General features: G+C 45.2%; 12 protein-coding genes and 1 long non-coding RNA gene across 19 annotated transcripts in view; 5 read left to right on the forward strand and 8 right to left on the reverse strand.

The window, feature by feature from the left end:
- APBA2 (amyloid beta precursor protein binding family A member 2) overlaps positions 1–17854 on the reverse strand; it is a gene marked incomplete at its 5' end in the record, with an annotated part of 19701 nt that extends 1847 nt beyond the window's left edge. Inside the window, 10 exons of one of the 2 annotated variants that reach the window (XM_081337779.1) lie at positions 2018–2137; positions 2523–2735; positions 3863–4042; positions 6278–6463; positions 8128–8214; positions 9337–9372; positions 9931–10076; positions 11583–11619; positions 12822–12902; positions 16898–17854. In XM_081337779.1, coding sequence (XP_081193905.1) covers positions 2018–2137; positions 2523–2735; positions 3863–4042; positions 6278–6463; positions 8128–8214; positions 9337–9372; positions 9931–10076; positions 11583–11619; positions 12822–12902; positions 16898–17854 — 2043 coding nt within the window. The remainder of the gene's footprint in view (positions 1–2017; positions 2138–2522; positions 2736–3862; positions 4043–6277; positions 6464–8127; positions 8215–9336; positions 9373–9930; positions 10077–11582; positions 11620–12821; positions 12903–16897) is intronic. The other variant, XM_081337780.1, reaches the window with a different exon arrangement.
- Positions 17855–45527: 27673 nt separating this feature from the next.
- Positions 45528–50720, reverse strand: MCEE (methylmalonyl-CoA epimerase). Its single transcript, XM_081337785.1, has 3 exons — positions 50593–50720; positions 47239–47564; positions 45528–46471 (listed from the first exon to the last, which is right to left on the reverse strand). The coding sequence occupies exons 1-3, from the start codon at positions 50621–50623 to the stop codon at positions 46319–46321; spliced, it is 510 nt and encodes a 169-aa protein (XP_081193911.1). The 5' UTR covers positions 50624–50720; the 3' UTR covers positions 45528–46318.
- A 471-nt stretch (positions 50721–51191) lies between these two features.
- Positions 51192–58471, forward strand: MPHOSPH10 (M-phase phosphoprotein 10). Of its 2 annotated transcripts, XM_081337488.1 has the most exons (12): positions 51192–51326; positions 52354–53023; positions 53392–53555; positions 54208–54388; positions 54561–54702; positions 55143–55210; positions 55683–55820; positions 55993–56025; positions 56351–56461; positions 56832–56939; positions 57306–57533; positions 58221–58471. In XM_081337488.1, the coding sequence occupies exons 1-12, from the start codon at positions 51229–51231 to the stop codon at positions 58365–58367; spliced, it is 2088 nt and encodes a 695-aa protein (XP_081193614.1). In that variant the 5' UTR covers positions 51192–51228; the 3' UTR covers positions 58368–58471. The 2 variants fall into 2 exon arrangements, with proteins under 2 accessions (XP_081193614.1, XP_081193615.1); XM_081337489.1 differs by lacking the exon at positions 55993–56025.
- A 1407-nt stretch (positions 58472–59878) lies between these two features.
- On the forward strand, positions 59879–70090 carry FAN1 (FANCD2 and FANCI associated nuclease 1). Its single transcript, XM_081337487.1, has 14 exons — positions 59879–60088; positions 61125–62515; positions 62923–63063; positions 63207–63402; positions 63967–64200; positions 64387–64518; positions 65131–65239; positions 66197–66316; positions 66519–66683; positions 67306–67459; positions 68056–68159; positions 68617–68811; positions 69332–69460; positions 69926–70090. The coding sequence occupies exons 2-14, from the start codon at positions 61237–61239 to the stop codon at positions 70061–70063; spliced, it is 3096 nt and encodes a 1031-aa protein (XP_081193613.1). The 5' UTR covers positions 59879–60088; positions 61125–61236; the 3' UTR covers positions 70064–70090.
- An 863-nt stretch (positions 70091–70953) lies between these two features.
- On the reverse strand, positions 70954–93107 carry MTMR10 (myotubularin related protein 10). The gene is made up of 16 exons (XM_081337262.1): positions 92918–93107; positions 90703–90763; positions 87438–87574; positions 85775–85847; positions 85066–85208; positions 82170–82260; positions 80924–81083; positions 80612–80699; positions 80062–80150; positions 79235–79365; positions 78572–78641; positions 78247–78317; positions 77658–77827; positions 76979–77149; positions 76435–76617; positions 70954–75751 (listed from the first exon to the last, which is right to left on the reverse strand). The coding sequence occupies exons 1-16, from the start codon at positions 92969–92971 to the stop codon at positions 75152–75154; spliced, it is 2292 nt and encodes a 763-aa protein (XP_081193388.1). The 5' UTR covers positions 92972–93107; the 3' UTR covers positions 70954–75151.
- Positions 93108–94110: 1003 nt separating this feature from the next.
- TRPM1 (transient receptor potential cation channel subfamily M member 1) lies at positions 94111–113588 on the reverse strand (the record flags this gene model as incomplete). The annotated part of the gene is made up of 19 exons (XM_081337035.1): positions 94111–96494; positions 97302–97434; positions 98293–98495; positions 100261–100405; positions 102356–102548; positions 103252–103503; positions 103820–103948; positions 104392–104523; positions 104964–105080; positions 105302–105530; positions 105806–106101; positions 106966–106995; positions 107270–107410; positions 108672–108722; positions 109392–109526; positions 110609–110877; positions 111883–111955; positions 112928–113051; positions 113584–113588. The coding sequence occupies 19 exons, from the start codon at positions 113586–113588 to the stop codon at positions 95261–95263; spliced, it is 3891 nt and encodes a 1296-aa protein (XP_081193161.1). The 3' UTR covers positions 94111–95260.
- Positions 113589–113696: 108 nt separating this feature from the next.
- On the reverse strand, positions 113697–122521 carry LOC308673522 (transient receptor potential cation channel subfamily M member 1-like; the record flags this gene model as incomplete). The annotated part of the gene is made up of 8 exons (XM_081337263.1): positions 122408–122521; positions 120583–120844; positions 117901–117980; positions 117520–117715; positions 116663–116876; positions 116069–116193; positions 114979–115150; positions 113697–113875 (listed from the first exon to the last, which is right to left on the reverse strand). The coding sequence occupies exons 2-8, from the start codon at positions 120703–120705 to the stop codon at positions 113697–113699; spliced, it is 1089 nt and encodes a 362-aa protein (XP_081193389.1). The 5' UTR covers positions 120706–120844; positions 122408–122521.
- Positions 122522–137580: 15059 nt separating this feature from the next.
- On the forward strand, positions 137581–162141 carry KLF13 (KLF transcription factor 13). The gene is made up of 2 exons (XM_081337605.1): positions 137581–138589; positions 156343–162141. Exons 1-2 carry the CDS (start codon positions 138046–138048, stop codon positions 156621–156623), a joined length of 825 nt encoding a protein of 274 aa, XP_081193731.1. The 5' UTR covers positions 137581–138045; the 3' UTR covers positions 156624–162141.
- Positions 162142–174322: 12181 nt separating this feature from the next.
- Positions 174323–215983, reverse strand: OTUD7A (OTU deubiquitinase 7A). The gene is made up of 13 exons (XM_081337495.1): positions 215620–215983; positions 203031–203138; positions 201197–201342; positions 197678–197869; positions 195374–195592; positions 193454–193555; positions 192852–192979; positions 192076–192188; positions 189642–189769; positions 189091–189240; positions 185978–186092; positions 185536–185620; positions 174323–184647 (listed from the first exon to the last, which is right to left on the reverse strand). The coding sequence occupies exons 3-13, from the start codon at positions 201279–201281 to the stop codon at positions 183232–183234; spliced, it is 2733 nt and encodes a 910-aa protein (XP_081193621.1). The 5' UTR covers positions 201282–201342; positions 203031–203138; positions 215620–215983; the 3' UTR covers positions 174323–183231.
- Positions 215984–225862: 9879 nt separating this feature from the next.
- GCNT3 (glucosaminyl (N-acetyl) transferase 3, mucin type) lies at positions 225863–229006 on the forward strand. Its single transcript, XM_081337155.1, has one exon. It carries the CDS (start codon positions 226362–226364, stop codon positions 227676–227678), a length of 1317 nt encoding a protein of 438 aa, XP_081193281.1. The 5' UTR covers positions 225863–226361; the 3' UTR covers positions 227679–229006.
- Positions 229007–231664: 2658 nt separating this feature from the next.
- GTF2A2 (general transcription factor IIA subunit 2) lies at positions 231665–236666 on the reverse strand. The gene is made up of 5 exons (XM_081337632.1): positions 236465–236666; positions 235272–235397; positions 234617–234721; positions 233355–233481; positions 231665–231991 (listed from the first exon to the last, which is right to left on the reverse strand). The coding sequence occupies exons 2-5, from the start codon at positions 235341–235343 to the stop codon at positions 231966–231968; spliced, it is 330 nt and encodes a 109-aa protein (XP_081193758.1). The 5' UTR covers positions 235344–235397; positions 236465–236666; the 3' UTR covers positions 231665–231965.
- A 1320-nt stretch (positions 236667–237986) lies between these two features.
- On the reverse strand, positions 237987–249282 carry BNIP2 (BCL2 interacting protein 2). Of its 5 annotated transcripts, none has more exons than XM_081337644.1 (11): positions 249173–249282; positions 247085–247188; positions 246006–246070; positions 244898–245065; positions 243713–243889; positions 243046–243148; positions 242244–242375; positions 241951–242037; positions 241762–241860; positions 241171–241206; positions 237987–239400 (listed from the first exon to the last, which is right to left on the reverse strand). In XM_081337644.1, the coding sequence occupies exons 2-11, from the start codon at positions 247132–247134 to the stop codon at positions 239352–239354; spliced, it is 966 nt and encodes a 321-aa protein (XP_081193770.1). In that variant the 5' UTR covers positions 247135–247188; positions 249173–249282; the 3' UTR covers positions 237987–239351. The 5 variants fall into 5 exon arrangements, with proteins under 5 accessions (XP_081193770.1, XP_081193773.1, XP_081193771.1 ...); XM_081337647.1 differs by having other exon boundaries at positions 244898–245000; positions 247085–247210; positions 249173–249239; XM_081337645.1 differs by having other exon boundaries at positions 247085–247210; positions 249173–249239.
- Positions 249283–258059: 8777 nt separating this feature from the next.
- On the forward strand, positions 258060–258660 carry LOC308673374. The gene is made up of 3 exons (XR_014027639.1): positions 258060–258223; positions 258327–258417; positions 258601–258660. It is a non-coding gene; the product is annotated as an uncharacterized lncRNA (long non-coding RNA).
- Positions 258661–283689: the final 25029 nt, after the last annotated feature.

Here is a 283689-nt window from a genome sequence, read left to right on the forward strand (position 1 = left end):
TGCCTCCTTAGCACTGTCTAAAGCTCCTGATTGATCAGGAAATGATCTCCCAGGTCCCAGCCCTCCAAGTGCCTCTATCCTAATTGAACTGATATCCCAATCAGCCTTCATCGGGTTCGTGCAGTAAAGGAGAATGATAGTCAGGGAATTCTCCTAAAGCCCCATGCTCCTCCTGCTTTTAAGTGTGTGCATTCCCCAAAGGAAACACCACACTTCACTGTTCTACAGTGCCAGCTGTAGAAAAGGGTAGAAATGGTTGCTATGGGAATAGGTCCCTATGCACACACAACGCGCATACAAATGGGCTTTAATTCCTTTTCTTGGATACATCCCGACTCTGGGAAGCACATTCTTTAAAAAAGCCTGTTAGGACGTCAGTTTGGTGCAGCAAACAGGCTTGAAAGTTTGAAGCCAGTTCCTGGAGAAAGTGGGTGCTTCCCCGTCTGGCGTCCACTTTTGTTGACCTTTGAGGGGGAGATTTTAGGTTCAGGAAGAAGAAGAAGAAGAAGAGGTTGAAGAATGGGTGATCCAGGGGGCTAAGAATTTGGATTGTCATGTAGAGAGGGACCCATGGAAAATACATGGTCAAAAGGCTTGACTTTCACATTATATTAGTATTTGCGTTTGGGGTTGTTGTTTTTTTGCTTTTTCCTTACTTTATATTAGTTGGTATTAGTTTTTATCTTCTTTTTAAAATTACAATAAAAAGCCTGTTTTTAAAACTGTCTATTGTAATACCGCAAGAAATAAAAACAGTTTTGCTTATTTACAAGCCAATTTTCCTATTGAAAAACCAGTTTGGTCTTCATCACACACACACACACACACACACACACACACACACACACACACACACACACACACACAAACACACGGTATTTCTCCACACTGGGAGACCTGTGGAAGTTCCATTTTATTGCAAGACATCAGCTTGGAGGTTGCTGTAGAAGCTACAGCTGCAAAGAGTAAATTGTGGGCCAGATTTCTGCACCAGGAGACAATGCCTATTTTCCGTGATCATGAATGTATGTTATTGCCACTAGATGGTACTAAGCGACAATTAAAAAGAGGCCTAGCAGATGACAAAACAGTTCTGAAGCCTTCTGGCAAAGGTGCATAAGGCTTCCGACACAAACATCTGGACTGGAAACATCTCCTTTTAAAGGAGGAGGAGCCAGGAACCCCACCACCCTGTCCTGAAAAATCAAATATGAGTCTCCATGCCCCCCGCCCCCAATATACAGTAAGGCTTCCCAATTTCTTCAAACTGTAGCTTTCATTAGAAAGCGCCCTTTCACGGTTCCTTTTCAGGACCCAAGCAGGTACCCCAGAGGTGATCAAGGGGGGTTGGACTAGATGACCTCCAAGGTCCCTTCCAACTTATTATTATTAAGAGCCTAAGGACACTCCCAGGTGTACCTATATCAGGAAAGGGCTGGGTGGGAGAGAAATATGTGTGATGACCTTATGCTTATGCCACCATGTGCACAATCTCAAGACATCAGGACATAAATACACAATTGTGGCAACCGCAGGATGATATCACTTGAGTATGGAATCATTTTGGAGTCAGGATAGTTTGCCATGGACTATGCTGGACCTTCTTTGAAGCTCCCACATGCTTTATTCTTCCTTTCACTTGTGTGAATGTTACAAATATGATGACCAAGTTTGGAATCTCCATCTGTTGTTCCTGATCAGATCAGGGTTGAAAGTCAAACGTTGATTTCTGAATTCTGACCTCTTAGGATCTAGGTCCAAAACATCACCTGAACCCTTGACTTACACTACGCACTGAAAAAGTGGAGAAGGCATCAGCTCTGCATATCATCTGGGTGCTCATTGCAAGTCAGGCAAAGGCCTGAATGTTTGTAAGGACACCTAGTTTCTGTGGCAGACTAACATGGCTTCTTTTCCAGGATTTGTCCAACTATGCCTGGTTGTCCTCTTCTGTTGAGGAAACGTTGCTTTCCCAGCCCCATTTTCATACCCAGATTGAAAGAATGAAGAGACTCACAATTCCGTTCTGTACACTGAAACCCAGCTGGTATTTCAGATCCGGGCGCTTGATTAGGACAGTGGTGACTGGAGGGCAACTGACAATGTTCAATTTCACTTGCGTTTGATTCTTAAGACCCTGCAAAATGCACTCAAAGTTAGCAATTTCTCATCAAGCAAAGCAAGTTAGGCAAGATAGGCATCTGGAACGGGCCAGAAGAAGGTCAGGAAAGGCCTCACCACAGCAAATGAGACAACAGATATAATTTGCATCTTTTGCAGTATGCCACAATAGGCCTGGTGTCTGGGCTACTTTAGATGATGGTTAGGGAATTCTCAACATGTTGTGAGACCTCACCTGGGCACTCAACATACATTGCAAATTTGGTAAACGGGTTGAGACGGGTGTCAGAACCTAGCCAATATGTAAATATGGCAATAGACGGAGTTAATGTTGGAAGTCAACTAGAGTCATTCCCTCCTCCCAGATGACCAGCTGACACAAATAAGGACAGATGGGGTACCTTAATGATTCCTTGGCAGGTTGCTAAAGGAAGGCCAACTAAACTGGTCCCATTAATGGACATAATCTGGTCTCCGATGCTGAGCTTTCCTGAACGGGCTGCTGGCCCTCCGTTCATCATGTTAGCCAGGATGACGGTGGGCAAAATGGAGCCCCAGCCAGACTCGACCACCACCACACCAAGGATCTCCCCCTTGTGTTTGGCGAGCTGCAGCTGGAAGACAAAAGAGCAGAGAGGATGAGTGTTTGTGGAACCCCTGGAGAAACAGGAGAGGGCTTCTTCTCCAAGCGTGTTCTCCAAAAGGGCCATCTCCCTTATCTCTGCGATGCATAATCTCCAGGGAATGGTTACAGGGTGTTGCCAGGCACCTTCCCTGCATGCAGAAGTCCAGGCTCGATCAAGGTTGACTCATTCTATTCTCAAGGCCTGTCTTGAGGAGAGGACATGCTGATTGGGGGAAATTAATGTGACTTCCTTGGGCTGGGCTCTTTCCAGAAAAATGTTGGCTGACTTCCCTCCTGCCCCTCCACCTGCAATTCATTCTCCTCCACCTTCTGAATTGCGACTCCTTCAAGGAAAACCTCGTTTATTATTGACTTTCTCCAATAATCCAAACAACGTCCAACATGCACCAGCGCGCATGCGTGCTCTCTCCCTTGTCCTGCATCTGAGTAGATTACAATTTATTTACCCTTCCCCCGGTATTGATTTAAAATCCAATTTCCACCTGGCTTGTATATTTTGGCTTCACTTCCCATTCCTTTGGCTGCTTTTCAATGTCCAAGCACATTGCTTAGACACAGCCCGAGCTGTCAGGGATACAGAGATGACTTGCCTCGTGGTTACATCTATGCAGCTAATTTCAAGAATAGAGTTTTCTCCTCTAGAATGACTTTTCAAGTATTAAACACCCTGGGTCCTCCAAGGCCTTCTTAAAACAGATAAATGTGATCGCTCACCCCTTTGTTTTCCAAAAACAACAGCAAAACACTGACTATTCATTCATCCATCATCTATCACATTTATATGGCTGCCCACCTCACAGGAAATGACTCTGGGTGGTGCACAACGATCAAACAAAGAGACACAGAAAAAATGTGGCTTCTTTCTACAGGACACTCTGGATTTCTACCACTCAGCTATGACAGCCCTGGTCAACATCTCAGTGAACTTAATTTCGCTCTTCTATCCTGAAGGCTTTAAAACGACATTTGCAAATGACCTCTTGAAACTCCAGCTGAGTTCTCAGCAGTCACCTCATGCATAAGGAAAGGAGCTTCAAATGATAAAAACTCCCCCCCCAAAAAAAACATAACCCAGTTCAGGAAAAAAGGAATCACCTCTTTGCAGTTCTCCGAGTTGGAGAAGTGAATCAAATCATCATTATACATTTCCTGGGTGTTGATGATGTCACTGTACTCTTTCTGACTGAGATCTTCAGGGTTGATGCCGTTGGCCCGGAGAAATTCCTGGTAGGCCACGCTGAACGCTTGTCCAATCGATTGAGCTATCAGCTGAGCCTTCGCGAGAAGGAGAAGAAGGAAAGAGGTCAGCCTCCTTGGGGAACAACGGCATCCTTGTTGGCCATCTGAAGGGACTGACCCATCCTATTCTGGAAACTGCTGGTAGCCCCCGTGGGCCATGTTTTTATTCCACTGCAGATGTGCAAACTGCTTGGATGAAGACTAGGAGGAAAAACCACTGAACTAAGCAAAACTTTGCAGGACTCAGAACAGAGAGGTCGTCACAATTATTCAGGGTTGGGAGCTGAGACAAGACGAAACAAACTCAACTTGTTCAGCTTCAGTCACCTCCCTTAAGCAGAGACCACCTTAGTTTTTGGTCCTTCGCCACCAAAGCAACTTGGGAGAAAATGAACTTCTCTGTTTTTAAGATTTTGAAGCTTTCGTTCAACAAATATTCTCCAGCAGTCCAGGAGACAACAGGACTAAGAACAGAGGAACCACTTTCTCCCATAATGCATAATTGGGTTTGGAAATGCTCTGCCTTCACATGTGGCATCAACTGTAAGATCAGATGCTTTTCAAAGGCCATTAGGCTCATTTGTGGAGTATCAGATTATCAGAGGCAATTAGCTCTGATGGCTCTTGCAATAACCTAATTGATTAGACAATAAAAGACAATATACAATTCCACAATTTTATATGATCTCTTACTCCAGATTCCTACTCTACTCTGCTATTCTCTGACATGTGGTGAATTTCAATTCCCATGCTGTCAAGAGGTGACCCCTACGAAGGCTTCTATCCTGGCTAGAATTATGGGAATTGGAGTCCAGAATATCAAAAGGTAGGAGGCCAATAAACCTGGAGGAGGGCTGAAATTTATGGGGAATTGGGAGCCTAAATATCTAGACAACTTTTGATTTGATCCAGTGGACTTCCTTCTGATGCTCTTCTTCCTTTCCCTTTATTCTGATTTTTAAAACTTCAAGTTATAGGTCCCTGTTTTTCAAGCTGGCTGGGGAATTCTGGAAACTGAAGTCCACACTTCTTAAAGCTGCCAAGGTGGAAAAACATTGGGGTTAGGGTTACGACACCATGAACTCGGAGAGCAAAATGGACATCGCCAACAAATTCGGAGTGCTTTGGTATGGTTAGGAGGACACTGACTTTTCTAACCTGCCCTATCTATCTTTCCTGGCAAAATACATGAGAAAATCCCATTGGAGGAAAATTCCACTTAGGGTTAGGGTTAGGTCACCATGAACTCATAGGGCAAAATGGACATCACCAACAAACTCAGAGGGCTTGGGTATGGTTAGGAGGGCACTGACTTTTCTAGACTGCCCTATCTATCTTTCCTGGTAAAATACATGGGAAAATCACATTGGAGGAAAATTCCGCTTCTAGGTGAACCACTGAAATGTTTTGAGTAGGAGAGAAGGATAATTCCTGATTTTCAACATCTGGGTTCAACTCTGCCACGGCCAAAGCCTGAGACATGGACTTCTTTCAAAGAAAGGGAGGTCCTAATTTTCATAAGGGTGTATCTTGTATGGAATTCCCGTACAGTCATTTGAGATAGGAAAAATAGGCAATTCTTGGCCACTAGATGTCACAACAGCAAAGACAGTACAAGTGTCAGTTGTGGGATATAACATGGACTTCTAATTAAAAAAGCACTAATTTAAGAAGAACTGGAAATAAATGCTCACTGAAGCCATTTAACATTACTCTTCATTCTGGTTACTATTCTGGAACCAAATCATAAGTTTTAAAATTTGGATTCCTATTCTGCAATCATATGATTTTACTTTTTAATACTTTAGTTCTTCCGGCACCCTTCTTCACCACCATAAAATATGGTGATTGAGGACCTGCCACAAATAGTGATGTGCATGAAACTGTACAAGAACTGCTTAGTTTAATAACAGATGTTGCCCTTATTATATTATTATTGTAGTTATCCTTGGGTGATGACATGGCAGTTTTACTTTCAAGAGCAGGCATCAGAATATCATTTTTATATGTCCTGTTTGGTGTACAGAAAAATGTCAATAAATGTTATCTTATCTTCTTATTATATATCTTATGTCTTATCTCTTCTCATCTTATCCTGTGTCTTATCTTATATCTCATTCTATCCTATTCTATCCTCTTACATCTTATACCTTAACCATCCCTGGGATCTTGAATTTAAAAGAACAGATTGGATTTGTGCAAGAAACGTCTCCTTTGGAGAATCACCAAGGGTCAAGTCAACACTAAAGAGGTCATATGCCGGTCACTCACATCCTCGGATTCGAAGACATGGCAGATCATCTTGTACTGTTTCTTTCCTTCTTGCACCCCGGGGGTCGTCTCGATGCAATCCTGGGATGCTGACCGAGGCATCCGGCGGCGGGCCATCAGGACCACAATGTTGCCGATGTCAGCAATGTAGGAGATGGTGCGCAGCGCGTGGTCCATCATGGTTTCCTAGAAGAAGAGAGCGAAAAAAAAACAAAGAGCAGGTCCCTTGTCACTTGAGAAAGGCTGCAGTTAATGCAAATTAAGAGAGGAAAAATACAGTACAAATAGTCCTTGACTTATGACGGTAAAGAAGCCTGGAATTTCCCTCTTAACTCATGATGGTCATAAGTCAAGGCAACCAAGGGATTGGACTGGTAAATTGTTCTTAATTAAATACTTGTCTTTGAATGCAACTTCATTGCTTGGGTGAACCACTCAACTCTTGCCTTGCATTTCAGATGGCATCCTAGGAGAATTGCCAGTCACCACACCTGGATGAAAAAGGAGGGCCTCCAGACTGCAACTCTTAGTGAGGATAGCCTGAAACTGGCCAGGATCAATGAAGACGGCATTGATATTCTCGCGTTGTTTGACTTTTGTTCTTCCACTCTTCCCGGGAGACCGCTCTAAGCATCAAAGTCAACAGAGGCCTGCAGAGAGCAACTCCTGATTCGCCATGGCAGGAAGCAAATTAATTTGTTCAGAGCCCTCTTAGCACCTCCAGTCTTGCTTTTAGCTATGGTGGATCAGACACAAAGTGGGCCGTTGGTGTTTCTGCACTTACAGTGGCTTTCATTATTTACATGCAGCAGTGAAATGCAGCTATGAAATTCATTTGCTACATCGGCTAGCTTGCTCCATTATAGCTTGCTGTTTTATTAAATGCCAGGAATAAACCCAAGGCCGCATGGCGGCCACAATCAGACCTTTTCATAATGACTGGAACAGCTGCCTGCCTGGGAAAACCTAAAAGCCAGAAAGTAGAGTGTGGTGCATGAAGAGAGAGTCACATTTCCAGGCCTGGGAGGATAGCAAAGGCAATCCTTGTTTAGCAACTGCCTCAAACAGCGACTGCAGTCATGATGGGGATGAAAAGGTAATTTTGAAGCCAGTTCTTGCATTTACAACCTTTGTAGGTCTGTAAAGTGAAAGGAGGCTGAATTTGGATCATAAGCACCGTTCGGTTTCACTTTATGACTCTTTAGCTTAACCACTGAGTGGTAGGTCCCAATTGTGGTTGCTAAATGAGGACTACCCACCTACATTCGTGTTGCAAGAGATAAGAACAAAGATTTCAAAATCTCTGTTTTGGCTTGTGGGATTGTGATTGAGGAAGAGATGTAAAATATATGGAAGAAAACCGAAAATCTAGTGGCCGAGGGATTCACTCTCATGGTTACAGGACACTGTGGTGGTTTGGAATGCATGTTCAAGATCCCTTCTAAAATAAAAATGCAAGGTATCTTCTCTTGCTCAAAAACTCAGATAGGCACATTTTTCCAAGCTTTCGCCATCTGATTTCAACTCTCAGAATTCTCAAGGGAAAAAAGACCACACTGGATGGAGAATTCCTCAGACGAAGACCCAAACTTCATGTGGGCAGCTCTCCTAAAGCCAGTCTGCCTTTTGACAAAGTCACAGCTGAGGTTGGGCAGGGAGATGGTCTCCTCCAGCTTATTTTTCCTCCACTTTTCCTCTCCAACCAACAGGATGGCAGAAGAAAAAGACTTAGCTCTTCTAGGACATCTGAATGGGATACTTGTAGAAACGTTGGGAGGTTAGACTTTGGCCCGTCAAAATTATTTCATGGCCCTGTCATTAATGCTGCAATTATGGGGCTGTAGGCTTACCTGGGTGTCTGCATTAAGAACTTTAATTCTCTGGGTGGAGATAAACAGGTCCACCTCTGTCAAAGCATGTACATCCCCTTCAGAAGTCTAAAAAAAGACAGAGTAGTAAATTCGCTTAAAGAATGTTCTTGAAATGGCAGGTTCCTCACAGACTTACTTCGGATATGATGCAACATAGAACAGGCACACTGAGTGATTTACTACGACACAGAACAGCTATTTGGAATGGCTAATTTTCAAAAGACACATGCAAAGCTTCACCTGTACAAATCAACTTTCACGTTTCGGAGTCCTGCCTTCACCAAAGATGGGGAATGAGGCAAGAGAGGTGCTAAATCTGAAGTTTTGCAACTATAATAATGATCTCCAGCAGGAATGATTATATTAATCGGATGAGGCTGAAACCCAGAAAACCTTTTAAAGATCAAGAGGTGACTTGGATGAAGGGACTTTAATGCACAGAGGTTTAGGGCAATAACTAAACTTAGAATCTTTAGGAGTCACACATATTTTGGCTATTGTTCCTTTTTTAGACCACCAATGAGCAGATATGGGATTTGTTGGATCTACTGTGATTTATTTTTGTCTTTATTAAAAACCCAAAGTTGATGTATGATGCATAAAGTAGGAGTTTGGCATTAAGGATCAAGCTCTATTCAGTATTTTTTTTTCCAGCAGCCACTTCACTCAAACATCTGTTCTTGGCTCTTTTTCTCCCAAACTTCCATCAGCCTAATCTTCAGAAGCAAGGCAAGCTGACCTTAACGAAAGAAAAGCTGGCTGGCAGACCGAATAGACCCCATTGTGAAAATGAAAATAAATCATGATTGTTCTCTGAGCTGCTGTTGAGGAGATCAACAGAAATAAATTTTTGCCAAAGAAAAATATTATGTTTTCTGAAGCACAGCAAAAAATTAAAAAGGAAAGGAGGAAAAAAAAGGCCAAGCAGCACAGAGAGAAGACCTGGAGAGAAATGGAATGTTCTCCAATGAAACCAACCAGCCTCCATCCCTCCAGCCAGACAGGTATATCTTAAGACTGTTCATACAAAGACAAAGACAAAGATTCATATGACGGTTTCGTGAACTTCCACACGGAGAAGCACAACAGGATGCACAAGGACAATTAAAGAAGGTGGGGTGAAAAAGCCAAAAGCAACCCAAAAAATATGAAACAGACATTAGAATTCAAGAAAAACAGTCTACACACCGTTTTTTTCTTGATTTTAGCTGCCTTTTGCATCCTCTTGGGGAGAACGAGAAGCATTAAAAATAAATAAATTGATACATAAATCAAAGGGAAACAGACAAATGCATAAAAAGAGTGGGGGTGGGGGAGAGGGAAAACCATCTCAGGACGTTAGCAAAATATTTTGGAAATCCCTCCTTTCGGGGATCCCAAAAGTGCCAAGTGGGAATCTGACGGAAGGGTATCCTGGGTCTCAGGCAGCGTTTTGAGAAGGAAGGAGAGCATTTCAGAGGGAGGCGAAACCTGCCACGCTTGTCTTCTTCTCAAACATCAGCCGATTTTCTTATTTTGCTCGCTCTTGATAAGCCAGAATTGCAGGCTTTTTAGGACAGGGGTCTCCAAACTTGGCAACTTTGAGACTGTGGACTTCGGTTCCCAGAATTCCCCAGACAGAATCCCCAAACCTGACCTTGATGGTGACTTCAAAGCCCCTGGAAAGCCCCTGTGCCTATTGGTTCTCTGCAGCAAGGGGATCACTACACTCAGCGAGGAGGACCGGCGTCCCTAAGCCTTGAAAGCCCATCCCTCCAAGGGGGTTGGTCCTTCCCACCCTACCTTGACACGGCTCACTGCCTCTTGGGCTTGCATCATCCGGATGTTTTTGGACGGGTTGCGTTCGGAGAGCAGCTGGGTAGAGCCCAAGTAATTGGCTGCAAAGATGATGCCATCAATGAGGTCCTCAGGCTCGCAAGGCCCTGGAACTAAAACAGAGAAGAGGCAATGAGGTCTTGATTTTTGTTTTAATTTTTGCACACCAGAGCTTCCCATCTCCCAATCTAAGACCATTAGAAGGTGAGGAAATTTCCTCCCTTTAACAATGCAACAGTAGAGACAGGGATGTGTGCTGCCGCAGCAGCCAAACACTATTCTCCTAAGGAGAAAAATAAAATAAAATCACAGGGGAGAGATGTAGTAAATCAAGAGACAGATTCCAGCTGGCTCCCCAAATAGGTTCATGAAAATACATATTTTCCCCTCTCTTAAACTCACAACAAGACCAGGGTTTGTTCCTAGGCGAGGCTCATGTTATTCCCCCAAGGAAAAATAACAGCTAGAGAAATTCCCCAGTTGCTTAGCTGGTTATTGTTCCTGTTAATTTAAGCATGTCAAGATTAGAAAAGAGGGATAGCATACACATCCATTGACTAGGGCTTACTGGTTTTTAAAAAAACCTTTAGAGGAGAGTATCAGTTGGCAGTGACCGTCTCAAAACCAGCAGGATTGGACAGCTGAAAGGCCAACGTAAATCAGAAGAGAGTAGCCAAGAGGCATTGTCAAGAATCAAACTAGGGTATGGCAGAGAAAAGGAGAGCCAGACCAAGCTAGGGCTGATACTATCCAAGCAGATCAGTTTGTAAGGTGGTTGGTAGACATTACTGATTCTGGGCAAACTGTATTCCAGGATCAGTGGAGATCTTCATCCAAAGATCTCCGTTGCAATGTAAACAGGCGGCTGCAGCAAGAGCTTCTACACATCCTGGTTGCGAAGTAGAACTTTATGCAAAGAATCCAGGATCATTTCAACCAGTGTTGCAACCCTCCATGTTTGTACCCAGGAATAAGCCTGTCTTACTCACTGGGGCGTCCTTCCAATCCAGGCAGCCCTTTCCTCAATTATGCCCATTTGTCTTCTTGGAGGGGGAAAAATGAGAGATTTTCCTTCAGCCAACTTTAACAATAGATATAAATTCTCTAGCGTTGCAAATGAGACATGGGTGAAGTGAAACATGCTACAGTCATGGAGATTCCCAGCAAAGATCAATCACAGAGATCAATTTAAATTTCATCAGGCCACATGCCTGCGCTGGTTATTAAAGTAATATTTAAACACCCTGGCTGTGGAGGGATACTGAACAGTGCTCTGAACCCCCTCATAGTGGGAGGCTTCTGAAAAAGCCAGTTTATTTGATCTACAGTTACATTAAGGGCTAATTTTTAGGAATGGAAGGAAAGAATTCCAGTTACAGAATTGCTGCTCTTGAGAACTTTCTAAATTCCAAGAGAATCTCTTTAGCTTATGGTTGAACTGTGGAATTCTTTGTGCTCTCTGAACTGGGTTGTTTACTTGTAGACGTCTCATGACCCAACTAGGGAACATCATCAGTCCTTGCACTGTACTTGGGTTTGTTTGAATTTCCTCCCTATAATTTTTAGAGCTATATTTTTTTAGAGTAATGAATAAACGTTACAAGCAGAAGGGTACTTACCATCAACAAAGCTTGGGAAGGACGGTACTTTCTTGCTCTGTATGGGGATAAAAGAAAAGAGTGATTGATCACTTTGAATGTTAATGCCATGCCAGGCAAGGAACCTATTTATTTATTTATTTGTTAATTATTAAATTAATTTGCCCCACATTTTACCACAGGTTAACTCTGGGCAGCTTACGATGTTAAAAAGGATAAGGCTATAGAAAGCCTGTCTATAACACAGGTTATGAAAAGCACTTCTAGTTTTTTAATCGGTTTGCATTGTATCTAATTGTAACACAAGACCTTTTAGGGCAGTAAAGAAAACCAGTCCTTCAGACGTATTCAATGGCAGTTCTTGCTGATGGGGGATTCTCCTAGCTGTGGTCCATCTGGCAGATGCCACCTTCCTTCGAGGGAATCCATTCTCCCTGCCTTTGCAAAGACCACCGGATGGCAAGGAGGTCTCCCCCTTCAAATCTTGCAACTGTATTGACTACAACCACGATTGCTTCTCCAGGCTCTTCACAGTTCAGCTCAGAACATTCCTGAGAACTTTTTCTTGAGCGAAAACCCCTTCCGTAGAAAATCCCCAACCTCCTATCGGTGCACTGAGGGTTTATTATATTATCAATGAGGCTGCCCTTGACCCGTGACCTGGAAGTGAATCCCACCTGATTTTACAATGCTTTTTACCATGGTGGCTTAAGCAAATGAATCATGCCGTCGTTAAGAAAATCCGGCTTCCCCCGTTGGTTTTGGGTGTCGGAAGCCAGCTGGGAAAGTCGCAACTGATGATCACATGACCCCAGGACGCTGCAACTGTTGTACATACGTGTCGGTTGCCAAGAGCCGAAATTTTGTTCACATGACCGTGGGGATGCTGTGACAGCCATAAGTGTGAGGACCAGGTGGAAGTCACATTCTTTTCGGTGCCAGCATAACTTTGAATGTTCACTAAACAGATGAGTGTAAGTTGAGGATTACCTGCATTGATGTTCTTAACATAACTGGTCAGGCCTAATTTGGGGTATGTAGCTGTGTCGCAGCATCAATGTGATTTTAATAGGGTCTCTGCTCACTGTGCTTATGTTTTCATCCATTTAGTTCCCACTGCCCCCCCCCCACCCTGAATGGTACATCCTACATCTACACACACAAACATTGCACAGGTGGGCCAACAATATTCTGCAGCTTCAGAAGAAGACAAAACAGGGGGGAGGAGAAGGAGAAATCTACTCAGATCCCAGGACTTGCCTCCGGCATATTATTGTTGTCGATCGGTCCATTGAGATCAGAGCGCTGTTGCTTTCTGGGTTGCTCTAAGTCGTTGCATACCTACACAGTAAAGGGAAGCGAGAGAGACACACCATGGCGATCAATAATGTAGGAGGAAGAGAATCAATGCTAACAGCATTTATCACCGCCTCTCCTCCGTGAGTTTTATTGCTCCTGCTGTGGAAATAAGAACTGATTTATGCGTTGGCTGCTTGGGCAGCACAAAAAAGGTTGACGTTTCCCTCAAGCACCTGGATAGACGCTCGTTTCCACTAGTCCTGAATTCCATATTTCCCCATGGACTTGTAGAATGGATGCTGGAGCCTTTCACAGAGTGACACAGCCCACCATCTCTTTGGGAAGCAGAACATTAGGGTGTGGGTCCCCCCCAGTGTCAAGGAGAGATACACCATGGAGTTGCTTTTGCTTGGTAAGGCACATCATCCATGGAAGACTTTCCCACCAAAGTCGTCCAACTCTCTATAAGGAGAGGAGTTGTTTCATATATCCACTTCTATTGTGTGAAGGAGGATTTTCAGCCACAGCTGTATGAACATGTGTAGCAGTACCCCAGAACAATTGTCCTCTCTGGTGGACGACAGGTAATCCACAACTTACAACTGCAGATGGGACCAGAACTTCCGTCCCTGTTGTTAAGTGAGCCATGCCTGATTTACAACTCTCCCCCCCACCGCACAGTCATTAAAGAAATCCAGCTTCCCCCATTGACACTGCTTGTTGGAAGCCCCTGGGAAGTTTGCAAATGGTGACTGCACAGTCATGTCATAAATGCATCATCATGCATTTTGATCGTGAGAATGCATCGATCATTAAGTGCAAGGACCAGTCACAAGTTGGCATTGTTTTCAGCACTGTTGTAACTTTGGTCACTAAAGGAATGGTCATAAGTCATTGACTGCCTGTAGAGATAACAATGGGGCCCCAACCTCTGGCAGGCTTCAAGTAGAACCCAATCGACCGCTTGCTCTGTCCAGGGTCCTGAGATCTCCCTGGCCTTCCCTTGAGGACTGCAGAGGACCCCCTCAGCACAAAACTGATGGGGTAGACCTGCCCAGTGAGGCTCCATTTCTGTACCCTTTCCTGAGAACGATGCTCAAACAGCAGCCTTCTCACCCAAGGTGGGGAGGGGGGTAAATTTATGCAGAGCATCTAGGTCTTAAAAAGATTTGCATTAATTGAAAGCAACGTTGGAGGAGCATGGCGATTCCCACCACAGCAGAGAGGCGAAACCCTGACACACTTTCTGCAGTTCCTTCATAATGTTTATCCTCACTTGGATTTTAAAAAAAAATAATCTAAGCCCCCTGCTCGGTTGTAAGCGCAACATGTACCAGCATGCACAGAAAAATCCCAATGCAACAGAGGTCATATGTAAAAGATGTCTGCAGCACTGCCTGGCAACCGCAAATTATTTCAAGAGCAGGCAGCGTTAGATCAAAAAGACAGGGTGACTGCAGAAGGAGGGAATTATTTACTGGATGGAATGACAGCAGATATATTGGTCTTGGGGTGCCCAACAGCCAAGTTTCTCCCCTTCTTTACTAGCCATGTCAGGTATGGTCATAATTCATTTTGGTGCTGCAAACTGTGCATTTATAGACCAAACTTAGAAAGTGGATTAGATTGAGTTCTACAGTATATGAGGCCATTTCCCCAAACTGCAGATCCATTGATCGCAGAAGTCCTTCCCCCATAATCCAGAGTGTTAACAGATGACTTTGAGATAACTCTGGCATTAACTGGGTTCAGCTTAATGTGTTGCATAAGCCCAGACATTTATGGTTTATTCAATAAAATGTGGTTCAATAAATAATGGCTTCACCTAATCTGTGAGCCAAGCCACTGATGTCCCATCACAGCTTTCCTCAAAACATATAAGACAGACAAAGGAAGAACAAATGCATCATATCAGCTGCTACCAAAGATATTATATTATAATTATAATTAATTAATGGATATATAAATTAAGGCGACAAACGTACCCAATTCTCTGTTCTACCCATGGGAAACTCAACATGTCATGTAATTATTGTAAAACCAAGGCTGATTAATATGTACAATTTCAAACCAAGTTCTTCTCTCTTTGCTTTTAAAAAATAGGGCAATTTTTCCCTTGCTCCCCATCCCTCTGTTTTCTTTGCATATGAAATGCCATCAAATGATAATTTGCTATTTCAACAAACTATTATGCATTCAGGCTGTTAAATCCCTTGGGACAGACCCCAATGCTCTATTTGGAAACTGGGCAACACGCTCCATTTTCTGAAATGGATTAATTTCTTTGTAGAGCTATTTTAGAGATGGTGAGACTTCCTTTTTCTGGGGCAAAACGTGTATTCATAGCAGGGTGGTCTATATATCCAAGTAATTGCTGGTAATTCCTCCCCAGATAGCACATTGCACAGTAATGTGGTGGTGGTGGTGGTGGTGGTGGTGGTGGTGGTGGTGGAGGAGGAGGAGGAGGAGGAGGAGGAGGAGGAGGAGGAGGAGGAGGAGGAGGAGGCAGTCATCCCTAGCAACACCCAGGAGCCGATAGAAGGGTCTTACAGCTACTACATCATTTTACCTCCTTGAAGTTCACCTTAGAAAGATCCTGGAGTTAGCATTCTGGTGAATTAACTTTCTCACTGCAGATGAAGTTATGGGAAGTCGCCAAAGAAGGCTGCATGTTTTTTCCCCCAGCACAGAAGTCCACACACCTTCCCCCTCCCCTTTATTCTTTCTTGCAGTCTATCAATTCTTCCGCTTCCCAGGAATTCGTGATGAGTCACAATGGTGTACAGAGTGGAAATTTTGCCTCTGCTGAGCTGAGCTTCAAGTGCAAACAAAAGACATCCAAATGCAATTACAGCTTTAATAATCATTAGGGAAATTCAGCCCGGCTTCCCATGGATAAATAAAATGAGAATTTGAGGGCGCAGATTTTTAATCTGGCCCAGCTCAGCAAAGCTCAGCTGGAATACAGACATCTTCCTTGGGAACTGGAGCTACTCAACTCAGTAAGACTGCCTTCCAAGTAAACGGTCCAAATCTGCACTCCTAATAAACTGACTACAGATGTTCGCCAACAGCTGCACATGCAAAAGGTGAGGGCACAAATTCTGAGCTGGATTTGCTTAACAACTACCTGGTTCACTTAACAACGTGGTAAAGATAATTGTAAAAGTGGGTGCAAAAAACTGCCTGAAAAACTGCCTTGCTTAGCAACAGAAATCCTGGTCCCATTATTAAAGTTCTTATTTAAATTTATTTTCCCCACAATGTTCAAAAACTTTAATAACAGGATCTGCAACAAGGTGATTAAGATGGTTAATTAGAGAAGAAGCTTCATACGGGTGTGGTTGTTACTTGTAGAAATACTAGGAAAATGTTTCTATTCAATTGTTATCTACTAAAATACTAAGAAATGTACTAATTTAAGGTTGATAAAAGAGAATATTATTGGAAGAAGAGAAAATCAAGGAAAGCTACTATGTGGAGTATGGAATTATAGAAACTAATTGTTATGGATTGTTTGTAAATATAAACCCGGGCAACACGCTGTTTAGCAAATATTAATGGTGATTATGTTAATAAAAAATAATAAAACTTATGGCTGCAATTCAGCCTCAAATTTCTACTGCTAAGCAAGGCAGTAGTTAGGTGGGTTTTGCCCCAGTTTATGCCCCCTTTTTTGCCGCCATGGCTAAGCAAATCAATGCAGTTGCTCAGTGAATTGTGCGGTCATTAAGTGAATCTGTCGTTCCCCCCTGACTTCGCTCGTCAGAAGCCAGAAGTCAGCTGGGAAGGTTACAAATGGGGATCAATGATATGCAGAACAAGGCAACTTCACAACTATGTGCCAGTTACCAAGCGCTCCAATTTTGATCACACAATTGTGGGAATGCTGCAAAGGTCACAAACCACTCTCCTCAGTGCCGTTGTGTTGCAACTCCGAACGGTCACCAAACAAATGCTTGTAAGTCAAGGGCCGCCTGCATGGTTCTCCCAGATGACCTGAGCCCCTCGGCAAAGGAGGAGAAGCCCTGACTCACCTGTTCTTGTGGCCAGGTCTGCCGGTCCTCTGGAGTCTTGGACTTGGTTTTGAAGCCCCTTGGGGCCTCTCCGAGCTGCTTGGAGGCTGGGGGGATGTTCAAGGACTTGGGCCGCCCCAGATGCCGTCCGTCCGCGTGGCCAGGCTCCCCCTTGGGACACGTCTCTGTATAGTCATTTGGCACGTTTTCAGTCCCGTCGTGCTGGGGGCTCATTTCCGAGGTGCTGTTGATGCTGTTCATGCTCATGCTCATCTTGATCTCCGCCACAATCTGGTCGATGTCCTCTTCCTGCTCTTCCAAATCGCCCCCCTCTTCGTTCCTGCCATGGTAAGGGGACATCCGGCGGGAGTTGCCATTGGCTTCCGGGGAGTAGTAGCCCCCTTCACTGGGATGGCAATACTGGATGCTCTCGTCTTGATCCTGGATTTCAAGACAGGCCACCTCGTTTTCCAAAATCTGGATGCATCCTGCATGGTAGCCCACCGCTTCGGCCACGTTGTCCTGGTGCTGGATTTTGGTCTCCACCCATTCTCCTTCCTCAATAGCTTCATGGCACTCATCCGTCTCGACGTGATGCTCTTCTTGGGGGGCATATTCTTCCCCGTTGCAGTCCATTCCTTCCAGGTAACTGTCATCCTCCGGACAGTACCGAATATAGTAGGTGATCCCTTCCTCTTCCTCTGGAAGTCCTTCATCGTAGTCCTCCTCCTCCGACGTGTTGTTGACATAGTCCGAACTAGAGTCCCCATCTGCACTGTTATCAATATGCTCGGGGTCAACTGGGGGAAGGCCACCTTGGCCAAGTGATACCGCGTCCATCACCTTCTCCACATAGTCTTCCCCAGACAAAGTACTGTTGGCCTGTTCAGCTGCTTGGCCGTGGGGAGAAGAAGGACAGGCTCTTGTCCGGTGATCCAGCATGGCCACCGTGGTGCTTTGGCATTTCCTGTTTGCCATGGTGGTGGACATCTTAGAGGGCAGTCATTTCTCTGCACTGGCTGTGGGGAAGAGTGAAACAAAAATAAGAGTTACCTGAAGAACAAGAGCAGCGGTGCTAAAATGAAGGGTTTCAATTTATCCAGGGTGGTGGGTTGCAATGGGGTGGAGGAGAGTCATAACTAGGTTTCATGACTTACTCCAACAAGAAGAACAGGTGAGAATGTCACTCATTTGTAGGACGATCCATCTTGGCTATAATGAGACATGTTGTGAAGGAATCCAAGCAATAAGGAGGAGAATAATTATACACTGAAATGGCTTAACCTGAAAGAAATTATATACATCTAGGAGCCCCAAAGCCTTGCATGAAGTTTCTACTCTCCTCAAAGACCTTATTTAGATGTTTATGAGGTTTCATCAATATGGTAAGTTAAAACAGTGAAGACACTTCCACACAAAATGGCCTGCCCTCATAATGAACTTTCTTCTTTGCAGTGCTAGACAATTTTGGAGTAATCTTCTAAGATGTTCAGCCAGTTTGATTTCTCTGGTCTCCGGATCTGTGTGTGAAATTAGTCTGAGACAAGTTCCACTAGCAAAGGTTAGGCTGATTAGGTCACTCTGGTTGAGGTGGCCCACAAAACATCTGGAGAAGGTGGATTTGGGAATGTTTAATTCCAAATGCCCACCAAGGAACTTAAGGAGCTCCTACTCAACACACCAAATAAAGAAAAAGAAATTGGCCAGAGCTAAAAAATTAGCCATGCTCTTCCCCCAGAAAATATGAAGCACGTCCCAAAACGATGGAGTCTGGAGAGACACCATTCTACATTTTAAAGGAGAACATCATGAGGGATCTCTTGAGTAGAGAAAATGTGACTTTCTGCTGCATCTTGTCGCACTCACCATATGTCTCCATAAAATTAATACACACTCTGCTTATGTGTTAGAGAGGAGTGAAGCTCATAAGGAAGGTGGCAAAACAATTATGACCAGAGGGAATAGCATCCCCGTAAACGTAGGTAAGGTAGCACATTCAATTAAGGTTTCCAAAATCTCACTGATGGGGAATCAACCCCAGTGAGTTTGGTGCAGAATCTTCGTATTAAATCAAGCGGGGCCATTTAAGGCAATATTGATTTATCACCATAAATGTGATTAAAAAGGGAAAATAAGCTGAGATTCTTAACAGCAAATACTAATGAGACTCCTAGTTATTCTCACTGATAATGGCTTGCAAAGCTACCAGACCCTTTAATCTTCTTCAAGTTGACAACTCTTTAAATTTCACTTTCATTTAGCCCAAAAAGCTTTTTTTAAAAAAAAAAAAATCAGCAAGGGGAAAGTGTCACTCTCAATGAGGCCTGGAAACTTGGTAGAAGCAAGAAAAGCTAACAAAGAGAATTAAAGCCTTGTTATTTCATTTGAAGATATGATTCAGAGGTGTCTGCCAATAAACACACTGCTACTATTCCATTATTTGGATAATATCATGACTATTGTGATCCTAGGAACAATGTTTGTTTATTTATTTAGAAAATTTATACACCTACACATCTTAAATACGTAGCTCTGGGTGGCAAACAATCCATAGAAAGAATGAAAAATACAACCCATTAAAATAATTCAATGGAATCAAAAATAATAATTGAGGCTCTTCATAAAAGTGAACATTGATAAACTGGGTTTCCTAAAATCCTGGCCTAACATTTGGGGAAAACAGCATGAATGCACCAAAATCTATTTGGCATTCGTTGGCCATATATGCAAAGGAGTCTCTCCAGATCAATGCTGTGGGATAGAATCACATCGCCAAAAGAAACAGAGGCAAAAGCATCCTTCTTTAGTAAGATTTGGAATCATTAATCCAAAACAAAGAAAGCTTTTCTTCTTAGTGCACCATGTTCAGTGAGAGAAGGGCAGTGAGGCTCTAATTAACTTCCCCTCCCCCACCCTCAAAAAATGATAATTGCTCAGCAATTAAAACCAGCGATGGCAAGTCTTATTGATTAGTTATACCTGAAGCAAGCATCCAAGAGACCAAAAGAAATCAATGCATAATTTGATTTCTTAATTTCTTTGCAGTCCAATTTAAGGCACAGAAATGTCTCACAGGATTTCATTTCTTCAGCAGAACGGACTTCATCACTAGCGTGAAAAACTCACCACGCTGTAAGTTTCCTTTTTTTTTGCAATTAAAAGAAATGAAAGCATGTGGCTCAAAAGTTGGCAAAGAGCGTGGACCTCTTTCCAGCCCCCAACAGATCACATTTTAAACATTCTTCTGCTTGTTCTGGACAGGGATTTTAAGTCTTCCTTTTTGCAAGATGACAGAGATGAAAAAAATCAGCTTCTCAAGGCAGAGAGCTGAGAACTGAACATTTCGCCCTTGCTATGGTGTCTCTGCGTTGTCACGCCATCACTCAGCTAATTTAATTTGATGGCATTTGCATTTATATTATTTCATCACCACACTGAAATCGGAGCGGGCTCTTGCTCTTCACTTCCAAGCAATGTTCAGCAGATTAGGTTGTACAGAATCAGCGGTCATTACAAGCCAGCAATTATTCCTTCAGTTGTCACTGAAATATAATTGATTCCAACAGCTAGAAACTTCCTCAGTCAGGGGGCAGGCGAGAATGCAAAAATAGGCATGGTGTTAGTAGATATTGTGGGAAAATATATGTGCACTTGAAGAGTGGGAACCAATTGAGCAGCCAAGCAAAATTGTCTTCTTCGGTTCTTGGAAGAAGACGCTTCTTCCAGGGTAGGAAACTCACTGCTGAAGTGGGAAAGATCGCACTTAGCAGTAGCACTTAGACTTATATACTGCTTCACAGTGCTTTACAGCCCTCTCTAAGCAACTTAGAGAGTCAGCATCTTCCCCACAACAATTTGGGTCCTCATTTTACCAACCTCAGAAGGAAGGCTGAGTCAGGATCGAACCCCTGACATTTGGCAGAATTAGCCTGCAATACTGCATTCTAACCACTGTGCCACAACAGCTCGTCTCTGGATATCCCCAAATTTGGGTTATTTATTAAATTTAGTTATTTATTAAATTTATATGCTGCCCATCTCACCGATATAGTGACTCTGGGCAGATAGTAGACCCAGAAGATATAGCACTGCTTATTTCCAAGCTAGTCCTGTGCTGAGCAGGTCTTATCCATTTATCAACCATGCTTCTCAAAGTGTTGGAAAAGAAAAGAGTTGGCCTTCAGAGATTTTGCCTCTCCAAAGAAGAAGCAGAAGATGGCAGGGACTTTTTCATGGACGTGGCATGGAGTCCTTGCATGACTAAGAGACACAGCAGAAAAAATTCCAAGGACTTTGACCGGTCAAAATGGAAGGATGGAAGGAAGGAAGAAAGAGCTGGACATTCCAATGCTCTACCAGAAAGAAGCTTCATGGATCAAATCAAGACATGCCAAATTCCTGAATGGTCCAACAGATGCCAAAGATAAATATGGTGGAGAAACTACATGTTGGCTGGGGAATCCTGGGAACTGAAGTCCACAGGTTTCAAAGCTGCCAAGGCTGCATACCCCTGCTTTAGAGGGCAACCATGTTGCCTGGGGAATCCTGGGAATTGAAGTCCACAGGTCTCAAAGTTGCCAAGGTTAGACACCCCGATCTAACCTTTGCAATTTTTGCTGTCATAAAAGCCATAGAAAATTGATGGAAAGAAAATAGAGGTTGAGGGTTTTTTAACAGGAAATTAATTTCAAGGTGGTTTGCCCTTTTTTGATCTCTGAAAAAGCTCTCAGTGCCCCCCCCAGTTGATGACAAAGGTGACCTTGTTATCTGGCTAAAAAAAATTGTTCAGACAGACTGGAACCCATCAACACGGAACGCATATCAATGAGGAAGTGATGTGGACGGATTCCCAGATTCCTTGGCGTTATCGGCATGATCGACTGCGATAATGGCTGCCTCAGAAGCAATCCAGAGAGAGCAGGAATTAAACAGCACACCGTACGGCAAATGATAGCTGTTGCATTCTTCCTATTCTGCAGGGGAAAAGCTTATCTGCTCCCTTCCACATGGCAAATTCCTTCAAACCTCTAAAGATTTTTGCTTTGATGATTTGGGAAAGAGGGAAGATTTTCTTTTTAAGCCTAAATTGTCTGCCATCGAGATTCCCTTTGTCATAAAATGAAGACCAAGGCAGTTTGTCTAGAGCTGCACAATGAAAAGAGACAAGCTGCTTCTGATGGTCAGTGTTGCGTTGTGTTACATTAATCCCGTTGAATTTTGGCAATGATCACTGTGGCTTTGGGACCAAATTACTGTGTTTCCTGCTTCCCTGCTTCCAGATCCATTAAATGGCAATTCCCTTCATCTTCCTCAATCTATTACCAGTGTCTATCCACTTTGGCCAGTTAGGAGGATGGAAATTAGGCCGTTACGCACTGCACAGCTTCGGCAGAGAGACAAACAGCCTGAACCATCTCCGCCCATCTTCAGAAGCAACCATGTGATTGCCAGGGACTTTCCTGGCCAGCTTCCCAACAAGCCAAGTCAAGAAGGCAAGCCGGGATTCACTTTATGACCACTGGATTCACTTTTCAACTGCAGTTATTTGCTTAACAGCCATCACAGAAAGGGTTGTGAAATTAGGCCTGTCTCACTTAACAATTGTTTTGCTTAGCAATGGAAACTCCAGACCCAACTGTAGTCGTAAGTGGAGGACTATCTACCTGTACAGCAAGTTGTGCAGGAAACACGTGAACGAGAGAGACCAGCTCCAGTTTCTCTGGCAGCACCCTTGATGTGTAAAATGCTTTCTGTCTCATTTTGCCATTTTTAGAGAACGTCTAGCAAGAATCCGTGCTAGGTTCAGTTTTAGATCAGCTCTTTTCTTCGCTCTCGCCCAGCAACTGCTGATGTTTCCACGTTGAAGCACATTGCAGGTCCAATCAGCGTCGAGGCTGGATTTCTACTGCATTCCTACTGAGACTGTACAACTCCCAAAATAAAGATTTCCCGTGTGCAGTCTACAAGTCAAACCTGAATAAAAGGTGGCATTTCCCCCCCAAACCTGGTTAACAGTTTGTTTTTATTCTTGTTAAACAGAGGGCTCGTCTCTGTGAATTTCCAATTTGCAAGCCACTTTAGCCATTGCTGAGACTGCAATGAAAAACGATAACTGTAGAGAATTCTCCTGTTCTGTATATATGAACCTCCTGGTTTGCACAGAGGAGTGAAGCTGCTTGATCTCAACTATACATAACAAACATACGGGTTCTCAGCAAAGCTGGCATTGGTGTTTTTTTTTAACTGGCTGCAAACCTATTCTTGATTTTTGCAGGAGGAGAAGAAATAGACTGCAAGGATAGAGGCAGCTATAGATTGAAAATAAAAACCTTCACTCGCTCAACCAATCCATTTTTTTCCCTAGTTGTATTTGGTTACTATTTAATGCACCACTATCGGACAAGTCTGTAGGATTACAGGCCCTTAAATTATCTCTGCAGGAAAGAGCCATCAGCACTTAGCCTTAGACTGCACAGGGATTTTAATGGAATCCTAGCAAATAAAGGAGATATCAGGTGAACTGCAACAGGCCTTCAGCTGTAAAAGAGGAGAGGTTTGCAGAAGGAAAAACAATTTGGTCATTCCCAAAGGGCGACTCCTATGCCTCATTTCTGGCAAGCAAATGTACGAAGCCCCAGAATCCATGGAACACAACCCTCACCCCCAATGGGAGCTAAATCTCTACACCAACTAAGGGCTAGATCCGGGGTCTTCAAACTTGTCAACTTTAAGACTTGTGGACTTCAACTCCCAGAATTCCTCAGCTAGACAGGGCTGGCTGAGGAATTCTGGGAGTTGAAGTCCACAAGTCTTAAAGTTGCCAGGTTTGAAGGCCCCTGGGCTAGATGAAGCAATACATTGCTTCTGCCAAAAAGAGGCTAGGGGTGAAAAATTATGAGCAACAGCAACCCACTGCTTTGCTGGAAATTGGGTCCATCTGCCCTGAGAAGGGAGATCAAAGGTATGTTGAGTTAATAAGGTGTCTTCTGGCAGTCTTTTTGGTCATGCAACTCTTTGGAGAATGTGCCTCGGAGATGCTTTCAGCTTCTCAAATAGTTTTTGATATACTCAGGTGTCATGGAACTTTTTGAGAACAACATGGAGTGAGAAGAAATGCACATTCTGTTCGTATCTCCTAAATGGGGACCCTCAATCAAGAGAGGGTTAGTAAAAGGATCAAAGGCATCAAGAAGGGCCCAACTGAATGTATCCAGATTCTATAACCTAACCTTTTTTCCTTATAATGAATATGACTAACAAGACTTTGGGAGGTCTCCAGAACCAAGTTAAAAATAGATCATCATGGAGAAAATCTATAAATGTGGTCACTATGAGTTGACGCCAACTTGATGGCACATAAGTCCATCAATTAATTAATCCAAGCTTTCTTTGGTTATCATTAGGGATTTATCAGGAGATGGCCCACCTCTGCTCTACTGGGATGGCCAGATGGCTCTCAAGGTCTTCTGGCAATGATAGTTTCATTACTTTTCAGTTGATCGTAGCTGCCCAGAGCTGCTGTAGACTACACTGAGCTAGAGAACTGAATGGTTGGGCTCAAGGTTGAAAAAACAAGGACTTAACAGTCAGGACAGATCAACACTGGAGTCAGGAATGCAGAGAGGTGATGGGCCGGTCAACTATCTCAACCCATGTTCTCAAGTTTCCTTCCATCTCTATGATTATGTGATTTAAAATATTACAGCTCTGATGTCCTCCCAAAATTATTCATGGAAAGGGATCATGTGTAATGGGTAGATCTCCCATTCAACCAAATCAAAGAAAATCCACCTTGAGACATAAGCCGATTAGCATTAAACGATACTAAAACCCTCTGGGAAATATCTGTAAAAGATACAGCAGAGGGAGGACATTAATAATACACAAGATCTCGTTTAAATAAAGGTCTTCTCCAAAATATTTTCCTTTTAAGACTGGCGGCTATTTGGAGACAATATGCAGATTTTTTAATATGGCTTGCAGCATATTGTGTTGCCTTTTGTAGAGAAAGGCTGCTTTATAAATAGATTATGTGCCAGGTGTGCACATTCACCCGGCACATGAGAAATCAGCTTTAAAAGATCTTTCACAGAGTTTTCCAAAAGCTGTATTACGATGCACCCACAGACCTTTCCAATTATTACACCTGGTTAGAAGATAAAACCGTCCGTCAATCATTTCAGCAGATATTCAGGGAAGCTTTCCCTCCCCCTCCACAAAATGTCACCAACATCTTTCATTATTATTAGCCCTACTCCTTCGGTGCCAAGAGAACTATATTTTCAATTTAATCTCCCTCCATGTCATGAAGGATATTAAAGCTAAACACGAGACTTGACTTACAGCCATTTTCCTTTTTGGTCAGGAGCTAAAACATCACCATGGGCAGAAACCTCCTTCAGGTAGCTCAGAGACGTGAGGTAAGCAGGAACTCAGAGGTTATCATCACCTACCAGCTTTCTATATCTCTGGGGGTCTGATGGGTAAAGGAACCCTCTCTCATGGGGTAGGCGCTCTCTCTTCTCCTGGAGGGAAGCTCCACACATTGAGTTGGAGTAAACATTTGAGAGACTGGGAACAGCAACATGGCCTCCTGATCTTCTGAAGGACATCAGGAGACCATCTAATGTGTCTTCAGAAGGAGCAGAGTCTGCTTCTTGGCTTTTTAAGCAGGATTCAGGTCAGGAGCTGAACAGGAGAACTTCCAGAGTGAGGCAGGTTGCTCTGATTCCCATCCTCACCAGCTCACAAAGTTTGAGAAATAAGCCAAAATTGGGCATCAATTCTACACCCTGTGACTCCACGCTTTCCCTAGGCCTGTCTGTCAAGAGTGAAAATTTGGCAGCTGCGGGCCTCCCTGTTTTCATCTGGCCATTAGAATAAGGGGATGGGGGGAAGGTGTTGTTTTCGAATGGGTTAATTAGAGAAACGAAACCTCTCCAGTCCTACAAAACCTTGCTGAAAGTCAGCAGTATAGAAACCTTTCAAGGACATTCCAGCTGCTAGCAGGTGTGAAGAAGATAGCAGACGGGTCCCATTAACAAAGAGAACATGTTTACATGAGTTACATGGACATCTGGGCAGAGTTTGGCTGGGAAAGTCATTTTTATATGCTTTGGTCTGATGCCTTGGTATTTTAGAGTTAGTTTTACCTCGCCTTTACCAGGCCACGTATTCAATAAATGGTAAGCTTTTCGGAAATGAAAATAATCCTGGACTTTTATTTGGATACTTGAGTTGAAAGTTGGCGCTGCTCTTTTCCTGATGGGTCGCTCCTTAGGAACAGGCAGACAAGACAATCGTGCCCATATTCCTCCTACCAAGCCACTGACTGATGGACTACCGGGTATTCAACCAAGTGTTGTCCCGACGTCTCATTTAATTCTTTCCCTTCCTAACAAGCTGAATGCTCATAGCTACTGATATTAAATCACACAGCAAGATTAAATGAACAAGTCATGTCTAGGAAAAACAAACAAGAAAGCGGCACCAGAGGAAAAACACATGTTGACTGGCTGTGCAGAAACACAAGAGTTTTAATTAAGAGGCGATCAATGAAGCAACGGGCAACGCTCAGCACGGAACCGGAAGAGACGGAAGCCTGTTTGGTGAAAATGGGACCAAGAAAAAAAGATTAAGAACTTAAGGCCTTGCTGGACCTCCATGTTTCTTATACAAAGAATGCAGCTGATTGAATATCCCTCATACTGGAATAGAGAATACTTTGCTGGCCACGCCTGGCCAAGGGAGAGGTTGATGGGAGTTTGGATTCAGAAATATCTGGAAGGCCGTGTCCCCCACCCCTGCCATTGCCTCCACAATGGGAACATCTTGTCTGCTGAATATAAACTAGGGCTTTAAGGGGGAAAATATCTCAAGACCTGAATCTCCTCAACTGTCCATCTTGGTCCTTCTTCCAGTGCCAATCAATTTCTTGTGAAGGTCCAAGGCAGAACGTGATAGCTCTTGCGCAACAAAACCGCTTCCCTCTTCGGAAACCCAAAGGTGCTTTACCAAAGTGCACATCTTAAATTTTCCTAGCCTGAACGCATCCTATAAGCTTGATTGGCATCTCTCTTGGAAACCAGGCACCGGAGGGTAGAAATAGCATCCGGCAAGAACTGGCAGCTTCCCGGAATGTGTGGGAAGGATAAAAATCCTGGAGAAGCAACCGACGACGACGTGCAAAATAGAAGCAATCTGCGGGGGCTGCTGCAGTGATGGATGGAGCTGTGAAGAACAACGTTCCTTCAAAAATGATGAGCGGGACAGATGGTGGAAGCTCAGGAGCTGCAGTGGGGGAGCAGGGGGGAGTGAGTCCAACATCTTTATATTCAAAAGAAAAAGGAAAGAAAACCCTCTTTGGATTAAGCATCTTAGGTTTGTCTAGGCTCAGGAATTCTGGGAGTTAGAGTCCACAAGTCATAAAAGGGCCGTGGTTCCCCACACCCCTGGCCTAGGCGCACAGCAGAAGGAATTAGTGTGACTGAAGTAGCAAGTGAGGGAATTCAGACCTTGATAAGGATGTTTGATTTATTTATAAAACGTGTATGCTGCCCATCTCACCAAAGGCGACTCCAAGCGACTTGCCAGCATTGAATGAATGCAGTATATAAATTGAAAACGATAAATGATGATCTCAAATTTAAAAAATTTAAAAATTCGATGAAAATAAAACCAAGCAAGAGGAGAGGGAAGGAGCAAAGTGCACATAACTTCAGTCTATTATTATTATTATTTTTGTATTCTGCAGTCCAGCATTCCCCCCTCCCCCGCCCCCCAGTCTGGCATCAACAGAACATTCTTTTAATTTCTCCCAGTATTTTTTTTCCTCTGGCCAAGTTCTTTTCCCTAATGGTAACCTGTTATTGCTTCTCTTTTTAAAGGCATTCTATTAGGCCTTTTATCGTCCCGTCCTTATGTGTCAATCCAAGAACTTTACCTGAAGAGTATCTAATAACTGATTTAATGTAAAGAATCTGGACCATATATTAAGTAGCAGTTCAGAAGATGAATTGTTTGAGCCTATAGGTCAGAATCCCGTCACCTAAAGTTCAATGCTAAATTGGCACCAGATAAGGTTCCGCGGAATTCAAAAAGGATTAGATTTAGACCATTTGCAGCAATGTAAGGACTCTAGGCTAATGACATGTTTAACTCTGCCCCCTAGCTCTGCCAATTCTTCTCCTACATCAGGATCCAACAAGCTCCAATTCTGTCCAATTAATCTGCAGTGAAAAGAAAAATCCAGCCAGCTAAAAAAACAATCCAGGACACACAACATAACAACAACAGCGAAATTCAACTATATTAAAGGTACCAAGCTATTCCTGCATTGGCAAAGACAGCTTTCTTCTCTTTCCTTCTAATGAGGAGGGGGCTTCTTAGCCAGTTGTCCTTCTCTGAGATACTCTGAGATCTTTCTACTCTGCCAGACACCAACGTTGCTCTTTTTGATGGCTGGAAACCGCCAAACACAACGGGGTGCCCCTGCCAAGGTAAGATTCTCCTGTGTGTCGGCGCACTAAAATGAGAAGAATGAATCCAAGATTTCTAGAAGAAGTCATAGCATTATATATTCATTAAAACAAGCTGGGGGGTACGCACAATGACAAGCTTTCTTCCACTGCCTGCTGCTTTCCATGGAAACCATTAAAAAAAAGAAAAGAAAAGAAAGATTGAAGCCCGAAAAAATAAGAGAGCCTCTTTAAAAAACGATTGGGAGTTTCCCAGTTCAAGTCCCACTGCTTTTTCTTCTGCTTCTGTTAAAATTCCCTTCTTGTCCTTTCTTAGTTGACGCTTTTTTCAATGTTTAATTTTGGGGATACCGAACTAATGGCTTTCTCTCCCCACTGCTGACTTCCTAGAACTGTTGGGCTCTGATGTGTGGAATGGTTAAGGGATGTTTGCACCCTCCAACTCAGAAATTGAAAGCTGTACTTTAGATATGAGGGCCTTAAAGAACCTAAACATTGAGTTATCCAGGAAAGATGCTGACTTTCTTGAACTGTTTGGCCCATCGCAAGAACCATCAGCCAAAACTGAACGGAGGAAAATAAACAAAAATAAAGAAATAAAATAAACGATGAGGACGTATTACAGGAAGCTCTTGCCTGTGTTGAGGTTCCTCAAAGCTCACTTTGTTCCTCCCCCAACTGCATTCGAAGATTTTCTAAAGTGCAATCAATACTCAACATTAGCTGACTGAATACCAGCTGCCAATTCTAAACAGGATCAAAAGCCATCACCTTGCTAGCCTTCCATCAGAATCAACAGATCATATCAGATGGGACTTAAATAAGCAAGGGAAGGTTTAAGAGTCCAATCCTGTCCATTCCCATTAAGCACAGAGGTCCTTAATGGGAATGATAGCAGTGTTGAGGGGCTCCTACACGGAGGAGGGGGTCAAACTGTTTTCCAAACCAGCTGAAAGGAAGACAAGAAGCAATGGGTGGAAACTAACCCAGGAGAACTAACCCTCTTAGAAGTAAGGGGAAATTTCCTAACGGTGAGAGCAGGCAACCCAATGGAATAGCTTGCCTTCAGAAGATGTGGGTGCTCCATCGCTGGAGAATGTGGTCATCAGCCAGTTTCATGAACTAAAATTCTGGACCTACTGTATATCCAGCTGGTGAACTTAAAGATGTGAGTCAAATGAAACAAAGACCCTGCAACGCCTCACAAGGCATCCCTTTTCTCTTTCCCAGGATTCGTCCCCACTCCCACAAGGCCTGGCAGAAACCCCTGAAACGACACCCCTACACAAATCTAAGCCTAAACGTGTGTGGGTTTTTTCCTCCCTCCCTCAATTCTCACTCCCCTGCTATCTTTAACTTCCTGAAAACATGCTCTTCCGTCCCTCCTCTCATCTTGCATCGTGAGGATCCGCAGGTATAGCAGATGGTCACTGCTGCCTCCCCCAAAGTGGGGGGCATCACACACCTGGGGTGCCCTCTTTCAGGCAAGAAACAAAGGGTTGTCTCTTTTTGATGCTCTCTAACAGAACTAAGGGGCAGGACCAGCGGAAGACCCCAGGAAGAAACCCACTTCCAGCAGAGACGAAGCGGCAGCCACCCAGTGTGCTGCCTTGTTGTCTTGCAGAAGTATCTGGAAGCTAAATTCAGAGAGCCGAAGCTGCTTTCCGAATGAATAAGTGGCTCTCCGATCTGCCAAGAGGTTGGCCAGCCAACGGTGGGAGGGCTGCATTGGCAGATGGCAACGCTTTTCCCTGCAAAGACGGCCCAAGAGGGGCAAGGAGAAGAATATTCCAAGCTTCTGCCACAATTAGGAAGAAAAAAATGGAGTCTTGAGGATTGGGTATTGCCTAGCATGACTAGAGGTTCAAGAAAAAATTGCAAGAAAAATTAGTGTTTTCTGACCAGAAGTGGGATGACAGCCAGCTTGTAAACCACAACTGTCCCATGAACCTGGAGAAGCTTCAACTGTTTGAGGGACCACCATCTTAACAGGTTTGATGTCCAACATCTCCCGTTTGCCCTAAAGCTTCATAATCCCACTCCCTGTGACTGCTTCCCCCATCTGTTCCTCTTCTTTCCCCCAACTTCACAATGCGACACACCAACACTTCACAACACACCCTTTCCCAAGTCAGCCACACATTTCAGCTCAGCCAATGTAGCCTTTTCGTACCCTGTAGGAACCTAATCTAGATAGGTGGGTTTTTTCTCACAGTTTTTCTTCCTCTTATCTCTGCTTTCTTCTACTGTTTTTTTAATCTGATATTTTGGAGGGGCAAGAAGATGCCAAAAAGACTTCAAGACCAGCTTTTTAAAAAAATAATTAGAACATGCATCTCAGTGCTGCAGAGTTACCCAATGATCGCCAGTATAAAAATGTATAAAATCCGACTTACGACAGAAATTATGCTGACGGAAATGTGGTTGTAAGTTGAGGACTGCATGCATAGAACAAGAGAAAGGGAGCTGCACACACACACACACACCCCACCCCTTCTGTAGCTCTCTTCCCCCAGATCTAAATACATCATCTGTTATATTATTAGAGTCTGTTAGATTTACAAGGAGCTGTTGCTCAAAAGCCCTTTGGGAGGGAACGGAGGGGGGGAGGCTCCAATTTGTCATGCAAACGAGACTGCCCTGCCTGCAGATTGAAGCTCTTCGTCATTTATTTTGGAAGGGGAGGTGTCAAGTCACAGCGACAAGGGAGATTTATCCCACACCGCTCTTGGGCACAGCTTTCCCTTACCCTAAGATATATAACATCTCGGGGTCAAGAAATATCATGCACAGACACACATCCCAGCCGACCCCAAAGGGCATTAAATGACAGAGACTGTATATCTGCCGTGGAGCAATTCAGCTACTCAATGGGGGAGGAAAATCACAGACCTTCTGGTAGATCTAGACCCCTGTTGGCCAGACAAAGGGGCCCTTGTGGTGGAAGGTAGCCTGGATTCCCAGGAGAGAGGGAGGGGCTTCAAGTTTAGTTTGGTGGGGAGACAACTAAGATAGCTCCTGCCTAGAAGTTCCCAGAATGTGGCGTCCTTGATGCTCACAGAGCTTGGTGGTTTTCGTGCAGATGCTTCATGACCTAGCTAGGTAACATCATCAGTGTGGTGTGGGGATTGCAGAGTGGAGAAGGAGATGGAAAAGAGGAGGAGGAGGAGGAGGAGGAGGAGGAGGAGGAGGAGACGACGACGACAGTGGCTACTTAGTGCTCTCTGAGGTTGGTGGTTGTCTTATCAGACTAGGTACCATCATCACTGATGTTCCCCTTGAGTAGGTTGGGCTGAAAGACTGGTCTAAACCCCTGGCAGCTTGCATGGCAAGACAGTTGGCTAGAACTTTAACTGCTACACCCCACTGCCTTTAGACAGCAAACTCAACCAAAGATAGACAAATTAAGAGGGAAACGTGTCTGCAACTGGAAATGTAGACCTTCACCTTTGTGTTGTTCAATGACAATGAGTATCCTACAGGTTTTGCTGTCGCCCAGGCCTATCTACAAACCCCCACTTTGCTGGCATTTCAGGGTTGAAATGACCTTTTCCCATCTGTAGATATTTGAAGTGCAAGAACAATTTCTTTATTTTAAGATATCTTAGCAGGAACTTATTCCTGAGAACACATCGTTCTGCTGAGATGAGGTGGGGAACAGTGAGTCTGGACCACAAAGCATGTTGACCTTCAAGCATGGTGGACAGTGTTGAAACTGGCCACTGCAGTTCATGCATTGGTTGCTCCTCCAGTGAGTAAGTGGAATCAAATCAGCTACTCCAATTAACTCTTTCTGGACAAGCTGCTTGCTCTGTCCTACAAAGAGGCAGCAGAAATCCTATCCAGAGATGGACCACGAATGATCCAGATGATCCTCTTCTTCATCTCACTTCTGAAGAAGTGAAAAGAAGAGACTGGACAGCCTCTTGTCTGAAACGGTCTAGGGTCTCCTGCTTGAGCAGTGGGCTGGACTAGAAGACCTCCAAGGTCCCTTCCAACTCTATTCTGATTGATTGATTGATTGAAGTCATGTCTGAAGAGAAAGCATATATTCAGCCCGACTGATGATTCTCCCTCCCTTCTCCTGGCCAGTTGAGATTAAAAATCCACAATGTTAAGAATTTGAATTGCCAGAGATGGTAGGAGAAAATTACTATTCAGCACCGCGAGGGGGAAAAAAAATAATAAAAGCTTAACGTTGGAAAGCTGAGGATTTATAAAGAACTGTTCCCCAGAGATATCGCACAAATGTTGCCTTGGCAGATTCTAAATCCTGCTGTCTAAGTAATCTCCCTAAACCTCCAAACCCAGCAGTGAAGGCACATCTCTCGCCCCAACTCTTTTTCTGAAATGATTCGATAAAGGGTGAAATCAGAGCGTGCACACAAACACAGACACAGACAGAGGCACACTCCCTAAAAGATGACTGTTGCTGGGGAAGACAAGGAAGTGGCAGAGTGGAGACACCTTCTGAGTGGCTGTTACAGACAGAGGTCCGCTGTGAAGTGGCTTCAGAAGAAGGCTACAACTCAAGAAGACCACCAAGCACACGGTCTTCACGGTCCAGCTTCTAGGACGTGCACAAAGGAGTCCTGGGAAGAGCCAGAGGAGATAAAAGCTGCCATGCACCATTGTCGTGGAAATGAGGTCACAGTGCTTGTGATGGCCTTCAGAGGTGGCTTCTGAGAGACGCCTCTGATCTTGCAATTCAACTCACACTGAATGCCAGAGTTATTAAGGGGCCATGGAGTTCCACCACCTAAGAATCCAGGGTGTTCCTCCACACCGTATTCTCTGGTCCTTCAACCCACATGCAAAGAGGTCTGGATCTGCCACCATCCAGACAGCCGCTTCTCAAAGAATACACAGAATCTTAAAGTCTCACAAATTTTCTCTCTGCCTTCTATGATATGCAAGAGAATCAAGACAAGGAATCTTGAGTTTCTTTCTCACCATTTCCTCTATTTCAGGGCCAAGATGCGTTTGATGCAACCTACCTTCCTTCCTTCCCTCTCTCGCTTTCCTTCCCTCCCTTCTTCCTTCCTTCCTTCTTCCCTCCCTCCCCTTTCCTTCCTTCCCTCTTTCCTTTCCTTCCCTCTGTCCCTTCTTCCTTCCTTCCTCCCTCCCTCCCTCCCTCTGTCTCTCCCTCCCTCCTTTCCTCCCTCCCTTCCTTTCTAGGAAGTGATCACCCTGATCCAAGCAAATCATTCTGAGATGTCTGGATCTTGCCATGCTAACTCAATTTGTTCATTCCAGGTCTTCCCCATCCACACAAACGGGTTGAGATGAGTTTTTCCTGCTGTGCCAAAGAGAGGACTAGAGCATCGCTATTCTTCCCAGGAGTTAAATAATCGTAATAATGTTTTTGGGGTTGAAAAAGTTTCTAATTAGTTCAGCTGTTAGCAGATGGCTCCACTTACATCAAACGGGGTGGTGGGGGTAGGGGTGTTGGGTGGGGTGGCCGACCACAGCCAGAAATATTCTCATCAAAGACATTCTAATGGAGAGACCCATTTACTGTAATGCCAAAGTATTTAAAAAAAACATTAATGCACCGTTCCTTTTTGCAAGTGCATAAAGCTTGATCAAAACCAGATTATTATTATTATTATTATTATTATTATTATTATTATTATTATTATTATTCGTCCATATATCTCCTCATAGAAATTGTACTATTTATGTGAAATGGGGCTTAAGCTGCATATTGGAGAATCTAAACACAGCGAGCCTGTGAGTAACCAGGCATAGAATATCGCTGGTTTTACATTCCCAACACAGCAAGCCTTTTCTTTTTTTCTTTTCTTTTCTTTTCTTTTTTAAAAAAGTGGCTTTAATAAAATCTTCATTTTCAAGAAAGAGAGGGCTGCAAAATAAGAGCTCATAACATGCATGAGTTTGAAACCAGAGAACTGGTTATTTTTCTACCAGGAAAACGAAAAAGCACCAGCAGAAATCTCTCTCTCTTAAAAGCAATACAGGGCAGGTGAGATTTCTTTTGCTGTTTACATTTGCAGCTATTTTGCTTTGATCGTTTTTTTCAAAAGAACAACAAAGACTGAAGCCCTGGACAAAATTAGCATTGCAATTATAGCAGTGTTGTCCTTGACTTATAGCCATTTATTTAGCCACCATTCAAAGTTACAAGGGCACTGAAAAAAGTGACTTACGACTGGTCCTCACACTTATGACCATCACAGCACTCCCACGGTCATGTGATCAAAATTTGGGTGCTTGGCAAGTAGCCTGTGTTTGACGGTTGCAGCATCCCCGGTTCCTGTGATCACGATTTCTGGCGAGCAAAGTCGATGGGGGAAGCTGGATTCACTTAATGACTGCCTGATTCACTTAACGACTGTGTTAAGTCGAGGACCACCTTGACTTCCGTTTTTGTGAACCAGCTGACCAGTAACGAATACAGGTAGTCCTCGACCTCAGTTGAGCCCAAAATTTCTGTTGCTAAGTGAGACATTTGTTAAGTGAGTTTTGCCCCATTTTATGACCTTTCTCGCCACAGTTGTTAAGTGAATTGCTGCAGTTGTTAAGTTAGTCACACAGTCGTTAAGCAAATCGGGCTTCCCCCATTGACTTTGCCTGTCAGAAGGTCGCAAAAGGGGATCACGCGACCGTCATAAGTATGAGTCAGTTCTCAAGCATCGGAATTTTGATCATGTGACCCTGGGGATGCCGCAATGATTGTAAACATGAGTAGTGGTCCTAAGTTGCTTTTTTCAATGATGTTGTAATTTTGAACGGTCACGAAATGAACTTCTAAGTCGAGGACTATCTGCACAGGGAGACAGCGGCAGGCGTGAACAAGGGAGGGTGTGCAGAGCGAGACTCCAGTGGACTATTTGATAGACCCCCGGCTGGCCACCTTTGGCAAACACTGGTTTAAAGTGACTTTAAGGGGCAGAACTCTTTGATTAAAACTGGAAATAAAGCCAAGCCAACGGAAGAGGTAATTGAATGTGAATTGTGACCTGCGGATTTCCTTAATCAAATGTCTGCCACAAGAAACCAGGCAGGAGTGAAAGCCAAGTGTGTCGTTGTGGTGGGAAGCAGGTGCGAAGAGAAGACGTTGTGTACATTGGCAAGAGACCCCTGGGGTAAGGGACAAAGCGCTTTCCTGTCCTGGACAGCCTGGACGATCTCAGCCGGTAAGTCAGGCTTCGGACACCCACAGAGAGAGGCAGAAGAATCCCTAAATGCACTGTTGTAACTTCCCAAGTGCAAACCCAGCATCCATTCGCTTATCCGACATTGAAACAAAAAAATAAACTAAGTCCTTCCTAAAATCTTCCATTGATTATCTGCCTGCTTTTAACGGGAGGGGGGAGGAATGTCGAATTAGGTCCCGTGCAAGATTCAATGCTTACCGTCCCACTGCTCAGTGCTTGTTCATTTGGCTGTCCAATCTAAATATATGGGATATTTTGTGGAGAAGAGACACCAGCACCGCATTGCATGCGAAGCCCTGGCTCTCCGTGCAAAATCAACAGGGAGCAGCTAATGGGAGAGACGTTGCTCCGCCTGCAATCTGCTGTGGAGCTGCTCATCTCAGCAACTCTCCATCCCGGACAAAAGGACAATATTCTGAGTTGGTGGATCTTGAGGTTAGCCGCGTCATCAATAGCAGAACCCACTATAAACACACTTCTGAAAGTCAACAGATGTACATCCATAGCACAAATCCACAAACTTCCTTCCTTCCTTCCTTCCTTCCTTCCTTCCTTCCTTCCTTCCTTCCTTCCTTCCTTCCTTCCTTCCTTCCTTCCTCTATCTTCCTTCCTTCCTTCTTTACTTCCTTCTTCCCTCCCTCCCTTCTTTCCTTCCTGGAGTGGGTTGTTCCTAAGCTCTAAGATTAGCATTTTACTATTATCTATTATCTATTTACTTGTTCCTTGCATTCTCCTCTTCATAACAATTTAATATTAACTAACTACTCCAGCTTGGTAGTTGAGTAGCAACAGCTTCAGATCTTCCACTTGGTTCAGCTGGAAAAGTTGACTGTGTAGACCTGCCAGGGGCTTTCCTGGATAGCAAATCCCTCTTGAGAATGTCACAGGCTACCTGTTTTGGCTGGCTGGGGAATTCTGGGAGTTGAAGTCCACAAGTTTTAAAGTTGCCAAGGTTGGACACCCCTGACTCCAGAAAAACCTCTGGCAACGAGGCAGGACGACCTTGTCACTGCTTTGTCAGGATGCTGCAGCCTCCCATTCAGTTGTGAAAGGGTCTCTATAGACAGGCAGGATTCTGCTGTTAAACAAATGCAATTACTAAATCTTGGGGAAGAAATAATGACTCCCTTTCGATATTGTTCAGCCATTAAGGGCCAAGGTCTTCCATACATTATGTCCTTGACAAGAGTCACTTCCACCAGCCGCTCTAATTGTCCTGGCCGCCCACTGTCTTATCTTCAGTGCAGCTTCAGCCTCTGCAACATTGACGGGAAGGAGCAAGCCAGCAAGAGAATCAATGGGTCAACTAACACGCCTTAATTGCAGGAAGCACATCTCCAACCCCCACTAGCCAACCCTACTTCACATCACCCAACCGCAAAACAGCTTCAGCTTCGCTCCGACTTGGAACCCTTGAGGGTCTCCCGGTCTTCTGGAGCAGGGGTCCCCAAGCCCCAGTCCGTGGACCAGTACTGGGCCACAACATGCCAGCAACTGGTCCGCACAGACAAGACAAGCCCCATCCATGGGATGCAGACAGCACACAAAACCACACACTCTCTGGTCCGTGGCAAAACCTTTCTCCAGGGCACCGGTCCCTGGTGGCCAAATGGTTGGGGATCTGGAGGACACCAGGCAGTTGCACGATATGGAGGGAAAGGCTTGAGGCCCTAGGCGGATTCGAGTCAGATCGTTTTGGGCTGTCAATCAGCCTCTGATCTTTCAGCAGCAATCTTGACCGGGCATTCTTCTTCACCAAAATGACAGGCAAGTATGCATCACAAGCCTTGGCCCCAGGGGAAACGACGGCTGATGGCTCAAATGAAAACAGAGCCCCATGCTTTGACCACACAGATGGTCCTCAACTTACAGCTTTTCATTCCAAGTCACAAAGGCGCTGAACAAAGGGACTTACGACCAGTCCTCACACTTACGACACTGACATTCAGGCTCTTGGATCCGGCATGTATCTGTAGCATCCCGGCTTACGTGATCACCATTTGCAACCTTCCAACAGGCAACGGAGAAGCTGGATTCGCTTAACAATTGCAGCGATTCCTTAAGAACCACAACGGAAACACAACAGAAACATACCCACTTAACAACTGCTTTGCTTAGCAATGGAAACGCTGGTCCTAATTGCCGTCGTTAAGTCAAGGACTACCTGTATTAAAGCGACGCTTTGAAACTTGTCTGAGTAATCAATGGCCCCGCCCTCTCCTCTGATTGACAAATCCCCTCTCTTCACCTGTGCCTTGATCCTGTCAATCAAGGGTCACTTTCCCTCGGCTGCTAAGCTGCACTTCAACCACGTTTTTCTCTCTCCCTGAGCATCTGCGCTAATGCTTCTTCTCCGAGCATTGCCAAACCTCACCGCAGCCATGTCTGCAAGCCCAGAACAATACCACTTAATCACAACAACACCTTAATTGGAAAGGAGACATTTATTGCTCCAGAAATTGAGCGAGAGGTAGATAAGGGGCTGAACCTCGAAAAGCAAGCAACCTGTTTGTTTCCTGGAAGGCCTCGTGCGGCTTGAGCTGGGCAGCGCGAGCGGATGGGAAAGAAAGCCTTTGCCACTCGTTGGCTTGCCGTCCTTCTTTCGTGAGAGCATCTCTGGGCCCATGGGGAGGGGGGAAATGAAGGGAAGAGGGCAGGCCCACAAGGGGCCCTTCCTTGGCACTGCACAAAATCTGCCTTTCTCTAAATTTAAAGAGGTGCATCAGTTCTTGGAAGGCGCCAGAGGAGTTTTCTGCTGCACGGAGGTCTCTATAGGGCATGGTTTCTCAATCGTGGCCACTTTAAGAAGGACGGACTTCAACTCCCAGAATTCCCCAGCCAGCTGCCTGGGGAATTCTGGGAGTTGAATTCCGCCCCTCTTAAAGTGACCACAGTTGAGCAACCCTGCTTTAGAGCTCTATTAAGGCATGACATTTTTTTAGTGGTGTCATCAACGTATGTTGATGCAACTATGGGCAAAAGAAACACTTTAAAAGTGGGGAAGGGGACTCTTTAAGCCCCAGGATTAAGAATAGAATCCCACCAGACCAGGCGATGCTCAAACCAGCAGATCGCGATTCCACTTTCTCCTGTGTAATGCTTCAGGAGTATCTCTCTCCTATTGCAAGACGTTTTCAGGAGCGGCCGATCAGATTCTGCAACTTGTTTCTGCAACTTCTTCCATGAAGCACAGGGAGACGCACCCTCCCTCTTTCTGCTCACACAATGGCTTTGCAAGGGAAACAACAGTTTATACCTGGCCCAAATGAGGCTAGAGATGAAAACTCAACCGAGTTATTTACAGCCCTGGGTGAAGATGCTGGTAGGAATGATAGAGCCGGTAGCAACTGCACTCCACACCCAGGGTCAGTTTTGACCCTCTGGGGTAACCGTAATTTTTGATGCGAAGGTATTTTTAATCAGAGGTAATAGCCTGCAAGTTGATTTTGGATGTAGGTAAAGGTAGTCCTCGCTTTACGACCACATGTGAGCTCAAAATTTCTGTTGCTAAGCGAGACCATTGTTAAGTGAATTTTGCTCCATTTTTATGACCTTTCTCATCACAGTGGCTAAGTGAATAACAGGGTTGTTAATCTGGCTTCCCGCTTGACTTTGCTTTTCGGAAGGCCACAAAAGGGGATCACCTGACTTCGGAGCACAGCAACGGCCATAAAGACGAGTCAGTTGCCAAGCAGCTGAATCTTGATCACGTGACCCCAGGGATGGCTGCAAGGGCCATAAGGGTGAAAAACGGTCGTTAAGTCATGTTTTCCAGTGCTGTTGAAACTTTGAACGGTCAGTAAAAGAACTTTTGTAAGTCGAGGACTACCTGTTTATAAATTTATTTATTAAATTTATTTGCTGCCCATTTTACAAAGAAATGACTCTGGGCAGGTTAAAGCCTTGTGCGTGCATAGAATTAAATCCGAATGGTGTGCAGTTTTCCTGGCAAGGCCCTTTGTTGCTAACCGCATTCTGAATTAAAAAAAACACAAAACCTGTTTGCAATTTGATCTTGCAGGCCTTACAAAACCCAGCCAGAAGTGTGTGTGAGAGGCCACATCCCAAGGCCAGCAGGATGGAGCTGTTGGGAAATGGATCTAACCAGTTGTGGGATAGCTGGATTGGGGAGCTGGCTCTGCCAGGCATCCCATCTCAAGTTGTGCATGCACTTGGATGCAAAAGACAGGCATGTAGTTTTTTCCCCACAAGTAATGCAAGGATTATAATGCAAGCAGCACACAGTCCCCTCAGCACACAAATGCAAGCAGCAGGATTTCCAAGTTACAAATGCCAGAGGCTCTAAAACGCTAAAGTGAAATAAATTTATAAGCACACAGCACGTTTTTGCCAGCCATTTAAGCCGTCCTGCTGTTTTTCTCAATTTAGCATTAAGTGCAGAAGCGGGGAGGGGAATCAATCCCCCCACCCCAGATTGGGGAGAAGCGACCAGTCAGAACCCACTTAGTGGGAAAAGGTGGGGGGAACAAGAGGGAAGGAGAACATCCAGGTTATAATTTGTCACACGGTTTACCCCACGAAAAACGAAGCGGAGAATTTTTAATTGAGCCTCCTTCCCTACAGACCTCATTACGACTGGAGGCAAAACTCGATCAAAAGGCCTGGGCTCTGCTTCCAGAGGCAGGATCTTAAGAAGGAGGGGGGGGGTGGCTGGGTGGCTGGGTGAAGACAGGCAAAACTTGGGAGAAGGGGAAAAAAGGGTAGATGAAAGAGAGAAGGATCCCCGTTTTTCACTTTCATCTTCTTCCGTAGCAAAACAAATGTGTTCCCCTCCCCCCTTTTAACTCCCCCTTTTTAAAAAGCCTCTGCAGAAGATGAGAAACGACACACACACACCCCCTTCACCAATCCCAGAAGGCTGGAAAACAGGTGGAAGGACAGCCCAATCCTTCCTTGTGGGAATGCAGGTTTGATGTCACACCAGGGTGCATCTATGCCTCTCGGCCTTCTTAGGAGGGGGGGGGGAAGGGACAGAGAGGGAGGGAGAGAGAGGGAGAGAGGGAGAGAGAGAGAGGGGGGGCTCCTAGGTTGCTCCCACAGCTCCAAGCATCCGAACATCTGCAACCCACAGATCTTCATGCTACCAGCAATCTCTCTCTGCCCCCCCCACCCCCCCAAGCCCAAAGCCAGCAGAACGTGCAAGAAAACACCCGCCAGAGCCTGGCGCAGCAGGAATGACTGCCAGGACAGGGCAAACTTGAAAAAAGCAAGGAGACTGCGGTGATGGGAGGAAGAAAGCAGAGCAGAGACCCCCATTTCCCCCCTCCCTCCCCCCCCTTTCCGAGCGCTGAGCAGCCTGCAGCAACGGCCAAGCTTCTCCAGCTCTCCTTGCCAGCCTCGCCTTCTCGCTCCCGCCCGGCAATGCCACAATAGCGGGCAAGGAAGCGATGCCCGCCCGGTGCCAGGCAGAGAAAATCGCGCTCGGCCTCCGGACCCCCTGGCAAAGCAGCTGTCCCTCCGCGCCCCCCCCCCCCTTGCACCATCCCCTCCCCGGCCCAGCCTCCGAGCCAGGGAATCCGACCGCCAAGCCAAGCCAAGGAGCCCTCTCCTCACCCAGAGGCGCTCAGCCTTCTTGCAGGGCAGGAAAGCTGCGCCCCCCCCGCCCCGGGTTTTGACTGAGGCATTGTTCTCCCACCGAGCCGGGAAGCGGGGGGGGGGGGCGGCGGGGGAGGGAATAGGTTAAGGCTGGAGACCCCCCCCCCCGCTTCCCCACCTCCAGACCTCTGCAAAGTGCCTACCGGTTGCACTTACAGCTTCTGGGGACCCTCGGCTCTTCCTGCTGGGAATCTCTGGGGGTCCCCCTTGGCCAAGCTGCCAGGGCCGGAGGGGCTGCCCGAGATGGCTCTCTCGCCTCCCCCCCCCCGAGTAAATGGGGCTGCAGAAGGGCCTCGAGCGCCGGCGGCTGAGATGCGACCCGCCTCTTCCCAGCCTCCATGTACCAGAAGTTGGGGTGGGTGGGTGAGGGGTCTTCCGGCATCGGGGGTGGGGTGGGGGGAAGAGGGCAGCCCGCACGGCTTGGCTAGGGGATCCTTTGATGCGGCAGGCGGGGCAGGGGGGACGGAGCAAAACCCCAGGTCTCTGAACCCCCCCCCACCAACCCCCGCTTGCAAAAGGCAAGGCGAGAGGACCCCAGCCTCAATTGCAATCCCCGGCCTCTCCTTACGCGCCCCCCACCTCTCTCTCTCTCTCTCTCTGGGGAGCTATAGGGAGGGGCGTCGAGGAGCCAGGGAGGGGGGCGCTGCACCGGCCCCGGCCCCCCCTCCCCCTCCCCCGCGATGCCCGGGGCTTTGTCTGCCGGTCTCCATCGGGCTCACCTGGCCGGGCGCGGCGCGATCTCGGAGCGGCTCCCTCGCAGGCGGCGGCGGCGGCGGCGGGGAGGGCAGGGCGGGCGGGGTGGGGGGCGAGGCGGAGCGGCAGCAGCGACACCCCCGCTCTTTGTGCGGCGGCTCCGCGCACCGCGACGGCTAGTTAGCCCGGGAAGCTGAGTGCGCCACGCGAGCGCCCCGCGCGCCCGGGAACCTGCATGGCTCGCCCGGCGCTGCCGGGAGGGTTGCCAGTTGGGGGGGGGGGTGATGGGACTGGGGGGGGTGCCTGGCCGCCTCTCGATTGGCAACGGAGGGGGGCGGTCCTCGGCTGTGGCGCGGAGGGGGAGGGGCGCAACGGTAGACTGCCTTGGCATGGGGGGGAGGAAGGCCCCCCCAAAAGAGCCGAGCGCGGGGCTCGCAGCCAAAGCCTGCCAGCGAAGGGGTTGCGAGGCTAAAGGAGGGGTGCCGGTGCGAGAGAGGCGAAGGAAACAACTCTCTGCTTTCCGAGGTGCTGACCTGCTAGCTAGCTTCCTCCTCCTCCTCCTCATCATCATCCTCAGCCGCCTGGGGTCCCCTTCGAGGTGGCAACCTCCTTCATTCCGCCCTGGGGAAGCCTCGAACGAGGCTGCTTCGGGGTGCTCGGAGCAGCCCCTCTCTCGGGTCACCCTGGTGACCCTCCCGCTTCCCCCATTGGGCAGGGAAGCCACCTCTCCAGATTTAGTTGGACTACAAATCCTAAGAAGCACAGCCAGGATGGGGATCGAATCTAGAAATCGGTGTTTTGTGTTTTTTTTAAGCTTGGCAACTTTAAACCTCTGATCTGTGTGACTTGTAACTGGCAAAGTGACACACATCTTCAACTGCCAAAGTTGAGAAACACCCGCTTAGACCATGAAAGACCGTGGCGTATTCAGTTTTTCAGAAAGTAAATTTGTGGCAAAAAGTATGGTTCCTTCATCCCTTTTCTCTCTCTCTCTCTCTTTCCTTCAGAAAAATTATTCTACAAACTGTGCACATTTAATGTGCTCTTAATTAAGGGGGGGGGTATCATAAAGGAGGAGTTTTATGCTTCCTTTAAGGAAAAGCATCACGCCACAGGAAGGGATGGAATCTTTTGCCATAAATTTGATGGCCCATTAAAAAAGCAGATAGCCGGCGGAATGTTATTTGAGCGTAGGAAGGCATCCGGTCGAAGGGGGCAAAGAGACTTGGGAGGGTCTACTATTTTCCCCTCTTATTGGCCAATGCATTTTGCTTCAGGAGATGTCACTTGATTGTTTTCATTCCACGTGAAAGTTTTAAACAAACCACCTGAAACAATTTGGACGGTTTTATTGGCTTGCAGGTCAGTTTGGAGGGGTGGTCTTCTCACAGCTTCCAAGAAAGGTCTAATACCCCATGCTAAAATGATTAAAATTTAGTCACGGGCATGATAGAAAGTTTAAATTTCTGAATATTAAGCTTCAGCCCCCTCCCCCACAAATGTTTAGAAATAAATTGCAGGATGTGATCCTGAAGGGTGCATGCAGCTGAAATCCAAGAACATTAATATTTAGATTTCTTTCCTTTTTTCCCCTTTTCTTAGAAAGGTGTTCTCCATACAACTGCAGAAATGAAAAATGTGCCACCTGTGAGGATCAGCCAATGTTAAATTACAGTCCAGTTTCCCAAATCGAGATAAAAGCTTTCGGTGTCATCCGATGGCTAATTATATCTGACTCACAGCTCACTCAAGACACTTACTGGGTTGTACAAATGGAAAGCACGCCATCAAATTTGCTTAAATTTCCATTTTTTGCAGGCGGTGTTAGCATAAAAAGAAAGCTGCATATCACTGCAGGCAAACTAGGGCAAAATATCCCAGGTCCCCCGGGTTGCAAAGTTCAGTCTTTCTGGCCTTGAAGCAACTAGAGATCACAATAGTCACTGGACTTTCCATTGCTAATCGCGGCAGTTCTTAAAGGAGCCACACCTGATTTTCTGTTAAGCGAATCAAGCAGTCATTAAATGGATCCGGGTTCCCCCATTGACCTTGCTTGTTGGAAGCTAGCTGGGAAAAACACAAATGGTCACCACGTCACCCCGAATGCTACAACTGTTATATATACTACATATCCCAGGTGCCAAGCATCCAAATTTCGATCACATCGCCCTGGGGATGCTGCAACAGTTGTTAAGGGCGAGGACTTATTATAAACCACTTTTTCCAATGCCGTTGTAACTTCAGTCACTAAACGAATGGCTGCGAATCAAGGACTGCCTATAACTGGAAGGAAAGGATAGGCCCCAAAGGAAATTTCTACTGCACAAGGCAAGACGGTGGCGTATTGCAGCCACCCCATCTGTTCTTCCCCAGAAGCTGAATTTCTGCTCCCAAGACTGGCTACTGAAGCCAGATTCAGCTTCTCAGCAAGGAAATCGGGATGGCCCTCCACTAGTTACGCAGCAAAAATCCTTGTTGCAGCCTCAAAGGTCTGGCAGAACATGAAAGAAATGCCCAGAAACGCCCGACGCTTTGTCCGTGTTTAAGATGAATAAACCCCCGAGGACTCTAGCTTAGTGCAACGTCTCTCCCTTAAAAATCTACAGGTGGTTCTCAACTTACGGCCACGAGTCCAAAATTTCTGCTGCTAAGTGAATTTGGCCCCATTTGATGACCTTTCTTGGCGCAGTTGCTAAGCGAATCACTGTGGCTATTGAGTCACATGGCTGTTAAGTGAATTAAGCTCTCCCCCCCTTGAGTTTGCTTGTCAGAAGGTCGCAAAAGGGGATCACGTGACCCTGGGACACTGCGACCGCCATAAATAGGAGACAGTTGCCAAGCATCTGAATTTTGATGACGTGACCAGGAGGGATGGTGCAATGGTTGTAACTTGTAAGGTGAAAAAGTCATTTTTTTCAGTGCTGTTGTAACTTTGAATGGTCAATAAATGAACCGTTGTAAATGGAGGACTACCCACACTTTTCTTGCTTTTAGCACTCTTTCCACTCTTTCTATTTATGGCCTACCATGACAATATTCACTTTCTGCACCTTTAGTCCTTGCAGTTGGTTTAGCCATGTTAAGAAACGTGGCTGTAGCCTGTAGTACTCATCCGTAATTTCCTACTGACATAAGTTGGTAGCAGGTATAGGGCAAAGCAGGGACTTATTTCGGAATAAACTGTAGATCACATCATGAAGGCATATACCGGTCCGGTATCCAACTTTTTTTAAAATATAAGTGATGCTGTTTTAATGGTTAGATGGCCTAGATACTGGCATTGGAACATAGATCTTTTTAACACTTATATTTTGATGTGTTTTACTAATGTGGATGAAATGTTAATACATATTGCTAGTCCATGTAGGATATGCCGTACACTAAATAAATAAGTAAAATTCTGAATAGGGAGGGCTGTGTTTTCAATTACCGCAACAAAATCCAGTGGCCCATTTTGATGCAGCCACGCATTTTTCTTAGCTGGTTAAACAAATCTGTCTTTTAATTGCTCATTGCTTATTCAAAGGATTTGAAATTATGAGGAGCGCTAATAATTAAAATAATTTTTAGGGCTAGCAGCTGAATTATTTTTTTTAAGATTTAAAGACTCTGTTTCTTCCATATATAGAGATAGATATATATTTTCTCCCGATAGCCACATTTTTGCAAGCATACCAAAAAGGCAACCAGAGAGAACAGACTGCCTGACAGCAACTGTTCCAGGAGGGCAAAATTGCTCATACAGTAACAACAATCGTCTCATTATTTAGTGATGCTTCAGAGTACGAAAAGCAAAAGCTTCTTGTTTTCTTAAGGGAATACCGGAGCAATTATGAAGGATAGCATCTGTGAATCTCCTGCTTTCTTACTTGCAAATGGAGATTTTCAGATCGGTTTCTTTCAAATGGATTAAAAATGAGACCCAGGACTTGCAATGGTTAAGAGGAAAAACAAAAATCTTAATGAGCACCCAACTGATTAAGGAAATATATACCCCAAGGAACAGAAATGCAGGCTTTAAAAGCAACGTTTCTCAATCTTGGCAACTTTACCTGGCTGGGGAATTCTGGGAGTTGAAATCCACCCATCTTAAAGTTGCCAGGGTTGAAAAACACTGCCCTAAAGAAAGTATTGTGTTGCTAAGTTGGCTCAAACACTCAAAAACACCCACCCTTTTCTCCTTGGTTTTTAATCATAAATTTGTGGTTCTTTATGTGAAGTTCTGCTTCCATATTTCCGGTTACGCTGTTTGTTTATTGAGGTGCATTCCCCGAAATCTGGATGGGATCTCTCAGTGGAAACTGCTGCTGCCCCTTCAAAACGGGGGCCCTGGAGTTTTGGGAGCCCCACTGCGTCACAGGGGCACCCCGATAGGTGCCACATAGAAGAGAGAGGCACAAAGTCTCTCCTAAGAGGCTAAGGGGAGCTTGCTTGCTGCAAAACGTGTGGTGGACGCATCCCCCTTTTTTTGAGAACTAGGCTTGTTCCAGTTCTACCAGCACCCCGTCGCAGTCTTTGGGGTGGAGGAAAACCACCGGCTTTCCGTGGGCACCAATTTGGGGCGTGTCACTCAGAACGCGGATCTTTTTCCTCTTCAGCTCTTCAATGGCGTTGGTGATATTGTCCACCTGGAGGGTTATTTGAAGAGTTATTTGTGAGAAATATAGAGGGGCGACTTCTAAAAAACAAGAATAGAAAACCTCTGGGGCCCCAGATGTTCCTCAAATACACCTCTCAACACGCAAGACTACTGGGGAAAGAGGCTTGGAAAGGTAGTTCAGTGCTATCTAGAACCCCGTACCCCATTTTCCCCCCACCTCCTCTCTGCCTTAAAAACAAATTAAAGAAATGCAAAGTCGATATTTAGGATTCACAAGCCTCCTGATCCCTTCATTTAAGCGCCTACAGGTAGTCCTCAGCTTATGGCAATTGAGCCCGCAAATTCTGTGGCTAAGGGAGACAGTTGTTAAGTGAGTTTTGTCCCATTTTACGACCTTCCTTGCCACAGTTGTTAAATAAATCGCTAATAAATTAGTAACCCGGTTGTTAACTGAATCTGGCTTCCCCCATTCCCTTTGCCTGGCAGAAGGTCGCAAAAGGGGATCACATGACTGCAGGACACTGCAACGGTCATAAATATGAGTCAGCTGACAAGTGGCTGAATTTTGATCATGTGACCCCGGGGACGCTGCAACGGTCATAAGCGTGAAAAACGGTACGTGACTTCTTTCAGTGCCATTGTCACTTTGAGAGGTCACTAAATGAAGATGTCAACACTGCCAACATCGAATGTTTATTGCTTGACAGGACCGTTGTAATATGGGGACCACCCGCCTTTCTGAAGCAGATTTTGCTCAGAATAATCTCTTTGGCTTGGAACAAAAGCAGAAAATACCTCCAGGCAGATATGATGCATTCCCCCGGCCTTATTTTTTTGCAGGAAACCTGCGATGGGACTCTTTTCTCCCAGGGGGTGCAGAAGCTCCAGTTTCGTGTTCCCCAGCTCCACGAAGACCGTGTAGACCCCGTGGTCCTGGAGGGGAACGACCTCACTCACTCGGGCTTGTAGCACGTCCCTATAGAGAGCGGTGGCTTTTTCCAGGTCGGGCACAGCGATGGCCACGTGGTTGAGCTTCCCCAACCTCCACAAAGCTTGGGGAACTGCCTGGTCTGAGGACCCTCTCTCCATCGGAGATCTCCAGCGCAGGCGCGTGAAAAGACCTGGGATGGGAAGAAAAACCACGTCTCCAACATCAGCAGCACCCAGATGAGTAGGTTAACCGCTGGAAAGCCTGGGTGCTGTGATGCTTCACCTCTGCAGGGTACCAGGTGGAGCCCTGCAGGTGTGAAGGATGGTAAGACCTTGAAAGAAGAACGGTGGTCTTCAGACATGCAGATGACCAGCATCCTAAATATGGATGGGAAGGAAGACATCATATTTTCCTGGTACGTTCTGCAATCTTTGCTCCTTCTCCTGGTCTGAAAATTAGGGCGGCTTCAGTTGAATTGCACACTCTAGAAGAGGATTTCTCAACTTTTGCAACTTTATGTTGGGCGGACATCAACTCCCAGAATTCCCCAGCCATCATGGGAATTCTGGGAGTTGAAGTCCACCCATCTTAACATTGCCAAGGTTGAAAGAAACACTGTTCAGTTCTTGGGTTGACTTGTCAGCTCTGCAAATACAGGCCCCCTTCAAGATCTTTCTTCCAGGGAAGCTACAAAGCATGATTTTTCTCAACAAAATCATTTTTATCCTCAAGAAAAATGGGCTGAGGGTCTGTTTTGCCCTTTTTCTGCCCTTGGGGCAGAAAATCTGCGTGGCGTTTCCCTAATAGGTCTGCCTCTACAAACGGTTCCTTCTCCCCTTCTGCTGCCGCCTTGAAAAGCATTATTCATTTATTATTAATTAACCTTATGGAACCCACTTTACATTCCTTACTCTGCCCGGCGTCTTTATTATTTAAAATATTCCTGTAACACCTTTTATTTTTAAAATCCCAGAGTGCTTTACAAGTGCAAATAATTTATCCCGGAGTTCCCCCCACCCTCCCTTTCTTTTAAGAGTGATGTCGAAGGGGTTTGATGCAGAAAAGTCCACTAAACCACGCAATCCTATGAGTCTACTCAGAAAGAGATTCAATGGGACTTACTCCCAAGGAAAAAAAATAATGCGAAGAAATGGAGCTAAAAATCAGGTTCAAATTTATCCTTCCTCAATAGCCATTCACGCTTCTCCCCTCCTCAGTTTTCTCACCTGGAAAATGGACCAGGACAATGCTGGTCTAGCCAAAAAGGCTGCATTTAGATGAGAGAAGCGTTTGAAAGTACAAGCAGTCCTCAACTTACTTCAATTGAGCCCAAAATTTCTGTTGCTAAGTGAGGCAGTTTAAGTGAATTTTGCCCCATTTTATGACCTTTCTTCCCCCAATTGTTAAGTGAATCATCTCAGTTATTAAGTTAGCAATACGGTTGTTAAGTGACTTTGGCTTCCTCACTGACTTTGCTTGCAGAAAGTCACAAAAGGGGATCACACAACCCCGGGACACTGCGACTGTCATAAATATGAGACAGTTGCCAAGCATCCAAATTTTGATCATGTGATCTTGGGGATGCAGCAAGTGTGACAAATGGTCATAAGTCACTTTTTTTAGTGCCGCTGTCACTTTGAACGTCATTAAATGTACTGTAAGTCGAGGACCACCTATATTGTTGAAAATGCTACATAATTCTCAAGAACTTACAGACACACAAAGTTACACTTTCAACAGCCAAATATCAAACTTTTCAGTATTCCTTCTGCAAAGTGAGGATTGTGTGCCGGTGCCTGACATCCCCAAAATGTCCTATACAATGTTTATAGTTTTTCACAGGAGAAATCTTTTAACATTTCTCTCCCCAGCTGTTAGGCACGCTGCAAAATGCCTGATGTTTCACATTCAAAATGTGTTAAAAGTGCAAATATGAATAAACTAATCCCTTTTTCCACCCCGCATTAAGGCTGGGGTAGGTACCACGTTCTTGGCTGCAGAAGCATCTGGTTCCTGCTGTCTTTTTTAGACTGACCTGAAAGAAACCAGTCTGCTGTTGTTCAAATTTTGAACCAGTTGCCAACTTAGCTGTAGGCAGGATTGAGGGGCGAGTGACTTGCCCTGCAGGGATTGGGGGGGCAACTAAAGGTGTGCCTGTTGGAGCCGCCACAATTCATAGACAAATGTGACAAGCAGTTTATTGTTGGCTGGATTATTGGAAAGATCACTGTGACAAAATAATTGTGCAATGCAATAAAAATTCAGTCGTGGAAGTTTCGTACTGTCCTAAATGTTAGATACTATTATTATGGTTGGTTGCACAGTCAGCCAGATGTTGAGACTGGACTTGGCATTTTATCCACCTACTGAGTCTTTCCAAGGACTTGGGAGAGGCAGATGTTCCTGTTTGATGGTGTTAAAGACATTTTCAGAGCTGTTCGAAGCAAAGCTGCCTTTTGCAATTATTATTTATTATTGTTATTATTATTAGTCAGTTGCACAGTCAGCCAGATGTTTAGGCTGCCTTTGGCTTTTTGTCCATCTATCACATCCAAGAATTTAGGGCAGTGTTTTTCAAACCTGGGAAATTTAAAATGTGCAGGTTTCAACCCCCAGAATTCTCCAGCCAGCGTGCTAAGTGGAGAATCCTGGGAGTTGAAGTCCACCCATCTTAAAATAGGCTGGCTAGGGAATTCTGGGACTTGACGTCCACAGGCTAACATTGAGAAAAGTGCTCTAGAAGTCTAGTTCATGTAATTCAGGAGTACAAAATGAAGCTGTTTGAAAAGCTACTACAGGACTGCCTACCCTACAGACACCCCAATGGGCTGTCTTCTCCCCACGTGGAGGACAGACTGCAACCTGCCATCTTCCCAAAGCAGCCAAGTATATAAAGAGGCATGAGCTGCCCTGCGGTGGCAATGGAGCCTCCATGTACAGAAGCAGCCTACCCCTAGAATGCATTCCAGACAAGGGAAGGAATTGCACCCCCGCCTTGCGCGCTTCAGTCCCAGGGAAAGACCATTGCAGCCAGCTGACTCCATTTATTCATTGCAACGCCTAATCTCACAAAGCAGCAGATGGGAGGATAGTTGCACCAATGCAAGCGTGCAAAGTGTGCAAAAAGTCCCACCCAGGAAGGCTGCAAAGGGGTCTCGTGCGGAAAGCGCCTCCCCCAGTCCCAGGCCCGTTTCTTCCCCCAGCTTCCCAGCACATACCTGTCACCAGTTTACCCTTGAGGGCGGCCATCTTTATACCTGGCGCGGCCAGGCTCGGCTTCTTCGCCTTTTAGGCGCAGTGAAGCCACAGAGGAACGGGCAACTGCGTCCCCGCGGGGTCAAAAAGCTCGCAAGGGCGAAATGAGGCGGAGGCGGTATAGCGGCTGCTCGCAAAGCAGGGAAGAGCCGCCGCTGGGTCCTAGCGCCAACCTCTATGAACGAGAGAGAGAGAGAGAGAGAGAGAGAGAGAGAGAGAGAGAGAGAGAGAGAGAGAGAGAGAGAGAGAGGGGCTCCTTCCGATCAGCGGGAGAGGAATTCTAAGGATGCCTTGGGGCGCTCCGACGATTGCCCACCGGGTGCAAACTCTCGCTCAGCCGTGCAATAGGATGGCCGACCCACCTTGCAGGGCTGTTGGGAGGATATAAGGGAGAGAAAGCGGCAAAGAGATATACAGGCAGGGAGGGAGGAGAGCAGCGCGAGAAAAGCAGCTGGAGTCTCCCCCCCCCCCATCGTAAAGGGTTCGGGAGCTGCGCTGAGGATCTTTTTTTTCCCCCGGCGGAACCTTCCTCCGCGGAGCGCGCGTTGCCGGCCGGAGCCGTTTGGGAGTCGGACGCGCCGAGGAGGCGCCGGAGAAGCATGGCGGGCCTCGCTGCGCTCCCGTCTCCCCGGCAGCGGCTGGACACGTGTTTGGAGCTTCTGGGCGCCGCCGCGGGTCGCCCCGAGCAGTTCCTCAGGTAGAGACGCGCCGAAAGGCGGGTTCCGGCGGTGAGATCGGCCCCTTCCGAAGTGTTGCACTACAACTCCCGTGGCTCCCTGCGAGGCAGGCAGGGGATCTCTCGGAGGGCAGCGGCGTCGGCTTGGGGATGGCCGGGTCCGCGTGAGGAGAGCCTCCTCCGGCCAAGCACCCGGGTCCCCTCTTTGCCGTAGCCGAGCCCTTTGGCTGCCAGGTGGAAGTCCGTCAGGTGCAGCCCGGAGGGCGCCCGGTTGGGGAAGGAGGAGCGCCTTTCCCCGGGGATTCCAGGGAGGGTCCAGAATCGCCTGTAAGGGGGCAGCTGCTTTCCCTTCCTTGTGTTGTTGGTCTCAGCCCCCAAACCCCTGCTGGTTTGGTATCCCGGGAACCTGGTTTGCAATCAGATAATAGTAATATAGTGATTTATTAAGCTTGTTTGCTGTCCAATTCTCGGTGTCTGAATGGCTCGCAACAAATACATCGTCGTACAATCAAGGAAACATTCAGTAATAATAATAATAATAATGTTTTATGCTGGCCAACTCTCAGTGGCTCTGAGCAGCTTACAACAAAGAAATCACAATAAAATCAATAAAACATCGTCATAATAGTTGTGACTTACTAAGCTTGTATGTCACCACTCTCAACTACTTTGGGTGGCTTGCAACAAAGTACAATAAAATCAATAAAACAAAATAATAATGGTTTATTAAACTTGTTTGCTGTCCAGTTTTCAGTGACTCTGGGACTCACAGCAATCAAAGAAATTACAATAAAATTCATAAAACAGGATGATGATTTATTAAACCTGTATGCCACCTGATTCTCAAAGACTTTGGGTGGCTCACAACTAAGAAACTACCGTAAAACATCAATAAAGCATCTAAATAAAACATCTAAGCCGATAGAACATCTAAAAAATAAATATAAAAGTTAGCCTGTGTCGTGAAATGAGGATATGGAGGCCAGCCAGGTTTAAAGAAGGGATGAATCTCATTTGGCGAGTGACCTGTAACCTCTTTGCCTTCCAGTGTCCAGGATGGCCTTGCTGCTGACTTCGTCGCCTTGACCAAAGCGCTGTACGATTTCCACCACGCCCTCCGAGGAGAAGCCGTGGCTGGAAGCCCTTTAGAGGAGCTGGTGGTTGAGAACTTCGATGAGGAACAGATCTGGCAACAGCTGGAGCTGCAGAACCATGCCGTCCTGGGGTGCTTGAAGAAAGCGGTGGCCAGAAATGTGGAGGATGAGGGGAAGGGGGTGCTTTCCCTTCTCCCAGATATGGAGGAGGAGGAGGCGGAAGACGGCGAGGAGGAGATGGATACGGAGGACCAGGCAGAGAAGGAATCCAGCTGCAGCAGTGGTCACGGCGAAGAAGAGGAGGAGGAGGAGGTTGACCGAAAGGGAAGCAATTTAGAAGCCTCCAAAACTGTTTTTTTCAGCGATGAGGATTCTGAGCTGGACTTTGATATTGATAAGTTAGAGCAGCAAATCCAAAAGTCAAAGAACGTTAGGAAAAAGCCGGGAACAGACTCTCTGGTGGACGACAGATTTTTCAAACTCTCCGAGATGGAGGCCGCGTTGGAGGCGGAGGAGAAAGAAGGAAACAGAGGTAGCGACAGTGAAGGAATAGATTATTTCGAAGAGATTCTCTCTGAAGAGGAGGAGGAGGAGGAGGAGGAATTTGGAACAATGAAGAAGAAGGTAAGCGCTTGGAAGAAAAGACTATTTCTATAAGATAGATTTAGTTTCTTCTTAAAAATGACATTATTTTGAGGCCCTCGGAAAGAATTGGTTTTCAAAACCATTCTCCAGATCAACTTAGAATAGCTGACTGGGGAATTCTGGGAATTGAAGTCCACAAAGCATTGCTGCAGATGGAATATTTATCAAATTTTTACATTTTTTTTAAAAAAGTTCTGCTTTGTTTACATGCATACTTTGAAACAAAAGGGACTCTTCCTGGAAAACCCCAAGGCAAAACTCTACAGATATGTTCCACGTACTAATCATTCTCATTCCAGTGTGTTAAATGTTCACTGCCCATCACGTTCTGTTTTCTTCTCCCTCAGGCGATTAGAAGTGCTCGCGATCTTAAATATCAAGATTACTTTGATCCTGTGGATGAGAGCAGCGGTCCCCTGGATGAAAAGGAAGAGGACCGAAATAGCCAGAGTGGAGAAGGCGGAGAAGAGGGAGAAGAAGAAGAAGAAGGCAGTGCTGAGAGTGCTCCCGAGTATGTGGCTGACATTTAAAGGAGCAGTTCTACTATTTTAATCAGGAGGGATGAAATCTTAAAACATCTAATACTGCAAACTTTGTAGATACTTCAGTAACAAATATATTCAGTAAGAGCCAGTTGGTGTGGTGGTTCAGGTGCTGGTCTTGAAACCAGGAGACTCTTTGAGTTCTAGTCCCGCCTTAGGCATGAAAGCCAGCTGGGTGACATTGAGCCAATCACCAGGGGACGGTGAGTTCTAGTCCCACCTTAGGCATGAAAATCAGTGAGTGAGTGGGCCAATCACCAGGGGACGGTGAGTTCTAGTCCCGCCTTAGGCATGAAAGCCAGCTGGGTGACTGGGCCAATCACCAGGGGACGGTGAGTTCTAGTCCCGCCTTAGGCATGAAAGCCAGCTGGGTGACTGGGCCAATCACCAGGAGATGGTGAGTTCTAGTCCCGCCTTAGGCATGAAAGCCAGCTGGGTGACATTGAGCCAATCGCTGTGTCTCACCCCAACACACCTCAGGATTGTTGTTGTGGAGAAAATAGGAGGAAAGAGTATTAGATATGTTCACTGCCTTGAGTTATTAATAAAGGCGGGATGAAGAAGGCAGTAAATAAAAATACATGCTAATGAATCTTTCTTTTTTACCCTATGGTTGAATAGGAGCGCCGAGGACGTGAGTGAAACGAGGCAGATGGCACGTGGAAAAAGCAAAGACCTTTCAAAAAGAGTGACCTTCTCCTTGCCCTTTGACAGCGACGTGGAAGAGGAAGCTGACCCACTCCAGGGGAAATCTAACAAGCCCCCTGAAATGAAATCGTCCTTTGAGAAAAGACAGGAAAAGGTGAACTTGCGTGTCGGCACGAAGCCTAAATCCATGCACGCTCTTACCTGAAAGAATCTTTGTAAATAGAAAATATTCAGGCTGGAAGAAAAGCAAAGCGAGGAAGGAGCAAGAAACGGATTAAAACAGTCGTGCCTTTTGAGAATTAAGGCGGCTCATTTTCTCCTTACAGATGAGCGAGAGAATAAAATCCCTCGAAGAGGAGCTGCTGAAGGAGAAGCCGTGGCAACTGAAAGGCGAGATTGCGGGACAGAGGAGGCCGGAGAACAGCCTCCTGGAGGAGATGCTGCTGTTTGACCATGCCGTCCGAATGGGTAACCCTTGAACTGAGCACGGAGGTGGTGCTTCCTCTCAAAGGCTCCGGGAAGAGAGCTCTTTAGCATTTCATGTATTGATCTGTTTGATTTTCATCCTGCCTTTATTATTGATACCAGTAGCTCAAGGGGGTGAGCATTTCCAACACACCTTCCTCCTCTTATTTTCCCCACAGCAACAGCCGTGTGAGGTGGGTTGGGCTGAAAGAGGGTGGCTGTCCCAAAGTCACCCAGCTGGTTTTCCTGCCTCAGGCGGGACTAGAACTCCCAACCTCCCAGTTTCTAGACTGGCACCTGAACCTAACTGGCTCTTACAGCTAGGAACGCTGGTTTGTACATGGCTAAGGGGATTCCATCATCGGGTTATTTTCAAAAGGATACTGTTAAATCTCACTGGGGTTTTTTTGTATGTATGTGTGTGTGCGTTTGTGTGTTCTCAGCTCCTATGGTCACAGAAGAAACAACTCTTGAGCTGGAAGAGATTATCAAGAGAAGGATAAAAGATCAGGTGAGTAAAAATGATTAATCTTTCTCTTGCTGTTTGTGAGACCATTTGGCCGCCATAGCTGAAAACCATACGTTTTTCTGGATTGTGGGTATCCTTCCTTGAAAGTGGTGGAAAATACAATTTTCCTACATTGTGAGAATCTTTAAGATTCTGCTGCTGTGGATTTTTTTCTCTAAGAAAGTAATCTGGTGCTTCAGGGTTAAAAGGTTGCCAAGTTCTCATTATTCTGGCATGGCTTTTTAAAAAAGCAAAACAAAAAAACTCTTTACATTGTACAGATTTGTTTTCTTAACTCCTTCAATTTTGTCAGCTAATTTTGTGGCTTACTACAGAGAAGAAATTGCATAAAGGTAAAACTAACCCAAAGTCGGATGTTCATTGTTGCCTGTGGCAAGCATTGCTCTGGAGTTTTTTTCTAAAAACACACACAAGAAGCCCCCGAGACACGTCGTTTTAACATTTTGTGTTCTAGGCTTGGGATGATGTTGTCCATAAAGAAAAACCAAAAGAAGATCCGTTTGAGTATAAGAAGCGCTTGACTCTGGATCAGGAGAAAAGCAAATTGAGTCTTGCTGAAATTTACGAGCAGGAATATTTGAAACTGAACCAGGTGTGTTACTGTTGATTAGTGAAATTTACAATGCAGCTCTGCAGAAGCGGTTTGGTTATTTCTACTTGAAGACCCAGGGATAATTGGTCGTGTGAATAAGTAAGGAAAAAAGAATTGCAAATTAATTTCTAATTCTGAGGAGGACTTCACCAATTTGCTTTTGTTTTCTTAGTGCCTGAATTATTATGGATCAGGATTGGACCAGGTTTGCAATTTGATGGTTATAAATTATGTTTGGCTTTTTAAGAAAAAAATAGTACCCAGATATCCTACCTTTTTGAGAAACACTTCCAAAAGCACTCAAGTGTAACCTGGGCGGATACAGATTTAAAAGATCCTGTTTTATGCCCACGTATTTAATTTCTTGACATTCAGCAGTAAAATACCACAAATCATTTGGTAAAAACCCCAAATCTTACATTTTATATCAGATTAAAAAATTAAGATACTTATATCTTGCCTTTTAAAAAATAATAATAATAATAATAATTGGGAATTGCTCTCCTTAATCCCGCCTTGTGTCGATGCAGAAAAAAACTGAAGAGGAAGAAAAACCCGAGCATGTCGAAATACAAAAAATGATGGACTCTCTCTTTGTCAAACTGGATGCCCTCTCCAACTTCCACTTCATGCCGAAACCGGTAAGTACGGTGTCCTGCAGGCCTGGGAGCAGCAAGTATTTTGTGAATAAAAGCTCAAAGTTTGGAGTAGAAGGTTTGAGAATACTGTCTCTTCTCCTTTAGCAAACATTTAAAGTCCATATCAGTGTTTCTCAACCTTTGGAGACATTAAGATTGGGGGATTTCAACTCCCAGAATTCCGGGAGTTGAAGTCCCTCCCATCTTAAAGTCAACAAGGTTGAGAAACGCTGCTCTACATGTTTTTATGTCTCTCTAGAATGATAAATAAGTACAGATGAAATTTTAGCAGCCAATTCCACTTCTTTTTTTTGATATTGTTGAATGAGGTTGACCTGTATGCATCATGTCTTTTTTTTGGTTTTCCTGCTAGCCCATTCCGGAAGTTAAAGTCGTCTCCAACCTCCCAGCGATAACTATGGAAGAGGTTGCTCCGGTGCACGTTAGTGATGCTGCCCTTCTGGCACCTGAAGAAATCAAGGTGTGTCCTGTTCTCTATGACTAGCTGATCCTGTCCTTGGGAATCTGGTTCCATTCCAGGTTGGACAGAAGTCAGAGTGGGCTCATGCAGTTGATTTGACCCACATACCCATCGCTGCTTCTCTTAACGCCGGTGTCTCCTTGGCCTAAGGCAAAATGGTGTCATTTCACTGGGTCTCCAGGCCTGGAGTTAATTCCGGCTAGCTCCTCCAAAAGATAAAGCAAAATTTCCTGGGCTGTGGACATGTTAGTGGCGGCAGACCTGGGTTGGGCATCATGGAGATTTCTCCGTTCCCTTCTGAGATTCGTGGGATCAAAATTGTGGTGGTGTTTTTGCCAAAACGCTTAACTCGCTGGGTTTTTATAGGAGAAGAACAAAGGGGGCGATGTGAAAACAGACGCAGAGAAGACCGCCGTGGATAAAAAACGGGATCGTCGGAAAAAGAAGCTGATGAAACGCGTGAAGCTGAAGGAGAGGGTGAGGAGGCAGAAGCTCCTGGAGAAGAAATCGGAAGCCAGCGCCAAGCTCAGCAGAAAAGCCTCCGAGGCCCAGCTGAAAAAGCTGACCAAGGAAAGGGGCACCTCGTTGCTTAAGGTACACTGAGTCACGTGGGACCGAAGACCCCCCCCAAAACGCCAAAGCTTGTTCAGTCCGATGCCTTCCCTGTGAGAACAGCTTCCCTTCTTATAATATTTGTTGGCCAGCGGATGGTATGGGGGGAAAAAGTCCAAAATCCCAGATTTTCATGGCTCTTCCATCCACAGCAGAGGGGAAGGGGGATCCAGATCTTGTGGTACTTAAGTCGAGGTCTACAATCTGGAAACAATAGTGGTACAATTTTTGGCTTAAGCCAACCAACCCCCCTATTTATTTAAGGGTTCAGCAAATACGAAGGAGCTATTTCCAGAATCTTGATGCATTTGAGTAGAACCAACCTTCTTTCTACCACCCCCCCCCCACACACAAATACACACACACACACACACACACTTTCATCCTTTGTCCTCTTTAACATGTGTGAAGCATAAACGTGTAGATCTTGCCAAGTTCTTGGGGGGGGGGGCAGGGGAAGCTTTGGGCTGCCAGAAAGATTGTGCTACTTAATACTACAGCTGCCATTAATATTTTGTCAGTCAGAACACAAACGGGCTTTTTCTCCCAGAAGCTTTGTGTGTGGCTCGAACCGCCTGTTTTTATTTTTATCTTTTTATTTAAAGGGTGTGTGTATTTCTACTTGGTGTGCGTTTCAGTTACGCCGAATAAAATGCTTCTCCTTTGCAGGATGACGGCCGAGACAAAGCTTTGAAGTCCTCCAAGGCTTTCTTTTCCCAGTTAGAAGATCAAGTGAAAATGCAAATTCGGGAGACGAAGAAAAGCCAGAAGAGACCAAAGAAGCAGGGACTCTCTGCCCAGAAGCTGAAGCTGTGATAAATTTTGCATGCTTTGCTGTGTATAAATTAGAATAAGGGTTGGGTTATTATCTTTTCTTAATTTAAAACTGCGCTTTGAATTAAACTCTGTTGATAAGCATATATGTGTCCCCTTTTCACGTCATTGCTGCATGCGGGGGCGTCCATCCAGTACAGTCGCATATAAAATGGCCTTGCCTTTTTTGGACCACAGCCTGCACGTTGAGAGGTTTTACGCCCTTAATGCCTTCTAGAAGAGTGGGGGAAGACAGTCTATCAAAAGATGCCATTTAGCACATGAAATGAATACTGTTGGTTTAGTAAGGCATTAAATACATTTTTTCCTTCTCTGACCGCACAATTGTATGTTATATCCATTTTGGGCTTTGGGAGAGAAATCTTGTCAAAGGCAATTAAAGACACGTCAAATCTGGATTTGAATTTATTTCCAATTTTAGGCCAAAAGCAAACAGCAGCATTTGCAGCTTAATAAGGAAGAAACGTAAGGCTGTTCTGTTTTTAAAAAGGGAAAAGCTGGTCTAATTGATGGGAGAGTCAGATTGTGTCAGCTTCGCCTACTGGTGGGTGAGGATTTTTCTCTCCGACCTTCAGAGTTCTTAATAAGTACAGCTGTGTAAATAAAGTGAGACTAACAAATCGGAAGCAATGAATACTTCACAAAAGGAAACATATGATAAGCGGCAACCATTTCAAAGGACAGTGATTTTAAATTACAAAGAAATACAGAACAACTTTGAGAGTATGAATCAACTTATCTCCAACTTAATTTCACTCCAAGAAATTTCCCAGGAAAATACAGTAGAGATGACTGAACATAATTCTGAGGATAGAGACTGCATTTGTTCCAAAAATTGCCTCCAGATTCTGTCCTAAATACAAAAGGTGAATGTACACTTCCTGGGAATTGTAGGAAAAAGAGGTGTTGGGCAAAGTAAAGAGATAGTTGGGTGGGTGGCGGGGAGTCCTTGCAGGAGGAGGAGGAGGAGGAGGGCAAGGGGACAAGACTGCCCAATCACCAGGAGTTAAACCTGGCTTGGGGACAGAGCTCAAAGGGCTTCTTCAGGCAGTTAACCTTGGGAACTCACTGCCACAGGATATGGTAACCATCTGGTTTAGGAACCACAGCAATGTTTTTCAAACTTGCTAACTTTTAAGGTGGGTGGACTTCAACTCCCAGCCTTCCCCCGACATCATCATCGTGCAAGTTGTTCATCTACCTAAGGCATGCTGGCTAGGGGATGCTGGGAGTTAAAGTCCACCCAGCTTAAAAACTTCCCAATTCGAAAAACACCGAACTAGAGAGCTTGCATGTAAAGATTGCATAGTTTATGCCACCAAAGGTAAAAACGAGTTGCATTTCAGGCATTGGAAGAAAAAAAAGCTACTTTTACTGAAATTGGAAGGGTTGGACTCTTAAATATGAAGAAAACAAACTCAAAAACTACAGCTTGTAATTTCTAGCTGCTGATCGACCGCTCCGGCATCGATCCTGCACGCCTGGATCTGGGATGGGTTGCAACGGCCTGGCGGCCAGACGGAGCGGTGTGCAGGCAAAGAGGCTTCCCCGCACGCGGGGACTTCTTTGCGTCGCGCATGCGCAGCCCGTGAGCCACTGCAATGTTTGAATGAATTTTTTTCACTCGGGACGCCTTTTCCTCTACCACCATTTTTATTTTTATTTTTATTGCAAAATGCAATAGGGATTCCAGGATGAAGCAGGTGCAGTACTGCGATGGAAAGTCCGTTTTCAATACGTAGCGTAAAACGAAAGGTTGGGAAATGTCACGAATTGCTGAGATCCGAGCAGTGCAAGTAGCTTAAGAGGGTAGCAGCCCTTCAGCTGCTGAGACCGTCTCTCCGTGATATTTTGTGCATAAACAGATTGCCATTCTTATCTGCAGAATTTGAATGCAGTCGGCAGGCGCTGGGAAAACTTTTTCTGCTTCTGTTAGCAACTTACATTGGGGGTTAGGGAAGACCAAGCACAAAGGTGCGGCTTTTAGAAGTGGCTGTCATGTAAAAAAAAGGGAAAAGAGAAATATATAAATAGAAGATTATGTGTGTACATGTTTGTACATAAATGTGAGAGATAAAGGAAAAGTTAGACAAATATGTAAAGATGATAGATGACGGTAAGAGATGATAGACAGTAATGGATAGATAGGTAGATAGCGATAGATAGATAGATAGATAGATAGATAGATAGATAGATAGATAGATAGATAGATAGATAGATAGATAGATAGATAGATAATAGAACAATGTAGGAATGGAATATATCTAACCTCTGTCTAGAATCTTTGAGAGTTGGGAGGCTTCAGGTTTATTATGGTTATTATATAGGTAATCTACAATTAGATCCACAAAGAAGAGTGAAATAATTATTTGTGGTATCTGCAGACACTAAATCCTAGAATGCAAAATCTCCCAGTGCTGTAACTTAATTATAACGGAATGCTGAAGTCTTTTCTTGTTAAATCAATAAGCCTGGATAGTTTCTCCATGAAACTGAGCTTGAAAGCAGATCTAGAAGAAACCAAGTTTTAACACACCACCTCTCCACTAAAAACTTTTATCCGGACCCTATCGCCACTTCAGTGACACGTGAAGGATCCTATGAAAGTCAGTTCACGAAATTCTTTGGCCCTTTCTGAAATGCTAGCTCTGCTTTTCACAAAGGGAGAACTCAGTCATGATGCATTGTTATTTCTTTCTGTGAAACTTTAACATGGCTTCTTTCCTGTTTCCCCTTCAGACAAGACAGAAGAGAATGCACAGCAAAAGGGAAGCGAGGGAATTCGTGTTGTCGTGAAACAAGGCTGTGGAAAGGCAGCCCTCCTGTTTTCACCAGGCTTTAGGGTCCTGCAATGGCAGAAGACGAGTCTCCGGACAAGAAAAGACCCAGGAGAAACCTCTCCTTCTGCAAGAACAGTAAAAAAACCGCAAGAAAGAGTGGCAAAGAGGGTCTGTCTTCAGCCCCAGACTCTTCCTCCATCATTTCCCTTTTTAACAACGCTCCCCCCACCAGAACTGCCTGCCCCTTGTGTGGCCAGACGATACCAAGATACAGAATCAACCAGCATATTGACGGAGGATGCAAGAATAATCAGAACGAGGACCATATGAATGACTTAGCATCGGCTAAAGCTGGGCCTGTGGGTTCGAGTCCATATTTTGCATCTAAGCTCTCAACCCCAGAGAAAAATTTCAGCCTTTCAGGAGGAGGCAATCTGGAGACAAAAAGAGGGTCAGGAGAACAGACGAGTCCTTATTTCAAGAAAGTTTCAAGAAAACTAGCGCTCCTTGATGATCAGCCTAGAGTTGGTTCCGTTAAAAATATCTCCCTGGGAACCTTGTCGACCAGATTGTCCAGGAGGTGGCATGGTGGTAGCAGGGAAGGGCTGACTCTAGATGACCAAACTTGTCCAACTCAAGCTGGGGTCACAGAGCAGAAACCCATCCAGAAACCTCTCACTTGGGGTGAAGGCTCCCTGAAGGAGAACCAGTTGTCCCCAGCAAGGTTTCAGAGCTGTCATGGAAGTCCGGAAGGTGTGAACAAGGAGTGTGGTATCTCCAGATTGGGGCAAGAAGACGGCCCCGGATCTCTCTCTGATGGTCTGGATGATTCTGCTCTGGTATCACGGTCACTCGGTTGCAGAGAGCTGTCAAGAAAAAGCCAACAGCAAGTCAGTAAGCCCCTGAAGAGTCCAGATGTTCACCAGTTGGGAATGTCTTCAGTAGCTGAGGAGGAAGGGCTGACAGCAACTTTTCCTAAAGAAGAGCCATCCAAGTTGGAATCCCAGAGTGTCTCCTCTAACAAGCCAGCTCCAACGACAGAAGAAGGCTGTCACCATGAGATGCAAAAGTTCTCCGGTCCCACAGGAGACTCGACGGAAGGGCTTTCTAGGGAAGACGAGGCAGGGGCCAGAAATGAATTGGAGGATGAAGCATGTTTGGCAGCTTTAGAAGAAGCGAGTTTTCCAAATTCAAGTGGGAACGTTGGGCTTGGGCTGGATTCAGCTGGGCACCCCTATTATCTCCGAAATTTTCTCATGATCCTGGAGGCTGTGCTGGAGAACGAAGACGACCGGAGACTGTTCAATGAGGAAGATTTGGAGGTCACTGTTCGGTTCTACAAACTTTCAGGTAGCTTTAATTTGTAATGGCTTAATGTCCAGGTGATTCGCTTAACGACTGCACTGACAGGCTTCACAACTGTAGTAAAAATGGTTATAAAATCAAATTGGGTTATGTGGTGATTTGATTTATGACCAGAATGATTTATGACCAAAATTCTGGGTCCAATTGTGGTCATAAACCAAAAACTACCCGCCGGTGTATTTAGGAGTCTGCATTTAGCCGCTAAGCCATTGTTCTCGACCGGTTAGTCCCACTTGTTCTCATTAAATTGCTTCACACATCAGAAATATTGGTCAGCTGAACTTCCTGAGCGAGATTCTTTTGCAAAAGGTCCAGTTGTTTCCAAAGAACTTCCACGCAACGCCACTTTGTAAAAATATTTTCTTCTCTCTCACATTACAATTCAATTGCAGCCAGTGGACAGAAACTCTACGTTCGGCTTTTCCAGCGTAAACTGGCCTGGATAAAGGCAAATAAAATAGAATATGCAGAGATCAGCTCGGATCTTTCACCGGTTATCCAAGAGCTTGTTGAAGCAGGATTCCTGCAGTCTGGTAGGTCCACTAATAAGGTGGGTGCACAGCAGTTTGGGGTCCACTAATTTAGAGACTTTGCTGTTGGCCCGAGAGAGTTAAGGACTGCATTTGGCCTTTGAGCGGTCAGTTTATTATTTTTCCCCCCTTGGCTGCACCCACAGAGGCCGAACTGCAAAGCCTGTCGGAGGTCCTCGACTTGCTTTCCGCCCCGGAATTGAAGACTTTAGCGAAAGAATTTCACTTGAAAAACCCATCTTCTCCCAAGCAGCAGCTTCTGGAAGAGTTCCTCCGGTTGGCAAGACAGCGCTCTGTCTTTGGCCCGCGCCAAGCCGGGGTTGGCGGCGTCATTCTAAAGAGGTGAAATGTTCAGTTGAGGAGTGTCGGCAGAGTTGCACGGTTGCCATTTCTGCAGCCGATCTGAGAGAATGCGATGAGCGATATATATATACATTTTTTATAGTCACAAGTGCTCAAAATATTATCAGCAACATATTGTCCGGGTTTCAATGTCTAGTTTACTAATACATATTAAGTACCTTTCTCTTTACTTCTTTTTTCTAGCCAGTTATAAAAAGTATCCCATGTTCTAAAATAAACTGAATCTTCTTTCTCTTTCATTTCCCATGTCAAACGATCCATTTCTGCACACTCTTAAGATTTTTTTTAATTAACACTTCCTCCACTAGGAGATCTTCGTTTTTCCAATATTGAGCAAAGACAATTCTTGCTGCAGTTAATATATGTAAAATTAAGAGAGAGAATGCAATTATCGATACCTACGGCCGCACCAGCTTAGGACAGAAATTGCGGTCCTCATTGTGGTTGTAAGTCAAGGGTTGCCTATAGCGTTGCACGGTTCCCGTTTCTGCAGCTGGGTTGAGAGAATTCTAGCGCCGATTCCTTCTCCTTTCTGCTTTCCAGGGCGAAAGTTCTTGCGGGGAAATGCATCAAGGTTTGCAGAGGCCCCCGGACCGTTTTTTCTCACGTGCTGCTGCTTTTCTCCCTGACGGATCCCGTGGAGGATGAAGAAGCTGGAAGTGGTGGCCAAAAACAACTTTCTACGGTGCTGATGGTCAACATGGGCCGGACCATCTTCCCCACTTACACAGTCAACAGGAAAACGCCAATATTTCAAGATCGGGATGATTTCCTTAGGTAGGAAAGAAATTGTTATTATTACTATTACTATTATTATCACTTAACGTCTGTGCTGGAAGTGAGGTTGTTAACTGAGGTCCTTAACCAAGGACTAACTCTTCCCGTACCATTACTTGTGATAGGATAAGGCGGGGAAGCAATCTTCTTCACAAGTTGCAACAACCGGTTTTAATTTCTCAATAGGTACGCTGCCGCTGCGCACGCCTCCAATGATATTTGTGTAGCAATGACCGGCGGGAGCTGGGAAGAGGCGCGATGCCTGTACGAGGCTGCAAAGGCATCTTGGCAGGAGCTGAAAGGACACCCTTCCCTCAGGTGTGTGGGTGGAGAGGTGGAAAGACTCCCACCCGCAGTGGTAGGTGGGAATGGGCGGGAGGGAAAAGATGCTGCCTAAGGGACAATCAGATAGGAGAGGACGTAGCCCCGAGCTGCATGACGGGCAGAGAAAGAAACTCCCTAACTTCTCGGGCTGTACAAGAGACAGGAGGAGGTTTGTACTGTCAGATTTGCAAGAGCAAAGTGGTGGCCCAGTGGGGAAGATGCTCGCCTCCCACTCAGAAGGTTGAGAGTTCAGTCCTAGGTAGCGGCAGTTGTTTTTCTCTCAGGGAGCAAAGAAAAAAAAAATCTGCTGTGAAGTCTGTGGAGGCGTCAGGAAGGGCATCCAGCTAGTAAACGCTCAGCTCCATTGGGTTGCCCCGACTCTACCCCGAATTAAGGGACTATAGGGTCATAAAAAGGGAGTTTAATCTTTCTCTCAGAAAGAGAGAGAGAGAGAGAGAGATGGGTAAACTATAAATGTCCTTGTGACTGCTGGTAAGATAGAAATCCACGTTCCCCCCCCTTCTTTTCCATTTCTTTGATGTACATATGGTGTGGAGTCAGCTTCAGTCTGGCAAAGAAGACTGACCTCCGTGTTTTCTCATGCAGCCATCACCGAGCCCTCCCAGAGTTCCTGCGACGTTTCACCGTGGGATGGCTGTACACACGGATCCTCTCTCAGGGGGTAGAGATCCTGCAGAGGCTTCACATGTACCAGGTAATAGATCTCTTCAAAAGATCTGCACCTTCCTGTTATCCTGGGGGCTTCGTGAAGATCAGCTGAGGGGTGGGGGGTCTCCTGTCCAAGGAGTTGACTTATCTTTGAAGCTCTAAAGAGAAACAACCCTTGGCTCCATTTATGGAGAAAGGTATCATTTTATTAGCATTGCAATAATGCAAAGCCAGAAAGTGAAAAATCACAGGCCCAAATCCCTAAGTTCAATTTTTCCTTCCCTTTGCTGCCTCCCATCGCTCAGCCCCAAGCAACCAGTAAGGTTTGGTTAAAATGTTTTTGTAACAGCAGCAAAGCACAAGCAAGCAGAAGGTGGCAGCTGACACTTGGTTTCCTGAACCAGCCCATAGTGAACCAATGGCTCGCTTAATGATCACGGCATCATTTTACGTCAACGTTCACCACCACTGCAAAAAAGGTCATAAAGTCAGCTTGGTTATGCAGTTGATTCGTTTTACGACTATCACAACTTAAGACTGTGATGGGCAGGCTCCATTACTCCCTGTAGTGCAAATCTTTTCTTCGAGTTTGGTTTTTTCCCCCAACAGCATAGAAAGCATTTTGATAACCTCTCCATCTGGAGGTGCAGAGTGTAGCTCAGGGCCAAGAAGCCCTTTAAAGATATCTCGTATTTGTCCACCTCCTCCGCATCTTCTGCAAGCTATTAATGTTGGTCTATTTGTAAGCTTGCTCTTTCGCTGCTGCTATTTTTAATGCTTAGCGTTTCCATGTCTTTGTGAGCATCCCCAAGTCCTGTCCTTCTGTTCTCTTGCTTTCTGCACGACGGCCTTGCAGGAGAGCTTTGCACCTGTATTCTGTGCACAAGGTGTCGCACGGCCACATCCATTGCCGGGTCAGGGTGCTGGCCATGTTGGAGTTTTGCTGGCCAGCTGGGGTTGTCCTTCTGCAATCTTCTCATGAGCTTCTCTGTCCCCGGGCTAGGAGGCAGTGGAGCAGCTGCAAGAACTTCTGGATCAGGAAGACTACTGTGTGGACAGCCGAGGACAGTGGTGGGAGCGACTAGCTCTGAACTTACACCAGCACTTGAAAGACACCGAGAAGGTAGCATATCTGAAGTGGTCTTCATGGTTATGGTGTCCTGGCAGACCAGGTTGGGTTCTCCAACATTGTTCTTGCCAACGGTATTCTCGTAGAAGACCTTCTTCTGTGTAGGGTTCTTTCTGTCCGGTTGTTGAGGAAATGACCCATGTATCTTGGTTATATTTTGTTCATCATCTCTCTGCAATGGCTGGTTGGCTGCTAGGCTGTTGCATCCATCCGGAAAGGCCTCTTGGATCCCTTCCTTCGTCCGGGCCACCAGCTTGGTCTCTCCCAGCGAGTCCAGAGGCTGAAAGACACCCCAGCCTGCCAGAAGGTCAAGCATCTTCTTCGCGAACTGCCTCTCCTTTCTGTGGATGATGTTACTCATGTAAGTACAAGTGGTCCTTAAGGCCACAACTGACCCTGGAATTACAGTCATTGTGAGCAAACCTGATTAAGTGAATCAGTTTTACCCCATGGGGAGTTTTTACCAGAAACCGAAAGTAGATGCTGGAAACCAACAACAAAGGGTCAAAAATCGTGATCATGGGACTTCGTAAACGGCTGTAAAAATTACTTGGGTGCCAAGCACCCCAAATTACACGTGACTGCTGGTTGGCCCTCATAACTTTGAAATCAGGTTGTATTTTTGGGGTGGTTTGTTGTAACTTTGGTCACTAAGCAACCATCCATAAGTTGAGGACTAGCTGCTCTGTTCCCTGCCTGGGGACATTTCGGAGAAATGGGGGCGTTTTGTAGGCTCCAGTTTAGAAGACCTTGATAAACGGTGCAGGTCCAGAGAACTACCACGATAGTAAAAGAACTGGAGTCCACATTCTACAAAGAATTGCCCAGATGTTTGTCAATAAACCTCACAATGGGACCACTGCCTAATCCACTCTTTCCATGCCAGAGTTATTCTGGTTGAGGAAACATCTGGAGAACTTGGAGTGGGAGAAGGCATCCTTGGGGTTGCTTTGTCCCTTAACCAGGATTCTTCATTGACTCAGGTTACCATCAAAGGAAAACTCTGCCCACAGACCGGGATAGGCAAATCCATGTTTATCCTGGACAGCCAAACGGAAGGATCTGAATCCTTGACGGTGGTCTGCTCCGTTGAGGAACTGGCCTTAGCCCACTACAAGCAGCAGGGCTTTGATCAAGGTAAACCTCTTCCAGCTCTCCAGTTGCTTTTCTTTTTCCATTTTGCTTCGCTTGGTTGCACCGTGGGGAGAATAGGGAAGGGTCTCTGCTGGTTCCTGCTTGGAAGAAGCCCACAAGGGCAAAAAAAAAAAAGACACGTCTGATTAATTTCTCCAAGCACCAGTTTGGTGTATCAGTGAAGGGGCTGGACTAGGAACTGGAGACTGAGTTTTAGTTCTCCCTTCGTGAAAGGGCCTGTGAGAATGACCTTGGGAGTAGGAGGAATTGGAAGGGACTTCGGAGGTTTTCTGGTCCAACTCTCTGCTCCTGCAGGAGACTCTGTACCAGGGCTCCTCAACCTTGGCCACTTTAAGACTTGTGGACTTCATTCTGGGAGTTGAAGTCCACAGGTCTTAAAGTGGCCAAGGTTGAGGACCCCTGCTCTAGTCTACACCATCCTGGACAAACGGTCGTTCAATCGCTTCTTAAAAACCTCCAGAGCTGCAGACTTAATAAAGCTGACAAGTTTTAAGTCGAGGTGGGGCTGAATTGTTTTGGGTTGGCACGTAAAGATATTCCCAAATGTTCCTTGTGACTTCCACCGGGCTGTTCCTCAGGGATTCATGGCGAAGGGTCCACCTTTACCACCCTCTACGGGCTCCTGATGTGGGATATCCTTTTCATGGAGGGCGTCCCTGACGTCTTTAGGAACTCCTACCAGGTAAGCTTTGTGTTCAGAATAGGTGGAGAGATGGAAGAAAATGTTGGAAGCTCAGGGTTGAACGGTGGGGTCCCTGGTGCCCTCTGAGCTTGGGGGTTTTCTTGCAGGCGTCTCAGTACCCAACTCGATAATATCTTCAGTGATGAGAGGGAGGGGCTGGAGGAGGAGGAGAGGAAGAGGACTGTGGGATCCTTGGTGCTCTCTGAGCTTAGTTGTTTTCTTGCAGATGTTTCATGACCCAAGTAGATAACATCATCGGTGTTGAAGGAGTGGGCTTGGCTCTCCTTCCAGCACTGCTGATGTTACCTAGATGATAATGAAATATCTGCAAGAAAACAGCCAAGGACCCCTCAGTTCAGCCCTGAGTTACAAATTCTCTCTTCTGTCAAAAGATCCTTGTTATAATATCTTTTATGCGTGGGAGTTTTAAATGGAATTATTCCCCCTTCGCCCCAAGGCTTTCCCACTCGACCTGTACACAAGCAGCTTTTATAAGAATCGCCAGGCAGCTGTTGAGGCAAGGTTGCAGTCGCTGCACGATGCTTCCACTGAGACCCTCCAGAAGTGGGTGGGCGAAGTGTGGGGTGCCCAGGAGGGCAAAGCCTCAGCGCTGATCGGCTGGGACCGCTTCTCTTCCCTCCAGCAAGCCCAGGTGAGTGGGGAAGGGCATCTCCGTAGAGCCACGGCTTTGCAGACACGCAGAGTGTCCAGGTTCCCTCCTGGCATCTCCAGAGATGGTGTCCAGGTTCTGGAAACGGAGCTTTGCTGCCAAAAAGGGTTGGCTGGGGAATTCTGGGAATTGAAGTCCACCCATCTTAAAGCTGCTGAGGTTGAGAAACACTCAGGTGAGACTGTAAGCAGACCTTTGCATTCCGCCAAGGAAAATGTGGGAAACCTGCACATTTCAAGAAACAAAATAAGGAGAAGCTTTATTACTAAATAGTCTTTAAGTGTCCTGAAGAGGCTTCTCATCTTGGAAGCTTCTCTGCTACCCTTCAGAACCAGGAGGAGGAGGAGGAGGAGGGAAGCCAACGGCAGGTAAATGTACTTTTGCAAAGCAGATGGAGCAGATGGCCTCGCTTAGAAACAGAACGAGACTCCCACATTTTGCTTTGCTAGAAGGGATGGTCTTCCTGGGGTTTAAAAAAGCCCCCCCCCTCCCCGTCTTGCAGAGCCTGGTCTGCTGCTTCGGAGGCCCCTTCCTGAGTGGAGTTTGCCGGCGACTCTCCCGAGATCTGCGCCATTGCAGGGGGGGGCTCCCCGATCTTGTGGTCTGGAGAACGGAAGACCGGCAGTTTAAGGTACCTTCCCAGATGCCCCCTGCGGGTTCAAGAGAGGGGTCCCCTCGATAAACGACCCTTTGTCAGGAGCCAGAGGTGGGGAGAGGCCCCCCTGGAAAGACCACGGCTAGAAATTTATCTGGTACTCACAAATCACAAGCTACCCGTAGTCCTTGACTTACGCCCAAGACACTTAGTGATGGTTCAAAGTCACAACAGACCTCGGGGGATATTTACGACTTGGTTCCAAAGTCATAATGGCTGCACCCGCCCCTCCTGCGACTGCATTTTGGGGGCTTAGCAACTGCCCACTTTTACGGCTGTTTGCAGCATCCTGCCCACATTTTGCGATATTTTTTGTTTTCTATTTTTGGGGAAGGTGGGAACGACTACTCAAGAGAAGGTGTTGCTTTCCTCCTTCGAATTGTGGAATGACGATTTGCACACTTTTGCCTCTTTCTTCCCCCCCCCCTTCGGATGCTCCAGCTGGTGGAGGTCAAAGGGCCCGGCGACCGCCTTTCGCACAAGCAGATGGTGTGGCTGGACGAGCTGCAGACGTTGGGCGCCTCAGTCGAAGTTTGCCACGTGGTGGCCATGGGGTCTAAAAGTCAGCGCCTGACCTGAAGAGGTGCCTGTGTGTGTGTTTGGGATCGAGTGCAATAAAATAAAACCTTTCGATGCGGCCGTTGGGTTTTCTCTGGCACTTCTACTCCAGCTTCGCTTCAGACTTCCCGTGGACGTGCTTGCACAGAAGACAGTTTCAGACTTGGTTTTGGGAAGTGGAAGTCTTGGGTTTCCAGGACAGCAGCCGGAATTTCCTGTTCTGATTGTGATTCTCCCCAAAGGACGCAACTGTCTTTTGAAGAGTCTGGTGTTGTGTGGGTCTGACTTTACAGCAATTTAACGAGTATGTTACTGGAAGATTTTTTAAGAGGAGATTGGACAACCATTTGTCTGAAATGGTATATGGTTTCTTGACTGAGCAAGGGGTTGGACTAGATGACCTCCAAGGTCCCTTCCAACACTATTATTGGTATTCTGAGGAATGTGCAGGGAGTTCTCGATTTACAACTGGTTGCTTAGTGAGTGTTCATAGTTACAAAGGGCCTTCCTGGGGCTGCTTACAACCCAGGTTTGAAGTGCTGATAGCCACCCCCAGTCACGTGATTGTGTATTTGGCAACTGGCCTGCATTTATGGCTGGCTGTAGCCATAACCCTGATTTATAAAGGTTTCACCAGAAACTGGTGTTAAATTTCTGGTTTGGGGATGGGGGGGAAGCCCACTGCAGAGAACAGATTTGCTGAATGACTGCTGCGTTTGATGATCACCATTGGGGGGGAAAAATTGGGACCCAGTCGTGGTGACCCACTTAATGACTAATTCCAGGCTCAATGATGATCGTAGGTCAAGAACTAACTCACGTTCCTTCCCTCCCCACCACCTTTTCTTCGAATTCGAAAGCGACAGAAACAATCCCAGACAAAGAGGGAGGGTTGATTTTTATTAAGCCTCATTTATTTGCACTTTCATAATTGCGGCAGGTGGAAGGGGGTCTCCCTGTCAGTCAGCGCTGCTGTGTTTAGGTAGATCCTTAGGAACATCAAAACTTTAGATCAGGGGCGTCCAATTTGAAGACTCGTGGACTTCAACTCCCAGAATTCCCCAGCCAGCCATTTTCCCCCATGCTGGCTGGGGAATTCTGGGGGTTGAAGTCCATTACTCTTAAATGTTGCCTAGGATGGACACCTCTGCTTTAGTCTCTTCCAAAAGCATTTAAAAAATGGGATTTCTCTATGTCACAGAATTCCACTTTCCCGATGGCCTAATTCACTTTTCCTTAGAAAAGGTCAAGCATGTTTGACTTTTAAAATACACTTTTTGGGGAAAGATCAGCCAGAATTTAACAGGAAGGCACCCCCCCCCCCAAAAGCACCAGAATTGAAAGGAGGGACCTTCTGCCGTGGTGAAACACATCTTTAGTTTTGCTGACCGGCCTAAGAAAATCACACACCCATGGTAAAATATAGCATAGTCACCTTCCGGCACGCAGCAGCTAAAATCTACTCGACAGTATCAAAAGTTGTGGAGTTTTTTTATTATTATTTTTACACAATTCAATTACAGCAACCGCCTCCTTCAGCTCAAGCAGCCCTCTTGCTATTAAACGTACAAAAATAACCATCTCTGTTTTGCACAGTTATAAAAACTTCACCGTGGAAAGTACCTGCTTTGAAAAAGAGTAAGATACAAGGGCTGCTCACTGGTGTTGGGGGAGGAATCCCCCACCCCTACTTTAATTTCACAAGCTCCATCGAGTTGGCAGAAGATACGACAAGAGCCAGGTTGACCGCCAGACCATTTCTGGTCTCCAAGCAGCCGGTTCTTGCTTCTCAAGTCTATGATGGGCATTAAAATGTTCCCGAGAGAAGCTCTATTGCCTTCTGGAACTCCCTCACAATTCCTTTCCTGGGGAAAAGGACTCTTTCGCCCTGTCCAGGATGAAGACCAAGGAGCAGCCATCCACCCACCTCAATCAACCAAGCTATCTAATCTCCATATCACCACGTGGCACACGAAGGCACTGGCAGAGCTACTGCGACTAGGGGATCAGTCTGGGAAGTTCGGAGAGTTGGGCCATCACACCCGGACGACACAGAAGGCCCAATTTGTGGCCCAGAAAAAGGATGGGATTGATGGAGGCTTCAGAGCTTGCTAAGCCAAACAACGTCTAGCACAGGGTTTCCAAGTGCGTAGACGTCAACTCCCAGAATCCCTGGGAAGTTGGCTGGGGAATTCTGGAAGTTGAAGTCCACGGGTCTTAAAAGTTGCATGGTTGGGAAGCCCCGTTTTAGAAGTCTTCACCGGCACATCCCATGGGGAAGAGACCATTTAGACCAGGGCTCTTCAAACTTGGCCCTTTTATGACTTGTGGGCTTCAACTCCCAGAATTCCTGAACTGGCCATGCTGACTGAGGAATTCTGGGAGTTGAAGCCCACAAGTCATAAAAGGACCAAGTTTGAAGAGCCCCTGATTTAGACCATCTGAAAGGCCAACAGGTTCCCAAGGCTGAATCACTCGTAACTTCCCTTCATTTCTGATCACCATATTCACTTCAAAGAGGTATTTTCACTTAAGACGAATTAAGATTCTATGGTCCAAGACCCCCCATGTCAGGTTCCCCTGCTAAGCACGATGCCTTAACATTAAATAATGCTTATTTCACGAGCATTCCCTGCCCAATCAGCTTAGCAGATCTACTGACATGAGCAATCACAGGTCCACCTAACTGTAGTTAACCTATGTCTGCTTCACACGCTACCGTCACACAAAGCCATTTTTCTCCCATTTCATCAGGGCAACTATTTTAAAGGCAAAGTTCTGCCATACCACAAGGGTTAAAAAAAGAGAGAAAAAGGAAAGTCACGTTACAAAAATGCACAATGAAAAAAATTCCTGTAAAAAGAGGGTCAGGCATACATACAATACACATTTCAAAAGTTAATCACCTTACATAGTTACCGGGTTTTGTTTTGTTTTTTTGCAAAATATATATACTCATCCCACTTTCCTTAGCAAAATTCAATACATCTGAAATGCCGTTAAGTAGAGCATTTTAAGTAGAGAATCCCTAAGAAAGTCACCGTAATAAAAAGGAATTGATTTCCCCTACCCCTAACGAAACATCCTGGATGGAAGGAACTCAACAGTAAGAAAATTAAACTTCTGCTCCCTTGAAGATGGTTTAAGATGATTCAGAGACTTCGCTTATGTAATTAATGTCCTTGAATGATCAACAGCCGGGGGACCAACTGCAGAAACAGTTGGGGGTGGGAGGGGAGGAGAGCATAACAGACTTGATAATGGGACCCCCAATTCAACAACGGTCAGACAGATCGCAAATGGTAGGCTTGATCCCCAGGTTGCCCCGCACAGCACATGTTAAAAGGTCTATTTTGTGGGGAAGGGGATCAAACAGGACCCAATCTTTCCTTGTCCCAAACAGCAGAACTGTGGCTATGTGCTATATGTCTCCTGTTGGACCAGCACCAGTACCTAAAATATTTGAGGGTGGTCCTCTTCTCCCAATGCAGCTGAACACAAGACATTTTCCAGAGAGCTATCCATCTCCCAAAACAGAGGTGGTTTCCGTGGCCTCCTGACTAGGCCTTGAAGCCATCTTCCCAGTACAGGATGGCAGTGGTGACTCATCTTTCAAAACACACGTCTGCCTGCTCAGACAAGACAGGTGACCAGGTGCCCCTGGCGTGTCCAGATTGCCCCAAATCCTCCTAAAATTCCCCCCCCCATGCTACACACTACCCCTCGGATCCTGCAATCACGACACCTTTGGGGCCCTTAAAGAATTCTACCAACATCTTGGTTGAATTCAACCTAAATTGGTGTTTCTCAATCTCCGCAACGTGAAGATGGGTGCCCTTCACCCCGCAGCATTCTCCAGCCATTCTGGGAGTTGAAATCCACCATCCTAAAGTAGCCAAGGTTGAGAAACACTGAACTACATTGGAAAAAAAGAAGCCCCTTACTATATATATAAAAAACAATTATTTCCTTCCAAGAATGCTAATTCTAACCAAGCCCATTCATGGCCCATTCACAGTCAGTTAATACTCAACAATTTGTCAGTTAAGTTTTCTTTTCTTGGCTAGAGGATAATAAATCTTTAAAGCACCTCCAGAAATCACTATGAAGGAAACTGGAAACGGGCTACATCAAGAGGCAGAATGTTAGCTTATCAAATGAATGTAACTGAGTTCCAGGCAAATATTAACGTCAATGCAAGAAAAGGCACTTTTAAGGCTAGTGTTAAAAAAAATGTTGTTTTTGCATACATGCTGATAGAACGGTCTCAAACTACAATGTCTGGAGCCAATATGGGCAGTTTTTCTCTTTATCCTTTAACCAGGTTAAAGCCGTAAGATTTTTCCAACTAGTTTTTTCTTGTTTCTTGATTTTAATCAGCTAAGAGACACCAACCGTCACACCAGCATCAACTCATTGGCAGCATACGCAATTCTGGAGGCAGATTTTTGTAAACTACAAGGCAATCTCAAACCCTAAATAAATAAATAAGAGAGCTGGGCCAAACGTAACCATTGATGATCAAAAGGGAGGCATAAAGTTAAATTTAATTTACTTGAATGGAACTGTAAAAGTTCTGGCTGAAATTCAGAGCAATGTGAACTTTTAAATCATCATGAGATTGGTCTTACCACCTGAGGGGAAATATATATATATATATATTGCTCTAGTATTTTCCACCGGTTAGTCACCCCGCAAATCTCTCTCATGTTGTTTTCTTTGCTATTTCTCTTCCTTCATTCCCGCTTGTCAAGCTGCAGGCTTCAGCTGTCAACTCAAACAGAGGAGCCTCACAAACAGAAACAAAGCACAATCATCAAGCCGAACCTTCAATGTGTATCAGGAGGGTGAATCAACTTCAAAAAGCACGAGTCCCATCAGCAGGAAGAATCACAGGTGAAACAAGAACAAGACGATCAACGGATGGGTTGCGACGTTAAAACAAAACCAAACCAAAAATAATAACCTGTGCATTATGAAAACATGAGGATTTTGCCTTTAAATACTTTGTGCAAAAACATCAACAAGGTCTATAAAGTTAGGACAGCTTCCGGCTTAGCAGTGTCGTGTTAAGACCGCCGTTTCTTCCCTTTTCGCTGGCTCCTAGGATTAGTCTTCGTTGGCAAGGGTCTCGGTGGACAACCAGATTTTGGCACCGCTCAAGAATTTGCTCAGGGGCGTGCCCAGGATGCTGCGCCGACAGAGGTTGCCCACGGGGGAGAATGGAAAAGCGGACGAGAGAAAGTCAGGCGTGGTGGAGCCGTCGCTGAGGCCGTGGGCTCGGAAGTACAGGCGACTCTGGTCCTGCTCAGGTGCGTTGGCCAACAGCGGGGGGTTGCCGTTGTGTTGCCTCAAGCTCCGGTTCAAGGTTTCCACCTCGTCGGCCAACAGAGAGATTTTGTGAAAGGCTGTGATGAAACCCCCATGGTTGATCTGGGCCTCGGGGATCCAGCGGAAGTAGCAGAGTTTCCAGAGCTTGATCTGTGTCCCGGAGAGGCGGGGTAGGATCACACCGTGAAGGTCCGCTGGCTTGGAGAACCAGTCTCGGAAATACTGCTCCATGCCGTTGGTAGTGTTGTCCATGTGATGAAGGAAGTCGGGTTTCAGTTTGAGGATCAGGGAGTTTCTCCTGGGGAAGAAGTCCTGTTCGTTGATGATTCCGTTCTTGAGGGAAGATGGGAGACCTCTGAGGGTTGAGCTGTAGTTCTTCTAGGGAGTGAAAGGTGGAATAAGTTTAAGTTTCTCATTGTTCACTGCACCGGATTAAGGTTGATTCACGTTAACTGAATCAAGAAGCAAAATTAAGGCAACTAAAGATATGACCTCTGGCTATCTAGTCTTGATTCTGCATGTCCACTGCAGGACCCCAAGGAAAGACCTCCAATAACACATTGGGGATCCCATATGGCTGTGAAAGATTAGGGGAAGCAGGCAGGGAAGGCCAGATTCTTTTGGTCTAAGGAGAGGCAGACCATGGACAACAGTCTCGGCTGGCTGGGGAATTCTGGGAGTTGAAGTCCACATGCCTTAAAGCTGCCAAGGTTGAGAATCACTGCCATAGAGAGTCAGGAAAAGATATACAAGCAGCGATGGGTGAAACATGGCTAAAGCCTGCTACAGGCAGACAATATTCCGAAGAGGCTCAGAAAGACACCTCTCCAATTCACAGAAGCATAAGAGGGAGGAAGGTCCAGCACAATCAGACTTGCAAGGTTGTTATGACAGCCAACCTCAATCAAAATAATTCAGCCTTCCCATGGAGTTGGCTCTTCTGATCTGAGGCCCACACAGAGCAGCCCAGATATGGGGTGGTGTGTGTGTGTGGGGGGGGGGGATTATAGGACGGAAATGCTTCAAAGAGACTTTGCCTTAATTGGTGTCTCCGTTCTTACCTTGGATCGTTTAAAGCTTTTCACGGTCCCATTGCACACACAGGGTGTGCTCTTCCCAATGTACAGGGGGTTGTGAAAGAGCAGGCAATCCCGCGCTGTGAGCTGAAGGGACCAATCCCAAACGGAAGGAAATCTCAGCCCTTTCTCATCACCCAGCTGAATATTTTTGCTGATGGCAAATTCCTGGAAGCAGACAAACGAAAGGATGTTCAAAGAAGCAACCAAGAGCTCCTTCCTTGAGATTTATTTCTACTCTAAGACCGATAAAGGTTAAAAATCAAAGTCCAGCATCGTCACAATTCTACAGCACAAAAGGTTCTGTGCCTCACACTACCCTTTCCTTTGAAGGGTGAACTACGCAGTGAAAAAGCTCTACTGACGTACAACGTGACTGCTCAGAAACAACCATCAGAACTGTACTACTACCATGACAGATACTCTCCTGACTCCAGCTAAGATCAGGCGCTTCACACATGTCAGTGTTGCCCCATGGTTTGACCCTCAAGTGTCCTTCTTAAATTGGCCGGTCTTAGGTGGCACCCACCGTGCTTTGCTTTACTCTCTGATGTGGAGAATTGAAGAGGAAAGTACCAAACAGTGAGATCCGTGTGCTGTCGTACAATATGGTCAAGTAAGCTTCAGAGAACTCAAAGGCCGATGGGTACTGCTCAAGCAGCTGCCAGACACAGTCAAGGAACATCAGGAACAAAGGAGACTAGAGGGAGAAGGAGACAGACAGAGGTTAGACCTCTGGGGTGGCCTAAATTGATTACAAAGCAAATGAAAGCTCCCTCAGGTTGAGTTCAACTCTAATGACTTTATGGACTCAGCCATGAGTTGGCTTCCTGTGGTCTTTTTAATGATGTCCTTTCAGACTTCCAAGTGTCCCCAACAGCTGTGGGATTTGGTTTCCATCCAAGTGTGAAGCAGGTTTGGCGCTCCATGTGTTTTTTTTTTTAGTGGGAAGATCAAGAAAGATTCACTAAGTTCCACCATTAAATGTCTTGATCCAAGCATCTTTGCACTAATCCACCAGGCATTTGCCTGGACTCAGAAGAGCTCAAGCTGTGATCAGGATGGTCAATGCACACTGACTCTGTGCCCCTTGCCCACTCTCCCCTGTTGAATTAAATAATCACTGAAATACCTTTTCTGGGTGGAGAAATGCCCAGCTAACCGCCCCTACATATTTCTTCAACTTGGGACTTTTTTCATCCTATTACCTCTTTGTCAGATTTCTTCAAATGATTGCACCTGTCCAGAAATGGGTGTCCTGCCATGACCCACTCCTTCTGAATCAGGCTTTGAAATCCAGCGATGGTCCGAAAATGGGGATCCAACATCACTTGGATAAGAGATGCCACACAGCAGCTTAGGTCTCGCCCTTCTTCCTCTGTGGAAGGAAGGAAGGATGTGTTTTTAACACAAAGCTGCTTTCCTGTGTAGTATAACTTAACCAGAGCCCCCCTGCTCAACAAGTGACCTTCTAGAAATGTAAACATTCATTACAGAGTATCAAGTTTCATGAACATTCATCGAAACCAGCTTCAAATTTATCAAAACGTCAACCGTATGCAATCAATCTGGTTTAACGTGCCTCTGTATGAGAGGAATGCTAGGAAGAGGCTGGATGAGAGAAGAACAGAGTTCTGTTTATGGCGTGGAGTAAAGATAAGTCTATGGGAAAGAACTGGGAGAATTAATTCTAATCATGGTGTCAAGATTCCCCTAAGTAATTATTTTTGTTACAAATGCTTAACATAAGGGTTTTGCATGAGCATCAACAGGATTTCTCAAAATAGACTAGTTTACCTTGTAATATTACTGAAACGTGTTTGCTGTCCAGCATGTAGACCAGTTCTGCAGAATGCTTCAGGAAGATTCTAGATCAAGAGAAGCCAAAATCTAGATCATCTTAGATGAATGTACATGTTAATTATCATACCAAATTTCCAGAAAGCTTAGCTTTAATGCCTGGCAACGCTGCTTGCCCCAGAAAGAGATTTGTGTTTTCAGAATTAGGGTCTTCTACCACAGATGTAGATAAGATTCTTTCTAAGGATCATTTGTAAGTCATAGTAACTTTAATCTTTAACTGAGGTTGTTTTTAAGGGAAGTGGTCCTCAAGTTTTCCTACCTCACGTACTCCAGCCAACGTGAATTATCCAGCAAAGAAAGCCACTTCTCCTCGGTGTCTTCAAAAGGCTCTGAGACAAAGAGATAAGTTATTTTCAAGAATGTCTTCTCATTGCAGACCAGCATTATAGGGTGATGTGATTCTCTTTGAAAAACAGACCAAACGCAGCAGTTCCACGTTGCTTAACCAGGATTAAGAGGAGAAATGGGCACATTTCTTTAAGGTTTGCGCAGGAATTCTTCCAGAACCTTCCACTAAGCCTATAACTGGCCCTACCAAAAAATATGGCAAATATTAATCAGATTAATTCTCCTCCCAAAATAATGCTGCGTATATTTAACGATTTAGGCCAAGATGGGACATTCATTGCCCGGATGACATGAAGGGAAGTGGAAATGATCCTGCAACCTTCCCGCACTTACGTTCTCTAGGACTTGAGAATTAAAAATAATCCGGAGTATATATTTAGAAACACAGAAGAAGCCTTATCTCGAGACTTAATACGATTAGAGAACGGTTGCTACCAGATGCTCAGTGTTATTTAAGTAATCCTTTTTGGACTCGTCTTGGAGAAGTTAATATGTTTTACATGGAATCTGCTTGTCTCAGATTGTCCGCCTCTTTGGCAATTTCAAGAACCAACCCTGGTTTGGAAGACGTTACCATTCACACATAACTGCTTCAGTTTCAGGAAAGCCGTCTGGATTTCGTGGACATTTGGCAGGCATTTATCTAAGTCAGACTTGTAAACGTCACTCCTCTGTGGATGACTTCTGGTGACAGCATTGCAAATCCTAAAAGAAAAAGAAGAGAAATGGTACTGAGGGCGTTTTTAGAAGTGTCTCGTGACAGCTTCACCCCACAGCTGGCCCCCCAAAGTCCCTTCTCAGCCTGGTGTGCAGCTGCAAGCTCCTCTCTCCCTCCCCACGCTGTATCCTGTGGGCAAGGGCACACCCAACCACAGCCTCAAAAAATACTCTTCTAGGAAGCACCAGACGGCCCCAGCAGAGGGTGGCTAAGAGAAGTGACACCATCCCATCATACTTCAGAGCTCTGAGTCAACTGCCTGGCCTTTCTGTGAAGGCTTGATAATATGAAACAAGGTTAAATGATTTATAAGGACATCCCTTGAAACTTAATAAGCCAATTCTCCTCAATCTGATGTTCTAACAACCCATCCACTCATCCATCCATCCACCCACCCACTCACTCATCCATCCATCCATTCACCAATGGAGTTCCTTGCAATATCTGCAATTTTCACCACTGGCTATCTGGAGGGAGATGGTGCTTTAAGAGGACCCTGTTGAGCAGAAAGCCAAAGGAAAACAGAATCATCAGCCTGGAAGGGACCTTGGAGGCAGGAGATCTTCCACCATCCTGGTCAATGGTTGGCCTCGGCTTTTATTTTGTCTCTCTGCTTTCTCGGCTTGGGCAAGAAAGTTAGGTTGAAAACAAGGCGAATGGAAGCAGGCCAGCGCAATCCCTACCGTTGGTCTATTTTTCGCTGCTGCAGGCTGTCCTTGATATGGGCCACCCTCACCAGAGCATTCCCGTTGGAATGGTTCCAACACCACATCTAGGAAACCAAGGTAGATTTTTAAGGTGGGTGGTAAGTTCCACACATTATTGTATAATGAAATTCAACGGCGTCTTAAAAACTTTGTTTTCAACTGATTGTAACAGTGAAATGATTCAAAAAGTTAAGCTGGCTGGGGAATTCTCAGAGCTGAGGTCTACCCATCTTCAAGCTGCCAAGATTGAGGAACACTAATCTATGGTGTCAAAACAGCAAGAATCTGATTGCATCCTTTCCAACTAACAGATTTAATAAGCGTATGCCTTTTAATAAAATTTGTCAGAAAAGGTGCTAGCAAACTTCTGATTTTTCCTTTTTTTTTTGGGTATCCCAACACGGGGGCTTGCCAAAAAGAAGACAAACCCATCAAACCAGCCTCCATTTCTTTCACCACCCTCCCTTCTGTCCCTCCCTTTTTACACTTGAGAAAGAAAGGGCCACCACATCAGCTTCACGCTTACCGGCATCCGTCGTCCGGTGAAAGCGTAAGAATACAGCTTCAGATCTTGATCCGCCAGAGAGGAGGGGACCACAAAATATTCTGGAAGACTTCGGAAAGAAAACAGAAAAATAAAACACCCATCTTTGGAAGCGTGATGTCAGTCATTGGAATTCCAACCCAAGATCTTAAAAATACGGAGCCTCAGAAGACGTCTGAGCCATCCACACACACACTTTCTCCTTCTGAGTAAACATCGGTGGTCATCTCACGGGAAGAGCAGGTGATGTCCTACATTTCCCACAGGTCTTGCCACTTTCTTAGAAAGATTTACCTGGTGGATATCATGTAACCTTCATTGACCGAACACACACGCCATTCGGATGCTCCCGTCCTCTTGATCTCTCTGTCCCAGTCGGAGAAAGTTTCAAACAAGGGGGTCTGATGATGACCACCCCCGCCTCCTCCAGGGTCTATTCCATTCACCTTTTTTGCTGGAAGAAACAAAGCAAGGATGGTATTTTCATTTCAGAGTGGAAGCGCGCAGAGGCAAGGGATTTTAGAAGAAAAACAGAGTGTGGTCAACATTCAATGTGGCTATTTTTAAGAGAGGAAAAAACTGAACTGAAATACTGTGAACCACAGTGAGGTTTTTGTTTTTTAACTGCGGTGATCACTGGGCTAAGTTTCCCTAATTCTCCAGCTGTTGTCTCCTGGTCTGGGGCTACGGCCGTTTTGTGTTTCTGCAGGGGTCAGTTTGTCCACCGGCTATTCTGCTGCCTGAGTGCCACTCGAAAGTTTTTGAAAGGACAAAACGTTTCCCGTAGCTTCGTGGGAGAACCAGTATGGCTTATGTTAAAAGTTGGGATGGACCCGTTTCCCCCACTTCTTCTACAATATCTGCGTCTAATACAGAATGAGTGAGATTCAAATCCCATCGTTCCTAAGCTTCAGAGATTATTCTGAAGGTCTTCAATAAAGCGGTTCTAGAAGGAATAAAACTTGCATCTTCCCCAAAGACATTTCTATAAAATTGAACTGATAGGTGGGCCGCTAAATGGAGACGGTTGCCACCCAACTCAGCAGGAACAGCCAAGATCTGGGCAGAAAGCAACTGAGCCATCTAGCAAGAACCTGGAGTACCCTCAGTGGGACACCTCTGGACCAGGAGAGAAGCCCATCACCAGGGGAAGAACCTATTCAGATGTCCAATGAGCGAAGGCATATAAACGGAAAGGACTCATACATCTGAGACTAGCAAAGGTCCCAAAACCTCTCTGGATAGTTGGATTCTCACTGACGATGTGACCTGGTTGGACCATGAAACATCTGCAAGAAAGCCAACAAACTCAGAGAGCACCAGAACTCAACCCTGAGCTACTAATGGATTCTCTTCTGTTAAATCTTCCTCTGCATTACTTTGATCAAACCTGATGAATATGGAAAGAACAATATACATGGGCCAAGACCTCGGGGCTTCTCGAACCATCAGATAACTCGGACAGAAGTTAATATCCAGGATCCAATTTAAAAAGCCCACCCCCTCCCCCCAGCCCCGGCATCTCAAAGGCCTCCATTACCTGGATTGTGGTATTTCTTGCCCACATATTCAAATGCAAAAAGCAGCTGGAGGTCTGCGGGTTGCGAGTAGTGTGCTATTGCAAGACACACCTGAAGGTGGAGGAAGAAAAAGAGAAACAATCTTCAGATGGGAACAAGCAATCCAGAACCCCTTAACAAATATTTTTATTGAGAAATTACGAAGAAGGGGCAGAAAAACAACCACTAGAAATGTGCTGCCTCCAAGGATGCCTGCAACTTTGATTTCCTTCCCTACGTTCCCCCCCCGCCCCAAAATGTCTAATTTGTTAGCTGTTGATGCCTACAAAGAGCAACTGCACACAGTAACGCCTTTGTCGTGGGTTTTAATGGATGCCACTTCTTATTAGTGGCCAGGCTGCCAATGGCTTCCATTGTATGTCACGGAAAAGGAAAAAGGTCAACATTTTTTCTCTCTAGCGGGAGAAAATATTTCACAAATTAATCATGTTCTCGTTTTCAGAAGTCCTTAGGATGCAAAAAAAGGGAACCTTTGAAAAATCTTGGGTGGAAACTGACCACTTCAACTTTCAGTTCCTACTTTCTGAGAATCAGGGTTGGTTTTTTTTGTTTTTTGGTGGGGGGGGATCATTCCTACAGGAGACCCAAGGAAAGATTGTGCTTTCTGTACAACTACAAGGGATAAACCAAGAGGGGAAACTAATTCTGACCGAACGGTTCTTATTCTCCTCCAAGAAACGTGAAACTCAGCTGAGCCATCAAACCGAAGCCCATGGTCCTCCCGGTTCTCTCAAGCAAGAGTCACTTCTGAATCCTGCCTGAAGGAAATGATTTCCTGCCAAGTAGCTGGTTGAATTCTTCAAGGGTCTTGCTCACAAGCCCAGCTGCCCTCCCTCCCTTTCCTCCCCCACCCGCCTGACTCAATAATCACTTGACAGCAAAATCAACTGAACCAGAGCCAGCAGTGTTTCCATCTCCTCTTTGGTGTCTACCAATCCACTTATTCAGATCAAGTAGGCCTATATGTCAATCAAGATGGGCAAAAGGGTTGAGTTTTCAGGGTAAGATTTGGGGTCATTGTTCAAGTATAGCAATAATCGTGGTCTCACTTCCCAAAGTTTTTCTATTCCCATTCCTCGAACATCTTGAAAAGAGCCAGAAAAATTCAGCCACAATTATCCAGGTGATGACACAACATCAAGAAATGGCCTTGCAGAAGGTTGAGAAGCTCAACAGCATCCCCACCGTCCCAGTAGTTGCCCCCCTCTGCCCCCCAAAGACGTATTCTTCCTCCAAAGGAAACGTGGAAAGGTTTTAACCTGTTTAGAGGAAGTAACCACATGAAAACAGCAATAGAGTGGAAGGGCCTGGAATTGCTTCTTCTGTAGTACTAACCACATAGACGCCTACAGATAGTAACTCACAGACTGCCTTTTTCCTCTGGAGCCCTCTTTTTTTGGAAAAGAAAAGGTGAAGCAAGAATGAACAGACTCAGCTGGAAAAGATAAAACATTCCTGATCTCTCTCCAGAGAAATAAGCATTCTCTTTTCTCCTCCTTGGCCAACCAGAAGTGGGCTCAAAACCACAACCATGATACTCGGCTTTCAACCGGGTTTATGAATCCTGGAACCTGAGTAGCATCAACAACACCCAGGGTTAAAAGGAACTGGAGCAAGCTGATAGATAGATGTGATATGGAAAGCTGAGATGACGACTCCGGCATGGGCCTAATCTTCCCGCTAAAAATACACCGCGGCCAATTGGCAATGCTCCTTTCAAGTTGTTCCTCAAGCAGATGCCCGTTAAGCAGGATGAGAGCCATGTTGATCTTATTCTGATGGCTAAAAAGTCAGCCTTGTGCTGGAAAAAATAACAAGAGCCAAAAGCTGCTAAGAACAAGGAAGATGTCTTGGAGGATTAGAGAAGAATCAAAGCCTACTATTTATATGTTCCCTCAGATGAAAAAATTATGCATTTCCTGCACCAATTAAATCATAAGGAAATACCATCTTGGGAACTGCCAGTACTTACCTCTCTGCCAAGCTAGAAAACCCATGGGTATATCTAACTAATCTTGACGTGGGAAACAATCCAAAGTGTACTGGCTCCTTGGATGTGGCGCTTGGCTTTTGCACAGATTTTTTAAGCTAATCATCCACCATGTTAGAAATATTTCTCACTCCTCGTTACCATCTTTCATTCCCGTGTTGGTTTGCGTGCAAGTTCATAGGTACACGATTGGTGCAAAAGCACCCGAAGCAACACACTCCAAATTATTTGCACTGTACGGGTTGTGAGTTTAAAACTCTACTAACGTCAGCCAGTGTCAACATTTGGAACCAACAATGTGAGGAACACACTGAAAAGTCCCTTTGTGTTCTATGCTTCCATTTTGTGGGGAGAAAAAGAAATCTATTTTAGACCACTAAATAAGACCAACTCAGTCCACGTCTGTTTCAGGATGTTAGATATTTACAGTTTCCACCAGCTGGAGAGGAAAAAAAACACCCGTGCTTAAACACACAGCTGTATGAGAAATTTAAACCCAGGTGCCAACTAGCGGCACATGTAACATTCAATGGTCTTCTTGTTCCATTTTTTTTTCTTTTTTAACCCAAGCCCAAACGTTCATTTGGGAGGTTTTATATACGTGCAGAAGGTTGAACCATCTGTCAGGAAAATTCTTGACTCCAACCAACCAGAAGCTACATGTGAAATTTTCAGATCTGCTTCTTTGAGGAAAAGTGGATGAAAGGACACCTTATGCAGATTTGCTGATTATTTATTAAATTCCTATTATTTGATGAGTGGATTCAATTCTTCTTCTTCCTGCCATTAATAGTTTGCAAAAATTTCCTTCGTTCAATAGCTCCCTCTGCCCATGATCTCAACTCTTAAATATTCAAGACACGTACCTTTTTGGCACTTTCCGATCCAGCTTCATCAAAACGAAACCGGACAATCCGAAAGTCTTTGCAGTAAATAATTAATTCCGTTGGATTAAACTTCAGCTTTTGATTGGGGCCCAGGACTTTCTGCTTCCTCTTGGTATCATTCACTGCAAGAAAGGAGGGAAGAGGCAGGAGAGATTATAAGCTTAAAACAAAGGGTCATGTTTTGAAGCGCGGTTTTGCTGGTGTGCCAAATATTGCTTCTCAACTTGCCCACAAACTTGGGGGGAGGGGAGAGGTTTGGAATGCAGACTTCAAAGATTAAGAAGCCAGACGGTGAGACTCAAGGCCATTACACCAGGTGTCTGGCAAGACCTAGAGATGCTTTCTCATAACAATATTTTTTCTACTTGATTGGGCAACATGACCTGACCTAGAGGGAGGAGGCAGAATTCAATGCTTTTACTATTGGGGTTTGGGAGGGAGGGGTCTTGCCAGAGCTGGTTTTGCTTTCATTAGTGCTGAAGTGATGTACTCCATAAAGTTTTACATTAAGAGGTCGGAATGTCTCGACGGTCTTTCTTGGTTGGGTTTGACAGTTGAAACCTTGACACAACGCATATGAAACGCAGGCCTTATGAAGCCTGTTAATATGCATTTTTGTTTCTGCAGTTGACCAACTGCGCTCAATTCCTAATTAGCAGAGAGGCTTAGCAACTCTTCTGGCCATTACCTGTGACGATTTGCTCTACACCTGTCAAGGCAACGTCGTGTTCTCCTAGGAGGAGGTTTCTGTATTGGAACTTCTGAAACAGAAGAGATGCAATCAAGATAAAACAGATGAATTTTAGTTGTGTCTTGCTGCACAAAGGACAAAATTAGCATTGGATTTTTTTAAGGGGGGGCAGGGAGAACAATGCTATTAGATGTTCAGAGTCACCTTGTAGGGAAGATGGGCACTATAAAACAAATTAATAAATAAAAACAAAACAGTTTATATGCAGGAAGTCCTTGACTAATGAAGTGACTTATGTCTGTTTTTGACACTTAGGACCATGGCAGCATCCCCATCCCCAGGGTCACATGATCAAAATTTACACGCTTGGCATCCGATAAATATGACGGTTTCAGCATCCCGTGTGTGTTTGTGTGTGTGTGTGGTGTGATCCCCTTTTGTGACCTTCTGACAAACAAAGTCAATGGAGAAGCCAGACTCACTACCACGATACTAAGTTAACAACTATGACAAGAAAGGTCATAATATGGGGCAAAATTCACTTGTCTAATCAGCAACAGAAGTGAAGTTGAGAACTATCTGTGGTTCACAGTGTCACAAGTATTATGACTTAAATTTCAAGAAAAAACTCGTGGCCCACCCCTGATTCCTAGCTGTTTGGACTCGCAACTAATGTGACCAGCATTTAATCCAGATATTGTCGGACACCAAATTTTCCATCTCAGCGTGACACTGGGATACTTTTCCAAAGTCATTCGAAAGCACTTCCATTTTTATTTATACTAAAAAAGGACTTCTTTAATTTTAGCATCCATATCCGTATTCCGAAGTTTTGTAAGGTATTTCTGGAAAAATAACCTATACAGAATCCCAGGGCTACAAGGCACCTTGGAGGTCTTCTAGTCCAACCCCCAGCCCCAGGGGCTTGTACACATATTAAAGTTCCCTCTTCTTCTTTTTCTTTTAAAGATAGTGCTTGCTTGCTTTTCCTCCCCCCCCAACGCCCCCCCCAAAAAAACCCCTAAATAACTATCTGCCTTCGCTACACTTCCAAAGAGGAAATTCAGGGGAAAGAGGTACGTACGCCAGAGAGCTGAACTTGCAAAATCTGGATATTTTTCCACTGGGTTATTTCCCTGCGCTGTATTGCAAAATGAGAATTGCACAGCAGGGCTGAAAGCTGAGTTCAAAGAGGTTTCCTCTAGTTGTCTACGAGAGGAAACGTCCCGGCCACGTGTGGGGATTCCACACAGGGGTCTTACAAAAGAGAACGGGGAAACCCCCCAACCCAACCAGAGCTGTCAAGTTAAACTCAAAGGTGCTTTTTTGTCCAAAAGGCAACTGGACTTTCTTGGGATTTGTTTTTCCCCTCGAAGACGTTTCGCTTCTCATCCAAGAAGCTTCTTCAGTTCTGGCTGAAGACCCTTGGACTAGAAAACCTGCATGGTCTCTTGTAGCCCTAGGATTCTACGCCGTTCTTCAGTTCTGACTGAAGAAGCTTCTTGGATGAGAAGCAAAACGTCTTCGAGGGGGAAAAACAAAACCCCAAGAAAAGTCCAGTTGCCTTTTGGACAAGAAAGCACCTTTGGGACAACCGTGAGCTGGAGGCTGGAGACATTTTGCCAAGTTAATCCAGACTTTCTGCGCACTCCAAACCAACCTGAAGAGGGATGGTGTCATCTGTGATGAAGGATATCTTGAAGTTGCTGCAGACCAGCTTTCCCCAGAGGTCATATTGGCTTGTATCTGTTGCGATGCATTTCCTCACAAAGTTCACTTCATTCACCACAATTTCCCCTGAAGAGAGAAAAGAAAGCTGGTGGAATCCCTGCACGAAATCTTCAACGAAATCAGCGGTTCTTAATTGCTTTGTGCCGTGGGACCTTGGATGAAACCTATGGACTTCTTTTTGCAAAAATTGTGGAAAACTGAATAAAGGGGCTCTTCCCTTATCCTCCATTTTCCAAGTTCACAGACCCTCTGAGATCCATCCACGGATCTCCAAGAGGTCCATGGAGCCAAAGTGAAGAGCCACTGAATTAAATTAGCTGAACTTGTGACTTCAGAATGTAGTCCGACAAAAACGGTTTAAAAACTAAGTTTGTACAAACTTTGGATTTGATTGAAAAAGGTTCTCTGAAGCGTGAGGGGCGTGAGCACAGCACGTCCTTGTATCTCTTTAATCCAGCTGCATCTTTCCTTGGCTTGTTTTGCTGTTCTCCACAGCTACCTTGGAATTCTAAGAAAAGATGAAGTTACTTTAAAGAGTTACAGAAAGATGCTACATCTGGGTCCTTGTGTCCTTTCGAAACTGAATCTGAAGCACTGACTTGGCCTACTAAAAACATATTTCTGAAAAGCCCAATGAACGCTCTACAGCATAGTCTACTTTTATTGATGGATTTTAAATTATTTATATTAAACTGCCCCAGTTGGACCAATTCTGTTTTCAAAGAGAAGAAGTTTTAAAGCTTTTAAGCAATGAAAATCTCACATTTAAAGGGAGGAACTTTGGAATAGCATAAACTCTTTTTGCTGTTGACCCAGCGCTAATGGAACTTCACATCTTCAAGAGAAACTGCAGGTGGCCAATGCTTTCGTTGCAAACCACTTAGAAATAATTAAAATTTCTCCTCGTTCATAAAATGCCAATCCAAAAGAGGAGCCCATTTTTAAAATGCTCTTCAAGAAAGAAAGTCTCCATTTGCAGGTATTTGAACATTATGCCTACTCTAAATTTAGCCACAGTCCAGCACCCCTTCTCCTTCCGTTTTTGCAGGCACAAGCCGTTCCAAGCACTGAATGATAAACATGTGCTAATGACTCAAACAGCGATGTCAGAGGCAAAAAGAGAAAAAGCTGCATTTGTTTTCCAAGAACCCAACACCACCCAGCAACACACTTATATCTGCAGAATCCACACCAGAATTAAGAGCCAGCCAAAATCCTAAGGAGAGCCGTGCAAATCAAAGCCACCAATGCCTAGGACAAAGATTTACTGGGAAATCAGAGTTCTGCCTCAGATGCAATTATTAAAAAGAGCAGGCAACATCTGAATTTCATAACACAACAATGTGTTTATTTATTCCTTTGGATTTAGTCGATGGGGCATTCTTCAAAGAAAAGGAAACGATTTATCTGGGCAGAGAGATGGGGCTTTGCAAGGAGAGATGCTTCCAGTCTTAGTTACAATGATCTAACATAGATTTGTCCTCAGTTAACACCCGAATGAGCATTGTGCTTCTCCGACATCAACCAGGAAATTCCAGAAAGGTCTAACACAGGAAATATCAACATGTTACCATCTGACATAAAAAGGCTGGAATGCGGAGCTGGGTAGAGAGGAAAAGGGGGGATAGGGTTGCCTTAAATTGAGGTGGGGCTAACGGTCAGTAAACACAGTTGGTCTTGGGGGTCAAATGAGTCCCAGTTCTCTAAGTTGGTGGGGATCCAAACCCCAGTACTTTTGAACTTCATTGATGTCATTCACACTCACTGCATTGAAGTTTGCATGCTGGAAATGACCTATAAATATGAATTCCCACCAGGAATGAACGAATCTGCCACTCCAGGCAACCGAATTTAGGAATATCACTCTCCAACTCACAGCTACGTCCCCCTCTCCCCTTGTTACGCAAACACATTCCCCATAAAGGCAATGTTTCTCTGAAAAATCTACATCCTCCTTTTAAATTTACGGCCAGCTTAGGATGATCAAGATAAGGTCTCCCGGTCTGTACAAGATTCCTTTGAGATCTTAGCAGGTCACAATCCAGCATCTGCTCCCACCATTCTTACGGCCATTATCAGGAAAGTCCATGGACACAAAATGCTAATAAATCACTGAGCATCAATGCAAGAGAGATACAAGCATGGAAAGCTCAGCACGATTAGGTTACAGATTTTGCTCAAGTAACCCAAAAGACACTTCCAAAATTCAAATCTAGGCAAGCATCACTTGGTACAAATGAAAGGCTAAGTCAGTGTTTCTCAGCCTCGGCAACTTGAAGATGGTGGACTTCAACTCCCAGAATTCCCCAGCCATCTTTAAGATGGTGACTGGGGAATTCTGGGAGTTGAAGTCTACCCATCTTTAAGTTGCTGAGGTTGAGAAACACTGGCTTAGCCTAGGGAATTCTTATTCCTACAGAGCATTCAGAGCAAGAAAGCATTAAGAACAATATCTTCAATATTCAGTGCCTGCTTCTTGGCTCCATAAAGTCATATGTAAAATATCCACGCATCAAGTATTTAAAAAAACAACCCAGAAAAACAGCCAATACATATTGGCGGACATTTGTTAGACCGTCTTTATTTCGTAGCAAGCAGCTTCTCCTCCCGCAATGAGCTTCGGGGGATTTTACAGGAGATAACGGAGCAGCTGGAAAAAAAGGCAATCCCTCTACTTTGCTCTGTCAGGCTCAAGCAGGAGCAATCCTCCTCCTCCTCCATTCCTGTTGGTTATTTGCAGAAATAAAGGTCACAAGCCTGCCAGGCGATTTAATTTTATAGCCAGTGCCAACTGGCAAAGAAATGAATACAGCTCTCCTTTCCTCCTTCGTGAAATTGGGAGAAGTCGTCTGCTCAAAAGCAGGAGATCAGTTTGGCGAATACATCCCAAATATATATCGTTTAAAAAAGGACTATTTTTGAAAGGCAGAGGATCTTCGAAGAGCCTGCCCTGGACAGGTGACCTGTTGCAATATTTGGAACAAACAGCCCAGAAGGCACAATGTCCAGGCTGGCAACACAGAGAAAAAAGGAACGTTGTGGTTTGAAAAAGGAGCAACAAATGCTGAAAAAAGGAAAACGGGCCCTTAAGGAACAACCTGGATCTTGCAATCTCTTAGAGGCTCAGAAATGCATTCCGGCAGAAAATCCTGTGGGGTGCAAAGCCTATTCTGACACCTGTATGGAATGTTTACCTGGCAGTAGGACAGGCTCCAGTTTCTTAAGCCGAGGTTCCGGAATGATCTTGTCTTCAGCCTGAAAAACAGGAGCAGAAGGGCAAATATGCAACAACACATCGAATCAGCCGAGTCCAGGTAAGTCCTCGACTCGCAGTCATTCCTTTAGTGACCATTCGGAGTCACAACAGCGGAAAAAACTGACTTAGGACCTGTCCTCACCCGTACAACTTTGGCAGCATCCCCACACAGTCATGTGATCAAAATTTGGGCGCTTGGCAACGGGCATGCATTTATGATGCTTGCTGCATCCCAGGGTCACGTGACGGCCGTCTGCAACCTTCCCAGCCATCTTCCCACAACCAAAGTCAGGGGCGGGGGGGGGAACGGATTCACTTAACAATAGCCTGATTTACCTAACAACTGCAGGGATTTGCTTAAGAAGATGGCAAAAGGGGCCGTAACATTGGGCATAAATTTTTTATTCACCTCCTTGCTTAACCAACATACGACCACAATTGGAACTAAATTTTCTTTGGCTTGCTCACACCGGTTTGACCACTTTTACGGGTCACTTAATGCTCCAGGGTGACGGTGCTTTCTCAACCTGTACTAGGCTGGCTGGGAATTTTGGCTGTTGAAGTCCACCCATCTTAAAGTGACTGGGTTAAGAAGCAACTCTAGGAACAGAGCAACAACGAAGTTGAGAAAGCACCGTCACCCTGGAGCATTAAGTGACCCGTAAAAGTGGTCAAACCGGTGTGAGCAAGCCTGGTGGTCCACTTTCCTTTGTGTCTGTGAATTTTGTGGTGACGGCACCCCTTCTTTTCAAACCAGCAAACTCCATCCAAATGTTTTTGGATTCAGAGGCTCCCACTGTAAAGCTGGCTGATTTATTGACCCTTAAGGCTCCTTCTTTCATTCTGAAGTACCCTTTCCAAAAATAACTCCCTAGCCTATTAAAATAATTAGCTATTTGCACATTTTGCCCCTGACAATGAAAACAGTGCATTTCTGGAAATGAACAGCCTAGTCGAGGAGTATCTGCATTTTCCAAAGAGGACACCCGGTTGCTTTTAAACCTCATCCCTGTTTGGGCTGACACTCTCATGGCTTTAACCGGGTGGAGAATTTAAAGAGGAGCTGCAAATCCAGAAGGCCAAACATGAATCTGCTTCCCAGGGTGTTTATTCTGTTAGGCGACTACGGCAAAGAAAACTCTTCAAGTTGCAAACACACAAAATCTCTGCAAGGCAAACTGTTCGCTCCAAGGTGTGTGTTGATTCCTCTGATCTTATCAACCGAATGGACTATTCCCCCCCCCCTAAACTTCAGATAACCACCTGATGCATTGCTTGCCTTTTCTCCTGGCTAAGCAGCTCCTGAGAAACCAGATTCGCTAACAGGAATAAACCAGCCCTGCTAAAGAAAATCCACGCACATTTTTAGGGGGGTGGGGGGTGTACCAGATGTTAAACGGGAGATCCCTGGGACGGCAGGTGGTCCAGCTGAAGTATCCTTATGGGGCCAAGCCTGGAAATAAAGGGGATCTTCCAGAGAAGCCACCCACCCACCATCCAGGACCAGGCAGGGTGCTCAGGGAGAGGGGCACTCTGGGCTTAGCCCCCGGGGGCTTCTGCAACTGCAGGACTGCCTGCAATTAAGGCAGGGTGATCTCTGCCCGGAGGGGCAAAGGAACAGGTGTCCTGCCTGGGCTCAGCCTGCCCGGCAGGGGTCTTCCTTTCACAGGGAGCAGGGCAGGGGGCTCACCTGGCCGAGCAGGTGAGTCACCGCAGCCTCTTGCAACTGCAGCGCAGCCCGGCGGCGGCGGAGGTTTGGGGCGGGAGGGAGGCTTTTAAGAATAGAATGGAGCTGGAAGGGACCTTGGAGGTCTTCTAGTCCAGCCCCCTGCTCAAGCAGGAGAACCTAGAGCCTTTCAGACAATTGACCGTCCAGTGGTCTCTTTAAAGACCTCCCCCCAGCGATGGGCATGGAGGGGCTCTCCTGCAAAGGGAGCCCTCCCCCGGCGGGCTGCTCGGGTCTGCTCCGCGGGGAGGGGAGGGATAGGGTTAGGGTTGGACTTCGCCAGGTGAGTCTCTCGGACCCGGAGGAGGACGGAGGCAGGCAGGCGGGCGAGGCGACCCCCCCCTCCCCGGGCAGCCCCAGGCCTGGAGGGACGGAGGGAAGGAGAAGGAGCCCGCCCGGGCCAGGCTGCGGAGCCTCAGGGGCTTACCTGCGGCAACAGGTAGGACTTGAAGGTGGCTTTGGGGGCTCGGAGGGAGAACATGACGGAGGCGGCGGGTCCCCAGGCAGGCAGGCCGGCCCTGGTTGCTCTCCCCGGCAGCGCCGGGCGGGGTTGGAGGCCCCACCTCGCTGGGCGGGGCGGCGAGCGAGCCCCACCCCTTCCCGCTCCGCCTCCTCCGGCCGAGGCGGCGGAGCGACTGAACCCTGCTGGAGGGGAAGCGCCTCGGGCTCGCGAAGCCACGCCTCCGACGGGGAGAGGAGGAGTCAGCGCGAGGGCAGAGCCAACGGGGAGCGCGGAGGAGGAGAAAGAAGCTCCGCCTATTCGAGTATCCTAGCAACCGCGGGGAGAGTCTCTGGGTGGATGGGGGAAAGCCGCGGGAGGGAGGCGGAGGCGGAGCAGGCGGTGTTCGTGGACGGCAGACCAAGAGGGACAAAAAGATGTGGGTCTTCTTTCGCCTTCCCCCTCCCTTGTTTTTAAACGCGATGCTAAATCAGGTCAAGCGTGCTGGATGGGGAATTCTGGGAGTTGAAGTCCACATATTTTAAAGTTGCCAAAGTTGAGAAACACTCAATTTTAGGTGGAAAAACCAGGATTAAAAGTGAAGTTTCAAAGAAAGGAGTGCTGCCAGATCTGGACTGCTAGCATGAAGGTGGCCAACAGGTGACAGCAAAGCCATTTTGGGGTGTGTGTGCAGGTGCTGCCCCCTAGGGGCCCTCTGGATTTTGCAGTCCAAATCTGGGACTACCCCTACCCCAAATAAAATAGAGAGGGAGCTCCAAATAAACAAAAACAAGACATGCATGCATGCAATGCTCCGAGTTCAGAGCAACCAGCATCCTTTTCAATTCCCATAGGTCAAACATGATAGACAGCTCAGCATCTTAGATGTTCATTGAGTCTGGCAGATTTTCCAATTAACCAGCATGACCCCTGAATTCCAAAGTTGCAATTGACCTCTGGGTTAAAATAACAAAATGCCAAGCCATGTGAGGGCTCAGCTGGATGGAGCTGGTTGGGAAATGTTCTCCTTGGGTTTGGCAGCCTTCATCCCCCCCCCCATTCAAATCCATCCTGGATTTTCTCCAGAGAGGTTTGTTTGGCAGTTTTAAAGACACAGACATAAAAAAAATACTAGCAATTTTAGATTTTAACCTGTTTGCTTTAAGAGGAGAAACTTCTCGACATCACGGGATGAACACAGCTATGTTTGCAACAGAATGGACATAAGAACAGAGAGAATGAAAAAGAGAGAAAATTGCAAGCAAACCCCCCCCTCTGAATTCCTTCCTGAATTGGCTGGGGAATTCTGGGGGTTAAAGTCCACCCATGTTGAAATTGTTGAGGTTGAGAAACAATAGCACTCCATCTCCAAGGGGTTGGGTGGATTTTTTTTAGCTAGAAATGATGGCATTCTGGCTGGGGAATTCTGGGAATTGAAGTCCACCCATCTGAAAGTTGCCAAGGGTGAAAAACACTTTACTGCTTATGAACGTCTAAAGAAGTTCTAAAGAAAAGCCCTGTGAAATTCCCTTTACAAAATGAACAGTCCCAGAAAGTAACTCTAAACCTTTGGCCCACTGTGGGTGAAAAATTAACTTTTGCATTCCACTAAACCCAAGTCCTCTCCTATTTAAATAAACCATTTATTTTCTTTGTACAAAAAATTATTTGGGGAAGGGAAGAGAAGCATTCTTGCAGAAAGGAGAAGGGGAAATCAGGACCTCGATTGAGGTTGCTTGTCTGCAAAATTGAAGACATTCTTGCATGAGTTGGGAATAATGGCAAAGACTTCATCTTTGAGCCGTCAGGAAGGAAGGAAGGAAGGAAGGAAGGAAGGAAGGAAGGAAGGAAGGAAGGAAGGAAGGAAGGAAGGAAGGAAGACAATTAAACTGTCATTCCATCATGTCTATCTATCTTTCTTTATCTCTGCTGTGTTTATCCATTCATAGAGAGAGTCCTCAAGTTGGAAGAGGAGATGGAAACCATCAGGTTGGCTCCACTGCTCAGTTCAGGATCTGGATGAAAGCCTCTGCAGCAGACCAGCTGTCTAGCCTGTGCTAGAGAACCTCCAATGAAGTGGATTCTCTTCTCTTGGTCATCGGTTTTCACACCATTAGGAGGCTTTTCTAATGTCCAGTTGGAATCTGCTTCCCTCTGTCCATTCTTGAGAGTATGCTGCACAAGAAAATGAGATAACAGGTTTGGTTTTCTTGTGTGTGACCTCCTTTCAGGTCGTTGAGAAGTGTTGTCCTATCAGTCTTTTCTTGTCAAGGCTTAGCAAAGCCAGTCCAATCTCATCTCCTGTGGCTCACTCAGCGAAAAAGGCCACGTTTAGCATACAGTTTCTGTGGAAGGTTTGTCTTGGTTTGTTTTCTGCTCCTCCGTTGGAGATGCAGAAGGTACCATCAAGCTGCTGATGCTCCTGGCATGTCCTGGCCTATTTAGCCTCTCTTTAATGGACTTGGTTCTCTGAGAGCGGCTGTGTAAACTCCTTGACCGCCCCGGTGGATACCTACAAGTTCTTCCTGACTTCACCGAGTCCCGGTTGCAAGTTGGCCTCTTCTGGATGAGAGGGGAGGACACAGGGGAGGGACTGAGACCTTCAACTTTGCCCATCTCACTAGTCTCTTCAGGGTTGGCCAGCAAATACTTCTGCTCTATTTGATTCTCCAGCTGAGGCACAAGACCTGGATATTCGGGAGGGGGGTCATCGTCCATTTTTTGCTGAAGTTCATGCTTCCATTCAGCAGTCCATTGTTGAACCGCAGAAGGGCACACTTGGTTCATGATAGTCCTATATTCTTGGTCCAACAGTGTCCAGTTGTTAAATCCACCAACCAAATCTCCACCTTGTGCAAAAATAAAACTCTTTGACTTCATTATGGAGGCATGAGAAGCGTTGCCTGTTTCAGTTGGGTAGTATCTCCTTGCTCTGGGCTTGTCCAAGGGGTAAGAGATGGTGGCTTCCAATTTGGTCTTCCCTAAAGGTAACCGCAGAGCTGGTTGGATTCCAGACTGGCTTTTCCCAATACTTTCTGTTTGCGTAAGAGATTGAGGTATGGACTCATAACTTGGAGACTGGTCCTGTTGGTCTACTGAACTGGAATGTGATCTAGGGACAGCCTGAACTACTTCTAAGGTGTTTTTACTGCTTTCCATAGAGGTCACCACATTTGGGCCCAAGATAGAACGGAGACTTCCTTGACGTTCTGGGGCCAGCTGCATCTTGGAATCGGGTTTATGCAATGTCAGTGCTGGAGACATTGGCGTGGGCAACGTATCATAGACCAGCTCATCCGTCTGGTAGCGATAGATGCTGTAACTATCTGAACTATTCACGCTGCTTTGCCTCAAAAGGTAAGTGGCATCGCACTCAGAGGAGGCCCGGGAGCGTGGGAGAGTCAGCTCTGCCGTGTCAATGCCGGCCAGTTTCTCCAAAGCGGTTGCCATTCGGCCAGAGGTGTCTTCCAGCTGAGAAAGCCGAAGATCCACTGTCTGAAGAGAAGCTTTCATGAAATGCTCTCTTTCATTCACTTCTTCTAATCTCATTGACATATTTTCAACTCTACAGGGTAGAAAGAAACGGAGGGTTAAGCAAAACAGGCAGATGTTCTCCTGCAGACTGGAATGACCAGTCTTGGACAACAGAAGTGAGGCAAAGGTTTCTTCAGTTCTTATCAGAGATTTAATTAGTTTAACTGATGGATTCTGAGAATGCTCTTTGTTGATCATATGGACAGGGCAACTTCATAAAGGAAAAACAAGAAAATAAGAGGGCAAGAAAGGAGAGTCAGTTAATTTAGTGAGGCCTGGTATTTGGCTGGACAAGTCAAACTTTTCAAGAGTAGCCATTTAACTTTCTTATAACAGTTGACTTTTTTAAGCCGAGAGCTGTGACTATCATTGAACTGCTTTGGGGTCAGGCCCTTGAGGTGTCCAATTGTCCACTGCTCCGTCATAGGTTCCAAATTAGGAAGGGGGGGTTGAAATAAAGGATGGAAGTGTGGGCAAGTATGAAGGCATTAAAACACAAAGAAGCATTAATCAGTCGGTTGGACTCCTTTAAGGAAGAATCTTGGGCTCGTGAGAGGCAACAGTTTCCATGACATTCAATGGACAAGAAATATAACTAGGAAAAATTATCCCTTTTTACAGTTTTAACTGGAGGACTCAGAAGTTAATCCTGGAACATAATTCTCAGTTGGTTCTCAAGTTTAACTTGGGTGAGCTCTAGAAGCCAAGACTTTTAACTTTCAACCGCTGTAAATTACGTGGATGCAGAAATGGCATTTCCAGGAGAAAAATACTGGAATGTTTCTAGCCAGTATTTTCTTTTGCTTCCTGGAGAAAAGGACTGATTCCAACTGGGTACCTTTCAGAAGTAACTCGAATGCGTTCATCGTTGGAGGACTGCTGTTCGTCTTCTTTTTCTTGAAAATATTCCTCCACACATTGTTCCTCAAATTCGTACAGTTTCTTCAACTCTTCATCATTTAGAAACAGCTCTGAAAGGGACAGAAGGAAGAGAGTTATTGAGTCATGTTGTTTTATTGTGGCAGGTGTGTGGTGTGGATGACCTAACACGGGGCATGGTTTTTGAAGAAGCAACAACTGCCCTCTGCATTTTCACACTACTTAAAAGAACAGATGGAAGGGCAGATTTTTAAGCTGCTATTTCATGTCATCTCTGCTCTGTTGTCATCAGGCTGAAACATGGAAAGGGAGCAGAAACAGGTTTGCTTGGGATATTGATTTAAAACTTTGGGGAAAAGCAATGGTAGAGAACATCATCAAATACCACTAACCTAAATCCAACTGGCCATCTTGCTGTGACAACAATAATGCAACAGTTGGCCTGTCAAAATAATTACTGGAAAGCATTCTGGAATATTCCTAACCCAATCTTGACTACGTTTACTCATAAACAATCTCATCCAGTGACTGGAGACTGCCTAGAGCCAGCCAAACCTCAACAAGGTGCAGGAAAAACAACAACCACGAAACCATCCATTAAATGTAGCACCCAGTTTTGTCTTAACATTCTCAAAAAAATTGACCAGGAGAATGTTAGCAACCAACAGATCATAGGTAATTTAATGGACTTTCCTGCATATTGAAGAGAATTAGATGAATGCTGTGATCTCTTCCAGCTTTGCCGTTCTATGGTTCTAGGTCATTCATGGATTGCAATATATGGGTCATGAAAAAAACCCTTGCAACGTATCATGGGAGAAGGTTGTAGCCCAACCTCTTCCTTGTTTTGCTGGTTTTCTGTTTGAGGGACATTTGTCTTTGCAGGCAAGAAAGGGACCCCCAAGGATTGGAGCTTAGGTGTCTACTAGAAAAGAACGTTCTGCCCATACTCAGCCCACGATCACGTTCATCCTGGTCCCCTTCTTTGTGCTTCTTCCAGCGGCAGCAGAGGCGTACTATGATGATGTAAAGGTGGCTGAAGATGATCATGGGTGGTGGCAGAACGGGCCTGTCGTGGAAAGTCATGATCAACTGATACCGCTGGAATTTCCAGACTTGGTTGGAGATGGATTTCACTTCAAAGAAAGTGTTGCTGCAAGAGACACAATGCTACCATTTAGGCAGGTCACTGCAGATCTCTCTACTAGGAAGCTAGGGTTCGTCTAGAGCAGGGTTCTCCAGACTTGGCCACTTCAAGATCTGTGGACCTCAACTCCCAGAATTTCCCAGCCAGCTTGGTGGCCAAGTCTGAAGACCCCTGCTCTAGGTTGGTCCAGCTTTCCCCAAACTAATGTCCTCCCTGGTGTGTGGCACTGCAGGTTTCACAGAGTAGCAGCTAATAGAAACAATGGGTCACTTGAGGGATATAACGTCCACTAGCTCTAATAGTCACTTGGGTTGCACCTTCTATATCGAGATCCTGGGAGTTGCAGTACATCCATCTTGAAGTGACCAAGGTTGAAAAACACTGGTCTAGACAATGTAAAGATACAGTTGAGTCACATCTTCTTGGACTATCTCCTAGCCTTTGAGGAGCATTTTGTCTCCCATCAGAAGACATTTTTGGAATGTCACTGATTTTCCCCACATTCAGTTCCAAGATTAAGCCCACGCTACATGTCCTACCTACAGAATCCAATAGAAAACCCATGATGGCACAGAAATGCATGAGGCCATCTCCTATGGATGAACATTCGGCAATGAGTAACAATATTGTCTTACACTATCATGGGCTTGTTCAGAGATGTCTTTAGATCTCTGCCTTATTCCAGTGTGATTTGCACAGGTGAGAGTAAGTCAACTGCATGACCCAATTTCTAGACTGCTGATTTTATTTACCAACTGCACACGATCATCATTGTGTCAATATTTACAAACTAATACTTCTCTCTCTCCCCCCCCCCCCTATCTCCTGATGCCTGGCACACAATTCCTTTTCAAACACATGCCCTTTTCAACTATTGGAGACTCAGCTGCAGGCAACAAAATAAAAAGTGGCTTGTTGTTAATTTCAAAGCACGACACCCAAAGTGGGCACAGACATGTGTAACTAGGCATCTCCATTTGTGCCCAGGCAGAGCAAGATAAAAATGTGAGCTGGAAATATGGTTATCGCAGTTCTTGTTTTCTGCAAAGAGCAGATGAGACAGAATGTTAGTGGGAGATAAATCTCCTTCACATGAATCTCTGCCCACCACTGTTGCGATGGGAAACAAACGGAGAATAACTTGCACAATCTGGCAATGCAGGCAGTCCTCAATTTAGGATGAGAATTGAGCCCAAAATTTCTGTTGCTAAGCAACACAGTTCTTCAGTGAGTTTTGCCCCATTTTACAACCTTTCTTGCCACAGTTGTTAAATGAATCAGTGCAGGTGTTAAATTAGTAACATGGTCATTAAGTGAATCTGGCTTCCCCATTGACCTTTGATTGTCAGAAGGTCGCAAAAGGGGATCACGTGACCCACACCCCTGGGATGCTGCGACCGTCGTAAATACAAACCAGTTGCCCAGCGCCTGAAGTTTGATCCCGTGACCCTGGGGGATGCTGCAACGGTCATAAGTGTGAAAAAGGGGTCATAAGTCACTTTTTTCAGGGCAGTTGTAACTTTGAACGTTCATTAAATGAACCGTTGTATGTCGGGGACTACAGTTAACAGCTTGCTTGTTTTCCAGTGAGTATACAGAATAATGGCTGCATCCTATGGCTTCTGTGCAATCTCTTCTGCTATGCTTGTTACTTGACTGTCTAACAACTTGTGTGCACGAATCCTGTTTTTTGTCCAGGGCAACATGGATCTTGCCAATCAAAGTCTGAGGCCAGAGATCTTTTTGACTGAAAGACACATAAAATACTCACTTAAAGACGGCAATCAAGAGGTTGACCAGAAGGATGTTGGCAACCAGCAGGTAGCAAGCCATGATGGCAGGGGTCAGCCAAGCACCAGGGATACAAGGGGGGAGTCGTTTGCCATCCTCATCGTAAAGGTTATCCCCACAAGGAGCTGGGAAGGAAATTGGATTAGCCTTCACAACTGTGGCGCAGACACACTTCTGTAGAAATGGGGAAGCGTGATTATGGAGGCGTCTATGGAGATTCTCCATTCTCCAGGTCATAGTTGCCCCAAAGCTGCTTTTTTCCCTCAAAAGGCAACTGGACTTTCTTCATTGTTTTTCTTTGAAATGTTTTGCTTCTCATCTGGGAAACTTCTTCAGTTCTGAAGACCCGAAGATCTGAAGAAGCTTCTTGGATGAGAAGCGAAACATTTGCAAAGAAAAAAAAACCCCAAAAAACGAGAGAAAGTCCCGTTGCCTTTTGGAAAAAGCAGCTTTGGGGATGAACGTGGAGGCTTCGGGCTCCAAGTGAAGTGTGGCCGTCAAATGTCACAGTTATGGGGAAGTTTCTCCCACAAAACTGTGAGGCTTCCTGGTACGGGTTCCGTAGTCTGGCTGGGTGCCAACCTCCCCCTTGAGGGAGAGAAATGCAGGTGGATTTTAAGGGGCAGCTAAGATGCTAGGAAGTCTCCGCTCAAATGGTCGAAAAGAGCTTGTGTCTGCAATGGTGGAGAAACGCCGAGTTCCCACCTCTCCCTGCCAGCCGAAGAGAACAGAAGGTGCAGCAGATGGAGGCGCTACAGTCACCGACTCAAATGCAAGAACAGCTTTTCGTGCAATCCGCTGTTTGGAGAGAACGAGCTAAATTCTCACTGGCTGTTTATCCACCATTGCTCAGCCTTGCAAGCTGTGGGGTTTTGGCAGCCAGACAAGTTTCAGAGGCCCGTTGAAAGCAGCTTTGGGGGTTCTGATGTTACACAGCTGAGTTGAACTCAACCCCAAAACACCTGACGAAGCAAAGGAAGGAATCTGCCTGGGGGGAAAAAAGGCTTTTGATTCATTCATCAACTTACGATTAATCTCCATGGCATAGACTAACGCAGCATTGTGAAAGCAAGGAATGAAACAAAAGAATCAGAATTAAAAAGAGAGAAAAGGAAGAAAGGAAAAGAAAAGAAAGCACACGGCTGAGATTATGAAATTTTTCAGCTGCCAGAAAGAGATAAAGTTGTCCAATACTTTAACAGGCGAGAAGAGATTCCAGAACAATCGCTTTCTCGTGCTCTGGAATTTCCTTTGCTCTTTGTCTTTCTAAAATATTACACATGGCAGCGGGCAGATGATCGTACAAATATTCTAGCTATTTCCATGAGGTCAAGAAACGTCTGGGGTCACGCTCAACACAAGCACAAAACATCACTGGGGAATCACACACAATAGACTGCTAGGCCATCCTGGGAAGGCTGTCATCTGGAGAAAAATGTTGTGGGTGTGCAGAACAAACTCTTTTGTGAGGGTCCTCATCCAGAGGCAAGCAAAATTTTTATCACACCCACTGATCTCAGCGTGTAAAGCCACGGGAGCTAAAAAAGTTGCTGTTTATTTTCATTCTTGACCTTGTCAGGAAGCTGAACTGTGATTTATGAAAAGGGGAATTTTATGAGAAGACCAGAATACTCAGTCCTGCCATTGTTTTCCAAATGTCAACAAGAGTCTTTTAAGCAACCCTGCAATTAAAAAAAAATGCAAAGGTGACTTCCAAATCCAGAAAAGAAGGAACGAGACGTTTTGTAGGAAGTCCAAAAATGCTCCTTCTTCAAAGTAGGCCTTTGGTGGCAAGTTCATATCACTCGGCTTCGAACTTCAAACAATGGCTCGAAGACAACAAACTGCTGAATACACTGGAGAAAAAGTGGATGGAGGCCACATGGTTGAAAGGAACAATTCCTGGTCTTCCAACCAGACAAAATGCAAGGGATTTCCTCAAGATGACGAGTCGGATGGGGGAAAATGACAAAGATAGGAATGTCGTCAAAGGAAGAAGAGGTTCCAAACTCAAAAGGGGACGTGGATTCCTTTGAATCTGATCATCTGCCTGAAAACAGGAAACAGAATCTTACTATGAATTCTGCTCTTACGGTCTATCTGATCAGCAAAGACCTCTCCATAGATCATCCAGTAGGGCATGTAGAAGATGTTACGGGCCAATCTCCAGGAGGGCTCTTCATCGGGGTGGAGGATGGCTTGGCGGGCCACCCCAAAACTCATCAGGACCACCAGCATGATGACCACAAAATATAGCATGTCAATCATCTGTCCGAAAGGAGAACTTGGGTTAAGAACCTGGCATGAAGTCTGACTGCAGAATCAGTGGGACGAGAAGCATCTACAGCCTCAAGCTTTGGTCTCAAGGAAACCTTCAGGAGCCATCTAGGGAGAGGTAGACTTTACAAGGTTTCCAGGGGAGCAGGAACTCAGTTTTGGATGTTTGACTAAAGAGCTTTATATTAAGATAGCCCAGCACGGGACCTTCAAAGGGAAGGGCTGCTCTGTTGTCATATGAGAGAGATGATGATCATCTTTCCCCAGTTATAATCTTTCCACGATGGTGACATAAAGAAGCAGTCTCCTAGCCCTCATGTTAGGCACAGAAGATGGCCAGATGTCCCTCTTTTGAGATCAGTCTTGAAAGGTGGAGACATAAGAAACTGGTCCCAGTGACTGACACAGATTGCATCCTGCAACATTATCCTGGGACATTTATATTCGCCTTCATTTGTGACATAAGAAACTGTTTAATGCAAGGGCAGAGACTTTGATTTACACTGATTGATTGGGATGGCAGACCAGGGGAGTAATGGCAGGAGACAAATTGCCCAACCAGGTGATGCTAGAGACAACCCCCCCCACTTCCATCGGTTTCTTGGTTCTTCCTGTTTTCAGGCACCCCACAGCCTGTTTTTTTTCTTCTTCCTGCCACTGTCCTCTGAGGCATGGATCCACTGCATTTACCTACCATCTTCCCAATCATCATGACGTAGGGCCCCAGGTATTTGTTCACACCAAAGATGTCCAGGACACGGATGTACCAGAAAATGATGTCCACACAATAGATCACTCTTCCGTAACCCATGTAAGGCTGGTTTTGCAGGCGAAGAATAGCTCCGATCAGAAACACAGAAATGGCCACCAAATCAGTGATGTTCCAATATTCTTGCAGCCACACTTTGATCTTCTGACTTAGCTTCCCTGGTTCTGACATCAGAATCTGAAAGTAAAGCAATTCATTTGGGGGTGGTGGACAGAAGATACAGCTGGAGAGGGTGGAGTGAGGACCGAGAGGAGAGTTTCAGTTTTGTGCTTCTGTATATGATCTCAAAGTGGAATGATCTCAGAGTCCTCCTTGCTCCTTCTTTGCTTCCAAAGTTTGTCCTGAACTTTAGGCCCTAATTTCCTGATCTACCAGTTCATGATAGAAAGATGCAAAAACATGCAGATGTTTTCTCATGCAGAAACTTTCTTCCAACTTCAGGCACCTGTCCAGGCTAAAGATTTTAGGGGATCCATCACAGAACTTTACTCACCTCCCTGACTTTCTCTAAAGCCAAAGTCAAGATGTAGGAGATGACCACCCATTCCTGGACACAGGGCCACCGTTCCATCCGAACCAAGATGATGTAGTTGAACAGCAATAAGTAGCCCAGGTAGGATATCTGAGGGTGAGATCATGCAGCTCGTGTCTTTGCTGGTCTATCGGAGGACCATAATAACGCTTTCTCCAAGAATCACAGAATTTAGATTCAAAAGAGGCCCCCAGACAACATCTAGTGTAATCACATGCTCAAAAGAAGTCTCTGCTCCAACAGACAGGAGCCCACCTGCCCCCTGTGCTAGGATGCTTCCTTCTCCAAATTATAGTCCAGGAAGTCCATCACGAAGACTTATCAAAATATCGGATGCTGCTGAAGGATCATTGACCCCAGCCTTGTGTGCCCCAGCCAGCTCTTCTAGAAGCCTCAGGAAGTAGATCGGGACCACCCTCATTAAAGACAGTGGAGACCTCACATCCCAATGAGACTCTCTTTGAACCTGTAACACTGGAAAGAGGGGTACCACACATGTTTTCAGACCAGCATGGATATATATTTTTACTTACTGTGTAAAACCAGAACTTCACAATTGGTGCGTTATAGAATTCCCAGATCTTAGTTCCGATGGGGAGACTTCTCTGCTTAGTCTTCCCGCCCTCTTCATCTCCTTTTCGAGAGACAGCATCAGCATTGGCATCCTGGAAGACACAGACAATCAGGCAACCCATCACCCCAAAATTTCACCCAATTCTCGACAAAGAGAGGAGAAAAAAGATCTCATTGCTAAATGGCTTTCTTTCTTTCTTTCTTTCTTTCTTTCTTTCTTTCTTTCTTTCTTTCTTTCTTTCTTTCTTTCTTTCTTTCTTTCTTTCTTTCTTTCTTTCTTTTCAAACAGGCTCCCACTAAGCCCCAGAACACTTCTGTTTTATGGTATATCCTGCTACTTTCTCGGATAAACTTTCACCTCTAGGTCACCAGGCCGAGGGTTGGAAACTCTCGCAAAGTCTGTTGGTTCAAAAGTATGTACCAATGGATGGAAGAATGAATGTATCCTTGATGGGTCACTCTAAAGAAAGGAATGCAGGTAATCCTTGATTGGACTTGAGTTTACTCTGCGCTAGGAAAGAGTCAGACTCACTGCATTATCGTCCTCCTTTTCTTTGCCAGCTTCCTTTTCACTGGTTGTCTGATACTCGTCATAGGTCCGGAATTCCAGGAATAGGATGGTGGGAGGGAGGAGGATCCCCATGATGACCTGAGTAGGGGAAAAGAGGGTGGGAAGTCATTAAATGGGATTTAATGCTCAGGGGATCCTTGAGGCTGACTTTCCCTGAATAGATACTCTTCAACTGTGTTGATCTTCTGATTCCCATCATCCCTTCCTGCTCAAGTGAACAAAAAACTGGGGAGGAGGAGGCTGGCTGATTTATTTACTTATAGCTAATATCTCTGGAGGAACTCATGATCTACATCTACCTGAAGACCCGGGTTTTTCCGCATATGCAACCTTCCCATCCACATGTCAGTCAACAGCATTTGGCTGCAAGTGTGTGCAATGAAGTCCCGATGTTTGGCTGCCACCGCAAGTTTCAGGCAAGTAGAGTTGCTCCAGTTCTTCAACTGATAGGTCAAGAGTTTCATGGCCACCTGCTCATCATGCTTGTAGGACTGATCCAGTAGCTCCACAGCCAACTGGCCAAAGTCCCTGAAGAAACCAAGAAAGCAGGAACCAATCAAGGAGATCTCAACCCTTATCTTCTCCAACAGCTTCCAGACCAGTGATACTCAATATTGTCAACTTGAAGACTCCCAGAATTCCCCAGCCATCCAAGCAGCCAACTGCACACAGTCCGACCAACCAACAAACACAAATCTACAACTTTTCAAAAGGGGGCAGAAGGAGAAGATGTGTTGTGTTGCTCCTTCTGACAACACAGTTGATGTTGCCTACACACCAATCCCTCATGCCCTTTGACTCACTTGGAGTTGTTGTCCAGATCCTGAGAGATGTCATCCACAAGCTCGCTCTCCATACACTCGTGGGCCATGGCTTTGTAGAGCTTACAGGCCACCAGAGCTTTGGCCATGGCTTCTTCTCCACGCTGCCACAGAAAGAGGGCCATTTTTTGTCTCTTCATCAATACTGCCCAAACCATGAGCTCGTGGAATGGATACTGGAAACGGCTGACTTCTGGGTCATCAACATCAATGTCAATGTCTTCTTCCTTCTTCTTTTTCTTCTTCTTCTTCTTCCCTTTGGTGGGAGGGTCATCATCCTAGGAAGAAGGAGTGTGTTATTCTCAGTCTTCTGCCGTGGTCTGCAAATGATCTGGGTAATGGGTCCATTCATTCATTAACTAGATTCTTAGCCTGCCTTTATTACATCATGCATTAAGGGAAAGACCATACAGTTGCACTGGAAATCTCCAGAACAGGGCAGGAAATGCCAGCATGCTGACTGGTTATGCTTGCAGGTATTCCAAAATAAGGGAGTAGTCTTACACACGTGGCGTGCAACTATTCAACACAAATTCCCTACACGTGCTGTGATGTGGAAGCAGCTGAGTGCAATGCTACAACTGGCCAATATGTTGATAGGTTTCTTAGCCACTTGGTACCTTGAGATGTGTTGGTTTCCTCTCCCATCAAAAGTAGCCAGCATGGGTGCGATCTTTCAGGGGAATGAATGCTGGCTGGGGAATTCTGGGAGTTGAAGTCCACCTATCTTAAAGTTGCTACGGTTGAGAAACGCTGCATTAGATCAAAACAACTGGGCCGGATAGAAATCTTGGCTTCCGCCTGATTTCCTGAATGGATCTTCTTCCCTTGCCTTTTTCAATTACAGGCCTTGCTTGTTGTTTGCAGGTTCCATATTTGCTAAAGTTTATTTGTAACCCCCAAATCAACGTTCGCAATGCTTTTGCAGTTATTTGTGGAGAGGGACAGAGTGGGCACAGAGAGTTGGACTAGAAAACCTCTCAGGTCCCTTCCAGCTGTCTTCTGAAATAGGTCTGCCTCTCTCAGGGATCCCGCTGGTTAAAATGGCCATCAAAAATAAGATCTTTTTAAAATAAAACTTGAAGTGCTTAATCTTTATTTTATTTTTTCAGGATTTCCACCCATATAGAAGAAGAACTTACCTCCATGCCTAGAAGCTTCAGAGCTTTAGGCTGCAGGTTGAGGGAAAAAGAGGAAGAAAAATGAGTTTAAAAAAAATCATTTTCCAGTTGCAATGTAATATGGTTTTCAATGAAATGAAAAGTTTTTCAGGAGAAGATTGGACAACCTTTTGCCCGGGATGGGCAAATAAGGACTCCATATTCTTACTGTTATCTCCCATGGAGGCTGAGATTAAAACACAGAACAGAGCAGAGGAGAAGGACAAGTATAATTATTCTGTGAAGCATATTTTGCAAAAAAAATAAATAAAAATATTGGCTTTACCCGTTTTGGTCCAAAGAGATTGTTGTAGAGGGTCCGGAAACTTTTCCGTGTATAGTTGCAGCGATATGCCCCACCCATGAGGTATTCTAGCACCAGGCCAATGTCGATGAGGCTGATATGATAATCTGGGGGTAGGTTTCCCTAGAGAATTCATCAAAAGGGATTAGTTGAAGGATGCTAATCAAGGAAGGCAGGAAACAAGGCGTTCCTGACTAGGTTGCAATCTGAAAGACCCTAGGAGAGGATTTAACATAGGGGTGTCCAGCCTTGGCAATTTTAAGACCTGTGGACTCTCAGAATTCCCCAGCCAACCACTCTCTCTCAGCCCTAAGAAGAAGACAATGGCAAACCGCTTCTGAAACCTTGCCAAGAAAACTGCTGGGCAGTCGCCCGGATTCAAGGCTGACTCGAAAACACCCCCTCCCCAAATAAGGCAAACAGGGAAGCAAAAAGAAGGAATGAGAATGACTAATTCGCGACGATGCTGACGTTCCAATTTGGGAGCAGACACCGCTCCCCGCCTCTCGTGTTTAAAGGAAGTTAATTTCATTTAATAAAATTCTCTTTTGTCGTTCTCTGGAGCTTCTGCTTCTGAGAAGGATACAAAGACATCAAAGAGGCCTGACATCTGTCCACCAGCACCAAACAATCCAAAGCTTGTTTAAGGGCCAGACTTGGTAAACAAGTAGGTGGGGTAACCTTGCAGGTCATTATGCTGAAAATTATGAACACTTCAATTAAAATCTGGCCCACTTCCTGGAACTTTGATCTCAGCACAATGCTTCAACTGTTTCACGGGGAGCCTTTTGGGCTTAATCGCGAGCAATGGAGCCTTGTCCAGGAAAACACGAGGCAACGCTAAGAGACACGCAAAGGGAGCTGTTTGGCTTCCAACCGTCCAAATCGTGCAGGTGGTCACTGCCAATCCATTTTTTAAAAGAGTTTTTAAGGATAGTGGCAACCGAAATATCTTAGTTTGATTCACTTGCTCCATTCTATTCCTATAACAGACCTTTATCTTGCTTTCCCTCATTTTTTTCCTCCTCCTTATTTGGACTACCAAAAAGTTCCAAATATGCTTCTAGGATTATCAAATCTAGATTGCAAGAAGTTAGATGACCAGCAGATGGCGGTAAAACATTAGTTTTCTGTGTTCTTTGCTGCCCCCTGTTTTTCACAGCCCATAGCTGATTGGCCTATGAAATCCTTCAGCATCCTCTGAGATACACACACACACACACACACACACACACACACACACACACACACACACACACACACACGAGGAAAAAAAACCCTTTAGGAGCAACATATACTTATGTGTTTTGAGGGGACAATTGAAATAAACGTAGAAAACATTTTTGGGAATTCCATTCCTCCACCCCCCTGCTTTTTACCTTACCTTTTTCACGTCTCTCACAAGCACGTGCAAAGTGTTTGGTGGGCCAAGTCTCTGAAAAAACAAAATGCCATGTTTTTCTTTAACAATGGCATTGGGTTATTTCTCTAGAGTTTATACTAGGCATTAAGCCTTAAACAAGGAACATCACGGTGTTGACAGGATTTGCTGTTCCCAAGAAACAAATCCCTATTTTGGCTTAATGCAAATACCTGGATGATGCAACATGGCATAATAACAATAGGGTATCCTCATGCCTTAGTCATTCCCCCTCTAGCTCTGCCCATTTTTGCCCCTCAATTCTTCTTGACTTGATGGACATTTTGTTTATTAGCTGACCTGCTATCTCCTGCTAGATCTATTTGTCTGGAGCAATGCTTCTCAACCTTGGAACTTTAAGATGTGTGGACTTCAACTCCCAGAGTTCTCTAGCCATCCCTGGTGGCTGTGGAATTCTGAAAGTTGAAGACCACACATCTTAAAGTTCTCACGGTTGAGAAACACTGCTTTGGAAGGCTAAAAATCTCAGAAAGAAGATTGACAAGATCTGTTCTGCTGCTTCTCACAGCAGCAGATGATTCCAAGACTTAGAAAAACCCACCCCATGGGCCTCCATAACCCTCTGGGCTTCCTACTCCAAACTCGACATGATCTGACATGTCTGTGGCCAACTAAGGTCGTTCTAAAGCAAGGTTTAAAAAGAAACTTGTGAGTGTCACTCACAGTGTTGTAGAGCTCTTCCAGACGTGGGATGGTGAGGAATCTCTGCATGTTGACCCCGTTCTCAATCAAAAGCTTTACAAAGTCCACCCGATCCAAGACAAGGGCATCCAGCATTGCTTGCTCCAGGGCATTTACCTACAAAAGCACCGACAATGAGGGAGCCTGGCCCATAAATGCAAAAATAGTGTAGCTGGTGGAAAATATGGAGGTGATCTTGGCAAAACTGGGTTAGTTTTAGGTTTGGTTTCTTTTCCATGGCTTAGATGTCAAGCTATGAAGATTGCTTGTGTTAGGACTGCCATGCTGCTCCTAGTCTGCCTACAGTTGCGAGGGGGGAGAGAAAGGTTTGGAATGCACAGTGGATTCTGTCTGAATGGGAACCAAGGTCACCGGGGACAAACAGAGACCTCCTTCTCATAACAACTGCCTGACGATTAATTGGACAATGTGACCTGAACTGTCAGAGAGGAGAGGAAAAGTTTGACTCTTTTAATTATCTTTTTCCCGCCATATTGCCAGAGCTGGTTTTCAACTCTTTAGTGCCGGTATGCTGTATCCAATAAAGTTTTGCTTTAGAGATCTAAATGGCTCTGCTGTATTTACTTTGTTGGAATACTTAGCCAGAACCTTGACACCGGGGCTCTGTGAGAGCCTCAACCTAATTTAGTTTGGGGTTAATTCACCTTTTTTTTTCAGGTATGAGAGAAGCTTCAGAGTTGGTGCCCAGAAAGGACCCTCTTGGGACACTTTCCGGGCAGTATTTTGTAACATGAGAAACTATGCAGAATGAAGCCAATAAATACAAGATGTAACAGGTGGAAGATCATGAAAGAGAGATCCATCCTAGATCTAAGGAGAAATTTCCTGACTGTGAGAACGATTAATCAGTGGAAGATCTTGCCTCCTAGAGTTGTGGATGCCCCATCCCTGGATGTTTTCAAGAAGAGACTGGACAGCCAGTTGTCCAGGATGGTATAGGACCTCCTACTTGAATAAGGGTTCGATTAGATGATCTCCATGATCCCTTCCAATTCTACGTTCCTCTCTAAGCCAATGATCACAAGGACTAGCAAACAAATAGAGCGTGTGGAAAGTGCCTGGCTCAGAGGAGTTTGCATGCTACATGCAGAGGAGTGGGTTCAGGCTGATGCAGATGGAAACCCTCCTCCCATCCTCAGCCTCGTTGGAAGGAGCCACCAAGACCTTGCCAGCCTCACCCAGTTTAACACTTCGAGTTTCCTTGGATCCAGCTCTTCTTCCGGTTCCTCTTTCTGTTTTCCACCTTTCTTTTTTCCTTTCCCTTTCCCTCTTCCTCCTTTCGTTGGAGGGATGGGAGATTTCTTTTCCTTTTCATGAAGCGCCCCGTCTGCAGGGGCCAGACGTCCCAGGGGCTGGAGAGGAAAGAATACGGTGGGTTTGTTGGGTGGTGGGTATAAAACCAAGGGCTTCCTGTACTCTTTTATCCCCACAAAGAGAGAGGTGAGATCTGCAGGTCTAAGTGAGAAAGGAGACTGCATATCCTCCCTTCTCTTCTCATGCAAATTTGGCTGGTGGAATTACGGGAAGAACTGGTTGGACAATCCTTATTTGACAAGGGAGAGAGGCTGAAAGGTAAGCACACACTACACAAAGCCAGCTACAGTATAAGGCCTTCTCTCACTGCTGCATTGTGTTGCTGGCAAACTTCAGGCAGCAGCCCGGACTGGAGATGGTTAATGCCAAGAACAAATCCCTCAGAGATCTAGTTATGGAGAAGATGGTTAAGATAACCAGCACAAGAATTCCAGCAAGGATTCTCCCTTCAAAGGGGAAATCTATATTGAGGCAATTTGGGTGGAAACACTCTTGTTCTTTTCTTTTTTTAATATCAAGAGGAGGAAGTTTGACTCTAAGACGTCTTTACCGGCCAATTGTGCCCAAAGACGAAGATCTGGCTGCGCGCAATGTCGACCCGGTTCCAAGCCAAAGCTAAACTCAGCTGATCGGGCGCAGAGACGTTTGTGCCTAAGGAGACAAGCAAACACACACACACACACACACACACACACACAACATTTTTGTACAAATACAAGAAAGGACTTATGGGTATAATGTCCAACTTTTTTTTGTCTTGGGTCGGGTCATCCTAAAATAAAAAATGAGGTATTGTTTTTCATGGTCTACATTCCATGGACATCCACCAAGCTGGACAGTTAGAACTTCAAAGACCTCATTAAAGTATCTGTAGTGATAGTTTTGGGGTCCATACAGGTCTTGGGAACCACAAGAGGAATTTCCCAGTCTGGTTTCTAGTGAGTTCATGAAGGCAGAGCTTCTTTGAAGGATCTGAAAGGCTTCCCTCCAAGGTTCTTCCCATTTGGGCTGAGTTTCCCTTTAGGAGAAAAACTGCCAATGGACTTGTCTTCTCTCTCTGGATCGCTCAGGTCTCCCTTGCCTTCCATTCCTTTCTCATCCTCCCCACACCTTCTCACTCTCTGCATGGAAAGCTCACCTTTAAGTAAAGCTGTTAGGATGGACATCTCGATATCTTGTTGCCCTTCAGATCCCATTCGGAAGACCGTGATCTAAAGATCAGCAAACACAACCATGAGGAAAAGCAGAAGAATCGTTCCGTGTTTCTCTTTTGTGCGCTGAAGATTTTCAGAACTCTAATCAGTGGTTGCTGGGAGTCAAAAACGACTTGATGGTACATAATCGTTCATCCAATGGCTACAAAAATTATGGCCACTCTATTGCATGATTAATAACTCTGCACTGACAAATTATTTACATGTCAATTTAAAATTCTTTAGAGAAAGAGACATTTTAAGTCAAGTCTGTGTCTATTTCTAAAAGAAAAGGGAGTTGCTAACACATTTTAATTACGCTATGTAGGAAATTTATCAGTCCGGAACCCAGCCATTAGAGTAGCTGCAACGTGGCTTTGCTTTCTTGCCTGCATGTGGATTTTCCTTCCCAAGTGTCCAACCATAGGGATGGGATGAAGGATTTGATTCTTAAACCTTTTCCTTTTCTTTAATGCGGAAACAACAATGAAGCAACGAGCATAGTTTAGAAGCCTTAAGGAGCCTTGATGGATTGGCTGGAGGAGGAAGAAGGAATGGGCCACAGAGATGGTCTCTCTGCAGCCATTTATCTTCAGGAAGAACATGAAGATTACCAGTTAATCTGATCAAACTGGTTCTCATAACCTCCTAACTGCTATTGTCATGAGGACAATTTGTGTGTGGGGGGAAGACATTCATTGATGGAGGCTTTTAAAATGGACAAGCTGATTATATCATCAGAACGGATTCCCTAAAAAGCCAGATGTCAGTTGTGTTACTGTTTGATATCTATAGCTGTTGCTCTCACTGATTACTTGGGGGTAATTTATCTGGGCTGAATCATCCCAAGGTGGTCCTGATTTGAACTGGGCATGACCACCAAGAATACTCCAATCAATACTGACAAGGCAAGTAAAATAGAGGTAAGAGCAGCCCCAATAATATTACTAGTAAATGCTACCATAAATACTACTGCAATAAGAGCCTTACGAGTTCTTTCTTCTTCATACATTCCATGAGAATCACAAAGAGCTGGTGGGCTTGATTCCGACTGTAGCTGAACGTTTTCTGAATGGTGACCAGCAGCTGGTCCCGGAGAGATTCATTTATTATGCTAAAATTGAGGGAGAGAAAGCAGGAAAAAAAGGAAGTCAGGCTTCAGAAATCAAGAAGGTGATATTAGATATTATGAATTGTATATTAGTCTATCAAGAGAATATTTGAAGCTCGGGATTGAATTGTGGTGTCCTTGGTACTCTCTGAGCTTGGTGGTCTTCTTGCAATCCTTTTGTGATTCAGTTAAGGAAGGTCACCAGTACTGTCATCATCTTCATCAACATTGATAATGGTTCATGAAATGTCTGCAAGAAAACAACCAAGGCCACGGTCTTCTCCTTCTCCTTCTCCTTCCTCCTCCTCCTCCTCCTCCTCCACCTCCTCCTCCTCCTCCTCCTCTTCTTCTTCTTCTTCTTCCTCCTCCTCCCTTCTCCTTCCTCCACTCTCTTCTAGTACTGATGACATTACAAGCTGGGTGACAAAATTTCTGCAAGAAAACAACCATGCTCAGAGCACCAGAGGCTCCCTATTATTCTATTCTTTATCCAGAATTATAGCAAACAGCATGTGGTGTCCCCTCCTGGTAGTACCTCATTGACCTCGGTGGGAAACAGATAAAAATAAACACCTTTGGAAAAGAAAGGACCCATGCCCCAAATAAAGGGGCAAAGGGCAAATCCAGCGGTCCCCCACACCCCAATGCTTACCCGCCTTCTTCTGAATACTTGTGGGCAAAAGATATGATGTCCGATGCTCGTCCACTGCCGTCGCAGATGACCACGGGAAGTGGAGGCTCTTCAAGCAGATATTCCAAGACAATTGAGATCACATTGGGGCCACCTTCAACTACCAATCCTACCACAGGGACTCCTTGCCCCAGGCCTGTGGAATGAATCAGGCACACCATCAGAGGTCAACAAAAGGTTTTCAAGCTAGGGAGACCTCCAGTTCTCCAGCGTTTGCAGTTTTATTGGAATCCATATTTACAGCATATTGCACATAATCCTGGATGCAGAATAAGAATAACAGAATGACAGAACTGGAAGGGATCTTGGATGTCATCTAGCCCAACCCTGCTCAAGCAGGAGACCTTATATCATTCCAGACAAGTGGCTGTCCTGTCTCTTCTTAAAAAGCTCCAGTGATAGAGCACCACCCACAACCTCTGGAGGCAAGTCGTTCCGCTGGTTAATTGTTCTCTCTGTCAGCAAATTTCTCCTTAGTTCCAGGTTGCTTCTCTCCTTGATTAGTTTCCATCCGTTGCTTCTTGTCCCACCATCAGATGCTTTGGAGAATAAGTTGTGGCAGCCCCTCAAATATTGGAAGACTGCTATCATGTCACCCCTGGTCCTTCTTTTCATTAGACTGGACATACACAAATCCTGCAACTTTATGCACTTGGACCACACTTAATCATAAGGGCACACGTCACTCAACTATGACAACGGCTTCTCGTTTTGAGTTCCAAGGGCCGTCCTTAGGACCCAAGCCGAACTCTTTAGAGCTAGGTTGCAAATCATGGCTGTTTGACGTTAGAAACGACAGCTGAGCAGCCCTTTGCTATCCCTGCCCCACTCTGAGCGCCAGGCATAGGATGACAAAGGGAACCCCGCAGGTCATGAGGTCCATACAAGCTTAGTCAGCAGTCAGGAAGATCCTAGATTCAAGGGGAAATGAACATAGCAATAGCCATAGAACGTAGACCTATATGCCGCTTCATTAACTGCCCTCTAAGCAGTTTACAGGGTCAGCCTCTTGCCCCCAACAATCTGGGTCCTCATTTTACCCACCTCGGAAGGATGAGAGGCTGAGTCAACCTTGAGCGGGTGAGGATCAAACTGCTGGCAGTGGGCAGAATTTGCCTGCAGTATTGCCTTCTAACCACTGTGCCATCAGGGCTCCTCAACCATGGAAAACAACTAAGCCTCCTCTTGTTACAATGGTTAGGGCCTTTGAGGGCAAAAGACCTGAATCCCCTTACTTACGGGTGTTGATTTTCTGCAGAGAGATGTGCTTTTCCAGTTGGCGCCTCAGTTTCACCTCTGCCCCATATTTGCCCAGGGTGCCGTTGTCGGCGAGGATGAAGTGCGTATGGGAGCTGTTCAGCACACAAAGTTTGCTAAGCGGGTTTGACATCGTCTGATAAAGCTTTGTCACCTGTCCAGCAGAAAAGCAAAAGGTGGTTTGGGTTTAGTTGAGGGGCCCAAATCCCAACCCCACCGATGCAGACCTCTCGGGGTGTGGCAGAAATTAAGTAATTACTGTCACCATGTAACCCTCTGCCATCCAGAGATGATTTCCCAGGAGGAAGAATGGCAGTTAATAGAAAGCTTTAACGAGAATGTCATCAGCCAGCCAAATATAAATTTTCAGACAGATGGCAGTTTGCATCCTCTCCTGGATAAGGTGGCCAGATGCAAAGAAAGGGGGTAGATTTGCAGCATCTGGTAGCATGAGCAAAGATGGAGCTTTCAACATGAAATCCACAACATAGATCATGCCAGCCCAAAGCCTGAGACGGATTAATTTAATTCTAGCATCAGTTGCATCCTTGTTTCCTCTTCAAACATATAAATAAAAGCTTCTTTGAATCAAGGCCATTTCTGGTGGAGGACACTTCTTGAAGGCATCAAGGTGAAAAAGGTTGAAGCTCAGGGGAATTCTGGTTAATTTGAAAAATGGAAGCAGAGGCTTCCTGTCTCCAGTTTGTGGTCTTCTTAGAAGAACGAAGGGAAATTCCTGCACACAACACCGATTTGCACAACACTAAGTTAGGAGTTAGCATTACCTCCAAGCTGAATAAGAAAGTGACAGGAAAAATGAGGCTAAGCACAGAGCAGGAACTAAAAATGAGGTAACAGATTTAAGAAGAGTCTAACACAGGGGTCTTCAAACTTGGCAACTTTAAGACTTGTGGACTTCAACTCCCAGAATTCATCAGCCAATCCTGGCTGGCTGAGGAATTCTGGGAGTTGAAGTCCACAAGTCTTAAAGTTGCCAAGTTTGAAGACCCCTGGTCTAACAGATGGAAGAAAAATTGGTTAAAAACTCCCCCAAAGTGTGGGGCAAACTCACATCTTTCCCAAGTAGATCTTCCTTGTTTTCCACAATGCCCCATGGGGCAATGCCAATGGCACAGATGCGTCCTCTGGACTTGGAAGAATGGTCTTTCAGGGCATCTCCAACATGGCGAATGATTCCTGCACAAAGGAAGAGACCAGCGCATCAACCTCTTCCTTGGAATGCTTGCATACAATTTAGAGAAGACTAAATGTATGTATCTATTAAAGACCTCCATCCCTTTCCCATATATTAAGACAGTCCCATTAGGACCTAAACTGGATATCTTCTTGAATGGCCAGATGGAAAACTGGTTTTACAATGATGGTACCCTTCTGCAGTTGTCTGGGACGGTCAATCTTCCACAACTTTTACAAGTTCCACCAAAGAAAGTTCCACCAAATCTTTTGGCAGCGTAGCCTATCTAAAGCTCGTTGCTTTGTTTTGGCTACCAGCAAAGCTTAGTCATGACTCATCCCCAGTGCAATAGTTACTGTAGTATCCTTCAAAGCACACTATGTTTCTTCATCTTTCACCCACACAAACACACCGTGCTAGAAAGCAGGGCCTTGATCTCAGCCAGGTGATGAACAGCTGACCCTTAGATACCTGTACTGACTCCTCCAGTGAAAATCCAAGCCCCAGTGGTCATGGCAGCCTTGATGAGACCCTTCCCAAACACTTGCTTAAGTTTGGGCTGCATCTCAAAGTTTTGGAGCCCCCCATGGACAGATATTAAGAGCTTGGGGAGTTCTAGTTGCCAGTCCTTCACCATGAGTTGGAGCAGCAAGTCCGGCTTGGTATCATAGGACACTCGGATGTACTGCAAGATAAAAGGACACAGAAGCACTGCTGGATCTGTTCAACATCCCAGTTAGCTCATCTTCCAATTTGGCTTTCTTTCTAGCAAACTAGTTTGGTGGGGAAAGAGTTTGACCCTAGTCTAGTCTCAGGGTATTGTTTTCCAGATGTATTTTAGAGATTCCTGCCATATGTAGGAGAAGGAGGGGCGGAACCTGGGGCTGGCGTTAAAAGAGGAATCAGCCTAGAATCCCTAGTTAGCCACCAGCAGACTAAGGCCAACCTCCTTTCAATTCCATTGTCCCCTGTCTAACTCCTAACTGCTAGCAGGTGCTGTTAATTGAAAAGATTCCTATGCATGAGCATTTAGCAATGTGTCGGTTTAATTGAACCTTCATGTGTGGATCTGGTCTTTTGCACCTGGCCCCAGGAGTTCCTAGCCCAACACCAGTGGCACATTTTATTTCATGAACACAATTTGACTCTTTGGGTTTCCTTTGGATTTTCTCAAAGGTCCCTTGTCCACATTGGCTTCCAAGTTGGGCTGGGCTGAAATCTGGGCATTGCCAAAGGGTGGATATCCCAAAACTCCCTTGCTGAAGGTGACTGAGAAGGCCACCTTGGACCGCCATCATTGACGCCTCTAAAGAATGAACCTTACTCACCATGGACTTATTGATGTGGCCTCCACCTTGGAACTCGAGATTTCCAAAGGCATCGGTGGGGAGGGCTTGGGTGTGTTTACTGATGGACCATTTTTCTGGCTGAGCCTCTAACTGCTTCGCTGGGTCTTCTCCATCCTTGTTTGCAGTTTCCACCGGAACGGGGATGTGTTGAGCAAGGAGTTGGCCACAGCAGCACCTACGGCCAAAGCAAAACCGAGACATGAAACTGGGCTCAACGGCTGGTATTGGACCATTTTTCTTCCTTTTGCTGTGTGGGGTTGTTACATACCCAAAAATTTTCTTTACACCAGTTGTTTAAAAACAAAACCAGTAAATTACAAAGAATCATAAAAGCAAACACCAAGACAGAAGGAAAGGCACCTGGTAGCATCTTTGCTGTTGGCAATTACGCGGCTGCATTCTCTCTTGAAAAAGGTTTTCTCTATCCATGCTTTTTGACCCTGAGGGATGAAAACAGAGAAACGATTCAACCGAGGCTGAAGAGCAACGGCGGGGAGTGAAACCCGGAGGAGAAAAAGAGGCTGGAGCATCCTATTGGAGCCGCACAAATTTGGACACCCACTAAAGGGCACCAAGAACGTTGAAAAAATGATAGGAAGTCAGTCCTTGATTTAAAACGATTTGCTTAGTGGCCATTCAAAGTTACAATGGCACTGAAAAAAGTGACTTGTGACCCAGTCCTCACAGTTACAACACTGCAACGGCTGATCAAAGTTCAGGTGCTTGGCCAACGGCATGTATTGGAGGTTGCAGTGTCCTGGGGTCATGTGATCATCATCTGCAAAGTTCACAGCTGGTTTCCGAGAAGCGAAGTCAACGAGAGAAGCCAGGTTTGCTTAACCCCGCGTACCTTCTGTCTCGACTGAGACCCTTCCTCTATTATTGCCTCCCCTTGAAAGACGTCTCAAAGCTATTTACAAGCCTGCTTGAAACGGTTCCTGAAGGAACACGTTTTAGAGGTTCACCCAACACTGAACCATAAAAGAATCAAACTGTCCGGGTTCCCACTGTATACTAAGCCACCAAAATAAAAAAAAATGGAACCAAATTCAGTTCAGGCTAAAGAAACATATTTATTTATTTATTTATTTGTTTGTTTCGATTTATATACCGCCTTTTTCCCAAGGGACTCAAGGCGGTTTACAGGGGAAATTAAAACAATACAATATATATATATACAGATAAAATAAAATTAAATTAAATAGCCCCAATAATTAATTAGAAATTAAAACCTTAACCCAAAACCCTCAGTCCAGGCCGGCAAGCTCGAATAGCCAAGTTTTTAGGTCCCCGGCGAAATGAGCGAAGGTCGGGGGCCATCCGGAGTTCCATAGGCAGCTGATTCCAAAGGGCAGGCGCGCCCACCGAGAACGCTGTCACCCTGGGGGCCGCCAGCCGGCACTCCCTGACCAGCAGCACCCTGAGGAGACCCTCCCTGGATGATGGGAAGTTGATGCTGGCAGCAGGTGCTCCCGAAGATAATCCAGACACATCCCATTTAGGGCTCTATAGGTCATCACCAGCACCTTGAATCTCACCCGGAGGGCAACTGGAAGCCAATGCAGCTCACGGAGAAGAGGCGTTACATGGGAGTATCGGGAAACCCCCATCACAACTCACGTGGCCGCATTCTTCACCAGCTGAAGCCTCCGAGTGGTCCTCAAGGGCAGCCCCATGTAGAGAGCATTGCAGTAGTCTATCCGGGAGGTCACAAGCGCATGCTTTGTAAAAGTATGTCTTTAAGCAACTTAATTAACCTTGTTCTTTGAACATTTTCACACATTATCTGCTCTGAAATCTCTTCTTTGTGGTAGAATTTCCAAAATGCTCCTGCAAAGTTAGGAGTTCCACCACTTTAAGGAAACCCCGTGAGCTGTATTTTTGGCTCACACCAATGACTTCCTTTCTTCTTTCAGAAACCCCCTGGAAGGAATTTCCATCTCTAATCTCCTGCGTGGTAGAATCTCCAAAACTCTCTTGTGAAGTTAGGAATTGCACCACTTTAAGAAAAATCCATCAGGCGCATTTCAACTTGAACCAATGACTTCCGCTGAAGATCTTCTTCCAGAAACCCCATGACCTGGAAGGAGTTTGTGTCTCATGGAAGAGCATGAGAACACATCAGCTCTGATTGTACCCCAATCTCCAACTGATTAAACCTCCTTTCCCCTCTCCAAACAGGATGGCTTAGACTAGAGCAAAGTCCAAGAATGTTGGCTCTTGCCCCCCTCAAAAAAAGCCCAGCTAGACAAGGGGTTCTCAAATCCTCATCGGAGGCCAGCCTTCCTTTTCAGAGGAAATCTCAGCACAATTGACATAATTAAGACAATTGGAGCTAAGAGGACAGTCCTCGTCAGAGGCAGAACTCCACATTCCTTGGGGGAAAAAAAGGTCACACAGCATTAATTAGATCTAATCCTTCTTACAGCAAGCTAAAGTTAGACCAGACTGCTCTATTTGAGGAAGTCCCATTAATTGCCTGCTTGGGAGCAATTTTTTTCCCCCTTGCAGAGTTTGGCTGCACTCACCGCACAATGAGTTGGACTGCTGGGGGTGGCTTTTCTCCTGCCGCTCATCACAATTGCCACGGTTTGCGGACAAGGTTTGTTATGGCCATCCGGGCCACATTCAGGGAAAGCAGGAGAGCCCAGACTTGATGTCTCAGGCTGCTGAGCTCCTAAGCTTGGACATGTCTGCTTTGTTAGGCCAGACTTTCCTTGACTGCTTCAGTGACTCAGCAACTTTAAGATGTGCAGACTTCAACTCCCAGAATTCCCCAGCTAGCCAAAATGCCTTTAGAGGTGTAATAATATGTGAGAATGAACTTGGGAGGCCCCATAAAGTGATGCTGCCTAAGGAATGGTCAGATAAGAGGTGATGTAGCCCTCGGCTGTATAACGGGCAGAGAAAGAGTCACAGAATCCTAAGGCTGGAACTCCCTCCCCCACTGAGCTGCTGTCCTTCAAAGAGAGCTTTCAACCCCCCTCCCTCCTCCCCAGCACGAAGACTTTTCTTGGATCCAGGTCAAAACGACCACCTTACCTTCTGGGACCCAGAAATGGATCCCTTCAGAGAAGCGTGTTGGAGGGAACTGCTCATCCTTCGGAGGGAGCCGCTAAGCTTCCCTCCTGGGCCCCTCCTGGCCCCCAAACCTTTGCCCTCCATGGCTGGCTCGTTTCTACCAAGAATGCCCAAGGGTGAGCTTCATTCAGATGTTTTCCCAGTTGGAATCGTCCAAAGTCAGCAGATGGTGAAGTTCAGAAGATGCTCAGTCCCAAGGTGGATGTCTCTCCTTGTTAGAAATCTGAGTGATCCAAGCCACGTAAATCAGGAATATGAGGCAAAGACTGGCATAAAGCTATGTTTCTACCCCCTCCGATAACCTCCCCCCCTCCAGATTCTCTATAATCAGGGCTTAATGTACCCTCCCGGCCCCATTTAGTGGTTTCCAGCGGAGAGAGATTTAATAAATGGTGATTGAAGGTAAATCTACTTTAAAAAGCATCCGATCCAAAGGATTTTTACCCGAACACAGAGCACTCATCTGAACATTATCTGGTGCTGCCAAGCTGATAGGCAGAAGGGAAAAAGCAGAGGGCTAGAAGCTTAGGGATGAATGCCAAGAGAGGGGACAGGGAAAGGGCCTGGAAGGAGATTACCAAGGTCCTTTGAGAGAAGGAAGGTCCAAGCTGGTTTTCCAAATCAAAAAAGAGCAAGGATCGGTTTGACTCAGATGATTCTGAAGGGATTGTGCGGAGCATAAGCACCAAGGATGTTTGAGAAACAACATGGTCAGAGTTTGGTCATGAATTACAAGGGGGGGGGGAAAGAGTTTCGATGCACAGAAAGATGGTTGTGATGTTGACATCAGAACAAGTCCTAGAATTTTGCTTCCACAGAAGTCTATTCTAACAAGGCCCCACATAATCTTTCCTCCTCATTTGAGGTGATTTCTAAATAATTAGTTCAGCCCGGATCTCCTTGTGTCCAACTCCAAATATTTATGTCTGAATGCCTAGCAAGCTGGGCATGTCCAACTATGAATGCCAAGAAAAATACACATCAGCCGTCACTCTCCACTGTTCTTCTCCCAAATATGATTAGATTCTCTTATTGGAAGATATTTCTCTAATGCCACCAGTGCCCTCTGCAGGAGGTTTTGAAAATATATTTCTCATCCTTTATAACAGAATAACAGAGTTGGAAGGGACCTTGGGGGTCTTCTAGCTCTAGCAGGAGACCCTATACCATTTCAGACACATGGTTGTCCAATCGCTCTTAAAAACCTCCAGTGATGGAACACCCACAGATTCTGGAGGCAAGGTGTTCCACTGGTTAATTTCTAAGAAATTTCTCCTTAGTTCTAGGTTGCTTCCCTCCTTGATTAGTTTCCATCCATTGTTTCTTATTCTGCTTTCAGGTGCTTTGGAGAATAAGCTGACCTCCTCTTTTTTGTGGCAGCCTCTCAAATACTGGACGACTGCTATCATGACACTCTTAGTCCTTCTTTTCATTAGACTAGACATTCCCAATTTCCTCAACCGTTCTTCATAGGTTTTAGCCTCCAGTCCCCTGATCCTCTTTGTTGCTCTTCTCTGCACTCTTTCTAGAGTCTCAGCATCTTTTTTATATCATGGCATCGGAAAATGGATGCAATATTCCAAGTGTGGTCTTGGTCAAAATCCTATTAGAGCAGATTCTGGGTTCCCCAAATGCAGAAGTGGCATTTTGACAATTTTTTTTTAAAAAAAACCTCTGGGTACCAATGTCTGAAAATTGCCAGAAAACTGTTCCAGTTGCCAGCATCTCTTTCGAAGCAGCCTGCAGCCTCATTTGGTCAACTTTCATCACAACTCCTTCTACTTACGTACACACAGTGAGTCACAAGCTGCACTTGCTCCCAGTTCCATGGCAGAGCAGAGGACACGATCCCAGGTGCAATTCTGTGGCCCCTGGTGGCATCTCACAAGGCACAGAAGGACTCAGCCCCGTCCGTCCTTGTCCTGGGTATTAAGAGGCCACTGTGTGTATGAAAAAAACTCTTTGTCCTTTCTCTAACTCAGCATTACCCTTGGCTGGGTAAAATTAAGGCCAGCCGTGGCTTAGATCCGCCTTTTAGACTACTCCCTTTAAGATATTAACTTCCTAGGGATACTTCCCAAGGCAATGGCAAATTCTTGCTGACGCTCAGACTATTTTTACAACTCCAACTTCTTCATGGCTTTGCTTCTACCTCTTAATTGCTGAAATCTTGGGTTCCAAAACCACATCGTATTTCATATTATTACAGACTTTTCTTCTGCCAAATTGCAAACTTCCCAAAGTGCTACTTTGTCGTTCACGGATGGTGACTGTGGTTAATGGCAGCCCCCTTTTTGCATCTGAGGGGGAGGGGGAAATATTCTTCAATCTTAGGTTTATAGCTTGGGTGGAGTTCAGACCCAGATATTCATAATGGAGAGTTTAAAAAAAAAATAAAAATAAAACAGGCCTCTTTTTAAAAAGGAAGGTCCACACCCCATACAATCTTGCTAAAATAAGATCACAGGGGATGTACCCTAAAGATAGGTGGTGGTTGGTTCCATTGAGCATTTACTGAAGTTAGCAACTTTTTCCAAAAGCTCAACTCTTTTGGGGAGACTCTTTTTCCAGCCACACCTCTTTGTCGGGAAGAATAAAGGAAGGGTGGAAATAAAATCTTCTAGGGAAAATGTGACCGCCCCCCCATTGCACATTTTAATTCTGCTTTTATAAGGCTGTAGGAGCCTCCTCCGAGCAGGCGATGGCGCTAACAGGCCATTGTGTGATCAAAGCTTAAGAGGCTGAAAGTCTATTTGTGAATACCAGGACAGAAGTGAAGTGAAGTGAAGTCAGCTTGGTGTGGTTGTGAAGGTGCTGGAGAAGAAACCGAGGGACTACAGGGTTTTACCTTGGTCTGAAGGGTGATCTTGGCCTTGGTCCCCTCCCTTTCAGCCCTGCCCACCTCACAGAGTTCTGACTGTGATGGTATGAAATCTAGCAAACCTAGTAAATAAGTACACATTCCTTATTTTCAAAGGAATCCCCCATGTTCTGGACAGTGGTGCCATTGGGGAACATTAGGGATGATTAGTATCGATATCTCCATGGGCCAACAACACCGATTTGGGGAAATCGAACCCCGCGACAGAAGCAGCTGGTAGAAACCCGGCTTCTTGCATTAAGCGAACACTACATTAAGCCAACGTGACCCTCCTGCCTCCAGTGATATTCGGGGTGGCGGTTCAGTCTTGGTGTGTCTTCCCTTTCGCTCAGGAATCCCGGCAGGGGGTTCTCTGCTGAAACACAAGTGCCTTTTAAGGTGGCTCAGCTTCCTAAGGTTTTGTCTTCCTTCTGAAATGGAACGCCTTACAACCCGAGCTATCCGCTTGTTTAAAAATCCCTGGATAGTAGAAAAGAGTGAGCTTTTTTTTTGATTTTCCGTAGAGTAAAAGAGCAAGAGATAACTTTGGGGTTGTACTTCTACTGGCTGCAAAGGAAATTGGAAGTTTCTATTTCTTTTTATTCTTTTTTTGCTACACTTTTGTCTTTCTTCTTTCTGCTTTTACTTTTATGCGTCTGTGGTTTTTATTTTTGCTCTTTGTAAAACGTTCATTTTTTAAAAAAAATACATTAACAGGCCCATCTGGTGGACTTTGCAAAGCCAATGCTCTAGAAATTGTTGTTTATTTTGATTATTTATGAATATTTCCAAATTATGCTCCAGGATGCGCCTGGCATGCCACGAATTATGCTCCAAATCCAGGGCCAATCACCTTTGTCTTTGCCACTCTGATACAGTCTGCTGGCAGGTGGGTGGGGGGAACCCCCTTTTCCTTGCCCCAAATACAACAGGAACATAAAGTGGCAGGGGGGAGAAAAAAATGGCCCAGCAAACTCCACCCTGAGCTTCAAAAGCATTCTTTCATTTGTTCTTTGTGTCGCAGTCCTGATGGGAAGAAAGACTAGCCAGAATTCTCTCTCCAGATTTCGGGCACGGCCCCAAAACCAACATTTCTTCCACGCAGATCCTAAGGGCTGACCTATTTTCTCTATCTGCATTCAAAGCAGGAGCCCTCGAATGCACAGGCCTGACTCCCCACCACCACCACCACCACCTTGTGCTGTACAACAGGTGCTGTACAGATCTCAATCTTTGTTCCTGCAGGGGTGGGTGTGGCTGTGTTTTGCTCTGTACCCCGCATGACTCACAGCATCTGCTCTTCTGCAGCAGAAGCGTGTGGCTTCGGTGGGAGGGCGCCAGCAGGAGAGAACACGCACGCATGCGCATTCACGCAGACGCATAGAAACACGCTTCCAGGAGGTTAACTTAGAACAGGTGACTTCTTCTCCAGATTGTATTTTGGAGGCACCTTATGGAGCAAGTGGCTGGGAAATTCATTGTTAAGGCTTGGACACAGACAGACCGTTTTCCACTTGTCCAGGGAGAATCCATCCTCAGCCCCAGCTGAAACCTTCAGAACAAGAATGGAACAGGAAAACGTGACCTTGCAGAAGATTAGAAGAAGAAAAAAATGCCCAAACTGCAAAACTAGAAGGGTTTGGGGTCCTGTTCTCTTTCTGCATCCTAAAATGTTTGCCTTTGAAAAGGCGTTCAAGCGAGCGGAATAAGGAAGCTGCTGTTTTAACAGTCCAACCGAAGACAATTTCCTTAGTGCTGGGTGAGGTCAACCTTCATTGAATATTTACCTTTCAGGCATTAGTTGTTCAGAATAACAGAGTTGGAAGGGACCTCGGAGGTCTTCTAGTCCAACCCCCTGATCAAGCAGGAAACCCTATATATGGCTGTGCGGTCTCTTCCTAAAAGGCTCCAGTAATGGAGCACCCACAACTTCGGAAGGCAAGCCATCCTACTGGTTAATTGTTCTAACTATCAGGAGATTTCTTCTTAGTTTTAGGATGGTTGTTTCCTTGACTTCTTTCCATCCAGTGCATCTTGCTCTGCAAACAGTAAATGCAAACAGGAGATCACTGTAAATCGGGCATTACAAGCAGAATAGCTCAGGTGTGCCCTAATGCTTCAAACACGAGAGGTGAATAGCTGTTACAAGAAAAAGGAAGTGTCCAAAATATATTTAACAGAACAAAAATAATGTGAAACACATTAACCCAAATTATGGTTACATCAGCATGGAAAGCTGGTGTCGGGCCACAATGCCACCATCTTCCACCCCCTTTTTGAGGCCCTGCCTAGTTCTTAAAATTGTCCCTGGATTGGATGAAAAGAGATGAAAATCATGGCCGGTTAAACATTTTCTCCTCAGTTTTACATCTCCACTTTTTGAGCTGAGTCCAGTGTGGCTACAACTTTGGGATTGGAGTGTGGAGGTTAAACTAATATACCCTGCATTCTTTCTGCCGCCGTCCTCCTCCTCTTCCTCCTCCAATGACCTTTGGACTCACCTCCTGGGATGCTTAAGGGCGTGATGGATTGCTGGCTCTTGACTCTTGGCCACCTTAACCCTTGACCTTCTTTCATTGCATTCTTAGCTTTGGAGGGGGCGGGGAGATTCCTGTGGCTTCCTTCCTTCCTGCTCCAGGGGCTGATAAAACTTTGCTTAGTAAAGAGGTCTCTGATTGACTGAAGAGATATTGACCAACAGCCTTGGTTTACCTTGTTTAGGGGAAATGCTGGTCAACTCTTTGCAGTGGTAACCTTGAGACAGAAGACTATGGGGATTTATAAATCGGACAGAATGCCAAGCAGAACAATTAGAGTAAATCTTCCAGACATGGGCTGCAAAGATCAGAACCACCACTAGGTGGCAGCAAAACGCTGGAGAAAGTCTAACTCTCAGGTCCCTCTGGAGGTCTTCTTGCAGCCTACAACTAGTAGGTTTGTGTTTGACTGTCCTGCTTCAGGCTGGTCATGTGAACCTGCCTTCTAACTTGTGGGTGGGCCAAGAATGGTGGGAGACAGAAAAGGTCAGTGTGGAGAAAAAGGAGGGAGTAGGGCCTGCTTCCCAGCAGTGCAGAGTCCACACAACCCTCCACCCTTGTTTGTTGTTTCTGCCTGAAAACCAAACTGAGTTGAACCAGGAAAGATGCATGCCAGAAAAGAACACGCCCCACTCACTGGCTTCAACTCTCGCTGACTCACACTTGTGCAAGAATTTGGCTTTGATGGCCTAAGAAAGAAGGGGGGGGGTTGTTGTTGTTCTTTTCATATACTAAACACCTCCTCCCACCCTCCAAACACACAAAAAGGCTTGCTGATCTCCTGCTGCAGAGCCCTGTTTAGCTCACCTGATCACAGGAGGGTCCTAAGAAGTAACAGAAACCCTCAACCCTAGAAAACGGGAACCGCCCCACAAAAAGGAATGCTGTAGTCCAAAAAGCACATTATGAAATTTGACTGCCCTACGGGAAACATCATGGTTTTGAAAACAAGTTTCCCCCCAAAAAAATTTCCCCGTATTTCAGGGAAATTTTTCCTCCTTGAATCATCTGCCAAGGGGTTCCTGTGTGTCCACCCCCCATTTAATTAACAAGCAGCTAAAGAAGCTGGCACCAAAATCGAGCTGCCATCACTGTGGATAATCTCCCGAGAATGAAATTATTGTACAGACAAAGAACTTCAGCAACCCACTGTTACGTTGTGTAATGACAAGGACAACGTGGAAATCTGGGGAAATCAACCTGGTCTTATTTTGATGCATTGATATATATAGAGAGAGATGGGACTAGACCCACTGAAGACCCTCTGGGGAAGCTCCAGGAACAGAGAAGAAGATGCTGAACTTCTCCTAGAAGTTTCTCCCAAGCATTCTTGAAATGCCCACTGCAGGAAGGGAAGAGAAGGCCCATTTGGCCAAAGCTTTCAGGGGGTTGGGTGACCCCAACTGGGCGACCCAGGCAAGTGCCATGTCTGAAACAATTGGGTGCCTTTTGGGGGGAAGGGTGTCCATGAGAAGGTGTTTCTTTCTCATTAGTTCTTGCCCAATCCTTCCAACACGAGATGCCAAGAATGCCAACCCCTTTGTGGCCTGCAGACCATGAACTTTGCCAAGCAACTGTGGTCTGTTCTTGGAGAAGGACACACCTGGACATTGTCTATGAAGTTCTCCTGAAGGACCTGAAAGACAGTCCAACCATCCAGCTTAAAAGTTGACGGCCTTGACCTCACCAGTTCTCAGTCTCCCAAGAACTATGAAGGTCCAGCTCAAGCAAGCCCAGCAGAGAAGCAGAACCAGGACATCTGAAACGGCCTCTCAAAGGACACAACAGCCACCAGCTAAGCTTTGCTGCCGTTAAGGCTTCTTGAGGTTTGAGCCAAGGCTGTAATTTCTAAAAGGGAGGGTGAATAGTCGAGGAACCAGCCTTCGTTTCCTGGCGTGGTTCACTTTCAAGCAACCTAACAAAAGAGCGGCATTTGTAGGACAAATCGGGCTGTAAGCTCCCCAACCTGAGGGGGTTGCTTCAGCCTCTGCAGGATCCCGTGGTTAAGTGGAAAACTGCCCTGTCCTCTTCTTTCTGGCAGGGCTGCTTTGAATTCGCCCCCAGGCTGCCTAGACGGCAGAGGAATGGGCTACTCAGCATGTCTGGCTCGGGAGAGGCATGCACTTAATGTGCAGAGGGGGGGGCAGGAATGCCAAGGGAAACCTCAGCTCTCCAGGAGGTGTGCAAAGCATTTAGGAAGCTGCCTTAGAGCCTGGCAAGGAATTTGTCCGGGGACCCACCCTTCCTTCTCCACCGCCTGCCTGATGGCGGAGAGGCTTGTTCCCATCAGCCTGAGCCAGTCATCTGGAGAGCAGCCTGATTTGGGGGAAGGGGCCAGCCCAACAGGCTTTCCCCTTCCCCTATGGCCACTTGATTTTTTTTTAAAGCCAGCAATTAATCCAGGGTGCAGAGCTCTACTCCAGCTTCAGCATTGAAACTTTTAATGCTCCTGCTTGGAAGGGTTTTGATCAAGAGCCCACTAACTAAAGTCTCTTCTTTGTGTCTGCTGAGCTTGCCGGGTTGGGCTTGCAAACCAGGACCATCCAGGGGTCAAAAATGGGCATCTGGGCATGCACAGAGGGTTTACAGTTTGAGAAAGCGGGCGGTAGGGGTTGGCCCAGAAAGACTTCCGGCAAGCAGCAAACTTCCTTTTGGGGAGGGGTGGCTGCCCCATGGCGTGTGTAGCAGTCCAGCAGCCCTTCCCATCGGGTGTATTAATAGCTCTGCAGAAAGCAAGGTCACACGAGGACAGCCGAAGCAGTGCATACGCCACTTAAAAGGGCGAGGGCTGCTCCACCCAGCCGCCTTCCTCCTGGCCTGGCTTCCCTTCCGGGCCCAAAGCACCCAAAGCAAGTAACGCTCCCTTGTACAGCCTTTAAGAGGCCGACATCTGCTTCTCCTGGGGTTCTTGTGGGGCCCACCTCCCAATCTCTGGGTGGGAGCTGAAGACTTTTTCATTGCTATGTTTAGTTTACTTCTTCCCCCTCCCCCACCCCATAGATAATTTGGCCACTAGGTCTGATTTTTCGGTTTGGAGGGCATTTGCCCCCCACACACACACCCTTTGCCCCTTCAGCCTGGGAACATGGGCCCTTCTCTGTCTCCAGCTCAAAGGACGTGTCCAAATCCCATCGCTACACAACATACCAGAGAAGCAACAATGCATCCGTGTGTCTTGCCGCACTGTGCATCAGCCAGACCAGTGATTGCCAACTTTTTTGACTTTAAGCTGGATAGACTTCAATTACCAGAATTCCCCAGCCAGCTTTGCAAAAGACGCTGGAAGCTGAAGTCCACCCAGCTTAAAGTTGAGAAAGTTGAGACTTCTCTGGACATTTTTCTTCCACTCTTAGGGGTACAGGCAGATATCTGTTAGGGAAAGAAAGAAGAGACTGAGAGTGTTTTGTAAAAATCTGGGAACCTGGTAGTTTTTGTTCTCCATGCATCTGAGCGGCTGCTCCCCAAAGCTGATGAAGCTTGGCCTTTTCATAACACCCGAGGAAGGGAGTTGTGGTTCCCCAAAGCTTCCACCTTGGAGTAAAACTTGCATCTCAACCTTTTCAGATTATCTCACCAGTAGTTCCCCCTTCGTTGCTTTTTCAGCCCCAATGTTGGGCAGAGTGTGGTAGATGCTGGGCGGTGCCAACAACATTTCCGGTTGCCAACGGGGGGGAGGGGGGACCGGCTGAACTGTGACTCCTGTTCTGGCTGGGTTGCAATGAGAAAGCTACTCTGCAGTCGCACTCAGCCAGGAAAGCCAGATACTGGCAACCGTCATAAATACTTTCCAGTTGCCAGGCACCCAGTTTTGATCATGTGACCTTGGGATGCTGCAACGGTCATAAATGTGAAAAACGATCATAGGTCACTTTTTCCAGTGCTGTTGTAACTTCCAACCAGTATCTTCTGGACAGATGTTTGTATGCAGGCAAAGAAGAGATTGGCAATGGGTCTCAATCTCTTTCAGATCTCTCCCAACGAAGTGGTCAGTCTGCAGTGGGACACGGCTGCTGGACTGAGGATGCCACATTCTGCCTGGATGGCGTCACACACACACACACACACACACACACACCAGAGAGCCCATTGAGGGAAACAGACCCCTCGTGGGGGGAGACCTTCATGGGCCAGCAGGTGATTAAATGGGAGGAAGGCAGGAATCATTGACCACAGCCTGGGAGAATAGAAAGGAATTTCACAGTTCATCACCAGCCAGAACGGGGTCATGTACATGTTAACCCTGTTAATTAATTGCTCAGCCCAAGATGGATGGATGAGAGTTTCTCAGAAAGAAAGGCGGATAATGGCTACCTTGCTACCTTGGCTTCTCCAGATCAAAATAACCAGGGACCAGATTTGTGGCTTTCTGTCTCTTGCAGACTGGTGCCCATGCCAGGTGAGATGCCCTTGGTTTTCTTTCCTGTGCAAATAGCACACACCGGGGGATAAACGAGTTGGATGTCATCCCTGTCACAGCAACACAAGAGTCAAATGTGTCTTTCTGGGAAGGTTAACCAGACCTAGGACTAGAAAGAGCCCATGTCACCGAGATGTATCAGGCTAAACAAGGAGCAAAGCCCAAAGTCTGATTTGTGTGTTGTCCAACTTTTCTGGAAGCATGTCAGGCAGACGGTTGAAAACCCCCAGTGAACTATGCAAGCTGGGAGACAAACTGGCCTCAACCAGAAAACGCCAAGAGAGAACTCAAGAATTCTTCAGTCCTGGCTTCAAACCTCCTGCAAGCTTCAACCCATTTTTTTTGCCCAGCCCCCTTTCATTTCAGTGGGGGAGATGCAGAACGTCCTGACTGGGCTCTGAATCAGGACTAGTGACTTTTTCCAGGCTCTGATTTGGAGCAGTCGGCAGTAAACTGTCCAGCCTGAGTGTCCTTGTGAAAGCTTCCAATGATCAGCCTGAAGAAGGGAGAGGCGGTTTTGCAGCAGGACTGCTGATGTAACCCCACCTCTTTCAGCATTGGCAATTAATAGAGAAAGGAAAAGTTGAGCATTTATTCTGGGAAAAGAAATATTGCTCAATGCTGTAGATAACCACAGTGCCAGATTGTGGTTCTCTCATTCTCTCTCTCTCTCTCTCTCTTTTTTGTCTGAAGAGTAATGACAAACTGCTTAAAGAAAGGATAACGCTAAAACTCAAAACAATCCAATTCAGGGGTGCCCAGCCTTGGCAAATTTAAGACTTGTGGACTTCAAGTCCAAAATTCTGGGAATCGAAGTCCACAAAGATGGACTTTAAATTTGCCAAAGATGGACACCCCAATCTCATGGAAATGCCCAAAGCATTCAGATCCTTGAGGATCGGTCAAAAATTCCTGTTCCAACTAGGCTCTTGAAGGAACGCCCAATCAGATCCATGCTGGTTGGGAATTCTGGACCTTGTAAGACAGGGGTCCCCAACCCCCGGGCCATGGACCAGTACCACAGTCTGTTAAACATACGCAGTACACAATAGTGGTACTGGTCTGTGGCCTTTTAGGAACTGGGCCGCAAAGCTGAAGGTGAGTGGCGGGTGGGCAAACCCTACTATAAACTGCTCATGCGTGGGATCTAGGTTGTGTGCTCCTGCTCCTCCCCACCTGGTCCACAGAAAAATGTTGTGTCTTCCAGAAAACTGGTCCCTGGTGCCAAAAGGTTGGGGACCTCTGTTGTAAGGCACAGCCTAACACTGCTCTGGGATCTCGGCAGAGGAATACCCTTGGCATAACCTACTCAGAGATTGGAGAGTTCTTTCTCACAAAAATTTATGACTGCAATAAAGTCGATCTGCTCTGATCTTGGAAGCTATTAACACCCTCAGCCTTTCCAACTCCAAGCCGTATGATCTTTTCTGAAAAATTCAGGAGGGGCCCAAAACAGGTGTCAAGGGGTGGCCGGCAGCAGCTTCCAGAACACAGAAGGACACAACTCACACGTACTTTGGGGGGAGGCCCTTTGTACACATGTGTACATTTATGCCTTTGGCAAGCACACCCATGAAATCGGGGATGCCAGAAAAATGTGCCGAGGCTAATTCAGAAGAGCAAAGCTAACTTTGTTGTAAGCCCAGTTCACGAGATAGCCTAACTCGGAGGGCCAAACTTGCACTGGAGCCAAGAGTAAATTCAGAATGAAAGTACAGACTTATGAATTGCTAACAAGGTGGATGAAAGCCAGAATTCAAATAATTGCCTCTATTCAGCATTTTTTTTTTGCTTAAGAAACAAGCAATGATCTGAAACAATGGGCTGGTAAATGGAAGCAATGGATGCTGAATCAGAAATGGTGAAAAATCTCCCTCCTGACCACACCAGTCCAAGTAGCATACAGAATAACAGAGTAGGAAGGGACCTTGGAGGTCTTCTAGTCCAACCCTCTGCTCAAGCGGGAGACCCTCTACCATTTCAGAGAAGTGGCTGTCCAGCCTCTTCTTAAAAGCCTCCAGCGATGAAGCGCCCACAACCTCTGAAGGCAACTTCTGTTCCACTGGTGGATTGTCTTCACTGTTAGGAAGTTTCTCCTTAATTCCAGGTAGCTTCTCTCCTTGATAGTTTCCATCCTTCCCAGAGTTGAGCTAAGTTCTAATTTGCTCCTTTAATTCCTATCCGAACTGGCTTTTCCATTTATTGTCCGATTATCCCTGCCCAATGTCCTGTGTGCCTGCTTCTCTATATACTTAGTCCTAGGGGCAGGGCAGAGTAGCCATCTAAGCAAATAAATAACCTTAAATTAAGGACTATGCATGGTGGGTTTCTCTCCTACTGTAGGCTGCTGAAGAAATAAACACCCCTGAGGCCTCTCAGATGCGGCCTAGAAGACGATAATGAAGAGTGAAATTGCGCAGGGCCCCAAAACTACTTTAAATGGGCAAAATCCAGCTCTCTCAGACTTCAAGAAACCTAATCGTCCTCTTTGATCTGAGCTGTGCAGGTTGCCTGTAATTGCACCCATTGACTTACCACAAAACCTTCCCTCTGTTGAAATATACACAGGTATTCCTCGCGTCGAAATACAATGACCACCTTGTTCCTGGAGGCTTTGACCAGGGCGGCGCAGATGGTCCTGGGGTGTTTAGGTGGCACGGGAGGAGGTGGTGGAGGAGGCAAGCAGAGGCTTAGCAAGTCTTTGTGTCCCGATTCTCAGCTGCCTTTCAGAAAAGCTGCCCCGGTTTTCCTCCCTTTCCAGGAGACGCTTCCATTCAGCCGTGGCTTCGGGTCTGCAAATTATAGGAGGCGGGGCTGGTGGCAATGCTATGATTTTCTGACGCCGTCCGTGCCCCTGTCTCTCTCGGCTCCCATTATTCATCTGGCTGGGTATTTACTTGCAGATCTCCAATGCTCTGGCTGCGGGGAGGGTTTAATTACACTTATTGAAAGGCAGGAGCTCTTCTGAAGGACTGGACCTTCTTTTTTTCTTTTCGTTTTAGGAAAATAGGGCCAGTCTGGTGCCAATCCTCACCACTGGTTCCTTCTTGGGTAGCTGCATCAGGATCTGGCAGGATGGATGTGGCAAGAAGCTGGGAACATTGGATGAATGCAGTCGAGTTGTGCATCTAGGTCGCTTCCTCGGTATTCCAGGGTGGCCAAGTCTACCGGTCCAGAGGGATGAGAGACAAAGCATCACCAAAGGAGATGGAAACCAAGAGGTCTCCCCAGACAAGCAACACCAGACCCGTTGACGTCAACATCAACAGTTAGAGACCTTTTCCAGCATAAGCCTGGTCCTCTGTGCCTCAAGCGAGAACATTGATTTGTTCCACCATCCCTGCATTGTAGGTAGAGCTTTTCATTTCTGCAAATAAATTGGGAATCACATGGGCTACCAAGCCAGCTCTTTGTGTGAGCAGGTATGTCTTAGGAAAGACTGCCAAATCACATCTGCCAGAGTATTGCAAACATGGTCACACCTGGCATAACAATTTTGTATGCATGCAATCAAAAAATGTCCCTGTTGCATTTAATATCATGGGATTCTAAGCTGAGGGTCAGCCTCAGGGAGTCGCTGCAAATAGTAACATGTTCAAGGCCAACGAGAAACCTCTTGGTTCCTTCTGTTTCTCCAAATGAGGGCTTAAGACACCAGGTCCATGAATTCCACGGCGAGCGGAGCAGGCTGATCACAAATGCAACAAATGCTTTAAAACATTTGGACGCCAAGCCGACACCTTCACGTTGACATCAAATGCAACTCTCATGTTTGATCAGGCTGTGACATGAAGGAAGGCGAGCTCACGGGGAGTGGGGGTTGGGCAAAATGGGAGAAAACCATAACCGAGATGAATGCATGGCGGGCGTCTGGTCTTTCACTGCAGCTGCAACTTAATTCCTTGTTTTCATGTAGCACTCAATGAAATAATAGGATTGGCCGTTGAGTTGCAACGGGAGACAAAATCCCATTTGCTCTGCAAAGCAGTTTATCATCATGAAAAAAGGAGAAGGGGTATTTTAAGGGGGGGGAGAAGATAGAGCCATGACATTATTGCTCATTTCAGTGGCTTTGTTTGATATGGGCACAGGCAGGGATAATTTCCGAAGTATTAACCTTTGAGCAGAGCACAGGGGTGTTTGCCGTCTCTGGCCCCCAAACAATGGGAGGCTTGTTTCTCGGGGCTGTCGGCCAATGCCAGAGTCCAGATGCATGTCCAGCGTCTGCCCCAGCTGGCTGATTTGGCCCCATGGCAGCTGCAGAATCAGCGCCGGCAATTAGCTGGCATCTGCTGCACCACGTTCACCAACCCTGTGCCTGGCGAGTCAACGGCCATAAAGACACTCTCAGCAGAAGGGGGGAGGAAAGGAAAGAGTTGGGAAGATGCTCCAGACCAGGCACTACACCTGAGAAGCAGAATAATCTGCTGGCCTTTGATGAAAGCAAATCAAAGTCCTGAGAGTCCCCGGATGGGAACAGTGCAGACTAAAATCCTGTCCTGGAATGCAGCTGCAACTTAATGGTAACCATTCCAGAGGTTCATTCCATTCCATTCCATTGTTTCAGAAGTTCATTCCAGAAGTTGTGGGTGCTTCAGCATTGGAGGCTTTTAAGAAGAGACTGGATAGCTACTTGTCTGAAATGGCATGGGTCTCCTGTTTGAGCCGGGGGTGGGACTAGAAGACCTCCAGCGCCCCTTCCAACTCGGTTATCCTGTTGTGTTATTCTGTTAAAAGGGCAACCTCAGCGTCACACAGACAATAAAAAGAAGTAGCACTGAGCAGAACCTGCCATCCACACAGCCAAAACCTGAGTGAAACGTAGCCCAGAGGCACTCAACAATTCTGGGGTTCACGCAGCCAAATTCTTCCAGGCCTAGAAGACAAGGCTTTCCCCACTGTGGCCTGGCTGGATGCAGGGCCCAGGGGCCACAGCTTCTCTGTCTAATACTAGATTTAGATTTAGATTTATTGAGATTTTTATACCGCCCTTCTCCCAAAGGGACTCAGGGCGGTTCACAGGGCATAAATATAAACAACAGTACAAACATTAAAAGATAATTAAATTAATGCCCAAGTTAAAACCAGAATAATAAAACAAACCTATAAAAAACCCAAGTACCCCCATCAGGCCAGACCCGCTAGTTCAAATAAATGGGTCTTCAACCCGCGACGGAAGGATCGGAGGTCTGATGCCATCCGGAGCTCAACCGGCAGTTGGTTCCATAACGCCGGAGCACCCACAGAGAAGGCCCTCCCCCTGGGGGCCACCAGTCGACATTCCCTGACAGGAGGCACCCTGAGGAGGCCCTCTCTGTGGGCGCGCACAGGGCGGAGGGGAGTCGACGCCGGCAGCAGGTGGTCCTCGAGGTATCGCGGACCCATGCCATGTAGGGACTTAAAGATCATAACCAAAACCTTGAACCTGATGCAGACAGTTGTCCTCCTTAGTCTATGGTCTCATGAAGAAAGAGAAGTTCTGCAGATGTTCTCTCTTTGCTTTGTGTCTTTGGTAATAGGCACGAAGGACAGTCATTTGGTCTAGGAGAGTGTTTTTCAAACTTTTCAATCTTCAACTCTCAGAATTCCCCAGCCAGCATGCTTTAAGAAGGGTGGACTTCATCTCCCATAATTCCCCAGTCAGAATAGTTGAGGTCCACCCATCTTAAGTTATCAAGCTTGAAAAACAATGATCGAAGAAAAAAAGGCTAGAAGGGGCCTCCCTGATTTCTGAATATGCCAAGTGGCTTTGGATGTCTTCATAAGTTCCAGGAGAGCTTTGACAGAGGAAGCGCGTAGAGTTCTCAGAAGCAGAGGCTTGGGCTTGCACAACTGGTTATGGCAGTGATGACGAGCCTTTTAGAGACCGAGTGCCCAAACTGCAACACAAAACCCACTTATGTATCGTCGGGTGCCGGGTAGGCATGGCCCATTGGGTGGGTGTGGCCCATTGTGTGGCCGTGGCTGCGGTGGTAATGGCAGACTGGGCGGGACTAAAAAGTTTGTTCAATCAATTCCAACTTTGCGAGATCTTTTTTTCCCTGTGAGAAGATGAAATTGATTGATTGATTGAACCTTTTTTTTTGCACACGGTGGTGGAGCCCTAAAGCAAAAAGGGTTTATAAAACCCAGCTGAAGGCCTAGGACTGGGGCGATGGCGCACATGCCCACAGAGAGGGCTGTGCATGCCACCTGTGGCACGGGTGCCATAGGTTCGCCACCCCAGGGTTATGGGGTGGGCCCAGGCCTTGTTTTTTAATGCAAAACCTGAAACCAATTTGGTGGGCAGCATATTCTCAGGATTATTTTTTTTAATAAAGTGGTTTCAATTTCTCAAAGTCTTTTCTGAATTCATCATTCACTCAAGTTCACTGCTAGTAACCAGGCTGAGGCGGCCATCAAAGTCAGGAGAGCTGCGATGCTTGGGATATTGGTCAAAAGCCAACACACCCTGAAATGGACAAGCTGAGTTTGCGTTCAACTAATGAATGCAATGATAGTGAGTGAAACTCAGCAAGATTTTGGGGAAGTGGTTGAAGTGGTTCCAGAGCAAAGCTCCATCTGATATTTTATGTGTTTGCTTCACTACTTCTACAGAGGGTCCCTTTCCCCCCACAATTTGATGAGGCATTCCTAAATTGCGAGTGTCATCTTTGCATCTGGACTCAGATCCAAGCTGGAGTTGTAGACCTGCAGAACTGTCCTCTTGGTGAAAGTTGACTTGCCTTGCATTTGACCATTCCTCAGTCCATTAGCCAGTCTTCCCAGAGGATGGCCTTCCATGAGCAAGCTGGCTGGGAGCGATGGGAAGGGGCATCCAGCCTGGGCAGAGAGTACTGGATTGGGGAACCCTTGGGGGTGTGCCTCTCTTCCCCTGGCCACCTCCTGTTTTGCAGTGTCATGACCAGAAGGAAACCTCACTTTGATCTTGAGTCAATGCAAGGCAAAGACAAATCTTGAATTCTTGGCCCTCTTTTGGGTCTGTCAGGAAAAAAACCATGTCTTCTTCATCTAGGGAAATGTGCAAACAGGGATCCTGCAGCTCTGATTGGCTTGGCCTGAGCCAATCATCTCCTTCCTTTCGTTTGACTTGCTCTCCGTCTCCTGCCAAAGTCAAATTCACAGCCACTTCGGTGGCTGCTCCCTGCTCTGCCTGTCTGCTCCCAGATCTCCTCCCTGGCAGAGCTGGCTTCAGGGCAGGCAGAGTCTCCGTGGGCTGCTAACCTGATCAGCCCAGGATGCAGCCTCTCCGTGGTGACATCACGGCCAGATGTTTGGCAGGGCCACACCCCCAGGCGGGTTTGAAGGAGCTCTAACAGGCTGGCTCACTTCTGCCGCCAGCATGCAGGGGAAGGGCTGCCGGAGGTGCAGCGGGCTTGCGATGGAGACAGCCTCTTTCCAGCGGCCAGCTGTTCTGCAGGGGGTTTGCCTTTCTTGATGTTCTCACTGGATGCCTTTCCTCTTGAGAAAGAGGGCAACGGGGTGTGACTTCTTGTGAAAGCTGCTCTCTTCTCTTCTGCAAGGAAGGTGCCCCTGCCGAGCGTCTAGAGGTGTGTTTTTTCTTGGTGGACAGAGCCGAGTGGATTTGTGCACCCCAAGAGGTGTGAAAAATGGCCACAGCTGCCTACTTTGCCGCCGAGTGCCTTGTCTCCATGTCCAGCCGGGCGATCATCCATGGTCCTGCTGAAGGACCAAGACCTCCACCTGTTGGGATGGCTCCTGCCCTCACGGACTTGACTCCCAAGGAGAAACCTGAGGGGAAGGAGGCAGGAAGAGACAATGGACGGGGCACCTCAGTGTACGCCGTGGCCAGCATCTTGGCTGACTTAAACCAACATCTTCCGAAGTCTTCCGCGCTTCAGCTGGAGAAGGTTCAGAGGATGGAGCGAGAGGAAGAAGGCAAAGCCCCTCTTCTGCAGGGAGTGCTGGGCCAAGACCAGATCCTGCCAGCCAGCAAGTATGGAGGAGAAAGAGCAGCCACACCTACCAACTTGGCGGCAGTCAATGAGCCCAGCCCGAAACAAAGGAGCAGGAGAGGACGGTGCCAGCTTGACCCTGAATTACCTCAGAAAAAACACAAATGCCACTATGTGGGATGTGAAAAGGTGTACGGCAAGTCTTCTCATCTGAAAGCTCACCTGAGGACCCACACAGGTGAGCTCTCTGCTCAGTGGTGGTGGTGGTGGAGGAGGAGGAGGAGGGGGGGGAGGAGGAGGAACTGATGGGCCTCTAGACTTCAGAGTTCTAAAACTGAAATCTACAGAGGTTGAGGAGAGCTCTTGAGAACTTCAGGCTTATGTAGACCCCACTGCTGGGGTTGCCATTCATTAACCTGCGTTCCCCAATGCCGGTCGGGATTTGTTATTTGTCCTTCTCTTTTTCTTTCTTCTCCTTCCTCTGGCCTGGTTCTCACCTGACGGCCAGTTCAAGACCTTCTTCTGACTTCTGGCCATCTGACCCAGCAGAGCAGTTCTTTGGGAGGTTGCCAGTGCCCGGTCTTTGTGAGACAACAACGTGCACAGGGTATTTGGGGGCTCTCTGCATTGGGTACTATCCACCTAACTCTTGCTAGCCTACTCCTGATGTTCTCTGTTACACCCATTATGAACGTAATTTCAACTTTTTCTTCATTTTTCCCTGTTGGATACTGTGCAGTCTCACAGAGGTGGGAGAGGAGAATTCCCAGAACCTGTAATTGACTCTGTCAAGTCAATTTTAATGCTAGAAAATATAAACGTGGCAGCTCCTGTTCATAGTTAAACCAGGACAGGGACTTCTTCTCCTTACTTTGAGGTTAGAATGCCAGGAAGCACCGACAGCCTGTATTTCCCCCCTCAAAAGTTGCTGCTGGTTCTCAATCTGTGCCTCCCGTGGGCGCTGCCTTGGTTTGTTCACGTCGGTCGGTTATTTGGTGGAACAACTTTGCCTAGTTCAGGGGGTGCCACCCAAGGAGTTGGGCAACCAGGAGTGGGAAAAACGCCTCCTTCACCTATTTTGGGATACCGTTCAGTCAGAAGTTGGTCTGTGGAATATCTGGAGTTTTGTGGGTTTAGCAGAGATATTTCTGTTTGGATAAGAATTATGCTCCATGGCAGATGTGTTTTCTGTCCCCCGTGCTCTGCTCTGCTCTGCTTAAATGCATCTTCCTTCCTTCCTTCCTTCCTTCCCTTTTTCTTTCCTTCCTTCCTCCCTCCCTTCTCCCATTCTTATTCTTTCTTCCTTCCTCTTTCAGCCTCCCTCCCTCCCTCCCTCCCTCTGTCTCTCTCTCTCTCTTCTTTCTTTCTTTCTTTCTTTCTTTCTTTCTTTCTTTCTTTCTTTCTTTCTTTCTTTCTTTCTTTCTTTCTTTCTTTCTTTCTTTCTTTCTTTCTTTCTTTTTCTTTTTCTTTCTTAGGCAAGAGAAGGTCACTGCCTCAAAACAGGACCTTTTCTGCTCTCCGGTCCCTTCTTGATTTACTGCATCCTGTAATGATATCCTGCAGAATCTAGCCTACCCCTGTAAATCAAGGCTACATTTGGGGACGTTTCCTTGCGAGGAGACTTCTAGGCTATATACGTGTATTAAAACAAAGCAAAGAAGACGCTGACCAAAGGCCAGGCATATATATTCTCCAGCAAGGACTCCCGGGTCTGACGCGGTCTCTGCCGAATGACGCTGGCCGGGCTGAACGGGGCCGCTTTCCAGGAAGGGCTGTTGTGCTTGTTTGCGTTGCCTTTTCATCACCCTCCCTAACCGTAGCTTTCATGTGGAGGGAAGTTCGCCCACCCCCCCCCTGGCCGCCCCGACTTGGCAGAGGGTCCTCAAATCACGCCTTGTTCTGCTCCTGCCTGAACTTCTCCTCTGCTTCCTTTCAGACAAAGAGGGTTGAAGCTCGTAAACCCGGCTGGATAGAGAGGCGGTCGAAGGGGCGGCGGGGGGGGGGGGCAACTCCTGTCTTTGAAAACGAGGAGAGCTTGGCAGCTGGTGCCCCGGGGAGAGGGGGGGGTTGGACCCAACCAGTTCACGTCATTCAGAAGCCAGTTGGAGACATGAAAGTCAACTAGGGTCGCTGGCTTTTAGCCGCGTTCTTCTCTTTGTGATTGCCGTTTGGAAGAGGTAAGACCCTCTCCTTCGGTCTGTAGCTCAGCCGGAGACGGTTGGGATGGCTTTGCTGTCAACGTGCAAGAAATAAGCAAACGCAGGGCAAAAGGCAAAGGAAAGGACAGCTGGCTGAGGAATTCTGGGAGATGAAGTCCACAAGTCTTAAAGTTGTCAAGGTTGCAGGTTCCCTGCTCTAAGGCATATTCGGCTATTCTACAATTCGTGGCATATCACCTTCCGTACTGAGCTCTTACTATGAGTGGAGACTTCTCCAAAGGAATGCAACTATTTATTTAAGCAGGGTTTTTTTTCATTTAGTTGACATATTTGAAACTTGCTTATGCTCCCCAAGTTTGAAGAGCGCTCAGCAATTTAACAGTTTTAGTTAAAATATAAACATGTTGAGCAGAATCAGCATGGAAGAGGTATTTAAAATCTCTGTGTTTTTTTAAATGGAACTATGATTAACAAACAATAGGTTTTGGACATGGATCAACATAAATCCAAGAGGCATAGAGAGAAAAAAAAGATATAGAAAGTGCATAAAATCTATTACCATGTAAATAAAGAGACAGGTACAATCAGAGGAGGAGAAATGGGGAAATTAAATGTATAATTCTAATAAATTCTCCCTGTCCTCCTCCTCCTCCTCTTTTCTTCTCTTTCTTCTCTTTCTTTCTTTCTTTCTTTCTTTCTTTCTTTCTTTCTTTCTTTCTTTCTTTCTTTCTTTCTTTCTTTTTCTTTCTTCTTTCTTTCTTTCTTTCTTTCTTTCTTCTTTCTTTTTCTTTCTTTCTCTTTCTTTCTTTCTTTCTTTCTTTCTTTCTTTCTTTCTTTCTTTCTTTTTCCTTCTTTCCTTCCTTCTTTCCTTCCCTTGCATTATGGCATTTCATTGTTGTCTATCATGAGTAGAGAGTGTTGTTTTCTAAACAACTTTCTGCTGTAGTAAATACAGAATCTGTGGGATTGCAAACAAACCAACATTGTGCGAAACAAAACCAGCAAGAGGACTGCCTGGCTAGGACCAGCTAGATTCTAACTGAAATCCTCTTTGAGAATGACATGTTTTGAGAAAGCTTGCAGGCTTCGTTCAGACGTCAATCTGAGCTTTGGTCCTTTTGCGTGAATCGAGGCCGCATGCTGGAGGTTTCCCCGAATGCACTTAAGCAATGATGCAATAAGGGCACAAATGTTGACTTAACCCCAGGCCTGTTCTAGGGCTCTTGAAATAGGCACCTGCTGTTCTCCCTGAATCCCGGAGCTGCCTATTGATTTCTGCCGATCTGATCCAGTGTGCGCTGCAGCCGATGCTATCCTGGGCTGCATTAACAGAGGATCACATGAAGTGTTAGTACCACTTTATAAGGCCTTAGTAAGGCCACACTTGGAATACGGCATCCAGTTTTGGTTACCACGATTGAAAAAAGATGTTGAGACTCTAGAAAGAGTGCAAAGAAGAGCAACTAAGATGATTAGGAGTCTAAAACATATGAAGAATGGTTGTAAGTCTGGCTTAATGAAAAGAAGGACTGGGGATGACTTGATAGAGGTCTTCCAATATCTCAGGGGCTGCCACAAATAAGAGGGGGTCAACTTATTCTCCAAAGCACCAGAAGGCGGGACAGGAAGCAACAGCTGGAAACTAAGCAAGGAGAGAAGCAACCTGGAACTAAGGAGAAATTTCCTGACAGCTAGAACAATTAACCAGTGGAACGCCTTGCCTCCAGAAGTTGTGAATGCTCCAACACTGGAAGCTTTTAAGAAGAGGCTGACATAGCCACTTGTCTGAAATGGAATAGGGTATTCCTGCTTGAGCAGGGGGTTGGACTAGAAGACCTTCAAGGTGCCTTCCGACTTTGTTATTCCATTGTCTTTCTGTCCTCATGTAAACAAAGCTGTGACAGTACAGGATAGGCACAGAGTGTGCAGTACTTTAACAGCCAGTTGAAAGTTGAGAGGATCCCTTCAGGCTTAGAAAGAGGTCTCGTGTTATGATTGATGATGACCAGACAGACCTGGAAGACAGACCTTCGACTTGCTAGACAGCTCTTCTTCCTCTCCACCCTCTTTTCTTTTCTCTGTTGGGTGCTCATAAAATTATTTTGTCGCAACAAGAACAAAGAAACCTAAACCACATATGAAAAGCAGAAAAAAATAGATCATAGGAAGAATGAAACTGAAACCCTGCTGAAAGTATCGAGGGGCACAGAGAGCAAACAAAATAATAATATAAAAAAACTGAAATCATAAAGCATGCACAAGACCAGCTTTCATTTGCAAGGGAAAAAAAGCAGGGTTCTTGTTTTGCAGAGAGACTGATATGTCACAAAGTAGATCTGGGGTCCCTGCTGAAATCTCCAAAGTGGGCTTTTGATTAATATATTTTGCCTCCTTGATTGTGTTTATTCTCAACAATGTGTGCAAGTTCAAAGCAGACTTACTGGGCGTACAATTGTTGTTATGTTTAGCAGATCTTGGGGCCTATCCTGTCCCATTCTGTTGAGAAGATGACCTTGACAAGTTCGTGGAATATTTAACACAGTGGTGTCCAAGCTTGGTAACCTGAAGGCTTATGGACTTTAATTCCCAGAATTCATGCTGGGGAACTCTGCAAGTTGAAGTCCAGAAGTCTTCAAGTTGCCAAGCTGATCTAAGATCCCTGACCTAAGATCTTCCAACTTTTTCAGTGCTGATCCAGACCAAAACATATACTGGTATAGGTCTGGTACAGTATGTTTTCTTTCTGGGTGATTTTCATCACTGGGTGTGCTCTGAGAGGTAGACAGCAATAATCAAAAGAAAGAAAGAATAAAGTCTGGTCCAAGGGAGCAACCAAATTCTCCCTGAAAAGAATTGCCTGCTCCTCCCTCTTTAAATATGGGGTTGTTGTTTTTTTGCAGGAGGACATTTTAAAACACAAGAGCACTGAAATACAATTCCATCTTGGAACAATATAAGTCACCAGAGCAGGCAGGAATTAAGGACATTTTATCAGTGGTCTTTTGGTCCACCTACAAGCAATAATATTTCATTTGCTCCTCTACCTACGTTGGCAGGGACACTGCAAAAGGCTTCCTGGAAGCCATTCAATGAGATTTGGAGACGCTGAGCTGTTGGAGCCCCTCCAGTAAGTGGGAGGGAGGAAAAAAGCAGGAATTCCATCTGCCTTCAGGAAGGCAATTCCAGTGGGCTGCAGCCTGTTGGAACTGAGGCGTGAGCGACAGGTGTTTTGAGAATTCAACAGAGGAGAATCTCTGGAGCTCAGAGTTGCATTGTGGGGGTCCTTGGTCATCTCTGAGCTTGGTGGTTTTCTTGCAGATGTTTCATGACCCAAGTAGGGAACATCATCAGTGCTAGAAGGAATGGGTTTGGGAGGAGGAGGAGGAGGAGGAGGAGGAGGAGGAAGAGGAGGAGGAGGAGGAGATGTCTGTGGGGTCCTTGGTGCTCTCTGAGTTTGGCTGTTTTCTTGCAGACATTTCTGACTCAACTAGGTAACATCATCAGTGCTATTAAGTGTGTGTTGCTTCCCACAGTAGCTCTGAGCTTCACTGTTGGCTTGCAAACGTTTCGTTACCTGTCTAGGTAACGTCATCAGTGGTACTTCCCATTTGCATGCTGTCAGAAGCGTTTGAAGCTCATATGTGATACCAGTTGAGGAGAATATTTGTAGCTCAGGGTGGCACTGTGTGGAGTCATTGGTGCATTCTGACCTTGGGGGTTGGCTAGCAGACGTTTCGTTACCCATCTAGGTTATATGATGTTACCTAATACAGCAAAAAATCTTCTGTAAGGAAACAAGCAAGTTCAGAGAGCACCAAGGAACCCACATTTTGAGACCAAGGAGTCCTGATTGGACCCTGGAATGAATCAATACTTGCCTTCTCTGGGCTGGGATCTGAGGGACACATAAAGGAGGAGATCTTCACTGTGGATTATTAACATTTTCTTCTTCATTGGCTCTCCACACCTTCTTTGCTTATAAATGGAGATAGTGAGGAGGGAAGGGCCAGCTCATTAGATTCAGAAATGCCAACACTCAGGGAAAAAAGAAGCTTTTTGGCTCAGAAAGCTACCCTTCTTCAAGCAAGCATGTTTTTCTTGAACAGCTGGGAGAAGAGAAAAGAAATATTTGATTTTCACTGCCCCGATCCATGTTCGACAAACATTTATCCACTTCAAGCACACTAGAGGTTGGTTACTGCAACATTCAAAGAGGGAGAACAGAATCAACATTAACAAAAGTAACACAATAGCTTTTCCCTCATATCTCTCCTACTATGTAGAGCAGGGGTCTCCAACCTTGATAATTTTAAGACTTGTGGACTTCAGCTCCCAGAATTCCTCAGCCAGCCATGGGAGTTGAAGACCACAAGTCTTAAAGTTGCCAAGGTTGGGGACCCCTGATGTAGAGGACAAATGCCTGGAATGGGGTGGAGCCCAGGGATTTCTTCTACGCAAAGCGGAAGACCATAGCTTAAAGTATCTAAACGGTGTTCAAGGAATGAGCAACTATTTGGACCTGTTCGTGCCTTGACACCTTGAAACAGCATTGGGTGGTTGCTTCAGGCCTCAACATGATTCAAAAATAAACAAAAGATGGCTTCCGTGTCACAAAAATAGCTATGTTTTCTGACGTTTCCAAGTTCTTGTTTGATTTTTTAAAAAAATATTTTCATGTCTTTTTTTGGCAGCTGGTCTTTCCCAAAGCGGCTGCCTTCTGCTCTAATCCAAGAAACATGCCAAACACTTTCAGTTTCCACAACTCCAAGCCAGGCAGGTCAAAACAGGAGGTCTCCTCTAACTGTGCAACCCATCAAGGACTTTTGGGTGTTGCCAGCCAGAAACATTCAAAGTTGGCACTCGCAGTTACTCTGCGCCCCTTGACCGACTCTGTTCTCAAAAAAACCTGTTGGTTACATTCACACTTTAGATTTCAAGATATGCGCTTATAAACAACCCTTCTGTTGGAATCTGGACACCCAGGCTGCAGGACAGGTGTGGCCTGGGTCTTAATTGCTTTGAGCTATAATTCTCATTGTAACGAATTGGCCGTAGACAAAAGAATAAACATTAAGAGTGTTTTCTGTCCTCGGCCCTCTCTTTATCCAACCCCCTCAATTCCAACTGCTGTAATGAGGAGGCCAACAGCCCCCCCCCTATGAGTTCCTTGGCAACATTTGCTGGAGATAATGGGGAAGGAGTGCCAAGGGATTAATTAGCCTTGTTAACATATCAAGCTCACGTTGAAGACGGGAGGCTTTCTCCTGCTCTTTCGAAGAGAAAAGGGAGAAGGCACAACATATTCATTTGGAATCTTTTTTAAAACAACAACAACAATATGCATTTACCCAGCAAGTTAGTTGAAACAGATTTGCCCAGCTCTTTGGGATTGGAAGATAATTGTAGATCTTAGCAACTTCACTCCAAATCTTACATTAGAGAAGGAAGAATGCTTTCTGAATGGGTTTATCGCAGCCAAGGGCAATTACGGGAATATCAGCAGACAGTTTTTAATGCCATCGGACCAGGAAATTATCCCTCACCATGTCAATATCAGATCCACCCAAGTTGAAAGCCGATTGATTCAAAATCTCTATTGCTGGGTCAAATCGCTTTTGAATCAGGGAAGGGAATCACGTATTTAATTGCACCCTTTTGGGCCAGCCTGTAAAAAAAAATTTCTTCAGCTGCTGCTGCTGCTCTAATCCTGCTTCACAGTCTCTGGAGAGTCCACACGATCAGATATGCTTCCCAAAATAATCTCTGGCCTCACCTTCTTCAGCCTGGTGTGCTGCTAATAGGTGGGACTTTAACTCCTCTGTTACCCAGCTGAAGCAACAGAGGACATGATGAGAGGAGAGGTCTTCTCTGGGGTCCTTCAGAAGTTGGGGTGTTCGGATCTTGGAAAGAGGTGGTTTTGGAGATGGGAGGAGAAGACTAACATGGTTGATGATCCCTTGGACACTCCCCCCAGGTCACTGATGGTGTTATTTTAGAAAGTAAGAAAAAATGAAGCAATAGCTTCCAAATTAACCAATGTCAGAAAGTTCAAGTGCCCTTTTTGGAAAGAAAGAAATGGTGGTAGAATTTCAGCGTTGTGGAGCATCACACATTACTCAGTAGGGAATCCCAAAGCTAGATTGTTCTAATCTTCACAATCATCCCCTCGTGTCTCTTTGGGACACAAATGAGGAGACCCAGAGCAGGGTCTCTCTCATCTAAAGCAGGTTGAAATGAGTCCTGCATGAGGGGTCCTTGGGGATCCTGGAGCTTGCCTTGCAGACATTTCGTGATCCAAACTAGGTAACATCATCAGGGTTAGGGTTAGGGTTAGGGTTAGAATTGTTCCCTAGTTTGGGTAATGATGATGGTTACCTTGTTTGGGTCATGAAGCCTCTGCAAGAAAACAACCAAGCTCAGAGAGCACCGAGGATCCCTCATTTCAATTCTGAGCTACAAAGATTCTCCTTTGTTGAGTCCTGCATGCCCTACATTTTAGGGTGGGGAGGGACAGAGCAAAACCACTCTCTTCCTTGACAAAAGTTGAACACAAAGCAACCGTTCGTTTAGATCCGTTCGAAAAAAGCAGCTTTTTAAAAAAAAACCCATCTCAGCTCACATGTGTTGGACTCCTCTTCTGTCTGTCTGTGCACGGCTGGGGCATGTCCAAACCTGGAACCCAAAAATGCATCTGAGGAGGCCACGTGATTCCTCTTTCTGTTTTGTAACTTCAAGTGGGCCTCTGCGCTTCCCTCCCCGGCTTCCCTCCAAATAATCCCAGATTAACTGCTTGGATCTGAAATGCTGCTGACGGAGCCAAGGTGGGAAGGCAAAGCCAGAGGCCAGATTGAAGGCATGAGCTCCAGAGGTCCTTCTTGAAGGCTACCTGGACAGTTCTATTTCGGTTGTTTACCGATGGCTTCTTTTGGCTTTCTCTGGAGAGCAGCTCACGTGGCTGAGTGAGATCATGATCTTACTGTATGCTGGTGAGACAACAGCCAGACAGTGAGGGTTATTTAAGTGCAGGCTGAGCAGCCAGACAAATCTCGCTTGTGTTTTGCAAAGCTTGTCGTTTCAGCAGTTCACGTTCAGCAGATTCACTTGCACTTAGGGGAGAAATTGGACACGTTCGCAGTTGGCTGAACTTGGGAGAAGTCTTCTAAGATATTTCAACAGCGAAAGGGAGAAAAATTTCAAATAGTTCTGGAGAAAACAATGTGGGGCACACGGGATTAGGAAATTCTCTTGCACAACCGACTCTGAAATGAAAGAGATTTCTGCAAGACGAAACAGATTGTGCATCTTGGAGCTCCAGGTGTTTTGTGGGTCCTCCCTAACCTACCGAAAGCACACAGCCAACAGGACAGCAAGAAGACTTTGTTTTCTTTTAATCTCCCTCTTCAGAACATAGTTGAAAAACACCAGCCTAAACTGCTCAGATGCCTTCTTGAGCCTTATCTGAATTTGCACACTTGACTTGACCAGAAAGCATGTCTTCCTACCGCGGGAGGATGATGGTTGTCTTACATTTCCTGCTTAAGTGCCAGAGAGAGCCAAAACATTCAAAGAGTGATGACAAGGCACACAATAATCAAAAATAAGTCTTTTGCAACTTTCTGGAGTACAAATGCAAGGCTATGTGGGTGAAAGTGACTGAGTGTTTTCCACATGAAGCAGTTAGAATAACTGAGTAAATTCTCAGAAGGACATAAAAAAGACCAGTCCATCCTTTTGGAACTCAACAAAATTATGAACCACCTTTGGCTGGTCCTGAAGAAGTCAACCAAGCTTGGATGCAATCAGTGTTTGTCTAGGGAAGCATCTGGAAGTCTCCGAACTGAAAGCTAAACTCAAACAAACAACCACACAGCAAAAGAAGACTATGGGATTCCTTATCGTGACGAAGACTTCTATCCATGAAGTCACCAGAAAACAAGACCAATGAGAAGATCCGTTGATCTTAATCTGTTTCAGAGGCCTACTGTCAATGAAGCAACCCTCAGAAACCTCTCATTAAAGCTATTCCACACCTTTGTATTGTGCTCTACCACAAAGGAAAACAACTTCCCAATTTTCGACCAATCTAAGTCAGAAAATCAAGCCGGTCTCTATGTGAGGACCACTTTTCATGTCAGATACTAAAAGCAGTGAAGAGATGTTGTACTCTCTATGTTTGAAATGGGTTTCAGTGTAAGAGGAAGCAGTGGTAAGGCGGTTATGAATCTCAGATGACCAACGTTGTGGTCATTTTTTAGACACGTCTCATTTAAAAGGGCTGCAAAACGTAATTGGTAAATTAAGCAGCCAGACCTTTAGTTGAATAATTGGGTCTGTTATGTACTGGTTCTCCAGCAACTCAGACAGGACATCTCCAGTCTTGCTATTGGTCAACTTTGGGTGGCAAGTATAGCTTCAATCTGATTGGTTAATACCATAGGGCCTGGCTATATATTGAGGCAGGGTGACTCCAATCTCTCAGTACAGTTCTGCTTAAATAAAGTATGTGTTTGTCTGTACTCCTCTGCGTGTTCTCGTTTCTGCTCATCAGAGCCCACGACATAATAGGGTCCATACCTCTTTCAATTAGTTAACAGCATGGCGGATTCTTCTTTACAAGCAATGCATTTCTGGTTTGTTCCTTTCCCTGGGGAAATAAAAATAAATGGTGGACAATGACTTTTCCTTCAAAGAATAAATGAGATCGTTTGTCTGCTGAATTCTGTTGTCTTCTGCATTTTTCAACATCAGAAAAAAGCACCCTACAGCCTCACTTATTTTAATTAAGGCATGGCATTAATCGACTCTCAATTTAAGAATAGGCCGTGACTCACAAAGACCTACAGATTCAAATACAAATTAATTACTTTGCAAAATGCACTAGTTCTTCACCAGGATCAGGAGGTATCCATAGGGTAGGGTCAAAAAAGCCAGCCCTAATAATGTAACTGGAGCTTCACCTATTTTTTTAAAAAAATGTGATTCATGATTCATACAGAGAAAAATGTTTTCTGAGATATCTAGTTTCCTGACCAGGTATGGTTTCAAAAAGTTAAATCGGCACATGGAATTTGCATTGGAAAACTGCTAGGAGCTGCAAAGTTAAATGCCGAAGAAGATGGATTAAGTCAGTCCCTCAAGATGGAGGACTTCAATGCCCAGAACTCCCCAGTCAGCAGGCTATCACTGAGCATTCTGGGAGCTGAGCTCAGCACCTCTTGAGGTTCTTCATATTGGAAAAGACTGAGGACACAATTCTTTGTGCAACCAATTCCTGATGTTTTAACTCCTACCTCTGACCTAAAATGAATGTCACTCAAAACCAAATAGCCTAGTAGTTCTCTTCCCCAGTCGTATATCTTGGTTGACTGAGTCATTTGAGAGGGTTTACAAAACAAGACATAGCCTCTGGCTTAGTTTATTGTATTTTCCTCAATTTTGCCTTTTAGTATTTTCAGAGATGATGGTCATTTGTTTCTTCTCAGTTTGCTGATAGCTCAGCCTGGGGAACTTAACCAAAGTCTCAGACTTCTTCAAGGCCAGGTGGGTCTGTATTATTGATCCATTTTAATCATGAGGAGCAAACCTGTAATTTCTGGGGTGTATAACAACTCTACTGTATGAATTACATTGGTTGCCAGGGGGCTTCTACCATTCAAGATGCTGGTTGTCACCTTTAAAGCCTTTCGTAGCTTGGGACAATAGTTTATACCTGTCAAATCTGGTCAGACAAGATGGGCATCCTCCAAGTTCTGTTGGCCAAGAACCTGGAAGACGTTCAGAATAGCAGAGTCGGAAGAGACCCGGAAGATCTTCTAACAGAAGATCTTCTGCTCAAGCAGGAGACCCTGTGCCATTTGTATTAAATAGGGCTGCCAAGCGTCTGGATGTTGATCACATGATCATGGGGATGCTACGAAGGTGGTCAAGTATGAAAGATGGTCGTAACTCACTTTTTCCAGTGTCGTCGCAACTTTGAACGGTCGCTAAATGAACTGTTGTAAGCCAAAGATTATCTGTAAAGGCTGAAGAAAGAAACCCAAAGAGGGGATACAAAGTCTCACGTCCTGCAAAGTGCACCAGGAGTGGAACCGTTCAGAGGCATTTGGTCCACAAGAGCAGATGCCACGCACAGCCTGGGCGACTGTGGCTGCTTTCTCAGGGTCTCCAAATTGTTTGCTGGGTGGTTTTGTTTGCATGCAACCGTTTGTTGGCAGCCTCTTCCTCTGCCCTGACAGCTGTTCATCCGAGAAGGCTTTCTAATCCACCCACGTGTACTTATTATGAGTCAGGCACAGGTGTGGCCCGCATTCAGAAATGGCCCGGATTAACTGTGCAATTAATCCTTGAGTATAGACTTTTCGTAGCCTTATGAGAGTGCTCTCAAAATGTCCCACGGTTTTTCCCATATCCTGGTCATTTTTATAAAGACCACGTGCCTGCTCAGTTCTTGGAGAAAGCCCTGCAGGGTATTCCCAGATCAATGGTCCATTTGGACAGCAAAGTGTAATGGAAAATGTGTGCTCCCCAGGGCCTTTGCCAGCAGCTTCCTTGTAGACACGCTCAAGTTTCATCTCTCTGGCAGAGTTTTCTGCTTTCCTGGCCTGGTTGCATAAAAACAAAGAAGAAAGAGTTTGCTTTGGTTTTATTGTTTGTCTCCACAACTTTTCCCTTAGCTCTTTTACTGTTTAAAGCCAACGAACCGATTGCCGCAAAACACAGAAACACCCTTTCTGGTTCTAATTAGCAGCCTTGTGGAAAGTGTCACATAGAGCTACTGACAAAACTTGTAAAATGTGTGAGCGGTGCCAACCTTTCCCCCACACCCCACTGTTGGGAGATGTGTTGGAACTCGAATAGGGAACTGCAGCTGCAGAGACGCCAGGCTGCCTTAATGGCTCTTGTTGACAGGGGTCTTCACAGCCCCTTGGAGGAGACCTTAAAGGGAAGCCTATACTGAGAGGGAGGGAGGGAGGGAAGGGAAGGTAGGGGAAGGGAAGGACAGGCCATAATGTGAAACTTTAATAAAAGAGCATCCTTCCATGCCTCTGAAATTTGCTGTCCTGGGAAGTCCAAAGCTTGCTCCAGCCATATGTTCACCTCAGGCCCAGCTAGCTGAAGATCTAACATAGTGATATCCACCCTCGGGAACTTTAAGACCTGCGGACTTCAACTCCCAGAATTCCCCACCCAGCCGTTCTGGGAAATGAAGTCCACGAGTCTTAAAGTTGCCAAGTTTGGACACCCCAATCTGAAAGAAGGACCAGACTGGAGGGGAGGGGAAAAAAAACCTTTGTAAAGTGTAGAGTTGCAGAAAAGGAGAGCATTTCTGTCCATTTTCCTTGGAAGATCCAGGGGAGCAAGTCCGTTTGGTTAACTCAGGTCAGCAGAGTTGAGCTCGCTCCTCGGTCAGTGGAAAATTAAACTTCTGGAGTCACCCAATATGGAACCAACAATATTCTTTGAGAAGCTCAGTGATGTCGGGATGACACCCGTTCAAGAACAGTGGTAGACCATGGAGGCAGAAGGTGCCAAAGCAACGAGAGAAAGTGATAAATTTGCATGGAAGGGAGGGAAGACTGAGGTTTCGCCTTCATACTTTTCATGGAAAAACTGAGCCGTCTCTTCTGAGAGGACTATCCAGCTCCAGGGTGGCCGAGATCTGAGAGGGGAGAAAATAGCCGTGCTGACTCTGAAGTTCAGACTGAAACTGGGCCCTGATGACACACAGGCGGGAGTTTGTATACGCTGAAAACTCTTTGGGCTTTTACAACGGGAAACCCCAAAGATAAATTAAAAAACCTTCTAAGGGGAATAAATAAATGGCTGGGCTTAAAATAGCCCTGCGTTCAGTTCAAAGAAAGAGGCCATGGTTAAGATCTGCTTCTCTCTCTCTTTTCCTTTGATGCAAGCCTGGAGAGAAAGCACCTTTTATGCGAACCCCAAATATCTCATTTGCCCAGAGGCTGGTTTGAGGTTCAGCCTGTTGGTCAGTTTGAAGTGCCTGTACAAAAACAGAGGAAGTGGAAAGTTATTCGCCCAAAGATGCCAAGCCTTATTTAAGGACGCTTTGTTTAAAAATACTCCTTGGTTTGCTTAGCCGGCGCGGTTCTGCCCCCCAAATCATGCATGACTGGCCTATCGCTGGAGGGCCTCCCAGCCCTTTTTCCTGCTGCAGAAACGAATATGCTGGCTGTTTTTTTTCTGTTCTACCACTGGAATAAATCTAATTTACAAATGCATGGAATTCGTACGCTATTTCAGAGGTCCCCAGACCCAGGGCCAAGGCCCGTTTGGAACCGGGCTGCACAAGCGATGGGCGAGCGTGCACGTGAAGCTCCCCTCGCATGAGTGGGGGGGGCTGTGCTCGTATGTGAAGCTCCACTTGCATGAACGGAGCTGTGCGCACAAGTGCACCTGCCACTCATGGAACCATCCCCTCTCCCCCCCCCCACGCTAGACCACCAAGCTGCTCTATTTTGCCCATTGGAGAAATGCCCCTCCCACCTCCAATGTATGGGCGTTCCTTTAACGTTGGTTCAAAGGGATGATGGCCTCAGAAAAAATGGATTTATTATAACAGAGTCAAAGTTACAACTCTCTTCTTCTTCTCCTTCTCCTCCTCCTCCTCCTCCTCCTCCTCCTCCTCCTCCTCCTCCTCTTCTTCTTCTTCTTCTTCTTCTTCTTCTTCTTCTTCTTCTTCTTCTTCTTCTTCTTCTTCTCCTTCTCCTTTTTCCTCCTCCTTTTTTTCTCCTTCTCCTTCTCCTTCTCCCTCCTTCTCCTTTTCCCTCCTCCTCCCTCCTCCTCCCTCCTCCTGCTCCTCCTGCTCTTCCTCCTCCTCCTCCTACGTTGGTTGTACCAGCAGGATGATCCCATGTTTAAACAGCAATGGCCCATGTCCCAATGGCAACACACATTTATGGGGGCCCAGCGGCAGTTTTGCACAGGTGGCTTCTGAAGAATTGAGGCTGACGCAAGACATTTTGCCACACCGCCTGTTCCTTAACAAGTCTGAGGCAACAAGTTCTAATGCTTTCTTTTCCTCAGTTGCTTTCTCTCCTGCCAGTCATAGGGCCCTTGATATAACCACATCCTCACCACCACTCCATCCTGGTTGCAGAGAAAAGGACCATAGGAGAGCTCAGGAGATGCTATAGAGAAGGGTCCTTGGTGCCCTCTGAACTTGGTTGTTTTCTTGTAGACATTTCATTACCCAAACTAGCAAGCCCAACTCCCCTCTCAGCACCGATGATGTTATCTTGTCTGGATAATGAAATGTCTGCAAGAAAGCAACCAGCCTCAGAGAGCACCAAAGACCCCTTATTTCAACCTTCAGCTAAAAGTCTTCTGCTTTATTGACATTACGTAGAAAACCGGAGTAGGACATTATGGACATAAGCTGTTCCCTGCAGGATTAGACCCCTGCAGTCTGTTCTCACAGGGACCAAGCGACCTCAGAAGAGCTCCATTTATTTGAATCAAAATCCTAAAGTCCCAGTTGCTTTAGGATATAGGGATAAATAGAGATACAAAACTATAGATAGGGGGGAGAGAAAGAAGCTACTTCAGATGCTGCATTTGGAAGCCTGAACCAGGGAAAAAGTTCAAATCTATCCATCATGGTAGGCTTTCTGCCTATTATACCCAAGAGAGCAGGCAGTTGGAGGCCATCAAACATCCTGCTGGGGGTCATGGGAGAACATAAATAGGTTTTATTCTCTCCATTGCCTCCTCAAGTGAAGGCAACGGAATTGTGGGAAAAAACTCTGAAACCTTTTGGAGAGGAGTGGAGTGGAGTGGAGTGGAGTGGAGTGGAGTGGAGTGGAGTGGAGTAGAGTAGAGTAGAGTAGAGTAGAGTAGAGTAGAGTAGAGTAGAGTAGAGTAGAGTAGAATAAGTCTTTATTGATTAAGTCATTTAATAACCATATCATTGGTTATCTTCATCTAACGAAGGATAGCAAGGGGGAGGAACTCAATAGGGAAAATTAACCAGGAAAGTTTGGCATGCGAACTTCAGTTCCACCATTGCTATACTGTAATCCACTTGGCTTTTAGTAAAATATACCTTTCACTACCAATGGAGTTGAGGATCTTTCTTGCCTAAAGGACCAAGTCAGGGCAGGGCTGATGTGCCAAAGCTTGAGATACGCTGGGCTAAGAGTGTGTGATCTAATAGACCCAGCTCCGACATTACAGGAAAATAGAGCAATAGGGTCTTGTCCCACAAGGAACAGGGGAGGGTCGTTTGATCTTCAAGGTGGTAGCAATTATTTTTGCCCTTTGGGAAGACATAGCTGATCTGAGCACCCAAATGAAATGCAATTTCGTTCCTTAATAGGTGGGAACTGGGGAAAAAAAATGGTCCTTTAGCTAAGCTGGAACAGCCAAACTGTTTTGTCAGCCTTCTGCAATTTACATCTGTTTGCTCATCTTCCTTGCTGTAGAAACTGCCGGTAACTTGACTAATAATCCTTTCTTCTGCATTTATGAAGGTGTGGTGACATCCCCCTCCCCCCATTGTTTGTTCTCTGAATTTATGGGCTCGCTATATTAAAAGGAGCACGTCAGATATAAATCAAGGGACAAAAGAGATTGACAATTTCATCACGGCCCCTTCCTCGTTCGCCCACCAAACCTCAAGCAACTTTACAGTTTATTTATTGTTCCTTCCTCCACAGGAAGATAAAAATAATAATTTTAAGCCACACTCCCTAGAAACAGGCATTCGGGCTGCCCAGGAAGATAAGCTCACTCACCAAGATTAGGAAAAGCAATAGAAGCATTTTATAGCATGGTAGGAAATGAAAGAGTAGCTTTATGTTCCATTGGATAAGCTAACAGGATCATCCAGAGCAGAATTTCTGTTGCTGTGCAAGGTGGTTTTAAGTGGGTTGTGCCCGCTTTTATGATCATTTGGCTCAGGCGCTGAAGGCAATCACTCTGGTTGTTGAGTGACTCATATGGTCACTAAGTGAATCCAGCTTCCTTCATTGACTTCGCTTGTTTGGAGCCAGCTGGGAGGGTCACAAATGGCAGTCCCATCACGCCTAAATGCTGCAACCTCCATAAATACACATCAGTCACAAAGCATCGGAATATTGATCAAGTGACCATGGGGATGCTGTGTGACGGTGCAAGGACCAGGCATAAGCCACTTTTTCGGTGCCATTGTGGCTTCCAACGGTTGTTAAACGAATGATTGTAAGTTGAGGACTGGCTAAGGGAGGTTTGAAAAGATTGAGCTGAAAGGTAGACTTTCAAGATTAATAATAATAATAATAATAATAATAATAATAATAATAATAATAATAATAATAATAATAATAATAATAATAATAATAATAATAATAAAAGTTGGAAGGGACCTTGGAGGTCATCTAGTCCAGCCCCCTGCTCAGGCAGGAAACCTTGTACCATTTCAGACAAGTGGCTGTCCAGTCTCTTCTTGAAAACTTCCATTGTTGGAGCATTCACAGCTTCTGGAGGCAGGTTGCTGAATGGAGACTAATTGGGGGGTGGGTATCTGAGTCCCCCAACTCTCTTTTAAGGCTCCCAAAAACTTCTTGGATGAGAAGTGAAATGTTTCTGAAGGGGGGGAAAAAGAAGTCCAGTTGCCATTTTTTTTAAAAAAGCACCTTTGGGGACAATTTCTGTAAAATCAGGCAGACTTTGGCCATCTCTCCATGATCACAACCCCAACTGTAATTAGGCCAAACTGTTCTGTTCTGCTTCACTTTATTTTAAGGTTTGAATTCTGGGGGTGAGCATAATAAAAGACTGGGTGGAAGCAACGAGGTGACCTCAAAACCGTTTCTCTTTTCTCTGTGTCCCGCAGGCGAGAGGCCGTTCGAATGCCGCTGGGAAGACTGCAACAAGAAGTTTGCCCGCTCCGATGAGCTGGCCCGGCACTTCCGCACTCACACGGGCGAGAAGAAGTTCTCCTGCCCCCTCTGCGAGAAGCGCTTCATGCGGAGCGACCACCTCACCAAGCACGCCCGCCGCCATGCCAACTTCCACCCTAACATGCTGAAGAGAAGGAGCGGCTGCAGCTCCAGGACTGGGTCCCTGAGTGACTATAGCCGGTCCGATGGGTCCAGCCCCAGCAGCTCCCCCTAGAAATCTCCCTGGGCCAGACCTGCACTTTCCTCTCCGCCTTTCCATCCAAGTCTTCGGACTTTTCCTTTGCCTCGAAACGCTTGGCTTGGCATCCTGCCTTTCAGCGAAGGAAGACGACTTTGGCCTTGCTTTCAACGGAATGAGAGAGAGTTGGGTTCTTCTCCTGCAGCATTGCTGCAGAGGGGGGAAATCTGGCGCAGTCGGACTCGCCTTTTACATGTTTTCCTCCATGGTCCTTCCAGGAACCTATTCTGGACATTTTTATTTTTTTTCTCTCTCTCTCTCTCTTTCTGTGTTTTTAAGCCTTAAGAAGATGCGCCTTTGTGTAGTTCTTTTGCTCAGGTGTCAAAGGAAATTTTGTAGGGAAACCAAAATGCAAAACTAGGAATGTCTCTACACCCAGGTTGATTCTAATTTTCCTCCACAAAACTCTCCTCTTACTCAGGGATCTATTTATGTACCATGAAGACACATCCAGCAGCAGCCTTGTTTGATAAACACATTTTGCACTCAAAACCGTGGGCTCGGCCCTTCCTTGCACACAGCAAGGCTAATCTTTGCACTCAAACCATTTCATTTCACAGTTAGGGTAAATACTTGGAGAGACTGGACCATTTCCTCCATAATTTCAATCAACTAGTCCTCATTTTTTCCCTCTTTCTTCGGGTGACTTCACACTGAGATGATTCTACCACCGCCAGTTTTCTGTTGCAAAAAGAAGGAAAAAAAACCTGTATAAAAAGTTTATACTCATAAAAGAATCGCAGGGGGCAAGTGAAAGTTTTTTTTAAAAAAAACCTGAAGTAGGTGCCTTAATCATGTTTTTATTCTAAATCTAGGAAAATATATTTACACTGGGGAACATTATATTTATGTACCAAAGGGCAGAATGGTGCTCCGTAGGGATTACAGCTTGTGGCAGCTTCCAGAGATGAAGTTCTGAGCTGAACCCTTTTACCTGCTTCTCTGTATGCCTCGCGCAAAAGTAGACATGAAGTGGGCATCAATTTGAACAAAGTTCCATATCCTCCTCTTAAAGAAAAGAACTGTGTTTCAGAGTCATCCAGACTTCGTCAAGGTATTTGTGCTGGTTTCTGGCCCTTTTTGGCTTGAAAGCCGAAGAGTCTCCAAAATTCTGCATTACAATAAAATGGTCAGTACATAATCAGATGGAAGCAAGCCATGGTGATCAGGAAATGCTGTCATTTGGCGGGCAGTGGAAGCAAAAACCTGCATCTAGAAAGTGTTAAAAAGATGGTGTTTTAGCAGCTCAACAGCACTTCACAATTTTCCTCGTTGTTAGTGTAGCGTGGGGCCTGAAGGGCGTATCTAAATCTTCTCCTCCAACCAGCAAACTCTAGGATTTTCCAAAAGATTCCACATGTTCTTGTCTAGCAGTTTGGATCACTCATCCCTCCAGGAGTCCCACCAAGGGGAAGGATCTCCTGCATCCAAGTGGAACCAATCAACGTGGACCCAAGTCCTAAAGAGCTAGCTTCCTCAGAGGATTTGTGACTACTTAAAACAGCTTAACTCAGCAGGAGAGAGATCCATGTATATGTTTTTTAAAAAAAGCCCTTCCGTGAGTGGGAAGGTGGTTTCTTTTAAAACTCGGCCCTGTGTTTGCTTGGCATGGATGGATGGATGGATGGATGGATGGATGGATGGATGGATTGGGTCCAAGGTTGATAATGCAGCCCTTCTGAAGTGAATGTTCTTTAGATGTAACTCTCAGAATTCCAGCTCTGGAGGTTGCTTTCTCGACAGATGTGGAAGTTTTCGATAAGACTCATCTCTGCTTTTCAAGTTAGGGTTGGGGGAAGCCAGCCAGAAGGTTGGGAGATGTTTTTTTTCCCTAGAAACTTTGTTGCTGTTGAACTTGGCTTGTTCCAAGATTATATTTCAATGCATGGAGTGCTTTCCCTATAATTGTGTTCTATTTTTTTAAAAAAAAATACTTCTAATATAAATGCAACCAACTGTAGCACAGTAAAGCTACTCCATTCCTCCAAACTACTGTTTATGATTGATGCAATCATCTCTACATTCCAAAGGTGTTCTAACCAAGACTTTTCTTCCGACTGCAATAATTCCGTTTTGCCACTTAAAACACATGTGTGCACATAGACATAACTGTACTGTATATAGATTTGCAAAAAAATAATATGCTGCCCGTTAAAGCATAGCTGGTAGGTGCTATTTATCAAGCCCTCCTCCCCTTGTACTACCACCTGCTCTATAAAAGCAGGTCTACATCTAGATATATTCCAGTATTCATTTCAAAACACAATTTGAAGTTAGCCCTGCTTCCCATGTGGTTTCAACATGAGGAGCGCAATGATCTGACCCATCCTAATAAGTTCTCAAGACCATGTTTGTTGGCATCATGATAAGCTCAGAGGAAGAACTAGAACTGCACTGTGACTCTATCCCATGAGAAGTTTCATTTGAGGTTCTCCAAAAACCAGAACTTCAATTTCCAACCTCCTTTGATAGCTAAGGATGGAGATATTTACCAAAGGCAGGACTTGAAAATGCTCATAACAGCTAGCAAGAAATATTTATTGTCTATAGCAAGGTGTCCTCATGAAGATATAGCTAGCAACAAAGGTTCAGACAGATGATGATCAGGAACTATTTACAGAGAGATGGACTACAAAGAACAGTATGATCCCATCTACCCCAAACATCTCCTTTTATTCAATTACCTGCAGAACGTGATGTGCTCTCCATGAGCATCAGAACATCTTTTCCTTTTCATGAACACAGAATTCCAAAAATAAATTCTACCATGCCTTAAATGGTCTCCTTCCATCCCAACACACCTGGAAGGTGGGGAAGGAAAGATGGCCTTAAATGCAACCATAGCCTTAATCTTCAAGAGACACTAGACTAGCCATTGCTTAAAGCGCTCTTTTTCCTTTTGTGGCCCAAGAAACAGGCATGGCGTGACCCAAGAATTATGCCAAAGAGCTAATAACCATGATGTAGTCTGAAGATAACCAGTGTGGTGATATTGCTAACCTTGCTTGAATAACTGGAGTTGCATACAGTAAAAGAAGTCATCTTACCTAAATCCACTACTGTATTCCTTTGGATCAGCAGGGTTCCTATCCCAGGATTTAAAATACTTGTTCTGCTGTACTACTGCCATTTCATTAACTAAATCCAGCTGTCTTTGTGTGGGCAAAGCTTGGTCCTGGCCACCGAGCCAGCCATGAGCTCTTTTCTCCTCCTATTGATGGGTAGAGGGTCTCCTTCTGAGATATTTACACTTTCTTGGTTCAAAGCTATGGCTTTAGACAACCGAGAAGAAAAGCATCGCCTATCTATTTATTTCAGGCTTGGCATTAGGCTTCAGTGGCAACATCAACCATGTGCTTCTGAGGCGTTTCGAAATCCTTTTTGTGTTCATCACCATTTCATACAGAACAGTAAATGGAATCAAAACACTCAGGGTTTGCTAATAATTGTCTCCTGTCTGGCGACAGAACCTCGTTTTAGCTTTGCTGGCCACCATTTGATTAATGTTGATTAGGCTAAACTGTGTCCTAATTTGATGAAAATTCTGCTTGAGATTGTTAATGGGAAAGCTTGGTCCAGCAAGGCAAGAGAGAGATAAATCTTGCTCCTGCTCTTCGAGTTTCCTGGTCTTTGTTTGCTTCAATTTAGGGGTTGACTCTGAAGCTATTTAGATCTCTCCTGCAAGACCTTCTTAATGGTTGAACTCTAGAGCAGGGGTGTCCAACCTTGGCAACTTTTAACACTTGCGGACTTCAGGTGTTCTGGGAGTTGAAGTCCACAGGCCTTAAAGTGGCCAAGGTTGGACTCCCATGATCTGTAAGATCTTCCATAGCAACTGATCTCTGATCTCAGCCATAATCAGCTTTCATGCTCATCTTTCAATTTCCATTTCCAGTCATGGGTCCTCATCGCATCTCCTGTTTCCCAGTCTGCAAATGACAACCTGGAAAATCAGCAGATGGACTTGCTCTCTGTGGGAGATGTCTCACAGTTTCATCTAGCTGAAGTGTGGTGGAGTTTAGGAATTCATTAGACAATACTAAAGAGAAGACCTTTAAACTGCTGTTATGGCCCCATTTTTCCACCATACCTTTTTTCCTTTTTTTTTGTTTGGGAGCTGTTTACAACTGTGTCATATAAAAAGATGCGTATCACTATCTATCCATGTGTTATGTTCACAAGGCTTCATATTTATTGCAATGGAGAACTTTCCTTATTGCATATAATTCGCCGTTGTTTCCAGAGGTGCAGCTTTCCATCAGGGCATTAAACCTTATTACCTTAAGCAGTTGAAGTGCTTAATCTGAATAAATTATGCAGATCAAGCAGCTCTAAATCAGGGTGTCAGTCAGTAAGGCCTTTGGGGCTGTAGGCCGTTGGAGTTGACTCCTTGTTAAATAGGATATCTGGAAGTTGCAACAGTGTCCTTCTGCAAATCAATTTTATGCATATCATTTTAAAGAAAGCATATTCTGTATATAATTGTAGTGACTGGCTTCTTCTAATGGCTTACCTTTAAGCAAGCAAACATCTGCGCCTCGTTTTCCTAATTGTGCAATTCCAGAATTTGAACCATGAAAAGTGGTAACAATCTGGTGGTTAGGACAATGGAATTGGCCACAAGAATTGGCCTCCCTTATTGACCAAACTAAGAACCCCAAGCAGGACATCATCTTGACATGGTTAACAATTGCATCTTGTCTCCTCATCTGCCATGTCCCTTCAGTATTTATTTTCCTTTTATCTTTTATCTTTCGGAAACTTCCACCCTGGCCCAGGCTTAGATTGTGAGAATCTGGAAAATATTCTGAAGCGATTTCAATCCTCGAAGGATTGTTTCTGTTCAAGATGTCATCTCCCAGCCTGGAATAAGGAAACCTCTCCTCAGCCTCTTGAAGTCTTTTTTGATGTGCTGAAACCTGCTAAAGATTTCGCCTGGAGCCTGGTTATAAAATTATAGCGGTAAGAGGGATTTCTGGATGGAAAATGCACTTAAGGTGCAAGGTCCACCCAAATCTTCTCCTTGTGAAACTGTTACCGATATACTGCATGGAATTACTTGTGCATTAATGTATAGAGTGCTATAGATAAATAGATATATACTCTGTGTCAGTACAGGAACAAAAATACGGGGTAATTACACAAGTTTACACACATATCTTCCCTTTGGGGCAATCCATGACAGATCTTGTCCGTTTTCCCCAGCATCACCTCCCTGCTTTTATGGATCACTTCTCTAGATGGTTTCGTCTTTTAATGAGTCACTACACCAAAGTATTGCAGTTTTACAGCCATCTGTCTGACTCCCATTCGATCTGCTGTAACCTTTTTGAAAATGTTTGTTAGGTTTTTTTTTTGTATTTCATAGTTTTATATATTGTGACAATGTCCCTATGCAACAACAAACAGAAGTCAGAAAACTAACAAATGTCAAGCGTCAACGTATATGCATGATTAGTGATGTTTGCATTTTAAATAAAACTGATGAATGATTTAAGAAAATGTTCGTTTCACACTTATATTGTCTTTGGAGTGTATTTGCACCACAGATCTGAATTGTTCTTCCCGCTCTACTGCCCATCTCAAAATTCTCCTTCGTAACTGATGCTGAAAGGAATTCATTTCAAGAAGGTTCTTCACTTATCTGGCATGTTTCAACCTTAGGTCACTGTCTGAATTAGCCAACTGGTTAAGTCCCTCAAGGTTGAGTCCCTCAAGAACCTGTGATCCTCAAGGTCAGGCTGCACTCTTGGTGTCTACAGGAACACAACCATGTAGTAGATGACCAAATGGTTTGCCAGTGTCGCCCACAAGTTATAACAAATGAACAAATATCCCAAATTAATCTACAGCCATTTGGAAGGTCTCTATTCTAAGTATTAATTAGGCCCAACTCTTGTGAGTAAAGTACTGACATGATGTTGTTGTGATTGCTCTTATATGACCATCACTGTGTGGGTTGATCCTAGAGGTGGCGGTAGTGATTTTCTAAGAAACTCTGGGAGGACTGGCTGGGGAATTCTGGGAGTTGCAGTCCTCCCATCTTAAAGTTGCCAAGGTTGAAAAAGAACCTGGTCTACAGGCTGTCAAGATCTGAATAGGAGGAACATCTCAAGGTAAACCCCGGCAAGATTGAGTGTTGTGGATATTAGCTTGGGGGGATGCAGGAGAAGCTTTTTCATCTATTCCCTTGGGGTGGTTGGGCATTTTTTGTTTACTTTTTCTTGTTTTCAATCTTGTGAAGCAATCTCCAAGCCCCTTGGAGTGGGGCAGTCTGGAGCTTTGATAGACAAACAAATAAATAGAGCAACGCAAAGCTATGGAGAATGTTCACTCTCGAGAAGTTGTGTAAGAATGGGTTTTCCCAAAGGCGCCTGCCTTCAAACAACAGAGCCAAGCTTCCACACCCAACCTGCCAAGCTGATTTGAATGAACACACACTTAGCAGGTGATTCCATGGGAATGACTTCATTGCCCTCTCTCAACACTACCATTAACTCTATAGAGACTCCATCTCTGCTAGAAATAATGAGGATGGGATTGACAATGGAACATTCTCTAACCGCTGGTTTGCAAGGAAACTACCCCAGAGTATGGCGATCTTGGATCACTGGAGACCAATTAAGGCTGCTGCAACACAGCACAGCAGAAGGAAGAGTGATGGGGCTGAGCAGTGGAGGCTCAAACACAATGCAAACTTCTCTGTAAGGGTTGGAGTAAGGTCCACTTCCCCCCCCCCACTCAGCAGAAAAAGATACTTCCACTGAATTTAGCTTTCAAACAGCCCTTTTCCATCTATGCTATGAAATTTGTGCCTGAACCCCACTAGCTTTTTTTGTAGACCCTGGGAACCATCTTTTGGAGAGACCCAACTCTCATGGAAACACCAACATTTCTGGCAGAGAAGGACAGACTGAAGGATTTGGGACACGACCCCAACAAGCTTCCTTTGGAAGCAGCAGAGCCCATCCACCAAACTGGGTGAGATAACCAATGCCATTCTCGAATTTGAGAAAATCAACACTTGTGAGGAACATTAACAGACTAAAAGAGACTTCCACTTTTTGCATATTACAGGGTCCACACTTTCTACACTGTGACAATATCGGAAGCTTAATCTTTAAAGTGTTGTGAGCATTTCTCCTTAAAATATTTCATGGTATATCTCCAAAAAAGTCACCAAATTGCCTTTTGATTGCGGCATCATTTTTAATTTATGACACACGACCCGTCTTTCCATCCTGGTAAAAGCTCAAGGATTTCTAACAGGACTAATTAAGCTAGGAAACCATTCATTATGGCTGAACCAAGGCAGCTTGTACACTGCACCTCTCTGTGGTTCCTATGAAGGAGAGGCAGACATGACAATTTAGCAACATGTCTGCTCCTGTGTAGTACATTTCTTCCTACCACATAAGAGGCTGGGATTTTGAGCCCACAAAAGTGCTGCCAGAAGCTTTCCGTAGTGACCTGTTAGGAATTCTGAATGTGTCTACTTCACAGCTGGAGCAGCTGTATGGAAGAACATATGTTGGAGCAATCAGAGGCATATTGAGCTGGCCACAGCTCTGCATTGCTTCTGGCTAGCATTAGGACTTTCTAATGTTGTCTACTATACCGGTTTATAAAGCCTTGGTAAGACCATACTTGAAATACTGCATCCCAGCTTTGACTGCCACAATATCAAAAAGGTTTTGAGACCTTAGAAAGAGCACAGAGAAGAGCAACAAAGATGCTCTGGAGGCTAAAACATATAAGGAAGGGTTGCAGGAATTGGGTATGTCTAGTTTAATGAAGAGAAGGATGAGGGGTGACATGATAGCAGTGTTCCAATATCTCAGGGGCTGCCCCAAAGAAGAGGGGGGGTCCATCTCTTCTCCAAAACACCAGAAGGCAGGATAAGAAGCAACGGGTGGAAACTCATCAAGGAGAGAAGCAACCTAGAACTAAGGAGACATTTCCTGACAGTGAGACCAATTAACCAGTGGAACAACCTGCCTCCAGAAGCTGTGAATGCTCCAACACTGGAAGTTTTAAAGAAGAGACTGGACAGCCATTTGTCTGAAATGGTATAGGGTTTCCTGCCTGAGCAGGGGGTTGGACTAGATGACCTCCAAGGTCCCTTCTAACTCTGTTATCCTGAATTCTACTAGGAGGTTAGTAACACCCTACTAACAGTGAAGAGAAAAGGACAGTTATTCTCCATTCTTCCCACATACCGGAAAAGGGGACCCTAAATAGGAAAACAGATGTTCCCAAGGATGAAGAAATTAGGATAGAGGGCATGTGATCACATCCCCCACACTCAGGCATGTACTCCTAGAGGCCATCTTCGGTAAACAGAGCTGCCCAATCATCTTTAAAACCTGTTTACCTAAGTAGGCATAACATAATGACCGGTACCTCTACAGAATTTACCAAGTGAAAACATCTCTGAGCAGGTTAGCCCTCTTAGCAAAAGGTGAACAAAAAAAGTTAACCCACTCAGCCAGATGGAGGAAGGAGGAGCTTGAGAGGGCCGTTTACACACTCATGTAAACATACTCGTCTTTTCTTTCCACTGGGAAAAACCAAAGGTTCCTTGGAGGTAGGAGGTTGTGGGGGGACAGGGTGAAGGGTGAAGGAAAAGGACTAATGATGGATCCTCATAATGAGAGATGGAATCTAGGACTGCAAGAATGCCAGAGGATCTGCTCTGATGTGATTCCTCTCCCCAGTCTTAGACTACGATCGTTGCTCATCCCACAACAAGGCAAGAAAGGGCCATGGTTTGCCCCTGAACTAAACAGAGTAGAAATTTGGAGCAGCTTTTGCCCACTGTCCATCCAACATAATCACTCTCACAAAGAGTTCTTCACCAGGACGGTAGGGAGTAGGACAACCAAAATCCATGATGGGCATCTTGAGGACCACATGAAGATGCTTTCATGCCTGGCTTGATTATTCACTTGCTGTGGCCGTGAAGTGTAGTGAAACAACACTGAGAAGTTCCAAGATGCCACGGTCAATTGGGTCTGGATTTTTTCTTTGGGAACAAAGGGAGTCAAAGGTCAAGGGCAGATGGAGATCTGAGGCTGCCTTGCTTGATTTCCAAGGATGTTTAAATCTTGACTTGAGCTGTCTGCCTCTATTCCTTGGTAAATGGGGGTGTGTGTCTTTAAGAGGCAAATCTTCACACTTTCCCAGGCTTTATGTTGTGGTTAGCACACCAAATGAGTCATTCCTGTGTGATCCTGGAGACATAATTGCAGAGACACCAAGCAAAACAGAACAATAGCAGCCGGAGCTCAGAAACTCCTCCCCTTCCTCTCTTTCCCTCTCGGCGCAGCTACATTTTGCACAAAAATGCTCTCTACATACCGAAAGAGTCCAAGTGGAACAGAAACAAGAACGAGGCAGACTGAAGTAGCCAGACTTACATTTTTCTCATTCTCTTTCTGTGACTTTCCCTGGAGCTGGACTCTCTTCCGAGGAACAGGGGTCAGTTAGCTCTGATCTTCCCAAATGTTTTCCACTCTTTTTTTCAAAGCCCACATTTGCAATTCCTGCTTTACTTATCCAATTAAAAACCCAGCTTGGGTTCTGTCTTTCCTTAGATTTTGTGCAGGGTTTGAAAGGAGCCATCAGAAAGGGCCAATTCTACAGGAATGTAACCACCACCGTGGAAATGAGGTGTCCTTTCCATGATTATGCCTGTGCTCTTTGTGGCTCCGTTTCTGCACTGGCAAAGAGAAGATCTGCAGAAGATCTGGAACATGAGTTCACGTTCAAGGCAGTGTTCTCAGAAAGAGAGGCGGGTTGGAGAAGTTGGCCAAGGTAATGCAACAGGATGTTCCTGTTGGACATCACAGGAGTTCTACATGTCATGAGAACAGATAACTGCAGTCAGTTGTAAAGGTCAAAGGGATAGTTTTACCACCCCTTCTCCCCATATCTCAAAGCTATGTAGGACTCATCTCCCTCCTTCTCATCCTTTTGATTCATCTGCTCTGTCCATATTTAGCACATTCTCGATTGAGAAGGGCGGCTGTGAATCCTGTTTGTATCAAAGATGAAAGGACTCATATGGTGGTCCTTCTTTGGGGGTGGTCCTCACGTGATGCTCCCTGAGGTGGGAAAGGAAGGGGGATAGAAATCCAATCACATGAGCATGAATGCTTTTTTCTTTCACATTTGGTTTGCAACAGGGAGTGGGAGAAACAGGAACTAGACCCTCCCAGCCTCCTTTGTAGAAGCTGGGAAGGTATCTGTAATGTATTGGGCTTGTTTTGTAACACCACGTGGTAACGGCTGGAAGGCTGTTTGAGCAGGGAGCTAGCTAACGGCTCCCAGCGCCTCAGACAACCCGTCTCCAGCGCTGCTATTGGTTGCCCCTAGGGCGGCAATAGGTTGCTTCAAACCTATTGGCCGCCGCCTAGGGGCCAGGGTATAAATTGCTGCATCTGCAGCCCAGTTCTCTAGTTCAGATCCTGCAAGCAATAAACCATGATCTTTGCTGAACTCACTCGCCTCGTCTTCATTCCTGCGCAACGAACCCAGTAAACAACACTGGTGACGAAGGTGGGATCCTGCTTCTCCGTAGGAGTCTAAGTCACTAGGGGAGAGGCAGTGCACACCTGGCGGGAAAAGCAATTCCTCCCCCTTACGGTCAGCTAGCTAAGCCACGTTAGCAACAACGCACTCAGAGAACCAGTCTCTGAGCAATGGAGAAGCAGGATTCAAGCTGCGAAGACCAGAATGCCCAAGGTCGGAAGACTGCGAGAATTCGACATCAAGAAACCAGAAGGATGGCCCTCGCACCTGTCCCAGGTCGAGAACTGCCTTCAGGTGAAACAGGTCGCAGAGGATGGACTGAAGGCCGCCACGCTGCTCTGTGTGTGCGGCCCAGCAACGTTCAATCTGGCCAAAAATCTGTTCACGCCCACGCTGTTGGAATCCGTCTCCTACGCTGAACTGAAGAAGAAGCTCGGAGAACACTTCCAACCAAAGATGTCGGTGATTGCATGGCGCTATGCCTTCGAACAACGAGTAAAGCAGCTGGGAGAAACCGTATCCGAGTACATCGTGGCTTTGAGGCAGGCCGCATGACTGTGTCATTTTTCAGACGTCGAAGAGTGACTTCGAGACCGGCTCGTCTGCGGCCTCTGCAACTGAGAGCTGCAGCAGAAGCTTTTTGCCAGAGAGACCCTGTTCTTCTTGGAAGTGGACCAGCATCCACGAAAAAAGTTTTCAGGACCTGAAGGCACTCCTGTCAGTCAATTCCACTATCACTCATTTCAAGGAGTCTAAACCAGTTTGCTTAGCGTGTGACGCGTCCCCATATGGGGTGGGTGCAGTTTTGAGCCACTTAGAGAAAGATGGGACCAAGGTTCCCATTGCATTTTACTCGAGGACACTGTCCTCTGCTGAGCATAATTACACTCAAATTGACAAAGAGGCATTGGCCATTGTAGTTGGAGTTAAAAAAATCCATGACTACTTATACAGCAGGGACTTCACGGTCTTCACAGACCACAAACCACTGTTGGGGTTATTCACCACAGACAGTCACCCCAGATTTTGTCCCCTAGAATGCTGAGATGGTCTATTTTTTATCAGCTTACACGTTTAAGCTGATTCACAAACCCGGCAAAGAAATGGGCCATGCAGATGGCCTAAGCAGGCTTCCACTGCCACAAATCAAACCAGATCCGACCCCAGAGGCCTGCGTATTGTCCATTCAGGACTTGCCAGAGTTTCCTCTACACGCTGGGGACATAGCTGCAGAAACAGCAGCTGATAAAACACTAAGTAGAGTGCTTTCTTGGGTGCACACAGGGTGGTTGGATAAAAGCCCAGGCCCTGAATTTCAGAGTTATTTTGCTAGAAGACACGAGCTATCAGCTCACAAGGATTGTATCCTATGGGGGAACAGAGTCATAGTTCCCACATCACTAAGAGACAGGGTTTTGCAATCACTGCATGAAGGCCATCCAGGTATTGTCCGTATGAAAGCTCTAGCTAGAAGCTACTTATGGTGGCCAGGGTTAGACAAGGCCATCAAGGCCCAGGTGCATGGATGCTACACATGCCAACAATCAAGGCCTGAAATGCCGCATGCTCCAGTTCACAGGTGGGAGGAAACGCATACTCCCTGGTCTACAATTCACATAGATTTCGCTGGTCCCTTCCAGGGCCAACTCTTCCTTATAGTGGTCGACAGCCACTCTAAATGGCTTGAAGTAATACCAGTCTCAAACATGACTACTGCTAGGACCATCCAGGTGCTTAGGAAACTCTTTGCCACACATGGGCTGCCAGACATCGTAGTATCCGACTCACTCACCTCATCTTCATTCTTGCACAATGAACCCAGTACACAACAGTATCCAAAATGGTCTTTTTCATTGGGGCGTTGGGACTTGCGTTGTTGGGAAACAGAGCTTAGTGTTTCCTGTGGGGCATGGCTGACTTGGGCAGCCATTTGATGTGAAAGTATCCAGTGAGATCATCATCAATTTTGCTTTTTGGATTGGAAAGAAATGGGACAATCTACAGAACATCAAGGTCATTATAGACCGTGGAGATCATCTCCTCCATCCCCCTACAAGGATCCATCGTAATTGACAGATGGTCATCTGGTCTCTGCTTCAAGACCTCCATGAAGGAGAGACCACTATCTCCCAAGGTAGCACTATTTCTCTCTGTTGAAGAATTCGTACTCTGTGGACATGTTTTTTTTTCAGGTTTTCCAACTAAAATCTATTTCTTGGTCATGTGAATGCAATGACCCCTTCTCTTTTTGCCAGTTTATTTACGGAAGAATCAGTACCCAGGATCTACGAAAAAAGACTGTACCTGCAACCAGCTCATGATATAATCCCAGTGAACTAACAGTGCCTTCTGCCCTCTGCATGTATCCCCAATTCTCGTCTTTGCTTGATCTTGCAAAGCTGTGTTACAAGCCCCACCAAGGACTGCATAGACACCTATGAGTCAAAATGACCTTCTGAAGTTTCCAGCGTCCCACCCATGTTGATTTGAGGCAGCAAAATGGAAGTGCTTCTCTCATTTGGCTTTCCAGTCTAGTCTACAACTAACCAGGTCCAAGCCTGCTTAATTTGGGGGAATCAGCCAAGGCCAATTAGGCGTTGCCACCTAACCACGGACAGGAGTTGTGTAGGGACCTGTTAGCATCAATCCCCTTTGTCTCTGGACCTTGGGTGAAGGGGCAGCGAACCACTTTCTCTTTGATTAGGATTCTTTGTTTTGGGGAGGGAGGGAAAGGAATGACTGGGGGAAGGGGGGATAAGCAGAGAAGGATGAGGAAGGAAACAGTGGACAGATGCTGCACACTTTTACTTGAACGAAAGGTCTGAAGGCTCCTTCAGTTTTTGGTTCAAAAGGTTGCCTGTTGTCTGGTCTTCCTCCCACCCTCCCTTGCCTAAGGTGGAAAATACAAAGGGGAAACTGGCCAGTCAGGAAGGACGAGGAGGTTTTGTTTGGCACATCTGTCTCAAGACTTTGCATTCAGCCAGCCTCCTGTTACAAGAAAACCCAGGCTGGTGTTTGTTTTTAAATGAAACGGTTGCTATTCTCAGTTTAATCATCATGAAGTTGGTGCATGGTGGAATTTTCCTTCCCTTCTCCACATTTCATACCCTTTTCTTCTGCCGCAGTAAAGTCTCAAGCTATTTATATAATTTTTCAAACCTAACTTTCCCTTTTTGGACTTGAAATCACAGTGATTTTCAAGAGGATATATGTGTACTTACAGGAATTCACAAGATCTCTCATTCTAATTATATGTGTTAAATCACCTGACAAGAGGCAGGAGCTGGGAAGGAAACAACCATTCTGGGCTCCTGTTTTGCCAGGACAAAATGCTCCAGGATTTTCGGTGGAACTTGGTTGTGGTGTGGAATCCAAAACATCTCCTCTGGAGAAGACCATCTTAATGTTGGTGGGTCTCACATTTCTAGACTCTCCAAATGGAGAGCTGCAGCCAGCGGGTTGTGTATGGAGGTGATCTACTGGAAAGCATGACTGAGGAGGGGTTTCTGTGAACCCCATGATTAGCAATCTAGGAGACTGAATAATTTCTGGGTTTAACTTCAGGGCTATAGAAGCCATAGCTAAAAAAAATAGCAAGACATGCAAAACTAAACAGACTGATCATCGTTAGCAGCTCAGCTATTGCTTGAGAGATGATCCTCAGGACAAACAGAAGAGCTACAAAAATGAAATAATCTCAGGCTGTTCTGGAAGAACAATAAAGTGCTATAAATCATAGTGCTTAAAATGCAGAGACCGTTTTGTATGAAGGATAGGAAACCCTGTTGCAAAGCATCAACTTGGATGGACGGGAGTGAGGTCCATCCTGGAAGACTGAGTCAGCCTAAATTATCCAGAGGAGTCACCCTGAGTTATTTCTGGTTGAAATACTGTATATTTTAAAAACAGCAACAGACTTTTGTTGTGGAAGACATAGAGGGCTGATTTCATTTCCCGACACTGTTCATCCATGTATTGAGACTAACATCGCCATCTGCTGAGCTAGAAGTAGGAAGCCTCCTGGCTTTTGAAGATGAAATTTCCAGCTAGTCTCTAAATCCTTCCCCATTGGGAATGTCTAACTTACAGTTCTGTCAATTAGGGAATTCAAGGCGTGGGGTCCTTGGTGTTCTCTGAGCTTGGTTTGCATACGTTTCATTACCCAATTAAGTAACATCATCAGTGGTAGTCAAACTAGATGTTAACCCAGTTTGGATAATGAATCATCTGGAAAGAAACAACCAAACTCAGAGAGCACCAAGGACCCATCATTTTAACCCTGAGCTACAAATGTTCCCCTTTATTGGTAATTCAAGGTACAATCTAACTCTCTTACCTGTATCATCCCACCCTCATCTCCAAAATGAGTTGCTCAATTATCCCATTGTTTGATACATATGGATTTTTTTCTCAAATCCAGGAGAGAAACTGGGTTTCCTCTCCTTTTCTTTCTTAAGATGAAGAAGGGACTTCTGGAAGCTTAAGGGACATCTCATTGCAACTTCTGATCCAGAAGCTTAAGGGACATCTCATTGCAACTTCTGATCAGCAGCCACCCCAAAGGTCCTCAGTTACAAATACAAGAGCCTTCTCCCTGCTTCTCTATGGATTTCAAAGGTTACGTACAGAGTTGAGAAAATATTCAAGCCAAGCCAGCTTGGATCCAGTTCATGGGTTAGTTGCAACCTCTGAAGTTTCTTCTCTTCCTTTCAAACTCTGTATATAAGCCTTGACTTTGGCACCAGCGTTGGATGACAGATGAGTCAAGGAAGCTTCTGTCTGGGGGAAGTTTCCCAACTCTGCAGGAAGCCTCCTTGACTCATTTGTGTACTTTGAGACAACTGGAAGACACCCACTTGCTATGTCATAACCAAGGCTCAGAAATGGAATTTAGAAAGCCTTCTTGCCTGGAAAACCCTGGGGAGTACAACAATCCTCTAATTTAGTCAGCCAGCCAACTGTGGAAATAAATTGAATATAGCTGTGGATAAATTGGGATGTGAGGTTGGGAAAAAGTTAGCTGGGCAGCAGAACGATGAACTAGAAATTGATTCTATGCCAGCTAGAAGGACCACGCCAGGCTGGAGAACTTGTGCTGCAGGCAAAGAAGGGCTTATGGTTGCAGATGGGAGAGATTACTTCTCATTCTGGCGCATGAGAGATTCCAAAAGGTCATTTCTACTCTTCTCCTTAAATCCTGCTTAAATAAAGCTATACCCAATCGGGGCTGTTAATACAGTTCCCGATTTCAAGAACTGCTGGCCTTCTAGCTTCCTTCATGGGGCAAATAGGTCAGGTGATCTGCTCGTGTCTTCAACAGAGATGCTCAGAAGTTGGTTTTGAGCACATATTCAGTCAGCCGGCTGTGGCAAACCACATTTAGATTTGAGGACTTCATCAGAAGCTTCCTGCCACAGAGAGAGGAACTGCTACTATTTATGGATTTTTTCCCCCCACAATTAAATCTTGGTCTCCACCTTCCTTGTTCGATTTCGATAAGTGTTCTGAGCAAGTATTCCCAGCTCAAAACTTCAGTTTCATCCATTGCTCGAAGGTCCTGAGTTAGCAGAACTCAACACAGCCCAGGAGATCTCTTAGCTGTTGGATTCATTTCCAGCAACTGGGAAAAAAAGGCCTCTCTTCTCCATGTTAAGACAAATTCAGAAGAGTCCACAGGAGAAATATCTCCCTCACCTACGCATAAACCTTTTCCCTACAAATACAGTATATTGTCTTCAATTGAAAGAATCCACCACAAGCTCTTTATGGAGTAAGGCAGCGTTTCTCAACCGGTGTGGACTTCAAGTATGGGGAATTATGGGAATTAAATCCACACCACTTAAAACTGAAGTTCACATCCCTTAAAATTGCCAAGGTTGAGAAACACTGGAGTACTGTAAAGTTTGCTTGCTGTCAGCACTCTGAATGAGTCATTTGATTGTAGGCTTAGTGCTAATTCATGGGGCCTTTATCTACGGTGAATGGGAAAGTCTTCTGGCACCATTTTAATAACAGCTTAGCTCAGAAGCCTGGAGGGAATATTCCACACACCAGCCATTTAATTCCTTCAACCAGTAGCTCCCGCTTCATCCTGTTGAAGGTGTATTTATGTCTCTTTGAGAAAAGAGGCTTCTCCACTCGCTGGACAGAGCAGGGAGCTGTGAGGGTTCAGTTCAGCTCCCCACGGATGGGACAGAAATCCAGCTTTAGATCCTAAGAGATCCTGCTTCCTCCATGGGGCCATCAGGATAGGTCCTCCAAGGCAGATGGATGGACCCAGAAGGATGGGAATGCTTCCAAAAGGTAGCCATGCCAACTCACCACATTGCCCAGAAGATGAAGTAAGAGCAGCCTAAAATACCCCTCGTTGCATCACAGCTTTTCAGTAAGTCTCTTTCTCAACAGCCTGGACTTTTATCGACTTGGATGGAAGCTTTGAAGATCATCTTCCACCGCTGGATGGGAAGCCACACAAAAGGGTGGTGAAGTTCATAGATCGCAAGGGGACCGAGACAAGTTTCCCCAGGGGTAGGTTTAACTAACACTAAGCATCACCCCGACCTCGTCTCCAGCATCCTTTTTTTTTAAATTTAAGCATGAAGAGGGAGTGAGGCAGAATTGGGAAATGATCGGTTTCTCTGCCGAACTCGGAGCTGATGAAATGCTGTGGGAACGGAAGCAGCAGCAGTTTGAAGGCATCTCACTTCCCCCTTTCACAGGCCAAGAGCTGGTGTTGTGAAGGACCATGATGAGTTTCTAATTCCTCCTCTTTCTCCAGAGCAGGATTGGACCCCTGGTCCAGTTCCTTTGGCACTGGCAGATCCTTAGGCAGAGATAGGCCTGGCTTAGATCTTTGTTACTTAAGCTCCTTTCAAAGATCTCAAGACCTCTGAGAATTTAAGCCGCTTCCTTCACAAAGCTTCAGAGGTCCATGATCAAGGAAGGCAAGGCCAGGGAGAATTGAAACAAGCCTCTCCTGGCTCTGTCGTAATTGTGGTGCCCTGTTTTTAAAGCCTAAGAGATGCAATAAATAAACATTTTATTATACTCCAAGGCCAGACCATAAAAATTAAAGCAACCGAACACAACTTGAAAAGACAATCAGATCTCATTAATTAAGTCAGTTGCCTAACTGTGGGGCTGGGCTACAACACTGTGAAGCCTTGAGTGCACAATTTAGCTATTGGTGACTTTTTTAAAATCTAAATACCACTGATCAGAATAGCCAGGCACTCATCTATTAAGGGTTACCTTAGCCGGGAGTGGCAAAATTCTTTGTACTGATGGAAGAGAAATTTTGTAGCTTAGGGTTAGGGTCCTCGGTGCTCTCTGAGCCTGGCTGTTTCCTTGCAGACGTTTCACGACCCAACTAGGGAGCATCATCACTGCAGAAAGGAATGAGAATATATTGTATATAAGACAGCAAAACCCACTCCATCCTAGCACTGATGATGTTCCCTGGCTGGGTCATGAGACGCCTGCAAGAAGACTGTTAAACACAGAGAGAACCAAAGACACCAAAATCTTTTGTAAACCATCTCAAGAAGACGTGATCCATGGTTTTAATTTCACTGGAGACACAAGTGCATTATCGGTGTGAAGTGTGTCAGATTAGATCTGTCTTCGTGGCTAAAGAGGGAAAGGCGTTGATGGATCCCCAAGAAAAAGCTCAGGGCCATTGGGAATACCGTAACTAGTGATACAGCTAGGGTGTGGGTTGTAGTTTCCTTGATTCGCTACTCAGTCAGTGCACGGTAGCCTGGAGGCAGCTGCAAGCTATTTTGGTGTTCTAGTCCATCAGAGATCATAATTATGGGGGTTTTTTTACCTATGGGAAAAGCCGGATGAATGTTATCTTGGAATTCTAACTCCACCCTAGAGATAGCAGCAGCTTTGGAAGAGCAGTTCTGCCATTCTTCCATCAGAGCTGCTATGTTCAACAGTACGGAACAGAATAATAAAGTTGAAAGGGACCTTGGAGGTCTTCTAGCCCAAACACCTTCTTCAGCAGGAGACCCCATACCATTTCAGACATGTGGTTGTCCAGTCTCTTCTTAAAAACCTCCAGTGTTGGAGCGCCCACAACTTCTGGAGGCAGGTTGTTCCACTGGTTAATTGTCCTCACTGTCATGAAATTTCTCCTTAGTTCCAGGTTGTTTCTCTCCTTGACTAGTTTCCACCCGTTGCTTCTTGTCCTGCCCGCAGGTGCTTTGGAGAACAGGTTGTCTCCCCTCTTCTTTGTGGCAGCCCCTCAAATATTGGGACACTCCAGATGTAGTGACAGGTTTCATGGATAATTCTCATCATGAAAAGATCCTGTTTTCATTTGCTGCATCACACCAAAGCTACATTCAGAATTGCCTGTCGCTTTTAGTGGTGCAAACTTTGTATAGAACGAGGTTTCTAAGAGGATAAGAGGGACAGAATTATATATAAACCACCAGGTGAAGCTTTTCAATAAAAATCTTTCTGTATTGCAACCTTCAGTAGGCAAACACAGACAAAACGCATTCGGGTTGTTTCATAACACTTACAAAGTTTCCTTCACAAGGTTATTAGTACCACAGTTCCCACACCAACTTACTAAATTGACAATTACTCTATAATAATAAAGGCGCAAAATATTGCTTCATAGCATATTTTGAAAATAATATAAAAATAATTTTCTATATTATAATTTAAACTTGGCTTGTAAAATTCCAACACAATACAGCCTTTTATGTCTACAAACAAAACATTTACAAACACCTTCCTTTAAGGGATTCTTGTTAAAAAACAGTATATTTATCATTATTTTTCCTCCGTTTTAAAAAAGAACCATCGCGTGTACAGGAAAAGCAAGTGTGCAAACAACTGACTGAAGTAATTTGAATTCCAGGCCAGCTTCTATTCTGCAAGAACTCCGTAAATTTTGCCAGACCTTCAAAGCTAGACAGCCGTACCTTGTAAGAGATTCAAACATCGTCGGGGCTGAAAAGCCATTTGGAACGATGGACAGCTACAATTTTTCATTGCTGTTTCTTTACCCCAAAATCAAGCCCTTCCCTCCGAATGGAGAACATCACCAATCCACCACAATAACAACTTATTCCTTTATACCTTCACAATAGACCCTTTTGAGATCAACAGAATTGAATGGATACAGGTCGTCCTCTTCTTACAAACAAAATTGGGACCAGGATTGCTGGTCATTAAGCAAGTCATCATGTGCCCAGACTCAATTTTACGACCATTTTTACCACAGTGGTTAAGCGAATCTGGCTTTCCCCAGGGGCTTTGCTTGCCAGAAACCATTTGCAAAGGCCGCAGGCTGGAATCAGATGCTGCCATTGTCATAAAGGGGAGTCACTTACCAAGCAATGATGTCACCACAGGGGTGGGGCAACAGTCATAACTTTGAGGACAGGTCGTAAGTAGCTTCTTCCAAGGCCATTGTAATTTTGAGCCCTTGTTAAACGAACAGTCGCAAGTCAAGGATGATCTGGAGTCTACCTAGAGTAAACCCATTCCTGGATGGGGAGACAGGGCGTTGACAGAAGGACGACCTCCAAAGTGAGGTTCGTCTGAAAATATGGGTCTCCGTAAATTTGGTACATAGTACAATTGTAGCATTTGAGGTTACAGGTGGTCCTTCATTTAATGATCGTTCAAAGTTACAACGGCACTGAAAAAAATGACTTATGACCATTTTTCACAGTTATGACCATTGCAGCATCTCCAGGGTCAGTTGATCAAAATTCAGGCGCTTGACCACTGACTCACTGTTATGACAGTTGCAGTATCCCGGGGTCATGTGATCATCCCCTTTTGCGACCTTCTGACAAGCAAAGTCAATGGGGAGGCACAGATTCACTTAACAACCAGGGTGCTAACTTATCAACTGCAGTGATTCACTTAACAATTGAGGCAAGAAAGGTCATAAAATGGGGCAAAACTCAACAAACGTCTCACTTAACAACTGAAATTTTGGGCTCAGATGTTGTCGTAAGTCAAGGATCATTCTCATCCAACAGTTGGTCAACAAAATAGAGAAATAATATTATGAGGAAAAAAGCACAAAAGCAGAAAAACAGTTAAGATGGTTTTTTAAAAAATAATAATAGTAATAAGAGGCATATTCTTCTACTGCCATTGATATGGAGACATGACACTCCCAATTTGGATCTGACATTCTAAATAATGCGATTTTTAAATTCTTTTTAGAGTAGGTTTAGATTTATTTCCATGTGTATATTTTGGGCCTTGCTGAATATTTTGTAACAGTGTGCATTTGTACATAGATTTTTTAACCAGCAATATTTAACATCTGCCCTAAAGATAAGCTGGGATGTTGCTACTTGCTTTCAACAATGAAGAGACTCTTAGGAAGCTGAGCTCATATCCAATATCTCACTCTGCTTTTTCCCCAAACATCTAGGCGCACTTTCTCTCCCCTCTTCGACGTACAATAAGAAATTCTGGAGTCTACCCATCACTGCTTACGGTGCTTTTCAAAATTTTGGGGACTACATCCCTCATATTATATTTAACATCAGGTTTTTTCAAAGGGAGAGACCGACTTTCATTGGGATGTGCGTGTAATTGCACAATTATTTTCCTGTAGAATTTGAATTTTTTCCCTCCTGTCGTCTCTGCTTATAAGAGATAGATGGGCTTACGTGTCTGTTATTTCAAATCAACACCACCGAAGTACTTAACCTGCAAACACCTCCCAGGAAACACTATGTATTATATACATTATTCACAATCTGGGTTGATCCTTGAGAATGAGATTGCAAGTTGAGTTAGAACAGGGTTCCCCCACTTCTGCAGCGTGGAAATTTGGGGAGTTGAAGTCCTCACTTCTTCAAGTTGCCAAGGCCGAGACACACCGAGTTGAATTAGAAGGATTTGCACACAGGGTTAACCAGCGCTATCGCTACACAACACGTACAAAATAGTTCTATCGCCTTTCCCGAATGTTATGAGGGGGTCCAAACACACCTTCTTTCGTTTGTCATCTTGCAATCCCCTCATGCTTTTTCCCTGTTTTAGATATTTCGGTTAGGAACAATGGGGAAAATTGCAGAAGCATTGAAAGTGAAAGCGTGATGTGTTGTCCAAGGAAATAGCCTGGCCATTATGGTTGTTATTGTTATTTATTTTGCAAGAAGAACAATGAGTAATTAACTGAAGGTGGAGAAGGGCACCGTCCTTAGAGAAAAAAAACCTTCTTCCCAGACCAACTTTTGCTTCTAATGACGGTTCAGCTATGACCCGCTGCACAACTTCCTGTAGATGTGCTGGGAAACATCTACCACACACAACACAACTTATCTGTAAACACGAGAGGATCATGTTTTATTCATTCATTAGCCCTTTGAAATACTTGTTTTAAGTGTATCGTTACAAAGTATGAGAATGCTTAGGCATTGCTTACAAACCTTCCCTTGGCTCTTTTGCTCAATAGAAGAAAGGCTAAACTTTTTGCATATTTTTTGTCTTTTAATAATGTGAGTAGAATGGCTCAAACCTGTCCAGAAAACCACCTGCTTTCTTCAATGCAACTTTGCCCTATTATTTATGTATATTTTAAACATAAATCTTTTTTTTTTAAAAAAATTATCTGTAAAAACATTGCTTTGCCCGGAACAGTAAGCAACACTAATTACATTCAACCACTGTTCCAGGGTCTGTCTGACACACCAAATAAAGAGGATAATCCACCAGAAAAAATTCTAACACAAGTGCCACTGAAATGACAGGTGTGTAATAAGTTTTCCTTGAGAGACTCCTGTGCATTTCACCAGGGCTTGTGTAGAAAAATCTCCTATTTTTGCACAACAGCCTCTGAAAATAACCTGCCCCCAATTCCAACATCTACATTGAATCTGTTTTTTGCACAACTACAGTCTTGACTTAGAATTCACTTCCAAGAATACCCCTAGCCCTTAACACACTGAATTGTCTACAATGTCCCACCCCTGACCCAACTCACAAATTTGTACAACAAAAATGGAATAAAACAGTAGCAACGGATTGTGGGTATGTTCATATCTTTGTATGCACGTGTATTCACACTTACAGAGAAAGAGAGAGAGAGACAATGAACGAGATAAATTTTCCGGTAAAATCGCCTTTAGCTTCAATAAAATACAATCTTCTCAGGAACAGAACATTAATATATATGAAAAAGAATTAAGAATTTATAGTTTTGAGTCATTTTTCTTAAAAAAATATCAAAGTAATCTTTCATAAAAGTTCTAATTCCAGCAACTTTTAATATATTTCTAGTTTTCTTCCTGTAACTGTAAGTAGTGGTAATATTGAGGGACTCAAAACTTTTCTTTCTCTTTCTTTTTCTTTCTTTCTTTCTTTCTCATCTCCACTAACTATTGCCTTCTTGCTATTTCAAGGATTTGTGTTTGCATAGCTCTACTCCATAGTAATTATAGCCTTTGAAATAATTTAAGGATTAGGCTTCAGATCAAATCGGGAAGACGAGTCAGGAAATGGGAAGGATTCAACTAGAAATCTGATACTTTGCTCCAGGGCAAAGCACTGATTATTCCATGACTTAAGACTGGTAACATATCTGTATATGTGGCTTGTTTGTGTGTGTACATCATTTTGAAAAGACATCATTGTAAAAAGCTCTTCATCTAAGAAAGATGTCTTTGAACAAAACAAAAATAAAAAACACACTAATGATATTTTTTAAATAACTAACTTCACCTATAGAACGTCTGTGGAGATTCTCCGTCATCCAGGTCATGGTTGTCCCACAGGTGTTTTTTCAAGAGGCAACTGGACTTTCTTGGTTTTTCCTTCAGAAATGAAGAAGCTTCTTGGATGAGAAGCGAAACATCTTCAAGGAAAGACAGACTGTCTCCAGCTGCCTCTTGAAAAAGCACCTTTGGGTACACCTACAGAAGTAATCATAGGAATAGTGAAGGCTGTTCCTTTACCATTGGCATCACTAACAATAAGTATTTGCTTAACTCACCCTCCCTTAAAAACAGTATCTGATTTCTCTCTCTCTCTCACTCTCTCTCACACACACACACACACAAAACAGACATTATGAAATACAGTCACAGGTTGCTCCATCTGGTACCACAGTTTCTTTGGCCAAAGAAATGAATCATCAATCACCACAACTAAGGAAAAGCATTAAGACGCCACAGCCTTCTTCAGAACTGGAAGGGAGACTCATATGGATGAACTGGGCACAGAGTTCAAGAGTCAGAGCATCCCAGTCCCAACTCAGTTGAGTATCTGGATCCCAAAGGGGAAGCACAAAAAGCATGGAAAAGACATGTGCTGCAGGAAACAACGACAAAGCTTTAGGATAGGAAATGACTAGATCTGCCACGGACCATTAGGCAATTAATGCATAATTCATTGATCAAATTAATTCACATTTAATAGCATAAAAGTAAGCCAACGCATCCTCACTGTTGCTTTTCAAGTCTCTCATTCCCTCTCCCTCTCTCAACTAAAAACTGCCATATCTTTCCAAAGGTACAGAAACTATTATAGTCTAGTATTATTCAACCTTCCAAAATTAAAACACTTATTAAGAGAGGCTGAGGAAGTTTTTGTCATTCCTTTTCTAGGCCGATATGAATGCATCAGTGATTGCCTCTACAGACGACTTACGACAAGGTCAGTAAAATGCACAAGTGAACAACTATGGACAGTAGGCACCATTGTTTTATATTTAGGAATGCAGAACCAAATATAAAATGATGCATGGTCGTGAGAGGAATTCTTACACCTAGGTGTAAGAATTTAACATCAGGAGCTTTAATGAGCTTTTCAAAATCACTTGGATGTTTGAAGGTGCTTTCAGGATGGAAACAAGTGGTTTTCCTCCTTTTTTTAGGAATGTAATGGAACAAAAGGAATGGAATGGATGTGGATGTAGAGGCTGAGATGTAACTTAGGATAGACGTAGACAAAAATTCTCCTAAGAGTTAGGTTATATTGCTCTATATAAGAATGTAGCACATTCTTATGCCCTAACCGTTTAGGAATGCCAGTGGAGACGACGACTACAAGACAAATAGAATAGGAAGAAATCCAGTTATGGATTGTATCGTGGTTTTTATAACAAACCACTGGCTTTGAAAAGTAGAGGGAAGAAAGATAAAAGTGGTTCCTGCCACTTTTTCCTAAGATCTTCCTAAATATCTGATTAAATCTAACTTAAATCAGAAGTGATGGAGATACCATGACTATTGTTCCTTATAGGTCCAATGGCTTCTTCTGAAAGATCACACATACACCCAAATTCATGAAAAGTTGTTCAAAGAAGAAAAGAGTGGTGCGGAAACTAGAATTGCTTCTCTGTCTGTTTTGACTATTTTCTCAGCTATGAATGGATGCTATAAAATGTTCTTCCTTACTCACAGTCTGCCTACTCCAAGACGAGAGGCTACTTCTGAAGAAGGCTAAGCATCTTCAGATGATGGAAGAGACCACTGAGCCAGATGTTGACAACTGCTAAATCTTCAGATATGATATCAATTTGGAATCCACTGCAAAATTTCTGTTTCTTTGCAAGACCAATTCTGGACTAGGGTATATAGGCAGCTGGCAACTTACGAGGATGCTGTTCTCAGTGGATTTCACTATTTAATGGTTGCTGCTGCAGAAAGATATCCATTTGTAAAATAAGTAATCAGGGTTGTCCCATTTATACAATACGAGATCTGTGTCAAAACCATTCGATACCTCTAGAAAAGGTATCCAGCTGGTTTAGTAATCAACAAACTTGGTTCAATTGAATTTTTAAAATAATTGCTAAAATAATTCAGCTGCTCAACCTTTTTCCTAATTCAAACTTCAAAGGGCCACACTTGACAACGTGTAGAAAAACACACACCCAAAAAACCCCCCATAGCTTGCTTTTTAAAAATAGGTGTCCCATAATTTAACATCAGTGCAAATGAACACAGATCATTTTTGTCTTCTTCTCTAGAAAGGGAAGGATCCGGGTTACAGGCTACAGAAAGTTTGGAATGAGCCATCATCTGGGAAAAATATAACTAAATAACATGGCAATAACTGTATTTCTAAACTCAGTGAGTGGTATAGCCTGCAGTGGAGGACTACAAGATGATTGCAATCAGGTTTTGCATGATCCTGACACTAAATTGTAAAGTGCTCATTTTAAATATGAGAGTCGAACCTTATTTTAATATCAACTGGCACGATAGACCTTTCCATCTGGAGCAATTGGTGTAGTCCGAAACCGGAGATCACTTACAGGAATGAATGCATACATTTCTTTTGGGTGAGAAAAGCTGCCGTCATGGACCCATGCTTTCATTTGTGTATCTATGGAAAAAGGGGGTTATAAAAACCAAAGTTTATAGCAAGGATGTTAGTAATATGCGCTAAATACACCCTTACGATGCTTGCTTCCTTTAAAAAAAAAAGGGCAAGGGAAGGAGAGCTATGGAACATGACATTTCTTCCGGGGAGATGGTCTACAACAAGGGTGGGGGACTATGGGCCCTTTCCATGGCTTGTGGACTTCAACTCCCAGAAGCCACGCTGGCTCAGGAATTCCAGGAGTTGGAAGCCCACAAGTCATTAAAAGGGCCATCGTTCCCCACCTCTGATCCATGGAATGAGGCAGACACATTTGTACACTTACCACACCACGTCTTCTATTTTTATGATTTTTCCCCCTAATCTTTCTACTACCTGAGTGATGTCAGTGTGAATTCAGGCACCATTAGTAAAATTTTGACCACACGGATACAGCACTGGCAGAGAAGTAAAAGACCCTCTCCGCTTACCAGTGTATGTACAAAAGAGACCAACGAAATGGGAAGCCACCAACTCGTGATCATCCACGGATCCTCGCTTTTTTGTTTTGTTTTTTTGCCCACCACCTCTGAGAGAGAGAGAGAGAGAAAAAAAAGCTAGAGTTTTGCTCCCTTGAGAATCTTTCTAGAATCCCCCCTGGTCTTTCCTCTTTCAGTCCCTTACCACATACAATATGTCCTAAGTAAGAAAATGAACGAAATAAATATTTATTCGAAGAGCTCCACGGTCTTCAATGCCGGGACCCTTTACTCTCTCGCTCCCTACGTTTGAGTTCCTCCTTGTAGCAGCAAGAGCAGAAGTTCTTGGTTTCAGGGCGCCCATAGAAGGAACAGTTCTCCGTCTTGCAGCGGTTCTGCTGGGTGGAATATACGGGGCAAACCGGGGTCCTGCTGCGGTTTTTCTCATTGTTCAACCAGGTCTGTGGAGCATCTTCGTCCACGTATTCTAAGCTGTCTCTGATGTCCTTGCTGTTGAACCCGTTGGTGTATGTTTGCGACTTGGTGTCCGTGGGCAGAGCATAGGCCAAGGACTCCACCGTGTTGACCGTACGAATGTCTGCTATCCGTGCTGGGCTATAACTCTGTGAGGACAACGAGCGGTTCTGCTGAGGGTAGGTGGCACATGTTTTCAGGGTGCCCACCACAGGCTTGTACACGTCGTCTTGGAAGCTGGATGGCTTGGCGTTGAAGTCGTGCAAGTGGATGACGCTCTGCCTTTGGACGGGGGGCGTATGGCTATAATGGGCAGATACTGGGATGGGTCCACTCCCCTTGGCGCCATTGCTTGGTGAAGAAAAGGACGCCGGCGTGGGACTAGCCCGGTCTTTGAACTTTAAAACCAGCTGAGTGGTATGGCTTTGAGGCAAGATGGGGGATGCCCTCCCCTGAGGAGATGAATCCAGCTTCTCCTTGGAAAACCCTTCTTGGTCCAGTTTGCGAGACGAGGAGCTGCCAAGAGCTGCGGCCTTCTTCTCCGCCTCTTTCCTCTTCTGCTCTTGTTCGGCGCTGAAGCGCTCTTGGGCACTGGTCAAGTAGTAGCCAATCATCTCCTCGTGGAACTGGTGTCTGTGGCTGGTCAGGAGGAGGCCGGCAAAAATGAACTTCCGCTCTCCTTGCATGGCGGCTCTTAAGATGTTCAGACTCAGCTTCACATCGGTGCTGTATTTCCAGGAGGGGGATTTTGCGTTGGCCTTTTCTGCAGGGGAGATGCTCGCCTTCTCTGTGGGGGAGGGGGTGGTGGTCTTCTCCGAGGGGGAGGTGCTCGCCGAGCGGCCCGATTCCTCTTTGCTCCCTTTACGCGATTTTGACTTCTTCTCTTTAGCCTTCTCCGCCCCCTCCCCCCCGCTTTTGCCATTCCCAGCGTTGGCTCGGTTGATCTTGCCGTGGACCAGCCCCCCCAGCCCCCCCATGTTCTTCTTCAGCTTGATGCCCAGAGTCTTACTGAGACTCCCGAGCTTGTTAGCCACAGAATCCCCTCGGTTCTTCTCCTTGTCTTTCCTCTGCTTCTCTTTGTCTTTCCCGCTTTTGCCGTTATTGCCGTTAGAATTACTACAGACGGAATCCCTGTCTGAATCCATGGAGTCTGCCAGCGACTGGACGTCTTCTCCAGCCGATGCCGTAGGAGACTCTGGCTGAGCCAAAGGAGCCTAAGAGGGAAACCACCGTTAGAAATCGGAAATTATCGTGCACAAGGAACCTCCGTACATTTGCAGGCAGATTTTCCCAAACCCTTCCCTTTTGAAAAATCAAATTCTCTTTAAAGGCATGAGTTGTGCATAACACACCAAGATGAAATACTATGGGGGCAACTGGCTTAATATTTGGGGGGAAATACTTGGTTTTCACTCAATGAGTTGTAAAATTTTTCACCAAGCTGGTCAGTCATCGGCATCAGGGATGAGGAAGCGGAAGAGATGAGATGTTAACATTTTTTTAAAAATTCAATTTATAAAGGTAAAGGTAAAGGTTCCCCCGCCCATGCGTGCTAGTCGTTTCCGACTCTAGGGGCCGGTGCTCATCTCCGTTTCATAGCCGAAGAGCCAGCGCTTGTCCGAGGACGTCTCCGTGGTCATGCGGCCGGCATGACTAGACGCCAAAGGCGCACGGAACGCTGTTACCTTCCCACCGTAGTGGTCCCTATTTTTCTACTTGCATTTTTACGTGCTTTAGAACTGCTAGGTTGGCAGAAGCTGGGACGAGTAACAGGCGCTCACTCTGTTACGCGGCACTCGGGATTCGACCCGCCAAGCTGCCGACCTTCTGGTTAGGCATCAAACCCCGTCTAAAATATGGCGGATGCTACAACCAGAGACCAAATCATCTATACGTAAGTGAAAACTGCGAGCAATTCCTAGATTTTTCCTACCATTCTTTCTGTGGTTCTGTGCAGGTGTTATTCCTGTAACACAGCTGGCCGGGATGCTGTGTTGTGCCCTTCATGCCCAGCCCTGGGTTAACAGTTTTGGAGAGGGAACTCAAGCCAAACAAGCAGGACCGTATTTCTTTCAAGCTAACAGGCAAAGGAATAGCGTTACCCGTGTTTCTGACGGCATGCGGATCCAGGTTACATTCATGTAACTGTGCAGAAGGTTCAGCTTTGCCTCCAGGGACAGAATCAAACTGGGAACACAAAAAGAGAGAGGGGAAACAAAAAAAAAACCCACACCATGTCATATACGTTACACAAAAGGAATTGCCATAGGTGTTCACACTGCAAAATGATTTTTCCAAACTGCAATTTTAAAAGTAAGGACAGGACCAGGAAGAGAAGAAAAAGGAGTTCCCCGTGAGGATAAAAAATATACCACATTCGTGTCTACTCTGGGTGAGACCCAATCTGGCTGTGATTGTGTTATAGAGCACTACAGCTCCAATCTTTCCTTTGGGTTGGCAGTCTCCACTACAAAAAGTCTACCAAGCGTGCTAGACACACACAGGGGCTGTTTTTGAAATCTTAGAGACTAAAAAGAATCTTACTTGGCCAATTTGATGTTATCACTGTCATCCTTGCCCCATTCCCAGTCTTTGCCCGGATCAACCGCAAAGTGCAAAGGCAGTAACTTATGTTCAGAATCGGTCAGAGGGATCACCGCTGAAGGAAAGAAGAAAAGATAGGAAATGAAGAAACGGAGAGATCTGGGAAAGAAGAAGAAATGGCTGAAGAACAAGAGGGGGGAAAAACCTGAATAACTAGCAACACACTTATGGCCGAACAGCAATGTTAGTCTATAGATTTTGATAAACGGCCTCTTTAGATACCAACAGAAAAATAAACAAGCTGCACCCATTTTTGTTCTAATAAATTCTCAGTAATCTTTACCTATATCTTAACATCCTTTAGCAATGTGCTTTGCATAAGGGTTTCAAACATTCCAAGTATTTCACATGCATTAGAAAACATCAACTGCTAATACAAGAGATCTTGTAGACAGGAAATAACTAGATCAATAAGCAAAACTATTGAGGGGAAAAATAAAATGGCTTGTCATACTGTCCCTTTATCACTAGATGGCGCCCGCTCTATGGCGCTTGAATTTAAAAGCGGGAGTCTTGAATAAAAAGCAGCAGAAAGCCGCTGCTCTTTTTATTAATTAATTAATTACAGGTGTCAATGAAGCAGCACAAAATCTGAGGACATCTTATGCAACTTTGTCAAGAATTCTGGGTCACGTCTGTTAAGTTCTTCAGCGACTTTTTGAAATGGTATTTTGATGTGAGGGATATTTTAGAGGGGAAATGAAAAGATTAAACGCAAGATTGGAACTCAGTGTTTTGCCACCAAATAAAATTTTGCAAACTTCTTTCTTCTCCTGTTGTTTAAATAAAATTGCAGCATATTAGAGGAAAGGGGGAAATGACTAAGTTACCTTTCTTTCCTTCCTGTTCGTCCACTTTTAACTGTTAAATTTTAACAGAAATTTTGTAAGGTGCGGGCAGGAATCTTTGCATTCCAGTGTATCATTATACGTTCAATTTTTTTCAATGGGAATATACTGTATACTTTCTCATGTAAAAGGGAATGCATAATGCATATATGCCCTGTCAGTGTATGAATGGACTTTTATTCTAATAACAAATCTTAAAATCTAAATCTAAAATCTACGAACAGAACCAACAGGAAGCACAGCAGAAAGACAGCCAAATTCAACTTTTTCCAGACTGACAATATATCCAAACCCTTTAATGTAATCAACTTAACAAGTGGAGGGGTCTGCAAAATAACACAATCCAGATTCTGTGCGCTAATAAAAAAAAACAGCCCACCAGAGCACATAATCCTTTATAAACAGATCCTTATCAGATCTTCAAATGATGCAATTGTAACCCATTTCAACAATGGATCGGTGAACAAGACACAGCTAAAAAGAGCAAAACACTCAAAATAATCACAGGAAAAGCACAGCAACTCAGCCATACTTCGAAGTTTAGATGTAAGGAGTTCAATTTCATTTTCTTGCCAGATGCAAAGATGAGACAGAATCGTGCTGCAAATGTATACCGGAGTGCAGATCCCCCGAAGGGTCCTCAATGTCCCTGGACCGTTTCCAAACAGTTACAAACTTGCATCAATTACAGTGATGCAATTAACACACCGCATCTATTAATCTCCCCTTATGTCTGGCTGAAAACAACTTTATAGGGACACGAAGCTGAGAGACCTCACGGTTCAACCCGCAGGCATGAATATCTTGTTACAAGATAGCAGCTCTACAAGATCTAACAAAACAGCAGCAACACCACACACACACACACACAAACCAATCGATCTGGAGCATTTTAAAGAAGTTCTTCTCTAGAATTATTACCCAGGGTGTTATTTTTATCTGAAATGGCTCTCTGTCTTTGCAACCTGATTCGAACAAATGTCCACTTTCTTCTAGAGAAGTGGAGTTGCCACTGTTCCTCAATCAATCCACAAATACAATTGTAAATACAAACTGTACATACAAGATGACAATTGTCACCTCTCCCGATTCTTTCCAACTATCTCCTACCAGAAAGCTATTATCTAATCCCGCCTTGTTGCTAAGCAGACAACCCAGCATCACAGCTTCTCTTCCGTTGAAAGTGTCCCCTTGTTCCGCTGAAATCAAAGGAGGCTTTCAGCGGTTCTGGGAGAGCAGCCACGATGCTCCTCCCGTTAGGGGAAGCCAGGCCAGGCCAGAAAGAGAGGCTTGTGCCTTTGAACGTGCAAACGCGTGAAAAAAAGGCTTCTAGAAATCCATTGGCCACCGGTCCATGATTCAAAGAATTTCGGCACGGCGTTCGTTCATTCACCCTCATCAGCAGGCGTTAGAAATCGTGAAAGAAAACAGCAGGGGAGGATGTAAAATCCCTTCGTGGGGGCATTCAGCATCGTTGGAGCGATAAAAGCAGATCTAGAGAGAAAATCCGAGATTTCTTTCCGGGATTCTGAGATTTCTCGGCCCTTCCTGAAACCCTTAAGGTCTGATTTTTCAGAGAGGAATGTTGCAAGGTTTGGGGGTGGGGAGACGAGAAGAGCCAAACTGGAGGTCAGCATCCATAATCTACTTCATGCGAAAACCTCATGGAGAAACAGAAGCCAAACTAGGCTGGGAGCAAACAATTTGGAGGCTGGGGGGGGGGCGGTTTCATTTCATATTGAAAGAAGCCACAGGAAGACTTCAGATCAAGGGGCAGCCCTAGGAGACAAGACACAGGGTCCCTTTGGGCAAAGCAGACTCTGCCAGTCTTTCTCCATTCTTCATCTTTATCACATTTCCTACCAGAGAAATGTAGGGGGGGGAGAACATTCCTTTCATCCTACTGTGATTATTTTGGGTTTTTTTGCTTTTCTTTTGATTTTTAAGGAGGGTAGTTGACCTATTGTCGTCTCCTCCCTATCAAATGCACGTTGACTACACTTCTCCAAGCATCGTGGGTGGAAGAAGGAGAGGAGAAGGATGAGGAGCGACTGTGATAAGGATCACCCCATTTGGAGTTTATCCCCATAGGATCTTCTGAAAGGCACAAAAATGTATTTCACGTTTCTAAGGGCAGAGGAAGCCCTGCTACCTTACCAGTTTATGCCTGGGTTTTCAGTCAGCTCGATTCCAGGGCGGACATACCTTGCTCCTTCTGCTGATCTTTCTGTTCCATTGACACGAGGGCCGAGAAGTGGGCTTGGTCATAGGCCAGGACGAGGGGGGAGCAATGGCACCGGTTGGGCATGACTTCTAAGGGCAAGTAAATTCCTCCAAAGGGGATGGGTGCAAATGCTGCGAAAAGCACAGAAGAAGAGGCTGCACTCAAGAGAAGAAATGGGCACCAATACAGAATATTCTCCATATATATCAGAATTATAGACTTCAGAATGCATAGGGAGGGAGGGAGGGAGGAAGGAAGATGAAAAAGAAGGAAGGGAGGGAGGGAGGGAGGGAGGGAGGGAGGGAGGGAGGAGGAAGGAAGGAAGGAAGGAAGGAAGGAAGGAAGGAAGGAAGGAAGGAAGGAAGGAAGGAAGGAAGGAAGGAAGGAAGGAAGTGTATCTCAGCCTTAGCCATTTTAAGATGTGCAAGCTGCCTGGGTAATTCTGGGAGTTGAAGTCCATAAATTTAAAATGGCCAAGGTTGGGAAACCCAGGGCTTAACTATCCAAGGTCCAAGCAGCCAGAAAAAAGTACCTTCTCCTCCTGAATCCCGCAGCATTGTATCTGCCACAACGACAATCGGTCGCCTTAATATGTGGGCCAGCACAAAAACATGGAACTCTTCCAAGCTCTCGTAGACGGGCTCTTCGGAATTCTCCACTCTAAGAAAGGAGCGCAAACGGATCAGAGCTGAAGAAGCTGGCTGGAAAAATCTTTGCAAGGTGATCTGGACTCCAGAACTAGGTTCTCCCCGCACGAAGTTTAAATGTGACTGAAGTTACAGTTGCAAACTTGATGAAGTACCACAAATGAAATTTACGTGCTGCATTTATTAATTTCCCCTTTTGTCTGGCTGGAAAAAAACCCAGTTTCATAGCGATATCTGAAAGGGCTGTGGAAGGTACAACTAAGACTTTACGGGGCCATATGCTAACCCTAGTTTACAGTTACTTGCTATGCAAATATATGCATGTACTTTGTTGCATGCATGAGATAAACGTACACAGTACATCTTGCAAATTAACAGAATAATGAAGCCCTATTTATCCCAAAGAGCAGGTATCTGTTAAATAACATCATGCATTCTTTTTAGTACATAAATCCTGTGCCGGTAAATTTTTGTCTATAAAGTTGACAGCTAAGAATATCAAAGGGGTCTTGAAGACCCCTTGAGGTATATTTCTGTCTGGAATCCAAGCGCTGTCACATGTAGCCACCTTACATGAACCACTGATCATCATTTCCACTGGCAATTAAGACATTGAAACCTCCACAGAACTCTGGAAGTTGGCAAATCTTTACATCTTTTATTTTTTTAAGGCGCATATTTGTTCATTAAAAATAAAACAATACAAAAGATCTATGAGCAGCTAGCGACCTAGAACTCTTCAAAACCCGCTATTTTGACTTCTTTTTTTTTAAAACAGAGACGGCTTTGAAGCAACCCTAACTTAGGTTGAAAGCCTGTCAGGAAATCAGCCCATCTATAATTTAAAGGCTGGGATGCAAATTCTGCTCCACAATGTTCTTGTGAAATCACCGGATAGGTTGGCTTTGAAGAAGCTCTTCCCCCCCATCCCCAAAAGAAGACTTTCCTCATTGATGTCTGCACAGGTTGACTTACAACCATCAGTAAGCAGACAGAAAGAAACGGATAGCGTTGACCCTCAATAGGTGTTATTGTCCAGAAGAAGGATCTGCAGGAGGCTCATAAAAGTCAAAATGCTGGCCACAAGCAACCATTTGAAGTTCTGCCCCAGCCCTTTTAAGGTACATCTATCCATACTACTAAAACGCTTCTGTTTGTCTGTGTGTAACCTTTAACTGGGCAAAACGGTGGATCCTAGGCCAACCGTTTTTGAACCAAGACGTTCTCAAACAGGCTAACTTACACAATGGGTCCAAAATCTAGGACCCATGACTCCCGTGGGATTGAAATTTGGCAATTTCAGGCGCACCCTTGTCTCCCCATCCCATTTCCAAATGAACGTGATGCAAATCTGCAACAATCTTGGCTGTTTTCACTCGATCTCTTTGGGTGATCTCTTCGCCTCGCACCGCACCCTTCACCTCCTTGAGTAAGAGGAGGCGCCTTGGGCTTGTGTGGGATCTGGCGCAAAGAGTGACTGGCGCCCAGCAGTTCCAACTGAAGCTGGTTGGAGTTCCCCTTGGAGAACTGTGACGATACACGTTTAAAAATGTATTAGCAACGGGGACTGTGTTCTGTCAGAAGCAGCTTCTCTAAAAACAGCATAAAAAACACCAGCAAATACTTTTCAGCACATTTCTAATTGGAGCACACGCAGAGGTACAAAACCAGGAGGGCTCTTGGAGAAAGACAGGAGGTGGCTGAGAGGAGTGCAGAGAAGAGGCTGTGGATTAAGAGGGGAGGGGAGGGAGGGGAAGGAAGGGAGAGAGGGGGAAGGAGGAAGGAGGAAGGAAGGAAGGAAGGAAGGGAGGGAGGGAGGGAGAGAGGGAGGGAGGAAGGGAGGGAGGGAGGGAGGGAGGGGGAAGGAAGGAAGGGGAAGGGCAGGGAAGGGAAGAGGAGGGCAGGAGGGAGAGGAGAGAGGGAAGGGAAGGGAAGGGAAGGGAAGGGAAGGGAAGGGAAGGGAAGGGAAGGGAAGGGAAGGGAAGGGAAGGGAAGGGAAGGGAAGGGAGAGGAGTACAAATAATAATATGAAACAAGATAGAAAAAATAATATTTGTAAGTTGGAAAGTCAGCTGATCTGGACAGACCAATCTGTTCTTTGCTCCTGATGACAAGACTCTCCCTCACGAGTGACCATTGGTGATTATCCCCTCGTAAACCCTGCCATTTCCACAAGGGTCCGTGGTTTGATTGACTTAAAACTTTTATAGGTTAGAAGAGAGCCCCCTGGGCTTACTTATGATTCTGCTCCACATGGGTTCGTACAAAGCCTCCTCTTCCTACTATATTGTCAAAGCAGCCCTGGCAGACCCCACTTACCCACCACCGCTGCCCCCGTTTTTGCTGATGTGAGTGCGTGGTTCACTGGAAGCCAACTTGAGGAGTTCACTCCATTCGCGCTCCCACTCTTCTTCCGTGTAAACCAATCCTGACTAAGAGAGAAAGAAAACATCGTTGGAGGGAGAAGACGACGATGACGACGACGAAGCCCATACAAGGGAGCAGAGATGCCTTCACGGCTTGTGCACTTCTTGGGAGGAGGAGGTGCAGATGGAAGAAGGTTATCCCATCCTGGAGGGTTTTCAACCTTGACAACTTTAAGATGGGTGGACTTCAGCTCCCAGAATTCCCCAGCCAGCTAAGCTGGCTGGGGAATTCTGGGAGCTGAAGTCCACCCATCTTAAAGTTGCCCTGGTTGAAAATAAATTGCCCTGCTCCAACCTGCAGAACCTCAAGGGACCCCCAAATCAGACGTTTGTGCCAAAATTCACATTTATACCCAGAGCGTATGAACAGTGGCTGCAGATGGGTTTCATCCCCCTCCCATTGTTTCTTGGAATAAGGAAAACATGCCAGCAGAGAAGAAAGGAAGGACCTGGGTAGGAAGAACGTGCTTTGATGTTGGATGTGCTCAAAGGGCACTCTAATAATGTCTTCCAGATTTCTCTGGGATAGTTGAGAACATCTGTGCTCCAAGGGAAACGAGTACCAGAAAGGAAGGCCTTTGTCTCCGTCCACTTTCCACTCAGAAAAGGGTTCCACGAAAGCCCCTTTCAGAAGAAGAAAGGACTCCGGGACGCTCCCGGCACACCAACCTCTTTATTTTGGTGGGTCTGCTGCCACCTCCACCTTCTCTTCAGAGCTTCCCTTTCAGCCCCACTCCTCATCATGGCATAAAGTGCTTTCCGTAAGACAAGGTCTCGATCGTGAAAGCCCCACATCCCTACAAATGAAAGGCTGGATTATGTATCTAAAGAATCCTAGATTCATAAGGTTGGAAAGAAACTTTGAGGTCTTCAACTCCCCCCTCCCAAGAAAGAAACCAAAACATAAAACAATACAAGCAGCCGGTATGGATAGAATAGAATAGAATAGAATAGAATAGAATAGAATAGAATAGAATAGAATAGAATAGAATAGAATAGAATAGAATAGAATAGAATAGAATAGAATAGAATAGAATAGAATAGAATAGAATAGAATAGAATAGAATAGAATAGAATAGAATAGAATAATGGAATGGAATGGAATGGAATGGAATGGAATGGAATGGAATGGAATGGAATAGAATAGAATAGAATAGAATAGAATAGAATAGAATAGAATAGAATAGAATAATAGAATAGAATGTTGAGTAGAGTAGAACAGAACAGAACAGAACAGGAAAAGAACAAGCCAAGGAGATGTTGACACCTACCCAAAGAAGCCGCGTGCAAGAGGCAGTTTCCGTCACCGGTTGTGGCCAATGGAAGAAGACGCTTGCAGCTGTTGCACACCGTAGACCACCAGTTGAGACGACCTAGGAAAAGGTCAACCATCAGTACAAGAAAGGTGTGAAGGAATCTTGGAGAAGATAATGAGGGATCCATTAAGGGGGGAAGAAAGGAGAGAAGAGAGATACTTGGAGAAGAGATTAGTCAATAAACTCTATCCTTGGGTTGATTGCTGCATTCAGCTTCCAGCTCTGCAGTTACTCATTGAGAAACTTCACTAACTACCACCAGAAGAAAATATTTGTAGCTAAGGATTGAATTATGGGGTCCTTGGTGCTGAGTTCGGTTTCTTTTTCTTGCAGACATTTCATTACCCAGGTAGGTGCCATCAGTGCATTGATGTTGTTGCCTAGTTGGGTAATGCAACATCTGCAAGAAAGCAACCAAGCTCGTAGAGCACCAAGGACCCCACAGTTCACGTAACTTCTAGACTAATTATTTGATTCCTAATTTGCCTAATCCACCTGAAAACTGCACTATTGAATTCAGAAATTCAGGAGCTTTACACCAGGTCAGCTACAACCACACAAAGCCAATCAGACTTCGGTCTTTTAATCTAACAAGAATGGGAGTTTTCTGCAGACCTGTAAAAGGGGTGTATCACTGGTAAATCTCCGCACTAATAGCTGAATCTATGAAAAGCCCTTGATAATCTCCACACGCACCCAGTAAGCAGCAGCTGGTGCTGGCTTCCTCGCCCGACTACTCTGATTAAATCTAAATTGGGAGTTCACTCGGGAAGCGTCTTTCTAAGTGTGCTGGGCTGCCGTTGGGAGCGATAAAATTAGAAGTAGCATGTTCTCATTTTTACGCCTTTCTCGGGGGCTTTGAGAAGCAACCGCCCATCACCTGCTCCGTGCAGGAGCTGCAGCGCAAAAGGCTCGTCAGAGGGCAGTACAGGTAAGTCAACTTGCAACCGTTTTATTTAATGACTGTTCAAAGTTGCAACAGCACTGAAAAAAGTGACTTAGGAACGTTTTTCACACTATCAGCCCTTGCAGTATCTCCGTGGTCACATGATCAAAATTCAGACGCTTGGCAAGTGGTTCATATTTATGACGGCTGCGAAGTCCCGGGGGTGGTGGTGGTGGTGTGTGTGTGTCAGGTGATCCCCTTTTTGCGACCTTCTGACAAGCAAAGTCAATGGGGAAGCCAGATTCACTTAACAACCGTGACACTAGCTTATCAACCAGTGATTCACTTAGCCACTGTGGCAAAAAAGGTCGTAAGCCGAGGACTACCCGTATTCCTTTCTCTGTGCACAGCTAGACCGATCCAAATGCATCCTTCGAACATGTTGTGCCAAAAGCTGCTGTGCTAATCTCCCTTAAAAGCCTATTTCTCTGAAGGCAGCATGAGAGGTGGAAGCAGCCAAGGCTTCCGGGCAGAAAATTTATGTTTATTCGTAAGGACCACGGAAAGCTTAGCCACGTGTAAACCTCAGCCACGTCTTCATTGGACTGCAGAAATTGTGCAGTTAAAGAAACAGCTGCTTTCGCATTCCTCGGGACATCGTCAAGATTATGTGGGGGAGGGGGAAGCAGACCGTCCTTCTCTTCCATTATTCATGAATTTAGAGCGGTTATCCCAACCCTCCCACCCATTGCTGTCTTATTAGATTAAATGTCTTTTCTTTGGCCTCCACTTGAACTGTAAGAGCTTCATCTCTCTGATCGTTTCAATCACTTTTTCAGCCATTTCCTAACCCTTTTACAACCTTTCCGAGACCAAATGGCCAAGTCGGCATCGTGCTTTCATTCCTGATTGAAGTAATCCATTTCAGCGATCCCGGGCTGAACAGAGGGATCCGAGAAGCCCGGAATTGGACTTGAAGGCTATCTCACCCGCTTGTTCCAAAGCGACCATGGTGGCCTGTTCAATCAGGTCCCGCTCGACGAAGCTCCTGAAATCTTCACTGTAGACACTCAGGTCGGGAAGCTGGAAGGTGTAGATGGGCATCTCCAGAGAGAAGTGGTCATTGTTGCATTCAGTGGCCACGTGAGAGCGGGCGAGCGAGACAATGGCGGAACTGGCGTGAGAGATTCCTCTAGAAAGCCTCTTCTCTAAACAAAGGGACAAAGAGGGAGGAGAAGGCATGAGATGCACCCTGAAGATGTTCCCTACTTAAGTCATTAAACATCTGCAAGAGAATAACGAAGCTCAGAGAATACCAAGGACCCCACAGTCCTCCTCCTCTCCCCCAGTTCTTCTTCTCTTTCTCCTGTACTTCTCCTCCTCCTCCTCCTCCTCATTTCTCCTCCTCATTCCCTAGTTATTTGTATGTATTTTCATGTTGTTTATTATCATGACTATCACTATTACTTCTATGTACACTGAGAGCTTCTGCTCCGGAGACAAATTCCTTGTGTGTCCAACTACACTTGGCCAATAAAGAATTCTATTCTATTCTATTCTATTCTGTTCTGTTCTGTTCTGTTCTGTTCCGTTCCGTTCCGTTCCGTTCCGTTCCGTTCCGTTCTATTCTATTCTATTCTATTCTTCTCCTCCTCCTCCTTCTCCTCTTTCCCCTCTTCCTCCTCCTCCTCTTCCTCCCTCTCTGCAAACCCCCCTCCCTTCTAGCACTGATGATGTTACCTAGTTGGGTAATGAAACATCTGCAAGAAAACAGCCAAGCACAGAGAGCACCAAGGACCCCACAGTCCTTCCTCCTCCTCCTCCTCCTCCTCCACCCTATATTCACTCAATCACACACTGCACAGGTTCCTGTCTGCAATGGAAAACTAAAAAAAACAAAAACACACCTTTGCTCTCGCATGATTTTAAAAGCTGGCTAAGAATCGGAATATCCCAGAGGATAAAACTTTCAGAGATCACTATCACCCAGTAATCACAGGAAAGGACAATAGGAGGAGTCAACATAAGATCATCGCAGTTACACTTTCCCTCGGTTCCCTGATTTATCTTCAGCTGGTATAAAACTTTTTTCTCTCCAGCTAGTGTAAAACTTTTGCCTTTCCCCAGTTCATGATGCCTCTTTAATAATTATCCTCTTTGAATAATGCTCATCTACAGGCACCCTTGACAAGCACCACCAAAGATGGAACGAAGTCAAGTTAATCTTTAATCTTGGGAAGATAAGCCTGAATCTCAGCAGCTTCGCCAGATGTGAAAACTAGGATGACATTCATTAAATGGGGCTCCAGAAGGCAGATGCCACCTGGGTTTTGAGGCAGCTCAAACAATCATCTACGCCAAGGGATCAACGGAGAGCCTGTGGCAGAGCCAGAGGCTGAGACTGTTTTATTGGCTGCCAAATAAATCCTGGTTTTGGAATTGTCTGTAGCCTCTGTGCAATAAGCGCCATGGCCTAAAGACAGTGATCCCTCTCAATTAAGCCCACGCATTTATAGGGTGTGGGAGTATTGACCAAGAAAATCTCCCATAGGAACCATCTTTCTAAGCTCGGTATGACTTAATTTCTGCTACTAGTTGCCATGGACATTTCAAATGAATGAAGTGAAATTATTTGCTTTTCATTTACTGGGGATATTTATTCTATTTTTCTTGTTTTGCAAAATACAGGGAGTTCTTTCTGGAACACCATGACATACAAAACCAAGAGATAAATAAATGAAGCCCTCCCCCCGTTGGTGCAAATACTCTTTGTGGAGTCAACGCTTTCTGAAAGACCAACCATGAGGATGCCATGCTAATCAGGAACATGTGTGTAACAACAAGGGGGCTGCAACAAGAAAGCATTGCGAGTCCAGCCTCCTTCACCTTCCCTTCATGGGGAACCATGAGAAGATGTTAGTGGCCAGTCTACACAATATAAAAGGACAGGGTCACCAAAGGAGCACCTTCAGCATCCCGTGATGTGACTGGCTGGTCCTTTCAACCCAGAAGGGACTTGGTAGCTGCTTCCAACGTGAATGCAGCAGGAGTAGCCAATGTACACTGGGTATGTTAGCCAAGCACCTGTGTGTGAAGACGTTCCTGGAAGAACCCCAAGGCCAAGCCAAGGGGAGTTCTTGAGGTCCAACCCAGCACCTTGAATCGCCTCCAGAAACATCTCAACAATCCATACGGTGACTGCAAAACGGCTGCTAGAAGACCTTAGCAATAAACGTCCTGGAGTGCTTTTCAGAGGCAGCCCTTGCAAAACGCACTGCAGCAATCCGCCTTACCTTGGGAGATGTCCTCCTGTCTCGGGAAGGATAGCCGCTCGCTCTTGTTCACCTGCTGGGAAAGTTCTTTATCTGGCTTTTGCTGCGGCTTGGGATACCTTCCTTCGTTGAACACCTGGGGCAGGTTGGCTGTGTGCACCTGCCTGAGCTGTTCATAGTCACTCAAGGCAGCAGTGAAGTCCCAGTTTTTGCCTAAAAAGACAGAAAGGGAGGCAGGGTCGACTTCCACAGGCAGGCTTGCGGCCAGGCTGATGTCTGTGAAGAGCAGCGGTCTCAGATTCATTAAACTGAAGTAAGAGGGATCAGAGTAAACACTGGCAGAGATCTTCCCTGTCTGTGAGCCTCTTGGAAGCAACGGCTGGGCTTTGGAGAAGCAGGACCGGAACAGGATTGATACATTTGGACTTTGGGGCTGGAGAAGGCGCCGGAGAATATCATGGGCAGCCAAGAAAGCCAGCCAGTGGATCACGGAACACACCAAACTCGAGACACGAAGGACCAGGCTCAAATTATCCTGCTCTGGACACAGAATGTGAAGACCCAACTCTGTGGAGAAGGCTCTGATGCTGGGAAAGGTGTCGGTCTAGCGGGCGAGGAACAGCACCGCACAGCAGAATGTTAAGAGTGATTAAAATGGAGCACACATCAAGTTATTTTGCTCTCCTCGAAATCAGCAAGGATGAGCCACTGAACTTGGCAACTTTAAGACTGGTAGGCTTCAACTCCCAGAATGGCCAGCTGAGGAAATCTAGGAGTTTTTATTTTTTTATTTTTTATTTTAATTCCATTTATATCCCGCCCTTCTCCGAAGACTCAGGGCGGCTTACAAGCTTAGCAGTAGCCTTCATTCTATGTATATGCCTGCTTATTAGGGCTTTCACACACACCCCCAAGCGGCATTATTACAAAGTCAGCTTATTGCCCCCAACAATCTGGGTCCTCATTTTACCTACCTCGGAAGGATGGAAGGCTGAGTCAACCTTGAGCCTGGTGGGACCCGAACCTGCACTAATTGCAGGCAGCTGGTGTTACTTAAGGAGGCATTAGCCCACTGCTCCACCAAGGCTACAAGGCTCAAAAATTACTAAGTTTGGAGAGCCCTGAACTAAACTAGGGGAGGAAAAATGAAAGAAGGGCTCTGTTTCACAGAGTTGATCTGTGGGCCGTCAATTTGAACAGCTTTCAAAGGAAAGTGAAGCGGCAACCGACAGGCACTGCCCATTCAACTTTGTGGGTCTAAATTATCTTCAACAAGAGAGGCTGTAACGCTCTTAATACTAGTTTCTGGATGGGTCACGCTTTGTCCATGTTCTGGCCACTCCAGCAAGGAAATGACCACCCGGTGACCTCTTAGCTTTCATCTCTCTAGTTGGGTACCCTGAACTATTGTACTTGGTCAACAGAAAGCATAAATGCCGATAGAGTTAATTAGCCAAATAACCAAACAAAATGTCATGGTATATTTAATTATGATCCAGCTTTTAACAACTCAAATATTTAGAGTGCTAGCTCTGTCAGAGATAGTACACGTTGGTCCATAACAGTGTAAAATATTTAAAAGGGTGAAATAATAGAATTTACTGAGAATTTTGGATGAGTCTAGTAATCAAGGTTTGAATAGCAATATAGGATGCTTAAATAGGCCTTCAAAGAAAGGCATATTTTATTAAACAGATCTCTGCAAGGAGGATGTTTTCCAGAATAGAGACAATAAAGCACGATGTATGTTTGAACAAGCTGCATTTATTTCATTCACTGAGGATTGCATTCTAACGTATAATATATAACCTCAATTTATAACCGGTTCATTGCCTTTACATTGTTATATTCTTAGACAAAAAAACCCCTTTAATTCTTGCTCTTGAATGCTGGTGAATTATCACATCAGACCCTTATTATTTTTCAATGCACTGTTAATAAATAACACGCTAAAGTATTCATTATATCATCCTCCCTTAATTGTTCACATCTAAACCGCCTTTTCTCTCCCCAGCCTATTGTGAACACCAATATCCACACGTTGGGAAAGCAGAAGACAAAAAGAGCAGAGCTCAAACTGTGGCAATTAAACGTTATCAAATGATTTTAAAAAAACACACACACAAGGATAACTGAATTTAAAATAAGGACATAACCGTTCTGGAAGAAGGATTTCATTTTCTAATTCCAAAACTGTTCTGCAACAAAAAGGCAAATTTGAGGAATTTGAGAAAAAATGAAGGAGGAGGAAGGAAGGAAGGAAGGAAGGAAGGAAGGAAGGAAGGAAGGAAGGAGGGAGGGAGGGAGGGAGAGAGGGAGGGAGGGAGGAAGGAAAGAAAGAAAGAAAGAAAGAAAGAAAGAAAGAAAGAAAGAAAGAAAGAAAGAAAGAAAGAAAGAAAGAAAGAAAGAAAGAAAGAAAGAAAGAAAGAAAGAAAGAAAGAAAGAAAGAAAGAGGAAGGGAGGGAGGGAGGGAGGGAGGAAGGAAGAGGAGGGAGGGAGGGAGGAAGTCCTCTTAGGTGCCTATCTGAAGGCAGAAAATACTTTTATACATTTTATCTCACAATTGGCTTCTATGCATGGAAAAGCCCCAGGAACAGTAACGGCTTTATTCTGATGCCTGCAAAACTGTTACCTCCAAGCAATAATTCAAGCAGCAGCGTCAGTAGATAGAACAATAATATCCTGCTGCTAAGAGTTTCAAGAGATCAACCTTGGCCAGCCAAAAAAAAACAACCAGAAAAAAATGCCATGAGTAATTTTTAGCTTTTTTCACCAGCACATGATTAGTGGTTTTTATCAAAGCAGAATGCATTTAATTTTCTTCCACTGAAGCAGGGCGTCGCTAACAGCAGAAGGACAAGAGCACTTAGCCCTTTTTCAGAGGACGGGCAGAAATTCCCAGCCTGGCCGGCCACGTGCTCTTCCGAGCAGCCTCTCCGCAAATTGGCTGACAATGAGGCCTCAGGCCTCCCAGCTGGCATTTCGTTGAAATGGCACCAGGGTAAAAAGCCGACTGACGTCAAGCAGTTAAGTTGCTTTTCTCCCAACCACTATTATTTAAATGTTACCTTCGTTTGGATTCACAACCATCTTGACTGACCATTCCAATTTCTTCCAAAACACACACACACACACACACACACACACACACACGCATGCACAACTGAAGAACCGTGCTTTTCTATTTGGCCCTCTTAAAAGTTACATTTAACACTATTCAGGTAACGGCAAAGATAAAATATGGTCTATCATTGTTTACAGAAAACAAGACTGTTATTTCAACCCACCACAGTGGGAACCGTAATGGGGAGCCTGTTCCGCACCAGCTAAAAAAGAGAGTGGGGTAGCCTTTCTCATAAATGACACTTTAGCCCAAAAAGATAACCAAAAAGCTGGGAAGAAGCATTTCAAATCAGAATAATACAGAGTATTATACAGCTTGCCTGGCTGAGGGATTCTGGGAGTTGAAGTCCACAAGTCTTAAAGTTGCCACGGTTGGGGACCCCTGCTGTGGATGATGTTCCATAAAGGTGTTCTTACCTTCCAACAAGTCTCTGGCTAGACCAGGCTCTGCCCCCGTGGACTGAACGAAGTCTGAGAGGACAGCATCCATATCAAGAGTCATGGGATCATGTAGGGCAGCTGCTAACTGGGCAGCAGAAGGAGGAAAGTTAGAAGAGGTCCATCTACCAAGAGGGAGAAAGAAGATCTCAGATAAATCACCTATTGGAGCACAGGAGTAGTCAGCTTTCTGAAACAGAATCCCTAAAAACTCAACGTGGAGAATGGAACTGTGCTTTATTCTATCTATTTATAACAATTTTGTTTAAACATAATCCGATATCTAAGGAGGACTTGCACACCTGTCTTTGAATCTTCCATAGCTACAGTAGGTCAGTCAAGAACCTCAATTCTGCCACTCATTACGCCCATTCTCAGTTCTACCTCATCTCAACATTTGTGTCAGCCAAGCTCTTGGGTGAAAAAAATAAACTGGAAAAATATGTTTCCTCCATTGATGTCTACACCCAAGATGAGAGCCTGGGGAAAAGGAAGACCAACTGTTTCAATGGAAGTCAAGAAATCAAGGCAGGTTTGATTTACTTTTTTTTTTTGCAAGTTTGTGTTGTCCTTTCTTCCCTGGACACTCCTTGGGTTCTTCAGCAATCAACTCTTCTTAAAGATTCCAAACTCTGTTTAATTATAAGTCCCCAGCTTTTCCTTTAAACAATTAGCCTTAAAATTGATACTGTACAGATGTAAACTTATTCTTGAGCAATAAAAGTCCATAAGGACAACACAATTCAGCACCTGCTGTTGTTTCAATACACAGCCTTTTCTGGCACTATCTTGCCTGTGTTTTTAAACTGAACTAGAAAGTAATATTACAAGTTTCAGGGTAGGAATTCTTCAGCTCTTGTTTCACAGGCCATAAATGGACTAGGAAACTGATTTTCTAGCCTTAATCCCAAACAATGCAGGGATATAACAGCCCGCTCTTGGATCCTTGTCGCAGGAGTTACTAATCTCCCCTCAGTGAAGCCTCAACATAGATATAATTGGAGAGTGTTGTTATTTTTTAAAACTCACAACACTACTGGCTTCTACAGCCAGGAAACCCAGGTCCTGCTCACATGTTTGCAATCTTATTATTTCTTTGGTGCATCCGTGCCTAGATTCGGCATCTTCTTGCTGCATTTCACTCTCTTCCACTTCCTTTCTGATGTGATGATCACCACCACGTTCCTTCTCCTCCTTTACAACAGAGCTACTAGTCTTCTTGGTGTGATTTCTTCCATAACGTTCCTCGGGCACCACCGATGATGTGTGTTTGGCCAGAGAGGGCAAATACACCAGGTTCCTACAAAGCTGAGTCAAGGAATCTCTTTTGATGGTGATTATGATTGCAACCATCAGGACAACAGAGAATGCAATTCCCAACCTAATTCCCAAACTGGTGCTCCTCATTTTAAAGAAGGGAACTGCTGGTCCTCATGGACTCTTCTCAGCTGATAGCGTGGCCTTGAGGACGAAGCCCAGAGGACGAGGTTATGTTCACATAAGTTGCATTTCCTGAGGTACCATGGCTTTTTCACTGTTGCATCACAATCAAGTGGAGATCAAGATGACCTGTTAGGTCAGTGATGAGTAATACGACCTTTTGGCTTCCCTGCCAAGAAATGTGTTTTATTAAAGGTTTTACGAAGCCAAGAGACCTCCAGGTTTCATGGCTGGCTCAGGAATTCTGGGAGTTGAAGTCCACAAGTCATAAAAGAGCCCAGGTTCCCCACCCTGTCCTAGGCTAATCTCTTGGACTTGACTCTCTTAAATGGAGAACGGGAAAGAAGAACCGTCAACTCCTCACTGGACTCACTTTCAGCAGACTGGAAGGAAAGCTTCGGCGTTGTGCGTCAGACGGTGAAGAAGCTAGTTCATTTTTATCACAGGAAGCCGTGCGAGTAAGTTGTGTCTCCTGAGAAATCTGTAAGGAAAAAGAAGCTGGGTTAAAAATAACATTCTGGAATCAGGGATACGTATTGGCACAGATGGAAAAACCACATTCATCCTGCCAACTCCCGACTCCCTTTGGCCACCTTCTGACGAGCAAAGCCAGATTCATTGAACAACCGTATTACTAACTTAAGAACTTCAAGGTTTCACTTAACAACTGTAACAAAGAAGGTGGTAAAATGGGGCCAAACTCGCCGAACAATTACCTTGCTTAGCCACATTGTGATCGTAAGTCGAGAACTATCTAGAACAGATTATAACTTTAGAGAGATTGGAATATATTTGTACTGCTGTAAGGAATATCAGAAGCCACATCTATTTTTTCCTCTCCCCCCCCCCACTCTCTGGGGAATTCTGGGAATTGAAGCCCACTTATCTCCTAGTTGCTGAGGTTGAAGAATACTGTTTCAAAGCCAACAGGTTTTAATCCAGGTTCCTGGATTATATCCGCAGGTACTGCTAGTCTTCCAGGTGAAAAAAAAATCTAAAGAATGCCACCTTTATCTCTGTTAAATTTCATTCTGTTCTTTTTCTGTCCAATTTCTATTTTTCTGTGGCGTTCGCTATCCCATCCATTTCACCTGCATTCTCCCCCCTCTTCAGCACCTTCAGTTACTGCCATTATCGGCAAAAGCCAAATAAATAACAAAAGTAATTCAGTTTGCATTTTATGGCAAGGCTGAGCACAAAAGGTCTGGAGAAATAGCATTCAGAGGAAAAAAGCACCAATATTTCCTCTTCTCTTTTCAGGGCTAGAATGAAAGAAAAGATTCTGCCTGCGGGGCGCATTTGGAAAGACACAGCACTGGCAGAGGGTGGATAAATGAATGCACGGAAAAACTTTGAAGGAAACTGTATAATATTCACATGCTGAGATTTTCTGCAGTCATCACTATCTATTCATATACATGTTTGTGCGTATATATATTTATATTCCCATGGAATTCTTAGTACCCCATAAAGGAGAATTACTGCGACTGTGAAGAACTTCTCTTGCTAAAATAATTAATATTGAGAGCTGCTATTTACAGTATGTTCCCATATAAAGCAATGTGCTGTGTTAAGGAAAACAGATAAAAACCTTTTTTATTTTATTCTTTTAAGGAGCGAAACAAAATGGCTTTAATTGAGTACTTCAGATGTTCTCATAATGGGAAAGCTTCTCTTTTTTAAAAAATAAACCAGTGAGAAATGAGACACTAAAGAACAATTTAGTTTATCTTAAATCATTGTGGGTATTCTTTTTAAAAAAACACACACAAGTTAATAGAACTTCCACTGCAATAACTTGGTTTATCCAGCTTAATAATATTAGCTAAACTTATAATAATTACACATCCTGGACCCTTTATAGATGGAATATGCAGATTATACATCCAAATTATATGGCCTTCACTAAAGCAATAAAATGAAATGAATAATTGCAGATATTTTGTACAAACATGAATGATAACAACTTTCAGCTTGCAATAACACAGATTTGTTATAATCAGTTATACACAGAGGAGATAAAAGAGTAAGTGGACTCCTCCTATTAATCAGCACTTAATAAATGAAATTTCTTCAAAGACTACCATGAAAACATTTCCACAATTATAGTGAGCTAAAACAAAGAAGCTATTAGGAATTTCATAACAAGTTATTAATTTATTTTGCCCATATTTCTTCTGATATGATGAGCAAGAGATTGGAATAGAAAGAAAAACAAACAATTTCTTTTGTTACAACTTACACATTTCTAAATGCCATGATCAATCTATGATAATAAAGTATGTGATGATGAATTTCATGTCCATGCAGAAATAAACCTAGGTTTATCACAATAGGTATAAAAATAGCTGCCACACTCATTCATAATATCTCGTGAAGCTAAAGGGGTACCCTAGAACAGGGGTCTCCCAAACCTGCAACTTTTAAGACTTGTGGACTTCAATTCCCAGAATTCCCCAGCCAGCCACTGGGAATTGAAGTCCACAAGTCTTAAAAGTTGCAAGTTTGGGAGACCCCTGCTCCAGAGCATCCAAAATACGATAAAAACTCTCTTTGTGATCAAGAGTTCTCATTGTATTTGGAGTGCTCTAGAATTATCCAGCATGAATTAAGAGTTATTCTCTCGACGTCTTTTCCAGTCATGGAAACAAACATTCAGCATTCTACCTTGGAAAGCAAGAAATATGTTGCTAAATGAGGGAGGGGGGAAAAGTACACACCCTGGAAAAATCTGCATTGCATCACGTCCTCAAGTATAAATCCCTAGAGAGAAGTGAGTGACACTTAAGGGAGAGAATTGACTGCAGCGTTCATTCCAGACAGAAATTGGGGCACATCCTCCTTTGAATGTCCGGGTCTGTTTTAAAACAGGAGGGTGGGGGGAGTGGTTTTAATGTAGCTGTTTTAGAAATGTTATCCCTGTTTGAAAAGCACAGGTAGTCCTCAACGTACGACCACGATTGAGCCCAAAATTTCTGTTGTCAAAAGGAGACAGTGAAGTGGGCTTTGCCCCATTCTGTAGCCTTTCTTGCCACCGTTATTAAGCGAATCACTGCAGTTTTTAAGTTAGTAAGCCGGCTGTTAAGTGAATCTGCCTTCCCCAATGACTTTGCTCGTTAGAAGGTGGCAAAAGGGGATCCCATGATCCCAGGATGCTGCGACCGTCATAAATATGGGTCAGTTGTCAAGCTTCTGAATGTTGATCATATGGTCATGGGAATGCTGCAAAGGACGTAAGTCTGAAAAATGGCCATAACTCACTCTTTTTCAATGCCACTGTAACTTTGAACAGTCACTAAGTGAACCACCTATATTGGCAGACTCTATTGCCATAAAGTCTTAAGGACAATCAGACTTGGAAGACAAGGAGAGTGGAGAGATGGTTAAGTAAAGCACAGGATTCAACACTCAAAACCAGCTATTTGCTTAACAATAAATGTAGTCCTCGACTTACGGTCATTTGTTTAGGGACTGCTTGAAATTACAGCAGCACTGAAAAAAGCAACTTATGACAGGTCCTCACGTTTATGACTCTCACAGGATTCCCCACCATCCTGGGATCAAAATTTGGGTAATTGGAACCTGGCATGTATTTAGGACAGTCGCGGGGTCTGAGGTCACGTGATCTCCACCCGTGACCTTCCCAGCAGGCTTTGGACAAACAAAGTCAATGGGAGAAGCTGGATTCCCTCAACGACCACATGATCCGCTTAGCAACTGCAGTGATTTGTTTAACGACCATGGCAAAAAAGGTCGCAAAATTGGGCACATCTTGCATAACAACGGCCACGCTTAGCCACAGAAATTCTGGTCCCTATTGAGGTCAATTGAGGACTGTCTACTAAGCAATTGCTTCTCTTAGTAAATATTTCTGAGTCTTTGGTACATTATTGTCGGTCCCTTGAGGTTGACCACCACTTTCTCGGGTGACTCCAGAGAAAGTGGAAGCATTCCTGATTAAGAGAGACCCTAGCAATAAAATAATCTTGCGAGAGTCTTGCTTGCCCTCCCTCCCTCTCGGATCCCAACACAGGGACCACATTAAAACATAAATAGCAGAGATACTGGAAGCGATTCAAAGAACGTACAGGATGCTTTTTTTAAAAAAAAAAGCCCTAATGAAAGATGCCTTAGATAAACCGTCTATTGTGGCCCTAAATGTAGTCACTGAGCAAGACAAAACAGCTACTGAAAGGGGGGGAAAACTAGGAGATTGAAGGAAGCCAGAATTCAATGAAGTCATTATGCATTCGGGAACAAGCCCACAGTCACTGCAGTCACATTATTTATTTAAATCAACAATGAGGGGGGAAACATATTTTTGTAAGATAAAGAAGAATAAAAAGACGGGCGGAAGGGGAAGATTGCTGATCGGTCCAAGGTCTACTCTGGAGTTTCTCAACATCGGGGATGTTAAGATGGGGGAGAAATGTGTGCTTTTGCGCGGCAAGGGGCTGTGCAGAACTATTAGCCGTCTCCAACTTTAAAACATTGCAGGCTAGTTGCTTGCCTGGGAATAACAGGGAACTATTTGGTCACTGTTAGCAAAAAGGTTCCTTCTCGGCCTTCAAGCTGTTAGAAATACACCTTTAATTATCAGTTTCCCGTTTCCCTCTCTTCACCACAGTCCTCCTTCCTATTGCTTTGGTCAGAGTTTTATTTTGCAAGATTGCTAAATTTATTTCCAATTTGCCTCTGGTGGCCAACATCTGGGGACTTTGCCTCTCCAGAAGAGCCCAATGGAGCCCCATTGACATCACAAGCAAGTACAAAAAAAAAGGAGCTGGCCAAAGAGACAACAACAAGTGGCACCTTTGTGGGTCAGCTTTGGCAACTGTGATCGTGACAACCTGAATCAGAAATTCAGGAGGGAATAAAAGTGCATACCAATCTCTTTTACATGCTGTATTATTGCCAGAATATCTCTTGACCTGAATATCAAATAAGTGAGATGTCTCCTTTCTTCCTGATGTGTGGTTTGTGTGTGTTTTTTTAATAGCTCAGGTTTAAAAGGGGCATTTCCTAAAGTATTTGTATCAGGGATGTCCAACTTGGTCACTTTAAAACCTCTGGACTTCAACTCCCAGAATTCCCCAGGTAACCATGCTGGCTGGGGAATTCTGGGAGTTGAAGTCCACAAGTCTTAAAGGGGCCAAGGTTGGACACCCCTGATCTACATCAGCTTCCATAGCAACTGCTTAATTATTCCTCCAGAAATACATGCTCCTTAGTTGCAATCACTACACACATTGTGTCAAGAGCTGCATCGAGGTGCAGCATTGAATACAGCCCAGCCACGTCTGGTGATCCTTGCATCTTTATTGCCAACACTCTCTGGTTTTCAGCTTCAATCACTTGAGAAACAGAAGAAAATGCAAGCAAGAATTAATTATGTTATTAACAGCATTGTGCAGCCATGAATTCCACAGTTCCTGGGAATTGAAAAATGGGGCTCATATTCCCCCCTCTTTCTCTCCTTCCCTCCCTCTCTCTCATCTCCCTCTCCCTCCCCCTCCTCTCTCATGCAATGTGCATTTGAATTCCATAATTTTCCAGGGCTGGACAGATTTTAGGAGAAATCGCTCTTAGTCTCTCTGAGCATATATTGATTTTCTTTTGACTAAGTGCACAGTGTTCACTTCTCTGGAGGTTGGCTCCCCCCCTCACCCCACCCCTTAGAAGTGTGTGCTTTTTTTTGATTGATTGATCACCCTCAGCTCCTTTTTCCTCTCTTGTTCAAGAGGAAATGATTATGGATGGAATATTCCAGAAAGCGCTTTGCTCCAGTGGAGAAAGTAATTGCCGCCGTAGTTCTGTCCTTAGGCTCCCGTTTGCTTTGGGGATGGGCTTTCATTTAAAACTTGCATGTGGCTCTGGTTCCTGAGTGTCATTTTGATCCCGTGCAGCCATCCGGTCTTTGCTGTCTCTGGCTAATTCGGGGGGGGGGGGGGGGAGGGGGGCTTCTCTGAACTCCTGCACCACTTTTCCAGTCAAGGGACTGGGGAGTTGGAATTAATATGGAGCACATTTTAACTTGGGATCAAGTTGTTTTGCATTGCCTTCCTGGATGTCCAAGGATGCATAAAGGCCAGAGAGAATGTCCTCAGCGGAACAGTCTTTGTTGCTAAGTCTCCTTTGATCTTTCTGTTGCTTTAGATGTCCCTCCTTCCCCCCCCCTTCTTCAATTGAGAGAGATTTCCTAAGTTCTTTCGTTTGCAAGTTACCTTTAAAAACTTCACACAAGGTCAGGTTCCAAGCACCTTGCTTTTACAGGCCAGAATAAGACCAAGAGAGGAAAATTACAGGATGGCTGAGATTTCTAATTCATTCCCCCCCCCCCCCGCCTCAAAAAATTTTTAGCGCCTTTCCTTCTTTTTGAATTAAAAGAACAAAACCCTCCTAAATAATGAAATATTTGGTAAGTGTGGTGCTTTCTCCTCTGGAACTGAGGGATGTTTGAAGGGAGCTGTCCAGCAATGATGACTGATTATCCATTTACTGTACGGATATTGGAAAGTGGTTCTTCGGTAGCCTAAGAAGCGCCAGCATCTGAACTTGAAAAAAGGAACGCAGATCTGCTACTGCTACCAGCTTGCATGCTGATGCAACAGTTCATTTAGTGACCATTCAAAGTTACAACGGCCCTGAAAAAATGACTTGTGGCCGTTTTTCACACGTACAACCATTGAAACATCCGTTGGTCAAAACTCAGATGACTGACAACCGGCTCACGTTTACAACGACTGCAGCATCCCGAGGTGGCGGGATCCCCTTCTGCAAGTGTCTGACAAGCAAAAGTCGATGAGGAACCCAGATTCTCTTAACAACCCATGTTACTAACTTGACAATTGCACCAATTCACTTAACAACTGTGGCAAGAAAGGTTGTAAAGAACTCGCTTAACAACTGTCTTGCTTGGCCACAGAAATTTTGGGCTCAGCTGCCATCCTAAGTCAAGGGCTACCTGCATTTACTTCCATTTTCTTCTCTACGTATCCATCATTGCGTTTATTTGCGGACGTCTTCTTCCCCTGTCAGGCTGAATGGGGCGCAATACGTGAGCCACTCGGGAGGCTTCGCTCCAGCGCCATCGGCGCATGACATGGAGCCTCCTCCTCAAGATGCTCATCCAGCCTAGAGCGAAGGAGCTCTCATCCGCCCGTGTAATGGTACAGGGGAGCGGGGGAGACGCTTGGGCCAAGGGATGCCAACAAGGAAACTCTCAGATAAGAGAGAGTATAGCCCAGAGCTGTATCACAGGTGAGGTGAGATGCTCAGGAGGGACCATCCCTAGCTTCACTATCAGTATCCCCTATGACAACCATCCATCTATTAACTTTGCAACGTGCACTGGCTCCTTAGCGCCTGGTACTAAAATGTCATTTTTTAATCAACCAGAAGATATGCAACCAAGAAAATGAAGGGCAAAAATGACCAGCCAAGAAACACCATCTGCTTATATGCTGAAGGGCTGTTTCGGCCAGAAGGATAGTCTAGCAAGCTTTTCTGCAAATACAAAGGTTCTCTGCAGCTGAAACACCTGTGCATCGGCATCCTAAAGTAGAGGAGTCTTCTCAGCCTTACAACAAGGATCTCCAGCCTTGGGAACTTTGAAACTTGTGGACTTCAATTCCCAGAATTCCTTAGCCAGCCAGCCAGCCAGCTGAGAAATTCTGGGAGCTGAAGTCCACAAGTCTTAAAGTTCACAAGGTTGGAGACCCCTGCCTTAGAAGACCACATACTGCAAAGCTAATTTGTTTTATGTTAATTAGGTAAAGGTAAAGGTTGGCCCACACATGCGTGCTAGTCGTTTACGACTCTAGGGGCCGGTGCTCATCTCTGTTTCAAAGCCGAAGAGCCAGCGCTTGTCCGAGGACGTCTCCGTGGTCATGTGGCTGGCATGACTAGACGCCAAAGGCGCACGGAACGCTGTTACCTTCCCACCGTAGTGGTCCCTATTTTTCTACTTGCATTTTTACGTGCTTTCGAACTGCTAGGTTGGCAGAAGCTGGAATGAGTAACAGGCGCTCACTCTGCTACGCGGCACTCGGGATTCGACCCGCCAAACTGCCGACCTTCTGATCAACAAGCTCAGTGTCCTAACCCACTGAGTCACCGCGTCCCTCTTATGTTAATTACCCCTCTCTTTTTCTTCTAGAGTTCAAATACAAATTGTAGGGGATATATAGGTTTTATTTTAAATTTTACGGTATACTCATTAATATTTTAATGAGTAGATTTATCATCCAGGGAACAACTTTATTAACATAGTAATAGAGCCATGAATGTTATATTCTATGACTAATTCTGCTAGTTGTCAGTATATTACTACATTTGTTTGTTTCACTCCGTTTTTGTTCTTGTAAATTTTTGCCTGCCATTGATCAAATAAGTATTGCTTGATTGACTGAGAGTTGAAATAAGCCTTTTTTGCACAGACTTCAGTGCAGAAGCTAAACAAAACAACCAAATGAAAACCACACTGTCCACACACACATACAAATTGCTCATCTTCAGGTAACACTTTTGTAATATTTGTGAAACGTTTCTAAATTGTCACGGCAAAGATCCCAAAAGTGGTTTGCAAGGGGGGGGGGAGTTGAAATCAACAGAAACAAATGACCTCCTCCACTCTGAAAAGAAAAGCTAAACATCTAAAAATAATTCCTTTCTTTTGATTTATCCGCAAACATCTACATAAAGCAGGGATCTCCAGCCTTGGAAACTTTGAGACTTGTGGACTTCAACTCCCAGAATTCCTCAGCCAGCCAGCCAGCCAGCTGAGGAATTCTGGGAGTTGAAGTCCACAAGTCTTAGTTGCCAAGTTTGAAGACCCCTGATATAAATTCTTCTGAAGCCCGTGGGAAGCGATTAACTGCAGAGGAGTCAAAATTTCATTCTTCCATTTGGCTTCTTTAATCAGAAAGTGAATGAACCGGCATCTTGAGCATTTTTTCTTAGAGGCTGTTGAGAAAGTCTTGAGAAATCTCGAGAAACACACATAAGGGATGCACAACTGAGATCAGCCAACACAGACACACTACATGTTGTCTAAAGTACCCAGTGATATTTGCAACTTATCTTCAGATGTTGTCTCACACTTAGCTCCTTGTGGAAAGAACTATGGACACAGCTATATTAAATACTGGAAATGTGGTTATCACTATGAAGGAACTCACTAATAGAACTCCCCCAAAGCTTTACAAAATTATTCTGCTCCTGGAATAAATCGTGTCCCAAGGAAAGGACACCTGAAAAAATAATAATAAAGCAATTCCTTACCTTCAAAGAACTAATTTCACTTCCCTGCAGAGCTTCTTTGACCTAAAATGTCATCAATTTTTACACCTGGAATCATCTCATAAATAATGTTCAAAAATTATGAACTCCTCCAAAAATCTAGGTTATCCAGCAGCAAATATGCATGAAGAAAAAAAAACCTCACCGTTTGATGTCCTCCTCCGAGAAGACTCCAAAAATCCAAATATAATTGGAAATTTTGGTATCAAGAACAACAGACACTTGTCTAGATTCAACTATGTAATGTCTGGGGGGGGGGGAAAGTCTGCTTTAGAATTATATCCAAATGCCCTTTTTTGGAGAATGGAAAACCCAGCCTAATCTGTTTTATAGACTCTTTCCGTGCGTTACTACTTGGACATTACCACACAAAATTCAGCATTTCCCTTCATAAAGAAAACACTTGATAAGCTATTATGCTAGCACAGTGTTTTCCAACTGTAGCCATTTTAAGATGGGTGGACTTCAACTCCCAGAATACCCCAGCCAGCTGTATTATGCTGGTTAGGGTATTCTGGGAGTTGAAGTCCACCCATCTTAAAATGGCTACAGTTGGAAAACACTGTGCTAGACCACCAGCTTTTAAAGCCATTACAATGGTGGAGCAAAAAATCAGATTAAATCAGATTAAAATGGAGCTTTGAGCAAACTGGAGCCCAGATTTTCAGGATCAGGTATACTTGTAATCCATTTTGCCACACATCAACTGGCCATTTTAAGTTCTGGCATGTGGGATGTTGAGAAGGGCTGACTCAGGAAAGACCAAACCTGCTAGCTTAGCAAACTTAAAGTCAGCATGGAGAGGCTTTAAAGCCGTGGTGCTGCTTAGTCACAAACAAGTCTTCTGGAATGGGAAGGTCTGTCTTACTGTCCAAAAAGTCCTCCTATAAGCCTGGAAGTAAAAAACCTGGACCCAAGTTTTTCAACTTTGCTAATCTTAAGATTTATGGGCATCAACTCCCAGGCTGAGGAATTCTGGAAGTTGAAGCCTACACTTCTCAAAACTGCCAAGTTTGAAAAACACTGCTTTAATCACACAGATGACCATTTTCTTTGACGGTTCTAAAGCACTCTGTGCAAGGAAAGTAAACAAGCCACTTTGATGAATAGTTCCAATAAATAATATCCAACAAATAATGTTCATTTTTTTCTTAAAAAAATCTGTTTCCAGCTTGTTTGCCTGCATCACTGTCTCATTTGACTTCTGCTGAGGTTTTATTGGAGCTTTAATTGAAGTATTATTTATTTTTGGCTTTCCCAGTCTTAAAAACATGTGCTATCAGAAGCTTGTTTGCATTAGCAGTCTAAAATAGATGCTACCAAAGCAAATGCAGGTTAACTGGTTTAAATGTTGACTATGTCAAAATCAACCAACCAAGAGAAAATCCTCAGAAAGTATATAGAGAGGAATTATAAAGACAATTTTCACTGCTTTTTTTGTCAGAATCTTGAACAGCAATAGGCAAGAAAACTGCTGCAATCATCACAGTTCATTACATTTTATATAGAGACAGATTCAGTTATGCAATGTTAATAGCTAATCCTTATTTGCATACATAGATGATATAAAACAGCCATAAATATGTATATGCAGGGGCAAAATAAAATGATTTGTGATTAAAAGAATAAAATTATCCTACCTTTCCTTGTACATTTTGGATTTTTTGACCCCCAACACTGAAAAGTTAAATTCCTCAGTAAAACAATACCATCATTCTTTGACATAAATTTACAGCCTGACGCTGAAATGATGTGAGATTTAAAATACCATCCCATGGACCTGTTTACCTACAAATGGGATTAAAATAAAATAAAAAATAAAAAACCAGCAGCTAAACTCCCTCTGGCAGGCTTCGGATCTAACAATTGTGCTCTTGAAACCTTTAACACGAAACACATTATGTGGCCGGCTTTAAGCACTTATAGCCCTGGTGCTTCCTTTAGACCTGACCAATTTAACCTACCGCTTCCTGCAATTGTTTCAGGGCAGTTTCATCAGGGAGTCCTCTAGGCTGAAGAGAATTTAAAACACTTCCCTGGAATGTCATTAGCTCTTATCCAAACTATCCCAAGGAAGTCCTCTTTTTCTGGGGTATTAATTATAATAAGAAAATGAAACTTTCCTATTTCTTCTCTTTAGGTGTGAATGACTATGCTTGTCTAATATATTTCTGAAATAATTGATTAACCAGACATGGGTAAGCAATATACAGGATTCAAGGAGATTTAAATCCCAACTAAGCAGGCATGAGGTTGCAGCGTCAATAATTCCTAATTTATCAGTATGACTGGAGGGCACCTGAAAACCCTTGGATAATCTGAAATTTACCAGCAAAGTGATTATATAAGTGCACTGACAGAGAGTGATGAATGCTCGCACACACAAAGGTTCTAAGGTAAGCATTATTTGAAAAGGCACAAACTTTGGGTGTTTTTTTTCCAGATTGCAACGTGATCTCTTTTTGTGGAAGAGAGAAATACATTAGCAAATATTTCTGGGATTGATCACCTTTTCTATATCTGATGACCAGCCCGTATCCTTGCTTAGGCAGCCAAAAGGATAACATCCATGCAAAAACATGGAAATTTCAGCATGACGACTTTGAGATTTGCAAAAGGGAGTGTGTCTATGTGCGTGTGTATTTTAAAATACATTTAAAAAATGGACGAGAATCTTTGCTCATGAAGGACAAATTGTACTTAGCAAGCCTGCAAATGCTGACTATTAGGGGAATGGAAAACAGCTGGGGGAAGAAGGAAAATGGAAGGAAATTCTTACAGGGTTTTCTATACCATTACCAAACCCTGAAATTATATTTTTGGAAGGAAGACTTAATCAATACCACAACCATAAGCCCTATCAAAAGATTAGGCCTGACCCCTTATTGTCAGGAAGTCATGTTTTAAAGCACACACACATATTTGTCAGCTTCAACACGGTTGTCTTAGCATTTGGTAGGAAAATGAAAGCCTCACATCTACTGCTTTGCGTCAGCCCTAACTAAAGGCAAAGATTTCTCTCTCTCCCAACCTCTCTAGATTTCCCTGGAGCCCATCTGTACAAATTTCTGTACAATGCTTCCCCCAAAAAAGATGTATGGATGTGTTATTTGAAAATGTACTTAGGCAGCCAAATCTGGAAGAGTTGAAATGATGCTTCTGGTACATTTTTGTGATTCCCTAAAAAGAATCTTTTTTTAATGCATCTGAACTACAGACCAACTTCAACCCCTTGGGGACTCTCAGAAATTGCAATTTGTGGGGACTTATTATGTCTTCAACCAAAGTTTCTCAACCTTGGAGACTTGAAGGTGGGTGGACCTCAACTCCCAGAATCCACCAGCCAAATACGCCCAATTATTTCAAGGTATGAAGTTGACAGACAACTACTGTATAGCCTTAAGGTGCATTATATACTTCACCTACTGACAACAAGGCCTTATGCAATATGTTATTTAAGTTCAGGTGTTCTCACCTTCCCATTACAGGATAAAAAGAACTCACCTCTCTGGCCTAACCTTTATCTTACCAGTAAAAAATAAATGTAGAGGTCATTTTGCCTTGCAAGGGAATATTAAAATCAAACACAAACACACACACTTCCCTTCCCTGGCTGCTATTTCCCCCCCTCCCAGGGTTATGATATATTTATCTGTGATCACCTTCAGAACATCTTTCCTTCACAGGCCAGGAAAATAAGGCTGAGAAAGTGGTTTAACACCCGGGATGCAAAGCTGAATTGAAATCTCACTCCAAGTCTCTCAACTGGGTCACTGGGATTCATGTCTAAAGTCACTCACAATGTTTCTCAAAAAAAAAAGGAGAGAGAAATGTCATTTTTTGTATTCAAGGCAGAAATTAAATATTAGACTGGTGAGCTAGGAATGGCTCTCCATCTAAAAATTAAAAGTAAAAAAAAACAAAAACTGCAGGAAGATGATGGATGGCGGGCCCCATTAATGCCTGAAGATAAATACCCATCTAAAGTCACTCACAACCATTCTGGGGGAAAAAATGTCATTCTTCGCATCCACAGCCAAAATTAAATGCTGGACTGGTGAGCTAGGAATGGCTCTCCACCAAAAATTAAAAATAAAGAGTTTTTTTAAAAAAACTGCAGGAAAATGACGGAGGGTCTGTTAATGCCTGAAGATAAATACCGGCTTCCTTTATGGCTTAAAGTCCATTAAAATCTAGCTTTTCTCGCAGAGATCCATGCAAACCCATCATCCTGATCATCTAAAATTGATGCTTGGTCATTTAGGAGGGAACCTCTTTTAAATGCTCTAATGCACATTAACATTTTGGCCTATTTGCATGTGACTCCTCTGCTTCTCCATCTCTGCACTGTCTTGGGGGGGGAAGAGGGGGGGTGATGACGGAGCAGGAGTTTCTTGCCTTATGACGTCATCGGACCAGGTCAGAGCAAGGGGCCTTATTATTTTTTTTTAAAAAAGGTGGGGGGGGAAGCTGCACGGGAGGCCACCTTCCAGGGGAGCCCCCCCTCCCCGAAAGCCTGATGCCAAGGCTCAGCTGCGTCCAGAGGGGGGCCCGGCCCTCCCCCGGTCGCCATAGAGACCGGGACAGCCAGGTGTGAAATCCAGGCACTTGCCCAGCCGGGCGGGGCGGGGCGGGGGGAACGCCACCTGCCCCCCTCCTCCCCCGGCCCGGGAAGGGGCCCCTCCCGCTGCATCAGGCGGGCGGAGGGCTCGCCCGGCGTTGCCCAGGCCGGCCAGCCGAGGATGCTCGGAGGGCGGCCGGCGGGTCCGGGGACGCCCGGCGCCGGGAGCCGCCTCCAGCCCAGCCGCAGCGCGCAGGCCCGGGGGCGGCGGGGCGAGAGGGACCCCGGCCTCCCCCCCCAACACCCGGCGAGGGGGGTCCGGGGGGCGCGGGGCTCCGGGCGCGCCTTACCTGCTCCGGGGCGGCGCGGCGCCGGCATCCCGGCGGGCGGAGGCGGCGGCCCCTCTGCTGGCAGCCAAGGGCAGGAGCCCGGCTTCTGCAATGCAGGCGTCTCGCTGCCGCCGCCGCTGCTGCCGCCGCTGCCGCCGGGCCGGAGGCGGACGGGCGAGCGGCGGGGCTGCGGAGCCCCCTCCCGCCGCCCTTGAGCCCCGGCTGGGCAGGAAGCGCAAGGGCGGCCGCCGCCGCCGCCTCCTCCTCCTCCGAGCAGCGACGGGGCGGGGGAGGAAGGCGGCCGCAGCCCCCGCCCAGCCCTCGCCTTCACGCGCAGGGGGAGGAGGAGGAGGAAAGAGGGGAGGGAGGGAGGAGGAGAAGGAAAGAAGGAAGGGATGGAGGGAGAAGAGGAGGAGGAAGGAAGAAGAGGAGGAGGAAAGAAGGAAGGGATGGAGGGAGAAGAGGAGGAGGAGGAGGAAAGAGGGAGGGAGGGAAGGAAGGAAGGGAGAGAGGAAGAAGAGGAGAAAAGAGGGAAGGGAGGGAAGGAGAGGAGGAGGAGGAAAGAAGGGAGGGATGGAGGGAGGAGAAGGAGGAGGAAAGAGGGAAGGAAGGAAGGGAGAGAGGAAGAGGAAAGAGGGAAGGGAAGAAGAGAGAAAAGGAGGAGGAAAGAGGGAAGGGGGGGAGGAGGAGGAGGAAGGGTGGTGGCGGTTCCCCTCCGGTGCGCCCCAAGCCGGTGGCGGTGGCAAGCGAGGATCCAGAGGCTGGAGAGGCATCTGGAGGGAGGGAGCCCCACATCTCCCAGCTTCAGGTTCTCTGTGAGCTTCGTGGCTTTCTTGCAGATGTTTCATGACCCAACTAAGGAACATCATCTGATGGGTCATGAAACATCTGGAAGGAAGTCACCAACTCACAGAGAACCAAAGACTCCACAGTTCAACCCTGAGCTACAAATATTCTCTTCTGGTGATTCAGGGAGTGAAGTCCAGAGAGAGACCAGTCAACATTGCGTTTTTGAACAAACCTCCCACTTGCGTCAAGAAATCTCCCCAAAGAATTGCCTTCCTCAAAAGTTTGGCTGCTTGTCTTTCCTTTTGGGTATCCCAGATCACCCAGGAGAGGGAACTAGTCAATAGCCAGGACACCTCTGGGGTGATGCGCTGAGCCACTACACTGATTGGTTACCTGATCTGTCGGTTTGTCTTCTTGCTATCCATGGTATTCTAAGAAGTCTTCTCCAACATCCAAGTTGAACAGCAGCCATCCTCTACTATCCTGCTTCTTCAAGGTCCAGATGAACCCCAGGGGGTCCCCAAAAGCTTACATCAAAGAATATTTTTGAATGCTCTATATATCACCTCTTTCTGTCTTCATCTGAGTCACGATGACAGATAGTTTGCCAAGGGACTTCTAATTTTACTTTAAAATGTACTCTAAATTTCATAGATAAATTTCACATAAAATTAGCCAGCCTCAATTTAGCATTTGAAAAGCTGAGGACAACCTCCTCCTGGGTTCCAGTACCACGAAGTGCTGCAGCAACGGGGCACTTGAGTTGCCCAAATTTTGCTAGATAACCGAATAATACCAAACTGTGGACACACAGCAACAAGGATGCAGAACTGAGGAAGGCAGTCACTATTCCGCCTTGTCTCGTTTCAAACAACTCTGAGCTTACCAGATAAAATTCAGGGAGAAGAAAACGAAGTCAGCCACTGCTGAAGCAGCAGCGTCCGTATACCACTAGCAACGTGGAGGTCTCTAAACGGGTTTGGCTTGAATCTTTTAATCATGTCAACATCATGTCACTTAACCGTCTCCTAAAATTCACCTTCTTGCCCTTTCCAAAGCATCTCTCTTCTGCAGCAGGTAAAGACTTCCAACGTTTGGTGGCACGTTTCTTTAAAAAAACTAAATAAATGCCAGATGGAACCATTATCAGCAGTTTACTGAAATGCAGGCCTTGCAAGCTCTTCGGTTCATGACGTCTCTAGAGGGAAGGCTATTTCCTGTGTTACATTAGGCAAATGCAGGAACCAGCAGCCCATTACTTAACACAAAAAAGCACGTGGCTCTTTTCATGGCGTTGCCGTGGCCAAATATTCCACGGAGCAGCGTCAGATGGATTCCTAAGCATATGTCTGGAATATTTTGTGGTTAGGGACAGCTGAGATGTTTAAATTCAGGTGGTCCTCACGTTATGGCCACAACTGAGCCCAAAATTGATGTTGCTAAGTGAAACATTTGTTAAGTAAGTTTTGTCCCATTTTATGACTTTTTTGCCACAGTTGTTAAGTGAATCATGGCATTTGTTACGTTAGTCACATGGTTGTTAAATGAATCTGGATTCCCCACCAACTTTGCTTGTCAAAAGGGGATCACGCAACTCCCCGGGATGCTGTGACCGTCATAAATACATGCCAGTTGACAAGCAACCCACTTTTGATCCCCAGGCCGTGGGGAAGCTGCAAAGGTCAGAAAGTGCAAGGGCTGCTTGTCACTTTTTTCAGTGCCTTGTAACTTCAAACGGTTATTAAACAGGTTGAGGATTGCCAGTATGTGGCTCCGGGATGCATGACAGATCTTGCTAAAACCGGGGCGATTATCACACGGTAAATTGTCTTCTTTCTCTGTATGGTCTAGACCAGGGGTGTCAAACTGCCAACCCGCGGGCCGGACGCGTCGCAATGAAACCGCGCCCACCCCATTGCCGGCAATGGGGAAAAAGCTCTGATATGTCACGTGATGTCACGAGTTTGACATGTCTGGTGTAGACTGTGATATGCAACCTTGGCAAATTTAAGGCTTGTGGACTTCGACTCCCAGAATCCCCAGGAGTCTTAAAGTTGCCACGGTTTGACAATCTTGGTGTAGACCTCCTAAGTTCTGGCTCAAGAGAGTTTGCTGTGTTTACATAATACGCCACGTCCCTTGGGAATTTTGAATTACCTGCCGCAGGGGACAGCTTTTGTGTTGTTGTGTTTATTAAATGTTGCCAATGTACTTATAACCTCTGTTCAAGTGTGGCAAGATGCCTTTCCACCCTGAGCCTCTCCTACGAGGAGTTAGCAATCCTCTTTCGCTCTGGATAGTCTGCTGATTTGCTAAGCATCTTTTCTATCCTAAGAATGCTTTTTTTGCCCCCTATCCTCACCTAAATTATTTCTAAAAATGTTGGCCGGCACTGGGGACAGGTCAAAACCCTGGGCTATCCCACTGCGTGTATTTTAAATTTTTTGGTTGGTCAAATCCTATTTTAAATTGCTTTGCAGGCCTATGGATTGTCCTAGATGCTTAGAGATTTTCATTTTAACTTTGAAACATAAAATGGCAACCCTGAGCATTATTTGCACGGATTTATGAAAATGGGCATATAGAAACTGTCTCCAGGGACTTACGCAGCAAACCTGTATCTTTCATTTAGAAGGGGGAAAAAATCATTTTCATCTGTTCTTCTATAAACCAACATTTCTGATATCTCCAGTGGGGTTGGATAAAAATAGCCACCTTTTTCTTACCCAAAAGTGCTAAGTGTTAAATTCCACAGTGCTTTCTGACAAGTTGATGATTCACCTCATCCCTTTATTTTATTTTAATCTCTTTTTCTTGGAACTAAACCCCTAATGTTTTATCATTTCTTCAGCCACGTCAGTTTTCTTAGACAAACAGGGCAGAGAGGGAGAAAGTCCTACCAAGTCTTTCAGGCTGCATTTGAGAAATTTTGAGATTTCAGGGTTGCATGGAAGATTAAGGTGAGGAAACAGGTACCTGGCCAACTGCAAGCAAACTTTGCTCTGTGGGGGGAAAAAGACCACACAAGTTGTTGGAAGAAAAACAAGGTTTCCTGCAAATCGAGAATTTGTCCAGAAACCCATCAGTTGTTAAGGCAATGTTTCTCAAGCTCAGCCACATTAAGGTGGGTGGACTTCTACCTCCCAGAATTCCCCAGCCAGCCAACACTCATCCATCGTTGTTTATACTTCTGCATTCAAATATATTCTCCACAGAGTATTTGCAGCAGAAAGGCATTGCAAGAACAGAAAGAAAAGAAACATTTCCTCCCCCAAGGAAAAAAATTGCCCAGGGTAGCAAGCATCTCACCTGTTTGCCTGCTTCTGATTGCAATGCTAAAAAGACTCTCCTGCCACCAGATGGTGCCATTCCGTAAAATACATTTCAGGTAGATTTTGCAAAAAGCATATTTCCAAATCAATAGTTCAGGACAGGATTAGCACGCAAGAAGAAGGAAAAAAAGAAAGAAAGAAAAAGAAAGAAAGAAAGAAAGAAAGAAAGAAAGAAAGAAAGAAAGAAAGAAAGAAAGAAAGAAAGAAAGAAAGAAAGAAAGAAAGAAAGAAAGAGGGGGAGGGAGGGGGAGAGAGAAGGAAGGAAGGAAGGAAGGAAGGAAGGAAGGAAGGAAGGAAGGAAGGAAGGAAACGTAGACCAGGGGTGGGTAACTGTGGGAACTTTACAACATGCTGGCTCAGGAATTCTGGGAGTTGAAATCCACTGGTCATAAAGTTGGCGTAGTTGCCCACCCCTGGCATAGACAATACCAAATTAAATGCAGCAATGTTCTAAAGCCATTCGTTGTGGTGCAAACCAGCAGTATTTCTAGCTTCCTATTGTAAGCAGGTATGAAGTGGACATGGGGTATGTGCTGGTTAATTTACCAAACCAACCTATAACGAAGGTATTTGGAATGCAATATTGGAGGAGGGGCACAGGATTTTGTCCTGATGCAATGGGAAAAAATCTCCCTGTGCCCCACCTAGCTGGCCCTCCCGCTGAGTGTGCTGGGTAGCCTTCATCTCACAGGGTGTCCTTCATTGTCATGCAATGCGCTTGCCATTCTCCAGAGTGACTGCTTGTTTACCCATTTTTATTCCTGGCTGCACTTGCAAGGTGTCCTCAAGGCAGTGCTCAGGAGGGCATTTCATCATGACATATTTATAGATCTCCCCCCCCCCCCCGAGGTCAAGCACACGTTGCCCAGTGAGCTGCATGAGCTCAAACCTAAAACCTCTGCCTGAATCCAGCCTGTTGCTTCATAGCTCATGTGGACTAGGCTCTTTATTTCCCTTCAGATTTTAACTTCCGCCAACTGTAGGTGTGTCCACACAACTTCTGAGTTTTCACTTCAGACTTCCTTCAGGGCTCTGGTTGCAATGAGTAACCTGGGGGCATCTTTCTCTTGGAGGACCCAAATAGTCCTTGCCGTCATCAAACCACAGAATGATACTCATTATTCCAGATCTACGTTCATTTGGGGGGTGGCAGGAGGGGAAGCAGACATGGATTTCCTGGAAGATGGCAGACCTTCCCTGGGCGACTGCCAAGACACGGTTAAGATCAATAGCAGGGTTTGCCTTTCTGGAGACTGACAACGAACAATGGAAAGTTATGTTTGCAGGGCCATTCAGTCTTGCCCGAGAGTGAGATGCAAGGCAGGGCTGACCACTGGAAAACCACAACTGTCTTCGAAATGGTAGCAGTGGACACACGTCCTCAAGATTCTCAGCGTTAGGATTTTTTCTCCTAATTGTTTCTTGGTGGAATTCAAAAAAGGACTCTTTCTGCATTTGCACCCTCCTGCTTTTTTGCTTCCCTGATTTTATTGGCATGGTTTATGCTGCCACAATGATACAGTTTTTGGTGGGGTGCCCAGCTTGGGCTGCCCATCTAGTCAACTGGTAAAACTGGTGGGGTACCCAGCGGAGGGCTACTTTGGGATGGTGGCTTTTGAATTGTGCATCTTGCCCGGAAGTGATGGCAGGTCAAGTCACTGGTGAAAGTTGCTCACCCATATTGAAACTCCCTCAGATCTCCTCCTCCTCCTCCTCCTCCCACCTGCTGAATGCCCCAAATTCTCTTTCCATCTACAGGCCAACACATCATAGGCCACACTCTTGTTCTTTCACAGCTCTCCTTTATGGTGATGTTTCTCAACCTCAGCCACTGCAGGTGTGTGGACATCAACTCCCAGAATTCCCCAGCCAGCCAGGCCAATTCTGGGTGTCAATAGCCATCTGTCTTCAAACTGCCAAGGTTGAGAAATTTAAGAATTTCATGCCACTCCCATCGGCAGGCTAGAAACCAGAGTCAGGGCCTAGATCAGGGGTAGGCAACCTTGGCTGTTTTATGACTCGTGGACTTCAACTCCCAGAATTGCTGAGCCAGCCTGGCTTAGGAATTCTTGAAGTTGAAGTCCACGAGTCATAAAAGAGCCAAGGTTGCCTACCCCTGGCCTAGATCTTTTGTTCTACTTGGCCAGGGCCCACATTCATAAATACTTTCAAAAAAGCAAACAATACAAGTCCGAAACCACAAAAATGCAGTGCAGAAAGGGAAACCTGATGCATAGATGCCAACGGATACCTGGCCAGCCAAGGCAAAGGGCACAGGTAAGTTGGAAAACGCATCTGCCTCCAACATGGTTTCTTCTGCAGTGGTTGACCAACTGCACCCCAAAGGCCAGAAGACCTCCACAACATTAAACCTACAATCTGCAATTTTCCTTTCCCAGTCAGAACACCTGGTAACTCAGGTCCTTTTGTTTCTTAGAAAAATTCAAAATCAGGAACCTCCTGTTTGTCCTCTTATCAACACCTGGTCCTGAGCACTCTCGCCCTCCTGATGTTCCTTTGCTCAAGAGCAGCTATGCGTGAAAGGTATCTCTCCCAGGAACGTCAAACAACTTGGTTCAACATCCTTGTCCACATAGGTTATCTCAGTGTCAACAAAGAAGAATGCCAGTAATGAATCACAACTCTTATAGTTACAGCCCCAAAGTCTATGGCTAGAGCTGTGTTTGTGATCCGGATGAAACAGGATGCTTCCTTGTAAACCCGCTCGCCTGAATGTAGTTGGTGCACATAATTTTAGCATCTCAGGACCCAGCCAGGACCCCCTGTAGAGATTCCTGGGGCAAAGCTTTAGATGAGGGCAGTGGTGGGATTCAAATATGTGAACAACCAGTTCTCTGCATGGATGCTGCTTCCGGAAGTCCACTCTGGGCCTGGGCAACAAAAAAATAGCTACCGGTTCTGCCCAAGTGGTGCGAACCAGCTGAATCCCACCACTGGATGAGGGACTGAAAACTTCCTTGTCTAGACTAACCTGCACTGGGAACACGGATGGAGCAATCTACTTGCCTCTTCAGCTCAGAAGATGGTTCCTTATCTCCTCCTTCCCAACCCTTTTTCACTGGAGGGGCAAGAGAGTGAATCTGGACCCTGCAAACCCTAGCTTCTGCCAGGGAGTGGTAGGCCTGACTAGAAGACCCTGAAGGTCTCACCCAATCCTATGATTCTACAATTGAGTGAGGACCCTCTTGATCTGAGATATTACTTGATTTGGGTCAACACAAAGAAGGCTATCTCAACATTGCCCAGCTCTGCAAGCTGTGATTCCTCACCTGAACCCACCCACTTGCATTTGGTTTTAATTTTTTAAACACCCCCCCCCAAATTTGGCCACAAAAGAAACAATATCATGTCTAAGTAGAACACGGAAGGGGTTAAAAGACAGCGCTAGTTCAGGTTGGCCAAGATTCTCTGGTATGTATTCAGTTGGGCCATTTATGAAAATTGATTGTTTATTGTCCCTTGTTGAAGGCTCAGGAAGATTCTCATAAATCCATCCAGGTACCTTGATTGGGGGGCCACCCTCCTCCTTCCTGTTCAACTTGAATGGGAAGGTGGATTTTCGTCTTGGCTGCAGTGGACTGTTTCAAAATAAGTGGTGCTTGTAAAACACCACCGATTAGAATCAAGGTAGCAATTGCTGGTAATTCATTAATAGAGAAGAACTGGATGCCTCATTAAAGCATCATCTGGGTAGCATTTCACATGCAATTTAGCTGCCAGGGTTGAGACCATTTCTGGTCCTGCCAACTCAGGAGGTCACGACAGCCTTGCCTGGTCCACCTGTCTTGACTCCGGGAGGAGAAAAGAAGGTGGGGGGAGGGGTAACTTGGGCAGATGGTCTACCTTCTACCAACCAACTGATTTTGCAGCTTCAATACGAAAACTCTTCCCAGCTGCAGCCACAGTGATCTACAGGCCCCAGTGAAGAAGCAGCCATGGGAAGACTTGGATGAACTTTTTGCCTGAAACAGGCGGGGGGGGGGAATTGATGTTCTCCACTTACATCAGTTTTTTTTAGTGATGGTTCAAAGGTAGAATGGCACTGAAAAATGTGACTTATGACTGTTTTTCATAGTTATGACCTTTGCAGCATCTCCATGGGCAGGTGATCAAAATTCAGATGCTTGGCAAGTGACTCGTATTTATAACCGTGGCTGTGTCCCGAGGTCACAACTTTTGCAACTTTTGCCAAGCAGTCAGTGGAGAAGCCAGATTCACTTAACAACCAGGTTACTAACTTATCAAGTACAGTGATTCACTTAACAACTGTGGCAAGAAAGATCATAATATGGGGCAAAATTCACTTAACAGCTGTCAAATTTAACAACAGAAATTGTGTTCATACGTTGAGGACTACCTGTATGGCATATGAATGCAATGACTGGATTGTTTGAGAAAATGGAAGCTCTTGTTTAACACTAAAGTCAAGGATGAATTTACCTTCAGTAAAAGAAGACAGACGTTGCTCTGTTTTACATTTATTGTTTCTTTCTATAATTTTTGTTTTTGCACTTCTCTCTCTCTCTCTCTCTCTCTCTCTCTCTCTCTGAGCTGTTTTTCTCTTTGACCATTTGTTTTCATCAGTTTATATTTTATTTAAAAAATTAATAAAGTTATAAGCTATCGCATTCAGCAGAGCTAAGACGTTTTCCATACAATATTTCACAGGACTTAGATGACTCCACGAGGCATCACTTTTCAGACATCCCTCTGAAGGTCAAACTGCAAAGTTCCTCTAGGCCAACTGACTTGCTGATCCATGAATCAGGCTGTTCTCTACTTGCGTCCTCTATTGAGTCCAGTGAGATTTACTCCCAGGTAAGAACCTTTGCAACTGCACCCAGAGTTGAGTTTCTTTTCAAAAATTGTCCACTTCTTGATTCCTCTATTCTGGGAACATTTTGTCCCCACCCATCCAGTGATTGTCTTCTGAGACGTAAGGCATGTTTCACATATCCTACACCTGGACATCTAATCCACATCTCCTTTGTGAAGCTGCTAGAACTTGACGTTGCTTCTAAAAGGTCACCAAACAAGCTCAGAAACAGCTCCTCAGCTTCTCCCTGTTGGTTCATGGCTGTGATATGAATGGCCACACCTCTGGATTGGAGAGATCCGAGACCCTGGGCAAATGGGAAGGCAGCCTCTCTCAGCCCCGCCCCATCTGAACTCTACCTGCAACTCATCACAGCTCTCAGGTTACACTGGTGAGCAAGCCAGCCATGCAGAGATGAGGAGGGGCTCTCCTTCCGAGCCCAAGTAAACCACCTGTTACCTGCGCTGATTCCAACACGAGAACTTTGAATCTTCCAGAGGAGTTTGGAAGCAGAGATTTAGATTTCAGAAGCTGGAGAATCGGTTGCTCTCCGAAGATGTATTTGGGAGATAAAAGGTTCCTGTGTCAGATTCCACACCTACTGGCACTGGGGACTCTCATGTTGCTGGCCACAGTCATGCTGAAGTACAGCCGTTGGCAGTGTGACCCCAGCTCTCTAGAGAGAGAGAGCACGGGCCCCCGAGGTCAGTACTGCAAGGACCAGTTGTACCAGTCAGTGAGACTCTCCCCCGTGGAGAACATCAGTTGCTCTCGGATCAGCCGAGGGGACACAAAGGCTTTGCAGGACGCTCTGGTGAGCAAGATGCAATGGAAGAACAAGCGGGTGGCCCTAGACGAGATGTTCTACCTGAACGCAACCAAGGATTGTCAGAACTTTAAAGAAGAGAGAAGATTCATTGGGTTCCACCTGAGTGAAGAGGAAGAAAACTTCCCGATTGCTTATTCCATGGTGATCCACGAGAACATCGAGATGTTTGAAAGGTTACTGAGATCCATCTTTGCTCCTCAGAACGTATACTGTGTCCACGTGGACAGCAAATCTCCCAAACCTTTCCAAAAAGCCGTTCGGGCCATTGCCTCCTGCTTCGACAATGTTTTTCTGGCTTCTAAGCAGGAGAGCGTGGTGTACGCCTCTTGGTCGAGGGTCCAAGCTGATCTGAACTGCATGAAGGACCTGCTTCAAAGCAAGGTGCGTTGGAGGTACCTCCTGAACACCTGCGGGACCGATTTCCCTATCAAGACGAACACAGAGATTGTCCGAGCCCTAAAACTGCTGAATGGGAAAAACAACATGGAGTCTGAGAAACCGTCATCCTATAAAAGGAACCGCTGGAAATACCACCATGAAGTGACCAATGGCATCGTCCAGACCAAGATGACAAAGGGCCCCCCTCCCCAAAAGTCTCCCATGTTCACTGGCAGCGCCTACATCGTGGTCACCAGGGAGTTTGTCCAGCACCTCTTTGAGGACCCCACCGCCAGGCGCTTGATCGAGTGGTGCAAGGATACGTACAGCCCGGATGAGCATCTCTGGGCCACCTTGCATCGGATGCCAGAGGTGCCAGGCTCAGTCCCTCCCAATGACAAATTTGACCTCACAGATATGAACGCCATTGCCCGGCTGGTGAAGTGGGCCTACATCGAAGGGGACATCAGCAAGGGAGCCCCTTACGGCCAGTGTTCTGGAGTCTACCGGCGGGCAGTCTGCGTGTATGGATTTGGAGACCTCCCCTGGCTACTCTCACAGCATCACCTCTTTGCCAACAAGTTCGACCCCAGCATTGACGACTACGTCATCCAGTGTTTGGAAGAGTATCTGCGCTACAAGACCATCTACCAAGAGCCCCTTTGAGCGTGGCCCAGCCCTCAAGAAGGACAGACAGGGGATTCCGCTAAGAGCAGGACATACAAGTTTTGGGTCTATCAGATGTGCCGGACTTCATGTCATAGACCTTTGGCATTCTGAAAGACTTTTTCCTCCTAGATCTGACATTCAGGGACCTTGCAAGCCATCAGGTAGGGAGATGATTCCCCTGCCCTGCCCCCGGGGCAGAGGGTGGAAGGGGACTTGCGCAACCACACTCCGTTCAGTTTCAGCAGAACTGGCACTGTGGGTTGGAATTATGACTCATTCTCCTGCCTTGCGTTGCTTCCTTGTTGTGGGAAAAATGTGTGTCTGATGAACATAAGTATTTGGATTCTGTCCTCCTATATTTTTAAGATATGGTGGTAAGGAGAAGCTGGCATTTTATCATTTCCATTGATCTGTTTTCTGTAGGGGGGAAACAGCCGCTGATCGGGTAAGAGGAAACTGTTTGGGAAGGTGTTCCTCCTCCAGACCCCTCCTCCCCTCCACCTCCTCTTCCCCATCCCTTTACAGCTTCCCAGGCACCAGATTTCCATGCAGCTTACTATGTAAGTAAATTGGCATCTTATTTCTCAACACGGCTATGCCTTTCACTCAATTTTCATTTCCAAGTGGTATCAAATGTCAAAAGAATATCTTGCTTTTTATATTCTGTATGAAGCTACTAGGCTGTCTGCTTCCTGGTGATAAGCCAGGAATGCTTTCTTGAGCCTTACAGGTTGTATAGATATTGCCAGCTTATAACGCCAGTCTGTTCTTGCCAGGGTAGCTCGTCCCTTCCTCAGCCGAAAAGGCCTTCTTGTCAGCAAGTGCTATCGTTTTTCACCTTCTCCACTGGCTAGAGGACGTTCCTTCAGCTATCTGGGGGATTTGGGGAGTTGAAGTCCATTCCTTTCATAGCATGCATCCGGGAATTGAAGTCCGCCTCTCTTAAAGCATCCTGGCTGGGGAATCCTGGGAGTCCACCCATCTTAAAGTTGACATGGCTGAGAAACACCAGCTTCCACATTCAGATTGTCTTAACATAAACCAAGAAGGAAAGATGGGCCTAAGGATTAGTTGGGAAGAGAGTATTTGTAGGGACGGTGGGAAGTGTAGTCCAACATATCTGGTGGACACCAGGTTAAAGAAGATTGACAGTCTTTTGTTGATCTTCATCTCTCGGTGGTTTATCCATGCTACGTTGTGCCATGATATGATGGTGCTCAAATACGTTTTAAGATTGCCATTGAAGTCCTACCTATTTCCATGTATGTAAATCCAGGGGCTAACGTCACACCGTGGTTCCAGGGGTTTATTTATGCATGTGCCAAAGTGTGTGTGTCTATATGCAAAAAGGCCACACTGTGAAAACATCAGAATAAACTAAACCGCAGTTTCTACTTTTGGTTTTTGTGGAAACTTTGCCTTTCACGCTAAATCCAGGAGAACTTTTGATGATGATCCAGGGCAATTTGCAGGCAATTTTCTTTGGGGAGGAAATGTCTAGGGAGTTCTCTCCAAGAGGGAAAGGGATCCAAGAAGGAAGGATCAGCAGTGCAGCTGATCTGGTTCCCTGGACAACACCTGATGAGGCAACAACTTAATTCCACAGCTGCTACGCAACGCCAGGTCCAAAGAACGCCCTTCTTACAAAGCTACAGCTGTGGGCGGAAAAGATATTTATTCCTTTTTTTCCCCTTTGCCCTTACCTTGAAAAAGAGCCTTACTGGCAATACCTGTTTTATTGCACACTTCTTCTGGATCTCCCTTGCCAAGCGCTCAAAGGGCAGTGCCAATCGAAGGCCTCTTGAGAAGAACCGTCTTCTCCCTGGGCTGGGTGAGTTGCTGCTGACCTGCCACACCAGCACAGAGGTCTCTGGTGGGTTCGTGCCAGGCTGTGTTTAAGTTGAGGGACGCATGAGTGGGGTAGGTTTGGTAGCAGCAGCCAAATCTTCCCCAATTCTTTAGCATTGGAAGTCAAAAGAGGGAAGCTATGCATTAATGGAAGAATATCTCCAGCTGCCTCAAACCGGCCGTTCAATGTAGCAAAACCAAAACTCGCTTGTGCGCAGTGCTGCAATAAATATGCAGGAAGGAAAGCGCAGCCACACGGCAAATAAGCTACTCAAATAATTGTTAATTACAACCATCAAATTTTATTTTGCAAGGTAACACCGCAGGACGTAGAAAGCTTCCCCCCCCTTCCAAGAAAAGCAAACAAACCCAGCCTCTCCCTGGAGGAAATTACCCAAGAGAATCATCAAAGGAGCAATTGTTTGAGTGGAATTTTGCCACACATCATGGAACTAAAGTGACATGGAAACACAGACTCAGCAAGCCCAAAGAAGCAAAATTAAGCTGGTAAATCAGTTCAGGATTAGATAGGTTTTACCTGTTCTGTTTTCTATCTGCTCATAAACTAGATGCACAAACGTTTGCTCAAGTATTGACATCAAGCTGACCAATCCACGGTTACCTGGGAGCGCTTCTCAACAATTTCACCCATCTCCTATTTCTTTGATATGTCCCCAACTCTGAGCTCAGCTAAACCTCCCTTTGCACCTACAGATACTTCTCAACAGAGGACTGCAAAGGAGCTTGCCCATGATGCTCCTGTGCCATGACCGTTGAGCGCTTGATCCCGTGACCACAGATCATCAATCAAATCCGGGGCATAAGTCTTTTTCAGGTCAGCTGTTAAGCAAAGGGTCATAGGTCAGGGACTACCTGTACAAGAGACACATTTTGTTATTTTGTGTGTGTGCGTGTGTGCGTGTTCCACAGCTGGTGCCTTGGGTCACTATGATGTAAGCTTTGAGCAAGGGTATCCAGACTTGGTCAGGTTAAGCCTTGTGGACTTCTACTCCCAGAATTCCCCATGCTGGCTGGGGATTTCTGGGAGCTGAAGTCCACAAGGCTTAAAGTAGCCGAAGTTGGACACCCCTGCCTTAGCAAGAGTGAATTTAAATGTCAATTTCAATGCTTTTAGCAGACAGCTTGGAAGACCCCAAGAAGAGGGCAAGGGTCTGCTAGAACAGAAGGCAGCCAAACAACAAATGAGGAACAATCAATCATAGTTCATTCTATCCACCATGAGCTTCTGCAACTCTGGTTTAGACTTATAGATTTGTAAAGTCATTCTGAAGCAGGGCAACCTGTTTTTACATCACTCATGCATCTGTCATAGTACTGTAGGTTTTTACTTTCAAGAAATTTCCGCTTGGCCAAAGCTTTTTTAAAAAAATCAGTAATCTACTACATCCAGCAGCCATTGGATCTCCAGATCTGTTTGGTGAAGCGTTGCTAAGTGCTGCATGCAGAAAACGAGGGCCAGTTTTAAGCCTTTTGTAAAGGATTCCACCGCTGCCCAACCACACCTTCATCGAAAAGCAGTCCTAAAAGTGAACGAGACAAACATACGTGCCTGGCCTTGAAGCCGACCTCCTCGTCAAGAGGGCACAAAGGATATTCACGTTTAGAAATTAAGTATGTTGCTATGCCCACAATCAAGCGGCTGTCTTATGACAGAGGAAAATGATTGAACTATTTAGCAACAAGACAGAAACTAGCCAGGGAAGATCTTATCTGAGAAATCTTACTCAGTTCAGAACAACCAACATTCCCATTAGCAACAGAAAAATGCGCAGCTCCAGGTAACAATGCTTACTTTTTGTTGCAAATATACGTCAGTTCCTTCGTTGCTACTCAGAATGCTTGGGTGAGTCCATAAAGGCAGAATTCAGGTTGCTGAACTCCCAGTTTGGGATTCAAGACTAAACTTGGGTTGTTAATTCTCCCTTGACTGAATATCGTTAATTTTAAAAAGGAGCTGGTAAAGATCCCAATACTGAATGAATACAAGTGGCCAATACAACCTATATAACATTTGCAAAGCCCTGAGATTTTAAGGGGGGAAAAAACAAGTGAATCCATCAGGAGCTGATCGTACGTACCAGTAGGAAGAGGATTCAATACTTTTCACGCTACTAAAAGTTTTAAATAAAATATTTATTGGTGACCTTGATGAACCCAAAAGTAGCCGTGTATGTTTCATCCTTATTTTTGATCCTCTTTTTTTAAAAAAGCAAGCTTGCTTATCTTCATCACTGAGCCAGCGCCCGGAGGTGCCTTATGGGACCTTGCTAAGACAGTTCCACAAGGCCTTCCAGAAAAAGTGAGCTTTGCCTACATTATTAAAACAACTCCCGACAGAGTCTTTCTTTGTCCAGGCTGCTTCCCGGGAAGCCCTGCCCATCACATCCGCGTGGGCTCAGAGGCCCCAATCCCCCTTCACTCCGCAGCATTCGAACCCGTATCTGGAGGCAAGGAGAACATCAGGTGAGAAACACAGCTCAAAAACCAAAGCTACACAGAAGGAATTTAAGACTATTTATTCTTAATAAGCCAGTTTGCTCTTGTGGTTAAGACACCAGGCTAGAAATAAATGAGTTCCAGTCAGCCCCAAAGGCAGCTGGGTGAATCTGGACGCATCACTCTCAGTCAGGGCAAATATCATTTAGACTTTATATACCACTCCAAAGTCTTTACAGCCCTCTCCAAGAGGTTTTACAGAGTCAGCCTCTTGCCCCCAACAATCTAGGTCCTAATTTTACTGACCTCGGAAGGAAGGGAGGCTGAGTCAACCTTGAACTTCTAGTAGTCAGCAGAAATAGCCTGCAGTACTGCATTCTAACCACTACGCCACCATTACTAATAGTAGTAATGTGATGTTATTCAAGATCCAAAGGTCAAATTAACTGTACTATTGTATTTTAACTAGGAGAACGGAGAATTTGTGTCCTGAATCATTAAACTCAGAAATAATTTTAATTTCCTTTGGCCTAAATGAGATTTTTTTCCCCCTTCACGTTTAAACAGCACATAACGTGGTAAAGATAAATTCTTTGTTTGTAAAGATAAATCCTAAGTAAGACAAAGCATCCAAAAACCCTGTTCAGGTCAACGGAGCTAAGTTTTGATTTTGACAATTATAAACATAAAATCCCTCATCTAAACAGATCCAGCCCTCCAGCAGCATTGCAAAAATGGAAACCGCAGTACGAAATCAAGAGTTTGCTGTCACAGCTCTGGACAAATAGGTAAAAGGAAGTCGATCACGGCGTGTGGATCTGTCGGAAGGAAGGAAGGAAGGAGGCACTTCTGCAAATACACAGCTCAAGCAGTTTCTGCATCTGGAATTGCAACAAGGTTCCCCCTGAGTTGCTGAAAGCCACATTCAACAACTGCAGTCGGGTGGGGGAAGAGAGCTGTGGAGTTTACACAAGCAGGCTCTGTACTGAGAGGAGATAGTGAGCTTCTCTGGACCAGGGTGCCTGCTCCTTTTGTTGATTTTGGCAGCCCAAAGTGTAAGTAAAGATGCTGTTAATCCTCCTAACAAATCAGCAAAGGCCAGGTATGTTCAAGATCAAAGAGAAACCTGCCTAAGATTAAAACAGTCCCGGAGCTGCAATTTGTACATCCACTTTTTCAAAAGGGACACAATCACAGATCTGCTTGGCTTCAATATCCTTAGAGCGGGCTTTTTCAACCTCGGCCACTTTAAGGGGGGGTGGACTGCAACTCCCGGGAGTTGCAGTCCACCCCCCTTAAAGTGGCCGAGGTTGAGAAAGAGAGAGAGAGAGAGAGAGAGAGAGAGAGAGAACAAACTCCCAAACTTACTTTTCCCATCGCAGGCCACAATTTTAACTTTATCCACTTTCACCACCTCGGTGACCTCTCTGAATTCCACATCGTTCAGCACGAAGGTCCAAACATTGTCGCAAAACCTGTACGTATTCAGAGAGCCCTTTGGGGGGGGGGAAAGAAGAGAGAAAAGGGAGGGGGGCGCTTAGGAAAAGGGAAAAACCAAACAGTACCTGTTGAACTGGGCAGCCCAATTCTTTCTTCCCTTATCGATAAAGGCAGGCAGACATTCTGGAAAACGACATAGCTCTATCGCCCCCTTGTGGTCATCAAAGGAACGACCGTGGAGCAGGAGAATTTTATTTAGAATTTGGGGGAATTTTCTCTTAACTGATGTCGGCCCTCAGTCCTGTTGCGATTCTATGGCGCCATATTAAGGAGATTTCATCGTGGTTTCACCTTAATTTAATATTTTATCTCTGGCCATGTAGTTTGTATTTTCTGATTTTTATTCAAACTTGTATTTGTGTTGTATAATGTAATGTATAACGGAGATGCCACATGCTAACCGACCACATCACTAAGCAATGGATGTTCCACCCTCAATACTATTCGTAAATGTATCTGTACTGGTGCTCAGCCTGCTCAACTAAGGCATGAAACACAGCCACCCCAGGGTTTGGAAGGCTTACATAATATCTTATTACTTTCGCTGCTATTAAGCAACTGTTTTTATACACGTAGTTTAATGACCGTCCAAAGTTACAGCAGCACTGAAAAAATGTGACTTATGACCATTTTTCATACTTATGACCACTGCAGCATCCGCACTGTCATGCAATCAAAATTCGGACACTCGGCAACTGACTCGTATTTATGACGGTTGCAGAGTCCCGGGGGGGGTCATGTGATCGCCTTTTGCTTCCCTCTGACAAGCAGAGTCAATGGGGAAGTCGGATTCACTCGACAACCGTGTTACTAACTTTAACGACCGCAGTGATTCCCTTAACAACTGTGGCAAGGAAGGTCGTAAAAGAGGGCAAAACCCAGTTAACAACTGTCTGACTTAACAACAGAAATTTTGAGCTCAATTGCAGTCGTAAGTCAAGGGCTACCTATATCCCTTTTGAGCGTTATCTTTGAAAGGGGAACTAGAGGAAATGGGAACTATGAAGAAAAAAATCTACGTTCTGCTAGCATTTTAGGTGCTTCTTAGAAGAGCTGCAACCGGATGTTTGTATGCAAACTCAGTCAATACTAGCTGAAGCCATTAATGATTTCTAATTAACATTTCTTACCCTGAAATTGACTCTGTTTCTGACCCGCTGTGCTAATGCAGCATTGATGGCTTTGTCAAACTGTAGGAGGACTTGAAGAGCGAGCTGGGGAGTGATCTGCTGAGACTGAAAGATTGCATAAGAAAACTATAAACTCCAAAGACAAACATTCATCTGCCTAAAATCAGAACTTTGTTTTGATATTCACGCGCTGATTGGTGTAGCACGTTTGTCCAAACAGCCAAAACTTTCAGAGCACAGATTAGAATTTCCAATTTAAAATTTCAACTGACATGACGTGACTAGTTTTTCTCATTCCCTTCAACCACAGTACAAATGCAGAACGCTAAAGACATTTAAATTACAACTTCATGAGCTTAGCAAACATTGTCCATCAGAACTCAAACCCTTGTTTTGAGTTTGAGAAACGGGGCAGTTAAGATTATTGTCTTCATTTGTGAAGCCTCTGCTGTCATCACCGACATCTTACTCTTTGCTTCCATCTCCAATTACGATATTGAGGAAAATCAAGCGCTGTTAACACGTTTTCACCTAAGCAGTGTTCATTGCTTTTGATCTCCGGCAGCAAAACTAACATGACCCTACTTAAATCATGTTCATATTACTTAAGCCCTTTATTCAGACACATGGGAATAAGAAGCAGCTTCTCTCTTACCTGAATGAGCTCATCCAGGCTTTCCTGAAGACTGTTTCCCAGGGTGGTGTTTCTATACAGCTGGTAAGCCATGGCTCAAGCAGGTAGATGCTGATCATCCACAGATCTGAAACTTTCACCAAAGATCTGGAAAATCCAGGGTAAGAGTTTTATTCTGGCAGAGGGATGCATAATGGGCGCAACGCAGAGCCTGAGATAGGAGAGCTTCCAGCATGTTCAAGAAAAAGTTCCTTTTTCTTCACAAAACACACATTACAATAAAAACCACATAAAAGAACCAAACACCATTTCGCTTCCTTGCCGATTAAACCCTGCCTACACCCTGCCCTTCAAATTACAGGTAGTCCTCGGTTTACGACCACAAGAGCCCAAAATTTCTGTTGCTCGGTGAGTTTTGCCCCATTGTACAACCTTTCTTGCTGTAGATGTTAAGTGAATCATCTCAGTTATTAAGTTAGCAATACGGTCATTAAGTGAAACTGGCTTCCCCCACTGACTTTGCTTGACAGGAGGTCACAAAAGCGGGTCACGTGACCCGGGACACTGCGACCATCGTAAGTATAAGTCAGTTGCCAAGTGTCTGAATTTTGATCACGTGACCACGGGGAGGCTGCCACGGTTGTGTGAAACACGGTCATAGGTCACTTTTTTCCAGTGCCGTCATAACTTTGAACAGTCACTAAATCGTTGTAAGTCGAGGACTACCTGTGCACTCAAGTAATGCACGGATGCTTCTTCAGGTGCATCTCTGGTTGCAGGAAGATGCTTCGCAGGGCAGATGCTCCCCCCAACCCCCCCCCCCGGGCAGGCTAAGCAGAGACGCATGCGCACTTTTTCTCCAGCGGCCTCTCTCGGACTAGGCAGCTGGCCCTTCCCGGGCCCTGCGGGTCGGGGGTCCCCGGCAGCCCCACAGCTCCTTCCGCGGGGAAGGCGGGTCCCCACTCCTGGCCGCCTCTCTTGGGCACGTGCGCACCCGCGGACACGCGTGCACAAGCCTCCTCCTCCGGATGCGAGTTTGGCCGGGAGGAGCGGCCGCCCCGAGACGCGCCTGGGCCCCGGCAGAGCCGAGCTGCGCGGCCTGCGCTGGGCCCGGCCGCGGAGGATGCGGCGCGGAGTCCCGAGGCCGGGCAGGGGCCGCCGAGGGGGGGCAGCGCGGGGAGCGGGCCGGAAGGGAGCGGCTGCCCGGGCGCTACCTGGGCCGGGAGGGGCCCTCGCCCGCACGGGGCCCGCCGGGCTCCTCCAGACCTCCGACGCGGAGAAACGGGCTGCCGGCTACGATCCCCGCCTCTTTCCGACTCCACCGGGAGCGGGGCCCGGAAGCGGAAGTCGATATGCCAGCCGCAGGCGCGACCATAGAGCCACGGCGTCGCAGGCGCGAAAGGCGAGCGCGCGCGCATGCGCTTCCCAGGAAGGGGCGGGCGAGGGGCGTTTGGCAAGCCAAGCGAAAGTGGCGCATGCGCAGAAGACAGCCGTTGGCCTCGCTCGGCGGCGCTTCCGGAGTCCGCGCGCGGCGGGTTCGAATCGCCTTTCGGGAACGGCCTCTACAGGTCGGCAAGGCCGCAGGCGCTGCCCGTTGGGAATGCAAGGGACACGTGCTCTGTGCACGTGCAGAGGAGCCCAGCGGCTCTGCAGGCAGGGTTTCTCTGCTGGCCCTTGGATGGGAGGCCACCGGGAGATCCTGGTTGTAACCTGAACTGGAGAAAAGGAGCAAACGCTGCTCCAGGGTCTCCAGTGAATTCAAGGCCACCCTCCTGGCACCTGGATCCTGCACAGGCCTTGCCCACCCACCATTAAACCAAGCGCAGACATAAATGCAGCCTGCGGGGATTTTGTCAGACCTCCAGCCAGGGAAGAAAGGATAACCTTCACTCTAATAAAAAAAAGGGCAAAGAAGAGAAGCCAATGTTGTTTTTCTCTGCCTCGTGCTTCTCTTTCGCTCTCTCGCATTTGAGCACGTGGGCCACACGCTTCAGAGCCTTTACAGGAGCACCAGGGAAAATCCACAGCATATTACTCTCAAGCAACGTCTGAACCAGCCGTTGTTCTGTCACTGACCCAGTTAATGCAACTGCCCCCCCAGCCCTTCTCTGTCTTCTGGTTGTGCTGCTTAACAACGGTTTTCCCTCCAGTTGTGTGAAGACTTATGTTTGTTAGACGAGACAAATGGGATTTTTCCCATACGGCCACCTTAAAATTTACAGGAGCACCTTTTGCCGACGTTAACTTCCCATCGCCCTGTGCGCTCCCACAGAGAGGGCCTCCTCAGGGTGCCGTCGGTCAGGGAATGTCGACTGGCGGCCCCCAGGGGGAGAGCATTCTCTGTGGGCGCACCTGCCCTCTGGAATCAGCTCCCGGTTGAGCTCCGGATGGCTCCCGACCTTCGCTCCTTTCGCTGCGACCTGAAGACTTGGCTATTTGAGCTTGCCGGCCTGGACTGAGGGACTGGGATTTTAGATCTTAAGTTTTTTTAAAAAAATTAAATTTTAGAATGTGTTTATTCTTTAGGGTTATTTGATTTAATTTCATTTCAATTTTTATACATTATGTGTTGTTTATAGTGTTTTAATTGCCCTGTACACCGCCCCGAGTCCCTTTGGAGAGGGGCGGTATATAAATCCAATTAAATAAATAAAATTAAATAAATAAATAAATAAATAAATAAATAAATAAATAAAATAAGTAAATTTAAGCATTTATGACAAATACCCAATTAAAGCCTTTCTTTAAAAACATTTTATTGACTGGGTTATAAACCAACACACGGGCGGTATTTTCCCCACCATAAACACTGGGGAACACAAAAACGCTGTGTTGCTAACAACACGCACAGAATTTAAATACAAATGAAAATATTTCTAAAGAGCGATGCCCAAGCTTTCCAAAGACGTAATGTTTCTGTAACAATCCACTATGGCTTTGATGATTAACCCGCTAGGAATTAGTGCACACGACAAATCCGCCCTTATTGAGAAGGCCACTCTTAAAGCAGCCGTTTCGTCAAAACATGCAACACACAGACAAAAGTCTCCTTTAAAAAGGGGTGTATAAAGTGAATCTAGTGCTGTTTCCAGGGCTTTGTTTTCCACAGTACAAAACGACCACCTGGCATTCTTCCACCTTAGATGGGAAGCTTTGCCAGAGACCCAGGGTGCTGGGCCCTTGAGATACACTTTCTCCGTAGGCAAAGCTCTTCTCCTTGCCCCTAACTCTGGATACACTTTCTCTACTCTTTGAGTGTCACCTCCTGATACCATCTTCTGGAACTCTGCTTCACATCATGGCTGGGCGGCAAAGCAGCAAGGCCGAGATACCTTCCGTGGTAGCAAGGGGAAGATTGGGTGGAGGCCACGACCGTTCCGCTCTGGGATGTCGCCCAATATCCCAAATAAGTCACTCCCTGGGCATCCAGAGCCAGCCAGCCTCCACCAGCCCAACATTCAAACAGTAGCGCTGCCAGGATTCTCAATGACAGGATCCTTCTGTTCAGGAGAGAGTTGAAACGCTGGAGTTTCAACCCAGAAGGGCCTGGACTGAATGGCACTTGTGCTGAGGACACCCAGCTCCAGGCTTAGGCACATCCCTCAGTGGAAACAGCAAAGGATCTTGCTAGCCTAGCAGATAACCAAGTTAAATTTCTCTCTTCCTTAGCCAAGAAGCATTTCACCATAAATAAGAAATTATCATGCATTTTATTCCTAAATAAATGACAACAGTCATTGGTGGGCTAGTGTGTCTCAGGGTTGTTGTTGTTTTGCAGATGAACATTATAAAATATGCGTTGAAGAGTCATAAAAATATATATGATCTCTCTCCTTAACGTCGAAGCATATAAATACTTACTGAATAAGCATCACGATATAAAAATGGGTGCCCCTCATACGATGCCCTTGTGACACTGCAGTATAAAAGTTATAATAAAGGCAACTATGAAGTGTCAGCATCACCTGGGACTTGCAAACCCACTCAGCAGTGCGTCATCCAACAGGCCAAGTCTGGACACAGAAGGCCAGAGTGTTCTTCAGGACCTCAAATCTCCCAGCGTGTTCTTCACTCTCGGCTTGAATTCAAAAACACTTTTTTTTACTGTTCAGACTTCTGCTCCTGTTTCCCATTAAGTTCTTGATCAATTCTGCTCATCGGAGAGAAAAAAAACATGTCATATTTTGCAAGGAGGAAAAAAACCTTACTATTTAGCAATTGCAGTGAAACAAGTTAATACAAGTTAAAGCAGGAAGTTTCCAACAGACTTGAGGGGAACTTTGAACAGTGATAGTTAACAGGGAAATGAAACCGACTGTGCAGCTTTTCCCAAAGTGCTCAACCTCTGCATAGGTCAGGTGCAAAGAGCCAGGCTCGCATGTGCAGAGTACAAGCTAATTGCTTTAACGTGTTCTGCCTATAGTGCAGGAATTTCCCCAAGTCTGGCCGCCTGCTCCAGGGAGCAGTTCAATAAGGTTCCAAAGGAACATCGGGGGAGTTGGCCAGGAGCCCTTTTGGTGCTGCGCAGACTCTAGGCTAGCTCCATGCTTGATCCCTCCTCTCTGCCCAGCTGGCTGTTTCCCAATAGCATATGGGGTCACGTCTTCCATTGGGGAGAGTGCTCCGAAGATGGGATCGGCGTTGGTTTTTTTTGCCAAGCTTGCAATATTCTGAGCCGTCCCTCCAAAGGAGAAAAAAGGAGGCATTTGAAGCAATTATATACAACCAGCACTTTCTGGACCAAAGGGGTTTGTTAATCAGCCATAGCGATGAGTGCTGTAAATTAGATAGCGTGGTCAAGATGTATTTATTAGCAGGCCACTCTTGTTAAAAGCCCCACCAGAAATGTTCTACATGCATTGAAAACTGGGGGGGGAGGGGGAGAGGAATTGCCAATGCAAAGAGCACAAGGTGAAGAAAGAAGTAATTCCGTCAGCTTTTAAGGTAGATGAACCAAGGCTGAGTCACAATTGGCCCGTCTAGAATTAAGGAAGCGTTTTTGCAGCCCTGGCTACCCAATTTTAACGGGAACAATTTGCAGCTCTTGATTTGATGGGTTAGTGTTACACAGGTGGTCCTCAACTTACAACTGCTCATTTAGTGACCAAAGTTATGACAGCACTGAAAAAAGTGAGTTATGACCACTTTTCAGACTTCCGACCTTCGCAGCATCCCTCCCCCATAGTCACCTAATCAAAATTCAGACACCTGGCAATTGGAATGTACTTACGATGCCTGCAGTGTCCCAGGCTCGCTCTGTGTGTGTGTGTGTGTGTGTGTGTGTGTGTGTGTGTGTGTGTGTGTGTGTGTGTGTGTTTCATGTGATCCCCTTTTGCGACCTTCTGACAAAGTCAACGGGGAAGCCTGATTCACTTAACGACCGTGTTACTAACTGTAGTGGTTCACTTAGCAACTGTGGCAGGAAAGGCCGTCAAATGGGGCAAAACTCACTTAACAAACGTCTTGCTTAGCAACAAAAATGTTGGGCTCCGTTGTAAGTTGACGACTATGCGTAATTAGCAAAGACTCAGCTTTGGGGATTACTTATCGTTCTTGGAAACAAGCAGTGGTGTGGGCAGCCCAGCACAAACTCGTCCAGGGGTGGGGAACCTTGGCTCTTTTATGACTCGTGGACTTCAACTCCCAGAATTCCTGAGCCAACATGGCTCAGCATGGCAATACTCCCTTTCCCCTCAGCGTGGCTGGCTCAGGAATTCTGGGAGTTGAAGTCCACGAGTCATAAAAGAGCCAAGGTTGCCCACCCCTGAACTAGTCCAAGCACCGTGCAAGCTTTTTGCAACAGTGGATTCCCATCCCCACATGCCCTGGGCGTCCCAGCCAGCTGCACCCCTTCCCAAAGCCAGCCCAGCGCAGGAAAGGTGAGAAGACACAGGCATTCCTGATCAAGAAGGACAGATACCTTTGGAGTTTCTTTTTAAATTTTTCTTCTTCGTACCTTAGTAGGGAAAATTCATTTTTAGTATAGCAGGTGCAGATTCTGAAACTCGCAAAAACCCAAGCCAACCGCATGTATTTAGCCAAGCACTTCCCAGCACCAACATATAAAAACGACATTAAGCAAAAGTTTTGGGGGGTTTCCCCCCCCATAGGAGCGTCTATTGTGTTTGTCCCTCCCAAATTCAGGGCAGTTGGGCATCTCTGATGCTTCTTCTCCTGGGAAGGGAGATCAGGATCCCTGGCAGCAGTTGGCTCAAACTCAAGTTAGAAAAGATGGACGTGGAGCCTCCATAATAATCCCTGAATCCCTAGCACAGCACAACACAGCACAGCGGTTGGGATCACTTGGAATCACTGGGCAGGGCAGGTGACTTCTCTGAGGAAGCTCCCAAGAGCACCAGCAATTTAACAAGCAACTCCAGGGAGAGAAGCCACGTTTGGGAGGATGTGGTGATCCATACGACTCTATCCCAGCTCCACGGAAGGAAGCCCTTCGGACCTAAACCTCCGGGCACTCTTTGGGGGCTGGGGACACACAAGAAAAGTGACCTACTGCTTTATGCATTCGGGGATGGTAACGCTGTCCATGGGAATGAGCTCTGCCAGCTCTGCCAAGGTAAAGACGTATCTGATTTTTTGGCTGAATTTTGAGCTGAAAGAGAACAGGAAAAACAGTCACCGCTATAGCATTTACCGTGCCGATGCTTAGCTTAAAAGGAAAGATAAACATTGTGTGCATTACCTAATAAATGGCTTTGTGATTGCCAGAAGTGTTCTAATGAACCAGGAAGGATGAACTATTATGAGTGACTTCAGGTTTTTCCTTAACCTATGATCAATAAAAGCAATGCAGATGTTGGCAACGGAAGGCAACACTGTTGGCAACACCACTCTTCCCGAAAAAATGACCTGGCGATCCCAGTCCCCAGATGAGACCGACCCTCTTTGCCAATTCCCACCCTTGAAAGAACTCTACATTGCTCCTCCAACTGGCTGCGCCTTTCCCCACGTCCCCCTCTCCCTATTTAATCTCACCTCCTGTCAATTTGCTGGTAACACTTCCTGAGCCAGCCTAAACTGGGCATCTTCCGCCGGGTGGTTGCCCCATTTAGATAAACAATCATATAGCTCTCTGCTATTAGTAATTCTAGGGAGCCGATCACGTATCTGTGGGAAGGAGAAGAGGGAGAAGCAGCAGAAGCAGCTTGAGTCACCCAAAGACCGGACAATGCAGGTCGTCCACAACGGAGCCAAAACTTGTTAAGTGAGTTTTGCCCCATTTTGCAACCTTTCTTCCCGCCCTGGTTAAGGGAATCACTGCAGTTGATAAGTTAGTATCCCGGCATCTGGCTTCCCCATTGATTTCGCTGGTCAGGTCGCAAAAGGGGATCACGTGATCCTGGGACACAGCAACGGTCATAAATATGAACTCGCATTCCCAGCACTGCCTGTTCACAAAACCAGGTCTTCAGGACCTTTTGAACGAGTATCAAGGTGAGGGGGTGGGGAATCTTATCTCTTATCCCTTCTACAGACTGGAATGGGTTGAGCATTCACAAGGAGATTCATGGACAAACCATGATCTCCAAGTTGTCTCATCATGAGAGTCAAGAGAAGCTCCCAATCCAATCTGATCCCTTACTAATCGTTGAAAATGAGACTGTTCAGATCCCGGTGGTATTCTGCATGCCAGGAACTGTGGACTGACCTGTAGCATTTCCTGCAAGGAGGACAACGGAATATCCCTCCCTGCTCCTCCCAGGCCTCGGACAACCGTCACTGCAGATGACTCTGACTCCACATTAAAGCAGGGTTACCTGTTTGCTAGACCACTTACTTAAACAGATTGTCCATTAAGTATCGGTAGTTTGGCTGACTACTTTCTGGCATGAAGCAAACCGCAAAGACAATAATTGCATTCAGCCCATCCCCGTAATAGCCTAGGGAGGAAAAGAAATAACCATCACTGTTAGGAAATTGTTGTGCAGAGGTCTCCTTGTGCTACCAAGGAGTTGCACAGACAAGAAAGAGTACTGAGAGCAGTAAGAGTCACACAGTAACTACAAGAGTACACTGAGTTGTGAAAACAAAAAGTACTTTACTTTGAGGTGGTGTAAGAACAAAAATGCACGGTCAAAAATAAACAGTCCAGGTCATACACAATAGCAACAGTCCAAGGAGTAATCCAAAATACAAAGTCTTCTTACCGGTCCAGAGGTCAATACACAGTTGTACAGGTTTATCACAGTAGTAAACCAACAGTACAGCACAACAGAGCAAAAACAGTAATAGTAGAGAGCAGTGAATTCAGAGAGAGAAGCTACGTTCCTAGCTCCCTCTTATGGCCATGAGAACACTTACACACCCATTGGCCAATTAGCATCTTAAAGTTACAACATCATCATGGCTTATATAACCATCACCACGATGTTTTTTCTGAAGCCTTCCTGCAGTTGCAGCGAGCCTGTTTAGTGAACCAAGCATTACAATAAGTTAGCCCTCACCTCCGTGACTAATCACTTTCTTGTAGGGCTCAATGGCCCTCATGTCTACTCGGTGACCCTGGTCGCCAATCTGGTACATTCGCCACCGCCGTTCCTCCGCCCTCTCTTCCGACGCTGTGTATTCCAGCAGGGAGCCCTTCCGAACAGCATCGCTGCTTTTCTGCTTCGGAAGGTCGTCTGGCCACCATGGAAGCAGAGGATTGGAAGTAGCATTACATGACCAGACCAAGATTTCCCAACTTCAGCAGCTTTTAAGACGTGTGGATTCCAACTCCCAGAATTCCCCAAGCAGCACAGATGGGTTGGTCAGTTAAGTTTTCAGAGTGACAGGCTCATGTTTTGAAGGGTCAACAGTCACTTATGGAAATGAACAAGGAATTAAGGAATTAAGCAGTTTCTGAGCAGAATGATTCTAAAGTTGAGATACTTGGGAATATTAAGTTACCGTTTTCTTTCAAAAACATGGAATCTCTTGCAGATTTTTAAAATCAATGTATGTGTTTCATTCTGATTAATTTTTTCTACATCAGAGTTGCTCTCTACAAAGAGTAATCAGCATTTACATTTGAGATGCCCAAATTCCAGAAGCAAGGCCTTTTTAAAAACGTATTATTTAGGGTGGTGCAGACAGTTACTGAAAATTCTTTGAGACGCTGACAGCTCCAGATGGTTTCCCTTCAACTATCATTTTCCCACTGATTGTAAGTTTGCTACAAAATCGTTTTCACTGCCCCGATTTGCAGCAGTCATGCAAATAGACAAATCTTTCAATCAAAGGTATGCAGGATCTGGGGGAGGGGGCTAGTGAGGACTAAATCATCCTCCTGGTTTTGCAAAAGGAATTTCAGTAGCGCAAGCCTTACCACAGAGGTGGGAAAAACTACTTCAGCAAGTTAGTAGTTTGTTTCCAAGGACAGAAGGCTGTTAATGGAAACTATCCTTCCAGGGAAATGCAGACAGCGGCATTAAAAAGAGAAGAGACAGAAACCTTATTGCAGTGATGCCCACCTGGACCCCCCTCTTGCCCAAAATAAAAAGCCAAGCATTGGTGGAGTCATGGACTCTGTACCCTGTTTCAATGCATAGGAAATATCTCTACAAAGTAGCATGCTCATTGGCAACGGCACGCGAGAAGGAACGTGCCTAAGGACAAAATTTCATTGCTATTAAAAAAAAAAATCTTACCTTCCCACTCAAACTCATTATTGCTGTTCTCGGAGGGTGTGTCTATATCATCCAAGTCAATATCTCCACTTGCCTCTAACCCAGATAAAATGGATTCTTCACTCTGATCCAAAGTCAAGTTTATATTTGGAGCTATTAGTTTCTTCTTAACTTTGTTGCCATTAATTTCTAATAGGTTGAAAGGTAGGGGAAGATAACATGTGATTCCTTGATAAACGTCAAAGCTAGAAAAAGAAGCCTCAAAACTAGAAAAGAGATTATTTAATAAAAGGTGGATAGATAAACGTTGCTTTACTTGGTGTTGATATGTAGGGCTAATTGTTGATGCCTGTCGAACATAAGCATTATGTTACAATCTTTACTTTTTAAAAAGGAGATCGAACAGGCACCTCTCTCAGCAAAGAAATTAACTATATATTCAACAGTTTTAAAATTAAATACAAGACTAATTCTATTCTGTTTGAAAACAGTTCTGTAATTTCAGCAGAGATCACATACATAACTTATTTAGTTATTCCCAGTGCTACTGGTCTTAAACACTCCAGTCCATCTTTATTGAAATGTTCTGATCTTATTTAATGTAGTCTGATTTCAAACCATTTTCATAATTATGATAGTCAATTTCAAGGTTAGAGCAGGCCTGGGAAGGCTGCCTCAGTCTTCTCCAAGGTTGGCAAACCTTTACAGCAGGGGTGTCCAACCTGGGCCACTTTAGAATTGTGGCTGACTGGGGAATTCTGGGAGCTGAAGTTCACAAGTCTTAACGTGGCCCAGGTTAGACACCCCTACTCTACAGAAAGCAGGTATTTGAAGACTGGAGTACTGCAATATCAGGATGTTTCACCCACTTTTACAATACTGGAACTGGCCAGGGGACTATCAGACAAAACAAGTGTTCCACCAGAGTTTCTTATTCTTGCTGAAACAGCTTTGAGAAAATGCTATGAAATGAAACAGCATATATGACATATTTTCAATTTGAAGAAGTTATTTTGACAGCGGCAAACGAGACATCACCTTCTGTCTCAGCTGCCTTAGCCCCGAGGCCAAGTTCACAATATCTTGAGGGCATCAAATTGCCTACTCCAACTGAGATGGATGCACTTACCAGATTGGTCTCCTCTTTCAGCTGGCCCAGACATAGCTTCAATGTGGTCATCTTCTGGTAAAGGTCTGGGGTACAGGGCAGACATTAAATGTAGTCAAAATCTCTTGCTTCCTTTCCTATTATCCTTTATGTAACACTAACAGTTGCAATAGCTCACATGTAATTTGGTTCCTAATGGGCAGAACTATCTCCCCACTCCAGACCACTTGCATGTGTCATCCCCTATTTATCAGGGGATGACACACTAACATGAACACCTCAGGATTGCACAAAAGTCCAACCTGTTCTTGTGGTATCTGCACACCTTCTGTATAACCCTTGCTGCATAAGGTAAAGTAAAGGTAAAGGTTCCCCCGCACATGCGTGCTAGTCGTTTCCGACTCTAGGGGCCGGTGCTCATCTCCGTTTCATAGCCGAAGAGCCAGCGCTTGTCCGAGGACGTCTCCGTGGTCATGTGGCCAGCATGACTAGACGCCAAAGGCGCACGGAACGCTGTTACCTTCCCACCGGAGTGGTCCCTATTTTTCTACTTGCATTTTTACGTGCTTTCGAACTGCTAGGTGGGCAGAAGCTGGGACGAGTAACAGGCGCTCACTCTGCTACGCGGCACTCGGGATTCGACCCGCCAAACTGCCGACCTTCCGATCGACAAGTTCAGCGTCCTAACCCACTGAGCCACCGCATCCCTTCTTGCTGCATAAACAGCCTCCCCAATGATCTGTAAAAGACACCTTTGCTAATCAGGACTGCTACTACCATCAGCATATAAATAACTCATTGCAATAACTTGCATTAATTTTTATCATCACCGGGCCTTGAGTAAGAATCTGTCCCAGTTTCATAGGCAAGGAAATTTTTTGTACATTTTGAACTGATTTCCAAACTTCCCCTGGCCCACGAAGATTAATCTAGGCCCAAATTGTACACTTACAATCCAGTCAAACTCCTTGAATGCAGTATGAGTCTACCCTGACAAATGCATCTTCTAAAGACCTTGCCCTGAGGCCACAGTGTAAATTATACAATCAATTGCCAACATCGTTTCCCAACAAACGCGAACCAAGTCAGCTGTGCCTTACCTGGGAAAGTCTTCGTCTTGCCATTCCTCCTTAACTTCCACTCCTTCCATCCTCAGCTTTGCCTTGAGGGCTAATGCAGCTCCGTCTTGATCCAGAGTTCTGAACTGTTGTGGGAGACATTAGGAACTACAAAATATGTTTCTGTTAAAGTGCTTAGTTAGGACAGGAGTGACTTCCTATGAAGGCCTAATTTAACCTCCAAGTTAATCCACAAAAGAAATTACGCCAAAGCAGCAGCAATTTCTTAGTTTCTGTTGAATTGGTCTACAACTGATCTTCTAGGGAACCAGAGAACGCAAGGCACGTGCCATCTTGCACAATATATTTCATAGTTTGTATATCAGTACCACAATCGCAACAAGGGGAATCTTTCCATCCCCACTGCTACAGGGCAGAGGCACTTCTTCCAGTATCACACCTAATTCTGTTCAATTTCACCCAGACTGAGCGAGGCAGGTCCAAACTAGGGGATTTGGTAGAGGGATCGCGAACGGACACAAGAAGATTCTTTGGAAGAACTAAGAGGAACGCTGGTAGGAGAGGCAACCACAGTTTTGGGTGTAGCCAGAAATGGCATGCCACAGGGCAAGTTTTAAAAAGGATATTAATGATAGTCCCTTGAAAGTGAGTTTTCTGCCTACTCAAGCCCTAGAGGAAACAAACTGTGAGTAATCTCACTTCCTATCAGAAGGGTTAAAGCAGGAAGCCAAGCTGCAGATTTCAAAATAGCCGAGCTCCATCCAGTAGATTATCGTTTGCTTGTTGCTGCTGAGCACTATTCTTGTTCTGGGACTTTTAGCCTAAATCCAGCATATTTTGTAGAGTTTCTGCTGCTGCTGCTGCTGCTGCTGCTGCTGCTGGGAATCAACTGGGGGGAGGCAGGTCCAGGTACAAGAAAGCATAGCATTTGAATAAAAGGACGGTGGAAACCATCTCCTCATCTGCTGCATTTGCTGAGATGAACAACTTACTTAACGAATTAGTTTATTTAGTAATTTCATCACTGAGTTAATTATTTAGAGGACTATCAAGGAAGTTGTGAAGCTTAAGTATGTCCTAGGATCCTCATTCATCAACCTAGTTTTACACCTCATACTTAATGGGACTTGAACCTAACTAAATTTAGATAAGACCTTTAGATCAACACTGATAGGATCAGGTTGTCAGGGCAAAAGTCACTTTTTTCAGTGCCGTGTCACAACTTCGCACGGTCACTAAATGAACCGTTGTAAGTCGAGGCCTACCCATCAGGACACAGAGCAGGGGTCTCCACCCTGGGCCACTTTTAAGGCTTGTGGACTTCAACGCCCAGAATTCCCCAACCAGCTCAAAGCTGTCAAAGTTGGGACCCCCCCATACAGAGGAATCTCTTCCCCCCTCCCGTCGATGTCTTCCCCCAAAGAGCCCCAAACGAACCAATCAGGTGGGCGGGCAGCTTCCTGGCCCCTCCCCACGAAAGGCCTGGCCCCGCCCTCCTAGGGCGACCTAGCGCCGAACTACGAGCAGCCCTTAGAGCAGACATGTCAAACACAAGGCCCGGGGGCCGGATCCGGCCCGCGAAGTGGTTTCATGTGGCCCGCGAAGCCATCCTGGAAACAGTGAGGGAACAGCCCCCACTGCCTTGGCCCTGGCCCAGAGACCCTCCTTCTGCCAGAGACCCCCAGATCTGTCCCACTCCTGCCCAGGCCCCCACAGGCACCCTTGATGGGAACGATGTAGAGCTGGCCACGCCCACCCAGGAGGCCATATGCACTCTAGCCACGCCCACCCAGTAGGCCACGCCCACCCTGGTTATACCCACCCGGCCCCCTGAGCGCAACCGCAATGCTGATGCGGCCCTCCATGAAATTGAGTTTGACACCCCTGCCTTAGAGCAAATATGGAAGGAGGGGATTTCCTCCACGCCCCCCCCCCCGCCGAGAGAGAAACCAGCACAGGCTCCTGCAGGTAGAAATCTAGCTGGCCTAGGATCCTTGAGGGGGGACGCAGGGGAGAGGCGGACGACCCCCTCCCCGCGCCATTTCCCGTCTCCGAGACCACTCCCTATCCCATAATAATGCCTCGCCGGCTCGGAGGAGCAGGCCTCACCTCAGCTCGGCGCCTCTCTCGCTCACAGCCGGCCGGAACGACAGCTCCCGAAGGTGGCGCCCCTGCCCCGGAAGGACACGTGAGCAAACAGGAAGCAGGACGCAGCCCCCTCCTTTCCTCAGGAAATGGAGAGGGCCGCTGTCTGCGCCTGCGCGCTGTGCGGCGGCTGGAAAGGTGCGGCAGGGACGGGCCGAGGGCGCATGCGTCTAAAGCGAAGCTTCTCTCTGGTTTTGTCGCCGCGCCGCTTTCGTCTCCAGAGTCGGGCGATGGGAGCGGTCTACGAGGCGGTGGGCGTGGTTTATGCAAATTTGGCTATTGGTTGCACGGTTCTTTTGCAGCGGCGGGCGCCAGGTTGCAAATGAGCAAGGAGGAAGGGTGTTAATTTCAAACAATGCATGCCCGTGTTTACCAGAATAAGAGGCTGTCTGCACGCATGCAGTCAGACTCTTGGCTGATTCACACAACACCTCGCTTAAACATCCAACTTGCGTAATCCCTATTTGTCGGTCAGTTAGTCTTTTTAAGGCCACCCAAACAGACCATAAAAAGCACCCAAAAATCCCCCTCTAATCTAGCCACGTATCTCCTTCCAGTCCCCTCTAGGCAGAACATCAGGTATACTGCCCCTAAAGCTGGAGGTTCCGTTATTCCGCTCCCTGGAAGACTTTGCTTCTTATGATTTACTGCTTAGTAGTAATGTATATTATGACCTTTATTTAAATTTTATTTTGTTATAGCAGGAACGGTAAGGTCTTTGTTGGTTCGTCTGTTGAGGCTCGTCTACGTTCAGCCTGAAAGTATGGAAGGCTCGGATTTGAAAAACAAGATTTATTTAGAACAACTGCTTCTTTGCAATGGGATTAGTTCTGTGTTGCTTTATTTTTTTCCCCTGGGAAAACGTGTGCTATTTTGCAGCGTTTTTCTTTGTCCACAGGATGGCAGGCAGATCCCTGAACATAGAATGAAAAGCAGGGAAGGATTTAGAGATGATGCAGAGCGCAAACCTTTGGTAGAAGTGGGGAGGGGCGGGGCTAAAACTACTCTTTCTGGCCTGCAGTACTCGAGATAAACCACTAGGGGCAACAAGAGGGTTTCCTTGATGCCCTCTATCCACGTGCGAGAGAGTTGCAATTCTTTTTCCCCCCCTCATTTTTGGAAGGTAAGAAAAGTGGATGATCTTCCAAGCTTGTGGGCTTCCCTAAACAAAGTTAAATGTGAAAAATCTTTTTTTTAAAAAATATATTATTTTGGCTAATACAGCAGCCTATCTGGCAAAACTTTCTATGCTGTTATGGTGAGTAAAAAGGCCCCCAAAAACCCTGCTCTCAACCCTGTCTTTTGCTTTTTAGAAATCCTCACCCACTTGGCAGGCTACGGGACACTCTACCTGTTTGATGGGGGTGAAGCTGGGCACTAGCATGGGAGTAGCTGTGCACCCTGGGTAGTGTTAGAGACCTAATATTGGGGGGTGGGGTTTTAATTGGTCCACTCCTGGCTGTCCTCACCGTCTCCAGGGCTGGTTTTGCATGCTAAGTTCCCATCTTTAACAAGGTGTTTGAGTTGCAAAGCAGCTTAATGTTGCAGCAAACGCATGGCTGCAACATGGGAAGGCAGCACTGCGCCTGGCTGGTGAAGAGGGGGAACAGAATTCGGGATTGGGGGCTTCTTCTCCGATAAACCTAAATAATTGCCCTTCGGCCCTCAGAGAGGCTTTATTTGCCATCTCCTCTCTGACTTTTTCTAACATCTTGCAGCCATTGTCCTTTTCTGATGGGCAGGAAGATGCCCCAAAACTCTAGTGAAGAAAAGGCCGATAGTTCGGCCCATGAAAAAAAGGCAGGCATTCATTTCCGTTCTCTTTCTGGGGTGTGGCACGGTTTCCTTCTCCTGAACATGGGGGGGTCCACTGCTCTTCACTTCCAAAATTACCTTTGAATCAGAAGGAAAAGTGGAGCAAATGCGTGGGAGGAAAGGACGATGGAGACAGGGAAAACCATGCAGGAAGTGAGCGATCCCTGAACTGTTTGGCTTTGAACAACAGACTGAACCATCTTTGTTTGGTTCAGGCTTAACGTTTTGTATCTTTGATGGCTTAGTGCAGGGTTTCTACCCTTGGCAAATTGAAGATGTCTGGACTTCAGCTCCCAGAATTCCTCAGCCAGCAATCCACGCTTCTTAAAAGTTGCCAAGAATGAAAAATGCCGTCTCAGAGCATCGTGTGAACCCCGCCAATAAACCATGGTTAAGCAAAGACTTCCTCCAGGATGCCAGGTTAGGCTTTCAGTTGTGTCCATTTCTTCCCTGTTGCGGCTCCAACATCATCCAGATGTGCATCTTCTCTGTTTTGAAGCTGGCAAGGCTGTCCCATGAACGCCTGCATAAAAATCCCTTTTTGTAGGCATACAGCACTAAAAATGCTGCTTCTAACTTGGCTTGCTTCTGATCCAACTTCTCAGGAGTGTTACTTGATTGATTGATTGATTGATTGATTGATTGGTCTCCTGCCCGTCTCATCTAGAGCTTAACGTGAGGAAGCAGTTCAAAACTAACAACTGAACATTTGAAAGTAGGGTTTGATGGGGAACCTTCTGAATGCTAATTGAAAGAGACCCTTGAGGAACGCGGAGGGATTTCAAAGGGTTTCCCCAATGCCTTGCTTGAGGCTGTTCTCCGGCTTGCTTTTTTCTTTAAAAAAATATGCAAAGCATTTCACACTGAATGTCTCATCAGGATTTTTTTTAAAAATAAGAAGACTAAAAATTTGGACCTCGCCTGAAGTCAAGTCACTCCTTAATGCGACTTTCTCTATTTGCTGTGATAAGCATTAAAATTTGCACCATGGTTGATTAATCATTGTTTAGCAATGGGCAACAGGGCGGGGGGCGGGGCGGCACAGTAAATGGTTTGGAATTGCCACAGTGTAACAAATGGTTATTTGATAATGAATGAAAATGTTTGAAAATACTGTTAAAATGTCAGCTTTTAACACACAGATCATTACTCAAAAACGAATGCAAACACAGAAACCACGGTGACATCGTAAATATACTCCCGGAAATCCAGGCCAGATCGCTGGGAAACGGGTACAAATTGATATATGAAGTTAATTTCAATCTGTAAAAGTAATTGCATTGGTTTAACTTATTTAACTCTTCTTACAATAATATTTATGGCAGGGGATGAAAGTAAAGAAATAAATGATGATAAATAGGTAAAAGACATAGGAAATGGGAATTGTTTTCCAATTTAATTACACTGTCACATAAAATTATCACGCAGATACACAATGCCGACAGAAGGAATACATTATAGGTCTATTATGCTGTGCACAACCGTCGAGTATCTGTTATTGTTGATGTTGTAATTTTTTTTTATTTCTTGCTCCTCCAAATTATCTCTCATATTTCCTAGTAGCTCAAGGCTTGTTTTGGGGACAGATGAGTAGCACTTTCACCCAGGTTATGCCAAGTCCCAGATTGGCACAAACGGAATACGAGTGTCTCCAAAATTTGGGGGAATTTTCCTTACAAATAACATTGTTCTTAAAGGTGAAGTGCTGAAGTGGAGGACGTGAGAAAATGTTGTGGACTTCTTTGATGCTCACTTTGTCCTGGAACTAGCACAGGGGGTAAAGATGGCAGCAATTTATGCAAAACACACACACATAGTCCTCAAATTACGGCCACAGTTGTACCCAAAATTTCTGTTGCTAAATGAGACATTTGTTAAGCGGATTTTGCCCCATTTCACAACCTTGCCTGCCACAGTGATTAAGCGAATCACTGCAGCTGATAGGTTAGCAACCTGGGTGTTAAGTCGATCCGGCTTCCCCATATTACGTTACTTGTCGGAAGGTCGCAAAAGGGGATCACGTGACTTGGGGCACTGCGACCGTCGTAAATGTGACCCGGTTGCCGAGTGTCTGAATTTTGATCGGATGACCATGGGGATGCCGCAACACTCATAAGTGCGAAAAACGGTCATAAGTCACTTTTCTCAGTACCCTTGCAACTTTGAACGGTCACTAAATGAGCTGTTGTGAGTCGGGGACTACCGTAGCTGTACCGGCAACTCTTAAACCCTTGGCAGGGGCCGCTCACCAGCAGCAGCAGGACCAGAGTCCCCCTTCTGTGACTTAGAGCCGTCTGCCTTTACTCTGGATGGGGGGGGTGTTGAAGACAGAAATTGCAAGTTCCGGTCACAGCTCCGAACCCAGTTTCCACACTCCCGTCCTTGTGAACGGGGCGCCCTCTTGCAGATTTTGTGGTGGTCTTTCTCCGTTCTTAGAGAAGCTCCCCCCCCCCCCCGCTTGGCCCTCTCTGTAGGATTGGATCGCAAGGCCCATCCCCTTCCGCCAGCACCAAGATGGTCTTTGTGGACCAGCCCAGGTTGTCAGGGGGTGGAAGGCAGCACAAGAGGGTCACGTCTGGTTTGTTTCTGTGGATTTCTTCCCATCTTCACAACTGCAGCGATTCGCTTAAAAACCGTGGTGGGAAAGGTCACAAAGTGAGGCAAAACTCACTTCTCACAACTGTCTCGCTTAGCAACAGAAAAGTTGGGCACAACTAGCTGTATCCCACACCAGTCCTGGATGCTGGGGAGAAATACAGGTGTGTACCTGAGAACAACCACCTTCCCCCTGTGTTCCTTGAAGCCAGAGGTCCGTGGGCCGCTGTGGGTGTGCCAAAGGCCGTAGGACCCCAGCCTCATCTGGGGCTCATCTATTGTTTTTCTGCTTCCAGCCACCCCAGAGCGAACGGAGGACTGTTTCTTCTGCACCGTCAAAGAGCCCCCCCCAAGAGAAGGGCCGATAATTATTCTTCATGAACTCCTGGAGTGGGTTTCCCATTTTGCAAAGGGGCTCGGAGAGACGGGGGGGGGGGTGTTTCTGCTCGAAGTAGCATTTCATCGTCCCCAGTAATTGATGCATCTGCCTATCAAGTCAGGCCCACTGGCTTGGTCTTCTCCCCAGGGCGCTTAATAGGTAAGATCTATTGTCATTTTGGCATGCATTTCTGGGGTAATTGTGGAGGGCTTAAAGCAAGGGGAGCATAGCAGGAACGCAGCAGAAAGGGCACCGTTGGGCGGGCTAAACGGGGCTATCTAATATTCCTACCCACTCGTTATGAAAACGGAGTCAAATAAATAACAACAATTTTTTAAAAAATGCGCTTTCACTCATTTGCTTCTGCGCAATGCCCCATTCTAAAGTCTTGCTGGCCAAGGCTTCAGTCATCAGGAGCAGCAGTGATGATGTTGCCTAACTGGGTCGTGAAATGTCTGCAAGAAAAGCACAGTAAGGAGCCCTCGTTTGTAGTTTCCACTCGCCCAAATCAAAACTCCCTCCCCGCTTGAGGGGGCCGTGGACATTTAGTATCATCCCCTCTAGCCCACCCCAAACGTTAAATGGGCCATCCAAAGTCCACCCAGTCGTGTTGTAAATGCCCTCCCGTGTCACAACTGGGGAGCAGAAGACGCCCCCCCCCCCCGACCACTGGCTTGTCCATCTCCAGGGCAAACGTAGGAATCCCTCCAGCCCTAGAAACGTCTCCTTTTTGGCAGGTAGCAAAGGGGCGGGTCGGAAGCCTCCCTCCCTCCCTCCTCTCCAGAAAGGTAACCTGGCTGGATTGGAGTTGATAACCCTATCGCTACCCTTAAAATGAATATTCTGTCAAAACATCCCACTGGGGTGTTTTGCAGGGATTGAGATTAACTTTATCCGCTCCGCGATGCAAAATTGATTTTGGTGTCCTGTGCCGGCCATCCATCACCAGCCCATCCTTCCCTTTCTAAGACAATCTGCAGGGGCTTCAGGCCCTCTTAGATGCTGTCGAGGAGATGTATCTGTCCCAACATGCGAGCTGACTCCCAGGAAACGCCGTTACCCCCGTGACGGATTGGGGAATCGCCACGGCTTAACAGCTTTATTTCCCATCCACAGCTGAGTTCCTTGACCGAGCGATGCTGCCTGCCGGAGATGGCATTGGTAGCCCTCCAGCTCAGCGGCTGCCTTGCGGGTCTGGCCAGGGAGGGAGGGGGTAGGGAGGGGGGGCTGAGGAAACCTCTTGCTGGTTGAGCTCTCCATCTTGATTATTACCGAGAGGCTATCAATAATTTCAACTTGGTTGAGCAGTTGGCTGAAGGTTAAATAAATTCTGCCAGTTGTTTGCACGATTGTACCCGAGCGGAAGAATTTCCAATTGGAAGAAGCGATGGTTTAATGGCCAGCTCGGGAAAGGAACTTGTAGAATCAAAGACAGGTTACGGGAGAGGGAAGGTTTAGGAAGATAAAGATTGCTGCTCAACTAGGGGAAGCAAATTCTACAAAAATTAAAACCCTAAGGACAACCTTGGCTGCGACTGCAGGGAGAAATATTTAGGGGAGGGTGTAAAAATCAGCAAGGGCCCAGAGTTGTCCCCAACCCCAAGCCGTGCTTCAGCTTACACTCCCATTAAGCCAAGATGCAGTTTCTTGTTTCTGGTTTAGCAGGAGATATGAACTTAATCACTGCAGTTTTGCAAACGTTGGTTTATAGCCAGACTGCTGCTTTAGGAGCTGCATGGTATATTGAGGGATTAAGAGTGTTTTTTTAAAAAAAAAAAGTGGAAAAATTGCCTAAATAGTAAGGCTTGCATCACAGGTTGCACTAACTAAACCATAGTTTAACTAACTTACTGGATCGGCTGCAATTAGCTGTGTTCACATGCACTCTGGAGCCATCAATTGCAGTTTACAGAAAACACTGTGATGGGATCTGTACTATATGTGCCAATTAAAAAAAAACTCTCTTAAAAACCAAGAAACAAGATAGACTGCTTTTGTGCATGGGCGCTCCATATTGTTTTCATGGCTACTAACCACAGACGATCATCAGAACTGGATTCAAAACAGGATCAGCCTGCAGAAAAAGAATGCAGTTGCCTGCGTTTTGTCCAAAACAGGGAGATTCAAATATATCTTTTTTTTTTAACAAAATGGTTGCATCTAGGATTAGGAGACAGGGAGTGGAAACCATGGCTTCCCTTAACGGCAGAGCCAGAAGGGGGGGGGAACCCAACCCCAAACTATTCTGTAAACAGAGTCTATCTCATCCGAGGGCCGTCACGTAAATGTCAGAGTACCCAAAAAGAAACGCGTATGATTATACATACACTGTAATTGAAAACGGGATAATACATTAGCAGAGCTGCCCATTTATCTAACTCTAATCAGTTCCAATAAAATCTCATTTAGAAAGTTGAGCAGAGTTCAGCCTGCCGGGTGATGGGAGTATCCGTCATGTGGGGCCACAGTTCTGCAGCCGCCTTTTCAAGGCAAAAGTCTCCCCAAAGGGGAAGAAAGTGGCTCATTAAGCAGCAGATGGATTTCCGAAAGGGTTTCTGATCAGGTGAGCTAGAATGGTCCCACTGAAGCTGTTCCCCTTCCCCCCCCCCACTGCCGCCGCCATTACAAGGAAGCCAGAATTAACGCCTGGTCTATTTACTCAACAGGCTCAGATTTCATTTCAGTCCTTTGAAGAAACCCTGCAGGACCACCCGTGGTCCTATGTTGCAGCTCCAGCCAGTGTTTGGGTTCTTTTATTTTTTCTTCTGTCCTTTCTAAACCCTCCGCGGGCTAATTTTGCAAATTAGGAGAAGTTCTGCCCGGAGGAAAAAGACGGACAAACCCTTCTTAAGTTGGTCCTGAACCACCCGCCCCCCCAGGTGCCTTGAACCCGGGCGAGATGCCCGCCGTGGCAGGGTGTCCTGGGTGGCTGCCAGCATTTCTAATGGAGATAGCTAGTTTAGTTCTTGTTTTCCTTGCGCTTTATTCCGCACCTCCCAGACCATCTTGCCTAATATTTGAACCAGCGAGTTTAATGACCATCCCTTCATTAAACATTACAAGCTTTTTAAGACCTGGGCCGAGCCGCGTGACTTTCAATAACTTAGAGTCAACAGTGGCTGCAGAACAAATCCCGGGCGCCCACTCAGGATTGCAGCTTGTTCTTGGGTGAGGTGGACGGAAGGGCTGGCAAGGACCGACTCTTCCTCCTCCTCCTCCTCCTCCTCCTCCTCCTCCTCCTCCTCCTCCTCCTCCTCCCCCCTTCTTTTCTTGCCTTCTCTTCTTCTTCTCTTCCTGTTTCTCCTCATCTCTTTCTTCTCCTCTTCACTTTTTTCTTCTTGTCCTCCTTATTTTCTTTGCTGCCTCTTCCTCCTTATTTTCTCATCCTCTTCCTTATTTTCTTTTCCTGCTCCTCATTTATTCTCTTCCTCCTCCTCCCCCCCCCCTGCCTTCCCTTTCTCTTGACCCAAGCAACCTCCAGCACTGAGCCACAGGCCAGGGAGGTGGCCAGCCCCATCAAAGGTGAAGAATGGCTGCTTGCAAAGGGGAGACATCTATTCCAATAAGAAGAGGGGTGGCGTTGTCCTGTGTTTTTAGAGGCAGCCGTAAAAGATGAATAATGGGGCAGCTCCAAGCTAAAAGACAGCTGCCACGCTCACTGGCCGTGATGGATGCCTGAATCCCCCGTGTGGAGGAAACCGGCTCCCTGGAGACTACCATCCAAAAAATTAATTACTACGATTCAGCATCTTTAAATGTGCCACTTAATATACTGCCGCCATAATTAAATTTCCAGCCCTGTGACCTTGAGACCATTTCCTGTGATAATAAATGAGATCAAGGTTTAATCGACGCTGAGAACGGATGTGGAACTGGCCGAGGAAAGCGCAAAACCGCTCTGGAAATCCTCAAGGTCAGGTGGGAAGGAAAACCGGAGCTGGGAAAAATACTCCCTTCTAGTTGTGAAAGGGAATTCCACCCTGGAATGGGCTGGCTGGAAGTTTGAGCCTGGCTGGGATTTTATTTCCAAACCATGATGCTTGATCCAAAGATTGATTTTTATTTTTATTTTTTGAAAATCTCCTTTGGGGCTCAGCCAAACACCTCTTGAGTTTGAGCTCAAGGCATTGTGTGAATCCAGCCAATGGTGACTTCTTCCAACAAGACGCAGTGAGGCAAACCAGGTGTGATATGTGAATCCCACTACTTGCAAACCCAGCGTACAGGTAAACTTCAAAAAGCTGCCTGTGCAGCATGCCACATTAAGGAAAGTCAGTTAATGAAGGCCCTCATGATTATTCATGAGTTGAATTTTACTTTTGTTTGCAGATGGAACTGGACCTGGAGAAGAAATTTCCATTGATGGGATGACTGGACAACGTGACCGAGTCCACCAGGATTGTTGGAAGAATAAATTGAGGTATGTACTGTTCATGCTACCTCTAACATCAGGGAATGACTGCTAACCATGGTTAGTGGCCAGCAGGTGGGGGGGAGGAAATCTATAGCTCGCGGGTCCATCCAGAACCCTTTTTCTAGGCCAGAATTCCTGAATGGCTCCAGAGTGTCCGATGATATGCATTCTTTTTTTTTGCATACTTAGGATGATTAAGAATTAAAGGCCAAAAGGCAGCCGAGTTCAGAAAAACAAAATGATATTTCACTTCATCACTGTGCTGTGTTTTTGTAATGCTTAGCTTAATTTGTTTTTTACATATATATGTGTGTGTGTGTGTGTGTGTGTGTGTGTGTGTGTGTGTGTATATATATATATATATATATATATATATATATATATATATATATATATATATATATATATATATATATATATATATATATATATATATATATATATATATATGTGGGGGGGGAGGATGGATGGATGGATGGTATGATAAACAAGATGCTTTACATATGCCTACCAGGAAGAATTGATAGTTCATGCTTCTGTGTGTTATACTTGTTAAAATATTTGCATTTGAAAGCCATATTCCCCTCTTTGGCTTAAGGCAATGGGTTTCCTAAGGAAGTGCGGATAGGGAAACGATTATAAATTCTAATTGTTTGGGCAGGCTCAACATTTAAAGAAATAGAGCATCTTTCTCTTCACTTGTTCTCCGTAAATTTTCCAGGGTAATGTCCTGAAAATGTTTGGAGTTGGGAGACCTGCTTGGAGGGAAGACTTCAACCTTCCTTGACCTACAACAGTTCATTCAGTGAACTGAAAAAAACAAAAAACTTATAACCATTTTTTACACTTATGACTGTTGCAGCATCTGCAGGGTCACATGATTTACATTCAGAGGCTTGACCACTGACTCACATTTATGACGGTTGCAGTGTCCTGGGGTCACGTGTGTGATCATCTTTTGGGGCTTCTGACAAACGAAGTCAATGGGGAAGGCAGATTCAATGAACAACCGTGCTACTAATTGAACAACTGCACTGGTTCAGTTAACAACTGTGGCAAGAAAGGTCGTAAAATGGGGCAAAATTCACTTGACAAATTTCTCACTTAGCAACATCAATTTGGGGCTCAATTGTGACCATAAGTCAAGGACTACCTGTACTTTTCAGGAACCTGGAGAATCAACTCCTAGGCACGTTCTTCCTGGAATCAAGATACTTGGGACTTGAATGTCCTTTCAATTGTACTTGAAGTGACCTGGAAGTCAAGCAGTTATCATAATATAGATGCCAAGTATCAACTCTTAGAATTATATTCTTGGAATTAAGTGGAAAAATATACCTCCTGCCTAATAAACTGGGACACAGAGCGCAATCTTCCTTCGGCATCGCCTGGCCTGTTGGGAACGACAGCACCAACTCAAGCTAGGCCATTGCCCACAAAACGATGATTCCCCTCATAGATCTCTGTTAATTTAAATTTAAAATCTTGACGTGATCCATGACTTCAGCCACCTTTTGCACTGCTTTCCATTGGATTGTAATTTTATCTATTAATCACGCTAATCCAACAGAATCGGCCTTAATCAAATGTGAGTCAATTACCCAGTTCTTCAAATTATATTCTTTAATGAAAAGCATTCTTTAAGACGGCCTGCCCATTAGGGCAGGGGTCCTCAACTTGGCAAGTTTAAGACTTCTGGACTTCAACTTCTAGAATTCTGGCAGTTGAAGTCCAGAAGTCTTAAGTTCCCGAGGTTGAGGATCCCTGCATTAGGCCGACATTTTCACAGCCCAAAGCAACGCTGAAGCTTTTGATGGATTAGATATGGTCAATGCAAGAAGAACCTCAGTGGTCCAACAGTGCCCAAAGTTGGCATCGGGGCAGATGAGGAGGCTCTGAGAATTTTCCTAGGGCCATCTAGGACAGACATGTCAAACACAAGGCCTGGGGGCCGGATCCGGCCCGCGAAGTGGTTTCATGTGGCCTGCGAAGCCATCCTGGAAACAGTGAGGGAACGGCCCCCACTGCCTTGGACCTGGCCCAGAGACCCTCCTTCTGCCAGAGACCCTCAGATCTGTCCCACTCCTGCCCGGGCCCCCATAGGCACCCTTCATGCGAACGATGTAGAGCTGGCCACACCCACCCAGTAGGCCACGCCCACCGAGTAGGCCACGCCCACTCAGGCCATACCCACCCGGCCCCCTGAGGGCAACTGCAATGCTGATGCGGCCCTCAGTGAAATTGAGTTTGACACCCCTGATCTAGGAGTTGGGAGGGAGGGAGGGAAGAAAAGAGCTCGAAAAGTTAAAATATTGTCTGTGATTGCACGATCTCAGTTGCCATTTTGATCCCCTGATGGATTCTTCTGGTTTAGCCATCCTTTTTTCCAATTTACCATCCAGAGATTGGTGGCATATAAATTTAATAAACAAACAAGCAAACTTGGCAATAGCTGTATTCTTACCAAGACTTTCCACTGGCCAGGACTATGTTCTGCAGTAGTGTAAGAAAAGCGAAGGCCTGTGTTGGCAGCAAGAGAGCTGTCCTTAATCAAACAGGAAAGGAGAGGGGAGGGGAGGGGAGGGAAAGGGAAGGGGAGGGGAGGTTGTTCTTTTTGAAATAAGACAGGATAGTGGTTGAGATCACAAAAAATGTTTGAAGAAAAAAGGTGAAATAACTTTCTGTCAGTTCTGGGTGTTGGGGGCACGAACAGAAAGCCTTTAGGCCTCCTTGCAAATGTGTGCTGGAGAATGACTGCGCCATCTTTGAACAGGCAAGGGGTCTACTTTGGGGCAGAAAAGAGGAGGGTTACTAAAGTGTCTAATGAACGGTGCACGTATTCCCTGAGGCCGGCTGTCAAATGCATTAACAAAGGGACCCACTTATGTTCCAATTAGCCATGTTCCCACTAATTGAGTCCAGCACCGGAATGGCAAAAGGAGGCGAGTATCAAAGGTTTGCTGGATTCTCTGCGCTGATGTTCTCCTCATCTGGCAAAGGGGAGGAAAACAGCATTGCTGTCGTTGGCACTTTCCTGTCTGGGTTAAAAAGGAAAACTGGGAACTGGAAATGGAGGGTGGGGGGGGGAGAGAGAGGAATCTACTAACGACAAGCAGAGGCCTGAAAAATAAATGTCATCAAGGGGAAAAAACAGGATGCATGTGTTGAAATGCACTGCGAATATCGGAGCTTAGAAGAATAAGATTAAAGGAAGCTGGAGCTCGGATTATAATCCTCTTGAATTGGACTTGGAGTAAAAGGAGTATGAAATAAGGGTTGCCGCCTGTGCTCTGCTCAGCCCTCCCACTGTTAGAGTGGTGGAACCGCTGAAATTTTTCAAGCTATTTTCAAGGAAAGTCCCAGGAAGGCCCAAGGAATAAGAGAGACTCTGAAACCTTCTTGTCCCAATGACAAGCTTTGTGTGGTTCAGACCAGAATACATACCTATCACATATCTATCCATTCTATGCATTCATTCTAGCTAACTAGCTGTCATCTATTCATCTATCCATCCATCCATGTATCCATCTATTCACCTATGTAGCTATCCATATCTCCATCCCTCCATCTCTCCATGCCCCCTATCTGTCCATCTGTCTATTCATCCATTATATCTATATCCATCCATCCACCCATCCATCTACCTACCTACTACCTATCCATCTATCTGCATTTAATAGCAACAGAAGATAAATAGCCATTAGATTCCACGCCCTTTTTTTAATAAACATCTTTCTGATTGATAGGCGACCAGTGGAAGAGTTAATCTTTTATTTATATTATATGAAGTACAAGTTTGCAACCGGATTTGTGTTTTCTTGTTCGTTCTCTTATTTTGTCTCTCCGTTCGCTCCATAATTATGCCTGTCGGGCTCCATGCTTTCCTGGCGAGGCTGCCCTTGTCAGCTTCCCTTATTGCTGATTTAAAGTTCACAGCTTGGTATCTCTCGAAACAAGACGAGAGTGCAACTGCAGCGCTCTTTAGCATATTTTGCATCGCAGGCCTGCTGGGCTCTTCTGGGGGCAAACCCAGGATGGTGGCAAATGCCGGGAGAGCAGATAATTAAGTGAAAAGACCCAATTGCCCCCCCTTCTCTGCTTTTTAGGGATGGCCCCTCTTCCGCCAAGCCTGATGTGGTCAAGCAGGGTCACTGTCATCACCTTCAGCCATTAGAAGAATAGATAAGAGCCCACGAATAATTGGTCCTCTCAGAAAACAGGCCGGGTTTTTGAACCTCTAATTGGTGCCCCAAATAAGCAATTTAAAGCAAATGAATGCAGGTTTATTGCAAGTTTATGCTCTTTACAAGAATCTGAACTACTAACAGTCAAAGCAATTTGGCGGTAGATAAGAGTCAATGGAATTCAAGGTGGGCTGGACTTAGATCTCTTGTGGGCGCAAAGGGATTCAAGACTGATGACGTGTTTGACCCCTCCCTCCCTCGGACTCAGCCTGGCCATCTCCAACATCTGGCAGTTTTTGAGGATTATGGCTTCTTCCTTGGGATAAAGAAAGGTCCTTAGAACAATCAATCGGCAGAATGGCTTGTCTTCAGAAGTTGTGGCTGCTCCATCGCTGGAGCTTTTAAGAAGAAACTGGACAACCATTTGTCTGGAGTGCTATAGGGTTTCCTGCTTGAGCTGGGGGTGGACTAGAAGACCTCCAAAGTTCCTTCCAACTCTGTTATTCTCTTATATTCTGTTCTGTTGTGTTCCTGAACAAAGGAAATCCTTTCCTACCGAACAGATCGTGCAAATGTCCTCCTACCGCTCTTATTCCTTTCCTGGGCAATGGAGGGGCTCTTTTCAACCCACTCCTGATGGTTTTACAGTCTAACAAATTTCAATATCCTAATGGAAATTCAGATGGCTGGAAAAACTCTTACCAGCTGCTTTGACTAATTTTATTATGCAGCCACCCTTAATAGGTCCGGCTGCAATCCCATTTAGGAGAGGAGCAAAACGCTTACGGAACGGGACTATCGCGCTCAGTCGACATGGATTATCCGTCATTAAGGAGGAACCAAAATGAGTCCGGCGACGTTTTACACTTATCAAAGCTTTGGCCGGCTAAGGTTCATTACGGCCCTGTGCCGTAAAACCTGGTGGGGGACGGCCTTTTCCCCCCGAACATGGAAGCCACTGCTGTATTTGTGTAAAATATCATCTCCAAATGCCATAAAGCCTCGTAAAAAGTTACACCCCGATGAATAAAGTGTTCATAAATGAACCCAAGACAATTTAAATGGCTAATTAGATTGGAAATTAAGAAAGGCTTCTCTCTGTTGCCGGAAGTGACCGTTCGAACATCCAGTCCACCAAACTGGTGGGAAAGGCAGCTTTGGGACCATTTGGGGCTGGCCAAGAACGAGAATGAGAATGGGGATCTGTTTCATACGGCGATGGTGAATAAGCCAGGATGCAACCATGTTTGGAAAAGCCTGATTCCAATTTGAGAGTCAGCTCACTGAGACTGGAAACATGGTATTAATTTCAGTCTTCTTTTGCATAAGAGCAAGGATGTTCAACCGTGGCAACTTCAAGACTTGTGGACTTCAACTCCCAGAATTCCCCAGCCTAAACTTATCTTTTGCATTTTTGCTTTCTTCCTGGGCATTTTGTCATGGGAGAAACAAAGCATCCCCAACATCTGTTATTTGGAGCCTGGACAGCCTCCATCCATCAGTGGAGGAGTGACATTAAGTAAAGTTATTAACATCTAAATAGGGTAGTTAAGAGGAAGGAAATGCTTCTTTTAGAGAAAGGCTGTCACTAAATCTAACTTATTAACCTTGTCAAAGACTTCTGCCCCAAATGGCAACTCTCTGTTTGGTGATTGCCATGAAAAATGCTGTCTTAATGTTTTACCTGTGGACCAAAGCCAAAACAGCCTCTCAGTCTTGAAAGGCAACCTACAATCTTGCAGAGGATCCCTCCTTCCTATGGGTCAGACAGATTGTTGCCCCATAAAAGAAGTGGAGGAGGAGAAAGGCAGGGAGATAAATATATACCAATTACCACAGTGGAATTAATCTAGGAAAACACCAGGAACATCTGGAAAACATTGATTCATTTGTTATTTATTTATTGAACTTATAGGCTGCCCCCCTCTCCTTGGTAAGACAATTCTGCTTTCGTGACTGGCTGCCCGCTTTTGGGGACTAACCTTCTTGCAGCACCCCAAATCTTCCCAGGCATGTGATTTGTTATCTTAATGCTTCCTTTCAGCACCACACAAAAGCAGGAAGAATTAAGGTAGCCCATTAGCAAGATGCAAGCAATTTCTCTTGCAAGAAGAATAAATATCCCGAGGCCTCAAGGATTTCAGCAAAGACATTCGGATGGGAGGGGTAACTATCAAAGGGGGTGGGGGTAGGAAGTAAATATTAGTTTTGCATCTATTGACTCTTGCAATTTCCTTTGAAAACAAGGCTTCCATAGAGCCCTATAAATAGCTCCTTGCAACTACTCCTTACTTAACAAGGGAACGAGAGCTTTGGCTGGAGAGCAAGGCTGGGTCCCGATTCAGCTCCATAGGATGAAGGTCACTGCTGGTCTGGAGCAGCTGTTGTGGACTTATACACATTTTGTCACTTCTTGCAGGTACTACATTTCCTCCGACGTCCTTCTAATTGGACAAACGGGTGCCTCGTAAAGTTATGATCTTTGATTTTTTTTAATGAAAACCTTCTCTAGTTAGTACATTGGAATTATTAATTGGAAGAGGGGAGCTTTTACTCATCAAAGAAAAAAGCCTGGGATTTGGGGTCCTCCGATGAAGGGAGGTTTTGGAGAGACAGAAATGCACATTAATGGACAACCAACAAAGAAGATTACGGAATTTGGTGCCAGGAAAAAGGTCCTGATGCCACCAACACAGACACCTTCCAAAGTGCCTTTGATGGATTTGTGGAAGGAGTTTCAGGCAGGGAGAAAACAGAACTGGAAGACGAGATCATTTTAGTCCTTCCATAACTGCTGATTTCAGTTTTTTAAAGATATCACTTCGATAAAAAATGCAGGTGGGTGGAAAAGTTAAGTCCAGTACAGGTAGCCATTAGCCATGAACAATAGTTCATTCAGTGTCCATTCGAAATTACAACAGCGTTCAAAAAGTGACTTATGATCATTTTTCCTACTTATAACCATTGCTGCATCCCCATGATCAAGTGATCAAAATTCAAATTCTTGGCAATTGACTCATACTTACGACGGTTGCTGTGTCCCCGGATTCACATGATCCCCTTTTGCCATCTTCTGACGAGCAAAGTCAATGGGGAGGAAACCCCAATTCACTTCACAACCCTGTTACTAACTTAACAACTGCAGCGGTTCACTTAACAAACTGTGGCAAGAAAGGTCATAAAATGGGGCAAAGTTCACTTAATAAATGTCTCACTTAGCAACAGAAATTTTGAGCTCCGTTGTGGTCGTAAGTCGAGGGCTACCTGTAATTTGCAAGGCTTTCCTTCCTGCAATTTCCTGGATGTTTTGGGGGACTGAAGAGTCCCGCTCATACTTAGCACGGCTGAGCCTAGCAAACACAAATTCCTGGGAAATCTATTAATAATTCTTTACATAAGCAACTGTTCACAGCTGTCTCCCTAATAAGTCAAAACTCTTTCATTTGCTGCTTTATGCATAATTGATGGGCCAGTGTGCAGCACATTATTCTTACATCGTGCAACTCGCTTGCAACGGGTTCACAGACTGGGAAAGGTTTAAATTAATTTTCTGCCTGTTCCTGAGCTGAATCCAACCCGCCACAGATCAGAAAGTCTGCTTAGGACCAAATGCCCAATTCAGAACTTAGCTCAGGTGCCTAAGACAGAAGTACACCTGGAAGGCCTTAGTTGTTGGCGATAACTTGTGGGAGGGTCCTAAAAGAATGAAATTTCTGCCTAATGACCCGCCCACCCCCAACACCATTTCCTCTTCATCTCTAAGCTTTTCAGGAATGGTGGCTATGGAGCCTTATTAGTTTTGGTCCCCAAACTCAGTTTCCAAGTAAATGTGTTGCATATCTCTGCTTAATGATGAACTGAGGCTGAATATGATCCATATTAATTATGTAGATTTCTCCCCTTTCTCTTTCTTTTTCCCGAAATAATCACTGGGGGGGGGGGGAATCTTCAAAAGTAGGCCAGAAATTCTGCATTCGGGATGAGCAGGGTGGCATAGCTCCAGGGTGGGCCAATGGGTCTTGCTGCCTGGCTGGCTGGGAAGGTGGCACACAGTGTCACGTGACCCCAGAATGCTGCCCCCCCCCTCCTAAGTACATGCCAGTTGCCAAGTGCCTGAATTTTGATCGTGTGCCCATCGGAATCCTATGACAGTCATGCATGTATGACTGGTGATAAGACACTTTTTTCATTGCTGTTGCAACTTCAAACAGTCACTAAACAAATGATTGTAAGTCGAGACTATCTGTAGTTGCTAACATCTTCTGATCCCAGTACCAAACCTACAGATTCAGGCGCCAAATTCAGAGGCAGTTTAAAAAAAAACGCTGCTCAAATCCTCCAGTGATTTTCTCCAGATTAAATCTGATTTGCTCTCTGCCATCGATTTAGCACTGCCAAACTGCCAAAGCTGGGGGGGCTGGGTGGGGGGATGAGAGGGTGGGCTCTGCCCAGACCTCTCAGAGCCTGCTAGGATAAATCTAGCCGCTTCCCCGCCTGCAGAAATCAAGAGAAATGGACTCTAATCTTTAATCTTTGTCCCTTGCAGGCACAGCCCGCACCTGTTATCCCGGGTATCATCATGGCAGCCACAGCGGGCTGTGAATCGTTCTTAGCTGGCGTTATTCCAGCCAATTATTCATTTAGATGAGGAGGATAACGTGGAGCACTTGTTTCGGTCCAAATCCAGAGATTTCCTTCTTCTTGCTGATGCTTCACTATTGGAGAGAGAGGAGGGTTTTTGCAAGGCTGGCGAACACCGGGGCCTGCAGCGCTTCCCCCCACCCCATGCCAGAGCCTTGCAGGATGCCTCCTGCTTCCAGGGGGAGGGGGGAGGTTTTGGCAGCTGCCGAGGACAACAGCCTGGGAGACAGATGTGGGCGGCAGACCCAGAGACCCATGTGAATATGCTTCTCAAGTGCTTTCGGGGGGGGGCATTTCTCGACTAATGCACCCTGGTGGAAGGGGCGTTAAAATGAGCCTTGTGTGCAAAGGGGACACCCGTACCGCCTTGTTGTGTCCCGGGGTCATGCGATCATCTTTTGCGACCTTCTGACAAGCAGCGTCAATGGGGGCTCACTTAACAACCGTGTCACTACCACGGCGATTCACTTAAGCACCGTGGCGAGAAAGATTGTGAAATGGGTCAAAACCCCCTTAAGAAACATTTCGCCTTAGCCACATAAATTCTGGACTCAGTTGTGGACTATCCGCACCCAAAGGCTGACGGGAGGTTTCTAAGAAGAGATGGGATAACCATTTCACCGGGGTGGCATAAAGACTCCTGCCTTTAGCAGGGGCTTGCTTCATTCAAGGATGTAAATTACCAATTTGCGGAATTCTACGAGGGCAGCCCTTCGAGGTAGTCCAGAGAGGAAACTTTTATTGTAAGGTTCAGAATCTGGCAGCTCTGTCAATCCTCCTCTCCTCCCTTGTCTTTAATCTTCAGAGAACTGGCAGGCTCCCTTCTGAGATGCTTTCTCCACTTTGGTTCCTTCGTTGGGCCGAGATGTCTCTTAACTGAACATTGTCCCGGCTGCAGATCTTCCTCCGGTCTCCCAAGGTTATCCTCGCAACCCATTGCAGTTGATTCGCACCCATATCTTTGCACGTCTGTCTTCCCCAAACATGGAGCTTTCTGCTCTGATCTCCTGGTGGTTTCTCTTCAAGCAAGACGGGACAAGGAGCAGGAAGCAGAGCAGATGTCCCCCCCCCCACCCATGAGAAGTCTCCAGAATGTTGGCCCTACCATGAAGCAGAAGTGCTGGCAATAACTTGCCATTTGCTCTCCAAACCCTGGAGCAGAGACTCTTTGTAATCCAGGACTGATGGCTCCCCTCCTGCAACTCTGTTCTGTTGGAAGATCAATTTGAGATGGGACCAGAAAAACAACAAAACGGTTTCACTGGGCAGAATGGAGGGGATTAAGTGTAGTTGCCTTCTGTCTTCCTGTAGCTCTCTGAGATGATAAAAATGGAACCTGTTTCTTGCGTGGTTTCTCCAGGCTGCTCAAACAAAGGTGGTGTCGTCAGCAGGAACAAAGGAAAACTCCTCGCCTACCTCATCCCAGTCCTATTTGTCTTTAGTTTCCTAAAATCAAAATTATATAAAGACACAAGGACATCAAACCCGCCCTCCCGACGCGCCAGCTTCCTTTTGTTCTCGAAGCTCCTGGTGCACCGAGACTGCTCCAGGTGCTTAAATAATTGGGAAGATGGTTTCTTCCTTTCGGGGTCTACTGGTCATTAGCAGATGGTGGGGTGCAGGAAGCGATGTTCTTCAAGAGGCAATTACCACTTCTGTGCTTGTTCTCGTCAGCTGTGAACGTCTTCTCTCTTTTGATGGAAGGCTGCAGAGTCCCCCATATGGGAAGGAGAAGCTAGCACACCTGCGCTGGCTTGCACATTTGGTGATGCTCAGTCTAGGATCTTTCCGGTCCCCTCGATCTGATCTCCGAAGGGAGAGGTGAGCCTCAGAACAGGATCATAGTCTCTGAGAAGATTCCTGCAACAGGTGGGATCTACTGCAACTGATCTGCGATGGTGGGTTGTAAAGGCAGGGCCCTCCGTGCTCCAAAAAAGCAGGCCTCTGTTCTTTGTACTGATTTGATAGCCATGAAATGATGGGTGACTCACATTGGCCATCTGGAGGGCCTTCCACAAGCCGTAGGTTGCAACTCACTCAGCAGTTAGAGCCCCACCTGGGAGCAGGTCCAGAGGGGTATATAATTACACTGAGATACTAATCCTTCCCAGGTGGAAGTCCACCCAGGTCCAAAGATTTCTGGCAAAGATGAAGTAATTAAGATTTCATGCTTAATGGGGAAATTTTCATCCTGATGCTCTTGGCAGCCCAGGTACATCTGTAAAACAGACCTGATTCTGTCAGCTCGGCGAAATATGTGTGTTGCTCCCCATAGATCATCGGGGAAGCTGTCACTTTCAGTTCCCAACAGCTGTCTGGGCAGATGTGAGCCACAGCCTTCGCATCATCTGGATGAGTCAGGGCAGCTATTCATATTGCTACCTTCCCTGTGTCAAGGGCTTCGGCATCAGAAGTGGCAACGCCTCCCCATTCTCAAATGTCGACACGTCTTCCCCAAATGCCCCACTTTTCTTCACACGGACAAGGACTGCCGGGCTGCCCTTTGGAAATTGGGTAGTTTCCTCTGAGCTCTGGAGAAGAGCATCTCCACAGAGGGAGCAAAGTGAGGTTCCTTTCGATATAAGGTGAGGGGGGGGGAGAGCAAGATGTGACACCTCCATCACCCCAGCTAGACGGACAAGGACAAAGAAGGAAGGACTACACACTTCGGAAAGGATTGTTAATGGCATTTTTTTTGAGGAAGTATTCCGCATGTACCACTGCACAAAATTCATCAACAACGAAACTGAAGGAGGGGAGGGGGGGAATTAAAAGTCTCGGAATTAGAGATGAATTTCCAGATAAGTCCTAAATAGGTTTCTTGACCTATTTTGAAAAGAAGTGGGAGAAAACCCTGATAAAATTGCCAGCACTCTGAATACATTTCCTGGCTGCTTCATTACAGTTAAATTGGCTGAGTTCCTGGGTGGTAACTCATAAGGTCTTATTAGCTGTGCTAACAGCAGTGAAGCCTAAGGTCCAGTAAATTTGACATGGCAATTAAACTACAAGGTTTTATCATTTGAGGTGGGGGAGAGGGCTCCATGGCTCAGTGGTGTACCTTCTCCATGTCCAACGGATGCAAACCGCCCCACCTTACAACAGAGACGATCTGCCTTTCCCCGCTGCATCAGCCGAGGGCGGAGAGTGGAGCAGAGGGTGGCTTCCTTAAATCACCTATACAGAAATGACTCATTTGAGCTTAGAATCCTTGCTGGAATTCTTCGCCTTAACTTCCCCTCTAAGAAAAATTACTAATCAGAGTTCTGTACAAGACATTTTTGGTATTTCCAGGACAGAGAGTTAACCAAGCCAGCCTGACGTTTGGGGGGGGGGAATTGCAATTTCTGAGATGCCACCGGATTTTTTTTCCCCAGGTGAAAATACAGTGAAGAAGTGCTTGAGCCCCAAGAATAAAGGTCCTCCCCACCACACAGGCAGAGACCCTGCTGAATTGATGTGTGCTTTCACCATACAGGTAGTGCTCAACTTACAACCAATCACTTAGCGACCATTTGAAATTATGATTGACAACCTAAGACATACTTACAGCCTGGTTCAGGCATTCTGGTGACTGCCTCCCCTGCAGTCACATGACCACGTTTTAGTCACAGTGTGACTGCATTTACCGCCCTTTGCAGCATCCTGCAGTCATGTGACCACAATTTACGTCATTTTTGTGGAAAACCAGCCTTTAATTCCAGGTTTTGTTCAAAATGGCTCATAGCGAACAAGAGGTTGGTTTTTATGACTGTGGTGTTTGCTTTACGACTGCAGCATTCACGTAAAAGCTGCGAAAAGGTCATAAAAACAGGTATGGTCACGTGATGACTCTTTATGACTGTCACAACTAGTGACCATTGTGGGCAGGCTCCGTTCCTGTCCTAAGTCAAGGACAAGATGTACCAGCGTGATGGCCAACTCCTGTTCTGCCTCTGTGCCTGATCACTGCCAATCCTTTGACTCTTGCGTGACATAAGGGGCAAAATATCAAAACTGAAGCAAAATAATGGGCGGCCTGAAGAGAGATGCAGCTAAGGAGGTCACTGCAGGCTGGGAAGGAGAGGGAGGCAACCTCACAAGGATGGGACAGAGAAGACTGACAGGGTAGGTCGGGTGCAAGTGGATGCCAGCTCATAGAAAGCAAGTTGCCAGTGCCGGTTCACAGCAGAATACCAGAGTTGGAAGGGACCTTGGAGGTCTTCTAGTCCAACCCCCTGCTCAGGCAGGAGACTCTATATCCTTTTGGACAAATGCTTGTCCGTTCTCTTCTTAAAAGCCTCCAGTTTTGGAGCAGCCACAAATTCTGAAGGCAATCCACCGGTTGATTTTTCTCACTGTCAGGAAATTCCAGGTTGCTTCTCTCCTTGATTGGCTTCCATCCATTGTTTCTTGTCCTGCCTTCGGGTGCTTTGGAGCTGGTTGTGTCCTTTTGAGAGGCAGAGCTAAAGCGACCCTTGGGGGGATTGTGGGTGGGAGAAAAGCAGAGCAAGGAACTGAACACAACCCATCCCTGGGAGAAGAGTCCTCTCTGGAAATGGGCTCTCTCCGCAAGAGGTACTGAGGAGAAGGCAAAGAGATTAGAGCGTGACAGATCGGCAAAGAACTGCACCGCACTTTAGAATATTTGAAATGCAAATCTGTTGCTCAAGATGCCCCATCAATTTCGAGACATGGCATAAAAGGAGGGTTTGAGGAAACTCTGGGCAGAAACCAAAAACAAAAAAATACAAAAAAATAAAAACAATAATAATAAATTGACAGCCTCCGTGTAGCAATAAACCAACACAATCCTTTTCTTTAATTAGGCAGATCAAGTACGCGGCTGACATTTCCAGTCACAATATTAACCAGTGGTATAATTATAACAAGCTTTCAAAAATCTATACAAGGGAAATTAATCGGCAACGTATGCTGGAGCCCATGTGGAAGTCTTTCCTTCGATGCTCGGAAAGGCAGAGTCTGCAGGAGATGCTCCGTTGGGCTGCCCGGTTCATACCAGATTTGGAAAAGGGCAAAGCAAGGATTCAAAATATCTGTGGAGATTCTCAGTCATCCAGCTCACGGCTGTCTCCAAGGTGCTTTTTCGAAAGGCAATTGGACTTTTTTGTTTTCCCTTGAGGAGGAGGAAGAAGAAGTCGTTTCGCTTCTCATCCAAGAAGCTTCATCAGTTCTGGCAGAACCGATGAAGCTTCTCGGATGAGAAGCGAAACATCTTCTTCCTCAAGGGGGAAAAAAAACAGCCCAGTTGCCTTTTAAAAATAATCTTTGAGACAAGGTTCAAAAGTCTTGATTGGGGCATCCTGGTTACAGGATTGCTTGCATAAGCTCAAGAAGGATGAGAAATCCAGCCTTCCATATTTTATAAGTGACTTTCTGATCACGTACAGAGGGGGCCACCCCAGAGCAGATGCACAGCAAAGCCCACGAGCTACAGAATTTGGCTTTCTAAGGCCTGCCTTAAGCATGTAGCAGTGAAAAGGAAACGCAAAGGTTGAAAAGAAATACACCCAGCCTCCCTTTTCTCTACGGAAAAGGTGAATATTCAGATAGAATAACAACAGCATTTGCAGAGTGTACTTATTGTGCAGGTTGACAAAGTAAGCCTGAAGAGGAGGGTGAGTATCGGGGGGTCTTTCCTTCTCCATGGGCGTTTTGCAGAATGGAATGTGAGGTCAAAACAAGCGATTTGGCAAAAAACCAACTGGGAAAATTGTTCGTGGAGGGGGTTTGGGCGCGTGAAGAGAAGACCATTTTGATCTCCTCTGCCTATTGTTAGTTAAGTTTTGGCATCAGGAAGCTTTAATTTTTTATTATTATTATTATTATTTGAGTCCTTGGACCATTTTGTTAGTGTGAGTATTGTTTCCATAAGCAACATGCTGACATGCCCGGTCATTTGGACGAATAAATGAAGCAGTGTATCTGTCTGGTGTGGATAAGATTTAGCCCATCACCACATGTGACCCGGTCATCAGAGGAATCAGCACAATAAAAATGTCTGGAAATTTCTCCCTGGCTTTAAATTCTGTAGATTGTAAACTGAGACAATAAGCATTCAAACAGTTGAGGCATTACAATTAAATTTTCAGAACATTAAAAGGATGTTAAAAGACAATTGGGGTAAGTTCTTTCTCCTAAATGGAAAATTAGATCGGAACAATTTCCCCCCCAAAAAGAACTGGATTGAACCATTTGGCAAAACTAAAGCACTGGGGAAGCCTTCGGTCCCTCAAAAGCCTGCTGCCAAGGAAGGAGCAGGACAAAGCATGCTCAGTCAATCGCCTATTGACCAAACGTTCAAGCTAATTTAATCAAAGTTCTCTCTGATCATTTTACAGTTCACTGTGGTGTCATGTAACGCTCTGGGTTACATTTATGATGATTTGGGATCAATGGATCTAAGACGTCAAAAGAAACGCAATCAGAGCGCAAAATTTATGTAGCTCTGTTTGAGATGTTGGGTTCTTTGTCTTCATGCATATGTAAATGAAAATTAACATCTAAGGATGGGACCTAGAGAATACACCCCCTCAGCCTCCATTAGCCCCTCTCCCCAAGATACCAAGTTAGGTCAATCTGGTTTAAGTTAGGTCTGATAAACTCTCAGATAGATGTGATAAACTCTGAGATCCCAAACATTTCGGCACCCCTTCTGGACCTCCGCAACCCTTTTTGCCTGCCTTTCTCCCCCACCCTCCACTCCTTTCAAACTGCTGTTTTTACCAGCAGCAGCGCATCCCGAAAAATATCTCCCTGTCTTTAAAAGCTGGTTTACCCTGCCTTTTCAATTCTTTGCCAGCCGCTCGGGCTAAAATGTGAAAATAATCCCCGATTTTTCTTTCAAACTCTCTGCGCTTTAAGAGAACCTTCCCCAAAATGATTGATGCGCGGAATTAAGCCCAAAGGCAACCACAGGAAGCTGCTTTGAATAGCAACCAATTCCCCGCCATGCCTGCCATGCTCGTCGCAAAGGAATCTAATCTCTGAACTTTTAAAGGTCAAGATTGACTGTCTGGTAACACGGGCTCAAGTGTAAATGCTCTCTAATGCTGCGCGAGGTGATTGCTTCGGTCTCTAGACAGTGTCAATTTTGTCCCAAGGAGCTGCAGATGTGTCTAGCATTAAGTCGGAACGGTGTCAAGGGCCCTCCTTGAGCACTGCCAGCTTCTCCGAGAAACTGGTCCTAAAGCCCCAATCGATTACACATCGTGCCCCATAGGCAGCCATTTAAGACGGGGAGAAGGATGGAGTGTGCAGCGGAATTAGATGATTTTAATGCCTTGCCACCAGCAAGCCCAGCTGGAGATTGTCTCCAGGGACTACAAAGCCTTGGCCCCTCCTGCTCCTCCTACGGAGATTGTTAACCTCCTCTCCTCCAAGGACTTGACTTTCCTGGACTCGCACCCCCCACCCCGGCCCTTGGGGTCAGTAGGCCCAGAGAGGTTGCAGCAGGTTAGAAGTTCTCTTCTGCCATTCTGCTGAAGAGCCCAAGGCCTTCATAGGCCTTCTTGGAAAGGCTGAAAGGTGCTGGGATGAACTACTGACCAAAAGCACGAGGGAAAGAAGAACACCCGGTTCAAATGGTTGGGTTTTTTTGTGTGTGTGTTTGGGAATTCTGTCTCCATCATGACTTAGATCAGGGGTAGACAACCTTGGCTCTTTTATGACTTGACTTCAACTCCCAGGGTTCCTGAGCCAGAAGTCCACGAGTCATAAAAGAGCCAAGGTTGCCTACCCCTGACTTAGATGATTCATGATTTTTGCACGCTTATTGTGTTGACACCAGCTTTTACTTGCTTTGGATTTAGGGCCTCGGCTGAGATCACTTTCTTTCTTTCATTTGTCATCTCTGCCATGTGGCAGTGGTCTTGGCGCAACAACAAGGTGACCTTCACACTAGGGGGAGGTGGGGAGCCCAGGAAATTGCAAGACAGGATAGCATGGTGATGGACCTCCTGAACATCTGTTACATGTGAAACCTACCAAGATTGACCTCACTCTGTCCTTTGTCCTTCTCTTTAAGGGCTGCTTCCGAGACCCCATTTTGAGATAATGCCAACATCCCTCCATTTGGAAATTGGCCCTCATCTGTTCGTTCTGCACTGCTCTCCATTACAGGCTGAGAGGAGGCCGTAATGTTCCTTTTCTATTGTTCCTCAGAACCGCGTCGCAAAAGCATCATCAGTCTCAGCATGAGACCTGCTCCCAAACAAATTAGTCCTTAATTAAACAGAGCTTCGAGCTCTTTCCGCAGTTAAACAGATGCAAATGCCCAATCGTCCCACCCTTCCCAGCATGCGACGGACACTGGTCCATGAACAAGATAAACAACAAGCAGGGATGTCCAATGGCTGCTGTGTTTTTTTAAAAACTTAAAGACAAATTCACACTTAGCAACGTTTCGGACCCTTCAGATTCACCAGAAGCCATCATGGTTGACATTTCTGGGGGTGGGAGTCTCAATTAGCTGATTTATTGCTGAAAGCCTTTGTGCAGGAATCTTCTCAACTAATGGTCAGCACTTGGTTAGAGTTTGATAAGTATCAACAGTACTCAAGGGTGGAGGTTGGATTTAGTTTGTGGCTACTTAAGGATTCAAGGCCGAACCCTCTTTTCACTCCACCCCCCAGATGCTGCCATTCCTTCTCTTTCATTAATGCTTGTTATTAATGCTCTAGCTATGGTCAACATCTGACTTCCCCAATCGGAGGTCAACTGGAAAACCTTTAAATGAATAATATAAATACTGTAGATAGGTGATGCTTTCCGCTGAGACGATTCCTTCAAGCTTCAATAGGCCTCTGCAATTTACTGCTGTCATGGTGTCAATTACAAAGTTCTTTAGATCTTCACTTGACTTAGTGCAGTTTCTCTTTACTTATTAGGAAGTCCCATGCACCACTTTCCCTTTTTTGACCATCTTATAAAGCTGAAATACGTTTTCTAGGCCAGTTATCCAAAAGAGTATTCCTTTTACAACTGCCACCTCCATCAAGGTGTGCTAACCTAGATCAACACATCCAAAATCTCTGATAGTATGCTTAATATCTCTCAGCAGGTAGAGTAATTAAATTTGCGTGTGCACACACACACACACACACACAAAACGGGCACTCAATAAATCTGAATAAATTAACAACACATTGCTAAGGCTGCTACATTAAATTTGCATAGTGCATTTAATGAATATGCAACGGCAAGTGGAAAGGTCTGTTACTGCGATCCCAGCGCATTTCCATAAGCACTTCTAGCATCTTTCTTAAATAATGCACTCATTTGCACATCACTGACTTGGCTAATTCTGACTTCAGTCAGGGTAGCCTTGTAATTAAGACTCTTGCTTTAATTTTTAATGAAGTTTATGTTACATCAATCCTGACAGTAATGAGGGGGACGTGGAAACAAAAAGGCTCCTAATAATTAAATTCACAAACCAGTTTGAGGGATAATAATTCCTGAGGAGAAATTACATGACTAATTATTAATTAAATATTCATACCCGGGCAGGGCATCTTCCTTAACTCCTCATCTTGTTGATAATAATGCCAAGCTGCGGACGTCTTCCAAAGAACCATGCCGGGTTTTAAGGTCTTCGTTTAGTTTTAGTGTGCCATTAATCAATATGACACATGAGAGAAAGAGAGAGAAAATAAAATTGTTTTAATTGGCCTCATTTTATTATGTCTAAATATTACTACAGTTGGTTTAGTTGGGGTAGAATTAATCTGGTTAGTCAAAGTCTTGTTTTATGGAAGCATAAATTCACTTTATATCCATAAACCTCTAATGGTAGCAAAAGCTGACCTTTTGGGGTACCATTACTATTTACAGATAATTACATCAACTGTTTAAAAGGTTATGTAATAGCTTTGCATTTATCATAGTGCAATGGAAAACACGCACTATTATTTAACTCCATCACACATGCAAAGGAAGTCTTACAGGTCCTAATTTCCGCTTGCTGTAATGTAAGCAATATTAATTTGTGTGTTTTTAAAGCTATGTATTAAGAGCTTTTCTTCAAAAGTGTACAAGAAAGATTTCAAATGTTTGCCTGCCATTCCGTCTTGATTTTGAATGTGATTTTCATTAGATCATTAAAAAGAGGCCATAATTTCAGAACAGGTTTGGGGTCGTTGTAGAGGAACATCAAAATTTATTCTTAAGCAGTACAGAAGGCACCAGTAAGAAAGACCAAAGCACCCTGGCTGAGGATGGTCAACCTCTGTTTTGCAACGGTAACTGGAAACAGTCCAAGGAATTCTGCAGCTGAAAAACTATATTCCAGATAAAGCTCAGCGGATTTGGACAAGATTAAGTCAGCACATGGGAGAAAGTTGGAAGGAAGGAAGGAAGGAAGGAAGGAAGGAAGGAAGGAAGGAAGGAAGGAAGAAGGAAGAAGGAAGGTAGGTAGGTAGGTAGGTAGGTAGGAAGGAAGGAATTCCATGGATGCTCAACCAGCTGACAAATTGGTTCAGATCGATGACCTATCTGATTTGTCATAAAATATAGCATCTCCTGCATGGCCTCCAACTGGTTGCTAAATAATTCAAAATCTGTTTCCAAGTCCACCTTCTTTTATCAGGGCATCTGAGTAGCTTCCGGGGGGGGGGGTAAAGATTTCATTTCATTTTTCTAATGATTTCAGCCAGTTGATTCCTCAAAGTGTGATCCCTAGCTATCTGTGGGCAGAAATTCCCATTAGTTGTAGCTTGTCAGGGTGCTAGAACCAATGGGCATTATTAGGGCATTATTACTCCAGCTGATTTGCACCACTCAAATCCTTTTTTACTAAGCCTTAAAAATCTTTTTAACTTTAGCGTTTTTCTTTATTCTTTTAAATGAAAACCTGAGGCCCTTTAGGGGAGGGGGGGAAAGGAAAACAGTTCCCTAGCACCATTCATTGAAAAGCAGGATGTATATTCTACCAACAGTTCAATGCATATATAAAATATCATCACTTTCTCCTTGGATTCTTACTTTATGTTGGTTTGTCGTTCACTGTGTTGCATCCTGACCATCTCTTTCTCCCCCTTTCTTTCTCTTTCCTTCCACTGGTGACCACATCCCTAGAGGAGAAATTTAGTGGCATAAATTTATTTCTTAGAATCTATCCAGATTGGAATAATAGGCGTTTGCTTGTCTGATTTGCCTCTCAACCATTTTTGTCTAATTGCAAAGGCCAGCACAGGATTGCTAACGTTCTCAGTGCCTGCATGTTTAACGGAACTCCTGAGAGGCAGCATCAGGAAGGCTAGAGATAAATAAACCAGGAGTCCCATCCATCTCTCCCCAAACCCATGGCTGTTTCATAAATCCAAGCCGGTAGGAATCTAATTGAGTTACCCTGCTGAATTAACTGACATCTAAGTGGCATTCATGTCTACAAATGGAATAATTAGACACTCAAAAATGGGATACGCCATTGGATAAAATCTTATTGGGGCCAGATGAGAAACAAATAAGGAAATTGTATAGTCTGCTACTGTGGTATAAAATGATTGAGGAACAAGTTAAAGAACCAATGCTGATATGGGCTAAAAATTTGGGACACGGTATCGATCTTGATATATGGCAAATTCTCTGAGATAGAAATAAAAAGATAACGCTGGCCTCAGTTTATAAAGAAAATTTATATAAAATGTTCTACTGGTGGCATCTCCCTCCAGCTCGATTAGCTAAGATGTACAAAACTATATCCCCTAGCTGTTGGAAATGTTCTGAAGAAATAGGTACTTATTTTCATGTTTGGTGGTCCTGCAATAAGATGCAAAAGTATTGGCAAAGGATATGGATATGGTCAGAAGAAATATCGGGACGGAGAGTAGATTATAGACCAGAATTTTTCCTATTTGGCATAACAACAGAGAAATGTACCAAAGAAGAGTTATATATAATGATACACATCATGACAACGAGAATGACATTCGCCCAGAATTGGAAAAATAGTGAAATACCAGACGAGAGTGAAGTGATAAATAAAATTTGGGCATGTGCAGAAATGGACAAGTTAACTATGGAAATTAAAAATAAGGATCAGTCAGATTATTACAAAATTTGGAATAAGTTTTACCTATGGTGGGAACAGAAAGGAAGGTCTAAATAGAGATATACAGCATGCTGATTTCACACATTATTAGAATAAGATGGTTGATAAGATCGAATATTGTATAATACTTTTTGGCTACCCCCTCCAAACAGAGTCACACATCTGTTGTTTCCATCCTGTTTATGTTGTATTTACTCATTTAGGGGGATTCCATTTTTATATTTATATATATACATATATGTGTGTGTGTGTAAAAAAATGGGATACACCAAGTGTTATCCCAAGTGACAATAGCATGACATTCGTATTCAATCAACAAACTGCTTTTTTATCCCCCCTAACTGAGTAAATACAACATAAACAGGATGGAAACAGATGTGTGACTCTGTTTGGAGGGGGTAGCCAAAGAGTATTTTTATTAGCTGCCAATAAGAGCTCCAGGGATTGTTAACAACTTTGTGTCTCTTCACAGGTGTTACTTCCAAAACATGATTTACATCAGATTTGGTTTTAATGTTTTCTTGAGATGTCTGAGGAGATCCTCAGTCATCCAGGCCATGGTTGTCTCAAAGGTATTTTTTCAAAAGGCAACTGGACTTCCTTGAAGAGGTTTTGCTTCTCATGCAAGAAGCTTCATCGGTTCCGGCAGGATGGTGGGGGAGATGGAAGGCTTAGTACTGAGGAGATGGTGGGGGGGAGGAACCAAAGGATCATATTCATTTGCAGTCATCTGGTGGTTAGCAATCTCTCTGAAAGCCGTTGAGATGGCTTTCTTGTGATGATCTTGGTTTTGTTTTCAGCTATTAAAGGCATTTAGCCTTTTCTTCTTTGCAAGGTACTCTAAGGGGAACATCTTCTACTGTTATCCTCACCTTGGCCTCTTCAGAGCTAGACAACATGACATGTGGGGATTCTGTTTGTAGACAATTTGGAGCCCATCTGCTTCAGACTCTCAGAGATCTTCCAGTGAATTCAGATTCCCGACCAACTTTGAACTGACATGTCCAAGAGACGGCTCTTCATGGGAACTGTCCAGGGTACTGAGGACCTGTAGGTTTCTGGTGCTTCCTGAATTCCACCATCTTTATTTTATTCTGTTTTGGCTTAGTAGGCTAATAACCTAAAGGCCAAGTTTGATTTGCAGTATCCAGGGAGAACTGTAAACATTCTACCAGAAGTCGTGAAAAGCTTCTTTTGGACAATGCCCAAAATACTAAGTTAGATGAATCAATGGCTGGACTCATTCCAGGCCAGCTTCCTGTATTCTAACATTTTGGGTGCTGAAAGAGCAACAGTCTAACTGCAGATTTCTCTCCCGTACACATATATAAAGGCAGGATATAATAGAAAAAGAATGGGGAATTGAATCACGGAATTCCATCGTTTCATAAAATCTTCCTTTATTATCATTGAAATCATAGGTTGATCCAGAAGTGTCCTTGAAACCAATGGGATTGGAGTTAGACGTGATTAACTTGTTACCACTGATTGCAATGAGACTAAAACATAGGTAAATCTACTTTAGAAGCAGCTCATAAAAATACATGCTGACTTTGATGTCTGTGATATTTTACACAATACAAGAGGGTAAACTTCTCTGAGGAATTTGATACAGAGGAGATAACACAGCAAAGGGAAGAAATGGAAAATGGATTAAACTGAAAAAGAATATTAATTATCTTAGATACTCAAAGGCCTGCAGATGGGATAAGAAATGTACTATTTTACAAAGGAATCAGGCCATCAATTTCTTGGCAAATCCTTCATAGTTTATAGAGCTCCTGTATAAACCTTTGGGTTTATTCTCCTGATTCCCTTTGAAAGCATTTTTTGACCCAAACTTAAATTACACTGAAGCTGCTATCAAATTAGCTATACGGGATAATGATTCCTCTATGTCAGAAACCATCTCATTTGCATGCATATTTTATTTATTGCACCAATTAAGTTTGGCAAATACTTTGCAATGAGGTCCCTATGACCTCATAATTTACCATTTCTCTTGGGGCAACCAGCCCAAATTAGCACTTTTTGAATAATAATGCCATTTCCCCTCCAGGAAAAAAAACACATAATTTTACCTCAATAGATGTATTGTTTGTGAAGACCTTTCAGGAACACTCAGACCCGTTTACACTCCAGCCAAGTTTTGTTTTAAATTTAAAACAAGTGAGATCCAAGCAAATAAATCAACCTCATATGAATTCTTTTCTTGAGTTTTCGATGAATAATAAAGAAAATGCTTTCACATGTAATATGTCATAAAAGAATTGAAGTTTGTGTGTGTGTCCATACATTTCAATTCTTCTGATATAACATCAAACACAGAATAAATGACTAAAACACCGAATGGGACCCAGGTCAAAAAGAAGTATTTTTCAAATCATAGATCAGGACCTAAGGCTGTTGTGATGCTAATAATTAATCTGTGGAAACGTTCAGAGAATATTCCTCTCTCTGCTCAAACCAACAGTGTTTGCAGGCTCAGTGAGAGGGTCAGTCAATAGAGATCTCAACTAGTGGCAGTGACCACAAGTCCCCAAATCAAAGCAATTTGATTGTCCCCAAATCAAAGCAAGCCCATCCAGGAGAATATCCTGGCTTACCAAGTGAAGGAAAATCCATCTTTATGAATCTAAACTAACAAAAAACGTTTCTGGGGAGAAGGGAGCTCAGCTCTCATAAAAGACAGTCTTCAACAATTAGCTTAGAATATCTGACAGGTGGGCTTCAACGGTTAGAGTCGATGGCTAGAAGCCGTCTTTTTTCTGTGACTCTTTTTTGCATTGGATAAATGCACTTATTATGCAGTTGAGTTTTGGCATTGATGATCTTCCAGGTATCATCCTCAATGTTCTAGAACGTTAAGTAAAATTTCCCGTAGTAGATTTGTTGGTGCAATCTTCTTCCCTCGAGGGCCGGGTGAATTCTGGATATGGGAAATCTTAGCCTTCCCATGAAAAGTGCAGCCAATGAATGAATTTTGAAATGTGGTGGATTTGGATGGAGTTCCGTTCGATGTACTGCAGTCGATCAAGTGTTGTCAATTACAGATAGTCCTCAACTTACAAAGTTCATTTAGTAATAATAATAAGTTGGAAGGGACCTTGGAGGTGAATGTTCAAAGGTACAACGGCACTGAAAAAATAACGTATGGCCGTTTTTCACACTTATGTCCGTTATGGCATGACCAGGGTCACGTGATCAAAATTCAGAAGCTTGGCGGTGGACTCCTATTTACAACGGTCGCAGTGTCCCTGGGGGTCACGTGATCCCCTTTTGCGACCTTCTGGCAGGCAAAGTCCATGAGGGAAGCCGGATTCACTTAACAACCATGTGACTAATAACTGCAGTGATTCGCTTAGCAACTGTGACAAGAAAGGTCGTAAAATGGGGACAAGCTCACTTAACAAATGTCTCGCTTAGTAACATAAATCTGGGGCTCAATTGCGGTCGTAAGCCGAGGACCGCCTGTATTGCCCAAAATTAATTTCAGGAGGAACTGAAAAAGGCCGAGTGAAAAAGAGGAAGAAAAAAGATTCAAAACGGGGGCTCTTCCTGTACAAACTGAAGCTGGCCAAGAAGAGCAACCTGAAGCTGCAGATCTGAACTCGTTGCAACCTATAAAGCGTTTATTTTTCATTAGGCACAATGGGCTTTCTTAGACTGTAATACCTTTCGGGATGTAATGGTAATGGTTAATACTGAAAACTCAGATTAAACTCAGTTTAAAAACAATAATTCACCACAATTGACACATGTTAAGGAAGTACACATGTTAGGGAAGTTTCTCCCTAATTCCAGGTTGCTTCTCTCTTTGATCATCCCCTGGAAATGTACCGATCTGCAGAAGCTCGCTTCAAACGAAACACAACCGCAATGATTGTTTATCAGTGTACCAAACAGCAAGTGAACGTGTCCCCCAGGATCCAAAGCCTGAATAGTATTAACTGTGCTCTAAACTGTAATGAATTCCCAGTTTAATTCACGACGAGGTTTCAATTTATACCACATTTAGAGTACTCCAGGTTCAAGTAATCACTGCAGTAATTAACTTACTTCCAGTCCTCCAAAATAAACCCACTAATTTTTGCAATCAGCCTTCATTTGGTTAATCACCAGTTTAATTGATTTAATTAGTTTGATCTGCAAAATTAGTCAAGTGTAAATACTGTTTTGTAAACAGACTTTCGCTCCAAGCTGTAATGTAGGGATTTCTAATTCAAAGCTAGGTTTAATAATAAAAACAACGCGAACACAATTTTGTCATTGCATCCAGCCGTTTTTAAGTCTCAAGATGCAGATGTATGCTCCACTGACTACTGGTATGCTGAGTATTCTGTATGTAATGATGCTCCTGATAAAAGCAGATAAATCCCTTTTTTTGGAATTATTTTTAGG

Source organism: Vipera berus (assembly GCF_964194415.1).
Source record: "Vipera berus genome assembly, chromosome: 12".
NCBI lineage: Eukaryota > Metazoa > Chordata > Lepidosauria > Squamata > Viperidae > Vipera > Vipera berus.

Bases quoted from the DNA above. Each gene is read 5' to 3' on its own strand.
- MCEE (XM_081337785.1), bottom strand. From the start codon at position 50,623: ATGGCCGCCCTCAAGGGTAAACTGGTGACAG. The intron at 47,565-50,592 runs GTATGTGCTGGG...TTCCCATCCCAG, and splicing joins CAAGGGTAAACTGGTGACAG to GTCTTTTCACGCGCCTGCGC. The intron at 46,472-47,238 runs GTATTTTCTGCT...ATAACCCTCCAG, and splicing joins TGCATCATATCTGCCTGGAG to GTGGACAATATCACCAACGC.
- MPHOSPH10 (XM_081337488.1), top strand. From the start codon at position 51,229: ATGGCGGGCCTCGCTGCGCTCCCGTCTCCCCGGCAGCGGCTGGACACG. The intron at 53,024-53,391 runs GTAAGCGCTTGG...CTTCTCCCTCAG, and splicing joins TTGGAACAATGAAGAAGAAG to GCGATTAGAAGTGCTCGCGA. The intron at 53,556-54,207 runs GTATGTGGCTGA...ATGGTTGAATAG, and splicing joins AGTGCTGAGAGTGCTCCCGA to GAGCGCCGAGGACGTGAGTG.
- FAN1 (XM_081337487.1), top strand. From the start codon at position 61,237: ATGGCAGAAGACGAGTCTCCGGACAAGAAAAGACCCAGGAGAAACCTC. The intron at 64,201-64,386 runs GTAGGAAAGAAA...ATTTCTCAATAG, and splicing joins GATCGGGATGATTTCCTTAG to GTACGCTGCCGCTGCGCACG. The intron at 68,812-69,331 runs GTGAGTGGGGAA...CCCGTCTTGCAG, and splicing joins CTTCCCTCCAGCAAGCCCAG to AGCCTGGTCTGCTGCTTCGG.
- MTMR10 (XM_081337262.1), bottom strand. From the start codon at position 92,971: ATGTTCTCCCTCCGAGCCCCCAAAGCCACCTTCAAGTCCTACCTGTTG. The intron at 85,848-87,437 runs GTTGGTTTGGAG...CTTCTGTTTCAG, and splicing joins ATGACACCATCCCTCTTCAG to AAGTTCCAATACAGAAACCT. The intron at 79,366-80,061 runs GTAGGGATTGCG...TTTTTCTTTTAG, and splicing joins CAGCGAAAAATAGACCAACG to GATTTGCAATGCTGTCACCA.
- KLF13 (XM_081337605.1), top strand. From the start codon at position 138,046: ATGGCCACAGCTGCCTACTTTGCCGCCGAGTGCCTTGTCTCCATGTCC. The intron at 138,590-156,342 runs GTGAGCTCTCTG...TGTGTCCCGCAG, and splicing joins TCACCTGAGGACCCACACAG to GCGAGAGGCCGTTCGAATGC.
- OTUD7A (XM_081337495.1), bottom strand. From the start codon at position 201,281: ATGACTCTTGATATGGATGCTGTCCTCTCAGACTTCGTTCAGTCCACG. The intron at 193,556-195,373 runs GTGAGATAGCCT...ACCTTTTCCTAG, and splicing joins GGTCGCTTTGGAACAAGCGG to GTCGTCTCAACTGGTGGTCT. The intron at 192,980-193,453 runs GTAGGTGTCAAC...TTTCATTTGTAG, and splicing joins CTTGCACGCGGCTTCTTTGG to GGATGTGGGGCTTTCACGAT.
- GCNT3 (XM_081337155.1), top strand. From the start codon at position 226,362: ATGTATTTGGGAGATAAAAGGTTCCTGTGTCAGATTCCACACCTACTG.
- GTF2A2 (XM_081337632.1), bottom strand. From the start codon at position 235,343: ATGGCTTACCAGCTGTATAGAAACACCACCCTGGGAAACAGTCTTCAG. The intron at 233,482-234,616 runs GTAAGAAATGTT...CCCCCCCCAAAG, and splicing joins GAAACAGAGTCAATTTCAGG to GGCTCTCTGAATACGTACAG. The intron at 231,992-233,354 runs GTAAGTTTGGGA...CCTTGCCTCCAG, and splicing joins TGTGGCCTGCGATGGGAAAA to ATACGGGTTCGAATGCTGCG.
- BNIP2 (XM_081337644.1), bottom strand. From the start codon at position 247,134: ATGGAAGGAGTGGAAGTTAAGGAGGAATGGCAAGACGAAGACTTTCCC. The intron at 242,038-242,243 runs GTGAGATTAAAT...TATTGATCATAG, and splicing joins TACCAGCAAATTGACAGGAG to GTTAAGGAAAAACCTGAAGT. The intron at 241,207-241,761 runs GTAGGTCACTTT...TTCCCTACTAAG, and splicing joins ATCCCCGAATGCATAAAGCA to GTACGAAGAAGAAAAATTTA.